This window comes from Macrotis lagotis, chromosome 1, assembly GCF_037893015.1.
Source record: "Macrotis lagotis isolate mMagLag1 chromosome 1, bilby.v1.9.chrom.fasta, whole genome shotgun sequence".
NCBI lineage: Eukaryota > Metazoa > Chordata > Mammalia > Peramelemorphia > Peramelidae > Macrotis > Macrotis lagotis.
In genome coordinates this window covers 800,416,584-800,660,376 of record NC_133658.1, presented here as the reverse complement: position 1 = coordinate 800,660,376, position 243,793 = coordinate 800,416,584, and the positions used below count along the sequence as shown (strand labels likewise).

The window sequence follows — 243,793 nt, the reverse complement described above, 5'->3', positions numbered from 1 at the left end:
GGAAAAGGAGTTCCCCAACCCCAACCTACATTTGAAATTTCCCTAAACCAAAGAAATCACAGGTCTTATACATACTTAACTCAAGAGAATGGCACATTTCAAATCAATATTTGAATGACAATTACTACTCTTCTAAATCACCAAAGCTAATTGGGACTGTAGACCCAACCATTCCTACCACCTAATTTTGAGGAAATTTGAGGAAATTCTTTGAAACTACTGCTCCCTGGTGGCTAACTCAGAATATCACCACAATCTGTTCAGTCCTTCTAGATCTGAAAGACAGACCTACTGAGCAAGTACCATTGGGCCTCAATGTACAGAATAAAATTCAGAACCACAGAAAGTGAGGAGGGGAAAGGACCTTAGAGATCCTTTGCCCACCCCCAACTCCCACCAAAAGACAACCAGGTCTTTAACCATTTGGTGCTTCAGGACTAAACCAGCTGACCTCTGAAATTTAGAGACTAATCTCTTTCCCAGAGGTGAGTGGTTAGTTTCAAAATAACACCCAGTTGGGCCCTGGGTCACAGATTCCCTGGCTACTGGGAAGGTAGCAACTTTCTAACAAACTCTCCTTTTCCTTTTATGATCCCTGTGTTTCCTAAATAATGAGAATCTGTTACCTATCCAGGTCCTCATTCTCCTCAGCCCTATTCAATTCTGTGTATTTATTCCAATGTCTTCCACCAGTACTGGGCTTCCTGGAACCCTTTTCTACTGATAACATATTGCCATTCCCATTAGGCCTGGTCTCTATCACACTTTTACATCACTATTTGTCAAAGAAATCTATCTCTCTTCCAGAAAACATTACATCTATGGTCATCTTTTCCAGTACCAGTAAGCATCACTGAGCTCACAAATATAAAAGGCATCATCAGGTCAAACAAGATTTTAGTTATCATTAAAAGACCCCGGAGGACATCTAATCAATCCTCTCATCTTAGCAGCCAGATAACAAGCATTTGTTAAATTTTCATTATGTGTTAATCACCAAGGATACAAAGAAAAATAATTTTCTCTTTTTACAAATAAGGAATTGTTCAGAAATAAAATTAGATCTAAATAAATGGAGAAATAATAATTGCTCATGGATAGGTAGAACTCATAAAAACAATGATACCCAAAAATAGCATATTCGTAACAGTATAAAACCAAACAAAAAAATTATTTTATAGAGCTAGGAAAAATTAAGAGTAAGTACAATGACCAAAGATAAGCTGGATGTGGTCAAACATTAGACAGAAGATTAACCATTGGAATTTTGGGTGTCAGTGAACTTAAATGGATAAGAATAGGTGAATTTAATTCAGATCATACTACAGTGTGTCTTTAGAAGAAACAAGTAGCCCACAATAGTCAATAAAAGAGTGAGAAAAATAGTACTTCAGTATCATCCTAAAAACATCTGCCTATCTGTTTAAATGCAACATTACAGTAATATAACTATCTATGCTCCAACCACTGATGCTGAGGCCTAAGATGATCAGCTTTATGAAGACCTATGTCTTCACCACTAACACAAGAAAAAGATGCCACATCCATCATAAAAGACTGGAATGCTAATACAGGAAATCAAAAGATAATTGGGATAACAAATAACAAATTTAACATTTGAGAACAAAGCAGGGCAGAGATTAATTGTTTTGTTGAGATAACTTGCTGGTTGTAGCAAACACTCTTTTTCATTGCAATGCAATGCAAAACAACTCTACACATGGACATCACCAAATGCTCAAATAGAAATTGAATTATTTTTGGCCAAAAGTAGAACTCTACATAGTTAAAACAAGATTTGGAATTGACTGTAACTCAGGTCATGCACTTATTGCAAAACTCAAACTTAAAAAAAAATTTTTGGAGGCAAAATAGGAGTTGTGACTTGCCCAGAGGCACCAGCTAGGCACATTGGAAGTCGGGCCTCCTGATTCCAGAGTAGATGCTTTATATATTGTGCCACCTCAATGTCCCAACATTTAGACATTGAAATAAGTAGGGAAAACCATCAGACTGTATAAGTATAGCATTTCTTATGAATATAAAGAGAAGATGATGAATAGATTTAAGGGATTAGATCTTGTAGATAGTGGCTGAAGAACTGTAGACAGAGATTTGCATGTAACACAAGAGTCAGCCACAAACATAACTCCAAAGAAAAAACAAGAAATGGGGCAGCTAGGTGGCGCAGTGGATAGAGCACCAGCCTTGGAGTCAGGAGTACCTGGGTTCAAATCTGACCTCAGACACTTTATAATTACCTAGCCGTGTGGCCTTGGGCAAGCTACTTAATCCCATTGCCTTGAAAAAAAACAAACAAAAAAAAAGAAGCAAGAAAAATGACTCTCTAATAAGGTTTTAAAAATAGTTTAGGAGGGGCAGCTAGGTGGCACAGTGGATAGGGCACTGGCCCTGGAGTCAGAAGGACCTGAGTTCAACAACCCCATTACCCCAAAAACAAAAAGCATAGTTGACAAAAGAAAAGGGAAAGGAGAAAGGGAAAGATATATCCAAAAGAATGTAGAATTCCAAAGAGCAGAGGTTTTCTTAAATGAACAAAAAAAAAATGGGAAAGGCAAGATCTCTTCAAGAAAACTAGAGGTCTTAAGGGATTGTTTCAGGCAAAAATGGGCATGATAAGACATAAAAATGTAAGAAACTTAATAGATATAAAAAAGATTGAATATCCAGAACCATACAAGATCGTAACAACACTAATAACCATGATGTCATACTTACTATGGCCAGACATCCTGAAGAATGAAGTCAAATGGGCCTTAGGAAGCACTGCTGACAATATGGGCTCATGGAAGTGAAAGAATTCCAAATTTGGAAAACTGAACTGAAATCATTTTACACCTCAAGTCTAAAAGAGTAATACCAAAGAATGTTTGAACCATCAAACAACTACTCATTTCATATGCCAGCAAGATTATGCAAGATAGGTTTTAGCAATATATGAACTGAGAATTACCAGAAATGCTAGTTTTTAAAGCAGCAAAGGAACTAGAAACACTTGTTGGATTATGGAGAAAGTAAGGAAGTTCCCTTGGGCAACTGGGTGACATAATGGATAGAGTGCCCTGGCCTGAAGTCCAAACCACCTTGGGCAAGTCATTTAATCCTGTTTGCCTCAATTTCCTCATTTTTAAAATGAGCTAAGGAAGGAAATAGTCAACTAGTCCAGTTATTGGACTTCTTGCATTGCAATGCAAAACAATGCAAAAAGGTAGACTCTACACATGGACATCACCAAATGCTCAAATAGAAATTGAATTATTTTTGGCCAAAAGTAGAACTCTACATAGTTAAAACAAGATTTGGAATTGACTGTGGCTGAGGTCATGCACTTCTTATTGCAAAATTCAAACTGGAAAAAAATTTTTTGGAGGCAATAAGAGTTGTGACTTGCCCAGTCACTAAAAGCTCCCAAATATGGACATGAAGAGTCAGACATAAACAACAAACAAGGGAGTTCCAGAAATACATCTATTTCTGCTTCACTGACTACAATGAAACTTTTTACTATGTGTATTACTATAAAATGTGCCCAAATCCTGAGATAGAAGTACAAGACAATTTTTTGTTTTAAGACTGGAAAAGGAGTAAAAGTTGTACTGTCCACTTATTTAACTTATGTGCAAAGTATATCTTATTAAACATGGGTTTGACTCAAAAATCAGAATTAAGGTTGGGAGAACCTTAATTTTCCTGGGAGAAATATCAACAATTTTAGTTATATAGATATCATTCTTAGGGCAGAAAGTAAAGAGGAATTAGTCTCTTGATGAGAGGGTAAAAGTTGCCTTAACATAAGAAATACTAAGATTTTGTCAACTAGTTCCAATACTTCCTGGCAAATAGATAATGGGAAGCACTGCCAGATTTTATATTCTTGGGCTCAAAGATCACTGCAGATTGTTATTGTAGTCATTAAATTGAAAGATGCTTGTTCACTGGAAGTAAAATTATGGTATAAAATAAAATTTTTTAAAGTATAAAAATATGGACAGCATACTGAAGACTTGTTACCTTGCAGACAAAAGTCTATAGTCAAAGCTATGATTTTTCCAGTAGCAAACGTATAGCTATGAGAGTAGGCTTATAAAGAAAACTACAGAACCAACATTTCTGAATTGTGGTTCAAGATATTTGAGAGCAAGATAAACAAGTCAATACAAAGAAATTAATTCGAGGCACAGCCAAGATGGAAGACTAAAGGCTCAGGTGAGTTTTTCCCCAAAACACTCCAAATATTTTAAAATAATGATTCTAACCAAATTCTAGAGTGGCAGAACCCATAAAAAGATTGAATCAATTTTCTAGCCCAAAACAACTTGGAAGATAGGAGGGAAGGGTCTGTTGCACCAGAGTTGGAAAGGACCCACAGGCAGTTGAGGGTACACTGGAACAAACCAGCCCCAGTCATCCATGGAATGCCAGTGGGTGCCTGGGTCAATGGCAGCAGTAGCAGTTTCCAGACCTTTCAGTCCAGGGATTACCAAAGAGAACTTGGAAGATCAGCAGGAAAACTCAAACCAGGATGAGAATGGAGCATGGTCCAGCACAGACCTCAGTGGACCAGAAGTAGGCCTCAGGAGTCACTTCAAGTTCTCAACCCAGGAAAGGCAGGAGAGTTGGGAGAGATTGCTGGGGACTCTTTGCTATCCCTGAGGCAGGACTCTGTTGCTTCCCCCATACTCAGATCTGGGAGGCAGTGTGGGGCACAGTCTGAAGAAAAAGGAATAGATTCACAACAGAGCTTACTACCCCCAGCAAAGCTCACAATTCCAGGGCAGAAAGGAGTGCTTGTGGTCATCCAAAGACAAGAGTACAGGCCAGGAGAGCAGTCATGGCCTCTCATGACTTTGGAGAAATTGAGAACCCTCAGATCTCTGGAGGTTATTCTGAAAACAGCTGCAAAAACCCTCAAAAGCTTGGGATAGTGTGTCCTCCATCCTGGAAAGCAGAGACCACCCCCCACATTAACAAAGAATTAAAATCAAGTGATAGGATGGGGAAATGAGCAAACAGAAGGAAAAAAAATTCAACCATAGACAATTACTTTGATCATATGGAAGATCAAAATACATACTCAGAATATAACAAAGTCAAAACTTCTGCATCCAAAGCGCCTCCAAGAAAAAATTGAATTGGTCCCAGGACAAGGAAGAACTCAAAAAAAGATTTTTGAGGTGGAGGAAAAATTGGGAAGAGAAATGAGAGCAAATAGGAAAATCATGAAAACCAAGTCAGCAATGGGATGGAGACATAAAAAATAAGGAAAATAAGGTCTTGGAAACCAGACTGGGCCAAGTGGAAAAAATGGTCCAAAAGGCTAATGAGGAAAAGAATGCCTTAAAAAGCGCAACAGGTCAAATGGAAAAGGATGAATAAAAGCTCCATGAAGAAAATAATTCGGTTACATACAGAATGGAGCAAAGAGAAGCTGATGACTTTGTGAGAAATCAAGAAATAAAAGAAAAACTATTAGAAAATGTGAAATATTTCAGTGGGAAAAACAACTGACCTAAAAACAGATCCAAGAGAGAACATTTAAAAATTATTGGACTGAAAGCCATGACCACAGAGAGAGCCTTATCATTTCCAAGAAATGAAGGAAAACTGTCCTGATATTCTAGAAGCAAAGGATAAAATAGAAACTGAAAGAATTCACCGATGATCTCCTGAGCTTCTAAAATGAAAACTGCCAGGAATATTATAGCCTAATTTCAGAACTCTCAAGTCAAGGAGAAAATATTGAAGCAGCCAGAAATAATTCAAGTATGGTAGAGTCAGTCAGGATAACAAGATTTAGCAGATTCTACAACAAGGGTTCAGAAGGCCTTGGAATATATTCTGAAAAGAAAAAAAAAGCTTGCATTATAACCGAGTCAACTATCCAGCAAAACTGAACATACTCTACCCATCACAAAGATGGACATTCAATGAAATACTTTCAAACTTCTATGATAAAACCAGAGCTGTACAGAAAACTTGATCTTCAAATACAAGACTCAAGTGAAATAAAAAAAAAGTAAATAAGGCAAAACAAGGGATTTAATGATGTTGAGCTGCTTATATTCCTGCTTGGAAAGATGATACTGATAATCTTTCTTATTAAGGCAATTAGGAGCCTAAGTAGGTACAGGTGGGAGCTAAATTTTTAGATGGGAATTAATGGGAGAGGAATGTACTAGGAGAAAGGGAAAGAGGTTGAATGGAGTCATTCCACATAAACAAGGCAAAAAGCTTTTGCACTAGAAGATAGGCAGTGAGGGGAAATGAGGGAGCCTTGTTCTCACTGAAACTGAATCAGAGGGTATAACATACATACTCAATTGGAAATAGAAATTTATCTTACCCTAGAGGAAAGTAGGAAAGGTATGGGGGGAAAAGGGAATATTGAAGATAAGTGAAGGAAGGGGAGATAAGATTGTAGAAGGGTGCATGCAGATGAAAAACATGTGAGGGATAGAATAAAAGAGGGAATATAATGGGATGGGGGAGGGAGAAATGGGATGGAGGGAAAAACACTTAGCAGAAACTGCCCTGTCAAGAAAGGTCCAAATTTTCTCCAGAGGTTCTTCAAAAGGAGGAGCAGCTAGATGGTGCAGTGCATAGCACACCGGCCCTTTAGTCAGGACCTGAGTTAAGATCTGACCTCAGACACTTAATTGCCTAGCTGTGTGACATCAGGCATGTCCCCATTGCCTTAAATGAAAAAAAAAATGTAGTTAGCAAATATTGAAACAAGTTTCTGATAAAGACCCCATTTCTCAACATAGAGAACAGTGAAATGGATAAAAAGGCCCTATTGACAAATATCGAGAAAGTTTTCAGATGAGGCTGTCAATGCAACCTATTTAATCATTTTAAAATTCGTTTTTTCCAAGGGGGTTAAGTAATTTGCCCAACTAAGTAATTATTAAGTGTCTGAGGTTGGATTTGAATTCAAGTCTTCCTGACTCCAGGACCAGTGCTCTCTCAATGACAGAAATGAGAATTGGACCAATTCTGTGGTACCTCCTTGGATTGGCTAATAGGACAGGAGAAAATGACAACTGTTGGAAGGGATAGAAGCAAACTGAGGCACCAATGCCCTACTGGAGTTGTGAAATGATGCAACAATTCTGTAGTGAGAAATGTATTGTATACAAAGTAACATCAATTTGCAGGATGAGCAGTTAGAAGTGACCTTTTCTCAGCAATGCTGTGATCCAACAAAGACCTGAAGGAGTTGTGATAAAGAATACTATCTCAAAAGGCAGAGGTGATGGTGTCTGAATACAGATCTAAGAGTACCTTTTCACCCATTTTTTTTGGGGGGGGTTACTTTTAATTGACTAGCCTTTTATTCTTTTTAGGATTTTGCAAGGTAAATGGGGTTAAATGGTTTTTTTGCCCAAGGCCACACAGCTAGCTAGGTAATGAAGTGTCTGAAGTCACACTTGAACTGCTGACTCCAGGGCCAGTGCTCTATTCACTGCGCTACATAGCTGCCCCTATAGCTATCTTAACCTATATCAAATAACTTGCTTTCTCAATGGGGAAAGTGGGGCCTGGTGGGGAGAGAATTTGGAACTGAAATGTTGAAACTTGCTTTTGCATGTAAGGTGGGGGAGGAATAAAATTAAAAAGTATAAAAATTAACATTCACTGGAAGGCCAAATACTGAAGTCAAAAGTTTACTTTGGCCATGTAATAACATAGAACTCACTTTAAACAAAAAAAAAATCAATGATGGTTAGATGGTGACTTGGAAGCAACATGAGTTTTGGACAGACATAGGGAGATGGAGAGGATATAAGAATCTGATGTTCCAGGTTCCTAATAAAAGTGAAGGTGAGGAAAACCTTAACATATTGAAAGTGATATAGGAATGAGTCACATTTAGAAGGTCCATTTTTACCCAAAAGATAAATGGCAAAAGGATAACAAGGATCAAAGCTAACAACCATTGGAGGACCCTGGGAGGCCCATTGCTTCTCATTCTATACAACATTGGTATGGATAGCTAAGGGATGGATGCATCATTTCATTGATATAGAATTGTGCATCAGGACACCTTCTATCCGCACCTTTAAGACTTTAGATGTGCTATCACTGCACCATGTCATAGAACCAGTTTCATGTGTCAGTGTCTTTGTAGTTTCCAGGCAGGCTCTCTAACCACTAAATCATGCTTTTAGGAATATAAAAATCATTTTAAAAGGTGGTCCAACTGCTCATGTAGATCTATAATTATAGGCAAGAAATTAAATTTCAGGTTCCTTTCATACTTCAGATATTGTGTTGCCCTGCTTTTTTTCCCCTTGCTTATTAGACTGATCTTCATAGCTATTCATCTCACTCAAGGAACTTCTTTCTTATAAGCTTACAAACTTTAACATATTATTTTTTCTAACCATGTGAAATAAATGCGAGGAAATTAGTCTTGGTTAAATGACTTTGTTCAAATCACAGAAACCAGACAAGTTTATTTTTTAACCATCCCAAAGACTTCCTTTTGGTCTTTCACAGCACTTTAAAAATTCTTCTGTACTTAAGAAATTTCATTTGTTCATTAAGTAAATACTTACAGGGCATCCTAAATGAGATGAAACAAAATGTCTCAAAGATGGAAAATCTGAGGCAAGTTTTTATGGATGAATTTGTTCATCTATTAATGGTAATCTGCCCACATTTTAAGAAAATGCAATGACCAGAGTGTTTGTTTTTTTTAAAAGATTTTATTAAAGATCTTTTACAGAAGAGCTTCGGGCACACCATTCCAGGTGTCAGAGTCCTTGAAACCAAAATAAGACAAAAAAGTTAGATCAAAGCAGCAACTCTAAAGTCTAGAAACTGGTGTTCTCTTTGGATATGAGAGGTGAGGGAGAAGGAAAAGTCAATTAGCAGTTTCTGATCTCCACATCTCTCACATCCATCCCACTGTTATCACCATAAGATTCTCATTATCATCCCAATGGACTAGTGTTCCCAACAGCAGACTTAAGTTATGCATAAATCTAGTCATATCACCAGTCTTCTCACACTTCAGGTTTTCTACTGACTACCAAATCAAGTTCTAACTCTTGCTTAGCATTCAAGGTTTTCCATCATCCTACCTTCAATCACGCACCTATAATAACTCAAATTTATTCCTCTGTGCCCATAACCAGACCTATGCTATTCCTGCCTGAGCACCTTTAAAAGCAGAATCAAGCCGTATCTATGAAGCATTTCAAGATTTCCCCCTCAATAAAAATCTACCATCTTGTATCACATATGGTATTATATTCCCCCCTACTTAGTTTTTGTCTTAATGCCCCCCCCATCCCACTAGGTAGTTATATGATGAATAAGGTCAGTGATTACAGATTCCCTCACTCCTTCCCCATCTGATTTAGATTTATTATACCAAAATATTGAAATCATTTTAATCCCCTTTATCAACATCCCAGTGGCCAATTCTTAAAGCCAGTTAACATCTAGTTAATTATAACAATAACTTTTAACTACTTAGCTCTTTACTCCACACTAGCCTTGACTGGAGGCAAGAAGGGACTATCTTTTTTATAGATAAGGAAACTGAGACAGAGGGGAAAAGATTTGCTCAAACGTATAAAGAATTAACACAGCCTGAACTAGAACATCCTAAAGTAGTACTCTCTGAAACAGTTATTAAAAAAAATTTGGGCTTGGACCATTTCTACCAAGGTATTGTTGAACACACAAGTTCTTCTGGGAACAAAATGGCTTGAAAGCCAGAGGGGATGGGGTGGCTAGGTGGTGCAGTGGAGTGGCCCTGGAGTCAGGAGTACCTGGGTTCAAATCCAGTCTCAGACACTTATTAATTACCTAGCTGTGTGGCCTTGGGCAAGCCACTTAACCCCATTTGCCTTACCAAAAAAAAACCTAAAAAAAAAAAGCCAGAGGGGACCCTTGATAAAGTAGTCCCAATTCCCTAAAAAGGGTGATTCACCCAAAGCCATACAGGGAATAAGTAGAAACCAAATATCTGGTCCAGGTATTTCCATACACTGACTCTGCCTTCCTCACATATCTAAAGAGCTAGAAAGGGGAAGGAGTACACATGTCCTGTTTAGCTCCAAAGAGCTAGGATAATTGAAAATAAAAGGAAAGCAGAATATTTTCAATTTAACATTTATTAAATAGTTGTTACATGCAAGACAAGTAAAAGGTGACAGCAAAGTTTTCAATATAGTGTGGTTAAGAGACAGGCATACAAATATATACTGAAGCAGACAAAATGTGATAAGAGGACATTGACATTGGAAGACATTAAAGGTGCTAAAAGATTTCCATTGGTGGGGATAGGAAGTCTACCACAACAGCTAGACTAAAATCAATAAGCAAAAAAGGAAAACCAGGTAACAATTCATTCTATCCCACAAGAGATGAAATGTGGGCTCCATTTAAGAACTTCTGAACAATCAGAATGCCCCAAAATGGTAGTAACTCATTCTCCTGGGAGTTAGAGGATATCACTAGACAGGCAGAAGAGAAAAATAGGAAAGGCAGTGGGGAATGTGATATTGAGCAAATCACTTCTCTGAGCCCATTTCCTGCTCTATAAATGGAATCACCTCATGTCTCTACTGGCCTTACATTCCATGTTCTATGGTCTTTTCCAGCCTCTGACACTTTTACCAACCAATAAAGCTAAAAGCTCTATTTCTTAGAATCTCACATCTGTCATTAGTCCTATATTCAGGGCTGAGACACTTCAATTTCTCAGAGACTCAAATGGACCAAGCCCCTATCCTATTTCCTTCACAGGGCTAAGGTGCAAAACAGGCAATGGATAAAAATCCATTTTGAAAAGTTGTGATACTTTTGAGGTCTGTCCATCAAAATGACCTCTGGCTTCCCTAGCAACTCAAACATTCCAGGCAGAACAAACCTTTCAGGACTGATGGGCATTAAAACAGGCGCACACACACTCTTACTACCTTTTTTTCCCCCGTTTCTACCCAAATGTATTTCTACAGACTGACCTGTTAGGCAGTGGGCACTGGCTGGGGCATGGCTGGTTGCTCTGCCTTCCCACTCTTCTGCTCTGAGATGGGGGTGGTAGGAAGAATCTCATCCTTGGGCTCTACGATGCTCACATGATCAGGCAGGGGCTTCTTAGGGCCAATCTTGCCACTTGGGTCCCAGGGCAACATGATTTTGACTTTAATTCCCAACACACCTGAATGGCACCAAGGTTAAATATAAAGCAGCTTCATTTAGGTAGTTTGAAACAAAGATCTGATAGTATCTAGTAACTTTCCAGTACAGAAAAGTTCTCTACTCCCTTCTCAGACAAATGCCTCTAGATCAACCAAAAACAAGACACATTAGAGCAAAGGCCCCCCATGAACAGTGACAAAGAACATGCCAGTGTCAGGGGATTCAGAGCAGGATGTGTCCTTTCTGACTCGTCATCTTGTCATCACAGAAGGGGATTACAGCAGCAATGGAGTACTCCAAGAGTCCTGGGGGAAGGGTTGCTGATCCAGGATCCCGACCCATCCACTTCCCTTCCTGAATTCAATTCCTCAAGGCATAAGCTACCTGTGGCAACACCAAGTTGCAGCAAAGTTTTTGCAGAGGCTCACCCTGTCTGAGTAGAACGTGGCGCACAGCTGTGTCGACATAGTAGTTGACGGGGTCTCCACTGTGGATCATCAAGCCATCCACAAACTTCATGGACTTGGCCCTCTGGCCTCTGAGTTTACCAGACACCACCACTTCACAGCCCTTTGCTCCACTCTCCATAATGAAGCGGAGGACACCATAGCAGGCCCTTCAGGGTCAGAGGTAAAAAAAAATAGACTGTCAACTAACAAGACACTAAATATTTGGTGAAAGTAGAGAACTGCAAGGGAGATGCCACAACCTCATACATGTGATTCACCAACAAAAACATTCACTTTAGTAGATCCAAGACCCAATCAGCATTAGAAAGGTTCAGCCCAACTATGGCTTCCCTGTTGAGATTAAACACTTAACATATGCAAGCTAATCCCCAAGAAATAACTCCTAAACTATAACTGCTAGTGTTCTGTTCCCCCCACCCCACTACCACATCTTATAGGTGAAGAAATTGAGGTCCAGAAAAGTAAAGTTTCTTAAGGTTTGAAAGCTAGTGAACAGATCTGACTTGCCACTGCATCGTACCAGAAAGTATATGGGTGGGGTCCTAAAGACCATAATCCCTAACATCCCATCTCTAAGGACCAACTTGAGTTGGCATGAATTTTTCTGGACATGGAAATCTACAAATTCTAAGGCAGTTCAGTTAATATATAATGGAAATAAAGGCTGCTGATGAAATCAAGTCCTCAAAGAAATAATGACAGCTGGATGGATTACAAGGCAGATTCTGCCTATTTTACAAATTAAATTCTAGAGGATTGAGAAACTTACCTGCGCACAGCAAGACCTCCCAGGAGTTTGTAACGCAGGGACTCAGCCTGAGCAATAGCACAGAGACCTCTGGTGGCCACCTTCTCAGCATACAACTTTAAAAGATCAAAACAATGAACCCAAATGCAAACCTTGTTGAGACTAAGCACATGACAAGATTCTTCTGCTCTTATTTGTGGTGTCTATATTATATACACCACATGTTTTAAGTCAAATTAAAAATTTAATGAGATGGTCAAACTTTAAACAAAAATCTACTGAAGGCTTCCAAAGAATAACAAAAGGACAAGTTCCACATTGCTTCTCCCTCTAAAAATAAGGAACTAAAAAGTCCCTGCTACACAGGGACCAGTTTATAGCTTTAAAAAACCTCACTGCACTAAGTTGCCAACAGGCCAAGACCTTCAAGATAACTAGTTTGGCTAAGAGAAGCCTAAAAGAACCAATCTGCCTCCTCCTTTCAGATATTTGAAGAGTTAGGTATCCCACAAATCTCATCTCCTGAAGAGCAGCTGCATTTCCCTCATTTGTTTCTTGTACAAAAGTTTTCCAGCAAAGATTGTATTAACAAGGATTAAAACTTCAGCCAAAGGTCACACTCACCTCAACACTGCCTTCAGGGAATCCAAACCTCTTCTGAACTACAGCTGTCAGTTCACGTATGCGGCGACCCTTCTCCCCAAGGACATTCTGAGTCCTGCAAGTGGAGGCAAAGGGGATCACTGGAAGGAGCATTCACGGGAAGTCAGTTTGGCAGCTGTTAAATGCCTAAGAAAAGCTTACATTCTATCTCACCCAGGAGCACATGTGTGAAAAGTCAAAGGAAATTCAACAGGCAACAACTTAACCATTATTAGCCCTACTCAAAACTGACTGGTCACCTCTTCAAAGATCATTTCTGATTACTAGCAGTGATCAGACTAGTTGGTCTTTTCAGGAATGTCTAAGAAATTCATACCCACAATAGGACTTCAAGTCCCTTTTACCTTACAAATGTCTCAAGTCTTTTAAGCTTCAATAGCTTAAACTTAAATGAAGACTTTTGGAGAGAACATGGGCCTAAGTGCAGCTTTGCCTCACAACATAGAATGTCCCAATTCCTCTAATTTTTAAAGCTAAACTAAGACTTAGGATACACGGTTAATTTTTGACCCAGAGCACCTTCACCTGAAGTTCTCATGATTTCCTACTTTGCAGGGAAATTTACTCTACAAAATCTTCATTCAGGATTTATTGGATATAGATAGCTGAGATGAGAATTCTAATTCTTTTTTTTTTTTGCAAGACAATGGGGTTAAGTGGCTTGCCCAAAGGTCACACAGCTAGGTAATTACTGTCTGGAAGCTGGACTTGAACTCAGGTACTGTGCCACCAAGCAGCCCCAGAACTTTTAATTCTTAATCACTATACCTTTCTGTCACCTACCAAATCATATAGCCAGTGAGTGTCCCGAGACATAAACAGAGCTCATTGCTTACAAAAATCTTAGTTGAAGGGGTGGGTAGGTGGAGCAGTGGATAGAACACCAGCCCTGGAGTTAGGAGTACTTTGAAGTCAATCCACCCCACACTAAATATTAAAAATAGCTTGTGCAGGTCTACAGCAAACTGCAAAGATTAAATGATGGTTCAGGACTGAGATATAACTTAAAATAGGAAGAAGTCAATTTAAAAAGAAACTATAATGATAATCTTATAATTACATCTTGTTTCTTATGACTAAATTTTAGCGGGCATCCTATTCACTACACAGCTGCTCAGAGACTTACAGAATTAAGTGGTACATTTACCTGGTGGCCAAGATGATGATTTCTGTCCTGGTTGGGGTAACCCGAACCTCCACCCCGGAATAGCCATCCTCAGCCAGCTCCCTGGTGAGAAACTCATTCAGTTCAGCTTTGAAGATGCCATCAGCAACAAACTGAAGAGAAAAGAAAAGAGTTTATATTCTTACTACAAAGCCCTGCTAGTTTTCTGCTCTGCTTTAAGTCTATTAACCCTTCTCAGACAAATGCCTCTAGATCTTCTTGAGGAAGTTCCTTAGGGCCAGGAGTCTAAATTCTGGTCTGCAGAACGCAGCAGAGTAGACCACCTGAACAGAAGAGTCCACTTCCTATCAGACTCGTCATCGTATCTTCATTGAAGGGGGTATTTTTTAAATAACTTTTGCATTTATGGCAATTTAAACATTTAGAAATTGCTTGACAAATATCTTATTTGATCCCATCAACCATCCTTTCAGGTAGATGCTATTATCTATCTGGTTGATTGAATACCCAAAGAATACAGTCTGTGACCACCAGATCTAGGTCTACCTGATTTATCAAGTCAAAGGTTAGAATAATGGGTTAGTAAAAAGTACTCTGTAAAAGTACAGAAGAGTTGGGTCTAGGACCCAGATTATCTGATTCCCAATTCAAAGTTCAGATCAGTTGAGTAGTTACTGAGCAAAGGCTGTGCAAACTCTCATGATCAAACTGCTGTTAAGGAAGAGTCAAAAGTATCTAAAGCCTACTCTTCAATGACTTGATGGAACATACTACCTCTCCTATATAATGCTAGTTACAAAGAATTGGTTGTAATAACCAATTTGTCCTTCATTCTCTAAGAAAACCAGGACATCAGGGAGATGATGCCATGACAATTTTATGAACTAGATTTGAGTGAGGGGGTGAAGTGCTAAGTCACCAGTCTCACTTTCTTCTCCTGAGCCATCTGGGTCCAGTGACCACATATGAATCAGGATGACTGGAGATGGTCCTGTATGGAAGAAATCAAGGTTAAGTGATTTGCCCAAGGTCAGAGCTAGTAAATTGTCAAGCATTTGAGCCTGGATTTGACTCAAGTCCCTCCTATCTCCAGAACCAAAGTTCTATACATTGTGCTACCTAGCTGCTCCTAAAATTCTTTTGTTTATGATAAATTTTACAAATAAGGATGTTTACAGTATTCTTTTTGCAAGTTTTTATATCTGTAGCCCACCTACAGTTGCAATTCAATTATGATTTGTCAAGTTATATTACCAAAACAATTTTAACTTTTTCCAATAAGTTTTGTCATTAAATTTGTTATGTTATCTACTTTTAAAGCACTTCTCTCCCTTCTACAAGTTATAGTCATTAAACTGAAACCTCTTTCAGGTAGCTTTGACACCAATTAGCTACAGCAATAGTTAGGATCCCTTCAATGTGGCATTGGGAGAGAATTCTGGGTGAGGTTATCAGTCATGTTCAACTATGATCCCATTTGGGGTTTTCTTGGCAAAGATATGGAGTTGTTTGCCATTTTTTTCTCCCCAGTCACTTTACAAATGAGGCAAGCAGGGTTAAGTGATTTGCCCAGGGTCAGAGAGCTAATGTCTATGTATAGATCTATAATGTCTTCCTGACTTCAAGCATGGCACCCTATCTACACCTGGCTCCCATTGAATGTCTTAGTCGTTAAGCAAAAGTACTAAGCTATGTGTTAAGTGGCATCATTACTGTGAATACTTGGTAATCTTCATAATCCCAGGAAATAAGTGTCAAACTACAACCCCTACCCAAAGAACCTGAGTAATAGTTAATCTCCTCAATCTCCACCAGCCTACCTTCTTTTGATCCACTTAAGTATCAATAGAACTGAAAATTCTAAAATCAACCCAAAACATCTGGATTGGAGTCTCGAACCCTGTCAGCAAATAGTTATGAGTCAGAATAGTTTAATTTTACATTTCCTGCAGCTGCTTCGTCATTTGAAAAAAAGGGACAGCTCTAATACCACCTACCTGAGCTCACTTTACAAACAGTAAAGGATGCCACAGCTGCAAATGGACACCACTATAAATGAAAACCAACATTATTTAATTTTATACACTAAAATCCTAGTCTTAAGCAGCATTATGGGATTCAGAAAGTCTCAGACCCTTGCTAAGTATGGGCAAGTCATTTAGCAGGCCTGCCTCAATTCCTCATATGTAAAATGAAATAATAGCACCTACTCCTAAGATTCTTAGGTAGATACAAGTGAAAGACCTGTACAGTACTTTGCCAACTCCAAGGCACTATACAGCAACTAGCTTTTACAATTATGCAATTAAAACACATGGTATCAGGATGTTTCCTATCACAATTCTTTTTTCTTTTAAAGAGCTAAGCAACAAGAAAGCCTGTTTAATATGTATTTGTCATATCCAACCTGCAAAATGAATGAGAGCGCCACTCCTTCAATGATTAATTTGGTCCTCTTATAAAGGGAGGGGGGGGGCTGAAGGAAGCAGCAGCGGGGTAAATATTCTCTTTGCTAGAAAAATGATTTTGTCAGTGGTGGGAGGATAAGGCTTATCTCAATGATAATGACTATTACAGTATTAATAAATGCCCGTTGGCTTGCCTTCAGGTACATATAACCATGAACTCCTATTACAATTTGAATGTAGGGTGGCACTTAAAATTAAAAAAGGGCAGGAAATCAAACCAGGTTAGCAATCAGCAGAGGGCCAAAGCAGGAGCCGGATAAACAAATGAACTCATTCTCCCCGGGAAAAGAACACTTACGCCGGCGGCCCTTCCTTCCAGGCCCCCCTCTTGGGAAGACCCAGTCGGCGGTTCCTAAGGCGGGGGCCCGGGATGGAAGGCAGCGGCCTGAGATGGCATCCAGGCCCCCCGGCCCAGCCAGGCCGCCAGGAGGACCCCAGGCCTCTCCCCTCGGTGGCCCCCTCCGCGGCTGCTCACCGGCGCGCCATCTCCGACCCTGGCCCTCGCCCCCGTGGGCTCGGCCGGCAACGCGCCCAGAGCCCGAAGAGCAACATGGAGGCAGCCGGGGCGGGAGTTTCAATCCGTCACCATCCTCCTCCGCTGGGGCCCCTCGCGATACCCAAGCGTGCCCAGAACCCGGGGCCCGGCGGCCATTCCTTCTTGGGCACCCCATGAGGCCCCGCAATCCCTCCCCGGGTCCCAGGAGCCTCAAGGTTCTCACCTTCCTCTTCTTGGAGATCTGCACCGCCATCTTGCAGCGACAGGAAAGGAAGAGGAAGGGAACGGAAGTGACTATAAAGCCGAGGGGAGGAGAGTCCCTCACGGCGCAAGCGCAAAGGGCAGCGGGGAAATGAAACCGTCGTCAATTTCCCAGCGCGAGGGCTTGTGGGAAATGTAGTATTTTTTGGAAGAGAGAAAAGAGTCTTGGAAAAAGGAGGAAGAGCCAATCCATAAATCAATCTGATATGCATTTATTAAAAGCCTATTATGTGCCCTCAAGAAACTTATTTTCTTAACGGGGGAATTACAACATATAAAAATTGTCTCCATTTAGAATGTAAATTCTCAAAATCTCTCTTTTTTTGGGGCAGCGCAGTGGATTGCCTAGCAAAAACCTAAAAAAAACTCTTAAAAAAATTTATTTATTTAAGGCAAAGGGAGTAAGTGACTTGTCCAAGGTCACACAGTTAGGCAATTATTAATTGTCTGAGTTCAAAGAATAGAGATTCTTTTTTGTTGGTTTAATATTTCTTACATTTTAAAATTTTATTTAAGGCAATGGGTTAAGTGACTTGCCCAAGGTCATACAGCTAGGCCATTATTAAGTGTCTGAGGTCGAATTTGAACTCAGATCCTCCTGACTCCAGGGCTGGTGCTCTATCCACTGCACCACCTAACTTCCCCTAAAATGTAAATTCTAAATAAAAAAAATGTACATTATAAAAGATAAACAGAAAATAAATTATAGATAATCCCTAGTGAGAAAGCACTTGGATTTACAAAAGTGTGTTATAGATGTTTAAAAAACATCTCTCTGAAAAGCACAACATATTTCAAAGTTTAATCTTCATTATTAACATTTTTTTAGGTTGTTTTTTTTTTGCAAGGCAAATGGGGTTAAGTGGCTTGCCCAAGGCCACACAGCTAGGTAATTATTAAGTGTCTGAGACCAGATTTGAACCCAGGTACTCCTGACTCCAAGGCTGGTGCTTTATCCACTACACCACCTAGTTGCCCCTCATTATTAACATTTTATACATTTTCTTGGAGAAGTAGGTGGCACAGTGGATAGAACTTGGAGATTGGTGTCAGGAAGACCTGCATTCAAATTCAGTCTCACATACTCACTATGTAACACAATATCTGTCTGCCTTAGTTTCTTTCCTCAACTCTAAAATAGGAATAATAATAGCACCTTCCTCTCAGGATTGTTTTGAGGATCAAATGAGTTTATCTTTTGCTTTTTTAGACTGGCACTTTTTTTTGTGATAGCAAAGAATTTAAAACAAAGTAGATGCCTTTCAACTGGGAAATGAATAAACAAATTGTGGCACATGAATGTAATGGTGTAAGAAATGATGAATTTGACGAAATACAGAGAAGCTTGGAAAGAGTTCTATGAATTGATTTAAAGAGAAGTAAGCCAAGCTAAGAAAACAATATCCACATTCTCTATATTATTGTATATAGAACAACTATATATAAAAAGGTCCAAATGAATAATACAATTATAATTTTATAAAGAATAAACATATTTTTAGAATTTTTCAATGTATGGATGCTAAATTTTTCCTTTTCTTTAATCCTTTAAAAAATTTAAATTACTTCCAAAGGTGGTTTTCAACATTCATTTATTTGCAGATTCGACATTTTTCTACTACCTTCTCTTCCCTCCACCCTCCTATGTCAGTGAACAATCTGGTAAAAATTGTACGTGTAGAATTCTGTTTAACTTATTTCCATATGAGTCATATTGTGAAAGAGGAATTAGAACTAAGGGAGAAAAACATGAGAAAGAAAGAAAAACATAAAAGGAATTTTTAAAAATTGATGACCATTCCCCCCAATATCCAATTCTTTGCCACTACAAAAAGAGCTGCTAGCAGTGGTATTGCTGAATCTAAGGGTATGCACAATTTTATTGCTTTTTTGGGTAGAGTTTCAAATTGCTCTCTAGAATGGTTGAATCAGTTTACAACTCCACTAACAATATATTAGTGTCCCAATTTTCTCACATCCTCTCAAATATTGATCATTTTTCTTTGTCATTTTAGCTAATCTGATAAATGTAAGATAGTACCTCAAAGCTATTTTAATTTTCATTCCTCTTATCAATAATGATTTGGAGAATTTTTTCATAAGACTATATATATATATATATATATCTTTAATTTCTTCATCTGAAAATTGCCTATTCATATCTTTTGTCCATTTATCAGTTAAGGGATCTATATTTTAGAAATGAGCCCTTTATCAGAAACATTAGTTGTGAAAATTGTTTCCCAGCTTTCTGCATTTTTCTAATCTTGGCTGCATTGGTTTTGTTTTTGCAAAAACATTTTAATTTAAGTAAGTCAAATTCATCCATTTAGCAATTTATATTTTCAATAAACTTCTCCCTTCTCCATAGATCTGACAAATTGGCTGTTTCTTGTTCTCTTAATTGGCCTATGTATAAATCCTGTATTCTTTCAGTCTTATTTTGCTAAAGGGTGTGAAATGTGGGTCTATGCCTAATTTTCACCATACTATTTTTCAGTTTACCCAGCAGTTTTTGTCAAATAGTGAGTTCTTATCTCAGAACTAGTTTTTGATTTTATCAAACCTTAGATTATAATAGTCATTTACTGCTGTTTCTTTTGTACTTAATCTATTCCACTGATCCTCTTTTCTATTTCTTAGCCAGCACCAGACAATTTTGATGATAGCAACTTTATGACATAGTTTTAGATCTGCTACAACTAGGCCACCTTCCTTTGCATTTTTTTTTTCATTAATTCCCTGGATATTCTTGACCTATTGTTGCTCCAGATTTTTTCTAGCTCTGTAAAATAGTTTTTTTGCTGATTTAATTGTCATGGCACTGAATAAGCAATTTAATTTAGGTGGAATTGTCATTGTGAAAGCTTTGTTTTCTAATTCCTTCAATTTCTTTTTCTTTTCTTATTACTAAAGCTGTCATTTCTAATATAATATTGAATAATAGTGGTGATAATGAGCATTCTTGTTTCACCTCTGATCTTATTGGAAATGTTGCTGATTTATCCCCATTACAAATATTTCTTATATGGGATAGCATTCTGGGAAGGAAAGGGAAAGGATGCTTAGGAAAAATTATGGTGATATTAAAATCAATAATAACATTTTTAAAAAGTGAGTACTACAAAATTAATATGACCCTAAAGAAGAAATATGAGAAGATACCACCCCAGCACTCCTTTGAAAAAGTAAGAGATACACAGGTGTTGAACATTGTATTTTCAGTCCATATATATATATATACACACACACACACACACACACACATATATGTGTGTATTTGCTGGTGTTTTCCTCGGCAATATTGGAAGAAATTCAGACAATATAAAAACAAAATATAGAAATTATATAATTATATAAAATTATATAAATTATATAAAATTATATAAAAATATAAAAAATTAGAGAAATGCAAATTAAAACAACTCCTCACACTTATGGCTAAGATAACAAAAAAGGAAAATGATCAGTGTTAGGATATGGGAAAATTGGGACACTAATGCACTGCTGGTAGAATTGTGAACTGACCCAACCAGTCTGGAGAGCAATTTAGGACTCTACCCAAAGGGCAATAAAACTATATATACTCTTTGATCCAGCAATACCAAGTAAGATGGTGCAGTGAGTAGAGTGCTAGCCCTGAAGTCAGGTGGACCTAAGTTCAAATTTGGCCTAGGACACTTAATAGCTGTGTGACCTTGGGCAAATCACTTAACTCTGCCTCAAATCTAGGGTTATCTCTAGTCATTCTGATTCATAACTGGTCACTGGATTCAGATGATTCTGGAGGAAGTGAGGTTGATGACTTAGCAAAGCCCCCCTCACTCAAATCCAGTTCATGCGCTTGTCATGGCGTCACTTCCCTGATGTCATGGTCTTCTTCAAAAATGAAGTACAAACATTATTTCTATTATTAGGATTATCTCTCAAAGAGATCATAAAAAAGGCAAAAGACCCACATGTACAAAAGTATTTATAGAAAATCTTTTTGTAATGGGAAAGAATTGGAAATTGAGCAGATGCCCATCAATTAGGGAATGATTGAACAAGTTATGGTATATAAATGTTATGGAGTACTATTGTTCTGTAAGAAATCATGAGCAGTTGGAATTTAGAAAAGCCTGGAGAGATTTGTATGAACTGATGTTGAGTGAAGTGAACAGAACACATTATGGCAACATTGTAAGATGGATCAACCATGATAGACTGAATTCCTCTCAGTAGTTCAGTGATCAAGGACAATCCTAAGAGAACTGTTATAGAAAATGCCATCCACAACATGGGGGTGGGGTGGGGGGAGGGAAGCAAGATTGGGGGAAAAACTGTAAAATTCAAAATAAATAAAATCTTTCAAAAAAATGCCATCCACATCCAGAGAAAAATCTATGGAGTCTGAATGCAAAGCAAAGCATACTATGTTCACTTATTAAAACTTTTGCTTTTTCTTTCTTTCTCATGGCTTTTCCCCCTTTCCCTCTAATTTCTGTTTCCATAATAGGACTAATATGGAAATATATTAAACAGAATTGTACATATACAACTTTTACCAGATGGTTCCCTGCTATGAGGAGGAGGGAGGGAAGAGAAAGTGGTAGAAAAACAGCAAACTTGAAAATGAATGAAGGTGGAAAACTACCTTTGCATGTAATTGGAAAAAAATAAAATAAAATAATAAAGAAAAAATTACAAAAAAAAATCACTGACCAATTTCCCTTTTGGGTAGTTCAATAGTTTTTTATTCCTGTTCAGATTGTGGTGGATTATCTCCTCCCTTCACTAGAGCCTAGGCATTGTGCCTCCTACTCATGTCAGTACCTTCCACAGGGCTGGGTTATGAAAATTACTTTGTTTTGCATCATTATGGTGCTTCATTGGGAGAGAAACAACTCACACAATCAGTTTCCAGGGACTAAACTGTATTCAGAGATTGGCCTTGATTAGTGTGAATAAAGAATCATATGAAGTGGTCATATTACACAAAGTTATAATTATAAGTAAAATATGATCATTGGTTCAAATCCAATGTAAATATGCCATGAAAAATTTTTTTGAAGTTTAAAAAATCTGTTTATTAATGTAAGAGTAAGAAAAATATATTTTGAATTCAATTTTATTATAAATTAAGAGTTATACTAGCAGAATTTTAAATGAAAGATTACTGAATATCATACCTAAGGATAAGCCTATACTGATGATATGACAAAATGTCATTATTGTCATTTAAAGTATTTTAGCAGTGTAGACTGAGCTGTTCAAATATCTACCCAGAAGCTTACTAGATGTATGACCCTGGGCAAGTCATTCAAGTCTGTTGGTCTCAGTTTCCTCATCTGTAATACAAACTGGAGAAGGAAATGGCAAATTAGTCCAGTATCTTTGCCCAAGGAATCCCAAATGGGATCATGAAGAGTCACACATGACTGAACAAAAACCAAGACAGCTTTATCCACATCTTAGCAAATCTAAGAGCTCACAAGCTCACACAATGAAACTTCTAAATTCATAAGTTTGATTATTATCCTTGCAAGATTTTTTGGCAATTGGACCAAAATAATTTGAAAACTAGTCATCATAAACAGCTTTAGTCACCTTAAAAAAAATCTGACCACAAAAGAACTGGAATCTATCAATGGTTGTAACCTCTCAGAGCACTAGTGTTTCGAGACTAATAAACAAGGAATAGTTTTAATTTAAAATTCCCTTCTGCTTATATCTAATAAAGTGTTAGGTGATCCCTAGATACTTAAATCCAAATTGAGTTTTTTTTCCTTCTTAGAAAAATAATTTCTAGAAGGTATCCTTTTACAGAATAAGCCTATTTCAGCAACACTAAAATTTTGTCAATCAGTGTATCCAAGGTATGCTGATAAATGTAAAGAACCAGTTGGGAGTAGCTAGGTGGTTCAGTGGATGGCACTTAGGTCCTGGAGTCAGGAGGACCTGAGTTCAAATTTGACCCCAGACACTTAATAATTATCTAGCTGTGTGACTTTGGGCAAGTCACTTAACCCCAATTGCCTTACAAAAACAAGAACCAGTTGGGGGGAGGGAGGGGGAAGAATGTACACATGAAACATGTTAATTTTAATGTCCATTACTAACATTAATTCAAAATTTTCTTAAGTCTAGAAATCAACAAAACAATAGAGCAAGCCCTGATTGCGCAAGGTGTAAATGCTTTCACCGAAAATTTAATAACTAGAAGATATAAAATGTCTCCAGCACACACCACTGAGCAGATCCAGTCTTTCTTCAAAATAGGAATATTTCATTGCTGCATCTTCAGCTGCATTGGCTGCCTGTCCAGGCATTTTCATTCATCACACTTGCAAACCATCCCTGCCACCCTTTTCAATCACAAACCTGGAATGCCTCCTCCCCATCACATTCTATCCATCCTGTGAAATTCAACTCAATTGATGCTTCTTTCAGGAAATCTTGCCTGTTTCCTTTTAGTTTATAGTGATTTTTACCCCTTCAGTTCATGTGTACCTCTCTATAGCAGAGGATTTACTGGGAATGAGCCACCACTGGTGGGGAGGATATGGCACAAGTGACTCTCCATTTGGTACATGCTGGACTGAAAAACAGAAGAGTGACTTGAAATTATATAAAATTGAAAATGAAGAATAATATTACCCCAGGTCCAAAGTCCACGGGTATGAGATTTTCTCCTTTTTTAGTAGAGAACAATGCCCTGCACCTTTGTCAGAGAGAGGTGGATTCTTCAGTCCTGTAGTTTTCTTCAAGTTGTTGAACCTTTTTGGACTTTGGACACTTCTAGCTTTTTGCTTCAATTAAGAAGACAGATGATGCCAATTCCATTTCAGGATGCTGAAGTTAAAAAAAAACTGGAAAGAAGCTGACATGAAAGGAGCTGGCAGTCTCCATCATATCCCCATCCCCAACTTGTTACACTTACTTCCTCTTGGGTGAAATATGGGACTCTCTGTCTCTGTCTGTGTCTGTCTGTCTGTCTGTCTCTCTCTCTCTCTCTCTCTCTCTCATTCTCTCTCAATGAAAGTACTCTAGTCACTACACAGGATTTGTCCTACCAAGTTTATTTTCAAATACAGCATGATCTGTAGACAGAGCTGCTCCTTTGTTTGTAGGACCCAGGATTTTGTCTTCAGGGTCAATCTCTAACTGGACTGGGTCTTTCCAAGCTTGGAAAGTAAAAATAGGTTCAGTTATTGCTCACTCTGGCAGCTTCTGAACCCCTGGTGATCCTCAATGCAGGGAAGCAATCTCTCTTTGATCCTGCCTAAGTGATTCTCTATGGCACTTACCACAGCAGCTGTTCTTGAAGGCAGGCTGTTTAGAATTAATTGAGGGCTAGTAGGCAATATGCTCTGTTTCAGAGGCTTTAAAAAAAAGGAGAAAATAATCAGTGCCTTTAAGAGGCTTATATTCTAATGGGGGGGGGGGGGGTTGGGTTGGAGAGACAACCTGGAAACAACTGCACACATAGGATAGACAAAGAGAATTAAAAGGAGTTTATTAAAATTACAACAAGGTAGCAACACTTAGATGTTGACTGTAGATCAGTGTTTCAAGATAAAGTCAGCTTGTATTGATAACTTTGGTAATGAGATAAAGGCAATAGCTCCTTGCCATGATATCTCAACTCCTCCTGGAGATAGTAGGTAAAAGACAATTTCCAGGTACAAATAGGGATATAATGTATAATGTGATATAGGTGAAGACTGACTGATGCCTGTTTGGATTCCCAAAGACATAGAGGGAGCTCAGTTTAGGGTATATTAAAAAATTATGTCAGCTGAGGGGGAAGGGGAAGTGGAGGGGGGAGGTGTGAAGAGGAGCTTTGTTCTTATCACATTCAGGGCCTTCCAAATACTCCCAGTCTAGTATTTCTGGAAAATATGACATCTCAAAAAGACAAATTCAGAGGAGCTCTTAACTGTACCTATCAGGAATGGTCAGATCTTTGACCATCAGATGGTCAGATGAGGGTTGTTTTTTATGGGGGGGGCTTTTTTGCAAGGCAATGGGGTTAAGTGACTTGCCCAAGGTCACACAATTAGGTAATCATTAAGTATTTGAACTCAGGTCCTCCTGGCTCCAGGGGTGGTTCTCTAGTCAACTCTACACCTTGCTGCCTCTTGTTTTTTATTTTTTATTTTTAAAGGGTAGGAAAGACTTGGGAGCATGTGTAGACAGGAGAAGCAATTAGTAAATAGGAAGAGATTGAAAATTGGTGAACAGTGAAGATAATAAAAGAGAGAATCTGCTATAGAGGTTGGGGGGATGGGGGTCAAAAGTCAGTGCAAGTGAATTGAGAGGGGCCACCTCTTTATTTGAGAAAGGGATGAAGGAGGAAATAGAGGAAGATGTATGTATGAAATAACACTAGGAAGAATGAAGAAGAAGGAATGCTCTGAATTTTTTCAATTTCTTTTTTTTTTAGTGAAGTATGACTTGAGTTCCTTATTAAAGAGGGTAAGGATGCCCTCAGAAAACCTATTTGCAAATAAAAAACAAACCACAGGCATTTCAGCAACTCTTTTTTTAGGAAGTCATATACTTACCTTAAATTAAAAGCGCTTTGTGAAAGTCAGTGATCACCCCACTTCTCCAACAGCATATCACATTGTTAAAAGAAGGGAAATAGGCAATAAGCACTTATACATCATGCCCTACTCTTAAGAGCTTTACAAATATTATTTCATTTGGTGCTCACAACAATTCACATTTTATATTTGATGAACCTGAGGCAGCCAAGAGGTTAAATTACTTGCCTACAGTCATACAGCTAGAATGTATTTTCCTAACTCTAGGTCTGGTGCTCTATCCACTATCCACCTATTACCTGTGCTGTTAGAGTTTCACAGCAAATTGAGGCAGTTCATACAAGGCCATTCCATCAATCACCTTTTTATATAAATCAAGGAAGAAGGCATCTATATTCCACTTCATTTTGGGAACATTCCACAGTCTCATTGGGAGCATATCACACATAGTTTCTATATCACTGGGGTCCCTTACCAAGTGTTGATCTTAAAGATAGGGTTTCTAGGCATTTTCACTCAATTAAACAAACATTTATCAAATACTTACTGTATTGTTAGTCCTTCATTCTCAAAAAGGACTATGACATCAGGGAGGTGATTTCATAACATGCAAGTGAATTGGATTTAAGTGAGGGATGGCTGTGCAAAGTCACCAGTCTCACTTTCTCCTCTGGAGCCATCTGGATCCAGTGACAAGATATAGATTAGTACTAATAATCTATCATATTACCCTGAACGAGGACTCTGGGGCTATGAAGAAGAATAAGACACAACCTCAGACCTCAAGAAACTCAAGAGACAAGCAATAAGAAAATCTGTTGAGACTAAGGAAGGTATTCAAAATGCTGACTGCTGTGCAAATACCATCTATTTTAAATTCTGGCTGCTTATGCCAATAAGTTCTAAGCTGCTCTAATTTAAAAGCAAAAATCCCCAGGCAGCTCTTTGTCAAATTTCTTCATATAAGACAGAGACCAATAAAAGTTACTTCTGAATAATCTAGTAAATACCCAGTCACAGTCCACTTGTAGGAAAGGTCAGTGGGGTGCAATGGTTTTTTAACCCATTTTGAATGTGACCAAGTTCTAGCTGCCTGACCATCTTTGTTGTAGCCACAAACAAAAAGGATTCCCTCTGTGATGTTTAAATAGTTCTGGGTAACTTAATCATTTTATTAATAAAGTCAACATTTATTAATAAAAATATGGTCATTTGGCTGTCTCTTAGATCAAAGAACTCTGAAGGTGGTAGGCTCATAGTTTATATGCTCTTAGAAGAATGAATATTTCATTGAGAAGTTGGGCTATATTACATTGAAGGTCTTGGGGCATGAGACATGGATCAACCAAATTTTGGTCAAAGAAATTTATCAATTTCTATGCCATTTGTCTGACAAAAAAGAAAAATCAACAATTTCTCTGGCCTATTTGAGTAAACACAATGAGTAGGAAACCTTCCATTAGCCCAAACTTTTATCGCTGGATTAGAGTTGTGCCTGGGTAAATCTTTGGTTCTGATTCAATAATTAGTTATTAATACAAGAGAGAAATAGTCACTTCTCTCACCTCTATGTACCAAACATTAAGTTTCCAATGAGCACAGTGGGGGAAACCTACTGTGAGATTTCAATTCACTAAAGTTGTGATCTAGACCAACAGCTTGCCTACCGAAGTATTCAATTCTTTGTAGCACGTAAAACTCTTCACAGTATATCTGCTTCCTATTTTGGGGGTTTTCTTACACATTATTCATACCCTGAATATGAATATTCATTCTCTGCGGTTCAAACTTATTTCCTGTTCTTCACATATCCCATATCCATGCCTTTGTCCTAGCTGTACCCTCTGCCTGGAATGATCTCACCTTCCTCACTTCTACCTCTTGGAATCTCTGGTTTCCTTCACCTCTTTCCAACTCCCAATCTCAGTAGCTAATGTCTTCTTCCCTAAATATATCTTGAACCTAATATTTATCTTTGTATAGATCTTACTGGTATTATGCACATATTGTCTTCTCTATTAGAATAAAAATTCTCTATTAGAATAAAAATATATAATATAATTCATTCTAATATACTTTAGTAATTTATAACATAATATAATGTAAAAATATAAATTTGCCTTTGAGAAACCATGCTTAGTAGAGTGGCATTTGAAAAGCAAAATGTAAATGCTTATTGATTGATTTGGATTGCAGTCTTTGAAGGGTATAGACAAGGTATGGACAAGATACTTACTAGTCTCCACCCTATTTTCCTCTTCCCTCCCACCCCCTACCTCCAGGAAGACCTTCTGGGGTGGTGGATCTTGAACTGGAGCCTTTAGGGGTGATCCAGATACAGAGGAGACTCAGTGGGCAGGAATAAGGTTTAGCACCCCTGGTGCCAGGGCTCTTGGATTACATTCTAGTCTGAACTACCAAGACAGCAAAGAACAGGGGTATAGTGGAATGTTCCTGGTGTCCAATTCAGTGATGCTCTGCCCCAATCCTCTCCCTCCTACTCCACAACCACTACTCCCAGAACTGCTACAATAGGTACATAGTGGAACTCAGTGGGGAAGAGTGCCAAATTTGGAGTCAGAGATCCTGGCTTCAAATTCTGACTTTGCCACTTACTACCTCTGTTGCTTTGGAAAAATTCCTTCTTTGGGCCTCAGTTTCCTCATCTGTAAAATGGTAACATTTGTTGTTATTATAGTATAGGGTATAGTTATAAAGGAAACCAATTATATTGAAATAAAATGATGAAAATGTTTAAAAATAAGTTCTCACACCCCTGCTCTAGGCAGAGAAAACAGAAATAAAAATGAGAGATGGGCAATTCTGCCTTGTTTTCTCTCCCTAATGCCTCATGTGGCTGCTCAGAGGACAGAAAGGGGTCATGCAGATGAGGCACATTAATACTAGGTGCCCTCAGCCCCAGCTGAGCAGTAGGCCCATTCCTTCTCTGATCTGGCTGACCACAGACTAGTTCTTGGTTGCTTTTAGCAGCCCTCACGGCAATTCCTTACTGACCTCAGCTCCTTATAAATATTAGCAGCTTCTGTTTTTACAGGACTAGCCTCTTTCATACTTACACACACTTCCTGACTTCCTTCCATCTTCTATGATCTTTTAAATTTTCAAGTTGGCAGATTGTTTAAAGAAAAATTCTTCACCCTGATAAATGGGGCAAAACACAGAACAAAGAAGATTAAAAAGTCAACGTGTGTTGAGACACTTAGAATAAATTCCTTTAATAATTAGTCCTGAGTTTTGCCTCCCTTAATCAGGGTGAAAGACCAAATGCAGAATTTCCTTTTCAACAGATCGCTGGACATCATGACTAGACAAAAGCCTTTCCCTCCTTCTCAATCGAATTTATTATCTTGATATTTTCCTGAATTACATTATTCAGAATTTTTTCTCTATACATTGCCAAGTAAAACAAATTTTGGTTTTGACCATGTCCAAAAAGTATGTTGTTGTTGTTGTTGATTCTTTGTTCTCAAAGAGAACCATTGACATCATGGGGTGATGACATATGCATGAATTGTATTTAGATGAGGCAGAACTGAATAGTCAGTCTCACTCTCTCTTCCAGAATCATCAAAGTTCAGAGGCAGGATAAAAGTCAAGACTACTAGTGATAGCAGACTTGGTTAAGTTTTTTCCCCAAGTCCTCAGTTTCTTTTTTGCAGAAAAAAAAGTCTCAGTCTTTACTCTGAATCAACATGTTACCTTTCTGTCAGAAGGTAGGAATGATGTTTCACTTTTCCTTGACGGACTTGGTCTATGACATTTAGGCATGAGTCCTACCTAACTTCTCTTAGTTCTTTTTTCTTTTCAATTTATTTTCAGTTCTAAATTCTTTCTTTCCCTTGAACCCCTCTCTCAACATTAAAAATGTAAGCAGCTAGGTAGTACAGTAGATAGAGCACTAGTCCTGGAGTCAGGAGGTTCAAATCTGGCCTCAGACACTTAACACTTGCTTAGCTGTGTGACCTTAGGCAAGTCACTTAACCCTATTGCCTTGCAACCCCCCCCAACAAAACAAAAAACAAAACAAACAGAAAGTAAGCAATATAACCAACTTACATGTGAAGTCATACAAAAAAAATTTCCTTATTGGCCATGTTGCAACCAAAAAAAAAATAGAGGAGGAGGAGGGCAAGAAAAATAAGATATGTGGGGGAAGTGCTTTAATCTGCACTCAAAGTTCATCAGTTCTCTCTTGGAGTGAACAGAATTTTTCATCATAAATCCTCTGGAATTGTCTTTAATTATTGTTATTGATTAGAGTACTCAAGTCTTTCAGAGTTGATCATCATTACAATATTGATATTAACATTAACTGTGTACAGTGTTCTTGTTTTGTTCATTCTATTTTGCATAAGCTCATAAAAGTCTTTCTAGATTTTTATGAAACCATCGTAGCTTTTACAACACAATAATATTCCATCACAATCACATATCACAACTTGTTCAGTCATTCTCCAATGGATGGGCATCTCCTCAATTTCTAATTCTTTGCCATCACAAAAAGAGCTATTATAAATATTTTGTACCTATAGGTCCTTTTCCTTTTTTCTTGGATCTCTTTGGAAGCTGTAGTAATAGTATTGCTGGGTCAAAGGGTATGAATGGTTTTATAACCCTTGGAGAATATTTCCAAAATGTTTTCCAGAAAGATTAGAATAGTCCATAACTTTATGGGAAGTACATTGCTATTATTGTTCAGTTGTTTCAGTAGTGTCTGACTTTTTTGATCCCATGTGGGGTTTTCTTGGCAAAGAAATTGGAATGGTTTGCCATTTACTTCTCCAACTCATTTTACAGATGAGGAAAATGAGGCAAAAGTGACTTGCCCAGGGTCATATAGCTAGTAAGTGTCTGAGGTGCATTTGAACTCAGGTCTTCTTGACTCTAGATTTGGTATTCTATCTGCTGTATTGCCTAAATACCCCAAATTGTATTAGTTTACCTATTTTTTCATATCCCCTCCAACATTTCTCATTTTCATTTCTGTCATGTTAGCCAATCTGATTGGTGTGAGATGAGACCTCAGAGATGTTTTAATTTGTATTTCTTTAATATTAATAATTTACAATATTTTTCCATATAACTATTGCTAGCTTTGATTTCTACTCCTAAAAATTGCTTGCTCATATCCAACCATTTATCCATTGGTGGGGAATGACTCATATTCTTATAAATTTGACGCAGTTCTCTATAAATTTAAGAAACGAGACCTTTGTCAGGGAAATTTGTTATAGAATCTTTTCCTAGTTTCCTGTTTTCCTCCTTATTTTAGCTGCCACAATGTTGTTTGTGCAAAATCTTTTTAATGTATTGTAATCAATATTCTTTCTTAAATATAAACTCTACTTTACCCAAACATAGGCTACATAACAAGACTATACCATCTTAGTGAATATAGTTCTACTTGGAATCAGGAAGACCTGAGTTTGAATCCTGTCTCAGATCTATATACTAGCTGTGTGATCCTGGGCAAGTCACTAAACCACTATTTCAATTTCAAAGTCTATGAAATGAGGCTGTTGTGAGATCAAATGAGACCACTGTAAAACCCTTTGCAAATCTAAAGCTACTCTATTAAAGTTAGCTATTTTTTCTCCTTTATTATGAATTCAAAGATGGAATGGTCACATTCCTTTCAAAGTTCTCATTATTTTCCATATATTGTCAACCATTTATTCCTTCCCCTTTTGAAGAAACCGTCTTTGACCCCTATCATGGACTGAGTGAAACTTTCTCCAAGGTCATAACATTCAGTGACATCCTTTAAATTTTCTTTACTGGGGTGGCTAGGTGGTACAGTGGATAGAGCACTGGCTCTGGAGTCAGGAGCACCTGAGTTCAAATCCAGCCTCAGACACTTAATAATTACCTAGCTGTGTGGCCTTGGGCAAGCCACTTAACCCCATTGCCTTGCAAAAACCTTAAATTTTTTTTTCTTTACTATTAAAAATCTACAGCATTTGACATCACTGACTATTAAAAAGCAATATGCTTAAAAGGAAAGACCACTGATTTTGAAATCAGTGTTGAATTTTTATCATGACAGATATTTATGTTAGGACTGAGCATCTGAAACTCAGTTTCTTCTGTAAAGTCATCTAAGACAACCTTAAATGCCACAGAAAATGTGGATTAATATTGAATACCCCCCTTTCATCTGCTTAAAAAATTTTTTTAAAGATTTTATTTATTTTGAGTTTTATAATTTTTCCCCTAATCTTACTTTCCTCCCCATCCCCCACAGAAGGCAATTTGCCAGTCTTTACATTGTTTCCATGGAATACATTGATCCAAATTGAATGTGATGAGAGAGAAATCATATCCTTAAGGAAGAAACATAAAGTATAAAAGGTAGCAAGATCAGACAATAAGATATCAGTTTTTTTCCCTCTAAATTAAAGGTAATAGTCCTTGGTCTTTGTTCAAACTCCATAGTTCTTTCTCTGGATACAGATGGTATTCTCCATTGCAGACAACCCAAAATTGTCTCTGATTGTTGCACTGATGAAATGAATTGAGTCCATCAAGGTTGATTATCACCCCCATGTTGCTGTTAGGGTGTACAATGTTTTTTCTGGTTCTGCTCATCTCACTTAAAATCAGGTCATGCAAATCCCTCCAGGCTTCCCTGAATTCCCATCCCTCCTGGTTTCTAATAGAACAATAGTGTTCCATGACATACATATACTACAGTTTGCTAAACCATTCCCCAATTGAAGGACATTTACTTAATTTCCAATTCTTTGCCACCACAAATAGGGCTGCTATGAATATTTGTGTACAAGTGATGTTTTTACCCTTTTTCATCATCTTTTCAGGGCACAGACTCAGTAGTGGTATTGTTGGATCAAAAGGTATGCACATTTTTGTTGCCCTTTGAGCATAGTTCCAAATTTCTCTCCAGAAAGGTTGGATGAGTTCACAGCTCCACCAACAATGTAATAGTGTACCAGATTTCAGGCATCCCATCCAACATTGATCATTGTCCTTTCTGGTCATATTGGCCAGTCTGAGAGTTGTGAGGTGGTACTTCAGAGAAGCTTAATTTGCATTTCTCTAATAAGTAATGGTTTAGAACAATTTTTTCAAATTACTATGGATTGCTTTCATCTTCTCATCTGTAAATTCCCTTTGCATATCTTCTGACCATTTGTCAATTGGGGAATGGCTTTAAAAAAATTTTTTTAACTACAGTGTTGAAAAATTATGAAGGATAAGTTTGGCCCCAAAGAAGAGCTAAGAAGATACTTTCCCCATATCCTTTGTCAGGAGAAGGGCTCACAGATTTAGAACAGCAAACACTTAATATTTTTTCAATGTAGTGATTCATATTGCTGAATTTTTTTCTTTCTTTTTTTAATTAAAATTATTATGACAGATTGCTCTCTGAGAGAGAAAGGGAAAGAATATGAGAGAAATCTAGGTTATGTAAAGCAAGATGTCAATATAATTTTCTTTAAAATACATACTCAAGGGGTGGCTAGGTGGCGTAGTGGATAAAGCACCGGCCTTGGAGTCAGGAGTACTTGGGTTCAAATCTGGTCTCAGACACTTAATAATTACCTAGCTGTGTGGCCTTGGGCAAGCCACTTAACCCCGTTTGCCTTACAAAAACCTTAAAAAAAGAAAAAAAGAAAAAAAAAGAAAATACATACTCAAGGGGTAAATAAAATACACAGAAGAGAAAAGAGAACAGAATGAAATTCAGAAGGGAACACAGAGAAGCAGAACAACTACAATCTGTAGTTCTCCCTCATCTTTGGACTATTACTATCTCTACCTTTAAGCACTTCTCTCTTCCTTTAAGTAATTTTTCAACACTGTTTTAAAAATCTTTTGTTAATGCTCTTTTCTATTCCTATGCATTCCTCCCCACCAAAACATAACAAGTTATTCCTTATGATAAATGAATACTAAGTGAATGTAGTTAAACAAAAATTAACCCATTCACTTTGCCTGAAAATGTCTCTTTTTGTACCTCTAGTCCATTTCCTCTCTATAGAGATAGAAAGTATGCTTAGTCTTCAGGATTCTGAAGTTATCATTGGTCATTGAAATGATCAGAGCACTAATTTCATTTACATTATTATAGTCATTGTATAAACTGTTCTCTTGGCTCTTCTCACTTCACTTAGTAATAGTTCCTATAAGTCTTTTAAATGTAATCCTCAACTTATTTGCAAAAGACTCTCTTCACTGGTGGAGATTAATTACTCAATGCTCCATACCTGTATAAAGGTATTAAAACTGGCAAAAGCTTGAGCCATGAGAGATTTTTCAGACTTCTTTCTTCAAGAGAGAAGACATATACACACACAAATTTCTTCAGGTCTCTTCAAGAGGTCTCTTCTCTTGGGGAGAAGCCAACATGCAGAGGAGCTGGCAACTTGATCATATCTAGCAAACTACACTAGATGCATCAGGGAAGTTTCCTTTTGGTGGATTTGGAACACTATCTTCACTTTCAAGTGTCTCCTGGATCATTGTCTTATTTTGACAGAGGGGCTTAGTAACTCAATAAAATCATATGCTAAACTTATAATCCACAATATGGACAGGTCATAGTGAAGAGCTCTGACCAAAAAAAAAAGGTAATACACTGGAATAGGAAATGGCAAGCTACTCCAGTATCTTTGTCAAGAAAACCCTATGGTGGGGAAAAAAATAGTCGGGGGGGGGGGGTTACAAAGAGTTGGACACAACTGAACAATAACAATATCTTAGTTGAAATACCTTACTCTCAGTGGAAGAGTTCATTCTGTATATTGTTTGATGTAGTCTTATCTGTATGCTTTCTTTAACTTCTGTTTGTTGTGATTTCTGTCATAGACTTGGATAAATGGGTTTATTAGTTATTTCCAATTTGTGTTCTTTATGGAAGTGATTTTGCTAGGAAGGCAATCAAACTTTGGATATATAGTTTGGGGTACTCTTGCACTAAGAGATAGTGATCAAGAGTTCAGCTTGAACCTAGAAATTATCTCTCTTAGACTAAATTGAATGGGGCAGATTGAGTTCTAGTCCAGTACTGTTTCTCTGGGGAGAATAGTATGGATAGCCTCTAGTCATTTTCCTACATCTCCTGGCAGGATCAAAATCTTCCTTGGAGGTAGGGAACATTGAGCAATCAATCTCCACCAATAAGAAGAGTCCTACACAATTTGTCTTTGAGGATTCGGTTACAGCAGAATAAAATATGAAAAATTTGTAGGAGAAATATAGTCATATGATCTATTAGATGACAGAAGTCACATAGATAGAGAGTAACAGTGGTGGTATTTGAACTTCTGAATTCTGAGGCAAGAAATCACTAAAGGATTGATATTACCCTGATGTCCAGTGGTTGGCAGCAATACATAGCAGACTGTATGGTAAGTAAGAAGGCAATAATAATCAGTAATTATATCAATTAGTTAATATTACACAAGTTAAGAAGTGGAGTAATGGTGTGTCTAGACTTGGAATCAGGAACATTCATCTTCATGAGTTCAAATCTGGTCTCAGACACTAGCTATGTGACCCTGGATAAGTCACTTTAACCCTGTTTGCCTCAGTTTATCTGTAAAATGAGCTAGAGAAAGAAATGGCAAACCACTCCAGGATCTTTGCCAGGAAAACCCCAAAATGGAGTCATGAAGTAAGACATGACAGAACAACAACTTCTAAATGAACTGCAATAAAATGTACCCCCAAATTTATATACTAACTTGTATTTCTGGCCTCTAAAAGGTAGCTGTAGGAGTGGTCAAAGCTGAAGAAAGGCAGATTTTTAATTTCATGTAAGGAAAAACTTCCTACCAATTAGAGTAAGAGGAAAGGGCTGCTGGAGGAGATAGTAGAACTTCCCCCTCATTGGAGGTTTTTAAGCAAAAACTGGATGGCTACATGTTGCTGTAGAAATGATTTTTGTTCATGTGGATTGGTCAGGATGACCTTTGAAAAAAGTTCTTTCCAAGTCCCAGATTTTGTGATTCCTGAATTGATTAGATCAATACCTATCATTTGAGAAAACCTCAGATTACCATAGGATTCAAAGAAAGAAATCATTCCACCTGGTTTCCTTGGCATGTGATCACTGATGCCTTTGTTTGTGGATCCAAGATCCATAAAGGGAAGTAATATTAAACTACAAGAACAAAGTTTAAAGATATTGTTGCAGCAAACAAGTATTTCATTTATTCATGACCAAGGAAAAAAATTTCATCACTTATGGAAAAGTTAAACAATGATCTTTCTTCATGGTAAGATAATTATGATTGTTTAAAGACAAGACAAATTTCTACACAATTAATAGAAGAAACAAGGCAATTCTGTGAAGATATTAAATTGGCAGAAGATGCTAATCTACAGCATTGTTAGGAAAGATTTCAACTTAATTATAGAGAAAGAATGAAAGTTATTTAGTTTATTGTGAAGTAGGGAAAATGTGATTAAGTAAGACATGTCTGACTATATCTATATAATTTACTACATCTATAGACATGAACTCTTAGGTTCAACAAAGTAGAAATTTGACAATGAACTCTTCACCAGAGATTACTATCTATAAAAATAATTTTCTGTGGTATGTCTGACAGATACACATAGGGGCTCAAGTTTCAGTCAGTGAGCACTCCTCTCCCAAATGTTGGAGGGGAGACTTGCCTAAAGATAAAAGGGCAATTCCAAACACTGACAAAGAGTGGAGGTGGAATGAGTAGAGTGAATAATATATTTTTCAAAGGATCGAGTGACCTTTCATAATTGCCCAGTTTTAGGGGCATTCCTGGGAACAAGGTGGCAGTAAAGACAGATGGAACTGGTAGTCCATGCCTTCTCCTGGCACACCTATAATATGCCTTGAGAATCCAGGCCAAAGTTTTATGGTTCTACTTCCAGGAAAATGCAAACAACTTAGAAGCCTGTAAGCTCATAGCAGAAGCAGAAACCTATAGAAATTCATCACAGGGGAACAAAGACTAGCCCCCAATATTCAATATCTATTCAATAAAACTGTCTTCTCAGATGATGAATTGGTTACAGCCTGCAGCATAAGTTGGAAATCGACACTGATTATGTTAACCTCTGCTGTTAAAATGGCCAACAAGGTTATGCTTTGAACCTAGTTTGGATGGCAAAGAAATACAGGGGAAAGTAAATGATAATAATGATGAATGAAAGAGAAGAGGGAGCCAAGGAAAATGATAAAAAAAAAAAAGAGTAAGACTAACAAAGGTTGAATAGGCCATTTGACTTAAACAGCTTTTCCAGAAACAATATGACTTGTGAGGATAGTAAAAACAAGATAAATGTTATCTGTAGTATATCCAGTAATGACCACCCAAAGCTATATATAATACTTAATGATTGTAGGCAGAACTCATACTTGGACACAGTAGTATCAAGTTCAGGTCTTGACCAGGACTTAGTTCAAATCATTTCAAAGCCTAACAATCAGCCAGTCAATAAGCATTTATAAAGTGCCTACTGTGTACTAGACCTGGGCTAAGCCTTTGGGAATATAAAGATATTTTTGTTATTATTCATCCTTCTCAAGAACCAATGATATTTGACTTGCAAATGAATTGTATTTAAGTGAGTTGTGCAGAGCTGTGCAGTCATCAACCTCACTCTATTCATTATCAGAGTCCAGTGGCAAGACATAAATCAAGATGACTGGTGATGCAATGAGAGACCTTGATCCTTTTAAAACTAAGGTCTTTCCCAGGTCTCAGTATGTCATTTTGGTCTTCTTAGATAAAGCACAAGAACCAAAACTAAGGCAACACCCATTAACTAGTTAAAGGCTAGGTAAGAATTGAGATAAAAGAAGGTCTAGCTTGCCTTTACAAAAGAATCAATCAGGGAGGGAAAGACTCTTCAGAGTTTTTGGCCAGACAGAAACAATTGTTTTTTCATTAATCAAGATTGAAAGTTGGAGGTTTGAAGACCATCAGGTTATAATTCCTTCCAAAGACATCTGGCAGTGGTTTTTCCCACGTCTTGCTAGGCAACAGGAAACCAAAGTATGGGGAGTTTGATTGCTGAACTGAATAAAATAGACCATGGAATGAGAGATTAGCTTTATTTTGCTGTTGAAAGTTTGTAGCCTGACAATGTTGTACCACTGAAGAACTTCAGTGATGTGGGAAAGACCAGACTCTAAAAAGTCAAAATCTCTCACTGATCACCAACCATCCTGATCCACTGGGCTCTCATGGTATAGTGAGAATAGCATCTTTGCACAATGTCCCCTCACTTTAATCACTCTTATATGCAAATCATGACATCACTTTCCTGATGGTCAATCAGTGATTATCAGAGTGATTTGAATTAAAGCCTTGTTTTTCAGAGCTACATTTCAAGAAATCATAAAAACTCCTATAAAAGAAAGAATTAATTGTCCCAGGTTTTTTTGGAAGAACAATTAAATAGGGAAGAAAAAATTTAGCTCTTAAATCCCAAGATAACTTGCAAAGTATAAGCAATCAAAATGTATATATACCTTTGAACAGAGTATGCACCATGTAAGGGTATGACTCTCCACATGGACAGAGGAGGAGGAGTAGAGTGTGGAATGGACATCTAGATTGTGAGCTTGGGGGATGAAAAGATAGAGTTTAAGGGGAAAGATAATGAGTTCAATTTTGGAAATGTTGAGTTTAATATGTCTACTAGAAATCATGTGAGATATCTGAAAGATGGTTGGAGATTCAAGACTAGAAATCAGCAGAGAGACTAAGATGGGATTATCAAGTAAAGCATGAGAGAGAGAGAGAGAGAGAGAGAGAGAGAGAGAGAGAGAAAGAGAGACAGACAGACAGACAGACAGACAGAGACAGAGAGAAGAGGACCTAGAATAGAGCCTATGGGGAGTGGAATGATAGAGGGGACCATCTATTATTGGAGGAGACAGGATGAAACAGAATGACTTATTTAGGTAGAGAGCATTGCCTTGGTAAGGAGAAGGGTTACCTCTTTGTGAGATGGTTAAAAGAGGAAATCGTGGCAAAAGGCATTTTATGATATGAAATGAAGAGCAGAGGAGAAAAGAGTTCTTGGTGAATGGTCTCAGTTTTTTTTTTAATAAAACAAGAGATGGGGGTGGCTAGGGGGCACAGTGGATAGAGCACATGTCCTGGAGTCAGGAGTACCTGAGTTCAAATCCGGCCTCAGACACTTAATAATTACCTAGCTGTGTGGCCTTGGGCAAGCCACCCTAAAAAAAAATAAAGAGGCAATGTTCTCAGCTGAGAGGATGGAGGAACAGCCATGAGATGAAAAGGTTGGAAGAGTTGCTGTGGTCATTGGGATAGTGAGTTAATTGGGGAGGTGTAGGATTGCCTAGGAGCAGTGAGTTTATGTAACAGATATATAGTAGACTCGTTGGAATCATTCCTCTTTCCAATATGATATATTTTATGTAAATCTGGCAAGGTCTTTGAATACTAGTGATTGGATTGAACAGTCCAGTGAGTTAGAAAATCAGAACATATTTGGAGATATAGATATAGATATTCAGATTATATAATGTGATTTTTCCTATGTGAGTTATTAGACCAAGGCATGATAAATTATTATACCACCTGCACAATAACTCATTTATCATTCATACATGATATATTTTGTGACATAGAATCAGTATATTATAAAATGTAACATATGATATGTTCTGATTATCTAAATAATTAAATTGCTCAATCCAAGTCACTAGTGTTCAAAGTTTTACCATGGTTTACTATAAGTATATCCTATTACCTGGATGGGGATGGGGATGGGGATGGGAATGGGAAGGGGATTCCAGGGAATAACTGATAAGTAGGAAAAGTATGGAAGGATACTGTTGCACTTACTAAATTTTTGTTATGGCACTGCTTGACCCAAGGATGAAAGCTCAGTATAAAATGGGGGGGGGGGGCTTACCACTAGAGGAATTCCACTCCCCATAGGCTCTATTCTGGGTCCTCTTCTCTCTGTCTCTATTTCTGTCTCTTGCTCTCTCTCTCTCTTTCTCTCATTTTAATTTATGAACTTAAATTCTTTTTTTTTTTTGGCAAGGCAAATGGGGTTAAGTGGCTTGCCCAAGGCCACATAGCTAGGTAATTAATTATTAAGTGTCTGAGGCTGGATTTGAACTCTGACTACAGGGCCGGTGCTCTAGCCACTGCACCACCTAGCTGCCCCTGATGTCTTAAATTCTTAAAAAAAATCTTTTTGAATACTTAATCTCTTCCTCCTCCCAAAGTATTGTGTACCTAGAATGACCTGAGGTAGGATGATTGCTCTTTCCAAGCACCAAATGCCTGTAGACAACACTCAATGCAAAGTCACCATCTCTTTTCACCCAAGGAGTATTCATTCATCAGAGGTATCCCCTCTCACCACCAAAATAATACCTCTCTTTTGTGAGTCTCCTTTTTCACTCTCTCCATGTTCTCACCCATTCCCCTGAAGACTCTCATCTTCCTGAGAGAAAAAAAATTTGACTATAGCTAAGTTATACTCTCCTCTCTCCTCCTCTTCCAAGCACCTTTTCATTATGTAATATAGTCCCACAAAAAAATATTGATTTACCTGTAGGTAGGGTGTCTTGAGGTGCTTCAAGTTATAATGCCCTAGAGCCTCTCCACTAGCACCTCCATCCAACTTATTCCTTTGACCCTGTATACATTTAGAAAAATATATCTCACTGTTCTCTCTGCTGTCACTCTGTTGCTGTTACTGTCTTTGGTTGTACATTCATTCATTCCTTCTGTATTTCTGTTGTCTGGGAGTGTTCAAATAATCTCTTCAAGTGTGTTTTTTTCCTAAGAATATTTCAAATGCCTCTTTATTATTGAATGCTCAATTTAAAAAATAATCGTTAATATCAGATTTACAGGATAGCTCAATTTGAGTTACCTCTTGAGCTCTGTTGCTCCTCAGAACACACACACAAAAAAAAATCCCTCCTGGACTTTCTGGTGAGTAAAGAATAGACTAGTGTTTTATTCCTTTCCTTGCTATTTGAAGATCTTCCTCTTGGTTACTTGGAGAACTTATTATTTCTTGATGGAGATGTTAAATTTGACCTCTCTATGTCTTGGATTTTGTAACTTTAGGTTCCCCCCCCCCCACCATGATCTATAAATACTTTTAATTGGAGTATCATTTTCTGTGTTTAGTTAGTCAATAAACAGGTATTAAGTACTTAATATATATGTAAATATGTATATATATATATATATATATTTGTGGGTATATATATCTATATCAATACATAGTACTAGGCACTATACTAAGCACAAATAAGAAAAAAGTCCCTGACCTGTAAGAGCTTACTGTCTAATGAGGGAGGATAATAGACAAAAGGAAGTTGAAAAGTGGAGACAGAAGAGCACTAGAGGGTACCTGAGAGCACTGGAGCATGATATTGATAGAGTCAACACCAAGCAAAGCAGCTGATGGGAAATGAAGAGTTGACTGGGAATTCTGAGTTCTATTTAAGAAGAACCTCTAGGAGGAGGTTTTTCCTCTATTCTCCAGATTTTTCAATCAGAAGGCAGAGGCAATTGAAAATACTGAGGAGGTATTTAGTACCAAAGTTGAAGCAATCTCTATGACAATGAAATTTCAGGGGAGCTGAAACAAACAGAATAGCTAACAAGAAATATTTAAAAGGTTCGGGCAATTTTTTTGTATGATTTCTAGCATTGCAGTATTTGTTGGGGGTTTTTTTTCCCCGCTTCTCTCTGGGAAACCTATGATCCTTAAATTGTTCCTGTGCATACTGTCCTCAAGACCAATGTGCTTCGCATGTATGGAGAGTGTGTTTTCTTTTAATTCTACTGCTTTTCATTTCTCTTCTTCAGAAGGTCCTTCATTTCTGTATATTTGCATTCCCAATCAGTAGTCTTCTCTTTGTTTCTTTGGTGAGATTTAACATTATGGTTTCAAATTTTCCTATTTTGTCAACCATTTCTGCTGTGCAGACCATAAATTCTGCTTCCCTCCCCCCCCCCCACCTTAGGATGGTAAGTAATCTAAGTTATAATTTGATATATATATGCATATTTATATGTATATATAAAGCACAATCAAGTTACACATACTTCCATATCAGTGATGCTGTGAAAGAAGAAAAAGAACAAAAAGGGAAAAATCACAAGAAAGAAAAATCAAAAAACAAATTTAAAAAGATGTTTTGATCTGCATTCAGATTCCATAGTTCTTTCTGTGGAGGTAGATGCTATTTTTCCATTGCAGGTCTTTTAGAATTGTCTTTGATATCTGTATTGCTGGGAAGAGCTAATTCTATCATTGCTGATCATTGAACTATATTGCTGTCATTGTATATAGTGTTCTCCTGACTCTATTGACATCACTCAGCTTCAGTTTGTGTAAGTCTTTCCAGGTTTTTCTGAAGTCTGCCCACTTATTGTTTCTTATAGTTATGCTCTAATCTCTCTGCTGTAATCTGTTCTCTGTCATCTCTTTGTTGGTGGTCATGCAGATTTTTTGGGTCTGCTGCTAGTCTCTATAATGCCATCTCATGAATTGTACTGATTATGACCTTTCTTGCCAGGGCCAAAGTCTCAGTTATCACTAAAGGTTAGAGGCCTGTGATCTGGGAAATCCATATAAAAATTTTGGTCCTGAGGCAGCTAGGTGGCATAGTGGATAGAGCACTGACCCTGGAGTCAGGAGGACCTGAATTCAAATCCAGCCTCAGAGACTTAATAATTACCTAACTGTGAGACCTTGGGCAAGTCATTTAACCCTATTGCCTTGCACAAACAAAAAACAAACAAAAAAAATTTCTTCCTCTATTTATACTGGAGAGGGTCTCAATTTTTTCCTTTTTCTTTTATGAAATTTGTACAGTATCTTATTTTAAAATTTGGGTTGGTGTTATACAATATTACACATATATTTTATGCATTTTTGAGTGTCTAAGCTTTTTCTGTGTCATCTACTGGTCTTGATGTGTCCTCTAAGGTTTCCACAAAACTCCCCCAAAATTCCCATTTAATTTCTTAGGCCAACTATAACATATTGAAACTGCAATGGTAAAAGTCATAATGTGGAAGGGATAACTGTATATCCTTTCCCTTGATGCTCATCTAAGTAACTATCTAAGAGTTTAAGTTGACCTACATCGATAGAGGAATTTTCCTGATCTGAGAATTCCCTATGTTAATAAAGTCTTCCCATGTTTCTTTGAATTTTTCATGTTCATTTTTTTCTTAAAGTATAATATTCTATAATATTCATATTCTGTAAATTTTTATCTGTCCTCCAGAGAAGTGGAAACAAAGTAGATACTGATCTACTGGGGAATGACTGAACAAACTATGATATGGAACCATAATGCAATTGTAAGAAATTACAGATATGAAATATTCAGAGAAACCCATTATAGGAGTACACTGTGCTGTGTTCTTTGTGTGTGTGTGTGTGTATTTGTGAAAGAGAGAGAGAGAGAGAGACCCATATAGGTAATATGTATTCACATGGACCTGTCTGGGAAACTTCCCAGGAGGCACAAATGATATCTCTCACAAATGATATTTGTAGATCTTCTCCCTTTGCTCTTCTCCAAGGGGGATTTTTGATTCCTTCTAGGAGCGAAAGCAACAGATTGGGCCCAGAGGTTGACCATTCTACTCTCCTAGGAGAGAGTGGGAATACCAGATAGAATGATCTCTGACTGCTCCTGCTCCTTTAAATATTGTTAGCCTAGGGGAATAATTTTAAGTTTCAAATTGACTTTTTTTTTAGGTTTTTGCAAGGCAATGGGGTTAAAGTGACTTGCCCAAGGCTACAAAACTAGGTAATTATTAAATGTCTGAGGTCACATTTGAACTCAGGTTCTTCTGACTCCAGGACCAGTGCTCTATCCACTGTGCCACCTAGCTGCCCCTTAAAGTTGACTTTTCTTTTTCTTTTCTTTTTTCTTTTTTGCAAGGCAAATGGGGTTAAGTGGTTTGCCCAAGGCCACACAGCTAAATAATTATTAAGTGTCTGAGGGGCGGCTAGGTAGCGCAGTGGATGGAATACCATCCCTGGAGTCAGAAGTCCCTGAGTTCAAATCTCACCTCAGACACATAATAATTACCTAGCTGTGTGGCCTTGGGCAAGCCACTTAACTCCATTGCCTTGCAAAAACTAAAAGAAAAAATTAAGTGTCTGAGGCTGGATTTGAACTCAGGTACTCCTGACTCCAGGGCCAGTGCTCTATTGACTGTGCCACTAAAGTTGACTTTTCAATAGCCACCTCTAAATGGGGAAAGAGTGCCACTAGTTGTTTATCCAAGATTTCATTCCTTTTCCACTAATGTCACATAAATGCACAAAGTGAATAATCAATTCATTTATCCAAGTCAATAGAGAAACAGAAACAGAGATGGCATACATTTGAGAATATATCAGACAATGCAGAGTAAATGAATTTTTCTAGTGGAAGTGTGATAACTCAGCTCAACCAAGAATGTGTTTCAGTTGTCACACAAATGTAAATTCCCCAAAGTTTACAGTGCAGAGGTGTCAAAATTACTCTAATATGGAATCAGATGAAAATATAATTGGGATAAAATATAAAAAGATAAAATATAATTGGGAAATGTTTAACAAAATCAATAAAATACAACATAGGTAATGCTATTTTGTAGTTTTCTATTAGGAATAGTTTCTATTTGGCTTTATCATCACTGTTAGAGTGAATCCTTAGCTGGGGATAAGAATATTATGACAGAATAAATTCAAGATAGGGAGAGAAGGGATTAATTAGGTAGCCAGGATTAGTAAAGTCATCATTTAGAATTTCATGGGGGGGTGAATCTTGAAAAAGGTAAGGAATTCTATGAGGCAGAGATGAAGAGAGGAGAGGAAGTCAGTATCCTAGACAAGGGCAAAAGCCAGATTAGGGGATTCAGGATGACAGTAGTAGAAAAGAAGTTGGAAAAAACTAAACATCTAACCCTAAAGGCTTCTGTCATCATCATCATCATCATCATCATCATCATCATCATCATCATCATCATCAGTGATAACTGAGAATTTTGCTTTTTTCTATGAATGGGGGATGGCCATAATAAAAGTTCAATTCATTAGATAGTATTAGAGACCAGCAAAGAACCCAAAGAAGCTGCAGAACTAAATTGCTTTAATTTACATTTTTTCTAATTATTAGTGATTTAAGAGCATTTTTTTTCACATGGTTGTGGATAACTTGGATTTCCCTGTAAGCTGCCTGTTTGTATCCTTTGACCATCACCTCAGTTAGTGTTGAAGAGAACCAGGGATTCTTAGAATCCAAGAAGAGGAGCAGGAATCTTTCAGGCATAGGAGGAATATGGAAACAAGAGAGGGATACTCTTGGATGCAGTATAACATTCCACACCATCGTATTCTCTCTTCATCTAAATAGAAGCACCTTTCCCATTCTGGTCTGCAGATTAGAAGAGACTCATTCATTCCTTCATTCACTGAATAATAATAATAATGCTAACATTTTCATAGCACTTAAGGCTTGTAAAGTGCTTTATACAGATTAACTCATTTGATTCTGACAGCAATCTGGGCAGGAAGTACTATTATCATTCCCATTTTACAGCTGAGGAAATTGAGATACAGAGTTTAAGTGACTTGCTCAGAATTCGTCTGAGGAAAGATTGGAAGTCAAGTCTTCCTGACTCTACTTCCTATGCTCTCTTTATCTGCTATACTACCTAGTTGCCTCATTGCATCCAAGGGGCCACACCTATCCATCAATACACTCAGTCATCCATGCTTCTGTTTATCTATCTATGCAGAAAGCATTGAGTCCCTATAGACAGAGCCATATGTTGACAGTCTGGCAGCAAAAATAGACATGCAAAACAGTGTGAGATAAGAGTAGGAAAGTTTAAAAAAACCCAGCATCCCTGGGTTAGAACCTGAATAAACCTTCTAGACTTTGCAGGAGTAATCATTCCTCCCCCTCTATGGTCCCGAACTGACCCCAGGGAAATATTACTTATTCAACCTTAATTCCTAGTTCCAGGAAGAATGTTGCTGAAGTTTCCTATTCTGGCCACCAGATGGAGCAGTGCGGCGGGTTTTACTCTAATTTGAGAAGAATCACAGAATCTCAGGGAAGAGATGGATGTTTATTCATTTCAGTAAGCATATATCAAGCAGCTTCTGTGTGTTGGACCTTGGGGGCTATAATTAGAAATAAAACTGTCCCTGACCCCAAGGAGTTTACAATCCATTGAGGGGAAGCTGTATATGTATGTGAATGTGTGTATGAATAGGGGTATATGTGTATGCATACATACACATATGTGTATGAGTGTATCCATATTTGGAAAAAATATATACAACATAGATATAAAGTTTGGGAGGAGGGCACTATTAAGAGGAGGGGCAGCCAAGTGGCGCCATGTCATACAGAACATTAGACCTGGAGTCAAGAAGACCTGAGATCAAATCTAACAACAGACAATTAATAATTGTGTGACCCTGGGCAAGTCATTTAACTCTGTTTGCCTCAGTTTCCTCATGTGTAAAATGAGCTGGAAAAAAGAAATGGCAAGCCATAATAGTATCTTTGCCAAGAAAATCCCATATGGAGTCATGAAGAGTCAGACATAATCAAAACAAATAAACAACATCAACAGGAATGGGGAAAACCCTTGTATAGGAGATGGTCTTTGATCTGAGTTTTGAAAGAAGCTAGAGATTCTTAGAAAAGGAGGTGAGGGAGAATTCTACACAAAGTAAAGATATATTCTTTTGAGTGCCTTTTATACTTGTCATTATTCAACAAGCTTTCATTAAGCCTCTGAGGCTGAATGTACTGAGGATACCAAGAAAAGGGAAAATAGCCCATGATCTCATAGAACTCACAGTCTAATAGGGAATTCAAGATGAAAACAACTATATTCAAATGAGCTATAGAAAGGATATAATTGAGATAATCAATGGAGAGAAGGATCACTAAGGGGGAGCCAGGAAGGGCTTCCTGCAGAAGATGTGATTTTAATTGGGACTTGAATGAAGCCAGGAAAGAAAGCATTCCAAGCTTGGTGGTGAGTTAAGAGATGGAGGGTCTCATGTGAAGAGCAGTAAGGTAGTTGTTATGTTCTGAAGAGTACATGGGCAACACTATTCATTCTTAGAAGAGGGGAGTAGCACTACACAGAAGTGGAAGCTCTTAGGCCTTTTCCAGTGCTAGATGGATGGCCATTTGTTGGGGGACCTTCAAAGGGGATCCTTGGTCAGATATAGGTCGGACTAGGTGGTCTCTAGAGATCTCATCTAACCCTAAAATCCTTAATTTTACAGAAGATCTATTTACCACTCATGGAGGAAACTGAGAACAAGAAGGGAAGGAAGAGATTCTATCAGTATCCTATCCCTTCTCCATTGAGGTCTCTTCCCAGTATTCTTCTCATTGGTGTCCCTTACTCCCAGCTCTTACCCAGTACTTCTTCTTCCTCAGGCTATGGCTGCCAGAATTCCTTGGTGATGGGGAAAAAGGATGGAGGAAAAGAGTGGTGAGATAACCAGGGGGGTATCCAAGACTAACCCTACACTTAACTAGAGAGATCTCCATAGGGAGAGGGAAAATGACTTTTACTGAATAGGTTTTTTCTGTCATTCATGTCAAACTTATTTTCTCTTTTCTTTCTAAGTCTCTATGTCTCTCTCCATTACTTTTTCTTGTTACATCTCTTTCAATTTCCATTTCTTATTCTCCCTTCTTGCCTCTCTTGCCTTCTCTGTCTTTGTCTCCCTCCCTTCTTTTGTTGTTGTTCCAAGTTTCTGTATTACTGATCCTATCCTCTATCTCCTCCTTTGCATCTCTTTTTCATATGTTTTTCTCTCTTATTTATTACCTTAGGGAAGTGATTGCCTCCTGATGGACCTCAATTTTTTTCACATCTATAAAACAAGGATCTTGGACTAGATAATCTCTAAGATTCCATTTCAACTCTAAATTCTATGACCCCATGATTTTTTTCTCAATGTACCTCTCTCTTCCCATTTCTATGTCTCTCCATCTCTCTCTATTCTGTCTATTTCCTCTATTCTTCCTTTGTTTTCCTATTAAACTCTAATCTGAGACCACATTATGTCTCAGGTTTGCCTTTCCTCTGTGAAAATGAAGGAAAAAGTCAACCCATAGGAAAGTCCAATGTGAGAGCTTAGTTCAAAGACTCCAGAATCTTCTCAGAGATTTGTACCTACTCACAGTCCTCAGATGAGTTGTAGGGCCATTATTGAGTTTCAAGTTCTTGGGAAGAAAAATTGAAAGACTACTGACAGTAGCAAGATAAGTTTTATCAAAAAGATATGTTGGGCAATACAACTCAGAGATAGTAGTGAAAGCTGCCTTTTTAGCCTAATCACTTAGGCACTTGCTTCCTTTGGGGAAGCACAGGATGTGATAGAGAATGACATAAGACTTGTCAAACATTATTATCCATTTTGATGTTTTATAGGGACATGAATGATCCTGCCCAAAGGGATCAAGAAAACATTGATAAAGATGATGAAAACTTCGGCAAGACCCTGAAGACCTTGGGAGTTCAGGTGATACTTTTGTTATTGTTTCCTACTGATGGCAAGGCCCTCAAAAGAATGGAACAAGTTTGGGAAATAAACAGTTGGTTAAGAAAATGGCGCCCAGGCAGGGCAGCTAGGTGGCATAGTGGATAAAGCACCAGCCATGGAGTCAGGAGTACCTGGGTTCAAATCCAGTCTCAGACACTTAATAATTACCTAGCTGTGTGGCCTTGGGCAAGCCACTTAACCCTGTTTGCCTTACCAAAAAACCTAAAAAAAAAAAAAAAGAAAGAAAATGGCACCTGGTTCTCTCAGTAGAGAGGTCTATGGGTTTGGCATTGCATATACTTTCTGACAAAGTGAGTGAGTCAGTCAATAAACATTGATTAACACATTGTGCTTAGTGCTGGGAAAACAAATAGGAAAAAGTCTCTTCTCTTAAGGAGCTTGCAATCAATTTAATGGGGAAAGACAACACAGAAAAGGAAGTTGTAAAGGAGGGAGTGCTAGAAAGGAAAGAAGCAAGCAGGGAAGGAACCTGATATGGAGTCATGATGAAGTTCAAATGCAGGCAGTGGGTTGGAAAATAGAGATGCTTGGTCTCCTGGAGGTGCTGGGAGGCTTCCTCCAATCAAAGAAAAGGGTCCCAGGGGCACAAAACACTGGTGATACCTAAGTCAACTCCCAGGATGAAGAAGTTCCTGGGTGGGGCAGCTAGGTGGAGCAGTGGATAGAGCACCTGACCTGGAGTCAGGAGTACCTGAGTTCAAGTCTGACCTCAGACACATAATAATTGCCTAGCTGTGTGGCCTTGGGCAAGCCACTTAACCCCACTGACTTGGCAAAAAAAAAAAGAAGTTCCTGCAAAAAAAAAAGTTCCTGGGCCATGAAAGAGTACAGAGAAGTCCAGCTAGGTGGGAAATGAAGAATTAATCAACTTTGCTTAATTGTTACAAGAGAAGATTGGAGGGTAGTTTAGTAAATGAGAAAATATCTGTGACATCAAAACAAAAAACAATCCTCAATAAAACCTTATTGTCTGAAAATGGAATTTGAATTTGAGGACCATGACTTAAAATTTAGGAATGATAAACTACTGCCAGGGCAACTGGGTGGCTTAGTGGATAGAGCACTGGGACCTGAAGTCATAAATCCTACTTCAGAGTTCAAATCCTATTTCAGATACTCACTGGCTTTATGACCCTAGGAAAGTCACTTAACCCTGTTTGCCTTAATCCACTGGAGAAGGAAATGGCAAACCACTCTTTGACAAGAAAACATGGACAGTTTTGGCGTACTATATACTGCTAAGAATATATCTATCTGCAATTTTTTTGCCTCTACACAAGCTGTTTCCTATCTAGGGAATGCTTTCTTTTCTTTCTTCCTGCCCTTTTTAAAATCCTTCAGTTTGTTCAAGATTCAGCTGCCCATTTCCTACACTGTCTTTCTTCAGTCCCCCAATTGTCAATGCTTTTTCTATTGGAAATTATTATATATATATATTATTTATATATACATATTATATATATATATATATATATATATATATATATATATGAAATTCATTTATCTGTATAGGTGTTGTGTTTCTCCACATCCTCCACATCCAACCCATAGCAATGTTTTCTAGCTCCCTTCAGGCAGTATCATTCATACCCCATAAAACATCATAAATAGATAATAATGTTTGACAAGTCTTAAGACATTATCACACATTATCACATCCTGTGCTCCCCTACAGGAAACTGCCTATGTGATTATACTAAGAGAGTAACTGACCATAAGGCAAATTCCTTAAGGGAGGGATATGGGGGGGGGGGTTGGGGGGGGGACCTCTATATATCTCTAATGACTAGTACAATGCTTGGTAAATAGCATATACTTAATCAATGCATATTGAATTATTGAACTGAGTTTCTGAATACTGAAGGTCAGATGTCCCAACCTTCTAAAGCAGTAAGAGAATAGAAACTGAAAAGTATAGTAACCACTGACTCTTTCCTAAAAAAACTGCAAACTACAAAATATGTATTGCTAAATGGGTCATTAGTAAAGACTAGAACAGGAAGTGGTGAACCTAATAAGCTAGTATGACTTCAGCAAGAATAGTTCACATTAAACCAAAGATCATTTCCTTTTTTGATCAGGTTGCTTGATTAGCAGATCAAGGTATAGTTATTGATATAGCTTGCCTGGATTTTAACAAAGCATTAATAATATCCTAAATTATTTTTGTGGAAAAACATGAAGAGATAGGGAGATGGTGGATTACAGAACAGTACCATTGGTTTGAAATTGGTTTCATGGTCAGGTTCAAAGAGTAATGGCTCAATATCAATATGGAGGGAGGATTTTAGTGGAGTGCTCCAGAAAGCTGTCCTTTCCCTTGTGCTATTTAACACTATAGTTAATGACTTGAATAAATGGCATGCTTATTGGATTTTTTTTTGAATGATACAAAGCTAGGTATAACTAACACATTGGAACACAGAGTCAGTACCCAAAATTATCTCATAGTCAAGAATACTGGACTAAGTCACTTCAAGTGAAATATAGTGAAACTGAAGGTAAAATTTTAGTCTGGAGGTTAAAAAAATGAATGCCACATAGACAAAGTACGATACATGTGGCTAAATTATCTGAAAAAAGATATAGGGAATATTAATGATGTGCAAGCTAATTAAGCTCTAAAATATGCTATGGCAACCACAAAAGCTAATTTGATCCTAAACTGCATTCATTGGGGACATAATTTCCATAATTCCCCAGATTCTGATCTGGCCAGATCACATCTGAAGGATTGTCTTCCATTCTGGATGTCACACTTTACAAAAGATATTGATGAGATGGAGAGCACCTCAAGGAGGAAAAACAAAGATGGGGAAGGATCTCAGCAGAATGTTTTATGAAAAATTACTGGAAGGAGCTAAGGATACAGTCTGCAGATGAGAAGAATGGATTGAGATGAATGGTCTTTGAGGTCTATTTCAACTTTGACATTTTGTGATATACTATACCTGTGATATACACCTATACAGATATACCAGTTTCCTTGCTGTTCTTCACACAAATCATTCTATCTCTGAACTTGGGGCATTAACTGTCCTCCATGTCTAGAATGTTCTCCCTCTTCATTTTGGCTTCCTGGTTTCCTTCAAGTCCCAGTTAAATCCTTTCTTCTCCATAAAGCTATTCTCATTCTGGTCAAATTCTCAGACTTTCCCTCTATTGATTAGTTTCTATTTATCTTGTATTTAGCTAGTCTCTATATTGTCATCTCCATTAGACTGTAAGCTCCTCAAGGTCAGGGGAGCTAGCCTTTCTTTATCTCCAATGTATATGGAATAAAATAAGAACTTAATAAATATAATAAGAATATAATAAAGCTTAGCATATGGAATATAAGAACTTAATAAATATAATAATATATATAATAAAGCTTAGTATATGGAATATAATAAGAACTTAATAAATGTTTATTGATCGATAGAGAATCCTTCCATTTGAACTCCAGAAGTGGTCAGGTGACTAGAGTTTTGGAGCCATTAAGACCGAGTTCAAATTTTGTCTCCAAAGGTAACTAGATATGTGACCCTGAGCCAGTTACACAGTCTTTGCCTTAGTTTCCTCAGCTATAAAATTGGAGTAATAAAAGCCCCTACTTCCCAGGGTTGTTGGGAGAATCAAGTGAAATAAACTTTGTAAAACCTGTGGCACACAGGAGACACTTAATAAATTCTTGTTTCCTTCCTTACCTTCCATTGCAATGGCAAACACCATTTAGAGACTCAAATGCCTATGAAGAGATGACCTAGGAGCTCTGCTACATCACAGATGATTTTTGCTCACATCAAATTCAAGGGCAAGTCCAAAAATAAGCAATAGCACTGTCTGGTTTTTTTTTTCCAAAAAGTGCCAAAGAGACCCATTTTCTCCCTCCATTAAGTAAAACTTTCTGTGTTTGATGCAGATGGACAAGCTTAGGTTATTCTATAGACAGGGAGAGGTTAAGTTCAATTCAATTCAATTTATTAAGCAACTACTATGGTCTAAGCTCCCTGTTAAGTGTTGGAATTAATTTGCCAATAGTGCAACAGAAGCAGGTCTTGAACCCAGGTCTTCCTGATTGCAGATCCAGTTGTGGATTCACCATACCATCCTGCTGCCTCAGTTTGTGTTCACACTAATCACACCATTGACTTGTAGGATAATAGATTTAGAGCTGGAAGGGATCTCAGAATTCAGCTTGTTCACTTTCCTTATTTTCAGTTGAGGAAGCTGAGGTCCAAGGACTTCTGTTTATATTCTTTTTAAAAATAAATTTTAATTTATATATGTATATGTATATACATATACACACACACATATATATTTATACACATACTCTAATCACAATCACTGCGACAGACAGACACACACACACACAAACTGATTCAGCAGAATTCAAAGGCTCTGGTATTTCCAGGGAGGAGGAAGGACAATCCAAATTCAACAGCCACAGCTTAGTCTCTTTTGGGACTGCAGTGGAGAGCAATAGAATCTATCCAGTAGAAATGGTTGCAGCCCTGAGTTGAACTCAGTCCAAGGAGAGATCCCTTCCTAACCTTGAGGAAGGCAAAGCCAAGAGATGTCGATATCATCTCAGTCCTCCTTTTTTAGGTCAAAGTAGGGCTATCCTTGGTCCATCCCTGGGTATTTTATAATCCTTCCTTCCTAGGCTTAATCTCAGTTGCCTCACCCCTAGTGTTCTCTTGGGTCCCCTAATTTGCTATTCTGTTCCCTCATACCCCTCTTTCTTTGTCCCTTTCCTTAATTGTTTGGCTTGGGTTATCTAGCCATTTGAGTTTAATTCAGTTCACCAGAGCTATTCCCCCAAATACAGGACAGCATGGAGAGGAAAAAAAGATCAGAATAATCTTAAAGAGGCAGCATTATGTAATAGAAAGGTTCAAAGACTGTATTTCAAATCCCTGCTTTAGCCCTTTATGCCACTTATATGACCTTGAGTAAGTTCATTAGGGACAGCTAGGTGACATCTATTTAGATGGATAGAGAGCCAGCACTGAAGTCAGGAAGACCTGAATTCAGATCTGTCCTCGGACACTTAATTGTGTGACTCTGGGCAAGTCACTTAAATCTGTTGGCCTCAGTTTTCTCTTCTGTAACATGACTTGGAGAAGGAAAAGGCAAACCACTCTAGTTTATCTGCCTAGAAAATTCCAAATGGGGTCACAGAAAATCAGATGTTATTGAAACAACTAAACCACAAGTCCATTAACCTTTTGGGGCCTCATCTGTAAAATGAGGGTGCTACACTAGATGGCTTCTGAGGTCCTTGAGCTTTTGATTAGTTGAGAAGACCAAGAATACTAATGACTATGGACATCAAGGGGGGCTATATGGAGGAGGTGACTTCTGAACTAAGTCTGGAAATCTCTGTTCTTTATGATGTTTAACTTGGACATGGTACCTGCCTTTCCTTAAAGAGCTTATGAGTCTCCATATGTCCATGTTTGTTCAAGGCCTACCTTTCATTATCTCTAGACCTAGTTAGAATTTGGGGGTATAAGATAGCTGTGGACTGGGTAGATACTCACCTTGCCTAGCAGAAGAGGAAAGAGCCAGGAGGACTTCTTTCTCTGCCCAAAACTCTGGTTCCCTGGCAAATATCTCTGGATATGTAGGCTCCCATGCTCTTCTCCTCTACCCCACTGTTGCCATGACCACCAGGCAATTTTTCTCCTCTTTACTTCCCACCCTTGTCTCCATTATAACATAATCCAAATAATGAAGGGACAAAAAAATAGGTACAGTTGCTTCTAGTACCTTGGAATCTGGCTGCTGGAACAACAAATAACAGAGTTGGAATGATCCTAGGACATTGAACATAATTCCTGAAAAGACCCTCAGAACACAGAACATAGGTCAGAGTGGGACATTGGAACATAGACTGACAGGGTTAGGGGGAATGAGTGTTCAATTTGAAGACCTAGGTATCAGCCTCTTGCCACCTATTTGAACTTAGGCAAGTCACAGTCCCTCTGGGACTCAGTTTCCTCATCTGTAAAATGAGGATGTTGAATCTGATGACCTCAAATGTTCTTTCATCTTTAGAGCATACAGGAACCTTCTGATGTTGTTAAGTTGTTTTTTAGCTGTGCCTGATTCTATGTGAGCTATCTGAGGTTATCTTGGCAGATACTGGAGTGTTTTGCCATTTCCTTCTCTGGCTCATTTTACAGATAAGGAAACTGAGGCACATATTTAGTGTCCAAGGTTGAATTTGCAAAAAGAGGAGTCTTCCTGACTCTAGGTCTGGCACTCTAATCACTGAGCCACCTAGCCGAACTACCATGGGTGTGAACCTCCTAGTCCAACTGCTTCATTTTACAAATGGGGCAAATGAGGCCAAGAGGAAGGAACTTCCCCTTACTAGGAAAGGAGAGGTACCATCTGGGGTCAGAGAAAGGTCACTGAGATGGAAATCACACATCCAGAGCTGGTCTGACCACTAGTACACAGGTCATATTCCCCATTCCCCTCCTGTTCCATCCCCCTTCCCCCCAGGGATGATCATATCCCTGATTGAATTAGCTGGCTCTATAGACATGGAGCAGAGGTAGCTGTATGTGAATGTAATTACAAATGATGTTTATTACTGAGCCCTAATCGAATCAGTCTAAATGATGGCTTCTCTTCCTCCAGCTAATAATCAGATATTAGGCACTAATCAGGGCCAATTAGCCAAATACCTTTGGTGGGAAGGCCTGGTGGGAGATCTGCCCAGAGCCAGGGCTGGACCTGGGCCTTGGCCTTTCTCCCCATTTAGGGAGTGCTTTCCCATTAAAAGCCAAATGCTTCCAAGGAAACAATTTCTTTCTCCCTTTTTCTTCTCTTTCTCTTCCCTCCCTTGCCTCTCTGTCTCCTCTTTCCCTCCTTCTACTCTTCCCTTCCTTTCCTCTCTTCCCCTTTTTGAATTTCTTTTCTCTCCCTTCTCAACTTTTTGTCTCTGCTCTTCTCTTCCTTCCATCTTTCTCTTCCCCTTTTTTATTTATAGAAACAAACATTTATTAAATGCTTGCTTTGTTCCTGAGACTATTCTAAGGGTTTAATAAAGATTACTTCATTTAATCTTCAGTAGATGCTATTATTATTTATAGCTGAGAAAACTGAGGGTCACACAGCTACTATGTATCAGAGGTTGGATTTGAACTCAAGGACTTCCCAATTCTAAATCCAGGGCTCTATCCTCCCTAGGGCTGCCTTCTTTCCTTTCTTCTGTCTTTTCCCTCCCTCCCCCCTTTCTTCCTTTCCCCATCCTCCTCACCTCCCACCCTTACTCTTCTCCCACTCTTCCCTTCCTCATCCCTCTTTCTCTTCCCCTTTCTTCTTTCTCTCCCACTCTCTCCTCCCACTTATTTTTCTTACTCTAAGCTGAGGAATTCATAAAATGTCAGAGCTAAAAGAACTCCATAGAGATGTAATAATACTCAGCATTTCTATAGCTCTTTCAGGTTTTCAAAATGATTTGCATATTAGGTATTTACTCATTCCATCCTTACACCAACCCTGTGAGTTAGATACTAGATAATTGCCAGCATTTATGTAACACAGTTTAAGATTTACAAATCGCTTTACAGATATTGTCAGATTTTAACTTTACAACAGCACTGAGAAGGAGGTGCTGTTATCCCCATTTTACAGATGATGAAACTGAGAGAATTGTTAAGTGACTTGCTCAGTTATCCTGATGCAGAGCTCTATTCACTGATCTAGCTCAACTCTCCCAATTTATTTTATTATTTTTTCACAAGTTATTTATTAAACAATGACATTTTAAAATAGAAATTCATATCATTTATATATACTAATGGTCATTTCTTTGAATGGATGATCAGAACTGGTAGGTGGCAAGAAGAGTATGGCGGTATTTTTTGTTTATTTGTTTCTCTCAGTTTATTAAAAAAATGTATCACATACTTGGTCACCTTGAATCACCTAATTTTGCAGAGGAGAAAGGGCAGAGTAAGTACTAGGACCCCAGATCATCATGATTCCTGGTCAGTCACTTCGGACTAGCACACGGAACTCCTGAGCATCTTCCCTATTGGAACAACAACAAAAAGACTAGTCATTCCCTTCTTATTTTTCCTTCCTTTGGATTCAGTCACCTCCCTCACCCATACCTCTCATCAATCAGCTTCAAAAGCACTCAGGGGTTACTTATAGCCAACTCTTCATGGCCCCATTTGGGCTTTTCTTGCCATTTCCTTCTCCAGCTCATTTTTACAGTTGAGGAAACAGAGAAAACAGGGTTAAGTGAATCACTCAGGGTCTCACAGCTAGGAAGTCCAGATTTGAATCTCAGGAGGATGAGTCTTTGTGATTCCAGGTCTGGCACTTTGCTCACTGAACCACCTGAAGTTCAAATTCTTCTGGGTATGTTGAATACCCTCTACCTTGCCTTTCTAGTTTCATTTGATAGGAATTTTCCACAAACAACCCCAGTCACATTGGTCAACACATTCCCTGTTGCTCCCAACACCAAAAGGAGAGAGATCTTGCATGCACACAGTTGTTTGTATGTTGTCTGGCCCATTAGATTGGGAGCTTTTTGAGGGAAGGGTTTTTTTTTTTTTTTTTTTTTTTGGTATTTCCAGTGCTTAGCATATAGTAAAAGCCCAATAATTATTTGTTGACTAAATGACTGCTCCCATCACTCCCTCTTCCTGAAGAGTCTTCCATCTTCTGATTTCTACCTCCATCTATTGAATTCTTGCCAACCTTTTCATGTTCAACTTTTCTTTCATGAAACAGTTTTGATTATTCCAGGTGGCGATAATCTCCCTCCCTCCTTGGACATTTTTGTACCTCTCATATACTTTTCAAGTGATGTATATTATTATCCTTATCTAAATTGGAGTCTTCTTCCACTGCTGGATTAGAAATTCAATAGAAAAATTCATTTCTTATGTATATATTGCCCCCACTTTCTTCTTCTACCTACCTCTGCATACTCTGGATTGAGGACAGGATATAGAAGATGAGACTTGGAATGCTCATTCAATGCTTCTCAGAGCACATCTATTTCCTCCTTCTGTCCAGATGGTTTTTAGCACAGAACCTAGACACCATGTCTTCTGTTTAGTTCTCCAAATGATTCTCAATTGGAATTTCTGTAATCAGCATCATTGTGTCCCTTCTGGTGAGTCCTGAAATCAGCTCTCCATGGCAAATTTGGTGTTTGTGAATACACTTGGTGGGGGGGAGATGGGGGACAATCAGCCCTATCCTTGTCTTGGGAGGCAGGGCAATGTGTTCCCCCAAATAAGCCTGGTCCCCAGCCTAGCTTTGGTTTCAGGACACCCCAACTGCCATGACCTGTGGAGTACCTTAAAGTAATATAATATACAAGAAGAAAGAAGGCAGCCCCCCAAACACTGCCCTGCCAAACAATTTAACCCCAAATTTGTAGCGGCCTCGTCTTCCGTCTTTTTGGATTTCTTCAGACGTATGTTCTCAACGTGTCTAGGTTTGTACTCTTGCATGCCCTTCTGCACACGCACATGCACACACACATTGCATGCCCTTCCACACACACATGCACACATACATTGCATGCCCTTCCACACACACACACACACACACAGATCTGTTGCGCCCTTGAATGGGGTCCAGTTTTCTTGGGGGACATTCCATCCCAACAAGTGTCCAGGATTGCTCAAGGGCCTACATGAGGCCTAGGGAGGGGAAGTCGGTTCTCTGAAGTTCAAGCAGCCGAGGGGGCAAAGATTAGCAGCCAAGGCCTCGGCCCCCTCCCGGCAAGGCGGCAAGGCGGGGTGACCGTAGCCCACCCTCCCCTCTCCCGGTCCGCGCCCCCTCTTCTCCCCGGCCCCACCCATCCAGGCCCTCCCCCACCTGCCGCCCCGCCCCCGGGCCGGCCGGGCCTGCAATTGGCGGAGGGGAGGGCCGGGCCGGGCCGGGCCGGGAGCCGCGGGCGCGGGCCCAGCCGTCGGGTCCGGCCGCTCGGCCTCTCCAGCCCCGGCGGGCGCGGCCTCCGCGCACTCGTCCCCGCGCCCCCACGCCCCCGCGCGTTCGCACTCCCGCACACCTGTGTGCCCGGCCCCCGCCCCGAGGGCGCGCCTCCCGCGCGGGCAGGGCCGCGGCCGGGCGGGCGCCCCCGCATGCACGCGCCGCGCCCGCGGGAGCCGGGGCCGGGGCCGGGGCCGGGGCCGGGGCCGGGGCCGGGGCCGGGGCCGGGGCCGGGGCCGGGGCCGGGGCCGGGGCCGGGGCCGCGGCGGGGCCGGGCCCGGGCCGCCGCCGGGGGCGGGGCGGGGGCGGGGGCGGAGGAGGAAGCGGCGGCGGCGGCGGCGCGCGAGCACGGCGGCTGGCTCCTCCCGGCGCCCGCGCGGGGATTTTCCAGCTGTGGCTCTGACGCCGCCGGCGGGACCATGGGCGACCGAGGGACGCGGTGAGTGCGGCGCGGCGGGCCGGGGCCTGCGGGCCGGGGGAGGGCCGCCTCGGGGGGTGCGGGGCGCGGGCCGGGGGCGCAGCCCCTCCCCTCCCCCACCCGCGCCGCAGCCGGGCCGGCGGGGGATCGGCGGGGGGGGGGGGCCGCTCGGCCCCATCTGCCCCCCCCAGGAGGGGCGCCCCGGCCGCCCGCCCCCTCCCTCCCGGCCCGCCTCGCCGGGGCGCCCCCTCCCTTTCTGGAGGCCCAGAAAAGGGCAGGGCTCGGGGCCGAGAGGGGCGCCTGGGGGGGGGGGCGCCGTGCCCCGCGGGACCCGGACCCGCTACCTGTCTGACCTTGGGCAAGTCACCCCACGTCTGGTCCCCAGCGCCCCGGGATGCCGCTCCCGGGGGGCCCCGAGGCCTCTTCCAGCCCGACATGTCGGGGAGCCGTGGCCCACCTTCTGCGCCCTCCTCTGGATCACCAGCCCGGGGTGGGGGCAGAAAGGCTAGCCCCCTGCCGAGGCCCCTCGGTCCCCCTCCCCATCTGAGACACCTTTTTTTTTTTTAAAGCTTTTGCCAGGCTACGGGGTTAAGAGGCTCACAGGCCACTGGGCTAGGTCATTATTAGGATTTGAACTCGGGGCCTCCGGACTCCAGGGCCGGTGCTCTATCCTAGCCGCCCCGATAGTCACATTTTTAAAGGACTTTCAAGTGCTCTGCCTACCACAGATCTCTGAGGGAGCAGCTGTATTGTAGGATTTCGAGCTGGAAATGATCGCCCAAGACCAGGATGAGGGTCAGGCGCCTCATCCTCCCTCTCCCTAAGACAAGTAACAGTGTCAGAATTTAAACAAGCTCCATTCACATTTTTAGAGGAGGAGCTTGAGGCCTAGAGAATAAAAATGACTGTCTAAGGTCTAAACTCTAGAGCTAGTGCCAGAGTAAAGATTTGCACCCAGGTCTTCTGCCTCCAAGCAGAGGGACCTTAGTAGTACATTGTGTTCCCCTTTTGTACCCCCTTTATACACCGATAACCTGTCTCTCTTCCTCATCCCATCCCATGGTCCTTCAGAGGATTTCTCCTAGGCCCCAACCACCTTTTCATGATAAGGTCTCATCAGTCCTCCTTCTCTCTTTTCCTTTCACTACCTTCAGCAAAACATTCCTCAAGTTCTTAGACTGTTGAGGACCTTGTAATGGGAATTAGAGGTTGGATAGAAAGAGAGTGTAATCTAGGGGCCAAAGATTGGCTCTGAACTCAGTGACAGTTGTGAGGCTTGGATTTCTAAACAATGATTAGCAGCAGCAGTGTGCTTCAGAGTCCCTGAGACTCTTTCAAGATTTTTATCCTCACAATAAAACATCTTAATCTTGAATATCATAAATACTGATAGTTGTGACTCATATAAATGAAAGCTCTTTGTGAGGGGGGGAAAGGTCTTCAGTAATATTTAAAGGGGTCCTGAGACTAAAAAATTTGATTGTGATTGGTGTTTTTGTTTGTTTTGAATACTTATTAGCTGATTATTAATCATTAATTAGCTTGAGTTATTCTGGCCTGGGGAAAGAGTGCTGGTTTTGGAATCCGGTGGACCTGGGCTCAAATTCCAGCCCTAACTTTTAATAGCTGTGTGACTGGACAGTTTCTGAATCTTCATTAATTAAAGGGAGATATCTCTAGAAATGTGACTTGTAGAACAATTAGAGCTGGCATTTTTTCTAAACATCTTAACTTTTATTGAAGGATTCCTTTACAACCAACCACCTTGGGAAGCAGGTAAAAACAAAAAAAACTATTATTTCCATTTTATAGATCGGGAAAATAAAGTTGGGAGCAGAGAACTACAGTAGATTGCTTAGAGTAACAGCTAACAGAGCAGGAGTTCTGAGCTGTTAAACTGAAACCCAAAGGGCTTTGCAGTTGACAAGCACCCCTTCATGGGATAGCTCTCACATCTTCCCAGCATTCCTTGGCAACAAGCAAGTTGGCAGGTCATTGTATTGGAGGGTGTAAGCCTAAAAGAGTTCTGAAAAGTCTAATCCTTTTGTGTTTTGCTGGTCATGGGATTTTAAGGTTATAGATTTAGCACCAGAAGTCATCTTTTCCAAATTCTTTATTTATAGAGGGGTAAGCTGAGGTCTAGAGAAATAGAGTAATTTGGCCTTGTTCAACATTCTCATAACATGACTAGAATTTGAACTTAGGACCTTTGATTCCAAAGTTAGCATTTGCCATTCTTGCCACTCTAATCTTCCATTTTAGAAATAGGGAAACTGAGACCTAGAGAGGAGAAATGACTAGCCCAGTGCATCTCAGCTGCTGTGAGTGTAACATTATGCTGAGTTCTGAGGATGTCAAAAAAGGCGGGGCCAGAACCCCTCACATAATTCAGTTCTTGCTCTTAAGGAACTCCAGCTTAATAATGATGGAGACAATATGTAAACAATGATGTACAAGTAAGATATCTGCAGAATAAATTAGAGAAAGTCATTGGAGGGAAGGGATTAAGATGGAGGCTGGGAAAATTTTTTTTGCAAAAGATGAGATTGAAGGAAGTTAGGAGTTGGAACTGAGAAGAGGGAGAGAGTGCCAGACCCTGGGGCCATTGTCTCAGCTTCAGTTTCCCTACTCAAATGGCAGGATATTTTAGTTAAAGCTTCTTAGACAGATACCAGGTCTGTTATAAGTCTCATGCTCCTTTTGCCAGGGGAAAGGCCAGAGGCCTTGGTGTTTGCTAATATTCAACTCAATTTAATTCAATTTTTATTGAATTCATTAATCTTGTAGTGTGTTGGGTTTTGGGGATTTAAAAAAAAATCAGAATTGAAACAATCTCTCCCCTCCAGGATCTTGTGGACTACTGGGAGAATTCGGTATGTACACAGACAAATACAAAGTAATTTTGGGAGTGGAGGGACCTAGTCCTAAGAAATGGGGGAATATAGCAAGGTTTTATGTGGGAAAAGGCACTGTGGACTGTGTCTTGAGGGAGTTAGGGATTGTAACCAGGTCGAAGTGGATAGAGTGCTAGACCTGAATTTTGAAAGACTCATTTTTCTGAGTTCAAATCCAGTCTCCTTAGTCACTTCCTAGTTGAGTGATCCTGGGCAGGTCACTTCACCCTGTTTGCCTCAGTTTCTTCATTTGTAAAAATGAACTGGAGAGGAAATGCTGTATATTTTATGAATGAATTTTAGCTGGAATGTAACCTATGTAGTGGGGAGTTATATCAAAAACAGTTAAAGTAAACAAGCATTTATTAAGGATCCTCTTTGTGCTATGCATTATCCTATGCAGTGGGGATTCAAGAAAGACATTAAAAAATAGAAAGGCATAAAACAATCCCTGCTCTCCAAGAGCTCAAAGGGAGAGACAACATGCAAATAAGTAGTTACAAACAAGATATTGATAGGATCAAGTGGAAATCATCTTAGAGTTGATATAAACTTAATCTTTTTTTTTTTTTTTTTTTTTTTTTTGTTTTTGCAAGGCAATGGGGTTAAGTGGCTTGCCCAAGGCCACACAGCTAGGTAATTATTAAGTGTCTGAGGCCGGATTTGAACTCAGGTACTCCTAACTCCAAGGCCAGTGCTCTATCCACTACTCCACCTAGCCGCCCCCATATGAACTTAATCTTGAAGGGCAGGTTGGAGTCAAGATGGTGAAGTGGTGGAGGTTGTGTTTTATCCTGAAGTCAGGAAGGAGCCATGGGAGACACTTGAGTAAGTGAGTCCATATTTAAACTTTTGCTTTTGGAATGTTGTCTTGACAGCTGTCTAGATGGAGCAGAGCGGTCTTCCTTCCATCCCCTTTTAAAGAGGGGAGAGCTGGTAGGTGGGGACACCTGTTGGGAATCTCTTTCTGTAGTCCAGGGGAGAGGTGATGAGGGCTAGAGCTATAATGGCAGCTGTGTAAGTCCAGAGAATGTGAAACATGTGAGAGATATTAGGGAGGCAGAATAGGTGTGATTTGGCAACTGAGTGGATATAAGCAGTAGTGCTAAAGAGAGAAAGGAGGAGCTTCATACTCATCTACCAGCCATTTATTAGTAAGCAACTATATTTCTTGTGCAGTACACATACATTGCCTACATAGGTAATGGGGAAAAAAAATACTGGTTGACTGAATGATTGAGTTTGTAATAATAGGGAAGTTGACAGTGCCCTAGGTAGAAGTGGGGAAGTTAGGGAGAGGGGAGAGTTTTGGAAGAAAAATATTCTATTTTCTTAGACTTTGGACATAGCTATGAGACATCCAGGTAGAAGATAGATAGAAGGTGGTTGATGATGTGGACTGGAGCTTAGGAGAGAGATGAGGACTGGAAATGTAACTTTAGACAAGTCAACTGCACTGGATGATCATTGAGCCCTTGGGGGCCCTTGAGGTCACTAAGAAGGAGAGATTGTAGAGAGAGGACTCAGGACAGAAAATTCGAGTCCTTTGGAGAGGATTGTTATTCTAGCTTTGTCCAAGAAGGTCGATGTGGATACAGACATCACTTGTGTAGGAAGGAGACCACCCAGGTAGGTCCTTAACTATTGAGCGCTCTCAGGGGCTCAGTTAGTAGAGAAATATAGGGGTGAGCTGAGATCTGTTGTCCAAGGAGAGCTCAGTGCATATATCTAAGTTTTTAGGACTTCCCCATGCTTTTTTCAAAATTTTGCATCCTGAGATTGCCCATAGTGTTTCTATTGCCTCTGGGCCATTGTTTCCCCAGTCTTGGGAAAGAAAAATCAACTTGCTATGCCTTGCAATTGAATTAGATTTAGGCTACCTGAAGAACTTCTGAGGCTTATGGGGTGAAATGACCTAAGTTGATGGTGGGGAATTTCTTATAGAATAGGAAAGACACATGTATGTCAGCAAACCTGCCTAGAGGATGGGTCAGTGAGGGGAGTTGGGAAGGGGCTGCAAGGCGGGGGGAGTAGATCCCTTCTGTCTCTGATTCCACTGATGTTTTCCATGGCTGAAGTTACTAGCCAGGGAACCTTGGCTGCTGCTTGCTCCCTTGGCCCTAGAGCCCTATGTGACCTGACTTGGCCAGGATCTTGGGGAAGTCCTGTGGTTTTGTCTGGAGCACATCCCAGGGATATACAGTGCTGGAGCTCAGAGGGAAAACTAATTTTGTCTGTCCCCACCTTGGGCCAACCAATTTTGATGCATGGCTCCCTACCTCTTCTGTACTGAATTCTCTGTGGAGTGTCAGAATGGGGAAGGAACTTTTACAGAATATCAGAGCTAGCAGAGATTTTAGAACAAAGAATGTTGGAGTTGGAAGGGAATTTAGACCAGAGAATGTTAGATCTAAGAGTAACTGTAAAACACAGAATGTCAGAATTGGGAAGGGCCTTAGAATCTAGAACATCAGAACTGAAAGAGACCTTAGAACAGAGAATGTGAGAGCTGGAAAGAGCCTTGGAATCTAGATTGTCTAACTCATTGGAACCTGGAATGTCCATAGAAAGAAAGTGACTGTCTCAAGGTCACATCATATGACAATGACAGATTATTCCCACTGCTACATATTTTCTCTCTTCCAATTATTAAGATTCTCCATCACCCTCTTTCTCTCTTGGTCTTTGCCTCTCTGGGGTGTGGATGAGAACCACAAAGTCCCAAGCACAGGAGTCCTAACTATCAAGCAGGGTATATACAAATCCCCTAAGAGTGAATGACTAGAGAAATTTTGAAGAGAAAACCCAAGTCAGCCAGTTAGAAAGTGTTGTGGGGACCTGTATTCAGTTCTGATTGCCTAGGTTCTCCCAGGTGACTAGCCATATGCTAAGCCCTCTTAGGAGACAGGAGAGATGTCCAAGGAATCTTCTCAATTTTAAGGCACTTAACATGTCCCCTTGAAGGATATGCTCAATTTGATCTACCTGAAATAACAATATTGTCAGATTTCTATGAGCCTTTAAGCTTTATAAAATGAATTCTTTTACAACCCTGTGATGTAGGTTCATAAATGTTATCTCCATTTTATGGAGAAGGAACTTGAGGCCCAGAGGGCTTGTGATTCATCCAGGGTTGTGTAGAAGGTGGAGGCAGGATTTGAAATTTAGTCTTTTGGCTCTTCTCATTATACCAGGTTGCCCTGGTATGTTGGTAGTCACCCCCCAGTTGATGGAACTGGGGATGGAGTGCTTGGAGAAGAGAAGACTTGGGGATGAGACATTTTCTAGACAAAGTCTCTGAAGACCTGTCTTGGGGTGGGGGAAGGAATAGAGTTCAGAAAGAAGGAGTTAGGGGAGTCAGTTCTGAGGTCAGTATAAAGGAACAACTTCCTATCCATCAGAGTTATCCCACATTTCCCTGGGCTACCTTGTGTGAGTGAGTTTGCTGTCACCAGAGATTCAAGCAAAGATTTCACACCATCTCCTTAGGGAGTTTGTGCTGATTGGGACTAGATAACCTCGGAGATGTCTTCCAAGTTTAGGTCACTTTGGTTCTGAGAATCTCTGCTTCTCTGATCTGAAAATTTTCTGACTCTTAAGATTTGCAGATGCTATGGCTTTTAATCTAATAAGGGTGGCTAGGTGGTCCAGTGGATAATAGAGAGCCTGTTCTGGAGTCAGAAAGACTCATCTTCCTAAGTTCAAATGTGGCCTCAGACACTTACGAGCTGGGTGATCCTGGGCATGCCCAGTCTTTGCCAAGAAAACCACAGATGTGGTCACAAAAAATCAGACATGGCTGAACACCACTGAATAGCAATAATAATCCATTTAGGTATATAAGACATACAAACAACTGGAACAATTAGAAAATGAGAGACAGGTGTCTATATATATACACACACAGCTTTAGCTATCAGTAAGATGAAGTGTTAAACTGATGAGTGATGGCAACTATCAGTGCCAGGCAGTATACTAAATACTGAATAAACTGGCACACCATAGGAGAGGCAGCATGGTGTAGTAAATAGAGTGGTAGCTCTTAGGACAAGTCATTTCAACCCCTCTGAACCTGAGTTTCTTTATTTAGGGATAATAAGGCCTGCAATATCTACTTCTGAGGGTTGTTGTGAGGCTCAAAGGAATATATTGAAATCACCTTGCAAACCTTGAAACTCTGTCTAAATACCAACCATTAATAAGGGGCTAATTGTCTAGGGGCTCATTGGGAGTCTAGCCATGTAACATCTTTGGGCCTCAGTTCTTTATCTGTAAAATGAGAGGCTTGGACTAGATGTCCTCTGAGATCTTGTCTAGCCTAAACTCTTTGATCCTATGATTTAGAGTTGGAAAAGACCATAGAGGTTAATTAAGTCCATCCATCCCATCTTAACATGAAGGCCCACAGAGGTTTAATGACTTGTCCACGGTCTCAAAGGTCGAGTCAAACCAGCAAGCTTTTATTAAGCACCCACTCTCAAAGAGCTCACAACCTAATTAATGGGCAAGCAACAACGAAAACAACCAGGTACAGACCAGCTGTAGACAGGATAATTGGAGGTGATCTCTGAGGGAAGGAAGGTACCAAGATTAAGGAGGATTAGGAAAGACTTCTTGTGGAAGGTAGGACTTTACCTGAGACTTAAGAGAACCAGGAGTCAGAGATGAGAAGGGAGAGAGGGTCAACCCTCAGTGAAGACACTCAGGAGGGAGCCGGTTTGCTGTTCTAGGACCATTGAGGAGACCAGTGTCACCGGATCACAGCATATATGGAAGGGAGTCAATTGTAAGAAGATTGGAAAGGTGACAGGGTGGAGGGATGGGCTAGTTTAGGAAGAATTTTAAAAGCCAAACAGAATTTTGTATTTGGTCCTGGAGGTAATAGGGAGTTTATTGGATGGGTGGGTAATAAGCCACAGAGCTAGTGTAGAATCCTCTTTTTCCAAACCCAGTGTTCTTTCTACTGTCCTAAATGGCTCTTAATATGTCTGTAATATCCCTCTGTCAGTGAGTAGAGAGACAAAGGAGGAGGAGGCATACATGGTCCATGCTCCTGGAGTACTTTCAGTCTATGTAGGGATAAGAGATATTCTCTCTCTCTCTCTCTCTCTCTCTCTCTCTCTCTCTCTGTCTGTCTCTCTCTCCCCCTCTCTCTCCCTCCACCTCCTCCTCTCCCTTTCTTCCTCTTTGTCTCTCTGCTTCTCCCCCCTTCCTCTCTCTCTTCCTTCTCTCTCTTTTCTCAGATCATACACATTCACAACCACATACATACAGACCCCCCTCCCACAATCCATACTCCACAAGCAAAGTTACCTTCTGAAAGCCCAAAGATAATAGAAAATGATCACAGTAACTTTTTAATTCTATATTGTTTTCAAAGCATTTTTCTGTCAAAATCCCTGTGAGGTAGGAATACAAAGATTTTGATACCCATTTTTTTAGATGAAGGAACTGAGACCTAAGTGATTTGCCTTGGATCAGACTGATAGGTGTCAGTAGAGTACAGATACTCAGGTCCTCCTGAGTGGACTTTCCTCTCTACACCATGCTGCCTTCTCCTCTCAGGAACCTGCATTATTCACATCACTCTCATTGACCAGTTCTTTGACCTGGCATTACTTTATCGTTATCCTCCTTCTGCAGACTTATTTTTCACTGTTTCTCCTTCAGTTCAAGCAAACTGGATGGCTCACTAAACCATATAATACTAAGCAATACACCTGCCCTCTGAATTTTCTTCTTGCCTTGGAAACCCTTTCTCTTTCTATTAAAATCTTTTATGGCTCAACAACACAAATGCTACCTCCTTTAGGGAGCCTTCCCTAATTGTTCAGAACTGTAAATGATCTTCCTTTCTCCCTGAGTTCCCACAGCCATTTGTCTACCAGAGCCCTGGTGGCTTTGTTTTCAGGTTTTGGGCCTGACTCTCCCTCCTAGATTGGGAGTTCCTGAGGGTAGAGACTGTATCATCTCCATCTGTATTTTTTGCAAATCACCCAGCACAGGGCCCTTTCAATCAATCAATCATTCAGTTTATCAACTGATTTATTAAGTGCCTACTATGTGTCAAATACTGTGCTTTGCCCAGGAAATTAAAAGAAAAACAAAAAACCCCCAGAATAATCCCTTCCCTTGAGGAGCTTACATTCTGTTAGGAGAAGCCAAAAGGTACATATATAGAATAAACACAAAGTGGTTTTGACAGGGAAGTAGCAGCAACTGGGGAAAACAGGAAAGATCTCATGCTGAGCTTTGAAGGAAGCCAGGTGAGGAGATATGTTTTCTGGTTAGGAAGGTTGTCTGTGGTTCTTTACCTCAGGGAGGTGATGCCATGACATGCAAGCAAGTTGGATTTAAGTGAGAGGGGGGCTATACAAAGTCACCATCTTCATTTTCTCCTCAGGAGCCATCTGCTTCCAGTGGCCTCATATGAATCAGGACAACTAGAGGTGACTCTGGATGCAGTGGGAGACCTTGCCTTTTTAAGCTAAAATCTTTAGTAGATCTCAGTTTGACTAAGGCAACACTCATTCAGTGATTAGACTAGGTTTAAAAAAAAATGAAGCAAAGAATGGCCTCTTTTACCTATTAAAAAAAATTGGAAGGGAATGACTTTCAGGGTTTCTGGTCATGAAGGACAGTCTGTGCAAAGACAATAGATAGGAGGAAGAGCAAAAAGGCATTTGATTGGATTGTGAATGAAGGGGGAGGGGGTGCAAGGGTGGATGATTAGCCTGATAAGATAGGTTGGAGCCAGGTTATGAAGGGTTATAAAATGCCAAAGAGAAGAGTTTGCATTAACCTTATAGGAAATAAGGAACCACTGGAATTTATTGAGAACGGGTGTGATAGGGTCAGCCTTGTGATTTTGGACTATCCCTTTCACTGTAATATGGAGGATAAAGCTCCACTGGTCTCCTTGCTGTTTTTTTGGACACCATCCATTCCATCTTCTGGGTCTATGTCTTAGTATTGGCTGGACCCTCAAGGCTTGATTTCTCTTCTTACCACCTCACCTTCTTCTCTGGCTCTCTTCAAGAACTAGCCCTAATATTACCTTCTGCACTAGTCCTTTCCTCTTCCTCCATCTACAGCTGCTAATCTTTTCATCACTGAGATTACCTCCATATACTTTCTGTGTATCTTGCATGTATTTGGACAGTTATACATTGTTTCCCCCACTTACATGTAAGCTCCTTGCGAGTGGCAATTTCTCCCCTCCTTCCTTTGTATTCCCAGGGTTTAGGACCCTTGCTGATACATAAGAAATACTTCACAGATGTTTGCTGAGTAACCCACTGACTGGATTGAAGAGGGTTGAGACCAGGTAGAGAAATTAATTAGGAGGCAATTTGAATATTCCAGACAAGAGGTAACTAAATTAAGATAGGGGTTAGATGAGTAGAGAGAGAAAAGGGTAGAGATGAGATTTTACAGCTGTTGCAGAGAGAGGCAAAGGGACTGGTCCAAGGTCACAGAGGTATTAGATGGAAGGGGGGGAATTCCAACTCAGGTTCTCTGATTTCTCCCCCACCTTACAGCTGACTCCCCAGGCTTCATCATCAGTGCCAGGGCAACACAACGGGTCACTCCAACTAGGCAACCAGGACTCAAACAAACAAGTTTCCCCTTTGTCAAAGAATTGACCTTGTGGGGGTGGTTTATGCCATATTTAGGAGACAGGAAAGGGCAGGGAGGCTTATCTCTCTCCTCTAGGGCATGGGGAAGCTGCCACATTATTTATCCCCTGTTTCTAGTTCTTCATTTTTCTCTCTGTGTGTTTCCATCTTTTATTCTTTCTATTTCTCTCTTGCTATCTGTTTGTTTCAGTCTCCATCCATCTTCCTGCCTCCTTTCTCTCACAGAATCTCAGAGTTGGAAGGGACCTCGGTGACCATCCTGTCCAAGCTGTACTTGAACAAGAATCTTCTACGCTGTCCCCGACAAGTCATCCAAGCTCTGCTTGAAGACCTCTAAGGAGGGAGGAGCCCCCGTCTCTGAGGGAAGCACGTTCCGCTCTGGGAGGCTCTGATTGTTAGGAAGCTCTTTCTTCTAGCAGCTCAAATCCGTTTCTTCATAACTCTTGCCCATTGCTCCCAGATCTGTCCTCTGGGTCCAAGCAGAACAAATCTAATCCTCCATGGCAGCTTTTCAAGTTCTTGAAAACAGCTCTCCGGCTTCCTTGTAAGTCTTTTTTTTTTCCTCTAGGTTTAATGTCCAGCTCCTTCAACTGGTGATCCTGTGGTATAATCTTATGATCCTATGACCATCTTGGTCACCCTCCATTAGTTGCTATCCACCTTATCAGTATCCCTCCTAATAAGCGACTCCTAGTACTGAACCCAGTACTCCAGATGTGGTCTGACCAGGCAGAAGACAGCAGGACTCTGATTTTGCTATTCCTGGAATTTGGACCCAAGTTCATATTGGCCTGTTGGCTGCCATGTCAATACTGTTAGTTCTCTGTCCCTGATTATTTCTTTCTCTATATTTCTATTTTTATCTCCACTTTTTCATTTCTCTAGCACTAAATATTTTTCTGCCTATCTTTCTACCTATTTCCTGTTTCTTTCTGCTTTCTATTACTGTCCCTTCCTTCCCCTTTCCCTCTTTCCCCTTCTCTCCCCATCTCTCCCTATTTTTTCTTCTTCCCTCTCTCCTCTCCTTTCTTTTCATCTCTCTTCTCTCTGACCTCTATCCTCTTCCTTCTCTCCTCTTCTCTTTTTATCTCTTCCCTTTCCCCAACTCTTACTTCTTCTCTGATTTCATCTCCATGTCACAGCTGCATCCCAGGTTGTGTCAGCAGTATCAGGACAACACAACAGGTCACTTTTTTCATCTCTCCTCCCTTTACTCTTTCCTCTCTTCTTTCTTCTCTCCCCTCCCTTCTCTCCCTTCCTTTCTCCTTCCCTGTCTTTCATCCCTGTCAGTCTCTCCCTCCTTTTCCTTCTCCCTCATTTGGTTTAGGGCCAACATGTAATTGACCTTCCTTCATGAACACTGATCCCATCTTCAAAAATTAGGGGTTCTTCTTCAGGTCTGAGTAGCCCTGGGCTTTTTTTCCCTTCTATCAATTATTATCTCTTGGTCAAAGGAGGAAAGAGTTGAAGGATGAAGCTCTCTGAGACTGAGGCTGGCCTAGGACATCCCAAGTCCTAACTTGGCGGTTACTCAGGGCTCCAGTGTTAGACAGGCCCTATTGGGGGAGTTAATACACCTAATAGAAACTGACTCAGAGGTTCTCAAGAACCTTAGAGGGAGTCTTAGAGACTTGAGAATCAAACAGACTTTTAGTGTTGAGTTTAGTCAGGGAAGAAGGTTTCATAGAAGAGATAGGATTGATGAGATCATAGACATTTGAAATCAAAATGCCCCTTAGTAATCATCCAATTCAATGCCTTAATTTTTGAGCTGGGGGAAGGAAGGCCTAGAGAGAGAGGAAGTTACTTGACCCAAGTCACACAATGGATCAGTGTCAGAGCCAGACTTCGAACCCAGGTCTTTTGACTCATAGGGCAAGGTTCTTTCCACTGCATCAGAGGAGGGAGTTAGAAATGTTTGAGCCAGAAGGGAAATTATTGATAATCGGGAGAGGGATGGTGATTTAAATGATCAAAGTTACCAAGCTCCAAGGCCAAGACTCCAACCCAGATCTCTTCATTTATAGTCCAGGGCTATCTACACTCTGACCCACTGTCTCCTTTGGAGTGAGTTAGCTTGGAGCAGGGCTGATGAGTCTTCTTCCCTGTAGACCTTCAAAAAAATGTTTCTGATAGCTGCTTGAAGGTTATGTGGTTTAGGGAAAGTGGGGTGGGGGTAGGGGGAAGGAATTGAAGTGACCTTAGAGATACCTTTGTGCCTTAGGATCAAGGGATCTTTTCAGTTCTTGGACTGCATATCCTAGCTTCAATTTTCTGAGAGGAAAGTCATGTGGGTACTACTTGATTTCTTTTCTCAGTTTAGCATATCTGGGTGTTTGAGGCCGTTTCCAATTAATCGGACTGCTGTAGGGCTTCTGGGCTGGCTGGTTGCCTGGCTCTCATCAACTCAGTTTGCTCATTATTAATTTGTAACTTTTTCTCTGTCTTTGACCTCATCTTTGGGGAAGAGGGAGGCAGGGGTCCTATCTTCTACTCAGTCCAGGATCTCCCTGAAAAAAAAAAGCCACTTAGAGACTTGCTGAAGTCAGGGACTGTGTCTCCCCTCTTCCCCATCTCTCAGCCAGGGGCTCCCTAAGGTCAGGGAATGTGCCCCTAGTCTCCTTTCTCCTCCTTTTCTCAGGACAGATTTCTGCCCCTGTTGCTCTGTTTAGGGGTTACTGGACTTAAACACTTCCAAGATGAGAACAGTTGGACTCTGTTATTTCTGTTCCTTCCTCCCCAGAAAGCTCTGCCTTGGGGTCATCTCCCAGGGAACAGCTGCATTCTCTCCTACTAGGTTTTCCTTACCCTCTGTCCTACTCCAGGAAAACTTTTTGTTCTTTTCCAGAGAACACTGGGTGCCAGACAGCCTGAGTTTGAGGAGGGGATCAAATCAGATGAATCCCTGAGTTCCCATTGGGACTGGTTTCAATCAGGGCCAGGGTCATTCCACTAGCTTAGCCAGGACCCATTATCACAGTGAATTCAGGTGTTAGAATCACAGAATATCTAATAGAAATGACCATAGAGATGGTTTACCTAATTCGGTTCTTCATTATTCAGAGGAAGAAACTGAAGCCTAGGGAGAAATGATGTGACTTGTTTGAGGCCACCCAAGTAGTAGAAGGATGGAGATTTGATACCACATGGTCTGCCTCCAAATGTAGCTCTCTTTCTAATGTACTGTTTGCTCTTTAGAAGTGACCTGAACCTAGGACAGAAGCCCTGAATCTAAGTTCAGTGCTCTCTCTTTATAAAGTTACACCATGCTTCTTTATCCTCTCCAACAAGCATGGCCCCATAGACTCATTTACACAAAGATTGCATCTTGGACTTCATTCTCAAGGTTATGTAATTAAACAAAATGAATTCACTTTAGGGGAAGAAGGGAAGAGAGGTTAGTGTTTGACTTTGTTTGAAGAATAGGGTGTGATCTGGAAGTGGGGGAGGCAAGAGTCCTAACTTCTCATGACAGATTATTGGACATTGTGTAGATGTATTTACATAAACATAAGTGCATTCAACACATGTGGGCATTTGCACACATGCATGCATGTATGCATATAGACATACATATACACATGCATATATATGTAGAGAGAATGTTCATTTCTTTCTTGGATTAAAAAACATTATTTTGAAGAGGGTCCATTGGTTTTGCTAGATTGTTATAAAGAATATTAAGAACTCTAGGGATAGGGGTGGCTAGGTGGTGCAGTGGATAGAGCACTGGCCCTGGAGTCAGGGGTACCTGAGTTCAAATCTGGCCTCAGACACTTAATAATTACCTAGCTGTGTGGCCTTGGGCAAGCCATTTAACCCCTTTGCCTTGCAAAAACCTAAAAAGAAAAGAGAACTCTAGGGATAAATAAAAGATGAAATATGTGGTATGTCTATGTTTTGTATGTATACACACACACACACACATAGCCTGCCTTAAGCACCTCAGCTGTAAAGTAATAGCACCAAACTCCTAGGGTTGTTGTGAGTCTCAAATGAGATGATACTTTTAAAGAACTTAACACAGTATCTGGCCCAGAGTGGGCACTTAATAATTTTTTATTTTCTTCCTTCTTATGAAGAAATGCTGATAACTAAGCCATCATGGGTTCCTCAAGAACAAGACATGCTAGAAAACTCACTTAATTTCCAGTTTTTTGTTTTTCCCTTTTTTGCCATGTTTACCAGGACTGCTAAATATGTTATTTCCAAAGAATAATCTGCATTTCAGCACCCTTATGTTATACCTGTGGATCAGATGTAGGCTAGATGATAATATAGTTAAGAACTGAATGGATGACTAGATGTAAAGGATAGTATTTATAGAATTATGTAAACCTGGAGGAAGAAAGTGGCAGCCATGGGACTTCCATCTTTGGCCTTATAGTCTTCCATTTTTATTAGTGACTTGGATGAAAGCATAGATGGCATAAAAATTAATTAGATTTATAGATTATATCAAGTAGGGGGATAAATAATATGATGAATGAGAGTCAAGGTGCAAACAGTCTAGAATGGTGGGCAATATGTTTGTGACATTTAATAGGGATAAACAAAATGTCAGCTGGATGGAGTATGATTGTGGACCATAGCATGTGGAAAGGACCAAGGGTTTTAGTATACTGTAAGGTCAATATGAATCAACAATGCTATGTAGCTGCCAAACTAACATGAGATATTATTTATCATCCACATGTTAGCAGACCACTTTTGGGCTAGTTCAGTTCTGGGTACCTCATTTTAACAAGGACGTTGTGAGGGAAATGAAGGTGGTGAGGGAACTGGCACTTAATGCCATTAGAAGATCTGGGAATATTTAATCTGGAGATTTAGGGGGATGTAATTTCTGTCTTCAAGGATGTGATGGGCTGTTTTGTGGAAGAGACATTATTAGATTTGTGCTGTGTGAGCCTAGAGGGCAGAAGTAGGAGCTGTGGGTGGAAGTTCTGGGGAAAGAGATTGGAATTCCATTTATAGCAAAACTTGTAATAATTAGAGCTGCCTACAGTGGAAATCAGGGGATAGGAATAATGAGTTCATTCATTTACCAACCATTTATTTATCAATTACTATATCTTAGATGCTGAGGATTCAGTGACAAAAAGTGGTCCTTACCTTCAAGAAAGTTACATAAGTGATTAAATTCAAAGGGGGGGGGGAGCAGGGAGAGGGAGAGAAAGTATAGCAATGACTGGGGAGATTAGAAAGGGCTTTGTGCTTTGAAAGGAGTTAGGGCATCCATGAAGCAGAGGAGAATGCGTCATGGCCAGTGGAGGACCATTTGTGCTCAAGATGGAGATGGAATGTTCTTCTCTGTGTTTTGTTGGGAATATTATGGAAGAGAGCAAACTTTGGACAGTAGTTGTATTGGGTGGCTTCTTTAGTTTTCCTCCTTAACTCATGTCTACATGCAGGCTAATGTTTCTTTCCATCTTTCTAATCCAGAATACTGAAGTTCTTACCAGGAAACCAGTCCAATGCCAGTAGTTGAAAGAATTCTGGAGACTTTCCTTTCTTTGAATCCCAGATCTTCCACTTACTGGCTGCAGGACATTGGTAAATCACTTTTTCCTTTTGTGACCTTCAGTTTCCTTTTCTGTAAAACCAAGGGGTGGTAGTGGTGGGTCTATACTTTCTAATTTCCCTTCCAATTCTAAGTTTCTATAACCCTGGGGGCCTCAAATGAGAGGCTCCTAAAAGCAAGAACCATAAGACCCTGAGTATAATCAGCTAATTAGGCCACCCAATGGGCATGAGAAGGAGAAATGGAGATGAAGGAGGATATAAGAGGGGACTAGGAATGGGGATTAGAGACAGATGGTGGCAGGACCAGAAATTCAGATTAGGATGGGACTAAGGAGAGATGACAAGGGTACAGAAAGAGTAGAGGGGCAGCAGTAGTGTGAACCAGACAAAGAAGTGTGGTAGAAGGAAACCCAGTGGGTTGGAAGTCAAATGATGTGGGTTCTAGTCCTAGTATTGCTATTATTTTCCCTCTGATCTTGGGAAAGTCATTTGCTTTCTCTAAATTTTAGTTTCCTTCTCTCTAATGTTAGAGTTTTGAGTTAGCTGGATACTAAGATCTCTTCCAGATCTGACATTTTGTGATTGAAAGAAAGATAAAGTGAGGGAGGGGCTGGGGTGGGGAGGAGATGAGGAAGAAGAGAGGCTGGAGGATGGCTGGGCAGGGCTAGCTAGGCTCCCAACATTCCTGGTATAGAGGAAGGTGTGGGAGGGTTTGGTTTCAATTAAAGCTTATCTGGCTGGAGTCTTGCATTCCTAAATCCAAAGGTTAATCTGAGGTGAAGATAACAGGGATTAATGTCCCTGTGGATTTCCCAAACATCCAAGACTTTAGTCTGAAGGGTTCTTGAATTAGAGAGGGAACAATGATACATCTTTCATCTCTATCTATATTTATGTGAATGTCATAGAATGGCAGCACTGAAAGGATGCTTAGAGCAGGGTCCTTAGAATAGAGAATGCCAAAGCTAAAAAGGACCTTAGAACACAGATCAAAGCACATTAGAGCTGGAAAGGCTCTTGTAATGGCTAGCAAAGATTCTTAGACTCCTTAAATTCCTTCAAATGGGCAAGTAGGTGGTGCAGTATATAGAAAGACTATAGAAAGACATCTTTATGAATTCAAATCTGGTCTTAGACACTTACTAGCTCTGTGACCCTAGGTAATTCACTTAACCCGGTTTCCCTAAGTTTCAACAATTGTAAAACAAGTTGAGGAAGGGAATACCAACCTACTCCAGTATCTTTGCCATGAAAACCCCCCAAATGGGGTCAGATACACTGAAATGAATGAACAGCAACAATTTCCTTCAAAGTACAGCTCAAACTCCACCCAGGGTAGGAAACCTCTTGATTTTGTCTTCATCACCCTTCCATTCCAATTCCTAGTATGTGTTCCCCCAAAATACCTGATATGACAGGACAGAAGGTAGTTGGGGTCCTCCAGAAAGGTGAAACAATTATTCCAGGCTTACCCAACAGGCAGACTGCTCAAGGGTTGAGATTAGCCTACTTAAACCAGGCTTCTTTCCACAGTACACTCATTGATTTGTCTGGCCTAGATCTTTCCCTTTCTCTGGCTTTCTAGATGCTCTGTTCTTTATTTTCTCTCTCACATGGTGAGTGAACAGAATTAGGACCTGATTATAGAATCTTTTCAATTAAACAAACAATTGGCACTGTAGATTAGAAGAAGAAGCACTCTTTCTTTGAAGAGTTTATAGTCTAAAGGGAAGGTGCAATATTCCTAAAAACAATGGTATGAGACAGAAGGTGAGAGATACAGGGAGGGAAGAGTGCCTTCTAGATAGAGAAAACATGGAAGATTTTCTGGATAAGGTGACACCTTGAGGGAAGGGATGGATTTCCTCAGGTAGAGAAGGGGTGGGATCAAGCACTGGGTGTCCTTAAGCATACCTGTAGTAATGAAGGTGGGAGGTGACGGGGTGAGATTGTGGAACAACCAGAAGATTGCATGATTAATTATAAAAATGATGCTAGCATTTTTGTTTGTTTGTTCTTTTAGGTTTTTCCTAGGCAGTGGGGTTAAATGACTTGCCCAAGGCCACACAGATAGGTAATTATTAAGTGTCCCAGGCTGGATTTGAACTCAGGTTCTCCTGACTCCAGGGCTAGTTCTCCATCCACTGCGCTACCTAGCCACCCCGATGCTAGCATTTTTAAAGTTTGTAAAATACCATGCAAATGTTTTCTCTTTTAATCCTTACAACAACCCTGGGAGAGAGCTGCTAGTATTATCCTTGTTTTGCAGATGGGGAAACTGAGGTAGACAGAGTTAAAATAACTTGCTCAGTTTTACATAGCTGGTAAATGTCTGGATTTGAACTCAGATATTCCTAACTAGGTGCAGTGGATAGAGTACTTGGCCTGGAGTTGGGAAGTTCAAATGTGGCCTCAGACACTATCTATGTGATCCTGGGCAAGTCACTTTACCCTGTTTGCCTCAGGTTCCTTATCTGTTAAAAGAACTTAATAAGGATTTTCAGTCTCTTCAGTATCTTTGCCAAGACAATCCCAAATAGGATCTCAAAGAGTTGGACATATCTAAACAACATTTCTGTTTTATTCCTATTTTACCTTGCCTTATGAGTCTCTTCAGCTTCCATGCCTATCTCTAAAACCTGGTAGGAGTGAACCATTTCTGACTCTAAATTCATTGCTCTGTTGCTGAGTGACCTCTGGATTGGAGATTGCCTCTATATTGGAGCTAGATTGTGGAGGGAGAGCACTGAATGCCAGTCTGAAGGCTCCTGAAGCCAATGGAGAGCCATCTAAGATGCTTGATCTGAGAAGTTCCTGACAGATCAATTCATTAGGAAGATTATTCTGTAGTCTGTCAAAGATGGGCTGGAATGAGGAGACAGAGAGATGAGAAAAACAGCTCTCACTAGAAGTAACTTATTTGTTGGAAATAACTCATTCCCCTTGAGGATTAGCAAAAGAGCACTGGATTTCTAAATGGAACTTGAGTTCAAATTTCAGCATTGCTTTTTCCCACCTATCTATAAAGGATTGGCAGATCATCTCTAAATTGGATATTGAGTTATTGGTAGAAAAAGAAGCTGGAAAAGGCACAGCCAGGAAGGAAATGGAAACATGGGGAGTAGAGAATGGAGGTGGAAATGGTGATTCATTTGTTAACTTGGGGGTTGCACTGTCTCTTTAAGGGGAACTGAGGACATGAATCTCCCCCCCTCATCCCCAAGGTTCAGCTCTGACCCACAGGGTGTGGATCTCAGAACCTTGGGGCCCTGCCAGAGAAGCTGACTGGCTGCTGGTTCACAGAGTTGGAAAACAAGGGCCAGTTCCCCTTTCCCAAGCCCAAGCAGAGAGCTGCCCAGGGAGATGGCAGTCCTACAGTCAGCACTCTAGCCTGAGAGAATGATGGGGGGGGTGGGAGTAGTAGGCACATTGTTGGCTTCTTAGCATCCCTGGAGAAAGAGGGGGAGAAGGGAGCCCCTTTATTCTGCCTCCATGGTCTCTCTCCTCTAACTGAGAGAAAGAGGAGTAACTCAATCCAGACAAGCCAAGACTTCTGACTCTTTCTCCCCTTCATCCTGGAAGAGTCTTGTCTTCACTCTTTCCTCAGCTATTGGATAGGTTAATGTTAGTTTGCATAGACTTCAGGGGTACTTGGTAGGGATGGGAGTATGTCCTCCCCAATTCTGAAAATGTTCCAGGCAAACAGCATTGTCTACTCTTATTCTCTTAGTTCCCCCACCCCCTGTAGGGCTGAGTGGGGAGGGAAGATTCTTTCCTACTGAGCAGCATCTGGGTTTTGCTAGGCCCCCAAGTGCCCTAAGAACAGGTCTTTGTGTGGCTGTAAAACTGTGAATTCTCATTAGAGGAAACAGACCATGGCCTGCATTAAATTGTCTACAGGCTCCCAGAGCTTCTCTGTTATCAGAGCCTCTTGGAAGGAATCATAAAATTAAAGACTGTCAGAGGTGGAAGGGAATCTGACAGCAGAGAATTTCTGCGTCAGAAGGGACCTTGGTGTATTAAAGTTAGGAGGGATCTTAGGGACCATCTTTTCCAACTCCCTCATTTTACAAAGGGGGAACAGAGCCTCAAAGAGGAAAATCATTTACCCAAGGTCATACAGCCCTTTATGGCAGAGCCAGGGCTAGATGCTCATTCTTTTCCCTGTATCATGTTGCCTCCATTATCCTAGAAAGTTTTGAAGAATCATGGTCTTCAGCTTCTTTTCTCCTGCTTTTCAATAATTCTGGAGTAGTTTAGTTGAAGGAATCTGGACAAAATGTCCCCCTAAATTTAACCATCTCTGAGCTAAGTTAAGATTGGAAAACCATAATTAGCTGAGGTAAATGAACTTTTCCTCTCAGATGCCCATAGCTAGTGGGGCATACTTATTCCCTGCACCTTGCCTTATGAGTCTCCTCAGCTTCCATGCCTTTCTCTAAAACCCTGGTAGGAGTGAAAGCCAGTTCACTCTTCTATCTGGTCTGACTGCACTTGTGGTCAGACTGACCTCTGAAATGCCCCTGCAAAGTTGACAACTTTGTCTTAGGTTAAAAAATTTCTATTCATGCCATGGCCCAATGTTTCAGTTGATTATAGCCTCTGACATGAACTTCTGCTTAAGGACTGAATAGAAGCATCTAAGGCTCACTTGATAATGTACTAGGTCAAGTTCAAATCCAGCCTTACTAGTGATGTGATCCCTAGGGAAGTCACTTATCTACCTCAGTTACCTCAGCTATAAAATAGGTAGCAGCACTAATCTTATAAGATTGTTAGGAGTGTCAAATGAGATAAATTTTGTAAAATGTTTAAATAAAATGCTCAGCACATAAAATATATTTGTCCCTTTCCCCACTTTTCCTTCCCTTTGAGGAATATTCAGTGACTTCTTTGGGAGTCTCCATTTTGGAGACCTTACCTGGGGGCTGACCTCGGGTACCCACTGCCATAGGTGTGCAGATCCATTCTTACACAGACATCAGCAATGTTAGTATGTCTTAGGCCTGAGACATAGGAGCAAGCAGAGTATAAGACAGTGTCCCATCCCTATCATAAAGCCTTTCTTGATTATTCTAGTCTAGACACCATCTGTAATGCCATCATTGAAAGACCTGAGAGGCAATACCATATGTAATCACATACATCATACCTGTTCCTTTCTTGACCTGTTCCCTTATTTGTAAAATGAAGAGATTGGACACTATATGGTCTCTAGAGTCCAGTTCAGTATTTCCAGCTTAATATTCTGTGTGCTAAAGGCCTTATGGGGCAGTTAGGTGGTGAAGTGGAGAAAGTGCCGGCCCTGGAGTCAGGAGGACCTGAGTTCAAATTCTGCCTCAGACACTTACCTTACTGTATGACCCTGGGCAAGTCACTTAGCCCTGTGTGCATAATCTATAAAATGAGCTGGAGAAGGAAAAGGAAGAGTACTCTAGTGTCTTTGACAGGAAAATCCCAAATAGGGTAGCAGGAAGCCAGACACAACTAGGGGGTTTTCTCAACTCCATTCTAACCCTAAATGTCTGTTCCAAGCTCCCTTTCTGCTCTTCTATTATCTGTTCTAAAGTCTCTTTCAGCCCTGACATTCTGTATTCTATGACCCTTTAAGGGTTGCCATTCTCTCTCTGTTTGAAAACTATTTTAAGACTCCTTCCAACTCTAACATTATGAGCTTTAGATCCTGACATTTAATGTGCTAAGGGTCCTTTCAGTTATATTTTATAAGTAGCTGGGTGGTATAGTGGATAGTATATTGGACTTGAAATTCAGAAATTTGGGGAGATGGTTTGTTATTTCCTTTTTCAGTTCATTTGACAGATGAGAAAGCTGAAGCAAGCAAGGTTAAGTGACTTGTCCAGGATCATACAGCTAATAGTGTCGGAGGCCAGATTTGATCTCAGAAAAAAATGAGCCTTTCTGAATCCCTTTTGGGCATTCTATCCACTGCATCACCAAAGTGCCCCAAAAGTTCACATTTTACCCCAGAAATTTAGTAGTTTTGTGATCCTTTATGAATCACTTAATTTGCTAGCTCTATTGTTAAAAAAAGGGAATAATGGCAGTGTCTGCCTCACACAGGGTTTTGTTATCAAAGGATACATGTAAAGTTTATTGCAAACTTAAAGTACTATATAATTATTCGTTATCCTTTTTCTTCTTTTCAGGTCAGTTCTAGTTTGAATATTATAGTCTTCATGTTCCAATAATTTATATTCTGAGAGTGGCTTTCCATTCTAGCATTCTAAGATTTCCTCCAAGTCTTTCCTTGTGGGTTTCAACACTGTGTTCTGAGAACATTCAATGTTTTAAGACCCTCCCACCTCTGTCTTTCTCCGGGTTTGAGTTTTGGTGTGTGTGCTAACAGGACACATTATCAGGTTACCTGGCACCAGGGTCAGTGGCTTTGGGCTCCCTGGGTGTGATTCAGCTTCCCTGTCTCCCAGAGTCCAGGGCGTTTCTCTGATTTGATTCCACTTGGCCAAGTGGGGAGGGAGGGGGGAGAAGCCCCGTCTCTAGGGCCAAACAATGACAATTTGTCTCTGTAGCCACCCTGTTCTAAAGTGGATTTGCTGGTTTTAGCTTAGAGCTTTCCCTTGGGGATCCTGCCCCAGTTAATCCACCCACCTCAGCTAATCCTGGCTCACTCAGTGTAGGGGAGAAGCAGGCATACTCCAAATTGAACTGGGGTGGCCCTTAGAGGGGTGGGGGGAATGGGGTCAGGGACTTGCTCCAGTTTGGGTTGGGTTACACAGCCCTGGCTTTAGGAAAATCCTCAGAATCATAAATTTAAGAGTTAAAAAGGACTTGGGAACCCTTGATTGAGTCTACTTGATACCTCTCAGGAAGGATTTGAATCCAGGTCTAGCTGAATCTGAGTCTAGTGCAGCATACCTACCACACCCTGCCACCGTGATCTGAGCAGACCCAGCCTTTGCCCCTGGAAAGCCTGAGATCTTTGGTCAGCATCAAGAGACATAATAGACAGAAATAGAGACATGGGAAACAAAGTTTTTCATATAAACACATCCAGCTTTACTGGGATCTCTGTTGGCTGGGAGTGAGTCCCAGAGTAAATAACATGATAAGCCCTGGGTGTGGTCAGACCGGGAAGGCTTCCCGGAGGAAGTGAGTCTTGAGCAGCAGACCCCAAAGAGCAATGCTGGAGTCACACGCACATACACAGTTTGATTTCCTTCCTGGCCCTGAGGATGACAGGAAGCTGTTGAAATAGTCTTTGTAAAGAAAAGTTATTAGTAGTTTAACTTTGGCTTGGTTGGCAGGCCCTCCTGGTATGATAGACCCCAAATTGGGCATTGTGAGAGTCCTGTCCAGAGGCAGTAAGAGGGACCTGAGGACCCTCTAATTCAGCATACCATTGTTCTGCAATGTGAACAGAGAACCTTGTGTTCAGGGATGGGCCTTCAGGGGACAGGAGAAGAGAACATTACCTAGGAAGAAGTATTTAGCTAGCTAGGGTACTGCTGTTAGCTGTGTGTCCTTCAGCAAAGTCACTTAACGTCTCTGAATAGCATTTTTCATATTTATTAAAAAGAAAAAAAATGATCCTAGAGGAATCATTAAGGTTCCTTCCATCTTGAACATTCTATGAACACTGGATTTGATAAGGATCTTAAGAAATGTAGAAACATAATGCATTCTGAGAATGATTTGTTTATCTAGAACATTGAGTAGTGAGAAATAAGACTGGAAAGATAGACTGAGTTCAGATTGTAGAGGATCTTGAAGACCAGGGTAAGGAATTAGACATTCCTCTGGACAGTGCAGAACTAATAAAGGTTTTTGAGTGGGGGGAAATCATTGTTTATCCTTTATTCTTGAAGAGAATGAAATAGGGGAGTGATATCCTAATGGCCAATGAGGAAGATGGCAGCTAGGTAGATGACATCATGGTCAATTTAGAGTCAGGAAGACCTGAAATCAAATCCTGTCTCAGACATATAGCTTCCATTATAGACCCATTTGTAAAATGGGGATATACAGAACACCCACTTCACTGACTCAATAGCAAGGCTCGAATGAGATCACAAACATAAAGCTTTTGCAAACCTTATTAAGGTTTATGTTCATGACCATGATGACCTAAGCAGACCAAACTTGACCTCACTTTATAGCACCAGATCTACATTTTTAGTCTATTTCTTGTTTTGACATTGTTTGCAGATTGTCACCTGCATTGAGGGCAGGTATTGACTTTTACCTCTGTCTCCCCCAGTACGTAGCACATAGTAGGCACTTTAAACTGATGTTTATTGATTGACTGACAGACTGAGCACTTTTGCACCAGCTGTCCCTCATGCTCTCCTTCCCTGGAATACCTTGTTTTTTTTTAATGTTATTTTATTTTTTTCTTATTACATGCTAGGATAGTTTTCAGTCTTTCCCTTCTTCCCATCTCATGACAGTAAGTAATCTGATATACATTATACATGCACTATCTTATTAAACATATTTCTTTATTAGTCACATTGTGAAAGAAGAATCAGAACTAAAGAAAAGAAAAAAAACATAAAACCAATTTTAAAAAGTGAAAATTCTAGTATGCTTTGGTTTGCATTCAGATTTTGTTGTTTTTTCCTCTGGAGATAGATTGCATTTTCTATCACAAGACTTTTAGAATTGTCCTTGATCACTGAATTGCTGAGAAGAGCCGAATCCGTCATAGTTGATCATTACACAATGTTGCTGTTTATGCACAATGTTCTCCTGGTTCTGCTTACTTCACTCAGCATCAGTTCTTGCAAATCTTTTCAGAGTTTTCTAAAGTTGCCCACTCATTATTTCTTATAGAACAATAGTAATCTGTCACACTTATATACCATAATTTGTTCAGCCATTCCCCATTTGTTGGGCATCATCTCAATTTCCAGTTCTTTGCCACTACAAAAAAGCTGCTATAAATATTTTTGCATAGTAAGTCTTTTTTCACTTATTATGATTTCTTTAATTCCTTATTTCCTTAAAAACTCAGCTTACTCATCCTCCCACCCATGATCCTGAATTTATTTTCTATACTTTAATTGTACCCCCCCCCCCCCCCAAGGACAGATCCTCTTTCATTTTTTGTCTTGGCAACCTGCTGCCTAGCACTGTGTCTAGCACGCTAGGTCTTCAATAAAGACTTGTTGATTGATTCATGACTGTAGCTTGTTGTTAGACAGATTGGACAGAGGGGAAAGCCTAGAATGCAGAAAGACCTGTTAGAAGCCCATTACAGTGATCCTGTTGAGAAGTGGTACAAAGTTGAAGTAGGGAAGGACTGAGTGGATATTGTGGAGATTAGAATCTTCTGGACTTGTCTTCTCCTTCGCAGTGGGGGTTAGAAGAGGATTATAGGGCTCCATAGGAAGGGAAAACAGGAGATTCCAAATATGACTTGGAAGGAATTGGGGCAGAGGTTTTTTCCTGTAGGAAATCAATATATTAAATCAATAAACTTTACTGAGACTACTATGTGAGCTTCAAATTAAGCACCATGAATTGTGATGAAGTATGATCATTATTATTATTATTCTTATAGTCTTTTTTATTGTTTTCCAGTTACATGTAAAGATAGTTTTTAACATTAATTTTTGGTAAGATTTTGAGTTCCACTTTTTCCTCCCTCTCTTCTGTTCTCCCCCCTCCCCTTTACAGCAAGTAATCTGATATAGATTATACATGTACAATTATGTTAAACATATTTTAACATTAGTCATATTATGAAAGAAGATAAGATTATTATTAATAAACATTATAAACAATATAAGATGAAAATGTTTGCCTAGTTAATCTCCAAGGTCCTTTCAAGTTTTACCATTCTGTATACTAAGGTTCCTTTGGACTCTGATTTTCTCTCTACCAAGTAGTCTACAGCTTTGACCTTTCCAGACTGTAGTTGTGAATACGTCTCTGAAATACCATATAAACTTTTTTAGAGGTAGAGGGCACAGATGGGAGAAGGAAGAGAAACAAATGCAGTGAGGTCACTGTGGACCACCAGGGGAAGAATTTGAGTCAAAGTGAGGCAAAAAAAAAAAAGAAAGAAAGAAATGAGACCTGGAAAAATGAAGGAGAGGGGTCTCTTAGTCCTTGGGGAGGAGGGATCCTAGGACCTGGAAAAAAAAGTTTGAGAATAAATGTGGATACATTCTCTTCCTTAGTTATCTAGTACCATAAACTAGGCTAGAGAAAGAAAAAGACTCTGAAAGGGATTGATGATACTTCCACCCTTGGATCTCTGAGGGTCCTAGGGGTTTAGCCCAAATTTTTCCCTAGGAAGCAAAGAATCCAGGTTTGAGGAGAAGGCCTAGCTACTTACCAGCTGTGTGACCTTGAGTGAGTTGTATATGTCATTGTTTTAAGCTCAGTTTTCTTCCAGTAAATTGGGAATAATATTTATTATTCTCATTAACTTGTGTAACAAAGCCTGAGGTCCAGCAAAGAGGTTCTCCTTGCAAGCCTTGAATTAAGCCCTGAAACAATGTGAGTTGTGATTATTATAATTATTTTGTCTGACCTTTCCTCCCTTCCTAGTCTCCTTACACATATAACCCATAATTAACTAGATCCTGTGAAAGTAGTTACCTCGCTGTTCCTTGAAAAGGACACATCTGACTCTGAGCATTTTCATTGACTATCTCCCATGCCTCTTCATCTTTGCTTCCTGGCCTCCTTCAATTCTCAGCTAAAATCCTTCTTTCAAAAAACCCAACCCTTTTCTGATCCCTCTTAATGCTCATGTGTTTTCTCTCTAATTATCTCTAATTTATCTTATTTAAGTCTTGTTTTTTCATAGTTTTTTCCTTATTAGACTGTGACTTCCTTGAGGACAAGGACTGTCTTTTATCTTTCTTTGTCACCCTTGTACTCATTGTAGTGATGGTATATGATAATCAAAGCTTATTGACTTATTGACTGGTTTTTTATAGTGCCTAGATTTCATCCTGCCTCCCTATCATTATTATGATTATTAATAATAATTATTAGAGATGCCAGTCCTAGCTCCCTCTAGATTTCCCCAGGTAAGCCTCTGAGACTCAGCTTGGGGCTGAGGGAGTCCGACTGAAAGGGCTCTGAGGATCTTAGAGCTGTTCTTTGGGATGCCAGTTGGGTCACCCCAGGGAGTCTATAATAATGAGGCCACAGCTTTGAGCTTGGGTTTCAGGCTTCAAAGGCCCCTCCTCTTCTTCTTTTCCTGCAGTGATCTGGGAAAGCAGGCCATCACTTATTTTCATTTTAGTCACTCATTAGTCGGTAGCTAGATGTCTTCCCCTCCCTTCTCTTAAAGGTGGGAGCCTACTTTTAAAGGCACCAGTTTATGGGATCTTAGAGTGAAAATTGCCTGCAGATATCAGGTTCCCAGGGCAGGAATCTTTCTGCTAGCCAATATTTATTTAGCACTTTACCTGTGTTCTTATTCCCCATTTTGGCATAGGGAAACCAAATCTGAGAGAGGGGAAGTGATTTACCAGAGGGTCACACAATTCCCAAGTATCTGAGGCAAGATTTGAATTCAAATCCTCCTGATTCCAAGGCCAGCATTTGATTGGCTGTGCCACCTAGCTATCCCAGTCACCCAACTTCTGCTGAGCATCTTTAATAATGGAAAGGTCCTTTATTTTTGGAGGAAACCTTTCATAGGATTGAAGAAAGTTTGACAGCTCCTGGGGACAAATTAGAGAGAAGAGAGATTTGAACAGGGGAGACCAGTTAGGAGATTATACAGGGCCTGAGCCAGGATTTGTGTGTAGTCAGAAAAGGGAACATACAATAGGAATTTAAAAAAGACAAGATATGGCAATGGATTGCATATGTGGGGAGAGCAATGGAGAGGAGTTGAGGATGCCACAGAGTTTGCACAAGTCTGGTGATTGGAAGGATTGTGGTGCACTAAATACTGATAGAGAAGGTCAGGTGAAGGGTGCTTTTGGGGGGTAAGAGGAGAGGGATAGATAAAAAAAAGTCTATTTTTGGACTTGTTCAGTTTAAGATGCCAATGGACATCCATTTTGAAATGTCCAATTGCAGGTTGGTGATCTGCCTTTTGGAGCTCAGGAGAGAGACTGGATCTAGAGGTACAACTGATAATTGAATTCACCAAATAAGAGATTATAGAAACAAAAGAGAAAAGGACTTGAGACAGGTCTTTAAGGAATTCAACTTCTTCTGGCAAGGGGAAGGTGCAAGGCAAGAGGGAAGGGGCATAAATGTATTAGAAATACAAAGTCTTGATACAAAGTAATTTCCTAAGAAAGAGTGGGGAAAAGTTGTTTGGAAAAGGAATTGATAAAGGGTGGCTGGGACTGGGCTTTGAAGAAAGCTAGGAGAATTCTAGGAGAGTACATTCTGGGAATGAGGGAATGCAGACACCAAGGTGTCTTTGGGAATGAGGAAAGATGATTAGAAGCAAACCAGTGTGTCTGGAACAGAGAGTGTATAAAAGGGAGCAAAGGGAGACAGAATAAAGAGAACTTTTAGTGCCAGTTTGAAGTTTTTCTATTATGTCCTTAACCTCTCTGAACTTCAGTTTCCTTCTTTGTAAAATGGGTATAATCCTTGTACTTTCTACCTCCATTGGAGTGTTATTAAAAAAGATAAATTGTAAAGTGTGCAGCAATGGAAACATCAGTAACACTCAGAGCTATGCTACAATGCTATGAGTTTTTCTTGGTGGCTACTAAGAGCTGTTTTTTTGAGATTTCTTGTCTTAGGTAAGAGATTAGTGATTGTATTCTCTAAGATGCCTTCCAGTTTAGAGTTTCTGGAATGGGAGGAGGTTTGTGCTCAGAACAGATCCTGCTTCCTCTTTTGTGGGTGACTCCCTCTAGGCCTTCCTGAATTACCCACATAGAAGGTCAGTGCTTAGAGATCATCTAGGCTCATCATTCTATTTTACAAAGGAGGAACTTGGGGCCCAGGGAGGGGAAGGTCATGGAGCTAATAGACGTCCAAGCCCACATTTGAACCTGGGTTGTCTTTCCTGCTTTAATATCCCATCTCTAAGTTCGCCAGGCCATATGGAAGCAGAGCTCTAGGAAGGGGAGGAGAGGACATTCCATTTTTCAGGGACCCCTGCTACTCCCCCATGGGACGCCTGCCCATTTGGAGGCCCATGTACTGTTTATTCTTTCCATAGCACTCAGTTTATGGCTTGCCTGCTGCTTCTGCAATTAATTACAACCAAAGCAAATAACTTCTCCCCAGGAGGCTCAACTCCCTATAAACATTTATCTCCAAGGGGGTTGGGGGAGGGGCAGAAGATGTCTTCCTTGAAACTGGGGACCTTGGGAATGAGGGATTAACCCCCTTAGTGCTGGCAGTCTCTTTTGGAAGGAGATAGGGCCAAGACTATCTCCAGGGGTAAAAAGGGAGGAAAGTGGGATTCCACTAGGGCCTCTTGGACATCTTCAGAGGGTGTGAAAGGACCAGGATTATACTAGGGAGTAGGAAGGATGCAGGTTGTATGGTGCGGAGGGAATTAGAGCATCCCCTAATGAGAATAAGAGGAGGTGGGGTACTCCTAGGACTGTATTTGGATAAAATAATACACTTTATCTTGTCAAGAAGACTTGGGTTTGAATACCCCCTCATATACTTAGTAAATGCACTAGTAAATACACTAAGCAAAGCATTGAGTTTCCATTTGCTTTCTGAAAAATGATAGGATTAATAATAGTACTCATCATTCCTAGTCATTGAGAAGATCTAGTGAGCTAATGTATATCCAACACTTTTGCTGAGCTTAAAGGACTGTATAAAGATGAGCTAGGATTATTTCCATCATCCCTCCTTCCTCTTCTTGGAAGGGGAGTTGGCTCTTGCCATGAATCCCGGGTTTGTTGACTATAGGGACATTTTGAGGAGGGAGGGGGGAAGTGGGGGAGGAAGGAGGGGAGGCAGAATTTTGTGGACTGACTTTCGCATCTGGGACACCACTGCTCCCTCTCCTCCAGCCACCTCTCTTATCTACACTGGCTTCCTTCCAGGGCTCCCACATTTCCCATGGGTGATTCCTGCCCTCAGAATTAAATTGTCCCTGATCATCCCTAAGCATCCAGTCTCCAAACACTGACTGATCTGCTGTGAGACAGGCTGCCTCTGGGGACTAGTGCCTTTCATCCCTGAAGGCCTTCAAAAGGAGGGTTGAAGGACCACTTGTTGGAGCTGTTTGTTGTGAGTTGAATCCTGGCTCAGCGATGGATAAGGTGACTAGATGAGAATCTTTGATTTATTGCCCTGAGTCTGACAGTCTTTTGCCAGGCTGTGAAGGAAGCAGCAGGAACAGCCCTGCCTCCACCCCCAGGGGAACTCACCGTGTGGTCCAGGAGACCAGACTCACCCACAGGAAATAATTATAGACCAATTATTGGCTAAACTGTGCGGCTTCAGGAGCTCTGAGGAGGAGAGCTCCATCTGTTGTGGGCTAGGGTGGGCAGAACAGGCTTTTGGAAGGAGAGGAAGATCACTTGGGTGTAGGGAGCAGCCTGCTGTATAAGACTGGAGAAGGTGGTAGTGAGCTCATGGAGGGGCAGGGTGAGGGGCAAAGAAGATTAGGGTAATTCCTATTTCCATGACATTTTAGGCTTGCAGAGGGAATTACACATGTTATCTCATTACCCAGAACACCCTGAGAGGCAACTAAATACAAATTTGATCATTTTCATATTACAAGTAAGTCCCAGAGAGAGGAAATGACTAGATCGCCCTCCCTTGTTACAGATTCCCTAGCTTCCTTCAAAAGTTCACCTCCTCTAGGAAGCCTCCCCCTGATTAGTGCTCTTCCCTCTCAGAAGATCTTGTACTTACTTTTCTGTTTAGTAAATAGAGGGCTCTAGAAAGGGACAGACAGTGATGGAGGAGATCATTCCAGTCTTCTGGGACTCACTACTCCCTCATGGGACATGAAGTGCCTTGATTATTTCAAAAGCTAGGTGGAGATGCCTGGTAAGTAACATCTTAAAAGATCAATGGGATCCTCTGTTTTCCAGAGCATTCAGTTTATGTGTACTCCTAGTAGCTACCTAGGGCAACTAGGTAGCATAGTGGATAGAGACCAGCCCTGGAGTCAGGAGGACCTGAGTTCAAATCCAGCTTCAGACATTACCTGTGTGACCCTGAGCAAGTCATTTAACCCTGATTGCCTGAACAAACACACAGCAACAATAACAAAACAGAAAAACAGACTTTAAGCCAAAAGAGACCTGTGGTGTGGCTAGGTTTTGGGTAATCCAGTGCATATAACACCCTAGCAGCCACTGCATCCAAATTTAGTGGAAATTTTATTCATTTGACAGTTGAGAAAAGGACCATGATGGTGATCAGCATAGCTCTATCTTTGACCTTGGTCTAGCCTGTGACTAAAACTTCCATTTTACATAGCAACTGTCTCTTCCTGAGGGCCTCTTCTTGAGGTCAAGAGATGATCATAGGTTTTAGAGTACAAAGGAAACATAGAATGTAGAACATAGAACATAATATATCAAAGCCGGAAGTGACCCTATTTAGAATATAGAACACAGTGTTAGAATTGGGAAAAACTTAAGAAACTATCTTGATCCACCTTCTTTTTCTCATTTTACAGTTGGGGATATGGGAAATAATTTTCCAAGATAGAAAGTGGGGTCTTTTTTTCCCCCCCTTGTAGTTGATGGTAATGCCTTTGAGACAGTAGTAGTTCTAGGTGTCTTTGAAGACAGAACTGTTTTTTGATGATTTCAAAAGTCAGAAGCCAGGTGGAGATTCATCACAAGTAACCCTTCAAAGACATGATTCAGCGAGATCCTAAGCCCCAAGTTATCTTCTTTCTTCCCATGCCTATAAGCTAATGGTCCTCCCTCCTTGTAGGGAGGGATGTGGTGTTATTGGAGGTTAGCCTTTGGCAGAAAGTCTGGAATTTCATCTTTCCCTGTCCTCCACCCTAGGACTGGATTAGACAGACCTTTGTAAAGTAATTGGTACTTGGACTTCTTCCAGTTGGATTCATTGCCAAAGAGGAAACCCTTAGCTCCCTCATTCTACCCTTTTTAGGGACAGTCCATTCCTAGGCTTAATAAATAGATTATCTTCTGTTACTATATATTCAAACTTATATATGTCTTATTGGGAAGATAGATGATGCAATGGCTAGAGCACTGACCCTGGAGTGAATTCAAGTCCAGCCTCCACCAAGAAAACCCCAAAAGGGTCATGAAGTTTTGAATACAAATGAAGGATGACTGGACAACAACGTGTCTTATTAGACCAAAACCCCCACAAGGGAATGAATGTTGTTATATAAACTTTTATGTTCCAGAGTCTAGTATGGTAGCAGAGTGTACTCAGTAGGCTTAATAATAAATATTTGTTGAATTGAATTGATTTGAGTTGGGTCTGGGTCCATGGTAAACTTATCTGAAGATCCCATGCAGTAGCTTCATGAATTCTGCTAACAGTACTTTATATTCAGTTCCCTCATAGACTTGTAGAAAATTGTAACTGAAACCAAAAATATAGACTGTTAGAGCCAGAAGGGACCTTAAAACAGAATGTTAGTGCTAGAGATTACCTTTAAGCAGAGGTGTCCAGCTCACTGCCTGCAAAACTCCTCAGTGTAGCGCAAACTAGATTATGGTAAAATTTGAAAATGTATAACAAAATAAAAATAAAACACAACATAGAGAAAGTTAATTTATGGTTTTCTGAGTCAGTCTGTGTGAATTTGATGCCACTGCCTTAGATCATAGAATCAGAGTTATAGTGAATCTGAGAACATAGAATGTAGACTGTCAGAGGTTGAATGGACATTAAGTCAATCAGTAGTCATTTATTAAGTGCCTATTATATACCAACATTGTGCTATGTGCTGGAGGTACAAAAAAAGTCAAAAGACTGTCACAGAACTGGAGGAACTCACACTCAAATGTGACAGACAATATGCCATCAATTATGTACAAAGAAGCTATATTCCAGGCTTTATTGGAAATAATCAGCAAAGGTCCAGAATTATGCAAGATCAGGAAAGATTTCTATAGAATGTGAGATTTTAGGTGGGTCTTAAAGGAAGCCAAGGAAACAGGGAGGCAGAGATGAAGAGGGAGAGCATTCTAGGCCTGGGGAGGGTGGGGAGGCAGCCAGGGAAAATGCAATGTCTTGTTTGTGGGGACAGCAAGGAGGCCAATGTAAGTGTTTCAAATAATATGTATTTAGGGCTGTGGGAGCAGATGGACTTTGAACACTAGAGGATTTTATGTGATTTTTTTTATTTTTCTTTTTTTAGGTTTTTTTTGCAAGGCAATGGGGTTAAGTGACTTGCTCAAGGCCACACAACTCGGTAATTATTAAGTGTCTGAGGTTAAATTTGAACTCAGGTACTCCTGACTCCAGGGCCGGTGCTGTATCCACTGTGCCACCTAGCTGCCCCTACTAGAAGATTTTATATTAGATACTGGAGGTGATAGGGAGTCTTAGAACCTAGAATGCTAGAGGTGCATGTTAGACTAATGGGACCTTAGAATTCTCTAGAGTGGAAGAAACCTCGTAGATGATTAAATGAGAGATGCAGATAATAAAGACAGCTGGAGCTCTGGGAGGAGGGTGAGATGCCTGTGGGCTGGGGTTGCTAGCTTCCCTCAGAAGGTGGGCCTTGAAGGACTGGGGCAAAAATTCAGACCTCATTGATGACTTCAGAGCAACCATTCCAGCCCCTCAGCTTCTTCAGTACCCCTGCAGCTCTGGCTACTAATGAAAATCATTCATCACTTCCTATTTGCCCTGAACAGATAAACTGACTTCCTAGGAGGAAGCTGGGACTTGGCTGGAGCTCTGCCCCAGCTGCTTTCCTGATATGAGATTGGGCCTTCCTTGGTTTCCTCTTCTGATCTCCAGTCCCCTTGATATATGGGGCTTCTTTTTAAATGCCTAAGCAAGACCTGAGACCCAGAGTAGGGTCCTGAAAGCAAGCCTCCTCAGAAGGTTTCCTGAGCACCATATGGAAGTGGAGGCAGGTCTGTGTTTCCTCTCAGAACACAGCTTCCCTTGGTTTAGGGGAATATGTCTCCCTCATCAGACAAGGAATTCCCCAAGGACATGGACCATGTCAACCCCTTGAGTTGGGAGCATTTCCTTGTTTCTCTGTTTAAACAAGGGAAGCAAAGTGGGGGGGGGGGGTCCAGGGGTTTGGAGCAAGGCAGGCGAAGGGGGTAAAGCTGTTCCAGGCAGCTCTAGGCTGCCTTGTTCCTTGGACTATTTTTTTGTGTATGTTGAATTTTTAAATTTTTCAAAAAGGAGAAGAAAGAACAAGTTCCTTCCTGCTCTGATTTCCTGATCTTCTCCTCCCTCCCTCCCCCTTCAATTAGCAGATGCTTTGATAAAGATTCAGAGAGAAGAAGCAGGAAGGTGGAGGATGGGAGCCTGGGGAGGGTGAGAGTTTTGGGGGATGAAAGGGTGGGGAGAGGTTGGGAGATGAGGGACCTGGGGGGATAGGAGTCTTGAATTTGGGGATGGGAGGAGCAGCAAGGCTAGAATCTGGCTTTGTCATCCTTTCTGGCTATGCCATTTTCCCTAAGCTCTCTGCCAACAGGATTTTCCATGACTAAGGGTCCTGTGAATAGGGAGGATGGTGGTGGGTGTGGGTGTTCAAATATAGAGATCTCCAGGTCCACTGGGTTGTATCACCCTCAGGTACCTAGGGACTTCAGGAAAGCCAACCTTCTCCTTGAATGAAAGTCAGTATGTGCATGAGCAAAAGACATACAGTCTGAGGAAAAGAGTAGTCAACAGCCAAAGGTCCTGTGCTTCTGTGTCCAAACTGTGTCTAAGACTATGGTTCTGTCTTTTTAAACTCTTGATTCAGGGATTCTGATTCTATGATTTCCTATACTGTGATTCTCTGGTTATAAGAATCTAAATTAAGTAACTATTTGATTCTAGGATTCTCTGGTACTGTGTTCTAAATCGGATTTTTTTTCCCACTTTGAAATTCTGAAATTCCATAGCTCTAAGAACCTAAGATCTGGGGCGGCTAGGTGGCGCAGTGTATAAAGCACCGGCCCTGGAGTCAGGAGTACCTGGGTTCAAATCCAGTCTCAGACACTTAATAATGACCTAGCTGTGTGGTCTTGGGCAAGCCACTTAACCCCATTGACTTACCAAAAAAAAACCTAAAAAAAAAAAAAGAAGATGGAGAAAGTTGTGGCTTCATAATTGCAATATTCATTCTTCTTCCACAGAACCTAAGATCTATGATAATAAGATGCTTTGGATCTAGAATTGCAGTGATTCTAAAATTGAGGGTTAAGAGATTCCCTGGGGTTGTAATTCTGAAGTCTCTGATTCTAGGTGGTGTTGTTTAGACTAGATCTCTCTGGATCCTTGACTGATTGGACCCTGGATCTGAGGGGAGGAAAGAGAAATGTGGAAACTGTACCATCATCAGTAAAATTGATTAGACATCTCAAAAATAATAATGGGGTTGGGCAGGGTCTGACTTTCCATATCTGGAGGACTGGTTTGTTGGGAACAAAAGATTGGGAGAGGAGAAGTAATGGGTTGTTCAGATGATTTCTTCATTGTTTTGGAGATCAAGGGGACATGATTAAACTCTGAGTGCAAGGTTTTGTGTTGGCAGATACAAAGTTGTAAACAATTAAGTTCCTACCTTCAAGGAGCTTACACTCTAATTGGAGAGTAAGATTGTGGGCAGATAACTCTGGTATATCTGAGCATGTTAAATATCTTACATATGGTAGGTGTTTGAAAAATCCTTGATGAATTGTTTTTGACTGAAGACCCAGTATGGCTGGGAAAGGACATTTCAGGAGGGAAGGATCATCTATTGTTAACTGGGAAGATGAGGAAAATGTTTCAGGGAAGATTATTGAAAAAGGTGACTTATAAAAACTAGGATTTGAACAAAGGGAAGTATGTCAGCAGGTAGAGAATGGGGCTAGGAGCTGGGGATTCAGTTCAATTCAAATTTTGGTTGTTGCTATTCAGTCATTTTCATCTATATGTGACGCCATTTGGTATTTTCTTGTCAAAGATACTGGAGTGTTGGTCATTTTCTTCTCCAACTAATTTTATTTGGAAGGAACCTTGGACCTAGGAGTCAGGATGGACAGGACACTTCAGTTTTAATCCCTGCTGGGATACTTCAGTTCCAGTTGATTCAATCCCACCATGTTTCTCTCCTGGTTACTTGCTCAGGATAGGGTGTTTGCTCTACTGGGTTGTGTTGGAGAGGACAGAAGGATGCTAATTGATGTAGGGCATCAATTCACAAACTGTGGTTTCAGGTCTCCTTTACACTCTTAAAAATGATTTAGGATATATATTGATATCACATTAGAAATTAAATGTGATAAAAATTTAAACTTGTATTTATCAATTCATTTATGAAAACAAAAATGGATTCATTATATATTAGCGGTTCTTTTAGTTTTTTTTTTTTTTGCAAGGCAATGGGGTTAAGTGGCTTGCCCAAGGCCACACAGCTAGGTAATTATTAAGTGTCTAAGGCTGGATTTGAACTTAGGTACTCCTGACTCCAGGGCCAGTGCTCTATCCACTGTGCCACCTAGCCACCCCAAGATTCATCTTCCTAATTCAAATCTAGCCTCAAACATTTCCTAGCTGTGTGACTCTGGGCAAGTCTCTTAACCAGTTTACCTCAATTTCCTCATGTGTAAAATGACTTGGAGAAGGAAATGGCAAATCACTCTAGGGTCTTTGCCATGAAAACCCCAAATGGGGTCAAAAAGTGATGGACCCAACTGAAAATGACTGAATGCTAATAGCAATAGCTAGCATTTATAGAGAGCTTCAAGGATTTCAAAGCTTTACTCATGTCAACTCATTTTATTTTCACAATGACCTTAGGAGCTATTATTTACCCATTTTATAGATGAGGAAACTGAGGTAGACAGAGATTAAGCAACTTGCCAAAGGTTGTATAGATAATAGGTGTCTGAGGATTATTATGAAAATAGTTTTGGTCTCTAGTATCCTCAGAGTCATATTCTGAGAATCATTGGTGTAGTGGAAAGAACCCTGCATTTGGAGTCAGATGATCTAAATTTGAATCTTGCTTCTGCAATTTACCACCTGGGTGACCTTGAATTACTCTCTTAATCTCTGAAACTCAAGTTTCCTCCTTTGTAAAATAAAAAAAAGACAACAAGGAGCAGAGGTCCATTCTGATGACAGATTCATAATCTATTCCCTGTCCCCAGGGGATAAGACAGAACAAATATACTTGGGATAGGTACTGGACTTGTGATTTATTGCTATAGGCAACTCTTTCTGCCAATTCAGATTGGTATCTTTTCTGCCACTTAGAGACTGCTTAAAGCATTGAGAAATGAAAGTTACTTATCCACTGTTGTCCAGCCAGTATGTGTCAGAGGCAGGACTTCTAAGACAGGTCCTTCTGAGTTTGAGAATGACCCTCTATTCTGTAGGTCACTATTCTACTCCCATAATTCTGAAGATGACATATAGAAGAGGAACTGACATGAGGCTAGGAGTGTATGTATGTGGGGGTGGGGTGGGGGGGGATAGAGTGAGTGGGACTGACTCCATAGAGGGCTTAGAGAAGGCTTCAAATGAGATAATTTATGTGAAGCACTTTGGAAGCCAGGAAACACAATATAAATGTTTGCTATTATTCTTATTCCTGGAGGCAGTAGAAATGAAAATGCTTCATAAGCTCTAAAGTGTGGGATGCTGATGCTGATGTTGGCTTTTATAGCTGTGCAAAGTTATTTGATGCTTGGTCTCCATATTTCAACTGTGTCCTCACACCACTCTTTAGGAGGTAAGAAAACAAAGTCTAATAAGTAATGAGCTCCCTATCATCAGAGGTATTGAAGCAGAGATAAAAAATTTTTTTCTTCCAAAAAGAAGCCAAGGAATCTGGGAGATGGAGATGAGGATAAAGAATGTTCCAGGCTTGGGGGGAAGCGGTGGAAAATAGTCAGGAGATGGAGTGTTAAGTGTGGGAGAAACAATAAGAAGGCCTGTGTCATTGGATTATATAGAGTAAGGGGTGAGGCAGTGAGGAATAAAGTCTGAGAAGCCTGAAAGGGTAGGAAAGGGGTCAGTTTATGAAGGACTTTCAAAAATACAAATAGAAGATTTTATATTTAATCATGGAGGTAATAGGGAACGCCTGGAATTTATTGTATATGGTGGGGTAGGGAAGGAAGTGACATAGTTAGACCTGGATTTCAGAACACTTTTGACAGTTGAGTGCAGGATGACCTGCAGTGGGAAGAGAACAGCCGGTAGGCTATTTATTCAGTAGTCCAGGCATATGGTGATAAGGGCTCGAAGGAGGGTGGTGACAACATCAGAGAAGAGAAGGGGGTGCATTTGAGAGAGATTACACAGGTAGAAATGATAGGATTTGGCATCAGATCCAAAGTAGAAGAGAGAAGATTATACATGAAGCTGTGAATTTATTACATATAGAGAACTTTTCTTTTTTAAGTATTTAATTCAGCCTATAACTTTCAGAGATGTTCTATTTGTCTGAATACTTCTGGTCTTACTTTTTTGTTCTTTTTCTGGGCCTTCAGAATGCTTCAATCACCCCCTTTCTGAGGTGGGGCAACCCTACCATCAACCTCCCTCTCCTCTTTACTCTCTCTCAATTAAAGAAAAAACACAATTCAAACTTTTGCAACAAATATAGAGGTGCCCACTTCTCAAGGATATTATTGAGGGGAATCCTAATCATTTAGGGTTGGACTGGATATTTTGAAGTGCTCCTAATTTGTGATTTGGAATGGGGAAGTGATAAGGTCATGTAGCAAGTTAGTCTTATATCTCTCAGGCCAGGTCTATGAAATGTCTGTCTGCTTATCTGTTTCCTGGATACTGGCTAGTAATCTTTGCTCAGTCCTCCATGTCAAGGGAAGAGAGACCTGGTGGAAATGATTTTCAATTACAGTAGCAGGGACTGGAGTGAGACTGGAGGAAGCACTCCTTCACCAGACTCAGAAGATGAAGTCAAACACAGTGGGAGGATAGAGAGTCCCCTGCACTCTGTTTACCCAGTGATTATTTTAACGAAAAAAAGTAGAGAAATAATTTTATCTTTTTCCCTAACCCTGGCCACTTCCCTCTACTCTCAGTGACCTTTAGGAGTTCACCACTGCTGACAGTTTAAGTGCAGATTTCTCAACTTAGATTTCAGATCCTCTCCACCCCTGGCCTCATTCATACCAGTCCCTACCATAAACTAGATCTTCCTCGTCCAAGTCTTTTTTTGTCCATCTCTTTGCCTTTGATCACGATTTTCTCTCTGTCTGCAATGTCTTTCTTTTTTGCCCATTGACATTCTACTCATCCTTTGAGACCACCTCCTCCATAAGTCTTTTTGGGTCACCTCAGTTTCTATGTTCTGTTATGTTACATCTTCACTGTAAGCTGAATGCAAGGCATGATTTGCTTATCTAATAAGAACAGTAGTATTTTATATTTCTATTCTAAATTTTCTACATTAAAACATAATTATATTTCTATAAAAGTACATTCATTCCTCACTAAAATCACGAGAGGTAGGTATTATGTTTGTTATTATTCCAATTTTTTTAAAAGGGGGGAGCAAATCTGATAGGGGAAAATTCTGTGTGTGGACAGTATCCCTTACCCAAACTGGTTAATAACTTACAGTCTTAGAGTTAGCTGTTATTGAGAGTTGGAGTGAGGGGCCCAAAGCCAACTGACTGGTATGGCTGGAAGACCAGGCCTGGTCTTCCTGGTTCCAAGACCAATCTCCTTTCCGTTGGACCAGACTGGCTCCTGAGGTCTGAGGGAAATGCCCAGAGTTCACCTTGGTGATTGAAGACAGCCCTCCTGTCTCCAATTCCCAGTTCCTTGCTGTTGTTTTATATCTATCTCCAGTCTGCTCTGTACTTAGGATGTTCTTAATGTTTGTTGAATGTATAGATGAATTAATGAGTGCGTGAAGTTTTTGAGAGACTGTCCTATAGTTATGGATTTTAATAGTCTCCCTTCATAGCTAGGGTTCCCTTTTATCTGGGAGTGATTTCTCCCCCTCAGCCAGGACCTAAGTCTTTAGACCTGTGTTTTGAAGGCAAGAGTTTTGTCTTCTGCCTCAGATTAGGGCTATTTCTGGGGAAGGACTTTGTCTCCTTGAATTGGAAGCTCCCTGAGAACAGGTCTGTCTCATCATATTGGGGAGGCTTCCTGAGGGCTGAGATGTGTCTCCACTCTCACTCTCTGAAGAGGGGCCATTTATCCCCTTGGACTAGGAACCCCCTTCAGACTGTGAGGGTCCTTGAGGACAGGGTCATATAGTTATTTCAGACTTGGGGTTCCCTGAAAGCCTTCAGACTGGAGGCTCCCTAAGGACAAAGCCATGTCTCTCAGACTTGAGAGGGCCACTACCTATACCTGGGATTAGGACTATCTGCTCTTCAGATTTGAGGCTTCAGGAAAATAGAGCTATCTCTTCTCCCATGTTTATAGCACTAATTTTTTTTCTACCATAGAATCAGTGATGCTGAGACTGTATTATTGACCATGACTGAACCCATACTGGCAGACAGTGCTCCATACAGTTGCCAACCCAGCCTTACTGGCCCCAGTCTCTCCTCCCCACTGCCTTCCTCCTTCCTTTCGTTCTTTGCTGCCATTCCCTAGGGGGACTTTGTTTTGGTTGAAAGGAGGAGGCTGAGGTGTTTCTGTGTCTGGCTCTACTGTTAGCCCTCCTCCCCCGCTCCTTCCCTCTTAAGATGCTTCCTCTTGCCATTCTGGCTCCCATCCAGTCCAATCTGCTCAGCCAGCTTCACAGGACACCTGTGGGATGTGGGTTTGCAGAACCCTTACTGTTTGCCAGCCTTGTTCCACTCTAGGGACTTTCATCTCTCCTCCTTCAGGCCTCTCCCAGATTCTGGATTACAAAAGTCAGTGGGCCATCAACTTTGCCATAGACATTGGGAGTGACCTTTCTTTTTTTTTGGCAAGGCAGTGGGGTTAAGTAGCTTGCCCAAGGCCACACGGCTAGGTAATTATTAAGTGTCTGAGGTCAGATTTGAACTCAGGTCCTCCTGACTCCAGGGCTGCTACTCTATCCACTGCACCACCTAGCCGCCCCTGGGAATGACCTTTCTGAAACCTTTCTTTTCCCAATGTAAAACTAAGGAGTTGAATGGTCTCTTGAAGTTCCTCTCTACTCTGATATTCAATGTTTCATGTTCTAAGGTTCCCTTTATCTGACTTTTAATGTTTTGTTCTCTGATTATTAACTGAATTGGATTTCTTGGTGATTAGAGGCTCCAGGTGCTGGTTCTTGGGGCTGGGGGCTGAGGAGGCAGGTGGTAGCCTGGATTGAGACCAAGTCTTCCTTTCTAGCTGTGTTAACACTTCCCTGGGCTGACTCTGCAGATGGTGTCATTAGATCCTAAGGTTGGCTGTGATTGAAGGGAAGCAGGGAAGACAGCCTGGGAAGTGCCCATGTGGCTAAAAGTAGCAAACCCAGAAAACTTTGGGGGTATGATCTGGGTCTTCTCCCCTCTTACTTCATAGTATAACAGAACACATTGGGGCTGGGCATAGAGCTTGGTACAGTCTAAATTGGTTTGAGTTGAATTGAATTGACTTGGCTATTAAACTCGTTCTTGAGAAAAACTGAAAGGGGGGAGGTAGGGAGACTTGTTTTCTAGTCTGTACTCTGCCATGAACTTGTCTAAGTTTGAACTTTGGCCAAATCTCTTTCTAACTCTGCCTTATTTTTAACATATATAATAGAAAGGAATTCTACTAGAACCAATCTTTAATATCCTTCCTAGGATTCTATGGTTTTGAGATCTAAGATTCTAACATTTCACAGTCCTGAGGCTCTAAAATTCAGATTAAATTTTATTGTGATTCTGTGGGAAGAGTGCTGAAGTTAGAACTGAATGATCTGGTTGTACTGGTATTTACTACCTTTGTGATCCTGTGACTTAACTTCTGTTGGCTTCAGTTTCCTCTTCTGTAATATGTAGGGACTGTACTAGATGACCTTTAGATCAAAATCTGTGATCATGAGCCCTTTATTTTGATGTTCTGAGCTTCTAGAATATTCTAAGTTTCTTTGAGTTTGTAATTCTAAGATTCTAGGCTTCCTGCTTGCCAGAAGTATTTTACTGCCCACACTCTGGAGCCTACCTTTACCCTTCTTTCCAACAGTACACCTTTCCACCTTTGTGGAAATAGGTTTGGGTTCTTGAGCCTTCTACCTGTTGTTCCTCTCTTCCAAAATACACACACACACAAAGGAACAGCTGTGCTCCCCACAGCATGTGCTTGTGGGCCATGCTGGACAAGATGTCCATCTATTCGTTTAGAACTAGGATCTTAGCTTACATTCCTGAATAACAGACTTACCTAGGTCACACAGAGAGTCTATGATGCAAGTGTTCTGACTCCCAGATCAGGGCTTTTTTCCACACAGAATTCCTCACAGAGGCTCTGTGTGTGTGTGTGTGTGTGTGTGTGTGTGTGTGTCTGTGTCTGTGTCTGTGTCTGTGTTTAACCATTTGGGGTTTTTTAATAGACTGCCCCTTGATTTCAAGAATTCATTTGAAGCAAGTGAATCTTTTTTTTTTTAATCTGTAGAAGGAGATTCTTCTTTGGGCCCTTGTCTTACTGTATTTGGACTTAACATCACTTCTCCCTGTGAGATTTGGATGTTTGGGACCCTAGAAAGGGTGAGATAGTGAAAAGGGACCCATAATTGGAGACAGAAGACTGAGGTTTGAATGCTAGGCTAGGTATAGCGACTGACCTTGTTGTACCACTGATTGAGGGCTGTCTAAATAAGGAAAACTGCCTTATTAATGTGGGTTGGCACTTTCCTTAATTTAACCTTACTTGGTTGCCTAGAGAACTGAGAGGTGAAGTCACTTTCTCAGGGTCCCACAGCCAGTATAAACTGTAAGAAGAATGCTTGAACTCAAGTCTTCTTAATTTTGAGATCAGTTCTGTCTACTTTGTCTTTATCCTTCTCATTTTGATACTTAATAATAACTGACACAGGTCTTAAAGTTCTCATAGATTTGTAACCCATTGTATCTCTTGATCCTCACAAGGTAGCAGCTACTTTTCCCCATTTTACAGATGAGAAAACTGAATTTGAAAGAATTGTGATCTACTCAGGATAACCCGGTTATTAAGTGTCTGAACTGGGATTGATTTAGTCCTTCACACTCAGCTGCTTCATCCTCTTATCTTTCTTCTTCATTTCCAGTCCTATTCCCTTTGCAGTGATTGATTCTTGTAGGTAGAGAACTTGGCTTCCAGTCCTGGCTCTCTTGCTTTAGTACCTAGGATGGGTTCTTTTTCAAATCTCTGGGTCTCAGTTTACTCATTTATGAAAGTGGAGTTGGGCTTAGTGATGTCTAAGCTCCCTTCCATCATTAAATCCTTTGATCCCTCTTCCTCAATCAGTCAGCAAATATTTATTGATCCCTCATCCCTATGACCCTCCTTTTTCCTTCTCCTGCTTCCATTCCCATTAATTCCTATTCCACATTTATTAAGTATCAAGCATGTGAGTGGCATCTCCTCTCCTACCCTTCCCCATCTTTCTTGCTGCCTGTTGATTGCTGAGAATTTCTTTGGCTGACTGTGCTTTGAGTTCTCTGAAAGGAAGGTGCAGAAACTATTTAAATAATAAATAAGATAAACAGTAATGGGAGTTTAGGCCCAGACCACAAAGCTAATCCCCATGTGGGAAGGGCAGACTTAATGGGGGTGGAAGATCACAGGAGTCTAATTTCCTGCTTGTTGATATGTTTTTTTTTTTGACAGGGTTCATAATAGTGGGGAAGGGTAAGACTGAGAGAGAAGAATGGGTTGGGTCAGAACCTCCATGGATGGCAAGGAGGGAAAAGGAATATCCTTTCTTTTGTCCTTCTCCCTCTCATATTCCTTTTTCTTTCATTCACTCTCTGCCTTCTCCCTTTGCTTTTATCCTTCTAGATTTTTTTTTATCTGTAAAATGGGGAGAACAATGTCTGTATCATTTCCCTCATAGCCTTGATATGAGAAGATCAAATGCAATAATGGACACAAAGAGCTTTGGAAACTTTAAAATGTTCTCTCTGTGTCAGCAGTCATTAAGAGGCAGTTGTGGGGTAGTGGATAGAGTGCTGTTTGAAAGTAAATTTGGATTTCAGTCATGCTTCAGAAACTGATTTTCTGACTGATGCATCACTTGACTTCAGTTCTCCATCTGAAATATTGGGATAATGCCACTAATTGAAATGGAGTCAAATTAAGGGTGTGTTGGAACTAGCTCATCCTGGCTCCAAGCCCATTATTAAATTTTTAGGGTGAACTTTTCTATCTGAGAAATTGGCAAAAGATACAAATCAGGACTTGATTGACTTTGACAGATTGTCAAGAGTTAAAAAAATGTTAATAGTTCAGATTAAATTTCTATATATTTTATTTTTTTCTCCCCCTCCCTCCTTTCTTGCCCCCTTCCCCCTGACAGAAAGCAACCTAATGTAGACTACACATGTATAATGATATTAAACGTAAATCCACATTAATCATATTGTGAAAGAAAAATCAAATCAAAACAGAAAAAACATTAGAGAGAAAAAAATAAAACATAAGACAACTTCTAAAAATTGAAGATAGTAAAGCTTTGATCTGCATTTAAACTCTGTAGTTCCTTTTAGATATGGATGATATTTCCATCACAAGTCTTTTAGATATGCCTTTGATTATTGTACTGCTGAAATGAACAAGTCTATCATAGTTGATCATCACTCAGTGTTGCTGTTAGTGTATTCAATGTTCTTTTTTTTTTTTTTTGTTAGGTTTTTGTGAGGCAAATAGGGTTAAGTGGCTTGCCCAAGGCCACACAGCTAGGTAATTATTAAGTGTTAATTTTTAGGTTGTTTTTTTTTTTTGCAAGGCAGTGGGGTTAAGTGGCTTGCCCAAGGCCACACAGCTAGGTAATTATTAAGTGTCTGAGGTCAGATTTGAACTCAGGTACTCCTGACTCCAGGGCCAGTGCTCTATCTGCTGTGCCATCTAGCTGCCCCATGAAAGGGTTATCTTGAAAGGTAGTGCATTTTGCATCCCTGGAACAGTTCAAGAGAAGCTTGATGACCACTTGCCAGAAATGTTGTGGAGGAGATTCCTGTGTTCTCTACACTAGATGCTAGATGCCTTCAGAAGCTGTTTCCAAATGTGAGGTTCTGTGATTTTGGTGTTGGAGATTCTTGAACTCACTGGTCTCTCTTCCCATATGCCCTGCTGTGGCACTGATGAACTCTGATGTACTTCCCACCACTCATCCTGGGCTTTTCTCTAATGGGAAGAATACTCCCTGGAGGCAGATGGAGAGAGAGAAAAGGAAATAGCAAATATAATGGATCTAGATTAAAGCACAATCATCTCCAACAACCCTGAGTCCAGGACAACTTGGAATAGAGAGAAGGGAAGATATTGTGATAAGTTGGAAAGTTTCACTGGAACTGCCTTTGAGTTTCCCTTCTCTGTAACTGGTATAGTAGGACATCTGGAATCAAACTTCAGGACTGAATTTGAATCCAACTCTATAACTTTTGAGCTTTGTGACCATATTTTCTGTCTCTGTGACTTTATTTTGTGAAACCATTCTTCCTCTGGACTAGGGTTATGTCAACAAGCATTAGTTATTTAGTAAATTCTAGTAAATGTCAAAGGGAAAAAGGTTCTGATGAGTATACAATTTTCTCACCTATATATAATTTTCTCATCTATAAAGTGAGGGAGTTGACCTAGACTGTTTACATGGTTCCTTTTGATGCAATTGAATGATGTCATGATTGTGAAGGGGTTCCTTCAAGAGACTTTCTAGTGTCCTACCACTTCCCCTGGATCCCCAATCTGACACCTTCTGTAAGCTATCAAGTTCTGATTTGGTAGCCTGACATTCAAGTCCCCCCATAATTTGATGCCTCCTGTCTTTTCTAGCCTGATATATGTCTTATCACTGTCTGTGACTGCTATTCCCCTGAGAAAGGGACTATATAGGGGATTCCTTTAGATTGAAGGCTCAGAAAATATTTATAATTTATTTTTACCTGAACTTTTATTTTATTTCTCCAATTACATGGAATGATAGTTTTTCACTATTCATCTATTTGCAAATTTATGGGTTCCACTTTTTTTATCACTCTTCCCATGGCATTGAACAGTCTGGTAAAAATCTGTTTATGTACAATCCTGTTTAACACATTTCCTTATTAGTCATGTTATGAAAGAGGAATTTGAACTAAGGGGAAAGAAAAAACCATGAGAAAGTAAGGAAATATGTAAAAGAATAACTTTGTAATTTAAACATTTTAAAAAACGTAACCGTCTTTGAGAACCAAATTTAAGACTGATTTGCTTTACTAGGAGAGTCATCAAAAGTAAAACAAGGTATCACGGGAGGAGAGTGGGTTTGCTCTCAGTGAATATATATATATTTTTTATTTTTATTTTTTTAGATTTTTCAAGGCAATGGGGTTCAGTGGCTTGCCCAAGGCCACATGGCTAGGTAATTATTAAGTGTTTGAGGTCGTATTTGAATCCAGGTACTCCTGATGCCAGGGCCAGTGCTCTATCCACTGAGCCACCTAGCCGCTCCCTCAGTGAATATATTTAAGCCAAGGGGATTTCAGTTATGGAGCAGATTAACCTCTGAAGTTCCCCCTTTACATCCCTCCTTTTTTGTACTTAATAGTATTGTATTTTTTTCCAATTACATGTAAATTTTTCAACATTCACTTTTGTAAGATTTTTAGATCCAAAATTTTCTCTTTCCCTCTCTTTCCTCCCCTCTCCCCAAGACAGCAAGCAATTTGATTATAGATTATACATGTTTAATCATGTTTAACACATTTCCATATTAGTCATGTTGTAAAAGAAGAATCCAGACAAAAAGGAAAAGAAAGAAAAAACAAAAATAAATTTTAAAAAGTAAAAATAGTATGCTTTGGTCTGCATTCAGATTCCATAGTTCTTTCTCTAGATATGAATGGCATTTTCCATAGCAAGTCCTTTGGAATTGTCTTGGATCACTTATTGCTGAGACAAGCTAAGTCTATCATAATGGATCATCTTACAATTTGCTAAGGTGAATTATAGACATCTCTCTCTTCTTATGTATCAAATATAATACATATATATTTGTATATATTTTTTGTGACAATTCAGAGGCATTTTCCCTCTAAGTTTTCCCTTTTGCTAACAAACAACAATAACTAGTATTCATTCATATATCACTTTAAGGTTATATTATCTCATTTGGTTAAAAACAACCCTGGGAGGTAGGTGTTCTTACTCTCCTAGTTGAGGTAGGTGGAGGGTTAGTGTCTTGCCCAGGATCCAATAGCTTATGAGTGCTGGAGGCAGGATTGAAACTTGAATCTTCCTGGCATCAAATCTAATATTCTATCTGCTACTCCACTTCTATCTTCTCCCTGCTTTTAGTGTTCAAGCATCTAGGTGCTCCTCACCTTTCTTTTAAGCATTTGTGATTTGGGGAGTCATGTAACATAGTTTTTTGTTTTTGTTTTTTAGGTTTTTGCAAGGCAAATAGGGTTAAGTGGCTTTCCCAAGGCCACATAGCTAGGTAATTATTAAGTGTCTGAGATCGGATTTGAACTCAGGTACTCCTGACTCCAGGGTGGATACTCTATTCACTGAGCCACCTAGCCACCCCTATGTAACATAGTTTTTAAGATTTGTAGTTAATGTGAATGAATTGTTTCTCTGTGTTGGCTTGTGAATGAGTAACTTGCATGAGTTTAGGAGTATAGAATTTGCAGTTTCTCTTTTGGATGAAGGAGACCTCTTTCACTAGTGTTCTGATTCATGGAGTTAGCATGCCTAGATAGGCTGGTGACATCTCAGTGAAATGGATAGATGAACTAGGATTCAGGAAGCCTAGTTTCAAGATCTGCTTTGCTACCAACTGGCTGTATGACCTCGGATGAGTCACCTGTTCTTTGTGGGTCTTATTTTCCTCCTTCATAAAGTAAGGGAGTTTGATAAGATGGTCTGTGGTACATTTAAGTTTAAGATTTTGTGAGGGTAAGTGAGACAGTAATATACATGAACTCACAATGTGGGGAGAAAAATCTCATTTATAATGGTGTTTGATTAAAAGTATTGAAGGTTTCTGAACCAACTAGTCAATCAATAAACAATTATTAAGCCTAACTATGTATCAGGCACCATGTTTAGTGCAGGAAGTATGAAGACAAAAGTGAATGGGAAACATGAAACATTATATATACAAGAATATATACAAAATGTATAAAAAATAAGTACCAGGGATATTTGGAAATGACATGATTAATTGGGGGAGAGGATCTTGAGAGCAATGATTTGAGGAGGATGACATTGTGATTAGGAAGTCAGGTGACTGGTTGTGCTCTAGAAGTTTGAGAGAGGGGTGACTTTTGGGAAAAGATAATGAGCTCTGTTTTGGAATTTGAATTTGACATGCTTCCTGACTATCCCATTTAAAATATCTAATACACAGCCTGTGATGTAGGACAGGAGCTTAAGGTTTAGACTCAGGCTAGAAACATCCATAGATCTTGAACCAATATGCTTAGAGATGATAATTGAACCCATGGGAACTTCTGAGGTCACTAAGTAAGAAAGTGTAGAGAGAAAAGAGAAGAGGGTCTAGGACAGATCCTTAAGCTGCATTCACAATTAGAAAGCATCAAATGGCCAATGATCCAGCAAAGGACTTGGAGAACCAGCCTTTATTATGCAGGTAGGACAGCCTGAAGAGAACAGTGTCATGAAAACTAAGAGAAAAGAGAATTCAGAAAGGGTGGGTTTGGGGCGGGGTCATTAATGTCAGAGAAAAATCAAAAGGATGAGGTTTAAGAAGTGAGATTTGACAATGAAAAGATTTTTAGGAACTATGAAAAGGGCAGTTTCAGATGAGTGATGAGGTTGGAATCTAGATTGCAGAGTGTTTAAAAGAGTGAGAGAAGAGGAAGCAGAGTCAATGTGTGTAGATAGCTTTTTTTTTTAAGGTTTTTTTTTGCAAGGCAAATGGGGTTAAGTGGCTTGCCCAAGGCCACACAGCTAGGTAATTATTAAGTGTCTGAGACTGGATTTGAACCCAGGTACTCCTGTCTCCAGGGCCAGTGCTTTATCCACTGTGCCACCTAGCTGCCCCTGTAGATAGCTTTTTTAAAGGAATTTGACAGAAAAGGGAAGGAGATGTATATAGTACATTAGTTAGCAGGGATAGTAAGATTTAAGGAAGGGGAAGACTTGATGTAGGCAGAAGAAAAGGAATCAGTAGATAGGGAGAATTCAAAAGTTAAAGACAAGGAGGAAAAGTCTTTCAGAAAAGATGGCAGAGTGGGATAGGAGGAAGAGTCACATGAAGGATTTAACCTTGGATAGAAGAGGAATTGTCTCTTCATCAGTGATTGGAGAATATTGTGTGGAGAAGGGAATAATGTCAAGACTTTGAAATAAGGGGAAAAGGAGAAGAGGCCCTGATTTTCTTTGTAAAGAAAGGTTTGGAACAACAGCTGTGTGGTGAGAATGGTAAATTGGATTAGAGAGTCATGGAAGAATTGCCTTGCTGCGGGACAAGTCCAGTTGAAATACCACAGATTTATAAGACCTTAGTCATATTAGTTGTGTGACTTTCTCCTATTTCAGTTAGCATGAGAGTAGGGGTGGAGGAGACAGAAGGGAATAATCTAGGATTGAGAATTTGACATGGTGCAAGTTGCAGTAAATCAAAGGTATAAGGGATTTAAGGGTAGAAGATAATGTAGAGTTGAATTGATAATAGGTGATAATTGGGAAGGTGTGAGACTGTAGCCACTCTGAAAGTGATGCCTGGTAAAGAGGGTGGAAGACTAAGATTAAGTTTAGAAGATACCATAGAGAGTTCATCTCCATAGTAAGAGATGGAATAACAGGAGATTACATTCAGAAAAAGAAACTTTAGAGTTCTTGATCATGGGAAGTGGAATCCTTGTGGATGATAACAAGATGGAGGGTATGACTGATAATTTTTGTGTATAAATAGTTGTATAAACTTAGAGAAGGTCATGGGAATTGAACTGATTGAGGAGCAAGATTAGAGTATTTGAGGATACATTATTGTGTATGTTGATAGGATTGGAGGGAATGAATTGGGGAAGATGTTTGAGGCCAAGAAAGAGATGAAGAGGGCAGCATTTTTGAGAGAATGCTGATCTTTGTCTGCCAAATGATCTTTATTTGATCAGTGTTTTGGTGTTGAGATTTGTAGGAGTGTGTGGAACATGAGCACCATGGGACTGCTGAGAGTGACCATAGCTGTGTTGTGATAGTGTGGGTATTTATATGTGTATGTTTATAGTCATGTGAGACTGTGTTTGTCTGGGGAAGTGCATTTGTCAGCATTGCATAATGGGGGAGAGAGAGAGAGAGAGAGAGAGAGAGAGAATGAGAGTGTGTGTGTGTGTGTGTGTGTGTGTGTTACTGTAGGAATGTCTGGGCCTGTACCTGGGTATGTCTGTGAATATGTGCAAGAATAATAATAAATAACAATATTTTTCACATTTATGGTACTTAGAGGTTTCTACCAAGCACTTTTTACTGTGTCCTGGAGAGGTAAGACGTGAGAGGGTTAATATCATTTGACAAGGTAGGAAGTTGAACCTGGGACAGATGAAGTGATTCTGAGAGATGAAATTTGAACACGGGTTTCTTGATTCCAAGATGACTTGTATTGAAATGTTGCTTTAGAGACACACACTCTCAAAACCTTAATATTCTCATCTGTAAAATGAAACTCAAAATGTTTCCTACCTAACTTACAGGTGGTCATAATGAAAGTGATTTGTAAAACTAATAGTATTTATATAATTGTAAGTTACTGTCAGGAGTTCCTACTAGAACATACAGGGCAAGACTTCAAGGATGGGAAGTCCATCACTTTCACTCAGTTGGGCAAGATGGTCTGTGAGGATTCCTTCTGATTCTGAGATTCTGTAATTCTGTGACTTTTCTGCTCCAAGGGCAGCCCATTCCATCTTTTTTCTTTTTTTTTTGTAAGGCAGATGGGGTTAAGTGGCTTGCCCAAGGCCACATAGCTAGGTAATTATTAAGTGTCTGAGACCAGATTTGAACCCAGGTACTCCTGACTCCAAGGCCAGTGCTTTATCCACTATGCCACCTAGCCACCCCCACCCATTCCATCTTGAGACAAGTTGGATTGCTAATAAGATTTTCCATGCATTGAGTCCAAATTACCATTTTGTTTTCTGGTTCATCAACTTCCCTCTGTTACCAAGCAGGATAAATATGATCTAAGGTTTCTTTCACTTCACATGTATTATATTCTTTCCTCACCCCCAACCACCCTGGTCAAGTTTTCTTTTTTTCAGGCTAATCCATCCCTAACTCTTTCAACTGATCCTTCTATGGCATAACTAGAAGAAGTGGAAGAAGACTGGCATAGTAGATAAAGAGCTGACCTTACACCCAGTCAAGTTTTGAATCTAATATAGATCTAAATACAGGGGTGGGGAACCTTTTTTTCTGCAAGGACCATGTGGATGTTTAGAACATCATTCTTGGGTTATATTTGGTCAAACATTTAATTCACCCCTAAAAAGTGCCTAGATTTATTGAATTTCAAGTCTGGCCTGAGGTTGCCTTAGCAACGCCAGACCAATTCAGGCTGCCAGACTGGAGGTTCCTTGCCCCTGATCTAACACATACCAGTTCAATTCTCTTAAGACTTTGAGTTGAAGAGAAAATGCCTCCATGCATTAGTAGAAGAAAATTCCTCACTGGAAATTTCCCTAAACCAAAGAAATCGTGGTTCCACAGCCTATCCTGGGTATGATCTTGAGGCTCTTTCTTATTCAGTTCCTCTTCAGGAAACAGAGGTCCAGAAAGGAGCAGAGGGGATGCCAGAATGTCCAAGACAGACAATTGTTTTCAAGCCCTTGAGGAGTGCAGTTTGGGTAAGAAGGATGTGCTAATTGCCAACAATCCTTCTCTGTTCCATAAAGCTGATAAGGCAGGAAGGCCACTTGCCAGCCTCTTGTTAGCTAAGGCTGAGTGCCTGTGTGTGTTCTTGGAAGTAATGGAAATGCTTTTCTTTCTGAGAACCACCCCTTTTACCTCTCTACCAACTCCTTCCCATCCATTATCTCATTCTTTCCTTAGGGAAAAATTCAGTTCAGTTCAATTCTGCTGTCTTGCATTGAGTGCATTGTGGTGGGTACTGCTGTGCTTGGGGGGGGGCAGATTTTACATTTTAAAGGGTCTGTGATCCTATTTATGTATAGATTCCCCCCCCCCAAGTCCTTATCCAGGTAACTCTGTCCTAATCCTCCCATAAATAGATCCCAAAAGTATTCTAAAGGTTAGTGTAACTCTACCATTGCATGGATTTCCATGGATATTAGTGGGAACCAGGGCTTGCCCATCAGTTATCCCTTGCTCTGGCTATCCACCTCCATCTACCTCACTGTCTGAGAAATTGTGCAAAATAGAGAAAAAGGTCCTTCTTTTTGGAGTCAGGGGACCAGGGTTCAAATTCAATTTCTGTCATTTACTACTGTTCATGTAATTTTGAGCAATTGACTTCATTTTCTGGTCCTTCATTTTCTTAGTTGTAAAAAGGAGGGGGAGGGGTATGATTTTTCTTGCTATTGTGAATCTAGGATCATTTTTGGGCAGTTCTTGTCTTAATGAGGTGATGCCTACCTGACTGCTCATTTCCTTGCAATTACTTCAAATGATAGAAAGTTTTTCTAAAAAGTAATTCCTTCTTCTCTCTCCAGTGATGATATATCATTGTGTTATGTCAGAGGATTCCTTTCTATTTTTTTTTTTACAGGTGAGGAAACTAAGGTTTTAGAAATCACAGATCTAGAGCTATTTAGTGGTTATTTAGTCCCAATTTCATCCTTTTGCAGATAAGATTGTTGAAGATCAAGAAGGTTAAATGATTTGTCCCAAGATCATACGTAGATATTAAAAGTCAGAAGAGGGATTTGAACTCAGACCCTTACTAGCTATATTCTGAATCCAGTTTTCCAAATCCACCTGGAACAAATTTACTTCCTGGGTCTCCCTGTATCCCTTCAGATATTTGAAGGAAGCCATCATGTTCATTAAGTCTTTAGGACCCTTGAAGGGCCCTTGGAGGTGTCTTTTTAGTGTGGAAAATAATAGAGTGATGACACAGTGTCACACAGTAAGAAGAACTCAGTTCCTCTGGTTCTCAATTCATTGTACTCTTTCCACTCTGTTCCACAAGTTATCCTCACTGAACATGATTTCCAGTCCTAAGGTAGGAGTCCTGATTCTTACCTGGAGGGATTAGTCTTTGGCTCAGCCCCTTTGCCCAGAAGAGGATGAGGAGGAAGACCTGCTGGGACTTGACTTCTTTGCCGTTGAGAGCAAGAGGAACTGTTCTTTTAAAAAAAATTTGAATCTTTTCAATTAAGTGGCCCTTGAGTCTTAATCTTGGTTATTTGTTTATACCTCTGCTAAGCCTGGGTCACCATCTCCTAGGCTGCCTGAGGCCATCTCCAGCAGTCCAGGCTATTAGGCCGAGTAGCTTTGGTGTTCAGCCTCTGGCTGCTTCTTTTCCTGGCTAGGTAAAGGACCTCCTAGGAATCCTCCCTTAAACTCTATCCTGCACCTCCCTTGGGGAATCTCATCACTTGAAGGAGATGTGCTGCTTATTTTCCTTCTGGCTCCAGAGTTGCATGCAAAACTTCTCTTCATTCCTGTTTTCTCTGGAAATCATTGGATCCTCTTTTTAGAGGGGACTCAGTCCAGCTCCCTCATCTGCAAGGTGCTAGAAGTGGGGACACCCAGAGAAGTAGGCTCACTTCACTGGGCCCAGATCACATAGGTGTTAAGAGACAGGATTTAAACCCATACTGTTGGACCCCAGTCAAATTCTCTCTCCATTTTATTGCTTTGTCTGAAAAGCATCTCCAGAGATCACCTGCTCAATGTGTTCTGTATAGTCCCTGAGCTTAGAGGTCAGAGGCCAGAGCATGAATCTTCACTCCATTAACTGAGCTAGCCGAACTTTCTGGGTTTCATTTTCCTCCTCTTTGAAATGAGGATAATAATCCTCCTGATACTGCCTTCTTCACGGGTTTATTATGGCAAAAGCACTTTGTAAAACCTGAAGGGGCTGTAGAGATGTAGGATGTTATTGTTGTCTGATCTAGCCTCTTTACTTCAGAGGCAACTATCACCCTTATTGTTGCTTCTAGGCCCAAGAAATATGAGGTCCTTTGTAAACTGTAGAAGCACTTTATAAATGTCATTTATTTTTGTTATTCTCCCATGCAGAAAGAACTCACAGGTTTAATAGCTCCTTTGATTTAAAAGGGATCTTAGAGATTATCCAGGTTAGGGATTCTTTTTTTTATATATATTTTTAGGTTTTTTGCAAGGCAAATGGGGTTAAGTGGCTTGCCCAAAGCCACACAGCTAGGTAATTATTAAGTGTCTGAGACTGGATTTGAACCCTCAGTACTCCTGACTCCAAGGCCTGTGCTTTGTCCACTATGCCACCTAGCTGCCCCAAGATTAGGGATTCTTAACCTTTCCTGAGTCATAGACTTCTTTCTAGGGAAGCCTGCGGATCCTTCTAAATGTACCAAATGCAAAGGAAAATAATTATGTTGAAATGCTTTTTATCAGACTATATTAAAAACATAAACAAAAACAAGTTTATAGACTCTTATAGTTAAGAATTTATGACCTAATCTGACCCTTCCATTTTACAGAAAATTGAAGACTCTAGATAGAAAAGAATGTACCTAGGTCATGACAGAATGGAGCCTGGAGTTTGAGTTTTCTGCTTGCTCACTCAGGGATTTTGCTTCTGAGTCAGTCCAGTTCAGAATTTGACCAAGCTTGATTCATAGCAATTAGATTGGGGAATGAGTAGACTGTCAAATTAGGAGAGTCCTGGTGAGAGGAAATAAGTTTCTGAGCTAGTATGGACATTGTGAGTGGAGTCTGGATGGGAGTGTCTTTTTTTTTTTAAGGTTTTTGCAAGGCAAATGGGGTTAAGGTTAAGTGGCTTGCCCAAGGCTACACAGCTAGGTAATTATTAAGTGTCTGAGATCGGATTTGAACCCAGGTACTCCAGACTCCAGGGCCGGTGCTTTATCTACTATGCCACTTAGCCACCCCACCTAGCCGCCCCTGGGAGTGTCCTTAAAGAAAAAGAATGAATAGATCTTGGCCAGTATGAGAGATGAGGTTGAGGGAATAACCCAAGTTGACTCAGGTTCGGGCTCAGAGTGACTAAAAGGATGCTTAGACCATCATCAGAAATGGAAGTTGGGGAGGGGCTGGTTTGGAGGAGAAGATTTCAGTTTCGGACTTGTGAGTTTGAGGTTTGGGTAGCACATGTAGGGGAATGTGTCTGATCACTGCCAGAGCAGAACTTGACCTGGGGTAAGGATAGTTCATCAATGGAGATGTAGATCTAAGACTCTCTTAAGTTAGTTGAATATCAGTTCATCTCAGCAAACATTTAGGGAGAAACTGAGAGGAAACTAAGGAATTCATTGTCTAGGGCCATATTATGGGATAATCAAGAGTGCTGATTCTGGAATCAGGGAAATATGAGTTTAAATCTCTACCTAGACCTTCAGAATCTTTGGGCCTCTGGACAAGTCACTTAAACTCTTATCTGCCTCTGTTTGCTCATTTGTAAAATGGAACTAATAATAGCATCTACCTCATAAGGTTATTGTGAAGGTCAAATGATGTTTATAGGTTTAAAGTGCTTTAAAAAGCTGTGAATATTTTATTATTATTATTTGAGGGATGAGATACAGAACATATAAAATATGTAACATAGAATAATGGAGACAAGCAAACTAAGTGCTATGAGAAGTTGGAGAAGAGGAAGGTTATTACCAAGTTGGAGGATCTGTTGAAGCTTCCTGGAGGAGGTGGCTTTGAGTTGGGCTTAGATAGACAGAAAAATAAACTCAAAACTTCTTCATGCTGGTGTAAGCAAACATGGCCCAGGGCTTTGAGGAAGTCCTGTACTTTCCTTTGCCATAGGGTCTGCTTGGATACTATCCTCAAATGGAAATTTCAAACTTCGAAGAAGGCTTCTCATTCTGGGGCCCATGAACTTAAAAAAAAAATCTTCCATTATAATTCTATGTAATATAATTCCATGGTTAACTAAAGTGGTGCAGTGGCTAGAACACCTGGCCTGGAGTCAGGAGGACCCGAGTTCAAATTTAGCCTCAGACACTGGCTAGCAGTGTGACCTTGGGTAAATCACTTAACCCTGTTGCCCTCAGTTTCTTCAACTGTAATGAGATGTAGAAGGAAATGGCAAACTACTTCAGTGTCTTTGCCAAGAAAACCCCAAATAAGGTCAACAACAAATAATCCTATTTATGTTATTTTAAGTATTTAAATATTTAGTTCTGAGAAAGGCTACAAAGATTTCATCAAACTTCCAAAAGGGCCTGTATATAAAGACAGTTAAGAACTCCTTTCTAGAGGTTATATTGCTGTATGTCATAGGGTCTTTGGCTCCCTCCAAGCCTAAGAATATAATAGGATCCAGGTCTCTACCATGGCAGCTAGGTGATTAGAGTGTTGAATCCTAAATATGAGTTCAAATCTTGCCTCAGACCCTTACTAGCTATAAGCCACTGAATATATGTCTTAGCCTCAAGTATCTTCATCTATAAAATGACAGGTTTGGTTTAGATGAGATGACTTCTAAGGCTCTTTATGGTTCTAAATCTATGATCCTTTGAATCTTACACCTCACCCCACCTCTAATCAGGGTGAGGCAGAACTCATAAAAAAGATGGCAAAGCACTTTGTGGATCAATGCTAAATCATAGCAGCTCAGCAAGGGACAGCTTTAGGAGAGGATGCATTTAACAGGAGCTGCCTGGAATGGGGACTGGGCAGAAAGCCATGGAGATGAGTCTGGTCCAGGATGTGGGCCTTGATCTCCTGTTCACAAATTTCCCTTACCAGTATCTTAGGGATTGAGCCTAAGCTTCTCAGAAGAATCTGAATCATCAAGTCTGAACCATGGCATCTGAGCATCATCTTCTTGGAGACTCTGACATCCTCTTACAGCCTCAGATCTGGCAGGGCCTTGAGAGAACAGCTGTTCAGAGGATCCCTGGGCAGAGCTGGATGAGACTTTGGGCTTTGTAACCCTTTGCCTTTTCAGTTCTGAAATGATGGAGGGTAGAGTATTTACTTGGAAGGTTATATGACTTCACTAAAGACCTTCAAGGGCCTGCAGAAGGAGGGTCAGGATGTCTAATCTACCTCTTCCTCAAATTGGGGGTGAGGTGACAAAAAAGAAAAACAAAACTCTTGGAATACATATACATCTAATTGAGCAAAACAAATTCCCATATTGGCTATGTCCTAAAAAACTCCCTTCTATAACATTTCTGGGAAGTGGTTATTTGGTCTTTCCTTGAAGACTGAGGAAGAAGGAGATCCTACTGCACTTAAGGCATTCCAATCTGCTTTTGGACAGCAAGGATATTTTTCCTTTTATTAAGCCACCTGACAGCTTCCTCCTACCACTCCTGGCTCTGTCTCTGGAGTCAAACTGAACAAGTCTGAGCTCTCTTCCACGTGATGTTCAGTCATGTCTGACTCTTTGTGACCTGTCTTCCACATGACAGCTTTACCAGTAATTGAAGACAGCTGACATGTCCCCTCGGACACTTCTCCTCTCTCTCTTCATCCTTTGCCTCTTCTCCTTTCCCCCCACAGATGTCTGGATATGATGGAATCTGCCTTGCCTTCAGGCAGGGCCTCACCTCCTGTTCCTCCCAAGAACTGCATCAGCTATGTAATCTAGAAATTAGCCTCTTATAAGCCATAGGAGAGGGATCCCAACCAAATGAGGGAGGCTGACTCTCTGTCCTTTGAGAGGGTGTGAAGCAGGAACGCTGTGACTGTCTCCCTCATGGCTTCCTATACCCAAGGCTGATGTTGATGTTGTCATGCTGTATTTGTCTCCCTACTCCTTTCACCCCATGCTGTGTTTGAACTGAACCAATGGTGGTTGGAGGCAGACTGAGAAAGGTGGGGGAGACCCAGCCCCTAGAATGGGCAGCACCTCATTGGAGAGGTAATAGTATGTTTAGGACCTTCCTGGATTTAAAGAGGATCTCAGAGAAGAATCAGATAGCCCAACTGCGAAGTGTAGACTATTGATGGTTAGCTTGTTGAAGAGAACATTGTGTGACTTAAACTGGAGACATGCAGAGGCACAAGGAAGGGTTCAGTTCAGTCATTTTTCACTCATGTCCAACTCTTTCTGACCCCTCTTGGGATTTTCTTGTCAAAGATCCTGGAGTGGTTGGCCATTTCCTTCTCCAGATGAGGAAAATGAGGCAAACAGGGATAAAGTGACTTGTTCAGGGTCACCCAGCTAGTACCTGTCTGAAGGCAGATTTGAACTCACGTCTTCCTGACTCCAAGCTTGGCATACTCCACAAGGTAGAAGAGACAGAATGTGTTTGGATCATTTAAGACAAAGATATAACTGAAATATGGAGAGGACAGGATACATAACATTGTATATATGTATGTATGTTTGGGAAGGCTATCTTCAAATACTGTTGAGAGGAAGGATTCTGTTATGGTCCTTCAAGAAATTGCCCCTTAATGCAGCTTATTGATTCATTGACCTCTCTTTTCTCTCATTTAGTGAGGCTCCAAGCACCTGGGCAGCTCTGGGATGCTGAGGAGGACCTGTGTCCTTCAGGGAGGGAGGTGGACTGTCACTCATGTGATTGGTTCCTACCTCTCCTGTCCATTGCAACAAGGAGCCAATGCTCCTTGACTATTCAGGACATAGTTTGGGGTGTAGAAGTTTCCAGGTATAGAAAACTCAAGGAAAGATGTGGATGGCAAAGTAGAGAAGCCACCAAATCACTCTGAAACTAAGAATTGCAAGGTACCTCAGTGACCATCCAGTTGGACAGGTGCCTGAAGGGAATCCCCATCATTACATGATCAATGCTTACAAATGATTATTCATCCAGTCTCTGCTTAGAGACCTTGGAGGAAGGGCAGCCCACCAGTCCTTTCCACTTTGGGGCCACTCTAATTGTTAGGCTATTTTTTTCTGATGTCAAGCTCAAACTGATTTCTTCTATCCATTGCTCCTGAGTCTGCCCACTCAGGCCAAATGGAATAAATATAATAAAAATAATCCCTCCTTTCCATGACATTCCTTAAGTTTTGAAGCCAGCTATCTAGCTTGTCCTCTTTGGAACCCTCCCTTCAGGCTAATTATCCCCAATTCTTAAATCTCTTCAGAGGTAGCTGGTACAGCTTGAATTGTAAAAATGGGAATAATAACAGCATCTATCTCACAGGTTTGTTGTGAGGGTCAATTTACAATAACTCACAACAACTCACAAGAGCTTAATACAATATCTGACTCAGGTTAAGGAATTGATGAGAGACCTTAGTTTTTTAGAAAGTAGGAAGTTCTACTATCCTGAGACTTTGAGTCCCTGGGACTTTCCCCAAATGAACACAGCCCAGTCAGAGACCCCTTGGGCAAGGGGTGATGGTGGGGGATATGCACAGCAATGTGTTGCATCAGAAAGGGCTATGATCAATCACAGAATAAGTCAATCAGTCAGGGGGCCTTTTATTAAACCCCTATTATATGTCTAGGTCTTGTGCTTGATGCTACTTTAAAAAAAACACAGTGAAACAATCATGTCCCTCAAGAAGCTTCCATTCTATAGGTGGAGATACCCATGTATATGTGGATATGTTCAAAGGTAATTTTATGGGAAAGACTAACATCTAAGGGGATCAGATAAGGCCTCAATCAATTAATCATTTGACAAGCATTTGTTAAAGGCTGGGCATTGTACTCTAAGCACTGGGAATAAAAAGACAAAAAGTACACACAGTAAATCATGAGCGTAGATGGAATGGAGAAAACAAGCAATTATTAAACAATTATTATATTATACTAAATGTTTTAGATACAGATACAAGTCAAAAAGAAAGAAAGCCCTGGTCCTCTAGGAGTTTACATTCTAGTGGGGAAAGACAACACACAAAAGGGGGCTGAAAGGGTTGGGGGCAAAGGTGTTTGGGTATAGGGGTCATGGTTTGAAGATCAGAAAGACAGAACATCGTGTCAAGACAAGAATAAAGTCAAGTTGACTTGGACTCTTTTACAAAATGGAGGTTCTAGAGGAAGTTAGCTGTGAGAAAAGTGGGAGCTAGCAGAATGATATTTCAGGCTGAATAGGCTATAGGAGTGGCAAGCTGTTCCTGGGTAAAGATATATTTATAAGTATATACATATGTAGCTGTTATAAGTATATTTACGTAGAATATATACATATAAATGCAAATGTTAGTGGAGAGAAGGTTCTTACAGTTTCATATGGAAGGTTCAGTTGTGTCTTGAAGGAAAAGGATTCCCAGAGAAGGAGGTAAGGAAAGATTGAATTCTTGGCATGGGAGACAGGTGGTCAGAACAACTAGGAGGTCAGTATAGCTGGCTTACAGAATGTGAAGAAAAGTGGAATGTCTAAAAAGTCCAAAAACTGGGGTGGAGGTTGAACTAGATGACCTTGAGGTCTCTTCTGTCTCTGAGAGCATGGAATTCTTCCTAGTGGTAGAAGACTAGCCACACTGACCTCCCAAGATCATGGCTTTAGGAGGGAAATGAAGAATTCTGGGGTGGGAAGAAGTCATTCTCCTTGTTTCCTTTTGTGGGATGGGGATCATTCAGGTCTGTGAGATGAATTGGTAGTCATGACTCAGCCGCCAACCCACAAAGTAAAAATTTTATAAGGCCTTTTGACTCTAGGAACCTCGAGGGTTTATATGTTGCCAGAAGAAAGAAAAGGTTTCTTTAAGAAATCCAACTCTTCCCTTTCTGCTTACTTCTTCTACTCCCCCTAGGCTTTCTCTTTCTTCATTAGCCCCCAGAAATCTTCAGAAAATCTTCAGAAATATGGATTGTGGCTTGTGGTAAGTTTGGCCAAAGAAGTAATTGAATGAATGAATGGGAGAGTGTGAGAAGAAGGGATTGATAATTGTTCTTAGCCTTCGATGCCTCAGGGACTATCTAAATTGAAGAATCTGGCCTTGAAGTGGAGCCCCTGTCCCACAGTTTGCAAGATCCAATAGAAGCTTTGATCCTTTAAAAATTGGGTTGTCCATTGGAATTATTTTAATCATTCATAGGGACTGAGATTATTGGGTAGGCTTCAATATTATAATATTTTAATTTAATTTTTTATTACAAATGTAAACATTAGCAAACATGAACTTTTCAATATAGTTTCATGATTATTCAAGAAGCAATCAAATTTCTTTCTCACTTCCCATCCCTCATTGTCATTCAGGAACCTTTTACTTGGAGGATGATTAGGAGACTGGGAATTAGGAGACAAGGTATCTATCTAGCCATTGATAATAGGTTCATAGATTTAGAGCTATAACTAATTTATTTTATAGATGAGGAAACTGAGACCACACCAGGGAGTTTTTAGTGATTTATTTACCCATTACTACACAATTCTGTTCAAACCCAGATCTCTGCTGAATCTGCTTGGCACTCTCTCTCTAAAATATCACCCACACCAATTTGCCTGTAACCAGACAGGTAACCATTGACATCTTCCCTTGTTTAGTCCTGTCACAAAGACCCCCTTTAGATCAGATACCCTCACAGATCTGGCATTCTATTTTTTCATTCTTTGTATTTATCTCTGGTATTTCACATTTAGTAAGTCCTTAATTAATACTTATTGATTGATTTTCCAGGTTCTACAATCTTTTCCATCTCTGACATTCTGTGCTTCAAAGATTTTCCTAGCTTTGATGTTCTCTGTTCCAAGGCCCCTGCAAGCTCTGACATATGTTCTAAGGTTCCTCCCAATTCTTTCAGTCTATGTTCTAATGTCTCTTCTTACTCTGATATCTCTGTTCGAAAACTCTGTTCCCCTGATATTCTGAATTCTAAGGCTCCTCCCAGCTTTGCTTCAAATTCCCTCAGTTCTAGCTTCATCTGACTAGTGTTGTAAGGAAAGTACCTTACTGTAAACCCTAAAGCCCTGTCTAAAAGTGAATGATTATGACTGTCCTGACAATGGGAATAATTATGTTGAAGATTGTTATGATGAAGACAGTGATCTTTACCCTGCTCAAAAACCTTCTTGCCACCAATCTAGCATCTGATGTTCAAGACCCTTTCCACTGTGACCTAACCCTGATTATTTCTCTGAATGCTCCCTCCATTTCATTCAGGCTGGGCCTGCATGCACAAGGATCAGTACTTTCTCCATTGCATTTATTTGGGGATTTCCTCTGGCTATATGATCTTCAGAGATTTGCTCAAAGCTAATTTTTTTTTTTTTTTTGATTCTGGCCTTTGGCTACATCTACAACCTCTGAACATCCAGAACTGAGCAATTATTCAACATGAAGAAAAGAGATTAGATTTAAAAGAACTTCTTGCCTAAGCATAAAGTTAGATGCTTTGATGAGGGCTTTGGTAGGGACTTTTTTTCTTTAAAGAGAAAGATATCTTTCCCTCTGGTATGAAGCAATAATATTGCTTATATTTCTGTAAGGCTTTTTTAGTTTGCAAAAATATACAGTTGTTCAATCAGGTCTAATTCTTTGTGACCCATTTGGATTTTCTTGGCAGACATGCTGGAGTGATTTGCCACTTCCATTCCCTGCTCATTTTACGGATGAGGAAACTGAGACAAACAGTTAAGTGATTTGCCCAAAGTCACACAGCTTGTAAGCATCTAAGATTTGAACTTAGAAAGATGAGTATTTCTAACTCCAGACTTTGTGCTTTATGCACTGTGCCCCTAACTTCTTCCTTCTTCCCCAAAAGCCACCCAAACCCATGTAGTTACTTACATCTAGATATATGCCATATAGTCTTGTTCAGAAGCACAGGATAAAGACCCAGAGGATGGTCAGAGGAAAAATCTTGGATGGGAGTGGAGCATGAGTGTTGTGTTCCAGTCTTGAAGATTGTAACAGAGAAGACACAGATGCCCAGCCTGGCCCCAGAGGGCCATGCCAAGACCAGCTGGGCTAAGTCACAGAGAGTCGATTTAGTCTTGATTTAAGGAAAGTTTTCAGCCGATCAGAGCTGTCTAGATGTGGAGTGAATGACTGGTCTTAGGAGGTTATGGATTATTCTTCTCTCAAATTGGAGGCAGGGCGGCCACTTGATATCATGGTAAATGTTCGTGCTCAGACAATGGTTGGTCAAATGGAAGTCCCTTTTTAATTTGAAATTTTCATATAATGTGAGAAGGATAGATATGAGAAAAACAAATGTTATTTAAATTTCTGCTTTGTGACAGACCCTATATTCTGGAAGATAGACAAGTACCCCCAAAATCATGGCCTTTGCCTTTGAGAAAGTTACATTCCAATAGTGGACATCAGCCACAGGCAGGCTGGGCAATAGAAAATGCTAAGGCTCCCTAACTGCATGGTCTCCAGAGTCCTGGACTTTGGAGTCAGGAAGACCTTTGTTGAAATCCAGTCTCAGACATTTACTGGTTATGTGACCTTCAGCAAGTCACTTTATCTCTCAGTTTCCACATCTCTAAAGTGGGGATAAATAATAGCACCCACCTTCCAGAGTTGTTGTGAGAATCAAATATGATAATATATGTAAAAAACTTTAAAACTATATAGAAATTACAGCTTTGTAAGATTGTTATAAAATAGAGAAAATTATATGCATACTGCCTACCTTCTAGAGCTGTCGTGAAGAAAACACTTGAAAACTTTAAAATGCTTTAGAAATATGGTTTCCTTCAAATCTTGACTAAAAATCTCACCTTCTGCAAGAAACCCAGTGCAATTGTCTCTCCTGCTTGTCTCTCTCTGCTACTTCTCTCCAGTTGTCTGTTTTTTTTTTTTGTACATAGTAGTTGGCATGTGCTTCTTCAGAGCAAGGGACTGTCTTAACTTTCTTTGTATTCTCAGTGATTGGCATATAGAACACACATAATAAATATTTATGAACTGACTGAGTTATTAAGGGAGAGAGGTGACATGTTCATAGGGAAATTTCAGTGTGAGATATACACACACACACACACACACACTATCAAGGATAGGAAGAGGTGGAGACTGGCTGGAGGCTTCATGAAAGAGAGGTAGTCCCTTACTGAGGCCTTGATAGCTAGGTAGGGAGCTGGCAATATTGGAATTAGAGGTCTAGATGCAAATCTTAGCTTTGTGACCTTGGGCAAGTCACCTCTTCTTTCTGGGTCTCAACTTTCTCCTCTGTAAAATAAGGCACTTATACTTGGGGATCCCTGGGGTCTCTTCTAGTTCTAGACCCTGTGATTAGTCAGAGATTGGGCAATGGTGGTGGCATGGTTATGCATTGCAGGTATGGAAAATGCCCACCCTGATTCTAGAAAGTAGAACAGGCCAGATGTTCAATGGAGAGTCAAGGACTAGAGACCAGGGAAGGGTTAGTGGAAAGTGATAATGATATCATCCCTTTGTGATGATTTACTATATACCTTTCTTGGGGCAGTTAGGTGGTGTAGTGAATAGAGCACTGGCCCTGAAGTCAGAAGAATCTGAGTTCATATCTGGCCTCACTCTCTTGATACTAGTCAGCCTAGTGACCTTAAGTCACTTAAGTCCTTTGCCTCCGCTCCACCTAAAAAAGGAGAAAAAAGTGCTTTTCTTATCACAGCCTTATGAAGTAGGTTATCACAAGGATTATTGTCTTTATTTACAAGGACAGGGAAACTGAGACTCCAAAGAAGTCAGTGATAGAGTTGGAATGGTGGTGGAACCATATTTTGAAGGCCCTTTGAGAGTCATGCTGGGGAGTTGGCTTCTTGAGATCCCTTACTACCAGAGTATTTTGGATTTTGGAACAAAAACAGAAGGTAGATTTAGAAGTCCCACTCAGGGTAGGACACAGAATCTGGCAGCTCAGAACTGGAAGGGACCTAAGCTGTCAGATACCCCCGCCCTTATAACTTCCTAGATCAGGTAGAGGAAGCAGGGATATGCTAATATTTGCAGACCATTTTAAGTTTTATAAAATGCTTTTTAAATATTATCCTAGTTGATCTTCACAATAACCCTGTGAGGTGATAGATGCTATTACTATCTTCATTTTACAATTGAGGAAACTGAGACAGACAGAGGTGAAGTTACTTGTCCAGGGTCATACTAGCTAGCAAGGGTCTGAGTCTGGATTTGAATCTAGGTCTTCCTGACTCCAGATCCATTGTGCCATCTTACTACCTACAGTCTCTGCTTGAACACTTGTAGTGATAGTTGCTTCAGTCTAACTAGCTCACATTCCCATAGAGTTTTATACTGGCTTAAAAACTTTTCCTCCTTTGGGTCCAGTGATTATCATGCTGGTCCAGCAAAGGATATAGGACAGGAGTTCAGAGAATCAGAGAATTTCAAAACTGGAAGGGATCAGTCAGTGCAGGAATCTCCTGGACTTTCCTTCTGGAATCTCCCTAGTTAGAGCTCTTTCCAGTCTGGGCTTGAAGGCCTCAAGTCCTGGGCAATCCCTTACCTTATTAGGCTATTCCCCAGCTCAGAAATTACCAATCCCTGTTGGCAATTTAGTGAAGTTTTAATTCCTGACTCTAAGCTGCAATCTGGGTCCAACCTACCTCCTCAAGCTTATTTTAGAACATTCTTCCTCTGGTACTTAACATTCTTCTCCAAATTGGTTACTTTCAGCCCCATTATACTATCCCTAGTCCTCAGGGGTCTCTGTTCACCCTGCCTGAAATGGATTTCTCTTTGTCTGCTATAATTTACTTTCTTTGTTCAAGTCTTAATTCAGATGCCACCCCCTTTCCTTGTTGGTTGGGGATGGGAAGCTTGTTAGCCGGGAACATAAGAGTATCAGATGAGTCTTGAGTTCTAATGTGGTCTCAGAAACTGACTATCTGTGTCATCCTGGGCAAGCCATGCAAATTAATCTTCTTAAATTCAGCATCTATAAAATGGACATATTAATAGTACCTGCCTCCCAGGGTTGGTGTGAGGATCAAATGAGAAAATACATTTGAAATATATTGTAAATTATAAAGCTCTATATAAATGTTCAATATTGTTGTTGGAGTTATTGTTGTTATTGCTGAATCCTTCCTTTATTGATCTCCTGAGTGAAAGGATTCTCTTCCTACTCAAATTTCCCTGGAGCTCTATTTTATTCTCCTCAGATGCTAATATTGCAATGGAAAGTGCCCTCTGAAGTCAGGGCACATACCTCTGTCACCCTGGACAATTCACTGTGCTGCTGGATGCCTCAGTTTTCTTATCTGGTAAAATGAAGGGGTTAGACTAGATTAACTTTGAAGTCCCTTCCAGCCTTCTGAGTTCATAATTATACCATTTCTTCCATATTGTAATATAAATATAAAGTGGCCTATCCCCAGCACCATTTACATAGCTGTCAGAATGAATGAATATAGAACAAAACACTCATTTTACTAAAGGAGGCTCTGAGGCTCAGAGGGAGTTGTGACTTGTCAAAGTCACTATCACACCTGAGCAGGGGGTCGAAGGCTTGGAAGCTAAGGCTTGATCCATTGTCACTTCCTTCCTCCTTCATCCTCTCTCCCCCTCCTCCCCTTCCTCTCTCTGATGAAGAGAAAGCAGGTCAAGTCTCACCCCTCTCCCAAAGTGGGGCACCCTAGGGGATTTACACCAATCCCTGTTTGTTCCAGGCAGTGTTTCCAAAGCTACCGCCTCCTTTGGACGCCTTTACTATTCTCTCCCTACTGGAGAACTAGGTCAGAATCTAGGGCAACAAGTCCCTATAGAGAAAGAGGCTGGAAACCCAGGGGTGGCAGAACCCACAACTGAGGTCTAAGTTGCCAAGGGATCATGTGTAGCAATAGGATAGCACCCTTCTTCCCTAGGGGGCCAACTGTCTGCCCTGCTTCTTAGTGGGTTAAGTTCCAAAATGGTGGGCTTTCATAGAAAGAGTCCTGCTCTTATATATACAAGTTTGAAGTTTCTAGGCCTGGTTCTATCACCGATTTCCCTGGGTGATCCCTCTACACTAACGGAGGGAGGGATGTATAACACCAGACTATTTATCTCTAAGGTCCCTTTTTTTGTTTTTTAAGGTTTTTGCAAGGCAAACGGGGTTAAGTGGCTTGCCCAAGGCCACATAGCTAGGTAATTATCAAGTGTCTGAGACCAGATTTGAACCCAGGTACTCCTGACTCCAGGGCCAGTGCTTTATCCACTATGCCACCTAGCTGCCCCCTCTAAGGTCCCTTCTAGCTTGAAATCTGTCAATCTTAGAATTGTAGAAAATAAACTATAGAAAACTCTAGAGTTACAGAACAGTAGAATGCTGAGCCTAGAATCAAGAAGACCCAACTTCCTGAATTCAAATGTGACCTTAGTAGCTGTGTGACTCTGGAAAAATCACTTCACCAGGTTTGCCTCAATGGTAAACTATCAACATCTTTGCCATGAAAATCCCAAATGAGGTTATGGCTGAAAAACAGATCCAAAGAACCTTAGAAAATTGGATCTAAGAACTAGAATAATAGAATCCTAGAGCATTTGAAGTTCTCCTGACCCTCTGGTGTCAGAATCTCTACAGCTTCCTTGATGGAGAACTCATCCAGGCTCTGTTCGGTTGCTGTTAAGTGATATGTTCAAAGTCACATAGCTATTTAATATGAGAGGTTGGATTTTACCCTGAATCATCCTGTCTTCAAGGCTAGGGTTCTCTTCACTTCCTGTGCCCCATTTGTCTCTGGGTAAGATAGTAAGGAGTCCCTAAGCCCCATTTCTCAGCATTAGTGTGGAATGTATCTAGCCTTTGGCAGATGCCTGAAGCCCCTCATCAGGCTCAGGGCCAATCCTGGTGTTTTCTCTCCCAAGGGAATCTCATGTCCTCGATTTGTTTCTCACTTTTAAACCAACAACCTTATCAGTCTACTCCACAGAGGCATCTTCACACCCCCAACAAGATATTAATAAGTATTTATGTAGAGATGGAAATATTTAGATTATTTGGGGGGGGAGAGGTGATATTTGGTCTCTTACATAGAAAAATCCTGATGACCCATTCTTTATTCTCATGTGTTATATATGATATGCCTGTGCTTCTGCATGTCTCAGGTTCCTTTGTGTGACACATATATGTATTATGAGTGGACATTGTATGTATCTGTGTATATATGTGCGCTTTTTGGTGTGTATTGGGCCTTCAAATTTCACTGGTGTAAGTATATGTTGGTGAGGAAACCCCTACTAACAAGGCTGATAGGTATTGGCTCTGCATTATATAGTGTTATATAAATTCATCATTATGGTTGATGGAGAGCAAATCTCATTTTTATGGTAATAGATGATAATCTATCCATTCTCTGTTGTTCCTTACATTCCAAGAATGTCAGAATGGGAAGGACTTGGATTATGTAGTCCAGTTCCCTCACTCAACAAATGAAAAAACTAGGACCAAGAGACTGTAAAAGACTTGTCCAGGATCATGCAGCCATTTTGTACTTGGAAACCTGCCCCCTCTCCAGGCAATATATGCCTATGCATAGGAATCATACCCAGGATTTAGAACCGAAAATGAACCTTGGAGATCATCTCTTCCAGCCCCTCAATTTATAAACGGGGCATCTGCAGCCCAGGGAGGGGAAAGGGGATTTGCTCAATTTCACAAAAGCTAGCCTAGTGGCAGGACCAGGACTTGAACCCAGAACTTTGAACCCAGGTTTCCTGGATCTAAGCTCAGTGTTTTGTATGTTGTACCATCCTGAGAACCAAGCATCTAATGCAAGCTCTAGTGTCCCTGGTGTTCTTCTCTTGTGAGTTCTGAGACTTCTTTGCTTTATAGCTGGATGAGTCCCTAGCGATTTGGGTCAATTTAACAAGTGGTTTTGCGGTTGCCTTGTTTGTGCAAGGCCTTATAGCATCTAGTGCAACCCTGTCATTTTTCAGAAGAGGAAACTGAGGCCCTGAGAGGGAAAGTGACTTGCCCAGCTTCACACAGCTTGTAACTGGAAGAGCTGGGATTTGAACCCACGCCTTCTGACTCCAGATCCAATGTCCTTTGCAGTATGCCGCCTCCATATGGGTATGTGGTACATGCATGTGTTTGGGGGTGGGCAATGGGTGTCTGTGAGGAAAAGTGTTGTGTGGGTGGATGCATGTAAGCATGCATATGCCAGCATGCATGTGATGGGGCATTTGCTTGGCTTGGTCCAAGTGTGTCTGAATCTGAGAGGGTTTATCTTACCTCCCCAAGATCTCCTGAATCTGTTTCTCTCTTTTCCCTCACACATCCACTATTCTCCTTCCAGCCTTCATTGCCCCTTCTGTTGATTATTTTTTTTATTTTTATTTTTTGGAGGCAGTAGGGGTTAAGTGATTGACCTAGGGTCACACCACTGGTGGGTTAGTGTATGAGGCAGACGAGAGCCGATGCCATTGTGTCACCTATCTGCTCTCTCTTGCTTGCATTTTTTCAAGTTTTTAAATTTTAAATTTAAATTCTTGTCTTTCCTTTCTCCATTTCACCTTTCACTCAGCTGCCAAAATTATCTGTCTGGCCATACCTAACCAGTTAAGTAGTACAGTGAGATAGAGTGCTGGATCTTAGTGTCAGGAAGCTATGAGTTTAAATTTGGCCTCAGGCATTGATTAACTGTGTGACCTTAGGCAAATAACTTTTCCTCTTAGTACCTCAGTCTCCTCATCTGTAAAATGGGAATGATGATGCTGATATCCTCCTACTAGGGTTATTGTTAGGAGAAAATAATGTTTTATAATATAAAGTTATACATTTTTATGTATTTATGATATAAAATATTTATCAAGTACTTTGCAAATCTAGAGTGCTATATCAATATCTATGTTACTCCTTGTTGTTATTAATTAGCATGTCACTCCAGCTCAGGAATCTGTAATAGCTCCCTCTTACCTCTAGGATAAAATATGAGCTTCTCAATTCCTTATTATATCTGACTCCAGTTGACCTTACTAAGCTTATTTTACATTATTTATAGGATCATATTGGAAGGGTCATTAAAGACATCAAATCCAATCCTTTATTTATAGATGAGGAAACCGAGGTTTAGGTTAAGTGACTTGCCTAGGCTAGCTAGCTCCTGTCTAAGGTGGGATTTGAATCCATAGCTTCCTGATTCTCCAGTCCTCAGTACCCTATGCTTGCTTTCTTCCCCTTAGACCCTTTATGTTTATGTTGAGTCAGAATTCTCTTCCTGGCATGTTTTGAGTTTGTCAGCTACTTCAGCCCTTTGCCCAGTTGTCCCTCACAGACTGGGCCACACTTCCTGCTTCTGCCTCGGGGAATTTCTGGTTTCCTCTGAGCCCAGCTCATGGAAGGCCTGCAACAGAAAGCCTTTCCTCATGCCCCTCCTGGTTAGTCCAGCTCCCAATCTTGTCTGATGATCTATTTACCAGTTTGAGTTCAACCCTGCCCCCATATGGTAAGCATCATGAGGGGAGGGAAGGGAAGGATAGAGAAGGAAGAGGTTGGGGAGGCAGGGGAGGCAGGAGAGCTTCAGAATCGATAAAGTGTTCACCTGAAATCTCCATATAGTCAGGAGTTTTGAGGGGCCCATTCTAGTGCTCCGTTTAAAGGTATTGTTGGCACGTGTGTGTGTGGGGGGTGTGTGCGCGCAAAATTACAGATACACACATGTATAAAGAGCTGTGTTGGTGGCTGAGTATAAAAACGCAATGAAAAAATCCCTTCCTTTTAAACAGCTAAAGAGTATCTTGTCTAGGGCATCCTAAAGGTTTAGTGCAGTCTGAGCTTTAATAAGCTTAAAGTTGCACTAAGATTTTTGGGACTGTGTGTGTGTGTGTGTGTGTGTGTGTGTGTGTGTGTATGTATATGTATGTATTGGGGAGGCATATAGCTACCTAACCAAATGGAGTCAGGAAGTCACAACTGAACAACTAAACAATAACACACACACACAGTCCCAAAAATCTTAGTGCAACTTTAAGCTTATTAAAGCTCAGACTGCACTAAACCTTTCAGGATGCCCTAGACAGATATTCTTTTTCTCTTTGTGTATATACACACAATGCACATATTAGTAACGCATGCACCAAGGTCTATACATATATCAAATTTTGTAGTATATACATAATACATACAACACATGCATACATGGAGGTGTATACATAGACACACAATACACATACATAGATGCAAACATACATACTGCTTATCCATATAAGAACAGGTTTATGCTCTCACTGGTCTAGGGAACTCTATTCATCGAGGCAGCTCATTGGCCAGTTCACATTTAGGTCCAACATAAGGAAAAACAAAAACATGTTCATGTCCAGAAGTGATGGATTAGTTAGTGGAATGGACTCCAAACTTGGCCTTCCTTCATGGTCCTTAGAAATCCTTGGAGGCTGGATGACTGTTCCTTCTGGACATTGTAGAGGATGTTCTTATGGGGTCCAGGTGGGGATGGGACATGTCAGGGCCCTGCCTGAGGGCCCCACCTGAGGGCCTCTTCAGCTTTGGGGAAATGAGTATTATGTTATTGGCAAGAGAGGAAGACTAGAGTTTGAATCATGGCCAGACCATTTGTTGGCAGCTAGAAGCCTTCACCAGTTCGAACTGGAGCTTAATGCATTAAGGTAGGGTTTCTAGGCTGACTCAGAGTAGATATACTTGCTAATGGCGGGGGGGGAGATCATGGGATCTCAGAACTAGGTGAGGCCTTGGGGGTAATCTGGTCAGACCCATTAGAGACCAGGAATCCTATCTTCAATATTTGCCCAAAGGTGCCATTAAGCCTAGGTGAGTCCCTGAGGCTGCAGTGATGCTGCCTAGAGACAGGATCCAGGGAATATGACTGGAGGGGTCCTTCAGGGGTCCTTCAGGCCCCTGGGTGATTGGTACAGTGGATAGTATAGCCAATGAGTCTGGAAGAACTGAGTGCAAATTCTGCCTCAGATGCTTCCTAGCTAGCTGGGCACGCCCCTTAACTTTTGTCTGCTTCAGTTTCTTTAGCTCTGAAATGAGGATGATAAAGGGTTGTTGTAAATACTGTAGTTATCATAGTAGGCATGTCATAAATCTTGTTTCCTTCCCTCCCTTCACCCTCTGTTTGAAGAGATCGAGATCTCACAGCCCTGCTGGGTGGACAAACTCCTTTTCTCAATGGAAGAGAATCCCCTTCCCCTACTGCTTTCCTTCCCCCCCCCCCCCCTCAGTTTCCTGGCCTCTGCTACAAGTCCCAGCTAAGCCCAGCTCCAGTCAGTCTGGATAGATCTTCCCATCCAGGTTTGCCTGCTCTGTCCCTCTTTGTATTGAGAACTCCCAGAGGATGGAGCCTGACTGATGCCTTTTTTTGTAGGCCCCCATGCTAAGCACAAGGCCCAGCACCCAGTAGGTGCCCAGGGCAGGCCAGACTGACGACCTGGGCTAATTCAAAAAGGGAGTCCTGGGAGCTCGGTAGGAGAGAGCCGGCCCCACAGCAGGGGTGCGAAACCTGGGAGAGGGGTTAGTGGATTGCCCTGGCACATGGCAGGAGGAAAAGTGGGGCATTGACAAAAGCTCCTCTAGACCTCAGCTGATGGATAAAACCCATCAGGGCTGTCATGGATCTGTTGGGGCTCCTTGGGGCCCAGCTGGAAGGTCAGACCTAAGACCACCCTTTAGGAAGGACAGTGACCAACCGGAAGTCTAGTGGAAAAGAGATGGGGTGGGTTGGTGGTGGTGGTGGTGTGGGACTGGAGATCTGCCCGGCAGGACAATAGAAATAAGGGCTGGGGCAGGGAGGGCCGGGAAGGTCGAAAGACTCTGGAACTGGACTCACTCTGGAGAGCTGTTTTCTCTCTGTCCCTTTTATTAGCTAGTATTATGGATCAGGCGCTGTGCTAACTGTGCTAACTGCTACTATGTATCAGGCGCTGTGCTAACTGCTACTATGTATCAGGCGCTATGCTAACTGCTGGTTACAAAGAGGCCAAAGATGGACCCACTTTAAAGGAGCTCAGAATCTCACGAGGGACAAAAACACATCTGTGGAAAAAAGCAACAGAGGCAGGATAAAGCAGAGGAAATGAATGGAGCACTTCGGGGAGTAGCTGGAGTGGGGCGGGTGGGGTGGGGTGGGGCCGTCAGAGGAGGGCTGGCCCGTTGCTGCTAGGTCCCAGGGAATGAATGGGAGGGAGAGGGCAGGTGGAGGAGGCATGCTTTCTGCTGAGAAGATGGAAAGGGAATTCTGGCAAGCAGTCTGGAGGCAGGAGGAACTCCCCCAGTGGGAGCAGCCTGAGAAGGATGCCGGAGGATTCCTGACCCAGGGGGAGGCGACCATCGAAGTGCCCTGAGCTTCCTCTCTGTCCTTGGCTGGGGGTGGGGGGGGTGGAGGGGTGGAGAGGGTGGGACTATGGGGAGGGGGACTGAAGGGAGACTTGGCCATGGTGTGGGCTTCAGCTGTTGAATGTCACTCGAATTGTTTCTCTGGTGACATCAGGGCTTTTCTGGAATTATATGGAGGAAAAAAGAAACAACTAGTGTGTCTTCAGGTATCTCTCTCTCTCTCTCTCTCTCTCTCTCTCTCCCCCCCTCTCCCTCTCCCTCTCCCTCTCTCTCCCTCTTCTCCCACCCCCCATTTCCTCCTCTCCTCTCTCTCTCTCTCTTTTTAAAAGATTTTTGCAAGGCAATGGGGTTAAGTGGCTTGCCCAAGGCCACACAGCTAGGTAAATGTCTGAGGTCGGATTTGAACTCAGGTACTCCTGACTTCAGGGCTGGTGCTCTAGCTACTGTGCCACCTAGATGTCCCTCCTCTTTCTTTACCTCTCTCTTCCCTCTTCTCTCTCTCTCTTTCTCTGTCCCCTCTTTCTCGCTATCTCTCCTCTTTTCACATTTTCTCTTTTTTCTTCTCTCTTCCCCTACCCCTTCCCCCCTCTCTTTTTTCTTCTTTTCTCTCTCTCTCTCCCTGTCTCCTCTCTGTCCCTCTATCTCTCCTATTGCTGTCTTTCTCTCTCTTCCCTTATCCCCTTTCCTCCTCTTTTTCTCTTCCCTTCTCTTCCCTTCTCTTCTCTTGTTCTCTCTTCTCTCTCTCTTTACCTCTCTCTCATCTCCCTCCTGCTTTTCTCCTCTTCTTTCTCTATATTTGTCTTTTGTTCTTCACTCTGTTTATTCCTCCCTTCCTGTTTATTTCATGCCATGGATCATTTAATTAAGCTTTTTAAAGTTTGGTTGATTATAAGTACATAGAACCCTAGACTGGGTATTCTGAATTCAAATCCTCTCTCATCTCTCATCTTATTTACTAGCTGTGTGACTCTGGGTATATTCCTTAGCCCCTCCTAGCCCCACTTTTCTCATTTGAAAAATAAGGAAAAATAATACTTACCTCTTAAAGTTGTTTTGGGGATCAAATGAGATAATATTTGAAAAGTGCTTTGCAACCCTTGAAGTGGTATATAAAGAAATACTGGCCACTATTATTGTTGTTGCTGTTGTTATTTTACTAAGTCATTTCATGGTCTTGGGCCACACCCTTATCTGATAGTATAAGTAATTTCTTCATCTGTAGTCCATCACTTCTGCTGAGAGGGTTGAAACAGGTTTCAAGAAATCTGTTCTCTTAAGACCAAAATTGGTCATTGTATTTAAAGTGAGTCCTCTCTGATTGTCTCTAGTGTTTTCATGTCTATTTTTGTATATGGAAGCAACCACTGAGTGCAGTGGATCATCAAGTGCTGAACTTGGAGCTAGATGAATTCAAATCTTGCCTGTGATTATTTCTTAACTCTGACCCTCTCAATCTTGGTGTTCTTATCTGTAAAATGAGGATGACAGTAATAGCTCCTGCCTAACAAAGTTGTTATTGAAGATCAAATTAGATGTAAACCTCAAAACATTCCGTAATTGCTAGTTACTATTACTATTATGAAATAGCATATACATTATTCTGCAGGTTCTACTTTCTTCTCTTTAGGTCAGTTCATACAAATCTTTCCTCTTTTTTTTCCTGTGTTAGTCCTTTGTAACTTCTTATCATTCAGTATTATTCCATTATACTCACATACCATAATTTGGCTGTTTCTTATAGTTGATGGGCATTCAAGTGTATTTTCATTTTGCTACTACTACAAAAAGTGTCTCTAAGTGTATCCAGGTAGATTTAGAAATTTTCTTTCTGTCTTTTAATGCCTTGGGTTCTTGCCCAGTGGTGGGATGGTCAGGCCCAGAGGTATGAAACCTTGGAGAGAATTCTCAAAAAATTTCAAGTTGTTTTCCAGAATCGTCTGATCAGTTCACTATCCGCCCACAAACACATTAGTGTTCCCATCTTCTCACAGTCCCCTCCAGCATCAACTTCTGTTGATTCTTCTTCTGTCTTTCATCTTCTTTGCCAGTTTGCTGGGTGTGAGGTGAAACCTCAGTTGTTTTAACTGCATTTCATCATTCCATTCAATTCAGTGCACCAAACATCTCTTTAGTTCATGATATGATCTGGGTCCTGCCTGAAGCAGGAAGCAAAAAGGACCTTAGTGGGGAGGGAAGGGGGGGGGAGCCTTTAGTGCTGTTCAGTATAAAGAGTCTTGACCCAGGAGACAGGAAATTAAGGACTGACCTACTCAGCCTCAGTCACTGACCTACTGCTTGAAGACTTCCATCTCTTCTGACTTCTCTTGTCAAATGAGGAGGCAATTGTCTAACAAGGGGAATGATTGTAGATGACTCCTGGATAGTCTGTTTTGCTTGACTATGCATTTTTGTTACAAGAGTTTTTTTGTTTTTCTGTAGTGGAGAAATTTGAAAAGAGAGAAAATAGATTTTTTTAATTGAAAAAATAAAATGAAATAAAACAAAAGAAAAACAAATCATAATTAGCATTTATGTAACAAAATTTATAAGCAATTTAAGGAACTCAATTTAATTTCAGAACACTTTACAGATATTTTCTTATTTTACTTGTTATCCCATTTTTATATTATTATCCCCATTTTTAATATGAGGTACTGAGTTTCAGAGTGATTAAGTATCTGCCCAGGATTACACAGCTGGCAAGTGTCTGAGGCAATATTTGATCTTACATTCTTCTGTCTTCAGGACCAGTGCTTTATTCCCTGGTCACCTAGTATTTAAATGACTTCTCTTCTAGCCCTGAGCCCCATTTCCTTGTTCCTGCAGATGGGTAGGACTGCCCTTTACTTATTTCATGTCAGGTTTGCTAACATAGTATTCTTCTCTTTTTTTCTCTTCTTACAGAGTGTTCAAGAAGGCAAGTCCAAATGGAAAGGTGAGTACAGTATATCAAAGTCATCCCTTGCTCTCCCCTTCACTGAATACTAACAATAGCAATTATTCTTATTCTTTTTCCCTTTCTTTCCCTATCTCCCAACCCCTAACCCCCAACCCCCATGGCCCTTAGCTTCTACCTGATCCCTCTGACCCAGATACACATCTATATAGTTAGTGACCCATCTAAAGAAAAAGGAGGAACTAAGATGGAAGAGGGAGTTAAATCCTCTGTCCTCAGGGAGTTTTCAGTCTAGGGGTGTGCTGGTAATTGTTTAATAGCACTCAGGGAAAGCAAATGTAATCACTACACATTTTTAAGTGTAACCTGCTTTATTAACATCTCCTTCATCACTTCCTTAAGTGGAGATAATCAACAAAAGAATAAATCTAGACCAGATTTGTAGCATTTTCCCCCCTCCCTGGCTCTAGCCTCATGATTATCTCAGTCTGAGAGGGAGGTATCTTTAGGGAGCTCTGGTCAGAAGGAGATTCAAAAGCTTGTCCCCAGGACCTTTGGAATGGATACATTCCCTTTTTGGAAGCTCCAGCCCCAGAAGTTCTTCCCTTCAGAATCTCCATCCATTGCTTTCTCTATTTCCTGGGGATTTGCCCTGCCTGCTAGTCTACAGTTGTCCCACCCATAGCCTTAGGAGAGATTTAGTAAGGGTAGAAGTTGGTTATAGGGCTGGGGAGAGGCAAGGGAGCAGAGTGGGGTAGAAGATTCAGAAAGTCATGAATTTGCATTCTGAGGATCTGGGTTTCTTAACAACTTGTGACTTTGGGAGGGTCTTCTCCCCATCCAGCCTCACTGTTCTCAAATGTAAAGCAAGTGACTGTAAATCTAAAGTTCCTTTCAGTTTTTAATCCTGAGTCTAGAGCTGGTTTAGGATTTTGTTGAGGACCCTGTAAGCTGACCATCCTCTAACTGTCTCATGGTCTCTCTCCCCTAGCTCACAGTCTACCTGGGAAAGAGAGATTTTGTGGACCACATTGACATCGTCGATCCCGTCGGTAAATTCCCATTGACTGGGGTGTTTGAGGGCTGGAAACTTGAAGCTGAGAAACTTGGGAGGAAGGATCTGCTCCCAGAAAGATGAGGGTTAAGGGCAGGTTGTATTCCTTCTTAGAGCTCTGTTGGGCCTCCCTGTGCAGGTTAGGGTCTCTGTTGGCCACCAACTTAGGAGGAGAGGAAGAGGCTTGTGTAGCAGTAGGAAGGATTGAGATCTGACAACAGAAAAGATACCCTGGAAGCTTGTGCTATGAGATTTGACTGCAGACTAGTCCTAAGGGTTGTAATGGGGGAAAGAGCCCCCATTCTGCAAGTCAGGAGACCTTGGCTTTTGTCTCTGACTTATATATCCTCTGACAAAACACTCCTTTGAAATTGTTTCTATGACTTAAAGTCATAGGATTATGGGAAAAGGACCTCAGAGACCCATTTTACCAGTGAGGAAACTGAGTCCTGGAAGATCTGTTCTGCCTTGGTAGTAATCCTTATTGGTGGTAGTTGAGCTCAGGTCCTTTGCAGAGCCAATGTTCTTTCTTGTCAGTGTATCATACTTATCTCCCAAGTTCCTAATCTTGGAGTGATCTCTGACACTCCCCTTTCCCAGATCTCTTCAACTACAATATCTGCAGCTCTGCACCATCTCTTGCATTCATTTCCTTCTGCATTCTCATAATCACCATCTTGTTATACTTCCCTATTTCAAAAATAATGGTAAAAGCTTAGGCACCAAGCAAAGAGGAGCTAGGGGTTTCAATGCAAGGGCTCAAATTTGACTTCACAGATGTCATTATGAATTGGTAGACCAAGCCACATGACTAGACCATGACTGTAGATAAGCCTATCTTATTGAAAAGAAATAGGGCAGATAAAAATGGGAAGGGGCGGAGAGAAAAGTATACAGTAGTGTATTAGAAGGTATACTCAAGTACAATCATCTTTTTTATTATACTGTGTTATGGAAATGCTTGTTTATTCCATAAATAAAACTAAATTAGTTCATGAAAAAAGGAAGCATACTCATATAATGAAGTTTGGGAACCAGATTGGAGAGCGCATGGAGAAGGATGTGAGCAAGGTTAAAGGAGAGATGCAGAAATTATTTTGTCATTGACAAACCAAAAATCTTACCTCTGTTGCTTATTTTTTGTGAAACTTGGAGCAAATCACTTCACCTCCCTGGGACTTGGTTTCCTCATCTGTAGAATCAGGAGACCAGATGGCATGGCTTTGCTTCTAGCTCTAGCTAGGATTCTTTCATCTCTAAGATTCCTCTCTTCTCTGAGGGTCTGTGTCTGTGACAGAGACAGTGAGGGAGAAAAAGATGGGATATATGATTGTGCGCACACACATGCAGAGAGACACAGCACTTTAGACAGGATAAGATTTGTAGTTAATATTTATTAATATTTATGTAAAGTAACATATTTCACTACAAATTTAAACACAAAAACAGAGGGAGATGTAGATGGAAAGAGAAAGAGAAAACATGTTACAAAAAGATGCAGACAGGGAGAGGACAGAGGGAAAGGAAGACAGAAACAAGGGGAAGATAGTTTTCTCTCTCTCATCTTTTGCTTCTTCTGTTTCTCTCCTCCCTTCCCTCCCTCTCTTTCTTTCCCTTTCTTTCCTTCTCTCCACATACACACATACATCTATCAGAGAGAGAGAAGGGAAAAAAAGATAGAGTGACATACAGAGAAAAGGGAGATAAATTCAGGCAACACATAGAAAGAGACAAAGAGGAGGGGAGAGACATTGCTGCTGTGTCATCCTCTATCCCTCGGGATATTTTGAAAACATTTAATTATAATTTCTGCTGATTATACATTTGCAAAAGCTTTTCATTCTCTAATTTTTCTCTCTAGTAAGAGAAAGAGAGGCAGCTGGTAGCATAGAAAGAACTTTGACCTGGGGATCTTGAGACCTGAATCATGGTCCCAAGTCCTTTATTAGTTATGTGACCTTGCATAAATCTCTTCCCTTTTCTGTAAAGTGATTGAACTAGATGATCTCTAAGGTTCCTTCCAACCCTGAGACTTTGTCTTTTGTTCTAAGGCCCCTTCCCTCTCATCCCTGACTTTCTGATGTCACTTCTAGCCCTAAAAGATTTGCTGCTATAGATTGTGGTATAGCAGAACTTGTAGTCAGGAAGATGTGGGTTCAGATCTCACTTTCTAATTGTGTGACATGGGGGCTGGTCATTTGATTCCTCTGAGCTCAGGTCCCTTTACTGTAAAATGAGGGTGTTGATCTCTGTAGTATTATTTCACAGGGGTCACTTGTGAGACTCACATGAGAGTGTTACAACCTTTGCAAGCTTCCAAGCCCTCTCAGACTGGCAGCTCTCATTATTGTAGTCTCTCCTAGTTCTGATGCTTCTATATCCTATATTTATTCTAATGTCTCTCTATTGTTTCATGATCTTTTTCCCCTTTCAGAGGCTCTAGAGCTGGAACCTCTCTGGGATGCACTGGTTGGGGGACCAGAGAAATCAGACTGTGGAGAACAGCAACCTTCCCCCCAGAGTCTCCTTTCTCTCATGGGTTCTCTGGTGTTGTGGTATCTGGGAAGGACATGAAAGGATCATGAGGAAGGGAACTCATCCAGTTAGGAGAAAGGGTCCTCTCCATTCAGAGGTAATAGAACAGGAGGCAGGGTGACCCATGAAGGACAGACAGGCTGCCAAATTTCAAGGCGGGGCTTAGAATGGGCTGAGAATATGGAAGGCAGGCTGGTAGGTTCACGGTCCATTTGCTTACTCATTCATTCATCCAACACACATTCACTAAACATCTGCTCTATGTATGGTCTTGTGCTCACTGCTGGGCCACATACTGAGATAAATGAGAAACCATCTGGTAGGGGGAGATAATACACAGAAAAATAGAATGTGAATTAGAAAAGGACAGACACATAAAGAGGACTTGTGAAGTCTTATGAAAACTGAAGGAAGAGATCACTCACAGATATTGGAGAAGAGGGACCTTGGGAGACTTTCTGGGGAGGTTTCTTCCAAGATGGGTCTTGAGGGATGTCAGCAAGGTCAAGATAAGAGTTGGCATGTTTGGAGAGAGTACAGTTTTCAGGGTAGTATAAGAAAGTATAAAACAAGTATATAAGAAAGAAGTATAAAATATAACTTCAAGTCCTGAAGCTTAATTTCTTCATATATATAACATAAGGTAGGGCTTCACTAGATAATTTCTTCAGATCCTCCCATCTCTAGCAATCTGGGATTCTGATAGCTCTAGAGTCAGGATAGCAAGGTCAGAGGTTAGGAGATTTGAGGTGGGAGAAGGATTGGTAGATGAAGGGGTTGAACTTCTGAGTAAGGATGGTGGGTTTGTATAGGTTGGGTTCATTGTGAAGATGATGATGTATTTGGGGTTGGGGTAAGTTTGTGGGATTGCCATTTGAGTTGGGATTGATGAGGTTTTGGTGACATTGGTGGTACTGGAGTGATTGGAGTTTGTAGCAGGGACGGTAGGTTTCAGATGGGGTTGAGGAGTTGGGTTTGAAAGCAGGGTTGGTGGGATTGGAGTTTAAGGCAGGATTGGTGGACAGGTGAAGATGGGGTTATAATAGTATTGGTGAGAGTTCATTATTGGTTAATGGTTTGGGACCCAGAGTTGGATTGCTAAATTCAGAGCGGTAATGGCAAATATAGGGTTGGTATAGGATAGATGGTATATTCAATTCAGTTCAATCCAATTGAACATGTATGAATTAATTAGTAATCATATATCAGGCTAGCTGCTAGATATAGAAACAAAAATTAAGGAGCTTTCATCGTATGAATTTGGGGTTGGGTTAATGGAATTGAGATCTAAAGTCTGGTTGTTAGATGTAGCCTGGATTGTTGAATTCAAGGAGAGGATGATGTGATTGGCTGGGAGTTTGGGATTGGGGTGGTGAGATTGGATGGTGAATTCAGGTTTGGGTGCCTGTAGTCTAGTTAGTAGGTTTGGGTTCCAGAGTAAATAGTTAAGGAGCTCTTGGGACTAGTCTTCCCTCTTTCCCTCCTCATTGTGTTTTTCCTCTCAGATGGCGTGGTTCTGGTGGATCCTGAGTACCTCAAGGAGAGGAGAGGTAAGTCTCCTGCTCTGCCCTTCCTCCCAGACCTCTTCTGTATAGATTCTTGTCTCTTTCTCTATTCATTCTTTGGTTCAGCCCAGCTCCTGACCTCACACTTTCTTTCTCTGATTCAAGGGACCTCAGTATCCATTATCTGTTCCATCCCCCCCCCTTTTTTTCTCCCCTAATCTTTGACTTCCCTTCCTCCTATCCAGCCCACAAATGAGGAAGAAAATAATCCTCATCCTTGTTTATTTTAGCCATACCTCCCTTAGACCACCCTATCTTCCCCCATCTTTTTTTCATTCTAGCCTTTTTTTAGCTTCTTCATTCAAATTTAACCAAGACCTGTTCTTCAGACCAGACTAGCCTCTTCTCCCTTCCCTTAATCCTTTCAATCCCATTCCTCTCAGAAGACTCCCAGACTCTCCTAGCTTCCTTTAAACCCTACCAGATCCCCTGAACTCAGAACCCCCTTCCTATTCTTCATATTAACTAGTCCTCTCCTACATGATTCTAATAGATCTTCTTACTTCCTAATTGCGTATGGACTTCCCCTGAATTTTCCAGCTTCTAACTTCAAGCCTCCCAAACTCATGTTCATTCTCATAAGGGCTCTCTAAACCTTTTCCTCCTCATTCTCACTAAACCTTTAAGGGCTTTTTTTTTTTTTTAAAGCTTATAACCCCTCACTAAGTTCCTGCAATTCAGACTCTCCCCATTGTTACCCTGTATAGATAGGCCTCCGTTTCCTCATCTTTCAAATGAGGATAATAATAGCTACTATCTCACACAGTTGTTGTGGGAAATCAGATTAGATAACCTATGTAAAGCACTGTGAAAACCTTAAAGCACTACATAATTCCAAAATATTTTTATTCTTGTTATTAGTTATTGAGGTGGTATTACTATTGACTTTTCTAAACCCTCCCAGACCTCTTCAATAGCCTTTCTCATTGGGTTCCATAGTACCAGCAGTGACCTCCAACCTTATCCAACTTCCTCTGGCTTCCTCTGGTTTCCTCCAGGTTTCCTTGGCCACCCCTCACCTTCTCTAGCTTCATCCAGCTCTACCAAATGATTAATCTCAGATCAATACTCCTTAACTTAGACAATTCTCCCATTATATCCTCAGCTCTATCAGTGTTCTTTTTGGGCTCCATAGCACCATCATACTTTCTGAATTTTCTTTAGTCTCTTTCAGTTTCCTTATTTATTACCCAGGTCTACCCAAACCCAGATGTAAAATGGGACTGGATTATGATGGCAAGAAGAGACTAAAGAAGGCTCCTTTGAATTCCAGTCTCACTAATCCTTCCTTCCTGGAATCAATATCACTCCTGTTTACATGACCCTTTTTCACTTGTCTGGTCTCAAAAAAGTCCCATTAGCTTTCTTCATCTTCTATAATTCCCTTTAAGTTCCCCTAACCCTTCTCACTTCTTTCCCTTCTTGAGTCTCCCAGTATCTCCAGTCTCCTCCATTCTCTCCCAAGCTCCTTGAATTTGGGTACTTATCACCCCTAAGTCTTCTTGAATTCCTCTGTCCCTGTCATCTCAGACTAGTTTTCCAGTGTGGGGAAATATTATGGGGACCCTCTTTTCTGTGAGATCATCCATAGGAGCTCAGGCTTTAGTTGCTTCCTTTTGGGAAAGAAATAATAGTCTGTGGTCCCCTTCTTCACTCCTAATCTCCTTATAGAGAAGGAAGTCACTCTTAGGATATTGCAGAACTTGGACACCCTTTGCTGGGTTTCTTGCTATGATTTGGCTTCCCAGGGATGGTCTGAGTGCATTCATGGTGGTGTGAAGGAACCCACTCACTCTCTGATTCATCTCTTTTCCTTTTCCCCCACAGTGTACGTGACTCTGACCTGTGCTTTCCGCTATGGCCGGGAGGACCTGGATGTGCTGGGCCTGACCTTTCGCAAGGACCTATTCGTGGCCAACATTCAATCCTTTCCACCTGCCCCCGAAGACAGGCCTCTCACTCGGCTCCAAGAACGGCTCATCAGGAAACTGGGAGAGCATGCCTACCCCTTCACCTTTGAGGTGAGGGATCCCTGGGATCTCTCCTAGCCCCAAAGATTCCTTTCTAATTTTATTATCCACAGGAAGTTATCCATTGTTGGTAATTGTTCTTTGGTGACTTTATATATCTGTAACAAGGGTTTTGTTTTTCTTGCTTTTTTCAACTGGAGATGTGGGAGGGGAAGAATGTGAATCTGAAAATAAAATAAAATTTAATTTAAAAAAATGTAAACTCCTGGGCAATCTAGGTAGTGCAGTGGATAGAGCACCAGCCTTGGAGTTAGGAGGACCTGAGTTCAAATGAAGCCTCAGACACTTAATAATTACTTAGGAGTTGACCTTGGGCAAGTCACTTAACCCCACTGCCTTACAAAAACAAAAACAAAATGTAAACTCCTTAAAGGCAGAGCCCATTAAATCTGGTTTTCAGATCTAGACACTGTCTCCTTCAAATGAAGCAATTTACAGGGTGATCCCAGCAGAGAGTTACCTGGTTTTTTTTGATCATTACCTAATAGTTGGAAAATTGCCTCTTTCATTTAAGCATTTGAAAAGGAAAGCAGTGATTACCAAGAGACAACATGGTTTCCTCAAGAAAAGATTATGCCAAACTAACCATATTTTCTGTTGTGACTCAGGATTACTAGACTGGGAGATTAGGGAAATATCTTAGCTATCGTATCACAATGTGTCTTCCTGGTTAGAATGTGAGGTATCTGAGGGTAAGGACTATTTTATCCCAGTTACTTGGCTAATATGGCAATTAAGTACTTAAGTACTTAATATATGATTGTTTATTACTTGCTTACATAAGACAGAGAGACATGGACTGGATGTTTTTATATATATATATATATATATCCTCTTTGGGAAAGGGATGGTGGGCTATGGGTAAGAGATGTGGTAGTTGGGATGGAGTTGGGGATGAAAATAGAGGAAGGAAGCAAATTAAATTAAATTTTATTTTCAGATTAACATTCTTCCCCTCCTACATCTCTAGTTGAGAAAGCAAGAAAAACAAAACCCCTGTTACAAACATGTATAGTCATGTAAAACAAATTCTTACACTGGCCATGTCCAAAAAGCATGTCTTAATCTATATTCTGAGTTCCTCATCTTTCTATCAGGTGATAGATCACATTTCATCTTGAGTCAGTAGTACTTGGTCATTGTATCGATCAGAGTTTGTAAGTCTTTTGAAGCTGTTGTCCTTATAGTATTGCTGTTACTATATATATATATTGTTCTTCTGGTTCTGCTCACTTGATTTATGTATTAACTATAAGTTCATACACATTTAAGTAGTTTATATTCCAACAAAGAAGACAAGAACACAAAAGGGGGTTATAAAGGGGGAAGGGAGGAAATGAAGGTACCTTGTACAGAGAAAGCCGAGAGAAAATCAGGACAGGGCTAGGAGAGAAAGGAAGACAGGCTGATCTAGTGGTGGTTGTGGTTCAGTCATTTTAGTTGTGTCTGACTCTTTGTGACCCTATTTTTCTTGGCAAAGATACTGGAGTGTTTTGCCATTTCCTTCTCCAGCTAATTTTACAACTGAGGAAATTGAGGCTAACAGGGTTAATTGACTTGTTTAAGGCCACACAGCTAGTAAAGTGTCTGAGGCTAGATTCAAACTCAGGAAATAGTCTTACTGCAGGCCTGATATCTAATCCACTGCATTATCTAACTGCTCCTCTGTTAGCTTGGGCCTCTCCATCTACAAAATGGAGGGTTCAGGTGGATCTCACTAGTGGTGGAAGGGAAGGTGGACATTATGGGAGGCTATACTAGGGTGAACTAGACATAGGAATGATAGATTTTTCCAAGGTGAGGAAGGATGAGCCAGCAGTAGAGAGGACATAATTTTAAAGTCTAAAGAAAGCTAGGAATAGAGCTGGCAAGCTGAATGATTCAGTTAGCAAGGAATATTGGAAAGGACCACATTGAAGAAGCCCTGAATTTTAATTCAGATGACCCAAGTTCAAATCCCATCTCTGTGTGACTGGACAGATTCTTCCTCTGGACTTCATTTATCTCATCTAAAAAATAAAGACCTAAAATGTTGAACTGGTCTCTGAGGGCTCTTCTAACTCTAAATCCTATCATCCTAACTAAAGAGGATAGTCTGTTCTAGAAATCCTCCCTCAACTCAGCTCAATGTGGTCACCATTTTTGGTCACCGTTTTGTATGAAGCCAGAGATGGTACCTGGAGCAGATTTATGGGTTATGTAGCTTGGGGAAGCAGCAGCTAACGATTTGGATTGTTGAATTGATCTAAGAACTTGATCGGCTGGAAGAGTGGACCCAGTCTAGATAAAATAGACATAAAGAGAGTCAACTGTATGATGGAGGCATGTCTGGACTGACAGTTCATGTAAGAAAACCCTGGGGATTTTCTTTGGCCACAGACTCAATTGAGTCAACAATGTTGGTTGGTGTGACAGTCCTAAAAACATGCCCAGAAACAGATTTAGGTCATAGATTTACAGAAGGGACCTTTGAAGTGATCCAGTTCAACTCGTCTCATTCTATGGATGAGTCCCCAGGTGAGGTAACTAACCTATAATCCTAGGGCCATCGATTTAGAGCTAGAGAGGGAATCAGAGGTTAAGCCATGCCCTCATTTCACTGATGCTCAGGGTTGGAAAGGACAGAGGATGTCTTAGATTGGATGATGCCCTATAGTCTCCCAGCTACAAGGGCTCTTAAGAGCATGTACTATGAGTATTAGGAGGGATCTTAGAGACATTTTATAGATGGGGAAGCTGAGGCTTGAGAGTGAGAAAAGGCAGGTCCAAGGTCACACATGGAATCCTGGGGTGGAACCAGAAAGATTATATGGGTAAAATTCTGTCCAAGTTCAGACCAGCCCAGAACTGACATCTTCCCGATTCATAGCTTGATTTCAGGGTCCTGTGGGGGATGGGGAGCAGGGAGAAAGGAGTTCAGCTTTGTGAGATTTCAGTAATTACTGCCTAAAATTAGCTCGAGAGCCATCAACACCTTTCCTCCTGCTGCCTTGGATGGAAGCTGGCACCCCCTCCTGGGATCCATCTGTACAGACATTGAAAGGACCACCTCTCCCAATTGTGAGAATTTACCCTACTCAGCTCAATAGGGCTGTGGAGATGAGAGACTGGGCAGGAGCACCAGTGTCACCATCCTCATCACTGTCACCATCCTCATCACCATCACCATCATCCCCACTGTAGAGCACCAAGTCTTGTTTCTCTAATGCTGTCTGGTCCTGGTTTGAATGTAGAGTGAACCATGGTGTTCTGGTCTGATGGAGAACAGATATCTATAAGATATCTGAGACAGTATCTGGATGGAGGGAGAGACAAGACCCTCATCCTCAGAGAGAAGCTGGTCAAAACTAGGTCTGAGTGAGGGAAGCTTGTTATTTTAAGCCTTTGCTAACCCTGAGCTATTTGCTCTGCAGATCCCTCCAAACTTGCCGTGCTCAGTGACACTGCAGCCAGGGCCTGAGGACACAGGGAAGGTAAGTCTAGTTTTGCTCATTGCTTCTGGAATTGGAGTACTTGACCATCTCCTCAAAGATCTGGGAAGTAGGATGACCACATCTAGGCTGAAAAGGATGGGAGTAATTTAGGCAGCCCCCGGGACCTTCATGAGGGTGAAATATGAAGTACCAGGGCTTAGTGAAGTGAAATTCAAAGTTGCAATAGAACTAACTCAGCTAATGAACTCCCCATCACTTGAGGGCTGTAATGAGCATTTATTGGGGAAGGGTGAGAGAAGATTTTCTATTTAGATATAGATTAAACACTTTTCTTTCTGAACCTTTCAAGCACTGATACTAGGATTCTAGGAAGCAGATGATGTCTAAAGCATTTTCTGCCTCCACCATTCCATGATTCTGTGAAACATTTGCAAAATGCTCTCTTGATTACATTTATTATCTTAAAATCAATTGCCCAAGGAAAAGATCAGTGAGGCATGAGTAGACAGCAATTCATGTGAAAAAGACCTGGTGTTTTTCATGGATTTCCATACTTATGTGAGTCAGCAAAGGAAAACCAAAAACAAAATAAATATCCTCTCCACCCTGTCCCCCAAAACAAACCAAACAGAAAAACCAGAGAATAGTTAGTTGGGCTAAGAGAGTAAGACTCTAGTGTCTAGAGGGAGGGAGTAACAGCCCCACTGTCTTCTATGCTGGCCTGACCACCCTAGGAGGATTGTGTTCAGACCTGGGTGGGGAGTGCTACTGATAAATTGCGGTCTAGGCTGGGCCAGTCAGGTCAGTGAGGAGTCTGGATGCTATTTCACAGGAATGAGGATTCAAGGAGCTGGGGATTTTTAGCTCAGGGGGATGGGGGTGGGTAGAGAGATTTGGAAGGACTGGCCCAGGCAAGAAGAACTGCCGGGGTGGGGGTGGGGGGGGAGAATAACCAGGAACAGTGGGAGAAGGAGGGAGATAGGGTGGATACATGTGGGGTAGATATTGGCTCCATATGAGGAAAAACGAACTCCCCACAAAAGGAACTGGGTTGTTTGAAAAGAAAGTGAATTTCTCATCACAGAAATCAGGGAAGGAAGAGGTTCTTGAGCAGTGACTGGATGGGTGATTCTTTGTTGGGGATATTATAGAAGGAATTTCTATTCATTTTGACTAGGTGTTCCCTTCCCTTTTGACTTTGAGGGCCTGTGACTTGGGTTTTGGAAAAGTTGTGGTGCAGGACGGGGGGAAACTTATAGATTGAGGCAGTCAAAGAAGACTTTTTGAACCAGGCTAGAGATTTACAGGGATTTAGAGGAAAGGAAGAGAGGAAATCTTCACCATTTGTATCTGCCAAGGACTAGTTGGAGGAGATGGATTCATTCTGATATGTACCCAAGTCTGGCAAAGTCAGCCTGTTCTATAACCAAAAATTATTATAATCTATTCCAAAGTTAAATAGACCTGGTTTTATTTTGACTTATCAAGTGGTTTGGATTATCTGGACCACTGTCTCCCTGCCTTTGAAAAACCAAGAGTAGCCTGCATTCATGGATGAAAAGGAACCTGCTTGTAGTTGAGTGACCTTGGACAAGTCACCTCCCTTCTCCCAGGCCTTAGTTTCTTCACCTGTGAAATGAAGATGTTGTACAAGATGACCTCTAAATTTCCCATAAGTTCTGACCTTCCATATTTTCAAGTCTCTTCCAGGTGTAGCATTTGGAGGCTTAAAGTCCCTTGTATTGGACATTCTATGGCCTAAGGTCCCTTCTAGCTATAACATTCTATGCTTGTTGTTCCATCATTCATTGCCCTGTTGCTTCTCTCAACTCAGATATTTTGTGTTCTAGAGTTCCTTCTTGGCTCTGACATTCTTTGATTTTTGTAGCTTTACCTTAAGTGATTGGCTTCCGAGACTCCTGAAAATAAGGGATTTTCTGGTCACTTTCTTCATCTGTCAAAAACCTGCCAGTGCTCTTATCTTCTAGGCTAATGAGACTGCTTCTGTATTTTCCAGCACATTAGAGCTGATTTTTGTAGCCTGAAATTTGTTTCAGGAAATTTTTGTGTCTAATACTACAGAATGAAGTTAGTAAGCATGCTCTCACCCTGGGTGAGCCTTGGGTTCTCTAAGGGGTAGAATTGGCATGGAAACTGTCCATATGGAAATGGCCTGCTCAGAGTTAACCCTGTGAGGGACTAGCTTAAAAGAACAAGAATTCTTTTTATGGAACATAGAATGTCAGAACCTTAAGGAACCTTAAACACAGAGGAATCTCAGAGGTGATCTATTCTTCACAAAAGAGGACATTGAGTCTCAAAGAGTGATTTGCCCAGGTGACCCACATTGGACTAGAACCCAGGCCTCTTGACTTTTCCACCTTTGTGCTTTCCCAGTTCTGCCCCAGTTCCCACTTTTTCACATGTAGGAGGGACCTTTGTACCTGTTACATGGGGCATACCTCATTCCCCATTGAATCCCTTCTTCTTTCAGGCCTGTGGTGTGGATTATGAAGTCAAGGCCTTTTGTGCAGAAAATTTGGAAGAGAAGACTCACAAACGGTAACCAGGACCAGAATTCTCTTTGACAGGACTTGTGAATATGGTGGGGGGTAGTGGTGGGGATCCTGGGCAGGAGATGAGAACAATAGGTTCTCTGTCAATTTTCAGTAACTCTGTAGTGGATTCTAGAGCGGATTTGACATTCTGTTTATTTTCCAAACATTACCTGAATCTAGGGAGGTAGTAGACACCTACTCTGCATTCTGGAAGCCCCTTACTTGAGGGGAAATCCATGGCCTCTGACCTAAGGGAGCCCTCATCTCAGGATGGACTACATAGCTCAGGGAATGACAAAGCCAATATTGAGGAAAAGTGGGAACTCATCTGGGAAGAGTCTTCTAGCAGGAACTGGTATCAAGCACTATTTGTCACAAGGGCACAATATGGACCTAGAAGTGGAAGTAGGATAGACATGAACTCCATGCTGAAAATGGCAGTATCATTGAAAGGGTTAAGTAATGGGACCCAGAAGGTGAAAGAAGGCTTTGGGTGGTGATGGGGACTTGTTATTCTAAGGTTATGAACTCCAAATAGGAGCAGCCAGTAATACTCCTGGGCAGCCCAGGTGGATGAATGAGGGTGGAATATGAGGGAATCTGGTGGTATGGGCCAGCTGCTCCATCTGGTGGACACTTCTCTTATTGCAGATCATTTTGTTGACAGTTATAACTGGAAAGGACTGACCATTGACCCTCAGTCAGCTGTCCCCTTCCCTCAGCCACGGCCCCTGCTCTGAGTATTTATCCCTCTGACTGAGTGATTCTTCACCCCGACTTACTTATCAAGAGGTTTTCACACCCTTACTAAGTCCCCTAAATCCTCCCTTCCTTTCTTAATTAGCCCATCTCCCCTGACTGACCTTTCTATCCCCTTAGGATCATGGAAGTATAGATTTAGAGTTGAAGGGGGTCTTAGGGAGTTATTTAGCCCAACCTTCCTAATTTTTTGGATGAGGAAACAGTCGAGAGAGAGAGGGAGAAGAGAAGAGAAGAGAAGAGAAGAGAAGAGTAATTAAACTGTGGTCATACAGGAAGGGAGTGGCAGGTCCTAGGTCATCAGAATTCTTTCCATTGAACCACACACCATCTTTATTCTTCTCTTTTGAGCAACCTCATTCCCTTTATTGAATTCCATTCTTCTTCAGTTATTCTCCCATCCCTACTCTCCCCCATATCCTTTCTGAGCCCCCATTTCCTTCACTGAGTCCTCCCTCTAGCCCTTCACTGTGATGCCCATTGCCCTCTGAGCCTCTAGCACTGAATCCCCTTATCCTCTCTGAGTCTCCATTTTCTTCACTGAGTCCTCACCCCTCTCATTGAGACTTCCATCCCCTTCTGAATTTGTCTCCAGCATTGAAACCCCTTTCATCCCTGAGATTCCATCTCATGCCCCATCCCCCACAGAGAACCTTTACTACCTCCAAGTGAGCCATCATCATCATCACCATCATCATCAGCACTGTTCTTAGCTTTATGCTAGAGGGAATTCCAGCAGGAGAAAAACAAGACAGCATCTTGAAGACCCCAGATATCCAACTAAGACTCACTGGAATAAATGTGGGATACAAGTCCTATTCTTTGTGAAGTCCTATTTTCTGAAGTCGACTTCAGAATAGGGAATTGTTGGTCTGGGAGAGAGAGCTTCATGGCTGTCCTTGAATTAGACCTGGAAAGGTTACTAGAATTTGGAGAATTAGAAATTAGAAGTGTTCTGCTCAACGATATTGGTATGAACAAAAGGACAGAGGAGGAAGGAATGTGGTCTGGGGTATCTGAAAGGGAGATAAAACTAGAAAGTTAGTGTAGGTTCAGATCCTTCAAGTTCTTTATTGCTAGACTGAGCAGCTCAGTCTTGATCCTGTGAGGATGGGGGAGCTAGAGAATGTTCTAGAGTCAAAGGAAGCTTGGGGAGTCTTGGAAGAAGACTGAGCTGTCTGTCCTCATTGGCATTGCCTCTTCTTCTCCTTGACTTGTCCAGGAATTCTGTGCGCCTGGTTATTCGGAAGGTCCAGTATGCCCCGGAAAGGCCTGGACCCCAGCCTACTGCTGAGACTACTCGTCAGTTTTTGATGTCTGACAAACCCTTGCACTTGGAGGCCTCCCTGGATAAGGAGGTAAGAGCTCCAGACCCTGGAGGTGAGAGGGTTGAAGAACTAGGGTAGGGAGGGCCCTTGGTTCTCCAGGGTTTTAAATTCAAGAATGAAAAATTATTTTTGTAGGGGTAGGATATCTGCTTTCAAATATCTGAAGCTTTGTTGCAATGAAGGAAGACTAGTTTTGTTTTTTGATTTCAGAAAGCCAAACTAGGACAGATTAGGGGTAAGAGGGGAATAGGGAGATAATAAGATTTGGATTATTTTATTATGTGTTTCTCTAGGGCCTAACACATGCTTAATAAAAGCTTTCTGATTGATTGATTCAGTTCAATATAAAAGGAACTAACCTCGTAACAGTGAGAGTTATCCAGAGTAGAATGGGTTGTCTTGGGGTTGCAAGCTCTCCCTCACTGGAAGTCTTTAAAAAGAGGATGGATAACCATTTGTTAAAGATGTTGAAGGGGGGGGTCTTATATTCAGTCTGGAGATAGAATAAATGACCTCTGAACTCTCTTCCAAATCTTAGATTCTTTGCTTTGTATGGATATATTCTCTTGTTCCTTCCTCCTCCCCCTTCATTTCCTTGCATGTTATGAGTGAATAAGGATCACAAACTCTCCAAAAGTGTATTGAAAATTTCTTCCTTAAATTAGATAGCTCAGGATAATCCTTTCCTCTCATAGCCATGTGCTGGGAAGGCAACCAGAGCTCTACTGAAGGATTGTGATTTTTCTCCTTTTTTCCAAAAGTTCTATGAACAAATAAGGGCAGTACATTTCATTGAAAATAGTTGTTTGAGGATTTCTGGGAGTCATTAGTAGCACACCCCCCCCCCCCCTGCAACTTGTCAATTTTGGTTTTAACTTCCCTTTAACTTTGAGGCTAATAGAGGCAGATAGATGTCCAGGTTATCCCTTGAGTCAGGAAACTGAATTCATTTAAGACAAATCAGCATATGTCTATTATATGCCTACTGTTCATTCATTCATTCAACGAAGGAATCCATTGTGTGTAAAGTCCTGCACTGGAGTCAGAGAGAGAGAAGATGATAGGCTCTAGGCCACAATCTCTGCCAGTCAGTGACATAAAACACACATGTATATGTGTGTGTGTGTTGTGTGTGTGTGTGTGTGTGTGTATGTAATAACAATATGATATAGAACAAGATGAACATATAAGGGAGAAGAATTCAAGTCCTAGCTGAGGTTTAGGGAAGTTCATTTCTGGCTGGAAAAAGGGAATGTATCCTGCAGGAGATAGTATTTGAGTCTAGCTTTGAGGACTTCAATTTGTGGGCGGTTCAGCTTTAGCAGACATTGGTCTTCCATCCACACCTTCACCTGCCACAAGCAGATGCTTCCTGCTTCTGGCTGATTTTATGGGGGGCTGCTTCCTACCATTATGGGCTAGAGGGAGGTGATACTCTCCCTGGCTTCAGCCCTGGTCAGATCCCATTTAGAGAATAATGTTCAGTTCATGGGTTACAAGTTTAGAGGAGGGTATGTGAAGGGGAGGAGACAGGACTCCAGCCCATACTAGGGTCACATGAAGGTATTGGGAGTTACTTAGTTTGGAGAATCAAACAGTGTGAATTTGTTGAGTACCAACTATATATCAGGCATTTTGAAATAGTCCCTGCCCTCAAGAAGCTTACATTTTATCAGAGGAGGTGAATCAGAGAGGGAATTTCTGTTTATTATTTAAAGGTAAAGATACATGTCCTCTGGTAGAAGAGAATCAGGAAGGTCTGATTTCAAATCCAGTCTCAGACACTTATTAGCTGTGCAACCCTGGGCAATTCCCTTATCTGCTGTCTGCCTCACTTTGCTCATCTGTAAAACGGGTAAAATAAAGCCTCCTTTATCTCTGGGTTATTTTGAGATACCATTTGTAAAGTTCTTTGCAAATCTTAAAGTATCATACAAATGTTTTGTTAGTATTGTTATTATTGATGATTCTCCTTCTCATAGATCTACTACCATGGGGAACCCATCAGTGTTAATGTCCATGTCACCAACAACACCAACAAGACAGTGAAGAAGATAAAAATTTCAGGTACCGGGGGATCGAATGAGACTTTGGAGGAGAGCTCTGCCTTCTTCGCCTTCTTCCTGAAGTTGGTCCTGGTTAAAGGGTTTTCATTTCTGACTTTCAGATGGCTCCTTGTACAGTGGTTCAGGGGCTGATAACACAAGACTGTTTCTCTTCAAGGGTGTATGAACCATACAGGTTTAGCAGAGTGAAATGACTGCAGCTCATGTTCTGGGTGGAGTTTGGCTTATAAAGGACCAGTGAAGCTAGAATGGGTTGTGGGATACTTCTGGTGATTGCTTTATCCCAGCTGCCCTGGAAGACCCAGTAGGGTCATAGGTCCTCATGTCAGCTGAAGCCCTGCCTGCTGTCCCAGGCCTTCCCCCTCCAGGACCCTGGGATTTCCTCCTTGTAAAGTATGTTCTCTTTCTGCCTATAGTACGCCAATATGCTGACATCTGCCTGTTCAATACAGCCCAGTACAAATGTCCCGTGGCTGTGGAGGAGGCTGAGTAAGTTAGCCCTATGGGACCTGGGATGGGTAGAAGCATTTTGATTCTGATGTCCAACCTTGACCCTCTGTGCCAGTTGGGGGGGTGAGGTGGGCAGGTATCAGGAGTCCAAAAAAAACACCAGGGATCAGCACAACTTCCCCTAGTTCCCTGTCCTCCCCATACAAATCAGATAAGAAAAACAGTAGATGATCCATACAACACAGATAATTTAAAAAAGCAAACTGGATAATCCCTTAAATAACCAGTGGATAATAAGAGATAATATGATATAATTTTTGGAAAAAAATTTGAAAAGTAGATGATCCGAAAGTGGATAATTAAAGAGCAGGTAACTTCCTAGTAATAAGAAAAATTTCATATAAGTAAAAATAAATGTTGCAAAAAATTTTTTTTCCTTTGGTATAACCCTCTAAGTTAATTAGCATAGGGTGTTACCTGGTGTGAAAATTCTCTCCTCTAGTGCAAACTGCTGACTCACTTGTTATTTATAGTCTTAAAGAGGTGCTTTGGGCACTGTGAAAGGAACTAGGATAAAGTGTTGGGCCTAGAGTCAGGAACTTGAATTCAAGTCTTCTTTAGCCCCAAATACTTATTGGCTGAGTGACCCTCGGCAAGTTAGTTACTTAACCATGTTTGCCTCTGTTTCCTCATCTGCAAAATTAGCTGGAAAAGGAGATGACACATCAATTCAGTATCTCTGCCAAGAAAACCCATCAGGGGTACCGATTGAACAATAACAAAAGGGCACTGTGAAGTGTATATGGGTCTGCTGGATGCTTTGATTTCCCCAGGTCTGCCATGCTGCTTCTTGATTTTTTTAAGGTTTTTGCAAGGCAATGGGGTTAAGTGGCTTGCCCAAGGCCACACAGCTAGGTAATTATTAAGTGTCTGAGGCCAGATTTGAACCCAGGTACTCCTGACTCCAGGGCCGGTGCTCTATCTTCTGCTCCACCTAGCTGTCCCCATGCTGCTTCTTGGAGTGAAAATAGCTAGATGATTTTTTTTAAAGCAAATGATTAATGGAAAAGAGTGTGGATCATTTTTTAAAACCCTAAGCCAATAATACTGGAAAGTAAATGATAGAAGGGCAGCTCGTGTTGGATCAGCATTACCCAAACAGTGGGAAAAAAAACCAAACCCAAGAAGCAGAAGATGACTTATTTGAAAAGCAGATAATATAAAACAGGATATAATTTGAGAGAGCTTAAAACCCTGTCTTCCAGACTGTAGTCTCCTCATTTTGTTCACCTTCCCTTCCCTACCCAGACCCACGTAGGTCATATGCTACATCTTGATTCCTTGGATATCACTGAAGTGATCATGGGAAGGGAAGGCAGGGAGAGGCCAGCTTAGTACTGTGAAAAGGACTCAAGGAAGAAAAAAGGATTCATGGGCTGATTCATGAGGCCTGGGCTCAAAGTTCCAACTCTGCTTTTTGATACCATTTCAATTAAGACTTTTAAGCAAATCACTTAATCTCTCTGGGTCTCAGTTTCTTTATCTGTAAAATAAGGTAGTTGGATTAGATGGCCTCTGAGCTCTCTTCTAGTTATGACTCAGTCAATTCAATTAAAAATATTTATTAAATACCTACTGTCTGTAGATAGTAAACAGCATCCATTCCCCCAAGGCAGGAGTCAGAGAGAATGATTTAATAGTTAGAATGGTCGTCTTAGAATTTAGAAGCAGTGTAGTGCATCCTTCTCACCTTATTTACAAATGACCCTGAGACACAGAGAAGTGAAGGGATTTACTCAATTAGCAACTAGGATAAAGTGCTGGACCTAGAATCAGGACTTTGAATTCCAGTCTTCCTTAGCCTCAAATACTTATTAGCTGGATGACCCTGGGCAAGTTACTTAACCCTGTTTTAGCTATTACACAATTAATAGGTAGCAAACTTTGAACTCATCATCCTTTTCACTGTTCTACCTGGTCTTTCTTTCAAAATCTCTCTCACCCTCCCCAATTGGGGGGGGGAGAGCATGGGAGGGAGGGAATCTTCCATTATTGTCCTTTTTCCTCCAGTGACATGGTGGCTCCAAGTTCAACATTCTGCAAAGTCTACACCCTTACCCCATTCCTGGCCAACAACCGTGAGAAGCGAGGCCTGGCTTTGGATGGCAAGCTGAAGCATGAAGACACCAACTTGGCTTCTAGTACCCTGTGAGGATACCCCTGATTCCTCCCCATCTCCACCACAGCTCCCCATTTCTCTGGAACCCCTTTCTAAGGAACTCCAGTCATTAAAAAGAATGGGAAGGAGAAAAGGGAATGGAGAGAGAAGTCTAGAATGTTAGAGTCTAGCCTGCCATTTTACAGATAATAAAACGCAGACTCATAGAGGGCATGTGTTAACTTGCCCAAGGTCACACAGTTTTTAAGGGGTAAAGCCGAGATTTGAACTTGGAGCTGCCCCAGATCACACAGGTAATAAACAGCAAAAATGGAGCCAAACCAAGGTCCTTGAATCCAGATACCTAGCACTTTCTAGAACATTAGACATCAGTTCAGGGCCTCCCGAGTCAGACTGTGTGAGTCCGGAGGTGGCAGCCAGTTCCATTGCACTCTGCTCTGGCTAGGGGCCATCTAGAGTATTGGGTGTATTTCTGGCCATTCTTTTTCAGGAAGAATTAGAGACCATTGATTCTCTCTCTGTATTTCTCTGTATCTCTATACACACACACACACACACACACACACACACACACACACACACACTTGGGGTGGGGTGGGGCAATCATGGTTAAGTGACTTGCCCAGGATCTCATAACTAGTAGGTATCTGAGGCCATATTTGAATTCAGGTCATCCTGACTCCAGGTGCTCTATCCACTGTGCCACTTAGCTGCCCCCATACATACAACACACACACACACACACACACACACACACACACACACACACACACACAAATCTGTGTTTATACATATATATTCACACATGCATTTGTATATTATATATATATATATGTAACATACACATATACATACAGGCATGTATAGATAAGTTTGTAAGTGTTAGTTATTTTTATCACCAGAGGCCTTGAGTTTGAGTCATTTCAGTATGAATTGAAAGAACTGGGAAGGCTTAGCTCAAAGAATGGAAGCCTCATTGGAAAACTTGGTACTGTCTTCAGGGATTGGAAAACCTGTCACATGGAAGAACGACTAGGTTTTTTCCATGTGTGGCCCCAGGGGACATAACCAGGAGCAAGAAGCAGGAGGATGATGGAGGGTCCATCTAAGGAGCATAGATTTAGAACTGGAAAGGACCTCAGAGGGCATTGGGTTCAAAAGCTCCTCATTTTATAGATGAGAAAACTGATGTAGACAGAGGTGAGATCACACAATTAGTAAGAATCTGAGGCTAGATTTCAAGACTTTCAAGTCTATTGATGGCATCACTATGTCTCTAATAGAAACTTCTTCATATTTAGAACTATTCAAAAGGGGAATGGATTATTCCATTTAATGGAAGGTTTCTTTTCTACATGGGGATCTTCAGGCAAAGGTCTCTTCTTGGGACCACTTTAGACATCTGGGTGGCGCAGCAGATAGAGAGTGCAGGACTTGAAGTTAGGAAGACTGAATTCAAATCCTGCCTCTGATACTTACAACTTATGTGATCATGTTTCACTGAACCACTCTCTGCCTCAATTCCCTTACCTGTAAAATGAGGATAATAATAGTATCTATTCTTTACATGTAAAGTGCTTTGAAACCTTAAAGCAAAATATAGATGCTACTGCTGAGGATGGATGTTGTAGAAGGCATTCCTATTTGGTGTAGGTTAGACTAGATGGATTCTCTGGTCCATTTGGATTCTGAAATACAACATTCTTATCCAAGGTTGCACAATGTTCTGCACAGTGGCAGAGCAGGCCCTTGCCCCCAGGTGTAGGACTCATTCCTTAGTATCCTTGCATTTCCTCTGCTCTATTTTCACATATATCCATTATGCTTCCTACTCCATAGTCTTCTTTCCCCTACCTCTTGTCTTTATGACTTGTTTTTTCCCCAAACACTGCAGGTTGAGGGATGGCACAAATAAAGAGATCTTGGGAATCATCGTGTCCTACAAAGTTAAAGTCAAGTTGGTCGTTTCCCGAGGAGGGTAAGTGAGCTCCACCCTTACTTCTCCCCCATTCCCCTCTTTCTTTACTTTCCATTTCCCATTTCAGAACCAAGTTTTCCCAGTTCCCTTTGGGACATTATCCTCAAGCAGGGATCTTCCTGAGGGAGGAAGGAGTAAGCCTCAGCTATGGTCCATCCTACCACCCCTCCTTGGTTGGGACATTATCTGGGATAACTTTAACAGCTTTGACCCAAGGCCTTGGGGAAAATGAAAGGGATGTGCAGTCTTCCTCCATCTTCTATTTCCTCCCTCAGCCTTGGTCCCTTCTCCTCCTTCCTCCACTTCTGTCTCCTTCCTGCATTTTCCTTTTCCTCTTCTATTCTTCCAACTCTTCTTCCTTCCCTATATCACTGCCTCAATCCCATTTCTCCACTTTCTCCTCCTTCATTTCCTCACCTCCCTTTGGTCCTTTTCTCTTTTCTTTTTTTTTATCTTCCTACTTTTCTTCTGCCTGCTCCTTTACTCCCTTTTCATCTCTGCTGCTGCTTTCTCTTTGTTTCTTCTCCATCTTTTCTTTCTCCTTTTCCTTCCTTTATACTTCTGTTTTATTCTTGTCTCCTTCCTCTTCCCTCACTCCTTTGTTACTGTTTTCTTCCTTGTTTGCCCTGACTTCTTATCTTATTCCTCTTCTTCCTCCTTTCTTCTTCATGTTCCTCTTCCTTCATCTCAGACCTCAAGGAGCTTTTCTCTGTTCAGGGCATGAAGTTTACCAAGTGAGTGATGTGACCTCAGGTTCTGCCCTCAGAGGCTAGGACAGTGCAAGGTGGGGGAATCCAGAGGTGCCTCAAGGGACACTCTTCCATCCAGGTGTGAGCCAGGCTCACTCTGTTCTGTTGGGGTTCTTTCCTTCCTTAGATATTAGAGCTTGGAGGGACTTTGGAACATCAGTGTCAAAGGTGGGAGAGATTTAGGATACAAAATTCTTAAAGGACTTTAGAATAGAAAATGTCAGAGCTGGGAGGGATCTCAGAAGACAGAATGTCAGAGCTGGGTGGGGTCTTAGAAGACAGAATGTCAGAGCTGGAAGAGACCTCAGACCATAGAATGTCAGAGCTGGGAGGCACCTTGGATATCATCTGGTTTAACTACCTGATTTTATAGCTTTAGAGGTAAATTGAATTTTCCAGGGACCTATTGGGAGTCATTGTTAGCGTCAGAAATCCAAAGAGTTTAGGAATCTGCACTCCAATTTTATTATCCATATCATGATTCCATACCTAACATAGAGAGCCAGGAGTCCAGAATGGTCTCAACCCCTCATTTATGCCCACTGGGGGCTACAGATATTGCATGGATGACTTTGTTGGTCTCTCCCACTCTGAACTCTGCCTTCTTCTTTGCCTCCTCTGATCTGCGCCAGCCTGTTGGGAGATCTCGCATCCAGGTAACTCAACTCCTTATGACAATTTGCTCCTAAGCTGGGCCAGGCCCATTCTCCTTTAGTGACAGGATACCCATGGTCCATTATTGGGGCTTGGATGTTTTACATTTCTCAGGGATATGTAGACCTGTTGATCAAGATAGGAGTCAGGACAGAGTTGGAGTTCATGACTCCTTAGCCTGTGTTTCACTACCCTGTGACTGTTAGTGACTTCAATTTGATTATGCTTTATCCACTGATATTTAGCTCAAATGCTAATCCTGTTTGTTTCCAGCTGAAAGTGATCTAATTCATTTTTAGATCAGTCATCCTAATACATTCCCCTCCCACTCCCTAACTGGTCCTTAAAACAAAAAAAGTTTTAAAAAATTACCTGACCACCATATATCATTTAACACACCTATGTCTCCCTATCTTTGAGGTTTTTTCTTTTGAGGTTCTTATTATTTTTCTAGTACTGATATTTGTGTTGTTTTCATTTACATTACTGTAGACCTTGTGTACATTGTTTTCCTAGGGTCTGTTTTTCCTCATTCTGTATCAGTTCATGCAAGTCTTCCCATGCTTTTCTGAATTCTTCATATTATTGTTCTTTATGGGGTAAAAATATCCCATCACATTCAGAACCACAGTTTGACTCTTTTTTAATTAAAGGCATCTGTTCTATTTTCATTTCATTGCTACTATTACATTAATCAGCTAGCAAACATTTAAGTGTTTACTATATGCTAAGCATTGGACATGAATAATGACTAGCATTTATATAGAATTCTACAAATATTATCTCATTATATAAAAAGTAAAAGTAACCTTCATCCTCAAGAAGCTTATACTCTGATGAGGAGATGCTAGCTTAATAAATAGGTATTTACAAGATACTTACAGATTAGAGTATTGCTACTAGTATAGCAGCTGGGAGACTACATGGTGAAGGTGATATTTGAATTTAGTTTGAAGGAAACCAAGGAGCCTAAAGAGTCAGAGGGGAGGAGGGAGAGCATTCCAGGTATGAGGGCCACAGGGAGCTATTGGATTGACTGAATAGAAGGATGATGTGATCGGAACTGTCCTATAAAAATGTCGCTTGGCAACTGGATAGACTTGAGTCTGGGAGATAAATTATAGGAGGCAGTTGTCCAGGTGATAGGTGAGGACCTGAATTAGAGTGTTGATTGTAGGAGCAGGTTGTTGAGAAGAAAATGACAAGATTTGTCATCTGATTGGTTATTTGGAGTGAATGAAGGGGGAGTTTGAGATGGCACCAATATTGCAGAACTGGGAGACCAAGAGGATGACAGTACCCTTGACAATAATAGAGAAGTTTGGAAGAAGAGAAGTGTTTTTTTTTTCCTTGGGGGTAGGGGAGGCACCCCAATGATTTCTCTTTTTGAAATACCAGGTTTGAGGAATTTATGACACCTCCATTTTGATGCATCCAGTGGGCAGTTGTTGATGTGGGATTAGTCTCAGGAAATAGTCTAGGGGTTGGGAATAATATAGTTATAAATACATAAATAATATTATAATTTCAGTGCTTGAAATCATGAAAACTGATGGAGATGATCAAGTGTGGGCCTATGGATGGAGCCTTGGTGGTGGTGGTGGGGGTCTATCTACAGTTAGTGGGGATGCTATAGATGAAGATCTTGTGAAGAAAACTGAGAATGGGTCTGGTGAGTAGGGGAACCAGGAGAGTCAGGTACTAGGATGAAGAAGAATGAGGATTGAGTAAAGGCCATCAGATATGGTAATGGAATAATCATAGGTAACTTCAGAGAAGGTGGTTTCACCTGAATAATGAATTTTAAAACCATACTGTAGAGGGTTTAGAGGAAAATAAGGAGAAGCAGTGGAAATACCTAGTGAAGATGACTTTTTCAAGAAATTTAACTGATGAGGAAATATGTAGGAAGACAGCTGGTGAGGAGAAGGTAAGATCTAGTGAGAGTTTGATCTTAGACTTATATTTGTTTCAGTTAACATATGCTTTGGATATTAGACTTATCTGAGAAATTTTATGCAAATATTTTTCTCATTTATATATTATAATAATAAAAATTATGCAGTCAGGTAATATAATTATTTATAATATGAGGAATATGTTATAATACATAACAATAAATATAATAAATTCAGTTATTGACACTGCATTGATTTTGTTTTCCAAGAGCATTTTAAGTTTATGTAATCAAAACTGTTTAATGTTGGCTTTTGTGATCTACTCTGTTTCTTGTTTGATTTTTCAATACCTCCCCATGCTAGACTTGAAAGATGCCTTCTTCTTTTCTATTTTTTAAGTGATGTAATTTTATATATTAAGATCATTGGGATCATTAAGAACATTGGAAACTTAATTTCTGTTATGTGGTGTAAGATGACTGTTTTCTATCAAAATGATTTCTACTTTTCCCAGCATCCCTATTAAACAGTGAATCCTTTACCCAGTAAAGAATAGTCTTGCATTTATTGCAAACTTGGATTATAATTGCAAACATTGGGATACAGTGTTTAATTACTTCTAAGTATGAATTACTTAGTTTTTCCAAACACTGTTCTTACTTAAAAAAAAAAAACAACTTTTAAATCAGTACCAAATATTTTAGATTATTACTACTTTTAAATATAGTTCTAAATCTGGTAATACTAACCTCCTTTCAATTTTAGTTTTTTCATTACTTCTATATAGGTCTAGGCATTTTTTCCTTCAAATGAATTTCATCATAATTTTATCTAACTATCTAAAGTAACCCTTTGACAGTTGGATTATCATGGTATTAAATCTGTAGATTAATTTAGGTAGCAAGCTTATTTTTATCATGTTGGCATGGCATAGCCACAAACAATGAATATCTCTCCAATTGTTGAAGTCTTCCTTTATCCTCTTTATCAACATTTTTCATAACATTTTGCCAGGATCTCTCTCCTTTACATTTTTTTCCTCTCTTCTATATTGTTATTTATGTATTGGTCTCCCAGTTCCCTCACCCTTGCCCTGCCACCATTGTTGTTTTTCTCTAATTATTCAATCATTGTGACCCCTTTTAGGATTTCCTTGGCAAAGATATTGGAGTGGTTTGTCATTTCCTTCTCCAGTTCATTTTACAGATGAGGAAACTAAGGCAAACAGGGTGAAATGACTTACCCAAGGTCCCACAGCAATAAATGTCTGAGGTCAGATTTGAGTTCAGGAAGCTAAATCTTCCTGACTCCAGGACCGAACACTGTCTACTGTGCCATCTAACCACCCTGCCCTCACTGAATTATAAACCCCTTGAGAGCAAATCCATAATATATCTGTCTTTGCAGGCCCAGCCCTAATTATAAGAGCTTATATAAAGTAGAGGCTTCATAAATGATGGTTGAATAATTATTTAATGATTTTGTACTAACCATTGTTCACATGTGTACATTCCTTTACACATTTAAGAGGTTTTTCCTCATTCATGATCTCATTTATTTTTCACAGCAGCCCTGGAAAGAGTCAAGGAAGGGGTTATTTTCTCCATTTTACAGAGGAAGAGGCTGAGGGCCAGACCTGGGGAAGAGGGGAGGAAATTACTTTCTCCAAGGTTATACAGCAAGGCAGAGGGGCAGAGTCTGACTCCTAGCTGATTTATTAATATTGACTACAGAAATGCTCCCTCCCACCCCCATGCCCTCAATCTCAGTGGGAAGCCTTTCTCTTTGGGAGGCCTGAAGTAGGGCTAGGCTAGGAGAGTCTGTGGGATCTGAGCTCAGCTCATTTCTACATCTGTTTCAGTGATGTGGCTGTAGAGCTGCCCTTCACCCTGATGCATCCAAAGCCCAGGGAGGAACCTGTGCGTCGAGAAGGTGAGTGTGTTTGTGGGAGCCTGGGTTGGGGCCTTAAGTACTAAGCAGAATTATTAGAAAAATAATTTCCTTTCTATATATCATGCTTTAGGTTTCCAAGATTTATATATACATATACATATATATATGTATATATATATAGTGCTTAAAGTTTCCAAGATTCTTTCCTCAGTCACCCTATGAGGGAGGGAGCAAATTCTTCCATTTTACAGATTAGGAAACGTGAGGTTCAGGGGGCTTAAGTGATTTTCCTGTAGACACACAGCTAAGAACTAATAGAACCAATATTCTCTCTCCAGCTCCAGCACTTCTGACTTATTAATGGGAAGGGTCACCAAGATGGGGATTTCTCCTACTTCCTCCTTGGGGGTCAGCCTAGGAATAAACTGGCTCCATCTTTCATGTCTATTTCCGACTGGTGATAAGATTAGGGCTGGTAGGTGAAGATTATAAAAAATGGACAAATTATTGTAACGGGAAGATGCCCTACAGCACAGAATGCTGGAACCCCCACATAAGAACCACAGTTAGAACCAGAGTTTAAGAAACAGAAGGGATTTCACTAGGGACTTCAGAATGGAGAAAACAGAATGTTAATGTGGGAGTGGAGCTCAGAGACCAGAAGGATAAACTGAGGTCCAGAAATGGCAAGTATCTCACTAGGAGTCTGAGCTCCTGACTAGATGCATTTCTCAGTATAGTCTCCTGCTATCCCTAGTTCAATAACTCCTAAAGATGAGGAAGCAGAGTCCTATTGAAGTGACTTGCTGAAGGGAAAAACAGGGGTAAGATCCAGGTACTCTGATCTCCAAATCCAGACAACTTTTCTTTTTTCCATCCTTGAACTAAGTTTTAACAAAGGTCAGTTTGGGGTAAGGGGTTGGGTACAACAACTTTTGGACATCTCACCCTTGGGATGCCTATATTTTCAGGGACTATATTGAGGACAGCTCTCTGCATAGCCCAACTCTTGCAAATTCTCCAGTCTCATGCTGGTACCATTCAGAGAGGGACCCCAAAAAGAGGTTCTTTGGGAGGATGTACTGCCCCAATCTCCATGACAATGCAGCATCCCACACCCTCAAGAAAAAAAACTCCATTTCTAGATTTTTAGAGCAGGAAAGGACTTTAAAGACCAATTAGACTCAGAGTTCTTTACCTTTTTTATATCATGGACCTCTTGGGAATCTAGGAACTGCATTTTTTTTTCCAGAGGCAGTTGAAGTTAAGTGACTTACCCAGGGTCACACAGCTCTTAGGGGTCTGAGGTTCAATTTGAACTCAGTTCCTGTTGACTTGAGAGTACTCTATCCATTGCACCACCTAGCTGACCCAGTGAATGTTGTGGTTTTTTTTTTATAATAATTGAAGGAAATACTAACTTTCAGATAGAGATGCAATTTTTTCCCATCCAGGTTTATAGATTTACTAAAATCTATTTATAGACTTCTTGGGTTCCGGGAATCCAGAGTAAGAGCATCTAAGCTAAACCAATGCCTTTATTTTATAGGAGGAACTGAGGCTCATAGAGGGGAAAAGGACTTAACTCAAGGTCTTATAGCTAATAAGCTATAGAACTAGAACCCAAGACTTGTCACTTCAAGTCCAATATTCGTTTCACTAAATTGTGCTATCTGTAGATAAGCTGTAGATTAGACCATGCTTACTTAGTTCCACTACCCTCCCTTCCTTTTTTCTTCTCTGTGTATGTGGATTGTAGCTGTGACTTGGGCAGCTAACCATTCATGTGTAAACTCACTAACCCCATGTCCTAACTCCCTGTGTTTAGTTCCAGAGAATGAAGCACCTATAGATACCAATCTCATAGAACTTGATACAAAGTAAGCTGAACCTGGACTTTGGATGTCTGGGTGGGGATGGTGTATGTGTTTGTGTGTGTGTCTGTGTGTGTGTGTGTTGGAATGACCTGGCTCATTGGCTTATTATCCTCTAATGAGTCAGGACCATCCACCACTAAGCCAGTGTTTCTCAAACCACTTGGACATAGGAAACTTTGGGGCTGAGATACCATATTGGTCTAAATACAGGCTGCTCCCCTAAGATAATGATTCTCATTTACAAGGCACTTTCTCACATTATGTAAGCCTCTGAGGTAGACACTTGATACATAGTAGGTGTTTGATAAATTAAATTTGGTTGAACAAATAATTTGTATAAATATTATATAATTTGAATAAATTCAAATTAAACTGAATGGTATTTTAATGTGGGAGTAGTGAGGGTAGAGGAGGTTTAGGTCAATGATTTCATGCTGAGGTGAATGTCTAGTATTGAAGCTCTTTTCATCAATGTTAGATAAAACTTTTATTAAACACTTTCTGTGTTAGGCACTATGAAGTAGTCTGGGGATGCAAATATATGCCAAAAAGGAGCCATATCATTACCCATGAGGGGCTCCTGTTCTAAGAGGGTAAGGCAACCCCTAGTATGTTCTTAAAGAGTTGTCTTTTAGGACACTGGAATGCTAAGTGACTTGGCAGGCTTAAGCACTTATTCCCTTCCTCTGAGGCCTGGTCCCCAGCCTTCATGCCACAGTGCCTCTTACAGGAAGTTCTGGTGGCGAAAATGAACAAATGAAAATCTAGGTGAACACTGAAGAATAAGATCTATTATGAGTTATATTCAAGTTTTGTACAAGTCAGCTCTAGGGGGAAAAGTGACCTACTTTAGACCAATACAGTATATATTAAATGCACCTATAAGTACTCAGCAGAAGAATCTAGGGGTACTCCCTCCCCCAAAAGATGGAGCAGGGGAAATTTTGGAACATTTTCACATTGCCATTTTAAGTGTTTTTAGTTCATAATTTCAAACTTCATATTTTAAGGCAAGTGACAATTTGGCTCAGTATTGAAATTTTCTTATTCCAAATCCCCAAGGTTCCAGTGGATGTGGTTTGGGAAACGCTTGGCCTAATGTACCTGCAAAAGAATCCTAGCTGGCCTGGCATGTCCATCAACGAGCTTGGCTGCCTGAAACTATTTAGCATGCATGCTGAACCCTCTCTTTGTTCTTGTGTCATCCTGTCACTGCTTCTCTGCCCTTCACCCCAAGGGGTATCTCTGGGCTAGGAAAGCTGCAGGGAGACATCTGCTCCCACTCCTCTAGCCCTTTGCCTTGCCCACTCTGCCCTGCTTGATTCTTGCTGGCACCAGTTTCTTTTAAGCCATGCTTTGGGGTGGTTTGGGGCTTTTGGTTTTTCCTGAAATCAGTCTTGGTTTCTCAGGAGTCACATAATCTCAAGGATTATAAGGTACCTCAGAGTGCATTTATTCAAACAAATTCAAAGAGAAATCTCTCTGCTATCATCCCTGACAAATGGTTGTCCACTCTCCACTTGAAGACCTTCAGTGATGGAGTATTCACTGGGTCAGTGGTTGAACATTTAAGGTGGATGAACAGCTCATGGTGAGTGGAAGAACAATCATACTTATGAAAGATATTTGGAGCTATCTCCTGACTTTTTTTTTGTTAGGAGGTTTCCCTTTTATGTTGAAACAGAACCTTCCTTTCTTTAACTCCTACCCATTGCACATGTTCTTTCCACTGGAAATAAATCTAATCCCTTTTCTACACCTGAACCAAAGATAGCTATAACATAGAACCTTCTTCATACAATATGCCTAGTTCCTTCAATTCATTCTTAATGTGGCAAGGTTTCCATTCCCCTATCCATCCTTTGGATGGTCACCCTCCTCTGGATGTGTTCCAGTTGATCTGTCATCCTTAAAACATTATGCCCTACATCAAACACAATACTCTCAAAAGCATCTGTCCAGAGCAGAAGGGAGTAGAATTATTGTTTCTGGACTTTCTTAATGAAACCTAAACTCACATATTAGACTTTTTGGCTGGCAGGCTGAATTGTTGAGTTTGTGGTCTACTAAGAGCCCTAGATCTTTTTCACACAAAATGCTTAACTAGTTACTCCAGAACATGGATGTATGCTATAGTCTATGGGACACACATTGTCAGCATTGTTGGAGAGAAGATTCCTTTTCAGGAGAGGTTTAACTATTTGCCCTCTGAGGTTCCTTCTACCTCAAAGATTTTACAGTTCTTTTTTCCTCTCTTGTTTCCACAAGAATTCAGTTGACCCCAGAGCCTTCTCTTCTTGACATCAATTCCTTCCTAGCTTTCATGTAGAAAGCAGTGTCTATTTCTTTTTAGGTTTTTGCAAGGCAAACGGGGTTAAGTGGCTTGCCCAAGGCCACACAGATAGGTAATTATTAAGTGTCTGAGACCAGATTTGAACCCAGGTACTCCTGACTCCAGGGCCGGTGCTTTATCCACTACACCACCTAGTCTCCCCTAGCAGTGTCTATTTCCGACACACCAGGGGCAGCTGGGTAGCCTGTCTGTTACCTTGCCCCTTAGTTGTTTTGCCTTTTACCCCTCTGTAAGGATGTCCTTTCCCCTACTGACAGTTCTTTTTTTTCTTCTCTCTCCTGTCAGTGATGACGACATTGTGTTTGAGGACTTTGCTCGACAGAGACTGAAAGGTATGAAGGATGACCAAGAAGAAGAGGAAGTCCCAAACTCGCCACACTTAAACAACACATAAGACTGGATTCCTCTTGCCTCTTCTTGGGTGGTTCCTGGTTAACTCTTGTGAATTAGGCTGCTTGTTATCTTTTCTTCTTTTTCCTCTCTCTCTTCTTTTTCTGGTTTTCTTTCCCCTTCTGATTTCTACTTCTACCAGGGAACTCCAGAGGACTTATGTAGGTATCATCAGGGATCCTCACCAACTGGCATTGACTCACTCGTCACCATATCCCTGAGCCTCCTCTATGGACACCAAGTTTCCTCCCTGGAGAATGAATGAATGACTTACTACTCTTCTTCCTACCTTAATCCATCCCAAGCCCTCTCTGTTTCTGCCTCACCTATGATCCCCTCCAACCAGCCAGCCTTCAGTCTTCTCCATATGGCCAATCTCTAGGAACTTCTCAATCCACAGTCTTTGGAATGTGTCTCTTCTGCACACATTGGATGGAATCCTTATGATGGATTGTGAAGTCTGGTTAGGGAGAATGGAAAGGATTTCCAGTCTATGTATGTTTGGGGTTGGAACAGGGGAATGGTTCCAATTATAGCTATTGATGGTGTGGGAGGTGTCAAGATGAAGATGAGAGGGCTATCCATAGTTCTAGTCATTGGCATGCTCAGAACATCCAGTGAGATAACCTTGCTGAACTACCTTGGGACAGAAAGATGGAGGTAACAAATGGGGAGCCATGCACTGGGGAAGAACCAGCAGCTGGAATCTCTGTCCTTCCACTTCCCTCCCAATATTCCCCTCTCCTTGCAACTCTTTTTCCCAGTATTTTGGTATTTTGGACAGTGATAGTGTTATAATGGTTCAACAAAACAGAAACAGTCAAATTGATGTTCTTACCAGCAGTTATCAAGTTGAATGCAGGTCACAAGAATTAGCACAAACATTTTAATATTGTCAGAACTTAGTCTCTTAATTGATATGTATCTTAGATGTATTAGAGACAGAGGAAGAGAGAAAGCTGGATGTATTGTTTTTATATTAGGATGGGCATTATCCATGGTTCAGGGCGGGGGGGGAAGACCCTGTATTTGGGATGAGGAGAGGAGGCATGTCTTGTTTCAGAGTCCCTCATATCAAATGGATCTGGGAAAGACTTCCCAAAGATAATTCTCTCCTGAATGAAATGTTCATTTACCCTAAGTCTGGCAGAGTTTTAATCTTCCATTCAACAAAGCAATGCAATGCAATGCAATTGAATTCAACAAGCATTATTAAATGTTTACTATGTGCAAGGGATATAAAGATAAAGGGAAACATTCTCTGTCCTCAAAAAACATTCTAATTGTGGAAAGGGTTTGGAATTTACATTCTTCCATTTTGTTTATTATTTACTGAATTGCCTTCAGCTCATACTTGGCGACCAAAGGATAGTTGAGTTATCTGATAGGTTCAGATTTTGTCCAATTCCCTGGGAAGTCCAATTCCCTACTGTGACTAGGTTGGGGATACACAAATGAAGAGGACATAGCTGGTCCTCAGAAGAAGAGCTAGTACCAGGGCCCCAAATGTTGGTTTCGTTCTCCTCTTCAGAACCAGAAGGAAGTGATGTGGAAAAGTAGGTTTATTGCCTGGGACTTGGGGAGTAAAAAAACCTCAGAGATCATGTAGTCTAAACCAGCCCCTTCTCTCCATTTTACAGATTAGGACAATGAGGGCCAAGAAGGTTAAGTGATTTGTCCAAAGTCACACTAAGTAATAAATAATAGCATCATGATTCAAACTCAGAGCTTCTGATTCCCAATTGACTTTATCCTGATAGGGAGCTACATTCACAAACTGACTCCCTTGGGTCCAATTTGGATTTCTAGACCAACACATCTATCAATTTATTGTGTTCTTCTGGGTTTCTTCTCTCCAAAAGGAAACTTATTAGGGAGGAAGCAAATGAATTCCTGCAGAGTGACTTCAACTACATGCATAGATTTAAGTTCAACAGATTCTTTATCTTTTTTTCTCTTGGATTCTGAAAAGTCTCCAGAGTCACAGAAGGAGAATTTAAGCAGAGGATGGGGTCTCTCTCAGTTGATCTAGAGATTTTAGAGAAAAAACTTTGACTCTAATACATGGAAGGACCCTATGAGTGTTCTGGTTAAACTCTCACCCAGTTTGAATCTCTTCATCCACAACTTTCCTATTGAGGTCATCTGATATGGATTGAATGTTACAGTGTGGTGGAACTGATCCTGAACCTGGAGTAAAGGAGCTCAGATTTGAATCCACATGAATTTGAATGTGCAGACTAAGGAATGGGTATCATATTTGGAGTAATAATTAGGACTTTTTACACCTGGATCAAAGGGATAGGGGAAAAGTAAGGGTAAGAGTTCACTAGTGATATAATTGCTAGGGAGGTGGGGGTAGGGATGGGTTAGTGATTAAAACTTTGAATGGTCCTGTCAGCATCCAACATTTTGGTACTGTAAGATCTCCCTTTATCCCCCAGTTATATCTCTTACTATGTTGATTGGTATAAGGGGTACTTTGGAATATAAAACCCCTAGTCAGAATTGAATGCCACAGAGAATTCTGTAGTTTTTTCCCCCAAGCATTATTTTGGGCCCCTGGATCAGTGTATATTGTAGCCTAGGAGCCACACCATCTTTTCATCTTATTAGCAAGGTTAAGGGGCAAAGGATTTCCAGAGCACCCACCCCCGAATCTGGTTCCCTTTTGCTCTCTCATTTGTAGTATCTTGATAGAGAGTAAGGAGCAACCTAGCCACCAAGGCAGATTCCCCAGCCAAAAATGACAAAGAACCTAGAGGTCTCACTTTATTTCTTCTAGTACCAACATTTGCATGTGCCAACATAACCTTTCTAGGAAAATATTTGGTAGGCCACTCAAGACTTCTTCAAGAAGACCCAAGAATTGAGCATAGGAAGCAATAGGAGAAAAATGGCAAACTGAATTTCTGTTGCAACCCTTCCAAATCTCTTCTGGGAAGTTGAGTCAAACTTTCAACATTTAATTAAACACCTAAGCACTATTCTAGTTTCTACAAACACATTCTGCCCTCAAGGAGTTTAATATTTTGTCAGATTTGGAAAGTACCTTAAAACTAGTCCAGGCTGTACCCCAACAAGAATCTTTTACCCTCTCATCTATTTAGCAGAAGATAAAATATAATCTAAGCTCTACTTGAAGATGTCTAGTAAATGGGAATCTATCACTACCCACCAAAAGTACATTTAACTTTTGAATAACTCTCAATGTTTGGAAGTAATCCTTCTATAAAACTAAAATTTGACCGACTTTTACCCACAGCATTGGTTTACTCTCTGGGCTCTAGAAAAACAATGTCTTTTATACAATAGACCTTCAAATAAGTGGAGAAAACTGGCCTGCCTCTTCTTAAATATTTTCCTCCAGGTTAAACAATCCACAGAGTCCTTACCTAGTATTTGTGTGATGTGGTTTTCATTCCTTTTCCTGTTCTTTAGTCCTAATCAGGTCTTAATCAACAGATGTTTTAACTGTTGAAGAGGAGAGTATGGACCCAAGATCTCCTTCAATGTGTCTGGGTATTCTTCTGTGTATCTTGAACATCTAGGACCAGAGAAGGTGGAGTAGGCATACCAGAGCAGGGATCTTTTGGTATAGATAGCTGAAGAGAGGACAGCTTTCTTGTCATGTTGGAGGCTGAGAAAGGTGTGTTTCATCAAAAACTCCTTTTTCTCCTATTAATTTCCAGTGTATTTTTAGTAGGGACCTCCTCCAGTCTTTCATCAATTCCAGCACCATCAAGTCTCCCAGTCATTCAACCAAACGATCATTAATTGTTTAATCCCCCTTTGCAGAAGTTTAAGGTTATTTTTCTTTTGGTTCATACTAAAACTTGAAGTGTTCCAAAAACTACTTTTTTCTATGAAAATGTCCTAATCCTATAGAAATTTGGTCCATTTCTTTACTTTTTCCAGTCTCCATCATGAGACCTGTGCCAGGATCCCTGTAGCTCATAGATAAGTTGGTACCACTTTAACTATATGCAAAGGAAAGTAGGGGAACTGAATCATATCACAAACTTCTTGAGTTCCTGATCTATTACAAGAACCCACACCAGCTTGCCAGAATGTATAAACAAAAAAAGCTGAAACAGCCCCTATCCTCAAGGAGCTTAGATTTTACTGGGAAACTGCAGGGTGCACAGGGACAAGTAAATAAAAGGCCATTTCAGGTACTTTGAAGGAAACTACAAAATCTACCAGAAGCAGAGTGCATTCTAGGCATGTGGGATACAACTAGGACAAAGGAATGATAATGAGAGATAGGCCACATATTAGAAACAACTGCTACTTTAGTTTGGTTGGAGTATAAACTGTGAAGAAAGGTCACATGAAATCAATCTGGAAAGGTAGCTTGGAACAAGACTGAAGAATTTAAATGCCAGGAAGCGATGTGTGCATTTTTATCAGAAATGATAACGGGCCACTGAAGATTTTGTGATAGCTTGATTTTTTGGCAGCTTTGGAGCATGGATTGGAAAGGAGAGACTGAAAGCAAGGAGATCAATTAGGAGATTATTATAGTAGTTTAAATCAAGAGAAATGCAACTGGAAGACAGAGAACTCTGAAATGAGGAGGATGACAATGGTAATCTCTTAAAATCCTCTCTGACTTCAGGTCACTGCTCATACGAGATTATGATCTCAATATGATTACCATCTTTGGTTCTATTGGGCACATGCTTCTCTATGGCCAGTTTTGTTTTATTTTCATACCATGGAAAGGAGGGAGGCAGGGTTTTGTCAATCCGTGTTTTAGGAGAGAAACTTTGGATCTAAGTCACAGAGTAAGTCCAAGAAGTGAAACCAGAACCTATACTGGTCTAGCACCTGGAGCATACCACCCATCTCCTCTGAGTCAGACTCATCAAGAGATCATACAAAATCAGTACAACTTGATTTCTCTGCAGAAAAAAAATAAGTCACAAAAGAGTCATTCTGGTGCTTCTAAATATGTATTTACTGACTTAGAATTGGAAAGGATCTGAAGAGTCATCTGATCCAATTCCTACCAAGATCATGAACCACCATCAACAACATACTTGATGATGTTCTTCATTTTAAAGACTTCATGTGATAGGAACTTACTAAAAATAACAGTATTCACATTCTTAAATGTTTGCAAAGAGTTTTACCTATATAGTATGTTATTTGATCCTCACAATAACACTATGAGGTAGGTGCTATTCTCCCCATTTTATAGTTGAGATAACTGATGCTGAGAGACTGACTTGCCCAGTATCGCAGCTAGTAAGTATCTAAGGGAAGATGTAAACTAAGCTCTTCCTGATTCCATGACTAGTTTCTATCCACTGGACCACCATTATCTTCTAAAGCAGCCTGTTCCATATTTGGGCAATTCTAATTGATAGGTGCTTTTATGTGGGAAAAAGTTTTGCCTCTCTGTAATTGCTCCCATTGCCCCTAGTTTTAGCTTCGGGGCGGGGGTGGTGGGGTGGTGGTAGGACAAATAAATCCCTTTTCTCGATGACAGCTCTTCAAATATTTGAAGATGACCACCATATGTTCTTTCAGTCTTCTGACTAAGCATCTCCATTTTTTTCTACTAATCTTTTTATGAAATTTTTTTTTGTCCCTTCATGATACTATTCACTCTGTTCTGGACAAGATTCTATGTTATTGTCTGCTAAAATGTAGCTCTAGAGGAGGTTGGTCTTGGCAGTAATCAGTTGCTGCTAGTGAGAGGCCCTTCTCATCCATCATCTGTGAACTGGACTTGAAAACAGCAGAAGGAATGATAGGATGGAATACTATGGCTGCAGTTTTCTTTTTGGGGTATCTATCACTTGATCCTGCTGAATTTACATTACTTCTGATATCCTGCAGACCCTTCCTCACTGTGCACACTATGCTGCAAATTCATGAGACTATAGCTTTTTGATATTTCAGTTCTTGCCATTGTTGGAAGCAGCTGAGAAAGGAGTATTTCACCAAAAGTTCCATTTTCCCCCCCACTGATTTCCAATCTACTTTGAGTATGAGCCTCTTTCTTCAGTCCAACAAGTCTTTCAGTCATTCAACCAGGAAAATCATCATGTGCTTTCTATGTGCCAGACACTGTACTGTGATGAGAATACAAGAGAGATAGCCATGCACATACAAGATTTTATATAAAATATACACATACACAGAGTGAATGAATGAAAATGTCTTCTCAGGAAAGGTTCTGGAGGTAAGGGGAACAAGAGAAGATCTACAGAGGATAGGATTGGAGATGTATCTTGACATGTTTTATTTTCTACATTCTCACTTTGACCCATACCCTAGAGTAGAATTGGGACTTCAAGGAGAGATACTATTAGGTGGCAGGTTAAAAGAGGCTGATGCTCAAGAAGACTGAAGTCATGTTCCAAAGTCTGCCCATTTCCCTAGAGAGAAGCTGCGCCAGTGTTCCTAGTCTTCCTCGATGCCACTAGAGATCTGAGCTCTGAAAATTCCCAATACATTTAAAAGGAAGACATTTTCATTCTGAATGTCCCCAATAATTCTGCTTTGATATTTAGTGCTTTTTTAAAAAATTTGCTTCGATAACTGCCCATTGATTTCCATATATCCACCTATTGATAGTTAATTTCCTTCTCAAGGATGTCTGGTGCTTCCATTGACAGATCTCATGACATCTGACATCCGCACTTGAGAGACTAGTAGAGGTTCAAAGGATGCAGCTGTCACTGACTTAAAATTGGAAAGATCTGAAGGGCCATCTGATCTAATTCCTTTCAAGATCATGAACACCCATGGTTTGATGGATTTAGGATTTCTTGGCTCTCTGGCATTCTCTGTACTCAAAATTTCAGTTAGTTCATAGTATGATTTAGTAGGCAAGACTTTTCCCCATGTAACAGAAGGAGTCATAGACATGAAAAGAAGGCCCTTCTGGAGGGGTATTTTTCATGTTCCACTTCAAAGATAAATTAATATAATTCAGCTTACTCTGTCTCTGAAATCTAAATCCGAAAGGCTTCTCTAGATTTGGACCTTGCAGGTGGGGACCAACCAAGGGATCTTAAAATTTCTTGATTTGGTTGTTGGAAGAGCCTTAGGGACAATTGTTTTCTAGGTCTTTGCACCTGTGCTTCATACTCAAGTATGGGCAGGCTCATGCTGCTCAGCACACATAGTCACAATGCCTGTGTGACCTTGGCAAGGGACCACCTCTGAATCTGTTTCCTCATCTCTAAAAGAAGACCTCACTTACACCTTTCAGGCTAGGAGCTTCAGAAAGACTTGGATCATGAACAGGCATGAGCCTAAACTCAAACAAGGATGTACACCCCACAGCAGTCACAGCTGGTCACAATCACATATCAGTCATATACAAGGAGAACAGTTCACATAATCTTGGAACATGGATTGAAGTATAATTATAATGTGTTTTTATGTAACATACCTAGGAAACCAGACTAAGCAGCATGTACAGATATATAAAACCAGGTACAAATCTGCATGTCAGTAATTCTGACCAGCCTGCCCAGAAGTTTTGCTTGGAATTTGTCATAGGGCAAAGCTCTTCTTGGGTCTCTGAAACTCCATTCAAGTCTTGGAATGTGTGGAGCAAAGTGGTGGGGAAGAGGAAGCTCAATTTGACTGTCTCTGCCAAGTCTTACTGACTGATTTAGGGCCCAGAGACAAAGCTCATCTACTTCAGTCACTCTTAGACATAAAGAGAACTCTAGAGGAACACAAAATTCGATTTAACAGTCAAGAAAGAATCACATTTATTAAGCAGACTACAAAGTCCACTCTGCTGGGTCCTAGGGACACAGAACAATGGAATCCAGGAGATCTCTCAAGACAAAAACAAATTTTTAATTGTTACCCAAGGAGGTAATTGGTCTTTGTCCTTATGGAATCACTTGCTTGAGGAGGGTTTACTGCCATCTACAGTAATGTCTGACCTAAAGTAGGCTACAGGGGACACAATGTCCCTACCCTTAGGGAGCTTCTAGTCTGATGGGGGTGCAGGACCCTGACCCTCAGGTTTCTTGGCCTGATGAGAGCTATGTGATCCCCCATACCTCCCCTTTAAAAAACTAATGGTCTGAGGGGGTAGGAAAAACAGATAGTAATGTAAACAAACCTGAATATAAAATGCAGATTTACACAAAAGAAATTGAATCTTCAGCACAATAACTCTCAAAGAAGGTTTTCTCATTTCCTCCCATCCTCATCCCTTCAATAGCAATCTTCTAGGGCAGTTTAAATAAGCTATGGGTATATACAGTGTCCATTTCTGTACATGAATTATGGTGTAGCTGAAGGATCTTTGGATTTGGAGTCAGTCTGGGTTTAAATCCTGACTGATATTTAAGTATATGCAGGTCTTTTGAGCAAAACCCTTTTCTTCTCTGGATCATAGTTTTCTTCCCCTCTTTCAAAGGAAGGGATTAGACTCTGAGGTCTCTCCAGTTCTGAAATCCAATGACCTCATCCTTCTTAAGGAGATGTGTGGCTTGTTTGGAGATCACTGACCCGAGAGCCACCCCAAGTTCCTGCTAATTGGGGAGGCCTGGAATCTGTCTGACTGAGGTTTCCTCCCCAAGGGGCACTGGAACCTTTCTTCTACACTGGTTGAAGGTCCTGATCCCAGCACCCAAGGGGAAAATCTATCCAGTTGGTATTATATTGTTAGTAATATTATGGCACTGCTACCCAATTTCCTGGGCCTAGATGGAAGGGACTGTGATACTGGAAAAAGCCCCACATGGGGAAATCAGAAGACCTGGCTCCAAGTTAGATCCCTATCATTGGTCCACTGTGTGACCCTTACCCTTTCTGGGCCATGCTGACAATGATAAGGCAATGACTTCTTCCCATCCAGTCTCCTTCAAAAGACCATTGTAAAGATCAGAAAAACAAGCATGAATAAGAACTTTAGGAATGGGAAACAGTGTCTGGAAGTGTGTTCTTTTAATTGAACCATGTCAGGAGTAAAATTAAGTTGGGAAGCCACATTAGGTGCAGGGCTCTGGCTGGCCACCCCCCCCCCCTTCTTCCACAATGGGATTTGCTTACCTCAGACTGCCTCCAATCTTTGCTTCTACTTTTGAGATTAGTATTTGGAGATTAGTGTTCCAGAGATTGTATATACATGTAAAGAGATACAGAGATGGAGGAAGGGAGCAGGAGGGAATAGAGATGGTTAACCCTCTGAGGACCATGGTAATCTTCAGGATTTTAAAAAAGGATCTCTTTGTACCCACTGTGGGTCCTGCCTGCTCAGTTTCTTTGTTGTACTGTTGCTTTGTCTGTCACATAAATTATTATAATTTATTAAACAACAAAAGCAATCAGCACAAATGGGGGCTATTACATTTTTGCTTTTGGGGGATGCAGGGGCTGATTCCACTTTCTCCTATCAGAGTATGAGTAGACCCAGGCAAAAAAATGCTGTTAATTCTGGGACCCTCCTGTGTGGCATAACTGGACAAGCCCCAGTGTTCCATACTTCTAAGTCATTTAGAAAGATATATATGATTAAAAATTTTTGTGGGACAATTTCTGGGTAAATTATAATCAATTTTATCAACTACAACTAGCAAGCAATCAACAAAAAAGGACTTATTTGTCCATTTTATGATCAGAGACCTAATTTGTCACCCTTCAAAACTTAAAAGCCTTTGGAAAAGGGGGCACATCTGAAAGTGGAAATCTACTCTAATTAGTTAACAAGTAATGAAAGAATAGAAATTAATGTGAGATGAGCTTATTCTAATGAAGATTTGGACTATGTAACTGATCACCCAGTCTTGGTCAAAGAGACTTATCTATACTCATATCACCCCATCTGGGGTAACCTAGTCAAAAGGGGGAATCCACTTTTTACCCAGACCTGTATGAGTAAAACACATGGGACTGGAATCTATCAGTTCTCTTAAGCTAAAATTTCTTTAACATTTGTAGATGAGTTTTCCCTCTCATCATCAACCCTGTGTTCAAAAACTTTAAGCAACCTACAGGAGCTGATTTCTGAATGAGGAAATAGAAAAGGGGAAACATCTTGGTTCTAGTCCTATAAGTTATTATTAATATAAGAGAAATAATTTCTCTCACATGTAATACTCAAGGGTTTTTTTGTCTTTTGTCTTTTTTGCCTTCTGGAGTCTGATATGGGTGAAATTCCCCATTCTTTCAGCTTGGCTTCCTATCTAGTTCTTTAGCCCCTTTAGGTGTTTCTCCTGATCTGCCTACCATTTAGTATCTTACTCCTGCTGCAGAAGCAGAGAGGTCTGAGCTCCTAATTCCATTTTCCTTCAATATCTGATCACTCCAAATAGCTTCAGTTTCTAACCAATCAAAAAAGGGACACATGGGATAAAATCATTGAAGTGGGGGGGTAATAGGGCAAAGTTCTAAAATTCCAGCAAATAAAATATAACTACCTTCCTTCCACCAGTTCTCAACTTCCACTTAAACACTGTCCATGACTCATCCCTTATAAAAAGAAAGACCAAATTCCTATATGGCATTCTGTTTGATTCCCACTGCTACCCCTCATATATCTTAAATTTCAGTGAAACTACATGAATTTAAGGGACATCGAACTTTTCCTGATTCCATATTTTTCTCTGACTCCTATTTTTTTCAATACCTCCCCCCACTCTGGGGCGATGACCAACTCCCAAAGGAAGTTTTCTAGCCACAAGGGATCCATGCCATTCCCTGTGCCACATCCCTTTTCCCAAATTGCCTTTTATTGTGAGTTCCTGAAGAACAAATACTCTCTTCTATATCTCTGCTTTGGCAAAGGACTCTGCACACCAGAAAGGCTTCATTGAATTAGAAGCAAAATGAAGGTGACACCTCCCCCTCCACTAAAAATATTCCTATTGTGTACTAGGCAGTGAGGTAAGTTATTCTTTGAAGGCATTCTTCTCTCCCCCCCCCCCCCCATGTTGGCCTTTTAGGGCTTAATTCTTATGTCTCTAGAGTAGATTTTTAGTTTACTCATTTTTAAAATGAGAGGATTGGATTAAATTATCTCTAAGGTTCTTCCCACTTATGATGTTCTGTGTTCTAGGTCCCCTCTAGCTCTGACATTCTGTGCTCTAAGGCTTCTCCCAGTTCAGATTTCTGTGTTCTAAAACCTCTTCCAGCTCTAATGTTCCATGCTCTAAGGCTTTTTCTAGCTCTGACATTGTGTGCTTTAAAGTTTCAATTACTTCCAGTTCCAATTACTTCCAGTTCCAATTACTTTCTATGCTCTGACATTATGTTCTATAGACCCTTTCAACTCTAATATTCTATCACTGACTCCCATGACCATATTCTACCTCTTCCTTTTGTTGTCTTCATTTTAAGTTCATTCAACCTCAGACATATCACCTTTAATTCCATCCAAAACATTTGAAGAATAACATTTTCTAAATCCTTAATAAAAAACATATATTAAGTGCCTACCGCAAGGAGCTCTCCTAGGTACTGAAGAGTAAAACATTTAAGATACATTATAAGCTAGAAAAGGTGATAACATTGCATAAACTACCATACTGTCCAGACCCTTCTTCTAGAGTCTGTGGTTATGGAACATAAGGACCCTAATTACAGACTCTCTACAATGGAAAAGACCTGTTGGCCATCTCCAGTAATCCTGATCCATTTGTAGCCATTAGTTCCAGATGACTCCAGAGGATAAAGTGTAGCTAGTGACTTTATACAGTCCTTCTTCACTCAAATCCAACTTACTTGAATGTCATGGAATCACCTCCTTGAGGTGAAAGGAGGACCAACTATAACAACAATGGAAAAGACCTAAAAATTGATCTATTCCAATTCCCCCTCCCCCATTTTGCATATGGGAAAACCAAAACCTAAAAAATCACCCAGGTTCCTGCCACAACAAAGAGTTGTTGTGAAAAGATCAAAGAATTGGGAGTCAGTAACCTAGAATTCTTTAATGCAAGTTCCCCTAATTGCAAAATAAGTGAGTTAGATCAGGTAATCTCTAAGATCCCTGCTAGTCTGAAAGGTTTTGGTCATAACCATATCACTAGAGGCAGCTAGGTGGCACAGTGAATAGAATACTAACCCTGAAGTCAGGAGGGCCTGAGTTCAAATATGACCTCAGACGCTCAGTAATTACCTAGCTGTGTGACCTTGGGCAAGTCACCTAACACCCCCCTCCCCCATTGCCTTGCAAAAAAAAAGGGATCGCTTAATTGTGTAACTAAGTAATGTGTGGGGCAGGAGAAATTCCCCAAGGCACCAAAATTCAGAGGTTGTGGTTGACACTTGTAGCCCTTCAGTAGCATAAAATACCCTAGCCTAGCACCTAGCTGATAAGAATGTTAGTATCTTCTGGGAAAGCTAAAAATCATTAGCAGAAATTAACTTTAGGACAGCTTTTGACTATATACCAAATGAATACATGACTTAACTATAAAGGCTTACAATCATGAAAAATTTAAAGGACCAAGGAAGAAAATAACTCTTGGAGCTTTGGACAGGGAAAGAATTCATAACTAGATAAGGGACATAAAGGATCATAGAAGATGAAATGTACAATTTTGATTATATAAAATAGAATTATTTTTGCACAGTTTAAAATCAGTGCAGCTAAAATCAAAAGGGAAATAGTTATCTGGGAAAAAAATCTGTGTGGCAAGTTTCTCTGTTAAAGATCTGACATCCAAGATATATATAAAATTGATTCAAATGTGTCAGAATTGTAGGCATTCTCCAATGGACAAATGGTCAAAGAATATAGACAGTTTTCACAGGGTTAAATCCAAGTTAACATCAGTTATATGAAAAATGTTTCAAAATATTAACAATTAGAGAAATGCAAAACAAAAAACTGTTCAACTTCCTACTCATAAGATTAACAAATATGTTTTTTAAAAAAGGAAAATGACAGTGACAATGACTGGAGGAGCTATAGAAAGACAAACACCCTGGTACACAAATGATAGAGCTGTGAATCAGTTTAGTTAGACAAAATATTTATTAAGGCACAATGCTAAATACTGAGAATGCAAATGAAAGCAAGCAAGCCTGTCCCTGTCCTCCAGGAGCTTATGTTGTAATGAAGGAAGGTAATACACAAAAGGAAGCATGAAAAGTAGAATATGCACCCAAGAAATGATGTGAGATCTGGTACTCAAAAAAAAATGAGGCAAAAACTGACTTAACAAAGATGAAAGATTCAGAGGGTGGGGAGAAAGTAGAGATAAAGTATAGAAACTATAGAAAGAGGGCTGGCAAGTACCCCCAAATCATGCCACTAAAATAAATAAACTTTATATTCTCTGATCCAGCTATATCACTATTAGAGATCACATAAAAAGGAAAAATCCCATACTAATATATCTACAGCAGCTTGTTGTTATTATTGTTGTAGTTATTGAAGAAGTCAAGTCAAATTAACAAGCATTTATTAACTCTTACAATGAGGAACCTTGTTAAATGCTAGGATTACTAATCATTTGGACAATGGCTAGACATAATATGGTACATGAAAATAATGAAATGTTTTTGAGTTGTAAGAAATTATGAAAGGGGTATTTGTAATAGCTAGCATTTGCACAGCACTTTGAAGTATGCAAAGTGGTTATCTCTCATTTGATCCTCATTGTAATCTTATGAAGTTATTATTCCCATTTTACAGACAAAGAAATTGAGAGAGGTTAAATGACTTGCTCAAGGTTACAGAACTAACAAGTTCTCTGAGGCAAGATTTGAACTAGGTCTTGCTAATTCCAACTCCAACAACTGAATGAAATAATATAATGTGAAGTAAGCAGGAGAAAAATTTATACAGCAACAACAACAGCATTGTAAAGAAAACTGACTTTGAAAGATTGGAGACCTTGGATCAGTACAATGAACTGTCACACATAATTCCAGATGATTAACGATGAGACAAATTGCCTGCCCCTGAGAGAAGGGTAATGGTTTGTTTTTCAACATGGACAATGAGGGAATTTATTTAGACAAATTATACTTTCATTAATTATTATCTGTTACAAAAAAGTAATATTAAACGGGGAAAAAGACAATGGAAGATAAAAATATCTATAGCTTTCTTCCACTATTTGGAGTATGGCCAGTTGGAAAACAGGATTATACTTCTTGAACTCAAAGGGCAGATTCAGGAGCAAAGTGAGAAAAGAGAGGTAGAGAGTTCAATCTAAAGAAAAACTTCCTCATTAAAAGTATGAAATAGATTGTCTCAGGAGTTAGTGCAATAAGAGTTGGACAAGTTGTCCTCCAAGGTCCAAGACAATTCAAAATACCATAGTTCTAAAAAGGAGAGCTCTTTCCTTCACCCTTCTGATTCTCAACTCTGGTAGCAGGCACATGCTGTTCCCCCTTCCTTCTTTTTATAACAATCCAAAGCTTGTTTTCCAAATGCTATAATTAAAGACATCTGTTTCATCAAAAACCCACTACCTCTACCTTTGACAAGATATAAAGATAGGAAAGATTGCCTTGTCAATTGTCTTATTCCATTTGTATCTATTCCCCCATTAGAGCGTAAACTTCTTGAGAGGAGAGACTGCTTTATTTTTGTATTTGAACCCCCTAAGATCAATTGAAATAATCAATCTCAGTATTAAATGCAAAGCACAATGCCTTAGACAATAAACATGCTTATTATTTCCCTCCCTAGTGATTAGAGTAGTAGGCAGTTTAGCATACTACCCATGGAGTCAGGAGGACCTGAATTCAAATCCTGCCTGAGACACTTGATATATACTAGCCATGTGTGTGACCTTGGGCAAATCACTTAATCCTAATCGTCTCTCATTCAGGACTATCTCTAGTGGTCCTGATTCATATCTGGACCCAGATGGTTCCTGGTGACTTAGCATAGCACTTTCATGGTCTCTGAGAGCAAAGGATAAACATCATTATCACTTGGCATATAATAAATTTCATTCATTCAATCACACATCTTCTGCCCCCCTCCATCAATGTTGGTCATTCTTTTCTTTATCACATCTTGTGTTTTTCTAAGAAACTTGCTCTCAGGAAAGGATCCAAAACTCCTTTACTAACATGTGAGCCACAGATTCTGAATATCAGATCTAGAAGGGACCTCAGAGATCTTCACCCTTACCTAAACAAAATCACCTCCAAAATATTACTGAAAAGTGGTACCACTATGGAAAAATTCACCACTTTTTCATTCAATCAATCAATTCCACTTTTGGATGCTCTAGCCTCTTTCCTTCCACTCTCTTTACAGGTTTTTGTTATTTTTATCCTTCCCAGACCTTGCCACTCATTGGCCTGGGAAAGTTGGCCCTTTGATGGTTTTGGGAGTGTTTTCAGTGTTTTATACGCTGCAGCTGAAGCTATGTGGGGTCCAAGGTAGGAGAAACAGCCTCCTTCATCACCCAGAGTGGCCACTAGGTGTCCCTCCTGCCACCTTTAGCTTTTATGGGACTGGAAATGGGAACACTTTTTTGAGCCTGGGAATCTTGGGGCAGGGATTTCATACCTCTTGGACTAGAAAGAGATAGGGTCCCAATAAAAATCTGTATGTACTGTGATGTCCATGTGTATGTGCCTGTGCTATGGAATGTATCTGCTGTGGACATTTATTACTGTAGGTCAGAGTGTATGTAATATAATTACTGGAGTAGTGGCTTACACCTGTGATTCCACTATGGGGATGGCTGAGTCTAGTGGATCTATTAAGCTTGAGAGTTCTGAGCAGCAGTGGGCTAACATGAATGGGGTATTGACAGTGTTTGGCACAGAAATATGAGCCCCTGGGTCTGGGCTTAAGGAGGGGGATCAAGTTACCTAAGAAGGGAGAAAATTGCTTTGATCAGAAAAACCCAGCAGGTAAGACTCCTGAGTCAATTAATGAAAGAATCTGCCCATGAGTGGTTATTGCATTTCCAGCCTTAATGAGACAAGATGTTCAGAGCCAATAAATAAATGAATAAACAAATGTATAAATAAAAATGTGGGTGTGCTTCTTTATGTATGTGAGCCTTGCTTTTGGTATGGGTGATTATCAAGACAATTCAAGTCAAAATTTATTAAGCATCTACTATATACTAGATACTGTCCTAAGCACTGAGAACACAAGAAAGACTTTCAAGGAGCCGAAATTCCAATAAGAAAGGGGAAGACATGCAAACAGCCATATAGAAACAAGATAAAAACAAAATAAATTGGAGATAAATCAACAGAGAGACAGTACTAGCTTTAATGTGGATAAAAAAGATACCTTGTAAGGAGGTTGAAATTGAAGGAAGCTAGGGAAGTTTGAAGGTAGAGATGAGGTAAAAGAACATTTTAGGTATGGGGGCCAGCCTGGGAAAATGTCTGGAAGCAGTTGTTGTATGTATGAAAAACAGAAAGAAGACCAGTGTCACTGGATCTTAAAATATATGGAAGGGAGTAAGGAGACTAAAAAGGGATATGTATGTGTGTGGAGGAACTGGTGAGGTGGGGAAGGCAAGTTATGAAGAGATTTAAAAACCAACTAGAACATTCTTTATTTGATCCTGAAATTAATAGGGAGCCACTCACTAGAAGTCAGCAGAGAGGTTGGGACAGGATGATTAGTTCTAAGAATCATTTGCATAGGGATGATAATTAAATCCATAAGCACTGATGATATTAAGTGAAATAGAATACAGAAGGGGAAAAGGTCCAGAAAAGGGCTTTGGGGGACATTTATAGTTAGTCAATCTGGATGAAGAGCAAGCAAAGAAGACTGAGAAGAATAGATAATTCAGATAAAGGAGAACCAGGAGAGAGAAGTATCATGAAAGCTTAGTATAAAGAGAATATCAAGGAGAATAGAGACTGTCAAAGTCTTCAGAGAATCAAGAAGTATAAAGATTGAAAAAATGGAAATTGGATTTGGCAATTGAGAGATTATAGGTAATCTTAGAAAAAACAGCTTTAGTTGAATGATGAAGTCTGAAGCCAGATTTCAGAGCATTAAAGAAGGGAGACAAAAGGAAGTAGAGGCACCTATTGTGTTTGGCTTTCATGCGGAGTTTAGTCATGGGGAAAGACTTAACTAAGATGAATGGATCAAGTGAGGGATTTTTTAGAATGGGGGACATATGTTTGCAGACAGTAGGTAAGAAGTCAATGAATAAGAGATTGAAGACTAGTGAGAGAATGGGGATTAATGAAGGGGCAATCTGCAGGAGAAGGCCTGATGGAATGGAATCATTTATATATAGAGAAGTTTACCTTAGTAAGGTGAAGGGCCACCTCTCAGGAATGAAAGAAAATATAGTTGCAAAAAGCATCTGAGCAATATAAGATGAAGAGAAGGGGAGGAAGAAAGAGTTCTCAGCCAATGGCTCCACCTTTTCTAGTGAAATATGAAGCAAGATTCTCAGCTGAGAGGTTGTGGTGATAAAGAGCTGTGGAGATGTAAGGAGAGATGAAAAGGTTTGGAAAAGGCACTTTGGTGAGTCAGATTGCAATTTGAGAAGTGTAAAAGGAGTTATTGTTACCCCATTTGAGGTTTTTTTGGCAAAGATACTGGAATGATTTGCCATTTCCTCCTCCAACTCAGGAAACTAAGACAGACAGGGTTAAGTGACTTGCTCAGGGTCTAGTAAGTGTCTGAAGCTGGATTTGAACTCAGGATTACCTCTTTATTTCAGGGCTAGCACTCTATCCACTGGGTCACCTAGCTGCCTTAGAAAAAATAATAATAGTAACATAAAGTATTTCAAGGTTGCAAAGGACTTTACAAATAATATTTTATTTGATTCCCACACTGACCCTATGAGGATTTTGTTATTGTTTGTCCAGTTGTTTCAATGTCCAGTTTTTTTTGTGATCCTATTTTGGGTTTTCTTTGCAAAGATGATGGAATGGTTTGCCATTTTCTTCTCCCACTCATTCATTCCATAGATGAGAAAACTGAGGTAAACAGGGTTAAATGACTTGTGTAGGGTCACACAACTAGTATACATTTTTTTTAGATTTTTGCAAGGCAAATGGGGTTAAGTGGCTTGCCCAAGGCCACACAGCTAGGTAATTAAGTGTCTGAGACCAGATTTGAACCCAGGTACTCCTGACTCCAAGGCTGGTGCTTTATCCACTATGCCACCTGCTGCCCTAACTTGTATATTTCTGAGGCTAGATTTGACCTCAGGTCTTTTTGATTCTAGACCAGATTACCTTGAAAAAATGAGGGCCCAGTTGAGATTTTTTTCAGTCAGTATGGTTTCATGATTTTCTCTGGTTTAATTCAGCAACACATGAATAGGAGTGAAATAAGTAAATGATGAGAGTAAAATAAGGTTTAGGATTGGCAGGGCAAAATTACCCATGGTATAATGAATTCTAAAGAAGATGAGTAGAGTTAGTGTGGAGTAGCATAGTGTGAAGTTAGATTGGTTCCCCAAGAAGATAGTATAGGAAAAGGAGGGAAGTACAGCTAGTCTAAGGATAATGATCTGGAAAAGAACTAAGTGGTAGAGGAATTGGAAGTGTCAGTGAGGAGGAATAGGATTGAGCTTTTCAAGGAAGAGGGAGAGATGGTATGACAGTTGTGGTCAGATGAAGGAATTTCTGAGTTCACGAACATGGAAAAAGAACAATGCGGATGACATTGATGATGGGAAAATGACCCCCCACCCTGGGAAAGGGGAGACTGAAATGGGGTTTGTTTGGGTGAAAAACTCACCATTCTGACTCAGGAAGGTGAGCAAGGCTTAGATTATAATTCACAGGTTGCACAAAAGTTCACAGTTACTACAAAAGTTACTACAAGTTCACAAAAGATAACAGCAAAGACATTTAAGAAAGAGAAAAGAGGAAAGGAAAGGAAAAAGTCACAAGATGTGACTAGGCTTAGATCCATGTGAATCCAGACCAGAAGAGGGGGTTGACCAAACTTTTATGGGAAGTCTATTCCACCTCCTGTGCAGGGAGGAGTCAGTGGGAGGGAGTCAAGGAATGACCCACCTGAATGTAATTAAAGTCAGGCATCCAACTTGGAAGGGTAAAAGCCAGGAAGATATAGGAGGGGTAGGGGGATTGGGCTTCGGTTGGCTGCTTCTTATTATCTTGGTGAATTTATATTGAGAAGAGGGTTAAATTGAAAAATGGAGAGGGAGTCAGAGGCCTATAGAAATATTAGAGAAGTACAAATATGTATGTATGTTCCTTAAAATTATAGGAAAGACTACACAAATATTTCTCCTTCAGCATTTTTCTCACTATCTTTGCATGTGGATGAAGTTGTGTGTGGCTTTTTCTCTTCCTTTTTTTTCCTTCTGCTCCTCCTCCTCCTGCTTCTCCTCCTGCTCCTCCAACTTCTATTATTCTTATCCTTGTTCTTTTTCTTGTTCTTGTTCTCCTTCTTTCTCCTCCTTCTCCTCCTCTTCCTCCTCCTCCTCTTCTTCTTCTTCTTCTTTGACTTTTGTAAGTCATTTTAGATTTTGAACCTGGAAGTAATTTTTAAAATTTCTATTTATTATTATTGTTGTTGTTTTAAAAACCTGGAACAATTTATTTTTTTGTCCTTGCAATTTTCATTTATGATTTCTTAAAATATAGCTCTGAGAAATAGACTTTAAATAAGCCTGTTCTATTTCAAACAAAACCCAAATCATTCTGAGTAGCCAATGACAGCCTATGTGGTCCATTGGTTAGTTTTTGATTGCTTAGAATGAGTATAATGTTAATTGTTTTCTGTTCTGGTCAGAAACTGTAAGGGTCTTTCCCCAGATTGATTCCTTTGTGATGGTAAATTGGACCAACATTTGTTTCAGTTCTTTCTCATCTCTTAGTCTTTGAATGGGCATTGCCTCAGACAAAATGAGACCTGGGAAAGACCTTAATTTAGAAAGGCCAAGGTCATCTACTGCACTTTATGTTGAGGAGAGAAAGAGGCTGACGACTGTGCATTGCTATGCCTCACTTAAATCCAATTCAGGCACAAATCTAGTCATCACACTCATGATGTCATTAGTCCTCTTCAAGAATAGAAGACAAACAACCAGTGACTTATGGGGGGAGGCAGTTTAAGAGCAGTCAGTATTGGAAAGGGTGGCCAGGGAGGCTGAGTCATTAGGAGGGAGCTAAGCCTCACTGAGTCCAAAAAGATGGAATGAGGAAGAAAAGATTTAAGTGAAAGCATGTTAGCTATCTTTGGGGCAGGCATTGAAAAAGGAAAAGTGGGAGGGGTGTATGGCTTTAGAATGGGATTTGGTGTGTGTGTGATTTCAGGAGGATAGGAATAAGGAGTGGTCAAAAAGGAATAAAAAATGAAATTAAAATAATGGAAGCTAGAGACTCAGAATCCCTGGATAGGGAGAATATGACAGGGTGTGAATATTTTAATCATTGAGGAATGAGTTCAGGCATGTTATAAATTTTATATCTCTGATTATCTGTGTTGTGTGAATAGTAGTTGTGGTTTATGTACCTATATGTAGCATAGCCTAAGCCCCTATATTATGTCAATGTGTTATAAATTGTATCAATTTGTTTATAGGAACCACTATCAGTATAAGACTTACTTCTCTTTCCATTCATTCATTCATCCATCTATTCAATAAATATTTACTAAGTGTCTGTCATATATATGTCAAGTTTCTTGATGACAGGGACTATTTCATTTTTGTCTTTGTATTCCCAGGGCCTGGAGCAGCTAGGTGGCACAATGGATAGAGAACTAGCCTTGGAGTTGGGAGAACAGGAGTTTAAATCCAGCCTCATTCAATTGACATTTACTAGCCTTGTGATCCTGGGCAAGTCACTTAACCCTGATTGCCTTACATCTAGGGTCATTTCCAGTCATCCTGATTCATATCTGGCCACTGGTTCCAGATGGCTCTGGAGGAGAAAGTGAGACTGGTGATTTAGCACAGCATCCCCTCACTCAAATCCAATTCATGTCTTTGTCATGGTCTCTTTTGTCTATGTCACCTCCCTGATGTCATGGTCTTCTTCAATAATGAAGGACAAATATCATCATTCTAAATGCCTAGGATAGTCCATGGCACTTAATAAATTCTTGTTGGTTGATTGATTTATACAAAGATAAAATATGACATAATTTCTACTGAAGACAACTATAGTTTATTATCTGGGTGGTGTATGATATATAGAGAGAAATATAGTATTAGGTAGAGAGGAAAAGGGGCAAAGAAAAAGTCAGATAGAGGGCTTTAGAATAAATTTGATGAGGGAGAGTAAAATCCTATTCCTATTATCATTTTCATCAACCTCAGAACTATAGATATGTGGATTTTCACAACTAGAAGCTACCTTGGATGTTACCTCATTCAATCTGCACCTAAACAAAGATCTTTATAATATGCCTGATGATTGACCATTCAGCCTTTGCTGAAAGATCTCCAGTGAATGGGAATGTACAACCCCAAAGGCCTGTTTGGAGCTTATAGCCATCAACATAATTATGGAATTATAGATTTAGATTTTGAAGGAACCTTAGAGATCATCAAATTTAATATTCTCATTTGACTGAAAGAAGAATCAAAACCCAGAGAAGTTGATTTACTTCCAGGTTATCCTTTAAACATGGGTCTTTTGGTCTCAAAGATAGCTATCTTTCCACTGCACCACACTGCCATAAGCACTATCACCATCATTGCTAATAAGAGAGCAGCATGGTAAAATGGAAAGAATGCTGGTTTTGAAATCAGAGAACCTAAGTTCAAATTCTGGTTCTACCACTTATTAGTTTTATACCTTAGAGAAGTAACTTCACTTTCCTGTGCCCTAGTTTTCTAATTTTTCAAATCAGGGGGTTGAATTGTCAGAGGTGTTAAATTTGTGGCTCATATAAAGCAATTGACCAAAAAAGAACCTCTTGAAGGCATTGGGAATAAGATTAAAATGTAATTAGGAGATGCTGAACAAAATAAATGAAAACACAATACAACATAGATAATACTAATTTGTGATTTTTCTAAGTCAATACACAGCCTGCAGGGCTCAATTTTTATTTGAGTTAGATAGCACTGGATCAGATGACTTATACCTTCTCTTGCAGCTCTCTATAATCCAAAGAGCCATTATCACTACTATCATCAAAATCCTCATCAACTATCTTACTCAGAGGATATTGTCACATGTTCACCATTCTAATACTATTAGGAAATACTTCTCAAGAACCAGATCAATCCAATCATAAAATGGACTTTTTAAATAGGGATCAAGCATTCTATCATAAGAGGTGTTTAGTAGGAAGTGGATCCCCTCCCTGTCAGAGAGGTTGCATAGAGATTCTCATTGCCATAATCAAAATCACTACTATTGTCTTCATTACTATATGTGCTTATATATCATAAAGATATCACTATCATATTTTATGTACATATATATGTCCATATATGTATAAGTTATGTATATCTATATCTATATACATAAAAATCAGTGGAATAGTGTATTGACAACAGAGAGAGCTGGCCTTGGTGCTAGGAACTCTTTCCTGAGGAAATTTGACCCTTGGGCAAATCTCTTTACCCCTCAGTGTTCCCAGGGAACTTTCTAAGATTATAAATTGTTGAATAGGTGCTATTGAAGGGAATTCCCTCATTTGGGGTTCCCTATAATAAGGAGAATACAAGTAGAGGACAGGGAAAAAACCCTCTATAAATTATACTATAGATATGTATGTATGCAATATGTTGTTGTTTGGTTGTTTTTTTCTACCATGTCTGACTCTTTGTGACACTATTTGGGGTTTGCTAATTCCTTCTCCAGCTCATTTTATAGTTGAGGAAACTAAGGTAAATAAGGTTAAATCACTTATGATATACATACACACATACATATAAACACACAGAAACACATAGACTTATATAGCCACATATATGTGCTTAGATACATGTCATATATTTATATGTGTGCTTATATACCATACATATACATCATAGATTTAAAAAAATATATATATATATAAACTTATATACACATGCCCACACAATCTTATGAATCTCTCATGAACAGAATGACAGTCTCAGAGCTAGAAGGGACCTCAATCATCACAGCCTGTCTCATAGAGAGGTGAATACTTCCTATGATAGAATTTTTGTTTTTAATTTAAATATTTTATTTATTTGTTTTTCCAACTGTATGCAATGGTAGTTTTATTTTTTTTTGTTTTTTTAAGGATCTAGATTTATTTATTTTATAGTATTACAATAATCTTGTTATAAGAATAAACATAAACCCCCCTCCCCCAAAGAAGATGAGAAACTCCAAGAATACTGAGAGAGAAAAAATGACTTCAGTACAATGACTCTGTCTCTGGGGTGTTGCTTTTTTTTTTTTTATCATAAGTCCAAATGTAAGTTTTTAACAATCTTTTTTTGCAGGGTTTTGAGTTTTACAATTTTTCTCCCTCCCTTCCCTACTCCCTCCCTCCTCCCCCTGACAAATCAATCTGATATAAACTCTATATTTATAACCATGCTAAACATAGATCGATATTGAATATGTTGTGAGAGAAGAATACGATAGAGTTTTTGATCCTTATTCATTTCTGAAAAGTATTTTATTTTTTTCCAAATACATGCCATTTGAGGGGCAGAGTTGGTGAAAGCTTGAGAGAGGGTTCCTGGCTTCTGGATTTGAGAAAGAAGACATGAGGTATTATGAGCTAGGTTCATCTCTTCTATGTGCTTTATCATTCATTTCCTGGAATTGTGGTAGGTCTTTCAAAGTTGTTCATTTTTACAATGCTATGATTATTGTAAAAATTGTTTTCCTGGTTCTACTTACTTCACTGTATCAGGTCATAATAATATTTCATCATATTTCATAATATATGCATCCCCTTTCTTTCCAGTTCTTTAGTAAAATAAATATATATAATTTTGTGCTTATGAGTACTTTTTCTGTTCTTAATTTCTTTGGGTTATATGCCAAGTTTTTGAGTTCCAAACCATTTAGATTAATATACCATTTTCACTGTATTTTCATTCATGGAAAATTTTTAATTAATTTCATTGTTTGTGATTCACTGTTGATTCAATGCCTATTTTTACAAAAATTAACTTAATTGATTCTTAAATCAGTAAAGTTCTTTTAGAATTCACTTCCAGGTTTTTCATGCCCTTACCTCAGCCATTCTCAGCACTGGGATGGGTTCCATCTACCATGTTGCTGGTGATGAACCCCTCTATTTGTATAGTGTTCTGCAGATGACAAGGTCTTTAATTTCCATTATGCTATTGTATCATCATAATAGTCCTTGGTAAGAGGAAGGGAAGGAGAGAAATAATTCTGCCCATTTTACAAAGATTAAGTGATTTGCTCAGAGTCATAGCAGAAAATGAAAGTAGAACTAGAACAAGAAAGATGGTCTTCACACTTTCAGACCAGGCCTCTCTGATCAGCCTACCTCAAAAAATAGGTCAAAGGAGGAGAGAGTAAAAAATATTGCGCTAGTAGTGGTGGCTTCTCTAGGCTAAACATTTCCTCTTTCATGACCAACTCTGGAGAAAAAAATATTCAGCACACACTCTTAAGCTTAAGCTTCATTATTAACATTTTTATCCACCATGTTATTAAAACTAGATGATCACCAACACAATAAATCCAGCTCTAATTTAGTAGTTGTACAGATTTCCAAGGGTAAATATTGACACCAAAAATATAACAAATGACTTTCATCAGTTAGTTTCCATCAGCTCTGGTAAACCCATAGGAATGGGGAATGGTGGTGAGTCAAATGGAGTGAGAATCAGGAGATGGAGGTCTAGTCCTGGCTCAGGACTTGATTCTCACAAAGACTTGGGACAAGTAATTTTCCAGAGAATCTAGGAATGGAAAGGGATCCAAAAGTCTTCTAGTTCTACCCCAGACTGATTAGTATTCTCCTTTGTAACATCCTTAACAAGAAGTCATCCAATCTTCATTTAAAGTCATTATTTCTCCTGTCCTCTACCACACACACAATATGGCAGCTCATTGCTTCCCAAGACAATTCTTTGACTAGCTCTAATTGTTTTTGTTGCTTCAAACAGAATTGTGTAATTTCAACCCATTACTCATAGTTCTGTCCTCTGGGGCCAGGAAGTGTAAGTCTAGACCATTATCTACATAAAAACCATAAACTTATATACTTAAAGAAAGCTATCCTGCCTCCCACTAGGCTAACTTTGCTTCTCCAGGCTAAACATTTCCTGTTCTTTCAGACAATCCTTATATCACAGAATTCACAATCCTTTCCTCAATCTGGTTTCTCTTCCTTGATGATACTTTAGTTTGTCAGCAAACTCACCAAACTGTGGCACAGACATAATCCCTTGATTTATTCTCTGTGGACCTCAGTTTTCTCAGTTGTAAAATGGTTGGGCAGAAAGTGCTTCATAAACCGGAAAGCATTATATAAAAGTGTATTGTTAATGAAACAGATTAGGTTGGGAATTTTTAACCTGAGATCCATTAATTTGTATTTTTTAAATTTGATGATATAGAATTGGTTTCTTTTGTAACTTTTTGCATTGTATTTTATAATATGTATCTAAAAAACATTATACTCAATAGACACCTAGGGGGTGTTTCAGCCTGCCAAAGATACTCATGATTCATTCATGAACCCTTGGAATGGATGGTTTTTAAGGTCTATTCCCGATGTGACTCTATCAGTTAAGCAGACTTGGTTAAGATACCTTCTAATAAAGTCTCTCATCAGTCCAGGTATCTTGCATCAGGAAGCTCTCAGGAGACACTACAGTAGTGTCATCATTTGCAGTATGAAAGGAGAAGGAGAAATGTTGTGTTGGAGAGTTAACAGGCTGGGAAATATGGTCAGGAAGAGGCAAAAGGTAATGAGATGAGCATGACTGAATGGGAACCCTGAGTGGAGGATTATGAAACTCAAAAGAAAGTCTTCTGCTTTTTCCTACTGCAGGAGAGACCTATGGTCCCTGTTGTCTATCTAAGACAACTTTTAAGTAAATTTTTTTCATAGTTTTGTTTCTTGAGTAGTCACTGAATAAATATTGTTTGATAATCTATCTGTTTGATTGTCTTGTTGACTTATTGACTTGATAATTAATTCATTGAACAATAAGCTCCTTGAGGGCTGGGCTTGTATCTTATTTTAAATTTGTTTCTGTCTCAATTCTTTGTCCACTTAGATGGCACTGGGTCTGGAGCTGGGAAGACCCGAGTTTCAAACTGGCCTTAGACATTTACTAACTGCATGAACCTGGGCAAGTCACTTAACATTTGTCTGCCTTAAATTACTCAACTGTAAACAGTGATAATAATAGCACCTACTTCAACAGATTATTGTGAGAATCAAATGAGATGTTTATAAAAATGTTTTATACAGTGTTTGACACATACTAGGTTCTTAATTAATATTTGTTTCCTTCCTTCTTACTATAAGCAAGTCCCTGAGTACAAAGCTTTGCATATGGTGTCATATCTATTAAAGTTCATTTAACAACTATTTCTTTTTGCTTACTGGAAGCATGGAGAGGCAGTGAGACAAAATGGATGGAGAGCTAACTTTAGAGTCAGGAAGACCTGGGTAAAGGTCCTATTCCTTTTTAAAAAAAATATTTTTATTAGTTTTCTAATTATATACAATTGTAGTTTCTACCTATCATTATTGTAAGGTTTTGAATTTTGTAATTTCCCCCCTTCCCTCTCCCCTTCCCCCACAGAAGACAGTCTGATAATCTTTACATTGTTTCCATGCTATACATTGATCGAAATTGAATGTGTTGAGAGAGAAATAATGTCCTTGAGGAGAAAATAAAATATTAGAGATAGTAAATTTATGTTGTACATAAGGCACTTAAAAAAATTGAAAGTAATTCTAACCTAAAGCCAGTACTATCATATAGACAATATCTATTCTGCTGACTTCTGTTGTTGAGAATGAAAGAGGATAGAGACTTATTTCAGGTGTTAACTCTGTGGGAGACTAGAAAAGGTCAAGCAACTAACCCCTCAAGGAATCCTTGGAGAGATTTGTGGAGAATCCATGAACTTGGATGGAAAAAAAAGATCATATATACTAACCCCACAGTGAAATTGTGTGTTCCTTTTCAATTGTGAATATAGGCAATAAACACGATTGTGAGAGGGTTTCCCTAGGCTTCTCCAGACTGCCAAGTGTCACATGACACAGAATAAGTTAAGAACGCCTCTAAATTTTAATAAGTGATTAGTATGATGAAAGGACTGGAGACAATACCTTAAGAAGATAGGCTAGGAGACCTGAAGATTCTCCATTTGAGAGAGACATAGTAAACAAGGTGTATCATGTATAAAAGAGGTAAAAATGTGCAGAATTTAAAGGGAATAGCATTTATATTTTTAATCATCGTATACTATACTATACTATATCAAAAAGAAAAAGAAAAGAAGCTAATAACAAAAATAACTATTAAGATCTGTATGGCAATTTAAGCATTGCCAATCATAGTACATAGATAATCTTATTTGACTTTTCCTGTTATTCTTCCAGAAGAAAGAACCAGGAAGAAATGGGCTGACTCAGGAGATAGTGGTTTCCTCTTCACTGGGGGTCTCCAGGCAGAGGCTAGATACCCATCATCATTTTGTCTGGAACAGGATGCTTCTAGGAGTCCTTTTCAACTCTGTGATGTTTAACAAACACTCCTCACTAATAAACCAGATTAAGAAGGGTTCCATCAAAATAGTGGAGTTGTGTTCCTGGGGCTAATAATTTCAGGAGATGAGAGAGTGATGGCGGGGACTGGTTGAGTCCCTGTATAATAAGAAAGCTTCTCAATCTAGGTCCAATTTGAGGTCTGCATTTCTGTGGCAAGATGTTCAATGCCAGAGATACCTACACAGTTTGATCTATGCCAATTTGCAGTTTCCTTTGTTGACAGGACTGAGTGGATCTTAGTTTAGTGGTTAAAGCACAGAATAAGGAAATTTGATACCTCAATATAACAGCCAGGTCAAGGCTCATTCTGTATTTAGCGTGATGTTTGAGTCTGATGGGTCAGGAGATCTGTCTGGAGCTAAGGTCAAGCCTCAGTCTGTTTAGAAGGGTTTAGAATTTATTCTGGGTCTGGGGTTAGGATTTACATCCTGTGGACCTGTTTTCTGGCCTCTCGTGGGCCCTCATCTTTCTTCAACAAGGCCACTTTAAGGAATCAAAAACAAAGCCTTTTCATTGCTAGGCTTTCTGGAAAAGCTCCAAAAGAGAAGTTTACTAATAATGGGACTCCTTATACAGTGACTCCCCATCTTCTGCTCACTCTAATGCCACTCTGAATCTGCATCTTTCTCTGAAGATTCTAGATAAAGTTCTCAAAACCCTCCTATTTCCCTTATTCACCTTTCTGCAGAAAATTATTTCTGTGCAGGAGGAGGCAGTTGAAACACATTCCTTCTTCCCCCGTCCCTCCCCCCAGTTTTTATATAAGGCAGCTTTGGGAGACAAGGTTCTTAGAACTTTGTATTGAGGACATACTTGAGATCTGAGTGAGGGTTGAAGTAAGGTGATTGGAATCATAGTCTCAGATTTTATCCTGGTCATGGACTGAACTCTGACCTCAACCCCAATTTCAAATGTTTGTTTTGCTTCCCAAGGGAATCAGGTCAGAATAAATGGATAACTTGGTGCAAATCCATTCTCAGTATTGGAAAATTCAATTAGTATTTACCGAATATTCAGCCATGTGCTCCCTGTCTCAGGATGCAGTGACTGCAGTGAGTAGACACATTTGTCTGATATCTTCAAACATATGAGATTGGACTAGATTACTTCTGAAATATCTTACAGCTCTATGTTTCTGTGATTTCCCATATCTTTATTTGGGAATTGGTAGGAATAAAATTGGGGGAAATCAGTTGCCTGTGACAGAAATATCTCTCTGGGTCCAGGCTCCCCTCTGTGAAATGAAGCATTTGGACTAGATGAGGTCCCTACAAAGTTCTGATATCCTAATTTCCAGGGTTCCCTCCAGCTTTAACATTCTACATCCCCAACTTTTTTCAGTTCTGACCTTCCATGTTCCAAGGCCCCCTCCCAGATCTGACATTCTATGTTTCAGAGTATCTTTCTTAGACACTATAGGTGTACTATAGGCATAGTAAATGGAGTGTTAGTTTTGGAGATAGAAAGACCTGCGTTCTAGTCTCGTTTCTGATTCACATTGATTTTGTAACTTTGAGCAAGTCATTTAAGTTGCAGAGAAGTTCACTTTTTCTGAGTTGTTTCAGCAGATGGAGTTTCTTATGCCAATGAAATCCCTGGTCAAGTCTTTACCTTAGATATCCCTTCTAGTTCTGATACTCCATGTTCCCAAATCTCTGCCAGCTCTGACATTTTGTTCTGAGATTTCTTCCAGCACTGACATTCTATTTGTCCAAGAGACCTTCTGATCCTCACATTCTGTTTTCTAAGCCCAAGATCCCTTTCTATTCCTTGCATGCCTCCCAGGAAATTTTCCCTTTGCTGAGAGGAAGTCACTGTAGGTCCCACTCTTGGGTCAAGGCCCCTCACTTTCCATTTGGAGGAGTCAAAATCAAGCCAGTGATTTGTTGATCCAGATGCTGGGATGTGAAGGCCCCAGCACTACTTATATAGGAAAATTAATGGTGCCAGTCACTCTTTCCAGGGGATGGGAAAGGTCATGCATATAAATTATAACTCCAAGAGCATCAGCCACCCTACAGGTTAGTAAAATAGGATTTAAGCTTATAGAATGATAGGGCTGGAAGGGACCTTATAGAGTGGAGGCGACTGTAACTCCTATTGCTACAATTTTAAGTTTTAGAAATCATTGTCCTTATCTCAGCCCATGAAGTAAGGAGACTAAATTTCAGAAAGGTGAAGAGACTTGTCTAAGTCCACATAGTTAATGTTAGAAACAAGATCTGAACCCAGTTCTCCAGGTTCAAAGTATTGAGCTCTTTCCACTGCACCATGCTGCAGAAAGAACTAGAACATACAATGTTTGAGATAAGAGGGATTTTAGAGATCATTTAGTCCAATCCCCTCATTTTGGTATAAGAGATTTAGAGAGTGGAAATGACTTACCCTCTAAGGTATTAAATATAATTGCTTCTTGGTTTCTTCTTTTGTTTTTCTTCTGGGTTCAATACAACCCTTTATAATGATATCTTTTCCCATTAGAAAATAAACTTCCTCAAAACAGACATAGGAACTATATGAACATCAACACAATATACTTTTTATATGAATAAAATCATATCTAGATAATTGTAGTAATATTTATTATTCATGGGTAGGTAAACCAACACAATAATGCCATCTTAATTAAATTACTAAAAAATTATCTTACTGAGGTAGGATAAATAGTAATGAAGTTCATTTGGAAGATTAAAAGGCCAGGAATTTCAAAGAAACCAGGGGAAAAGATGTAAAGGAAAGAGATTAAGTAGTTTCAGATCTTAAACTATAATATGAGAGCATTGTTGAAGTATAAAATGAATAATTTTGATTATTTTAAATTAAAATTGTATTGTATAAATAAAACTAATGTAGCTAGGAATAGAGAAAATGAAGAGAACTGGGGAAAACTTTCATATATAATCTTTCATATAGGATAAGATTATGTTGAAATATTGCTGTATAGAAAGTGATGAAATGGTTGATTTAGAAAAACATGGAAAGATTTGGATCCACGAAGGAAGATGCTATCCATCTCCAAAAAAACAGATGATAGGAGGCAATAAGCATAATATGGTCTTACATAAAGATATATTAATGCGTATATGTCTATTTTATAAATATCTGTATACATGTATATAGATCCATACTTAATTGTAGCCTTCTTTAGGGTGGGGGGAGGAGGGAAAAATGCACAGCAGAGCAAAAGAAAACCTACAAGAAAGCAAAGCTGAGTAACTTTGAAAATGATATGTAGTATTTATTATATATTTTCTTGAAATGGATATTTATTGTTTTATATTTAATCATCTCTAATTTTCTACTGTACACATGACAATGTAAGTTTTTCTTTTTCATTTTGTATTTAAGTTTAAAATGAATAAAAAATTTACCAAATACAAAGAATATAAACTTCCTGAAGACAGGTATTATCATTCTTCTTGCTTATATGTGTATTTCTCAGTACTTAACACAGTATCTGATCAGTAAGAAGCACTTAGTCATTGCTTGTTGACTGACAATGGACAATTCAAACAAATAGACAAAGCATTCACAAGCTGATGGGTACAGGACATATATCACAGAATGGCTTATTCCCCCCTTTCTATGCAAGTTCAAGACTCACCTCTTCCTTAATTAAACTTTCTGTGAGTCATTTCTTCTAGCTCTGAGGAGGTCAGACTGAGTGACCTCTGAAGTTTCTAAAATTTATGATTTTTTGACTTTATAGATTTTTTCCCCAGGAGAAAAACAGGTTTAAAAAAAATCAGAACAGTAATGAAAGAGCAAGGGGCTAGGGTGAGGAAGCTCACAATAGAGAAACGTTGGCACATGGTAGGCAGATCAAAAAGGTGACAGTCTTTCTAACTCCAAGAGGGGTCCTGGTTGATAGTCTACTAGGAGTCAGACTTCTTTGTTGTGACTCTCTGAGAGTCTCTAGTGTGAAGGTAAGAGATAGGAAACATGCACATACAGATCATAATTAGGACAACATGCCAACAGGCATTATTAACACTAGCAGAGGATGGGAAGAAGACCACTTGGCTATTGAACCAAACTTGTCTTTCCTGGCCAAGTTAGTTCCTGGAAGGATTCCTTTAATTCTTGTTTGTCATAAATGTAACCCCTTTCCATAGATCTGATAGATAAATTATTTCTTGGTCTATTGATTTATCTATGGTGTTGCCCTTTATATCTAAATCCTGTACCCATGTTGACCTTATTTTGGTATAGGGTGTGAGATATGGATCTATGCTTAGTTTTTACTACACTGTTTTCCAGTTTTCTCAACAATTTTTGTCAAATAGTGAGTTCTTATCCCAGAAGCTGTTGTCTTTGGGTTTGTCAAACATTGAACTAGGATCCTCAAATGTCAGAGCTGAGAGGGTCCCTAGAACTAGAACAAAGAGTGTTAGCACTAGAATATAGAAGGATAAAGTTGGAAGAAAACATAGAGACTTTATTTAAAGGAGTTCTTTCCTTTTAGAGATGAGGAAATTGAGATCTAAATCACAGAGAAGTTCCTAGAGGAAAGAAGTTTTGAACTGGATCTTTATAGTTAGGCTGATAGGTTGGTTAAATAAGAAGAGGAGCATTGAATCACAGCCAGATTCAGGGCCAGTGGATCAGCTCTCTGTGTCCTCCAATAGACATCCCAGAGAAGAGCAGACTTGAAGATCTCAAGCTAAAACTAGACCCAGCTCTGGATCAGGGGTGGGGAAGGAACATGGTACCCTACTACACCCCTAATATTGTCTCATTTCCCTATATCAGTCACCCCAAGATGAGAAGTTCCAATTCTTGCCCAGTTTCCTTTAGAGACTTTCACTATTCATATGTCTCCAACATTATCCCTATGATTTCTCCTGTATCTCTTCATGTTGCTCTACTAATCAGTTTTAGAAAACTATCCCCAACCCCTCCTCCTGTGTTCCCATTGTCATCCTACTTTTTTTTGAGTAGCACCTTTATTTTTATTTTTTTTAGGTTTTTGCAAGGCAAATGGGGTTAAGTGGCTTGCCCAAGGCCACACAGCTAGGTAATTATTAAGTGTCTGAGACCAGATTTGAACCCAGGTCCTCCTGACTCCAAGGCTGGTGCTTTATCCACTACACCACCTAGTCGCCCCCACATCTTTATTTTTTTAACCATGTGCGTATGTATATTTTTAAGTTACAAAATTTCCTTCCTCTCTCCTTTCCCACCCTGCTCCCCGCATCAGTGAACAGTTGGGTTAGCACTGTACATGCATATTTTTGATAACCATGTTTACAGATTAGTCATTTTTGGTATAAGGAATAAGGATTAAAGGAAAAAATACATAAAAGATAATTTTTATAACATGTTCATCAAATTTTGAAGGGTTTTTGTTTTGTTTTATTTTTCTTCCTCTGGATGGGGATAACATTGTCCATAGTCAGACTAATATGGTTGTCCTAGCTCTCTGAACTGCTGAGAGGAGCTGCTTCCATCAAGGTTGATCATCTCAAAATATTGTTGTTAATATGTACATTGTTCTCTTGGTTCTGCTCCCTTCAATCAGCATCAGATCCTATAACCCATTCCATGCTTCTCTAGAGTTTGACTATTTATGGTTTCTTATAGAACAATAATATTCCATAGTATTCATGTACCATAACTTTTTTAGCCATTCCCTAATTGATGGGCATCCCCTCAATTTCCATTTCTTTGCCACTACATAAAAAGAGCTGCTATGAATATTTTGGAATATGTGGTACTTTTCCCATTTTTAATGATTTCTTCTAGAAATAGGCCTAGAATTGGAATTGCTAGGTCAAAGAGAATTACCATTTTTATTGTTCCTTGGTCATAGTTCCATATTGCTCACCAGAAAGGTTGAATCAGTTCACAATTCCACCAGCAATGCATTAATGTCCCAATTCTCCCACAGCCTCTCCAACATTGATCATTTTCCCTTTTTCTCATTTTGACCAATCTGATAGGTGTGAGATTTTTACATTTCTCTAATTAATAATGATTTGGAGCATATTTTTCATACGATTATGTATAACTTAAATTTCTTCATTTGAAAACTGTCTATTCATATCCTTTGACCACTTATCAATTGGGGAATGACTCGTAACCTTATAAATTTGATGTAATTCTCTATATATTTTAGAAATGAGATCTTTATTAGAACTCCTAGTTGTGAAGATTGTTTCCCAACTTTCTGTTTTCCTTCAGATTTTGGCAACATTGATTTTATTAGTGTGGAAACTTTTTAATTTAATATAGTCAAAATCATTCATTTTTCAGTTTATAATATACTTTAATTCTTGTTTGTCATAAATATAACCACTTTCCATACATCTAATAGATAAATTATTTCTTGGTCTATTGATTTATCTATGGTGTTGCCCTTTATGTCTAAATCCTGTACCCATTTTGACCTTATTTTGGTATAGGGTGTGAGATATGGATCTATGGTTAGTTTTTACTACACTGTTTTCTAGTTTTCTCAGTAATTTTTGTCAAATAGTGAGTTCTTATCCCAGAAGCTGTTGTCTTTGGGTTTGTCAAACAGTTGAATGCTGTAGTCATTTACTGCAGTTTCTTTTGAACCTATTCTAATCCATTGATCCATTACTCTATTTCTTAACCAGTAGCAGGCAATTTTGATGACTGCTTTTTAATAATACAGTTTTAGATCTGGTAGAGCTAGGCCACCTTCATATATATATATAATATATATATATATATATATACATATATATTAGTTACTATCATTTTCCTTGTTATTTTTGACCTTTTGTTGCTCCAGATGAATTTTGTTATTATTTTTTCTAGTTCAGTAAAATAGTTATTTGGTAGTTTGATTGGTGTGGTACTAAATAAGTAATTTAATTTGGGTAGAATTGTCATTTTTATATTACTCAACCTAACCTTGGGAAATTGACATTTTTCCTATTATTTAGATCTGACTTTATTTGGGTGAGAAGTGCTTTATAATTGTGTTCATCCAATTTCTGAGTTTGTCTTGGGTAGTAGATTCCCAAGTATTTAATATTGTCTATAGTTACTTTCTATCTCTTGTTGGCTTTGTTGTTCATATATTGGAATGTTGATGATTTATGTGGGTTTATTTTATATCCTGCTACTTTTCTGAATTTGTTAATTGTTTCAAGGAGTTTTTAGATGATTTTCTTGAGTTCTCTAAGTATATATCATCATCATCTGCAAAGAGTGAAAGTTTTGCTTTCTCATTGCCAATTAAGATTCCTTCAATTTCTTTTTCTTCTTTTATTGCTATTGCTAGCATTTCTAATACTATATTGAATAGTAATGGTGATAATGGGCATCCTTGCTTCACCCTTGATTTTATTGGAAATGTTCTGAGTTTATTCCCATTACATATAATATTCACTGGAGTGTTTTAGGTAGGTACTATTTATTAGTTTAAGGAATTGATTCCTAAACTTTCTAGAGTTTTTAATAGGAATGGATGTTGTATTATATCAAAGGCCTTTTCAGCATTCAGTTGAGATAATCATATGCTTTCTGTTGGTTTTACTATTGATATGTACAATTATGTCAAGTGTTTTCCTAATATTGAATCATCCCTGCCTACCTGGTATAAATCCTACCTGATCATGGTGTATTATCCTAGTAATAACTTTTGTTGTCTTCTTCCTAAAATTTTATTTAAGATTTTTGCATTAATATTCATTAGGGATATTGGACTGTAATTTTCTTTGTTTTGAATCACTATGTTGGCGTCATAAAAGCAATTTGACAGACCTTCTTTTCTTTCTTTTTTAAAATAGTTGTATTGAATAGGAATTAATTGTTCCTTAAATGTTTGATAGAATTCAATTGTAAATCCATCTGGACCTGGAGACTTTTTCTTAGGGAGTTTATTGAAGGTTTCTTCAATTTCTTTTTCTGAAATGGGGTTATTTAAATAATTTATTTCCTCTTCTCTTAATCCTGGTAGTTTGTGTTTTTGTATTCTTCCATTTCACTCAGATTATCCAATTTATTGGCATACAGCTCAGCAAAGTAACTCCAAATTATCTCTTTAATTTCCTCCTCATTGGTAGTTAATTTATCCTTTTCATTTTTGATACTGGTAATTACGTTATCTTCTTTCTTTTTTTTAAAATCAGAGTAACCAAAGATTTGTCTATTTTATTGACTTTTTCATAAAACCAGCTCTTAATTTTATTCATAAGATCAATGGTTTTCTTGCTTTCATTTTTATTAATCTCTCCCTTGATTTTCAGAATTTCTAATTTGGTATTTAATTGGGAATCTTTACTTTGTTCTTTTTCCCTAGCTTTTTAGTTGCATACCCAATTCATTGATCTCTTCTTTCTTTATTTCATTCATATATGCATTTAGAGATATAAAATTCTCCCTTAAAATTGCCTTGGCTGCATCCCATAAATTTTGGTATGATGTCTCATTAGCATCATTTCCTTGGATATAATTACTGATTATTTCTATTATTTGCTGTCTGATCTACCCCATTATTTAAATTTAAGTTATTTAGTTTCCAATTAGTTTTTGGTTTATCTTTCCATGATTCCACTGTCATCCTTCCTAATCTAATCACACCCCTGTCCTTTTTTTCACTCTGTATACCCATTCTACTTACCCTCTGGAGCTCCTATTCCCTAGTAAAGAAATTTCTTTTATCTTGGACCTTTTTATCTCATTCTCTTCCATCCTCACTCAAACTTTTCTTCTCCGGGTTGACACTGTAATCAGGGCTATCCCATCTAGCTCTGTACCTCCTTTTCTGCCTCCCTACTCCATCTCCTCAAACTCTTCAAACTTCTGGAGAAGTTGGATTAAGAAGTTGGCCCTTCCATATTCTACCCCTTTCACTCAACAACCTTTCCTTTTCCTTCTATTCTGAAGTTCACTTAAAAGAAAATTTCCACCCAATACAAATTATGATGACTACAATATACTGACCCCAGATCTTCTCTCTCTCTCTCTCTCTCTCTCTCTCTCTCTCTCTCTCTCTCTCTCTCTCTCTCCAAGGAGTTTAATCCCTGGCACACCATCTTTTTTTTCCACCAAAAGTCCTGTCCTTAGTCCTCAAACACTCACATGAATGCTACTTCAAACTGTTTAACCTCCCAATTCCTCAGGTTCCTTAAGTCTAATGACCTATTCCTGTCCTTCACCTCAACACCATGCACTATGCTCACATTATAGATTTAACTATCAGCCTTAACTGTTGCATTTTCTTAATTGAATGTTCTGACATTTTCCTACCTTATCATAACATCTTATCATCTACTTCTTCTTATGCCTCAGCCATTCTAGACCATGCTGTTCTTGATTTCCCAAATCCTTCATTTCCTCCATCCCACTTTTCAGGTCATTATCTTAGTTCTAATTTCACTTTTCTCCATCTCCAGTATCAACCTGATAGAAAGATGTTTCAGCTCTAGTCTGTCCCTTGTCCCCTAGTTCTACTGAACCACATCTCTTGCCAAACCTAAACCTTCAAATACTTTCATCATCTATCTCTTCTGCTCCTACTCACGAGCTAATGAATCCATCTAGAGGAATCTTGCAACTATGCTGATTGGCTAAGTTAGAAATTCATGTTTTTCACCTTTAATTGGGCCTTCAGTGCAGCAAGATGGCTTTTTTTATTCCTCCCTAAATGATTCCTTATCTGACTCTACAGGGAAACTATGACAAATCTTTTCTTTCCTGTGAATTCTTCCATATCACAATTGTCAACTAAACTGGCACCCTTCCCTGTTATTTTACTGAGAAAATTGAGTCAGTTGATAAAAGCCCTTGTTTTTTCTCATTCTCTTCATATAAAAATTTCTTGATGTTCCACTCTCTTCTCCTTCCAATCTTTGACCAAGAGTTGGTCCTTTTCCTTATCAAAGTCAACCACTCTACATATTCTCTTCTTTTAATTTTTTAAATTCATTTTAAGGCAATGGGGTCAAGTGACTTGCCCAGAGTCACATATCTAGGCAATTATTAAGTGTCTGAGGCTTCATTTGAACTCAGATCCTCCTGACTCCAGGGCTGGTGCTCCATCCACTGCACCACCTAGCTGTCCCTTTATATCTACTCTTGATTCCATCCTCTCCTGTCTTCTCCAGAGAAGTGAATCTTCAATAATCCCTCCAATATCTTCAATGTCTCCCTACCCACTGTTTCCTTCTGCTTCCTTAAAATAAAAACTTTCACTAGATCCTATCATCCCTCCATGCTATTATATATAATTTTTCTTTCTCAGGAAAACTGAAAAAAAGTTCCACTTCCTCTCCCTCCCTTGATCTTTAACTTTGCAATTTAGCTTCAATTTCATCACCTAACTTAAATAGCTCTCCAAAATTGCCAATAATCTTATCTGCCTCATTTGACACTGATTACCCTTTCTTCTTGAATATTCTCTGGATTTTTATGACCCTATTCTCTACTGGTTCTTTTCTTTCATGTCTGACCACTTCTTATCAGTCTTGTTTCTTGTTCAATTACCTGTAGCAGCCCCCCTAATTTGGGGGATGTACCCCCAAATTATTTCTTAAGTCCTTTTATATTCTTGCTCTTTATCCTTTCTTGATAATCTTATCAGGTCCCATGGGCTTAACTCTTATTTCTACATAGATGATGATGATGATGTGTGTTTGAGTCTGACATGCATAGAGCACTTTTAATATTAAAGAAAATGGGGATGCTGCTGGTAGAATCATAACATGTAAGAGAAGTATCTTGGAAAGAAATATGATCATATGTTGACACATTAAATTGGATACTCTTTGATTGAATATAGATACATTCAAAAAGACTTGGCAACCTGAGATTCAGCCATTTTCTGTTCACTATTAGTTTGATTTCTTTCCTTATGGCATGGGTTGAAGCTTGGATAGTCTCCTTTTTGAGTCTGATGAACTGTCAAAGCCTAGTATTTTGCCTTTGTGTGGTGTTAGTTTATATTAAGTGAAGGGGTTGGAGATTCCAACCTTATGAGGTGAGAAAGGTCAAGAGAGAATCTAAGTTTTGCATAGCTCCACATAAATATTTAAAAAAAACAAGTAGTGACATTTGGGACTAAGTCCATGGGTAGTTGAGACAAGGACTTAACTGGTAGCAATGCTTCATTTAGATATGAATTTGGTGGGACCAATTTTATGTAGCAACTGAATTAAGTTTGCACCCACTATCCCTAGAGATCAAGATGAAATAAGGGAGAGTGTATCCACAAAATGGTGGGAGAAAATGTTTGCATTTTTGACTTACTCTATCTTCACAGCAAATGTTCTTTTGTGGAAGTTAATTGATCTTCCCTGATTATATTATAAATGAGGCATTATTCAATGCCATAGCAAACCAGATTTTCTGACCTGAGGGGCTCATCTTTGGGTGTCATATTTTTTATCATTTAAATAGCATCTATAGAGTTTTCTTGGCAAAACACCAGAATGGCTTGCCATTTCTTTCTTCAATAGACCAACTTTTGTGAGAACTCTCCTCTATAACCTGTCTGTCTTAGGTAACTCTGCACGGCATAGCCAGGAATTTAATTGAGATATACAAATCCCTCTATCACAACAAGGTAGTGATCCAGGAGGGATATGTGTGTGTGTGTGTGTGTGTGTGTGTGTGTGTGTGTATGTGTATGTGTGTATGTCTCCAGCTATTCAGCCCTAGTCTCTCTCCATCAGTCTTACATCACCCATTGTCTTTTGGACATTGAAAATGTAAGTCTTGGAGATATTATAAACTCAGCATGTCCAAAATTGAAATCGTTATTGTACTTCATGCAATCTTTCCCTATTCTAAAATGTCTTATTACTTTGGAAGTCACATGTTTGTCATAACAGCATTATTACAGTCCCTCATTTTCTCTCCCCTCACATATACAATTAATTGCCAGATCTTGCCATTCCTACCTTCACATCATTTCTCAGACTTGATTCCCATGGCTCCCACCTTTGTTGGGTCCTCATCACTTCTCAACTAGATTATTATTATTATTTGGTTTTTGCAAGACAGTGCTGTGAAGTGACTTGTCCAAGGTCACACACCTAGGTAATTATTGACTGAAGTCATATTTGAACTCAAGTCCTACTGCTACCAGGGCTGGTGCTCTATCTACTGCACCACCTAGCTGCCCCTTTCAACTACATTACTGCAATGACCTCTTTTTAAAAATATTTATTTATTTAATTTGAATTTTATAATTTTTCCCCTAATCTCTCTTCCCTCACTCTACAGAAGACAGTCTGTTAGTCTTTATATTGTTTCCATAGTATACATTGATCTAAGTTGAATGTGATGAGAGAGAAATGATATCCTTAAGGAAAAAAATAAAGTATAGGAGATAGCAAAATTACATAATAAGATAACATTTTTTTTTTAAATTAAAGGTAATAGTGTTTGGTCTCTCTTCAAACTCCATAATTCTTTCCCTGGTTACAGATGGTATTCTCCATCACAGATATCTCAAAATTGTGCCTGATTGTTGCACTGATGGAATGAGCAAGTCCATTAAGGTTGATCATCGCCCCCATGTTGCTGTTGGGGTGTACAATATTCTTCTGGTTCTGCTCATATTGCTCAGCATCAGTTCATTCAAATCCCTCCAGGCTTCCCTGAATTCCCACCCCTCCTGGTTTCTAATAGAACAATAGAGTTCCATAACATACATATACCACAGTTTGTTAAGCCATTCACCAATTAATGAACATTCACTCAATTTCCAATTCTTTGCTACCACAAACAGGGCTGCTATGAATATTTTTGTACAAGTGATGTTTTTATCCTTTTTCATCATCTCTTCAGGGTATAGACCCAGTAGTGGTATATTGAATCAAAGGGTATGCACATTTTTGTTGCCCTTTGGGTGTAATTTCAAACTGTTCTCCAGAAAGGTTGGATGAGTTCACAGCTCCACCAACAATGTATTAGTGTCCCAAATTTCCCATATCCCTTTCAACATTGATTATTGTCCTTTCTGGTCATTTTGGCCAGTCTGAGAGGTGTGAGGTGGTACCTCAAAAATTGCAATGACCTCTTAACTGACCTCCTAACCTAAAAAAAAGAAAAAGAAAACGACTGAAAATCAACTGAACAATAACCTGTACCAGTCTTTCCTACATACAGGGGCTTAAGTAATTTTTCTTAATGGTAGATGTGACCATGTTACTCCTACACTTGATAAACTCCATTATTTTCTTAGAGGATAAAATATGAACTCCTCTGTTTGCTTTTTAAAGTCTTATAAAACCTGACTCCAACCTACCTTTCCAAGCTTCACTGGGCATTACTTCTCCACTTTGGAATCTAGCTGTTCCTTATATACAACACACCATTCCTCCCTTTCTATGTATTTGCACTAGCTTTCCTATATGTTTAGCATGCATTCCCTCTCTTTCTCTACTTTGTAGAGTCCTTCCATTCCTTTAAGATACAGCTCATTTTCTGCATGAAGCTTTTTATGAATACTTCCAACTGCTAGGTTGATACAGTGGATAAAACTAGCTTTGGAATCAGGAAGACTCATTTTCATGAGTTCAAATCCAGTGGCAGACACTTACTAGCTTTTTTTACCCTGGACAAGTCACTTAATCCTGTTAGCCCTAGCACCTTATCTGTAAACTTGAGAAGAAAATTTCAAACCACTCCAGTATATTTGTCAATAAAATGACTGGGGCAGCTAGGTGGCACAGTGGATAGAGCACTGGTCCTGGAGCCAAGAGTACCTGAGTTCAAATTTGGTCTCAGACACTTAATAATTACCTAGCTGTGTGACCTTGGGCAAGCCATTTAACCCCATTTGCCTTGCAAAAACCTATAAAAGAAAGACGACTGAAAATCAACTGAACAATAACAACTGCTAATGCAATCTCTCCTGAACTACCTTGTATTTAACCTCTTCGTATATTCTTGTATTTATTCATTTTATAGGTATAATTTATACAATTATATAAATCCTTTCATCTCCCAAAAGAATGCAAGTTCCTTGTAAGTCAGCTTGTTTTATTATTTTTTTGTACATGTAGATGTACCACATAGAATACAACCTAGAACATAGTAAGTGTTTAATAAATATTTGATTGATTAGTGAAGGAGAATTCTGTTTCCTGGCTCCAAGATGCCACAAGCACCAACCACTCCATTCCTTCTATCTTCTAATTTACAAACAAAACACAACAAAACTTGGGTCCTCCAAGGATCCTTCCCTACTTGACCTCAACCAGTTAGCATCTATTTGGCCATGGCACCCACAGTGAATTCTGGCTCCCTGAGCAGAGATGAGCATAATTAAGAGATTACTTCTTATTACAAGCTTGCCAAGACTGAATCATGGAGCAGCAGTGGGTTGAGATTTCAGGGCTCAGGAAAGATGAAGTCTAGGCTGCTCGGTGTGATGCCTCATAGATCAATATAAAAGAGAAATTGATGAGGCAAAGAGAAAAGGAAGGGGCTTCCAAACAACAAAAACAAAACACACACACACACACACACACACACACACACACACATGCACACACAACACCACTCCCATATTTATGTCACTGTGGCTGTGTCTGGACTCTTCCTCTTACTGTCTCTCTAAAGTCCCTCATCTGAGGGAGAGATAAAATATTGATTTCAGGGAGTCCCATATTTGAGAGAAGGAGTTCTTGCTCTTAGCAAGCCCATGACTTCAGGAGACAAGGTACTGCTCTCCAAAAGCCCCTGGTCAGAATGAGCAAGTCCAGACCTCAGAGAAATCTCATTTTAAGGGGGGTAAAGACTAGAGAGACGGGAAGGATAGGGAGGAGAGAGTGTTCCCATGGTAACAGATGCTGCACACTGACCTCAGCAGAGAAGGAAAGAGTATTAATGAGTCTTAGGGCTGCCAGGCAAGGGAGAAAAAGTACCAGAGCTAAGGTCTATATATGACTTTAACTCTTACTAGTCAATTTTCAGCAGCTGGAATGGGTTTGTGTATCTGTGGGTGTGGTTGTGTATGTGTGAGTATGGATATGTGCTTGTGTATGGGTGGACATCAGTGTGTGTGAGTGTTTGTGTGTGTGTGTGTGTGTGTGTGCACACGCGCATGGATGTGTATGTATAACGGTATGCGAAGGCATATGGGTATGGATGGGTGTGTATATGTGGATATATGTATGATGTGTTTGGTGTGTATGTGTGTGTGTGAGTATATGTGTATATGAATAAATGAGTGTGCATGGTCTGTGCATGTATGTAGAGGCTGCTTTGCTTTCTGAGGAGTCTTTGTGAATGGAAATAGCAACCTTAACCCCAGAACCATACTGAATGTGGCCCAAAATAGTAGACATAGAAAGGGAAGAGTCAAGACTCTTTGGGACATCATTTGGGTGAATGATAACTTTTTTATTTTTGGACCAGACTTATTTCATTGGTCTAGGACACTTCCAATGAGGAAGTTCCTCTGCCAATGTAGAACAACATCTGATCCCCATCTATAGCCTTAGAAGAGAACCTGGAAACTGGGAGATTCAATGATTTCCCCAGGTTTCACACACATACACACAGACACACAGACACACAGACACACAGACACACACACACACACACACACACACACACACACACACACAAACAAGCACAGCAATCCAGATTGCTAGTGTCCCAAGACTGCCTCACTGGTGTTTATTCAGTGCTTTATGTCTCAGTTTCCTTATCTTTAAAATGGACACAAGATTCATACAATCACCTACCTCACAGGAAATGTTAACATAAAAATGTTGTTAACAATGTTAACAAGAAAATACTGCACTATTTGGGGTAATTTGTATCATTAATATTAATAGTAATCAATACTATGGGCTGAGCCAGATTTGGCTTGGTTGCTATTTCTCTAGCTGCTGTGAAGGTGAGAACTAGATTGAGAGAAAGAAGACTTGGTTTTCAGTCTCTTTTCACTGATGTATGTGTTGATAGCCAATAATAGTCAATAAACATTTATTAAGTACCTACTTCAGCCAGTCATCAGGTTAGGCATTGGGGATATAAATCCAAAACAAACAAGACAATTCTTGCTCTCAAGATGCTTACAATCTAATGGAGGAAGATAATCGAGTATAACCTTTGATTCAAATGATATCACTTTATGTCCTCAGTTTCTCTATCTCTAAAATGAGGGAATTTAACTTGGTGACTTCTAAGAGTCTTTTAGCCCTGATAGTGTATGATTCTGTGATTTCCATGTTAGCTAGGCCTTCATTAATCTGAAAGAGGGGGTCTTTGACTCTAAATGTGGTCCCATTCATTTCTTTCAATGGCTTCCTATGGCCTTTAGGATAAAATATAAACTCAGCTTGGCGTTGAAAACTCTCCTCAATCTGGCTACACCTATTCCTCAGTCCCACCTTTCAACCTTACTTCCTATGGCAATTATCCTTAACAAATCCTATATTCCGGTGAAATTGAATATCAGTTATTCCCTAAGCATGTTACTTTGTCTTTTGCCCCTATGAATTTATAAGATCATGCCCATAACTGCAATATACTTCCTCTTAATTTTCATATTTGAGGTGAAGGTACAGTTTCTGTTGCTAAGCCTTCTCTGATTCCTCCAGCTATCAGTACTCTCCCCATTCTTAATTCTTTTCCATTCTATAATTATTTGTGAATATGTTTTATCCCCCTGGGAGAATATACATTCCTTCAGTGTAGGGGCTGTTTTGTTTTTGTATTTCTAGGGTCTAGCAGAATGCCTTAACATGTCATTGACCTGAATGAACAACAGGGGAATGTGATTATAGAACAAAAAATAATAAATTTGATACATTTAGAGACTGCCATAGTCACAAAGAAATTAATTGGATTTCATAAGATAGAGATGGGGTTGAATGATAGTATAGTCAGTGACTGAACCCAAAAAGTAACCATTAATGGGTTGGTGTCAACTTAGAGGAAAAATTTTAGTGAAATGTTCCTTCAGCACTTTAAATTTATAAAAAGGGTTGGATAAAAGCATAAATGGTAGGTTTAACAAATTTCCAGTGATACTAAGATGAGTAATAAATATGTTAGAAGATGAAATTTGAATCCAAAAAGATTTGGACAACCCGAATACTGAGTTTAGTCTAACTAGATGAAATTCAATGGGGTTAGGTATAAAATCCTGTGCTAGGGTTCGAAAAAATAAATAGGATATATATGGAATGGGAGATGTGAAAGTGATGTGGAGTTTTTATTGGATTTCATGCTCAATATAAATCAGTAATATGAAATATGAAATGATGGCCCCCAAAACTAACTTCATCTTAGCTATCTAGAGTATTGTGTCCATTTTAGTACATTGTTTTCAGAAATACACTGACATTCAAAGAGAATTCAGAGAAGTGGGGACAGTTTTGAGAAAGGACTGAAAACCATAGCATAGGAAGCTGATTGTGAAACTAGGTGTTTTGATTCTAGAAAAGAAAAGAGTTCTTTTTGGTTTGGGGAAAAAGAACAAGGGAGCAGACTTCAACTCAGTTTAAGAAAGAAAATTATATTAAGATTCTCCCTCAATGAAACTGGCTTCCTATCAGTGGGAGTGACCAAGGTTGGAGAATGCATAATTCCAGACTTAGATATATAGTATTGACCTTGCTCAGTGGGAATTGTAGCTTTTATCCTCCTGCATCCCTAGAGCCTTTGACTTAAGATACCTCGAACCTGTGTGGTTTTCACCTTCAATCATAGTCTTATAACTGGAAGCCAGATGGCCTCCTCTAACCCTTTATCTTTTTCTTCTTTTTTCTTAAGCTTATTCCACTTTGAGACAACAAGTAGAAATGAATCACAGACTCATACCATCTCAGACCTAGGAAAAATTTCAGAAGACCTAGATACTTTGAGCAGCAACCCTTTCCATAACATCCCTGATAGGATGTCATACAACTTCCTGTCAAGATCCCTAGTATTAAAGAACTCCGTATCTCTCAAGGGAGCCCATACCATTTGGGGATAGCTGTAAATTAACTTTTCATTATCTGCATTAGTTAAAGAGAGTAGTGCTTTTAATCAAAAGAAACCAGTCGTTGCAATATTGAAGACAACTCAACATTTTTCATGAGGTACGTACCTTTATATTTTCACTCTACTCAGTCAAATGGTTCCACACCTGTCCATCCATTTGATGTTTCCATTTTATCTATATGAGGCTTAGTTAAATGCTTTGCTGAAGTGTAGTTAAACAATACCATTAAGGCTTTTAAGTGAAGTTAGTTTGGGAAGACCTGGTCTTATTGAATTTACCTGGAGTCCTAGTGATCACTGCTCCCCTTTCAGAATGCTCATAAAATATTCATTCCAGATTTTCCACAGGAGTCAAAATCAAGCTTCCAGGCTTATAGTTTGAAAAACCCACATTTTTCCTTTTTTTAAAAGCAGAATATTGGTCCATCATTATCACCACACTACCTTTAATTTATATCTGTAACGTTCTCCTGATCAACTTAATTCTATATCCTAGAATTATCAAATCCTATAATTCTGAAATCAAGGATCATAGATTCTATCAGAGTTAGGGTGATTTTTCTTTTTTTTTACTTGTTTAAGGCAATGGGGTTAAGTGACTTTCCAAAGGTCATATATCTGGGTAATCATTGTGTCTGAGGACAAATTTGAACTCAGATCCTCCTGACTCCAGGGTCAATGTTCTATCTAGCTGCCCTAGGGTGATTTTTCAAGAATTCTCTTTGTCTTTCCTCTTGGCTAATACATTAATGGAGAGTGAAGAGGCTGGGAAGGATGGGAGGCAACCAGCCTAGGTTTTAATATGACGGTTCCCTTGCTTGAAATCTCCCTCTCTTTCCTATAAAATACAGTGTTAAAACTAGAAAGGACCCATGAGATCTTTTCACTTTAGAGAGCCTGACAATTTATAACTTCAAAAATACTAATGTGATAAGTGTGAACATTGTTACAGATGAGAAAAATGAGGTTCAATGAGGGGGAAGTCCATAGCTAAAGAACAGTGGAACGGGACTGGAAACCTGGGGTCTCTGATTTCCAAGTCAATGCTCCACTGCACCAGTAGCTAATGGATCCCAGGCTGTTTTGTTGTTCAATTATATCTGATTCTTTGAGTCCATTTGGGGCTTTTTTTTTTTAGGGTTTTTTTTTTTTTTGCAAGGCAAACGAGGTTAAGTGGCTTGCCCAAGGCCACACAGCTAGGTAATTACTAAGTGTCTGAGATCTGAGACCGAATTTGAACCCAGGTACTCCTGACTCCAGGGCTGGTGCTTTATCCACTACGCCACCTAGCTGCCCCTATTTGGGGCTTTCTTGGCAAAGATACTGGCTTGGTTTGCCCTTTCCTTTTCCAATTCATTTTATAGCTGAGGAAACTGAGGTAAAGGGGGGTTAAGTGCCTTGCTTGGGATCACACAGTTAGTGTCTGAGTCCAGACACTGGAAATCTTCCTGCCTTCAGGTCTAGTGCTCTTATCTACTTCACCACCTAGATGCTTAAGGGAATCCTATAATTATGCCTCACTTATTCTGACACACCACACCTCCTGCTTCTCATAAAGTCTGCCCTTGTATCCAACCTTACTTCATCCTTTACACTGAGCACTTATTGCTCCAAGTCTTTGGGTTTAAGGGAATGAAGGGAAAAGGTATATATATAGAGTCATTGTCCGATTGCTGTTCTTTCTGACACCTCTTTGAATCTCAATTTCTTCTAAAATAGAGTGTGGATTCAATGATCTCTAAGATACCTTCTAGTTCTGATGATTCAAACCTTAGCCCACCGAATGACTGCATGACTTTGGGCAAGTATTTTCCCTTCTCAGGGTTTCAGTTTTTTTATTTGTAAAGTGAAGAGATTCAATTATTTCCCAAGACTCTTTCCCCCTCTTTATATCAGATTTTTAATTCTCTTTCCCAGTGTTTGTGTGTGTGTGTGAGAGACAGACAGATAGACAGACAACCAACCACTCCTTGTCTGTGAGCTTTCCACCCTGAGATCCCTCCAAGATCAGGTGAAGAATGACACAGGCACTTCCAGGGGGAACTGGAGGGTTCAGAAATTATTGCAAGCTTTATAGAAAACTGACCACTCAAGAGACCAAACAGGTAAAGAGGGAATTGGGTCTCAAGGGCTGGGGATGGGGCAGCTCCCTGTTCCACAGAGTGAACATAGTCTGCTGTCACAGCCTGACCTATGGAAGGGGGAAATCCCAGGGAGAGGGGATTCCAGGATTAGGCAGTACCCCTCCCCACAATGGGTGTGCTTTGAGATCATGCAAGTGGCTGACAGTCAGACCCCAGATTTTTAAACAGGTTCATTGAGGCGAGTGAGGAGGGAGCCGGGGGGAGTTTGTGCCTGAGAAAAGAGGGGAAACTTGTCATGTTGACCAAGGTCCCGTAGAGGAGGTGAGAATCCTTGGAGATAAGAAAGAAGAGGGGACTGATCCAGGTTTGCTTAGTAGGTGGGAATGGGGAAGGGGGTCAAGGAGTTGAAATGAAAAGGGAAGAGGTAGAAAAAAGAGAGAGGCAGAGAGAAAGAGAAAGGAGGGTCAAGAAAGGTTTGACTTAGATCATCTCTAATGTCCTTTCTAGCTCTAACATTTTATTTTCCATGGAAGGGAGGAAATGGAGGGGGGGGGGGGGGGGGAAGGAAGGGAGGAGAGGGAGAAAAGCTGAATAGAAGTCTATTGAAAATAAAGAAAGAAGTGGAATCAGTGAGGGAGGGTGGGAATAAGCATTTGTCTATGCCAACTCTGTGCTAAGGGCTTTACAAATATCTCCTTTGTTGAGAAAGAGAAGGGAAGGGGACTGGGTGGGTAAAGAAGGGAATAGGCAGATGGGATGGAGGCACCGGTTTTTAGCAGCAATGGGCCCTGGGAGCAGGGAGTGCCTTCAGCCTCCTCTGTTTCTGCAAAACCTTAAGATGAGATCCCCCCCCCCCCCACCTTTCCTCCCTCTCAGGCAGTCAGTATCCCAGTGACTTCTCCCTGGTCCCAAACCAAAGGATGAGAGTGAGTGAGTGTGTGTGTGTGTGTGGGGGGTGTGTGTGTGTGTGTGTGTGTGGGGAATGGAAGATGGGGGAATAAAGAGGGTCAGGAGTGAAAAAAGGAAAAGGGAAGACAGGAAAAGGGGAAGAGGAGGAAGCGGGGGGGAAGAGGAGGAAGCGGGGGGGGGAAGAGGAGGAAGCGGGGTGGGGAAGAGGAGGAAGCGGGGGGAAGAGGAGGAGGGCTTGCTCTACTCGAGGCTGCACCCTAGTTTCCCCGGGCCTGGGGAACAGCGCGAGGGGGTGGCTCCTGCGGGGGGTATTAGGCGCCCAAAGCGAGAAGTCGGGGGGCTGCGTGTTGGGCGGCGGGGTCTGGCCGGGGGGCCGGGGCTCAGAGGGCGCCGGCCGCGCCGGCCCTCCGCGGGTCGGCGTCCTGCTCGTAGCGGTAGTGGTAGCCCTCCATCTGGTCCCTGCAGGCCTCGCGCAGGTTGCGCGTCCAGCGCTTGATGCCGCGCCTGTTCAGGTAGAGGACCATGAGGAAGACCACCCCGATGAGCGCCAGCACGATGCCGAAGAAGACGTAGGAGGCCTCCAGCTCCTCGGCCGCCGGGCCCTGGCCGTCGCCGCCGCCCTCGCGCCCCTCCCCAGCCTCGGCCGCGCGCTCGTCCCCGCGCCGGCCCGGGCCGCAGCTCAGGCCGGACAGGTTGAGCGCCAGCAGCGGGGCGCCCCGGAGCGCGGGGGGCGCGGCGCAGAGCAGGCCGCTGGCGTCGGGCACCTGCCAGGGGCTGCGCAGGAGCAGGGCCAGCAGCGGCCGCGCGCCGCAGTCGCAGAGCAGCGGGTTCTGCGCCAGCCGCAGGCGCAGGCCGCCGGGGCCCGCGGCCGTCGGGGCGGCCCCCCGCGCCTCGCCGCGCAGCGCGCGCACCTCGGCCGGCGCCAGCCCGGTCAGCGCGTTGCCCTGCGCGTCCAGCAGCTCCAGCCGCGCCAGCTCCAGGGCGGCGGGCGGCAGGCGGCCCAGCTCGTTGGCCCGCAGCTCGAGGCGGCGCAGCGCGGCCAGGCCGCGGAGGGCGGCGTCCAGCTGCGCGCCCAGCCCGCGCGCCGCGGCGTTGAGCCTCAGCACGCGCAGCGCGGGCAGCGCCCGGAAGGCGGCGGCGCCCAGGCTGCCCAGCGGGTTGTGGCTGAGGTCCAGCCAGGCCAGGCGGGGCAGGCCCCAGAAGGCGCCGTCCTCCACCACCTGGATGTTGTCCTGGTTGAGCCGCAGCGAGGTGAGGTTGGCCAGGCGCACGGCCCAGCCGGCGCCCTCGCTGCCGTTGCCCCGGGCCCCGGGCGGGCCGTCCCCGGCGAAGGCGGCGGCGCGCAGCCCGGTCAGGTTGGAGCCCACGATGCTGAGGTTGTGCGCGTCGGCGGGCAGGTCGCGGGGCAGCGCCTGCAGGACGACGTGGCTGCACTGCACGGTCTCGCGGCTCCCGAAGCAGTAGCACTGGACGGGGCACGGGGCGGCGGGCGCGCTCAGCAGCAGCAGCAGCAGCAGCAGCGGCAGCGGCGGCGGCGGGAGGCCGGCCGTCCCCCCCGAGCCCCGGCCGCCGGCGGCCCCAGCCCCGGGCGGCGCAGCGCGGGGGGCCATCGCTTGCGCCCCCGCATCGGGGCCCCCCTCCCCCGGGAGGGGAGCTTGGACGGCCGGGGCCGGGGTGGGGGGGGGGGACAACGGGCCCCGGCGAGCTGGGTCGGGAAGGGAGGAGCCCGGCCCCGGGGGCTGGCGGCGCCGCGGCCGGAGAGGAGAGGAGCTCCCGGAGAGCCCCGGCCCCAGGATGAGGAGGAACTTACTCCTGGACCACTCTGCCCTGGCTCCCCGCCTCCTCCCGGGCATCAGGACACGCCTTCTCCTCCCCGAGGCCCCGGGCGGGCGGGGCGGCGAGGCGGCAGCCCAGACCGGACTCCAGTCCGCCCGCCTCCCCCCATCGCCTCCCTTCTGTCCCCACTCCCGCGGCGCCGTCACGCCACGGGACTCGGGCTTCTCCCCACTTCCCCCATCTCCTTCTGTCCCTTTAAACCTCGCAGGAGTCCGCCCGGGAGCCCCCGGGTGCTGCCGGGTGAGCCCGGAGTTCGGGATGCTCTCACCTCCCCGTCCTGGGGCGCTCCCAGCGAGGGACCGGTAGGGGAGATGTGGAAGTTTTCTTCCTTTCTTGAGGCTCTAATGGAGGCAGGTTAAGTCAGGGTTCTGACATCCTTTCAGCCCACTCCTCTGTGCTGGCCCGGCCCTGCCCCCTCACTTCTGTGTGACCGCGGACTAGCTAGTCCATCCAAAAGAGGAAACGCCTGGACTTTGCAGCCCTTCTAGCTGGGATCAGCCGAGCCCGGCTCCCAGCTCAGAGCCCACCTCTGGGAAGCATCGCTCCACCGGCTCACCAGCTCACACTGATCTCTCTCCCTGCACTCGCTGTATCTACCTACCTTTTGTAATGGGCAGCGCCTTTTTTTCCCTTCCTGAGCTAGAGTCGGCTCCGTGAGGGCACATAGAAGCTATATTCTCCAGTTAGTTCCTCCTCTGCTTTGCCTTCCTCTTGTCCTCTCATTGGCACGGGCCTTGGCATACAAGAGGAGCTCGAAGAAGGATGGGTGGGCAGTCAGTGACTCAGCTTTCACTCATCTGTATTTTAAACTTCCTTAATTGACTTCATTGGATATCGGTAACCCCAAATGATCCCGGGAGTTTTCCTACCATGCTCCAAAGTTGCCTTTATTCTCATACAGCTTAATACTAGTAAATAATCTATTTCATAGAGGGAAAAAAAGGGGAAGGTGGGAGATGATGCTGGTCTCAACCACGGTACCAACTTGCTTGGGCAAATCACTTCCTATCTCTGGTCTTCAGCTTTTTCTTTTTAATCTATAAAATAGGTGGCATAATGCTTTCCCTGTCTCCCTTGTTGAGGGTCCTATCAAATAAATGAGCTGGTAGAATCTTATATCTGGAAGGTCTTTATTCCATATACACGGGAAGGGACCAACAAGTTCAGCCCTTTTATTTTTTATAGATTTGGAAAGTTAGAAAATGAATTTTGAGGAACTCTTCTTCATCTAGGCTAGAGAAAGCCAGATAGCTGAGCATATCAGTGTTGGAGAGATCAGCAAAAGTCTGGTCAAGAAGCTTGCCAAGGAGAGGTTGTAGAGCTTGAATCCTAGAGTGCTAGGATGAGAAGAAATCGCCAAGGCTGCTGCCCAGAGAAGTGAAATGGTTTGTTCCAAATGATCCAGCAAGTTTGAGTCCTGACTCCCAGGCCAGGAGCACTCTCTGTATTCACTCTATCACAATGAGTCATTTACCTGCAGGTTGTATATAAATCGTTGAGTATCATAGAAAGGACTGCTCTCCTGGTGGATTTAATTTTTTTTTCCAATCATAGCAACTCAAGAAACCACCTACACATTGTAGAGGGTCTATGTGAGTACAGAGAGGAGAGGATCATAGGGAAGAAGTCCTGAATCGTGGGAGGCTAGGGGTCACATTCCTCCGGAAGCCAACCTGGGGCATCCTAGCCTTCTGATATCTGGAAGTTGGGGGTGGGAAGAAGAGGTGGGGAGCAAGAAGACAACAAGAATGTTTTTCAAAGGATTCTGTAGTGGGTCGGAGTCATGGACCGAGGAGGAGCAGACCAGAGCAGCAGTCGAAGGTGTGGGGGAGAAAGCTGCTTGCTTTTGCAGAGCTCAGAGGACACCCCACAACCTTATCCTCCCCAACAATTGATTTAAGGAGACAGAAAACAGGCCCCAAGGAACTTCAGTCTCTCCCTAGCTCAGCTATGAATTATTCAGGCCCCAGCAGACATCTGATCCTGATCCAGCACTGGAAACTGGGACTGGGGATGGCAGAAGCTCCCACCGCTTCTCTTTCTTCTGTCCCCTCCACTTTCCCCCACCCCAAGCAGCTCAGGAGTAGAGCATACATCGCTTGGACACTCAATTCCGGCCCTCCAAGGGATAGAGGTGCTTAGTGGCCTTGATTCTTTGCTTGTGGTTATGTTTAATGGATCAATAACACTTAAGAAGGAGAGGCTGACCCTGTGGTTGCCCAGGGTCCCCCACCCCCATCCCCAAATGGCCTGTATTAAGCCCTGACGCTGCTGCCTTAGAACCATGATGCATGGGCTTTGTTCTGCTCTGCAGGAGAAAGTACTCTTCTAGTCCAGCTCCTCAAGTTACTGGGGGATTGGTCACTTATCCTTAGGAATTCAAGCAGAGGGGAGCGTATCACCCACTTCAGGAGTGGGAATCTAGTGGAAGTTGCTGAATTAGAACTCCTTCTTCTGATTCTAGGGACAGTTATTCCTCCATTTCTTTCCAAGCCCCCAATAGTGAAATGACCCACAGGGTCAGCTACTTATGGGCTAGCTCTTAATTTCTCCTGGGCAACTATTCTCTTAGGTCTGCTCCTTTTATGTCAACTAATTCCACAGGGGCAGTGCTCCTATCCCCCTTCTTCCCTTTCCAATTATCTCCTCTTTCCCCTCTCAACTCACTGGCCATTGGGATGCCAACCATCCTTGGCATAGCCCAAGACAGTTCTGAGATTGATTTAAGAAGGTTCGTCTATGCTCAGTAACATTTGGGAACTTGCCTTTGGGATAGAAACACAAGTGTACCAGGAAAACAAAACAACCTAATCCAACCTGACTTTAAAAACTAAAGTTTTGGGCACATCTTTTTTTTCTCAATGACTTTGGATATGTCACCTTTTTGAGCTTACTTTCCTGTAGATAATCTTATCTAGGAAATCAAATTTGTCCCATTGCTATTGCTATTTTTTAAGTGAAAAGATTCAGAAAATGTCCAATCTGTGTAGATAGCAGAGCTGTGATTTGATTCTGAGTCTTTGGTTACCCACATTCAATTTCCTGTCATTATACCAGACTTAGTGGGGTGGGGGAGGGTGACCTTTGGGTGGGTGAGGAAAGGGGCTACAAAAGAGGTGGTGAGATTGAAATAATTGAATGAGCACCAGATTCAAGAGATTTCTGCTCTCTGAACCCTAGCTAGCAGCCTTCAAATATTCATATGCTCTAATGGCTATTTTTGAAAAGAGTGATTGGTTGTCATTTTGAATACCTCATCTTGCTACAGGGAAATTTATCTAGAGGGGAAAAATATCAGTTCAGACTTCAGGGGCAGCTTTTTAAAGAGATGGGCTAATCAGATTATCTTTCTGAAAGTATTTACATGGGGCGGCTAGGTGGTACAGTGGATAAAGCACCGGCCCTGGAGTCAGGAGTACCTAGGTTCAAATCCGGTCTCAGACACTTAATTACCTAGCTGTGTGGACTTGGGCAAGCCACTTAACCCCATTTACCTTACAAAAACCTAAAAATAAAATAAAAATAAATAAATAAAATAAAAGTATTTACAAATTCTAAAGAGGGAATTAAAATGAGAAGTGAAATGTTTACTATATGCTTGCCCCGTATTCAGGTAACCATGAGGATCAAATGAGATAAGAACTCTACATCATACTTGACATATATAATTAATGTGTTGTCTATACCATATGATTCCTATCACATAAAAAAGCATTCATTTTCCTGAGTTCAACTTCAGCTTCAGACATTTATTAGCTGGGTGACCTTGAGTAAGTCACTTTATCCTGTTTCAATTTCCTCATCTGTAAAATAAACTGGCAAAAGAAATCACAAAGCATTCCAGTATATCTGCCAAAAACAACAACTTATAGCACTCTAAGTTTTCAGAGCATTTTATACTTGCAAGGGACTTATTTAATTCTATAAACATTTGAGTGGCTGGCTACTCTGCTGTCATTTCTGAGTTGTCTGCCTTGTTGGACTATGAGCTCTTGGAGAGTCAGAATTGCCTTTAAAAAACATTATTTTGAATTTTAGTTTTTCCCCTAATCTTGATTCCCCCCCCCCCCCCCCCCAAGAAGGCAGTCTGTTAGTCTTTACATTGTTTCCATGGTATACATTGATCTAAGTTGAATGTGAGGAGAGAGAAATCATATCCTTAAGGAAGAAAAATAAAGTATAAGTGATAGCAAAATTACATAAGATGGTTTTTTTTTTAAATTAAAGATAATAGTCTTTAGTCTTTGTTCAAACTCCACTCTTCTTTCTCTGGATACAGATGGTATTCTCCATCACAGATACCCCAAAATTGTGCCTGACTGTTGCACTGATGGAATGAGTAAGTCCACTGAGGTTGATCATTACCCCCATGTTGCTGTTAGGGTGTACAGTGTTCTTCTGGTTCTGCCCATCTCACTCGGCATCAATTCATGCAAATCCTTCTGGCTTCCCTGAATTCCCATCCCTCCTGGTCTCTAATAGAACAATAGTGTTCCATCACATACATATACCACAGTTTATTAAGCTGTTTCCCAATTGATGGACACAGAATTGCCTTTTTTCCTTTCTTTGTAGTGCCTGGCCCATAGGCTTGTTGAATGACTGTGTGCCTAGTACTGGCTAGAAGTTTAGAAAAGACATGATCCCTGCCCTCATAGTTCTCATAGACTAAGGGGGATAAAATACATGTACAGACTGCCATCATAGGGCCTATTTCTCTAATGCTTCTAGATCTCTTTAGTATACCTTATCAAACAAAGGTCCATATTAGTGGTACAGTGAAGTGGGGTTTTTGGGGAGGGGGAAGGAGAATGAAGGTCTTTATTGACTGGGTGGATCATGTGGACTTGAAGTAGGCTTTTAGGGGTGAGTATGAATTTAAAAGGAAATAACAAGGAGAGTGTTCCAGGCAAAATCATAAAGGTGAGAGAGTGTAACTTGGGAGAATAGAGGTGTATGACTTGACTGTAATGCAAGATGAGATTAGAGTGGTGCCAGATTGTAGAGGAACTCGAATTCCATGCAGACAAGTTTGACTTAGTAGGGAATTTAGACCCACTGAATAGTTTTGGGATCCTAGATCTAAGATCTGGAAGAGACTTTAGAGGTCATTGAATCCTGTTCCCCCCCCCCCCCCAAATTTCATAGATGAAGAAAACTGAGTCCCAAAGAAATGATTTGTCTAAGTTTATTTAAGTAGTTAAGTAGCACAGATAGGATTTGAATTCAGGTCCTCTCACCTAAGAGTCACTATTTTCATCATACTATGATGCTTTTTTTTAAAAGTAAAGATGTTACAATATATTTATGACACTCAAAAGTATGGTTCTTTCTAAGGGGATCACAGGAGTTTGTAGGATCATAGATTTAGAACTAGGAGACACCTAAAGGGTCATATTATATAGCTTCTTTATTTCAGAGAGGCCTACAGAGGGGATATGATTTTTTTCCTAAAATCACACAACTATTAGCTGTTAGAGTCAGAATTAGAACCCAGGTCTCTCGATTTCCTATGAGGAATTATTTTCATGGCATGTTGATTTATAGATGATGGAGCTTTGTCCTCATAACATGCTGTCAGATCATTTGCTTTGAGGTCAAGTCCTGGATCAGGAACGAACCCTTTGTATATAATATTGTTCCTATGGGAACTTACTTTATAGTGTGAATTGCAAGGGGGGGAAAGGAGGGAAATGTCCATGTGCATTATTCTCTGAGTAGTGGATATTAGACTACTCTTGTGAACTAAAACATCTTCATTTCAAGGTTGAGCTCTGCTATTGTCTAGCTGCAAGACCACGGGTCTTTCTTCATCTAAAAAAACTGGAATAATATTACTTGGATGACCTATGCCATGGACTTAATGTGAAGAAATTGCTAGATAGAACTTAAAGCAAAAAGGAAAATGTTTTTAAGGACTCAATCCATGACTGCTAAATGAGTGAATCAACCAATTGCCTTCTTCTAGTGATGTCTTATAAATGAACTCTACAGCTTTGACACTTGTCCCTTCACCTCTCTCATTCTCAGTTTCCCCATCTATAAGTAAATGACCTACCTGGCACAGGTATGAAGAAAATGCTTTTCAGTGAATCAACAAGCCTTTATTGAGCACCAAACACTGAGCTGGGTAATGAGGATACAGATGAAAAAGATACCCTCTGTCTTCAAGGAGCTTACATTCTATCCAGGGAGACACATACACATAAAAGTCTATGTGAACCTCAGTGATCTATAGTGATATGAATTATTATGATTCCTGATTCCTTAGAGAAGGAAAAGGATAAGTGTTCTAAAGGATAAGGTCCATGCTTTTCCTCAATGAGACTATTGAATGAATGAACACAGAGCAGAATAGGATTGGGACTAGTCAATAATTTACTGTTATATAAACTGTTTGACTTCTAACTGAGGGTTAAAGGATGAAGAAGAGTTTCCACAGTTGATATTACTGGGTCTTCATGCCCACTGACCATTGATACGATAGAGCAGCAATTCCCAATCTTTATGTATTTAGGACCCCTTTACTCCCTTACCTCATGGTTCTCATCATTTAGGCCAGGTATGTCTAACCTGAGGCCCCCTCCAGATCTGTTGTGCTCTTTGGTAGTGTGGGTTGCATTATGTGTATTGAATTCCATATATGGCCCTTGATGGTTTTTGTTTTGGCAAGGGAGCCTGGAAGAGCTAAAAGATTGGGCACCCCTGGTCTCGGGGATCCTAGACTATTTTCATCACATTAAGATATTACTTGTTTATTAAAGCACTTTTCTCTTTTCCAACTATATATCTTTGGGAGGCCTTTTTGTTGTTGAGTTGATTCAAATGTGTCCAACTCTCTGTGATTTCTTTTGTTTTTTTTTTGATAAAGATACTAAAGTAGTTTGCCATTTGCTTCTTCAGCTAATTTTACAGATGAGGAAACTGAGCAAACAAGGTTAAGTGATTTCCTCAGGGTCACTAGTAAATGTTTGAGGCTGGATTTGAATTCAGCTTTCCAGGCCTAGTACTCTAGCTACTGTGTCATTTGTTGTCCTTTCTTCTTATACTTCAACTAAAACAACATTTCTTAATATACTGCCCAATAAACATGGTTACACCAATAGAGTTATGTCTTCTGGAGCTGCCACTAATACCCTGTTTCATCTCTTTATTTTACCAGAGCAGACCATGCCAGACCCACCCTATTGATTTCTCTTTTAGAGACCATTTTTATGCCAACCTTGAAGATCTGAAGACTATAATAATGGGAGAATTATCTGTGTATGCATTTTATTCCCCCTAGGCTTGCTTCATCCTCTGAAGCCATGGGTTTCTGTTAACATAATTCATTCCTTTGTGCAGCTAGGTAGTGTAGTAGATTAGAGTGCTGGGTCTAGAGCCAGGAAAATCTGAGTTTTACTAGTTGTGTGACCCTGAGCAAGTCACTTCATTGTCTCAGTTTCCTAATCTGTAAAATGAGCTGGAGAAGGAAATGGCAAACCAATGCAATATCTTTGCCAAGAAACCTCCAAATGGGGTCACAAAGAGTCTGATATCACTAAACAACATAACTCATTCCTTTCCCTGACCTTCTCTCTTTTTGGATGCCCCAATTCTGGCTTTCCCACCCAGCTCTGCTTCACAACTTTTTTTCTGATCTTTGGTCCCAATACATTCACTCCTCTTCTCCTTCCCAGCTCCCTAATTCTAGAGTGCTCCATAAAATGCAGGTAATAATCCTGTGCTATTTGCCTCCCAGGGCTGTTTTAGCAAGGGACATGCTTTATAAACATTAAACCCTGTGGAAATGAAAACTTATTATTGAAAGTTCAGTCAGTGTTTATGGGATGAATAAGTAAATTTTTGAGAGGGCTATGCCCACCACTGATGGTGCTCTATAAAAGAGTCCCAGATTTAGAGTCAGAGTTGGAATTCCAGCAGATCATGAAAAACAGCTGGGTTTAAATTACCACAAATATAACTTGGCTAGGTCACCTTGGACACATGATATTAGCATAATGCCAGGTGCCATGGATTCTGAACCAGAGTTTCTGGAGAATCCCATTTTTCTATACTTTCTTCCTGTGTGACCACTCTTAGTCACTGTTGATCATTCATTTCAGTTGTGTTTGCCTCTTTAGATCCCATTTAAGGTTTTATTGGCAGAATACTGGAGTGGTTTGCCATTTTTTCTCCTGCTGATGAGGAAACTGAGACAAACAGGGTGAAGTGATTTGCTCAGAGTCACCCATCTGGTGAATATCCGAGACTAGATTTGAGCACAGAAGATGAATCTCTCTGATTGTGAGCCCAGTGCTCTATCCACTTGGCTACCTCACTAACCCAGATCACTCTTAACTACTCTATCTCTTGTATGTTCCTAGTTACTTCCACATTGTCTCCATCATTAAAATATTGACCACTTGAGAATAGGGGCCAGATTTTTGTCTTTCTCTGTATCCCCCAAGGTTTAGACTAATGGATGATACATGCTAAGGATTTAATAGATGTTTGTTGACTGACTTCTTTGGGCCTCTGCTTTCTGATCTGTAAAAAGAGACAGGGGAAGTTGTGTTCTAGATGAAGTCAAGGAAACCTTTAAGCTCTGGATCCTTTGACCCAATAAGTGCTCAATACAAATTTGGTTGAATTGATTTTTTTTTGTCTGCAGCTGCCTCAAGGGAAATGGGGAGGATGGAGCCATTGCCTCTGTGGGTAGAATGTCCCTTTGGGGACTTTATCATTTGTGTAATGGAATCAGACTAGAGATATAAATAGAGTCTTAAAGCAGAAGTTGGATGACCACTTATCAGGGAGGTGGAGGCAGGGATATAGTAGAAAGAAGAATGAATTAAAAGTCAGAGAATCTGGATTCAAATTCTGACTATATGCTGCTGTGTGACTTCAGGCAAGTCATTTCATTTCTTTGGGCCTCAGTTTCCTTGGAAATGAAGTTGAATGAACTGCTCTTTCCTGCTTCCAGTTTATGATCCTATATGATATTGTGGAGGAATTCCTGATCAAATACAAGTTGAACTAACTTTTTTAACTCTGGAATTCTAGGGTTATATGTTCCTAAATTGCAAAAGCAGTACCCTGGCCAGACCATGGTTGATGTTTCACATCTATTTCTACAGCCACACTGATAAGCAAGAGCAAAGACAGGAGTGATCAGGAGGGTCATGAAGATTGGGGTAGTAAAGAGATGGAGGACCATATTATGTGGAGATCAGTAGAAGAAATTGGGGATGTTTACTCTGAAAAGGTGGGTGAGAGAAGTGTGAGGTAGATATCTAATAACTTTGCCTAAGAATTTGAAATCATGTTATGTGGAAGAGGAAGGAAAATTATATTTGGTCATAAAGGGTGCAGCTGGGCATACCAAGTTACCCCTTATCCTTAAGACCACAAACACATCTTCAAACCAGTATTAAAGATGACCCTGCCCCTTTATCCACCACTGCAATCATGACAGCTCTAGTAAAGACATAGAATCATGAAATTTTAGAGACAGGAGAAAGTAACTTTAAGAAGACCATCTAGTCTAATTATTATCTGAGCAGAAAATTATTGACAACAGCAGTTCTAATCAATAATCCAGGCAAATAGTGAAGAATCAGAGTTGTAGTCACCAGGAGGCAGGGTCTTGTGAGTGGTTGATATTCAGAAAGAACTTTGATAACCAGAACAAATATCAAGATATAACAGTTTGTAGCACCTGGTGCTTTAACTGTTACTGGAGAAACAAAAATTGTTTATTTTTAATATAAAAATTAAATTAATTATTTTTTCTCTTTCTGCCTCCCCTTATAGCAAATATACATAGACAAGAAAAAACAAATCTTCTATACTGACCATGTCCAAAAATATATGTCTCATTGTGTGTCTTGAGTCCATTTCCTCTCTGTTAGTATGTGGACAACTTATTTTATTATTGGTTCTCTGGAATCATAGTTGGTCATTTGATTGATCATGTCCATGAGTTTTTCCAAGCTGTTTGTCTTTTCAGTGTTATCACATAAATTATTCTTCTGGTTCTGTTCACATTACTCAGAATCAATTCATACAAGTCTTTCCATATTTCTTTTTTTAATTTATTTTTATTAAATATATTATTTGAGTTTTACAATTTTCCCCCAATCTTGCTTCCCTCCCCCCACCCCCCCACTGAAAGCACAGTCAGTCTTTACTTTGTTTCCATGTTGTACCTTGATCCAGATTGGGTGTGATGAGACAGAAATCATATCCTTAAAGAAGAGAAGAGAAGTCTAAGACTTCCCAGATTTCTGAAAGCACCCTTTTTGATTTTTTTTTATAACACATTAGTATTCCATTACATTTCTAAGCCATAACTTGTTTAGTCATTCACGACTTGGGCATCTCATCAGTTTCCAGTTCTTTGATACCATAAAAAACTGATGTGAATATCTTGTTACATATGAGTCCTTCTCTTTATTCAACCTCTTTGGGGGCATAGCTCACATGGACCCCAAAAGCTGTAACTAGTTTAATGATTTTTTGATCATAGTTCCACATTGCTTTCCTGAATGACTAAATCAGTTCAAAATTCCCCCAACAGTACACTAACATGCCTGTTTGCTTCTAGCTACTCTACCAGTTCTCATTTTTTTTTGTGGGGGGTCAGGAAGAAGATCAACTTTGCCATCTTGATGAATGTAAGGTAGAACTACAGAACTGCTTTAATTTGCATTTGAGAGACAATATTTATATGAAGCACCATTCTTACATCTCACAGTCTAATGGGAAATGAGACACAGACATGTATAACTAAATTATACACACACACACACACACACACACACACACACATATATATGTGAAAAATTAATCTGCAGGAGGAAGCAAAGGACACAAAAAGGTTCTAAGGATAAGGCTCTTATGGGGTATGTAGGGTAGTCTTGAGGAAGAACTCATGAAGGAGGCAATATTGGATCAGGATTTTAATGAATAGTAATTTAGCATGTAGAAGACATGGATGGGACATTTCAGGCTTAAGTAGCTGCATGATTAAAGGCAGGTAGACAGGAAAGTGCATCAAATATTCAGGGAACTAGAGCATCATCTGGTTTGCACTATAGTGTATGGAGTGGGAACCATGAGATAAGACTGGCAAGATAGGATGACACTTAATAGTGGAGGGACTTGAATTGCAGATTTAGAAGTCTGAACAATAAGTAACTGCTAAAAATATTTTTTGAGAGATTAGATTTTAGAGTTTAAGAATAATTTTGGTAGTGCTATAAAGCTTGATTGAAGTAGAGAGAGGGTGGCAGTGGAAAGTCTTGTCAAGAGCCTCTTACAGTAGTCTAGGAGAGTGCTAATTAGAACTTTTATTAGGGTGGCGGCACCAGCAATAAAGGGAAGTGTGGAGGGAAAAAATGGTGGAGAGGTGGAATTGAGCAAATGATTAGATTTGGGAGAGAGAGAGACAGAGACACACAGACATACAGAGGCAGAGACAGAGGAGGAGGGAGGGAGGGAGAGGGAACTGTGTCTGCAAAGGGTCTTTTATGTATTCTTTTTTTTTAATCACAGAATCAGATTGAGAAGTGGATAGGGCATCAGTTTCAATCTCTATCTGTAATCAGTGGTCACTTAGCTTCTACTCAGAGAACTCTGGTGATGGGGAAGGCATTACTTCCCTCAGCAAGTTCATTTTGATTCTGGACAATTCTGATCTTAAGGTTTTCCTTAACTTGAGCCTAAATCTGTGTCTCTGCATTTTCCTAATTCTACCCTCTGGACCCAAGTAGAACAGATATTCTTGAAACCCTTCAAAATATTGAAAATAGCTATCTTGATGGAATGAAAAGGTAGGGGGAGGGCAATCCTCTTTTTTCTCCTTTGTATGCATCTTACTCTCTCCTTCAAATTCTTTCCCCCCTTTTCTTATATATTCTCTCTCTCTCTCTCCCCCCCTTCCCTCCCCTCCCTCTCCCTTTCTCTCTTCTTCCCTCTCTCCCTCTCCTCACATTCTTCTCTTCTCTCTTGCCTTGCTTCCCTTCTCGACACACTGTACTCTGCCTGATGGGTTTTAACAGGATCAGCACTGGACAGAGGCTGTAGTTGCCTTAGGGAAATCTCTGTGGCTTTGGGACCTGAATGCCCAAGGGCATTTCGGCAGGATTCAGTTCCTAGTGTGTGTTCTCAGTCTTGTTTTGATTGGGAGTAGAGTGAGAAGTCAGATCTGCCCAAGACCCAAAAAGGAACCCTGTGGGCACAGCTGAGTTAAAGGAGTCACTATACCTCTATTTCTATTTCATTGAGAGCTCCATTTCCCCTTAGTGAGCTGGTGCTGACTCTCCCTTCTGTCCCCCAAAAGCAGGCAAGATAGCAAGGCAAGCATTTGGGTCATTAAATATTTCTTTCCTCCTTCCCCTTCCCTGGCATTAGACTCCTGCTGTAAATCAGCTGCACAGACTAATTCCTGGGCCACCATCAGAGCCTCTCTTCCTGGAGTCATCACTCACCCTTTCCTCTTCCCCCTTCCCTGCCCCCCCAATCTTTCTCCCTCATATCCCTCTCCAGCTTTATAACTCACATCAACAGCAAGAGACTAATTTTCTCCTTTGGCTTAGTTCCCCACAACTCTGCCTCTGAGATGACTTGGGTTTGTCCCTAGAATGCTATATATTGAGGCTTTCCACAGGGATAGTTTTCCCCCTAAAGATTCAGCCATAGAACAGTTGCATAGAATTGAGGATAGAGTATTATTAGACTAGGGTTCCATTATATTTTGTCACTTTGTTTCCTGCTCAACCTTGGGCAGATCACTTCATTTTCTTTCCCTGGGTCTCATTTTTGCAAGCTCTGACATCCAGATGTTTCCCTTTATCTATGTTCAAACAGACTGTGTTCTAAGGTCATTTCTAGCTCTGATATTCTTTAATTCCTTTTTTTCCAGGTCTGCTGTTCCAAAGAAATAAAAGTCTAAGCTTCCTCCCTTCTACCAAATGACTTTCACATCATTCAGTGATGGAGGAAGCCTCCCAGAAACCTCCTCAGATCAGAGAAAAATGGTACTTTCTTTTCAGTCCAGGGACCATCTCCTCCTTCCTCCCATCTTCTCAATGCTAGACTCCCTATCCTTTAATGTGTTTGGGTTCCCAGGACATGGAAATGACTGTCAAATTGAAATGGGAGGAAAGGAAACTGTATATTTGGCTTGTACTTATTGGTCAATAAATACTGATGTCAATTTTGCAGCAGCTGAGTGGGAACTTACTGTGTTTGAGAAAAACACCCAAAGACACAAAGACACACAAACAAATCAACACAGATGTGAATACACAGAAATTGCTTTGCAAAAAGGGGACAAAAATCCTTTTGTTTTGTGGATCATTGCATGGGGTCCTACATTTCAAAAATAAAATGGAGGTTTGCTATAGTTATCAAGGGGAATACAGAGGGATTTTTACCATACGGCACAACTGTATCCAACAGATTGGGCTTAATTGTGGATCAGATCATTAGGAGAGTCTGTATTGTGAGTGTAAGTCTCATCCTCCCTAGATCAGATTATCCCCATCAGTTGCCAGAAGCTTTAATCCAGCCTTATGCTAGGTTTCCCTTAGTATGTAACTGAAAAATTACATATACACCAAAATGGGGTTATCTCTGCCCTGACCCCAGAGTTATGATAGATCAGAGTATCACAGGAAGGAGGCTTAGAGGGTTATTCCAATACTCTCATTTTACAGATAGGGAAACTGAGGTCACACAAGTGATAAATAGCAAGACCTGGTTAGAATCAAGCCTTGATTCCAATTTCAGTGCTTGGAATTGTCTGACCTTGGAAAATATCCATATAATTGGGTTATCTATCTATCCCCCTCAACAATAATATTGCATGCACATAATGAAGTTATCTTTGTCCCTCTAGCATAATACAAGGAATGGTTCTGTCCTTGCCACCAGAGTTGTAGTGTGTGTGTGCAACACTGATAACTGCTGGTATCAATGTTATAATGGAGTTATCTCCATCACACTTATTATTATATGGGGGCAAACTTTATTTCTCTCATGAAAATTAAACTCAGGGGATCTCTTTCCTTTGACACTAGTGTAAAAATAGGGTTATTTCTACTGCTGCTGGGGTTTTGGTGGAGTTACCTTGTCCTCTTACATCAGTTTATGTTGGAATATCTCTTTTTTTCACCCTAGGATTATACTGGGGATATCTTTGTCTCACACCAAGAAATCAAGATAAATCTCAGAAGCCAACAACTCACCCCCCCAACACCCCCCCCCCCCCCCCCCCCCCCCCCCCCCCCCCCCCCGCCAAACCACCAGTAATTATAATTAGATTCAGTTTTTTTTCAATCTGACCCAGGCAGATTTTGCCTGGGTGATTGACATTTAAAGGAGGAAAAGGATATTGTGTTTGGGCTGGATTGGGTTGGGTTGTTGGAAACTAGAGAAGTGTCCTTGAGGACACCTAACTTTAGAGAAATCTTGGAGGACACACCTGGGAAAACTCATTAACCTAAAGACTCCATTGAATCTCCAGGTGAGAGCCGTGATAGGAACATTTGGCAACTCCTGTGGCTATGCCCCATTGCCCCAACAGCTGGACCCTGGGTATTTAGAACTCTGCAGATTTTTAACTTAAAGACTCTCTGAGATGTAATAGATTTTAGAGGATATTGAATTCAACTATGCTTAAAACATATATCTTATCCATGGCTTCTAGAACAAATGCTCTTTAGCAATTCAAAGACTTTTGGCAAATCACTCTATTTTATTGGGCCTCAATTTCTTTATTTGTAAAATGAGAATGTTAGAACAAATGGCCTTTGATGTTCCTTCCAGCTCTAGATCTATGACTCTATGACACTATGATCTTGAATGAAAGGGTATAGATAGAGCTATGATTCATTATCTTCAGGTAACTTTTTAGTTGAAGAGAGAGAAATAGGCAATGAGGAAATTGTATAGACTAGTCTTCCATTCAACAAATTCAGCAAACACTTTTTGTTTTTAGGTTTTTGTGAGGCAAGTGGGGTTAAGTGACTTGCCCAAGGCCACACAGCTAGGTAATTATTAAGTGTCTGAGACCGGATTTGAACCCAGGTATTCCTGACTCCAAGGCTGGTGCTTTATCCACTATGCCACCCAGCCACCCCCAGCAAACACTTTTTTTAAAAAAAATTTATTTATTTTGAATTTTACAATTTTTCCCCTAGTCTCACTTCCCCCCCCTTCCCGAAGGCAATCTGTTAGTCTTTACATCGTTTCCATGGCATACATTGATCTAAGTTGAATGTGATGAAAGAAATCATATCCTTAAGGAAAAAATTAAAGTATAAGAGATAGCAAAATTACATAAGATAATGTTGTTTTTTTTTTTTAAATAAAGGTAATAGTCTTTGGTCTTTTTTCAAACTCCACAATTCTCCATTTCAGATATCCCCAAATTGTGCCTGATTGTTATACTAATGGAATGAGCAAGTCCATTAAGATTGATCATCACCCCCATGTTGCTGTTAGGGTGTACAGTGTTTTTCTGGTTCTGCTCATCTCGGCATCAGTTCATGCAAATCCCTGCAAGCTTCCCTGAATTCCCATCCCTCCCAGTTTCTAATAGAACAATAGTGTTCCATAACATATATATATATATATATATATATATGTATATACATATATATATATGTATATACATACACATATATATATATGTATGTATATATATACCACCGTTTGTTCAGTCATTCCCCAGTTGATGGACATTCACTCAATTTCCAGTTCTTTCTACAAACACTTTTAAATCACCTATGTAAGGAGAAAAAAAGAGAAATGACTCCTTACATGAGGGCATCATGCCTAAAGATTGGGTCAAATATAATGGACCGATGTAAAGAATAGTCCATCTAGCAGGAGGAGAACAGAGAGAGCAGTATCAGGAAAACCAAGAGAAGAGATTCTCTGGGAGGAGGGTATGAGGCTAATCAAAAAGCATTGATGAAGTACCTGCTACCTGCTTGGCATAGTGTCAAATTCAGCAGAAGGATCAAGGAGTATGAAGGCTGAGAAAAAGTGAATAGTCATTGAATTTTTAAAGTAAGAGGTCACTGGTGACCTTTGAGATAGTAATTTCAGTAGAGTGGTGGGATAAAAAGCCAGACTGCAACTCATGGTAAGATATCAAACTCTTTCAGGAATGAGGAGAAAAAGATAGCCTGAGGAGAGGTGGAAGCATCAAAGGTAGGCTTCTTTTTATAGGATGGGGAGAACTAAGAATATTTGTTACAAATTGGTAGACTGGAAAAAGACATGATAAAATGATTTATGAAATATATTTACAAGAGAAATGAGAAGTTTTCCAGAACATAAGTTGGACAGGTGTTAGTTTTGATTAGGAGAGTCCTATCTCTGAGTCTGTAATAAAGAAGAAAAAAAGTGTTGAAGTTGAGAGATTTTAAGGTATGGAGGGGGAAAATGAGGGACCTCTGGATGGATGCACTGGTTTTCTCAGTAAAGATGGAATCAAAGTCATCTGTTGGGATGGTCAGATAAAAAGTGGAATTGCAAGTTTGAAGAAAAAGGACAAGATTTGAGATAGCTGCTGTGGGGAGGATGAGAGGAAGAGATGAATCAGAAAATTGTCTGTAGTTGTGAAAGTCCAGATTGCATGCCATGAATTTGTAGTGGATTCATCCAAAACAATTTTGTGATTCCCTTTGGTAACATTCAATAGTTCCAGAGAAGGAATGAGAGAAGAGGATGGTGGGAGTTATCCTGAGTGGAGGATAAGTAAATTAGGAACAATGGAAGAACAAAGAAGCAAGGCATTAAAGAGTAAAAGACATTATCTTATTCACTGGTTGATTCTGGTCAAGACTCTGATGGAAGGAAACTGAGACCAGTGCAGGGGTAATAGAATGGAAGAACAGGAAGAACAGACATTGGAGGGAGAAGTGAAGAGAAAAGGTAAGTTTAAAAGAAGTGAATTTGATTGTGAAGGGGAGAGCAAAAGCAGGTGGAAAGAGGAATGGCAGTCAAGGGAAGATTTTTTTTTGTTTTTTAGATTTGAGAACCCAATATAGAAGGGGAGAGGGGGGCAAAGGAGAGAGAGAGAGAGAGAGAGAGAGAGAGAGAGAGAGAGAGAGAGAGAGAGAGAGAGAGAGAGAGAGAGAGAGAGAGGAATTGAGGAGGGGAGACGAAGTAATAGAAGTAATACACTGTTAAGGTCATTGCCATTGAAAGAGGGTTGGGGCTGAAGTTGGAGGGCTTAATGAGACAATAGAAAGTTTGGAATAGCAACTGTGTGAAGCATGACAGGATCAATAAAGTTTGAATATAAGGATTGCTTTGTCTCTCACTATTTTCGAGTCCTTAGGTAAGTCAATTAACCTCTCCCAACCTCAGTTTTTTATTTATAAAATGAGAGGGTTGGACCAGAGGGTATCTGATGTCCTTTCTTAACTTTAAATTCTATGTTATCTCCTGTGCTTTGAATGCACAATTCTTTCCTTTCTACCCCATCAGTTGGAATTCCTCCCTTCCTTTAAGATGCCAGTTCAGGTGCCACTGACTCTTCCTATCTGGTCCAGGTGAAAAGTATCCCTCCATTCCCAGATTTCTTTTGGTACTTTTGATAGATTTCTCCATCATTTATATATCTTTCTCTTGTATTATAATTATTTTTATTGTTTTCCTCCCCATCCCATCTCATTTGATTATTCTTTGAGAATAAGCCTGTGTACCATTGACCAGTCCCAACAGAGGGTCTTGTAAATAGTTTAAAAATATTTTTGGGGGGCAGCTAGATGGCGCGGTGGATAGAGCACTGGCCTTGGAGTCAGAAGTACCTGAGTTCAAATTCAACCTCAGACACTTTAATAATCCTAGCCATGTGGCCTTGGGCAAGCCACTTAACCCCATTGCCTTGAAAAATCTAAAAAAAAATAAAATAAAAATATTTTTTCAATTGAATTGAATCTCCATTCCAGTCAAAATCATCATCCATCACATACTAGGAATTCCTATTCTATTTCAACCTGAGCTCTGACCTCAGCTTTATGCTTATTCCTTAATCTAGGTCTGAGCTCTCTGATCTTGGCCACAGATCCTTGATTCTAGTCCTAGACAGAGCCCTGATCTTGCCCTCTGTTTGATCCAAAAATACACCTCCAGATAGGGACCAACACTGACCTTGATCTTGGACCCAGTCTTATTTCCCAATCTAGCATAGGGTTGAACCTTGAAACCATTCCCATATTGAACTCTGGCCTGAAGTTGAAATGTAATCTTATCAGCTTCCTCATAAATGTGTATGTATCGATCAGAGGAAGTTGGGGAAAGAGATTGTAGATGATTCAAATGTTGATTTTTAACCTTTTTTATGTATGTCATGGATACCTTCAGGATTCAGGTGAAACCTAAGTATCTGTCTCAGAATCATATTTTTGAGTGTATTAAAATAAAATTCACAGGATTACAAAGGAAACCAAGAGTATTGCAACATAATTATCAAATTTTTAAAGAACTTGCTTAACCCCAATTGCCTCAAAAAAAACCCCAAACCAAAACTAAAAACCCTGCATTAGTCAAACCTGTAACTCACAAGGAATATCCCTGACAAATGATCATCCAGATTCTGTTTGAAGACTCTTAGGTGAAGATGAGGGTGAGAATATTTGTTATTGTTGTCCATCCACTCTGGGACACATTTAGTTGTTAGGAAACATTTAGAACTTCTGCCCATTTCTCCAAATACTATCATCTCCAGTCAGGAGGAATAATTTGGACTCTTCTTTCACTTGACAGGCTTTCAAATACAAGAAGACAGTCATAATTTTACCTTGAGTCTTCTTGATACGCAACAGTCCCAGTAATAAATCTTCAAATGGAATATTCTCTAGTCTTCTCCCATCCTGAATGTACCTTGAATATCCCTCTAGTTCTTGCCTTTCCTAACATGCAACATTCAGTTCTACAGCTGTGATCTGACTAGGGTAGAGGAGAAATAGGACAGTGGGTTGTTAGATTGGATTCTTATTCAGGTAGGTGGTAGAGTGTTGGGGGCGGGGGGAAGAGGCTTGGTGGTCACTCAGAAGGGATAAAATAATCCCATTATAAAGGAATGTTACAGAACTCGGCCCCTCATTGTTTAAGAGTTCATGGGAGGGAGGACAGGGGGGATAAAAGTGTCTGCTGAGAGGTGGGGAGGAAGCGGGAATGTGATCACAGAAGAATAAAGACTCATGACCCACCTCAGGCGCTCTGTCTGGTTCTTCCCCCATCAAAGAGTGGGGGCCGGAGGTACCCCGAAGACTCACCACGCGTTGGACTGGTGAGTAAGAGGACGGACTAGCATTAAGAAGCCGGCGTTGTAAATAAAAACCCCGGCAAGTGGTGCCGAAACCCGGGACCTGATTTTGCTAGGGAACGTCTGAATCCGCTGGTCGGATTCTCCAGACAGCCTCGGTCGTTTCTGACCGGGAGGAAGGAGAGGGCGTTTACTCTCAGATATTGCCTGAGGGACATATCCCTATTGTGTTGACTATGCTTTCTTTCTCTCCCCTTTCTCCTTCTGCTCTAATCACGCTCCTTGCCGTGCTGGCCTGTCTGATTGTGCCCTGCTTCCTCCTTCTCTTTTGCCGAACGGGAACTTTCCAGTTCTGCCACCTGTTAGGATTGCAGCCTCGGCTAGTAGACAGCATGGGGGGCCGGAATAGTATTCCCGCCTTTGAGCCGGAGGAAAAAGAGGCCGTTGCAGGGCAGCTTTATAAACTCTGCGCTAAGCATGGCTGTAAATTACCTATCAAGACGTGCCGTGCTTTTGTTGAGAATATCTGGAACATCTGCCCTTGGGTGCAACATAGTGGGATCCAACCAGATAAATGGAAGGTGGTAGGGCAGCAGATGGCCTCCTATAATGACACCTGCCCGGGAAAACTAACCCCCAAGGATTTTACAGTGTATAAGATAGTGGATGCAGCCCTGCATCCCCAGAAGGTGACTTTAGCACGAACAATCAGCACTCAGGTGGGTAGCTCGTTGGCGGGATCGGATTCAGAGAGCTCAGAGGAAGAGGGAAGGCCACTCCCTCCCCTGTATCCGTGGGAGGAACTTAGAAGAAACAATGGGGGAACAAGGGGCCCCCAGGGAGAAGATTCAGGGCCGGAAGTTTCCGAGCGCGGGAAGGGAGGGGTGCAAACAGCCCTCAGGGGTGGCAGGAAGAGGAGCGTGAGTAGGTGGGACCGGGAGGCTGCTGACGAGGAGGGAGAAGTCCGCGCTGATTGGACAGCTGCCGCGCCCCAGGCTTGGCGGCCCAGCCAGGAAACAGAGGCAAAAAATCCCCCGTGTTCCTTGTCCGCCCTTCAGAGATCCCCTCAAGGGCTCCGCCCATCCGGCCTACTTGCCACCAGTGCCTCCATAGCAATAGAGAAAGGGGAGGAGGTGGACTGGGATGACTGGGGCCTCTACCCGGTATTTACGGACCCCCTTACCGGAGCCCGAGACTACCACCCTGTCCCTTTTAAGATGCTTAAGGAACTTAAGGAGGCCGTGACTAAATACGGCCCAAACTCCCCTTATGTAAAAAGACTGATGCAAAACCTCTTTGCTACGCACCCTTGGACCCCTGCTGACTTTGACGAAATTGCAGCCGCGTGCCTAGATGCCTCCTTATATTTAGCTTTTAAGGCTCAGGCCCGCAGAGAGGCCTCTAAGCTGGCAAAATCCCGGGGTTATACTCCCCTGGATTTAGCCATTGACCTCCTGTGTGGAACTGGAGCCTATACTGACCCTGCTGTTCAGGCCCAGTATGGCCAGTTTGAGCTAGAGACTGTTAAAGAAACACATGTTGCAGCTTGGGATAAGATTGGAGCCATGAAAGGGGGGAGAGCCACACAGAAGTTGGTTGGGCTGAAGCAGAGAGCAGATCAGACACCCCTCTCATTTGTGAACGAGGTTAAAGAGACCTTGATTAATGCCCAACCCTACGGGGTGAGAGGAATTTCTTCCTTTTTCAGGCCTTCTGATCATCGTAGGGATCCTTGGAGGTGCTCCATCTGAAGGAAATCCGACATGGGGAATACTCCGAGTTATTCCCTCTCCCCTTCCGGTAGCACAGAACTCCCCGATCTACCCTCGCCTGCTAGTGACCAATACATCGATGGGGCTCCCTTCTGCCTCGGTGGGGCCCCTCATGTGTGGCCACAGGGGAAGACACCGAGGATCCCATACCATGGAGGGATTGCCAGATGGCGGGAGGATACCCCCTTGAGGGTGAACAAGGACGCTGATTCTGGGAATCACCCTACTTGTTGTCTGTTTCTGCCGCCTAGCTAACAGAGGGGCTATATGCTTCTTACTCAGAAAGCCTTCATGGCCATGGAGACGGGGGAGGATCCCCAAGTCTGGCTAGCCGCCATGCATGACATGTGACACCTAGGGGTAAGACGAGGTAAACCCCAAGACGGGCAACTTCTCCTCACCCAGCCACCTAAGACAGGCCCTGAGGGTGTCGGGCGCCTAGGACGGGCAAGGTCCTGGGTTGAAGGAGATGACCTAAGACAGGGTTCCTCGCCCCCGGCTATCAGAGGCCAGTAGAAATGACACCGCTTAAGGCTAACCTCAGCACCGCTTAAGGTCACACCAAGTGATAACCTTGTAAAACAGAAAGGGGGAGATGTTGGGGGCGGGGGGAAGAGGCTTGGTGGTCACTCAGAAGGGATAAAATAATCCCATTATAAAGGAATGTTACAGAACTCGGCCCCTCATTGTTTAAGAGTTCATGGGAGGGAGGACAGGGGGGATAAAAGTGTCTGCTGAGAGGTGGGGAGGAAGCGGGAATGTGATCACAGAAGAATAAAGACTCATGACCCACCTCAGGCGCTCTGTCTGGTTCTTCCCCCATCAAAGAGTGGGGGCCGGAGGTACCCCGAAGACTCACCACGCGTTGGACTGGTGAGTAAGAGGACGGACTAGCATTAAGAAGCCGGCGTTGTAAATAAAAACCCGGCAGTAGAGTAATTGACTCCGGGTTTCCTTCCAACTCTGAAATTCTGTAACTGTGATAATTGGCTCCCTCCTTCTGGACTTCATGCCCCTCAGAGATGACTTGTTTTTCCCTTCTCAAATTCTGGCAGCTGTTGGAATGCAAAACATGGTTTACACTTTAAGCATACCTTCCAATGCTCTATAATTGCTTTAATTGCATGATTCTTGTCTCTTTAACCAGAATTCCCTAAGGAAGGGCCAGTGTAGGCACAAAGTGGTCAAGCCCAGAGACTAGGTACAAGCTTGTCACTCAGCATAGAGAGGCTGATGGACAGATTGATGGCTGGCATTTCCATAAAAGAATCCTCTGGGGTAGGGGTCTCTTATGACCCATCAGAAATGGAACATGACAAATACATCTCAGAATTATTGGGGCTTTAAATGGGTTCTCTGGCTTTATGTCAAATGACATTGGCTCCTAGAGTTGGCCAACTTTAGCCTTAGAAGATGAAGAGGGAGACAGAAGATAACTGGGGGGAGGAGGGGCAGGGGGAAGGAGACAGAGAATGAATTTGTTTTATAGTTCCTGGGAAATAATTATGCTTCCAATTGAGGTGACCTCTCCTCACTGTCTGTTAATTGGTTCTCTTTTCACAACAATTTGATAAATAGAAAACAGAATGCTAGAAAAGGAAAGGACCTTAGCATAGAGAATGTCAGAGTGGAAGGGGCCTTAGAACAGATGTCAGAACTAGAAGAGGTCTTAGAACAGAGAATGTCAGAGCTAGGAAGAGCCTTAGATCATATCATGTCACAGCTGGAAGGGATCTTAGAACAGGGTGTCCACTCCCTCCATAAACCCTTCTTCCAACTTTTCTATTACACATGGTCCCTTTCACTAACATCAAGGTCTGAAAACCCTTGGTGTCTTTGCTTCTTCCCTTTCACATTCCACATCCAAGTGATTGCTAAATCATATACATTTGATCTTGCTATGTTTGAATCTCTCCTTTCTTCCCCTCTTCTTCCCTCTCCTCCTCTTCCTTCCCTCCCTTCCCCTCCTCTCTGCTTCTAGTCCCTTTCCTCCAAACCTTTCTTCAACTGCTATTAAAACAATCTTCTTAATATCTGATCATGCCATTCTTCTGCTCAAGAACTTTTAGGAACTCCCTATTGTCTTTAAGATAAGCCACAAACTTTTTAGCACAGCACTGAAGACCCTCTGTGGACTTCGGCCAAACTACCTTTCTAGCCTTTTTCCACATTGCTTTCTGTATGTGTTATGTTGTAGCCATACTGGGTCACCACCTGTTTCTCTTATCTTGCCATCTCCAGCTATCCCATATTCTAAGAGGTCATGCTCTAGACTCAAAATATAGTCTTTTTTCATTACAGCCACTTCTGTGAAGCCTTAAAAGGTAGATTCTGAATAGATTTGAATGTCAGATTAAGGACTTTGAACCTTCTCTTCTAGATTATGAGGAAACATTGAAGATATTTGAACAGAGGACTGATGAGCAAGCAGGAATTTGAAGGGGAGATACTTTAGGTAGAGAGAAAAAATTAGGGGTTCATTGGTAAGACAAGGGAAGACTGTAAAGGGAGACAAGAAATTAGTGTCAAGTTTCAGCTTCATCACTACTCTGGAGTCTTCCCTCTCCATAGTCTTCTGTCTCTTTCCAAGACTTAGATATTCCATCTCTGAGGAAAGGGAGACAGACCTCTTCAATTATTATATTGTTAGTTTTCTCCCTTCCTGATTAAGGAAAAGAGACTGAGATTCAGGTCATGGTAAATCTCAGGATCCTTGATTTTAGTGTGGCTTTGATATATTCCACCAGAATAAAAAACCAGAGGGAGAAATTACTGAAGTACAACTTTCTACTTGATACAAGGTAAAGCTTCCTAATTTATTTGCCAAGTGGAATGGGATGTCTCAGGAGATGGTGAGTTTCTCATCCCTGGAGGTTTTCAAGAGAAGCCTGGATGACCCGTCTGAAGTCTGTTTCAACCCTGAAGTTCTAGGAGTGTTGGATTAAAAATGCCTGCTTTTCATGCAATGGAGAAGTAAAACTGATATAGCCTCTGAGATGGGCGGGAGCCGGGAGCCTGGGCTTTAGTCCAGGGAACAATCAGGGCCACGGCTACATTATTATTTATTATTCTGCAACAAAGGAACCAGCCCTCACAGATTTAACTTTTGGTGTGACCTTGGGCAAATTGCTTACCTTATCTGGGTTTTGGTTTCCTTCTTTGGAAAATATGGGGCATGAATTAGGTGGTCTTTAAGGTTCCTAAATTCCCTAAAATTCCATAGCTTAGGATCCCTTTCATCTCTTACATTTCAATATTTGTTATTCTGATGTTTCATGTTTTTAAGTTTCTTCTGTCCTATGCTCCAAACCCAGATATTTTCTGTTTCATGACTCTTTGAAACTCAGCCTAACTCTCTCTTGTCCAATTGCTTTCTTGATTTTTGGGTGAAGGGAGATGATTGTAATAAAGAACTTTTAAAATGGTAAAATGCATTCTTTGTAACCTTCATAAAGTGGTTGTTGTTTAGTCATTTTTAAGTCATCTCCAACTCTTTGTGATCTCTTTGGGGATCTCGGCAAATATACTGGAGTGGCTTGCTATTTCCTTCTCTAGTTCATTTTACAGATGAGGATCTGAGGCAAATAGTTGGGTAAAGTGACTCACCCACAGTCACATAGTAAATGAGTGTCTGAGGCTGGATTTAAACTAAGGCTTTACTGACTTCAGACCCTGTGCTCTATCCCATTGAGCCCTCTAGGTATTATTATCTTTGAAGAATCATGGAACCTGAAAGCAGGAAAAAACCTTAGGGGTCACCAGTTCTCCTTAGTTGACTGGAATTAGAGTTTGGGATAGGATGATGAGAGATGATTAAGTCTTACTAATGTTCTTGATACTGTTATTTGTCCCTCCTTCTTGAAGGAGATCATGATATCAGGGAGGTGATGCCATGACACTCACATGAATTGGATTTGAGTGAAGGGGTGCTGTGCTTAGTCAGCTCACTTTCTCCTCCAGAGTCATCTGGGGCCAGTGGCCAGTGGCCAGATATGAATCAGGACTACTGGCGATGGCTCTGGATGTGAGGCAATCAGGGTTAAGTGACTTGCCCAGGGTTACACGACTAGTAAATATCTGAGATCAGATTTGAACTCAAATCCTCCTGACTCCAGGGTTGGTGCTCTAGCCACTGCACACCAACAAATGTTTGTTGACTGACTGAAGTGAGGCTGGCATCAGCGTAGGATCAGGCACTCAGTCTATGGTCAAGAACGAGGGTCAATGTCAAGGCTCCATCTGGGGCTAGTATCAGGTTTCCATCTGAGGCAGGTCAGGGCTCAGCCTGAGTCCAGGAGTTAAGGCTACTTGACCTTGTCTGAAATGGAAACTTATCCTCATTAGGAATGCACTCTAATGACTGAGCTCACCAGCTCAGCAATAGTCTTTTACTGGAAGGACATCAGATGAATCAATGACTTGGAATTTCTCCAATACTGACCTCAAGGAAACCAGTATTCCTTTGGGAAAACAAATTCTTCAGCCCCTGCTCCCCCCACCCCATTCTGTCCTATGAGCAAAATTATATATGCAGAAGATATGGTCCTGACTTTAAGGGGTCCCTAGTCTGACTTCCCCTTTCAGACTGATAGATCTACCAACTTGGACACTTAGAGCACTATAAGAAGTAGAATATAGGCACTGACCAAATAAATATTCATGTGGCTGCTGTCGTTTATTTTATCCATATGACAAGGGAAAGCCCAATTTATGAGATCAACAGAGTGGGGAGCCTGTCATATCTCATAGCCAAGAAAGCTTCTAGGGAGAGAAGGTCTTTCATGAATGCTGATGATTATTCTGAGCAGAAGCGTACGAAGAAACTGGACACACTCCACTTCAGTTTTGGAGCAAGAAGAACAATCTTTGGTGAGGAGATGCTGCTGCTGCTGCTGCTGGTGGTGGTGGTGGTGATGGTGGTGATGGTAATGGTGATGATGGTGGTGGTGATGGTGGTGGTGATGGTGGTGGTGATGATGGAGGCACTTACATATTTGATCCTTATAACAACCTGGGGGAGTTTGTTGCTATTATTATTATTATCCCCATTTTACAGTTGAGGAAGCTGAGGCAAACAAAGGGTAAGTGTTTTGACCAGGGTCACACAGTTAATAAGCATCTGAGGCCAGATTTTGAAATCAAGTCTTCCTGACTCCAGGTCCAACTCTCTATTCCCTGCCTTCCTAGATGCCTCAAGGGCAGGTAAAGAGTGAAGGGAGGCTCCCTGAATAAGTTCCCTACTAACCTCCAGGTTCTCTGTGATTACTACCAAGGGACAAGGAAGGAATTTCCCCATGATGAATCAGGCCTTTTGCCCCATTCTCCTATTTTGGTGGAAGTCCTGTCTCTCCTCATTACCCACT

At 40.6% G+C, this 243,793-nt stretch overlaps 3 protein-coding genes, 1 long non-coding RNA gene and 2 other non-coding genes across 11 annotated transcripts; 2 read left to right on the top strand and 4 right to left on the bottom strand.

The window, feature by feature from the left end:
• Positions 1–8,712: 8,712 nt before the first annotated feature.
• RPS3 (ribosomal protein S3) lies at positions 8,713–17,466 on the bottom strand. Its single transcript, XM_074216887.1, has 7 exons — positions 17,376–17,466; positions 14,210–14,340; positions 13,024–13,117; positions 12,421–12,515; positions 11,610–11,797; positions 11,004–11,200; positions 8,713–8,788 (listed from the first exon to the last, which is right to left on the bottom strand). Exons 1-6 carry the CDS (start codon positions 17,403–17,405, stop codon positions 11,007–11,009), a joined length of 732 nt encoding a protein of 243 aa, XP_074072988.1. The 5' UTR covers positions 17,406–17,466; the 3' UTR covers positions 8,713–8,788; positions 11,004–11,006.
• On the bottom strand, positions 11,305–11,452 carry LOC141510657 (small nucleolar RNA SNORD15). Its single transcript, XR_012475088.1, has one exon. It is a non-coding gene; the product is annotated as a small nucleolar RNA SNORD15 (small nucleolar RNA).
• LOC141510658 (small nucleolar RNA SNORD15) lies at positions 14,418–14,564 on the bottom strand. Its single transcript, XR_012475089.1, has one exon. It is a non-coding gene; the product is annotated as a small nucleolar RNA SNORD15 (small nucleolar RNA).
• Positions 17,467–47,415: 29,949 nt separating the features above from the next.
• On the top strand, positions 47,416–51,784 carry LOC141488570 (uncharacterized). Its single transcript, XR_012468728.1, has 3 exons — positions 47,416–47,465; positions 48,414–48,504; positions 51,250–51,784. It is a non-coding gene; the product is annotated as an uncharacterized LOC141488570 (long non-coding RNA).
• A 7,071-nt stretch (positions 51,785–58,855) lies between these two features.
• On the top strand, positions 58,856–171,590 carry ARRB1 (arrestin beta 1). 6 transcript variants are annotated; one of them, XM_074216882.1, is made up of 16 exons: positions 58,856–58,951; positions 135,292–135,322; positions 136,275–136,335; positions 140,378–140,422; positions 142,265–142,458; positions 145,881–145,940; positions 148,396–148,463; positions 150,441–150,576; positions 152,529–152,613; positions 153,029–153,101; positions 155,133–155,270; positions 157,136–157,219; positions 158,601–158,624; positions 162,382–162,452; positions 164,242–164,293; positions 166,929–171,590. In XM_074216882.1, the coding sequence occupies exons 1-16, from the start codon at positions 58,932–58,934 to the stop codon at positions 167,035–167,037; spliced, it is 1,251 nt and encodes a 416-aa protein (XP_074072983.1). In that variant the 5' UTR covers positions 58,856–58,931; the 3' UTR covers positions 167,038–171,590. The 6 variants fall into 6 exon arrangements, with proteins under 6 accessions (XP_074072983.1, XP_074072986.1, XP_074072982.1 ...); XM_074216881.1 differs by lacking the exon at positions 58,856–58,951 and adding an exon at positions 69,718–70,008; XM_074216884.1 differs by lacking the exon at positions 58,856–58,951 and adding an exon at positions 128,026–128,145.
• Positions 171,591–215,708: 44,118 nt separating this feature from the next.
• TPBGL (trophoblast glycoprotein like) lies at positions 215,709–217,159 on the bottom strand. Its single transcript, XM_074214613.1, has one exon. It carries the CDS (start codon positions 217,157–217,159, stop codon positions 215,930–215,932), a length of 1,230 nt encoding a protein of 409 aa, XP_074070714.1. The 3' UTR covers positions 215,709–215,929.
• Between the last annotated feature and the right edge of the window lie 26,634 nt (positions 217,160–243,793).

What these genes read in the sequence shown, in the direction of transcription:
- RPS3 (XM_074216887.1), bottom strand. Translation starts at nt 17,405, where the DNA reads ATGGCGGTGCAGATCTCCAAGAAGAGGAAG. An exon ending in ATCATCATCTTGGCCACCAG is followed by an intron (nt 13,118 to 14,209) that starts GTAAATGTACCA and finishes CTCCACTTGCAG; the next exon opens with GACTCAGAATGTCCTTGGGG. An exon ending in GGAGGTCTTGCTGTGCGCAG is followed by an intron (nt 11,798 to 12,420) that starts GTAAGTTTCTCA and finishes CTGACCCTGAAG; the next exon opens with GGCCTGCTATGGTGTCCTCC.
- ARRB1 (XM_074216881.1), top strand. Translation starts at nt 69,965, where the DNA reads ATGGCAGCTTTTCAAGTTCTTGAAAACAGCTCTCCGGCTTCCTT. An exon ending in AGGCCTCCCTGGATAAGGAG is followed by an intron (nt 150,577 to 152,528) that starts GTAAGAGCTCCA and finishes TCCTTCTCATAG; the next exon opens with ATCTACTACCATGGGGAACC. An exon ending in CTCATAGAACTTGATACAAA is followed by an intron (nt 164,294 to 166,928) that starts GTAAGCTGAACC and finishes CTCTCCTGTCAG; the next exon opens with TGATGACGACATTGTGTTTG.
- TPBGL (XM_074214613.1), bottom strand. Translation starts at nt 217,159, where the DNA reads ATGGCCCCCCGCGCTGCGCCGCCCGGGGCTGGGGCCGCCGGCGGCCGG.